The sequence below is a fragment of the Castor canadensis genome, chromosome 9, assembly GCF_047511655.1.
Source record: "Castor canadensis chromosome 9, mCasCan1.hap1v2, whole genome shotgun sequence".
Classification (NCBI taxonomy): Eukaryota; Metazoa; Chordata; class Mammalia; order Rodentia; family Castoridae; genus Castor; species Castor canadensis.
Window position 1 is genome coordinate 91,483,475 of NC_133394.1, and position 288,358 is coordinate 91,771,832.

A 288,358-nucleotide genomic window follows, 5' to 3' on the forward strand; every position below is an offset into this window, starting at 1 on the left:
CCTTGAATGGAATAGCTTGGGACTGTCTACAATCATATAAAACTCTAATATGAATTAATCCTACTGTGTCAGTTTTTAACTGGGTCATGTCCTTTGAGATGCAGATGCCAGGCTGATTTGGTATTCAATAACTTTGGGGGTAGGGGCAGGGAGGGAATTTGAGGAAGGAGTTGGAAGACTCTTTGACAGCAATCACACCATGTTTCAGACCTGTCTTTGAAAGAAAAGTAAGAAATGTTGGGTCGGAAGTTAAAATTGAGCTATAAGGCTGACAAGTACCAGAGTCCAAATCATTAGGAGTCCCAAGTATCCCAAATGGGGTTTCCTTAGCATCCTGGGTACAATGTTGCATCATTCTGAACTACACATGGCTAGTGTGGCATTTTGGTGCTCCCAGATGTCCCTGGTGCATATACCTACTTCTCTACAAAGCTTCATGGGGCACCAATTCCTTGTCCCACAGGTCTCTGTTCTTCAGAAGAAGCCAAGAGGATGATGCTGGAGTGAAGTGCAGGTTTTGCTGTGGGAGTTGATGTTGGGTCACAAGTGATCCCTCCTGTATTACTCTAGATTTCTCTTTCCCTCAGCTAAGCATTTGTGCTCACCTGGTGGATCAAAATGTTTATACTGAGTCCTGTAAACCTGGTGACCATATGCTTTTTCAAGGTTGGGCTGCTGAATCTGAGTTAGGATGGGATAAAGAAATCCTAGAAGATTTCTAAGTGAGCCATCTGTGTTCCATTCATATGTTACTGTTCTTGATATGCAAAAGTAGCTCAACCTTGTCCTGCTGGTTAGTCAGCTCTCTCTATAAATTAAATGGCTGAATGGAATTTTATGCAGCCATGTAGAAGAACGAAATGTTATCATTCGCTGGTAAATGGATGGAATTGGAGAACATCATTCTGAGTGAGGTTAGCCTGGCCCAAAAGACCAAAAATCGTATGTTCTCCCTCATATGTGGACATTAGATCAAGGGCAAACACAACAATGGGATTGGACTTGAGCACATGATAAAAGCGGGAGCACACAAGGGAGGGGTGAGGATAGGTAAGACACCTAAAAAACTAGCTAGCATTTGTTCCTCTTAACACAGAGAAACTAAAGCAGATACCTTAAAAGCAACTGAGGCCAATAGGAAAAGGAGAACAGGAACTAGAGAAAAGTTTAGATCAAAAAGAATTAACCTAGAAGGTAACACCCACGCACAGGAAATCAATGTTAGTCAATGCCCTGTATAGCTATCCTTATCTCAACCAGCAAAAACCCTTGTTCCTTCCTGTTATTGCTTATACTCTCTCTACAACAAAATTAGAAATAAGGGCAAAATAGTTTCTGTTGGGTATTGAGGGGGTTGGGGGGGAAAGGTAGGGGGCAAAATAGGTGGTAAGGGAGGGGGTGGGGGCAGGAGGGAGAAATGACCCAAGCCTTGTATGCATGTATGAATAATAAAAGAAAAAAAAACCCTGCTACTTAAAAAGGTAAAAAATAAATAAATTAATTAATTAATTAAATGGCTGAAAGTGACCTGTTGGATTACCTGAAGTGATGGGAAAAAAGGACCACTCTTTGAATTTTATCTTTGTTCTGGGACCTGTGTGGTCTTTCCCAGTGGTGAGGAAGTACCATATAGATGCCTCTATGACAAAATTAACTTACAATATCATAGGCACTCAAATTTTTACACTATTTGCTCCATTAGTTCTTATGCTCTGCTTTCAGAAGTGGTGTCACTGACTCATCCGTTGACCTTTGGAAGGAATGTTAATGTTCTATGAGGTTCATTGCTTTTGAAAGTTGCTGTGTCTCATGGGATTCAACCAGTGAACCCAAGGTCAAGGTCCCATTCTATACCCCATTTTCTGTGCTGTCAATCCATTGGGCAGATAGTTTGCTTCGTGGAACTGCATGTCTTTGGATGAGCATTGTGGAAGTCCCCAGAGAGTAGTAGTTTTTGGAGGCTTTGCAAGCAAGAAAGACAAACCCATATCAAGATTTACTGTCTATTCCTTTGAGATCAAGTTATTGATCTAAAATATAAGGGTCTTACTACAGTTGACTTTATACTGTGAGGCAAATTGGTTTCCTTCAGAAATAGTGCTATAATAGGGGGTTAGCCTGGCCTCTGGTTGCCAGATTTGACTCAACATTCAGAGGCAGCTGTGCTCAGACTGACTTTAGAAAGTGAAAGAAGTATGGTGTAGGTGCTTGTATACTCAGGTTGTTGCCTTACACATGTTAGTCAGTCCGAATAAAAATTCAGATGATAAACCATAGCTGGAGGTGGATGAGACAGGAAGATTTCAACATGGTTGAGATTTGGAATTTCTCATGAAGAAGTGAGAGTTGAGTTTGAGTTTTGCTTTGTTCTGTTTAGCAGTACTAGGGTTTGAACTTGGGGCCGTGCACTTGCTAAGCAGGTGCTCTACCACTTGAACCATGTCTCCAGTCCAAGAACTGATAGTAGAAAACATAAGAAACTTGTGTACTCCTTTGTGTAGGGATCAGTTGAAGTTGTGTTTTTAGCATTGGCCTTTTAGGAGCCAAGTGACAGAATATCAGGACAGAATATGTCCTGATAAGTAAAAGGACTGATGTGTTGGAAAGAGATTTTTAAGAAAGAGGTGACCAAGAGTACTGAATTTTGATAGGTGGTGCAGTATAATGGAAATTGAAGGAGGTCATTGAAATCCTCAGCGGTGATATAGTGACAAGGGAGTGGTTAAAGTCCGATTACAAGGGAGTTAAGGTGTGGCTGGACTTGGTGGAAATGGAGGGCAAGATGATATAAAATAATTTAGTTGGCCAAAATAAATTATGGTGGCATACTTCTGTAATTCCAGCACTAGGAGGCTGAGGCAGGAAGACTGAGTTTGAGGCAGGCCTGCACTAAGCAAGACACTGTCTCAAAAAACAAATCTTCCATTTGTGGTAGAAGTATGTGCTGAGAAACATTGTGTTGGAAACATCTAGCTTTTGTTCCAATCAGTTTTACTAGTTTTCATCTGAGCTTCACATTGATACTGATATATAGAAGAATAGTTAGTGAACCTTGATGTCGTGAAATCTGTCAGTCAAGGTGGAGCATTCCTCAGAGGTGGAGGAACTGTGTTCTTTTTGAAACTCCTTTTCCATATTGCTAACTTCTTTACTTGTTTCTGATCTCATAATGTAATTGTATATTATTAGCAATCCAAGCAGTGCTTTGTTAGAGAAACATAATTTGGTTTCTGGAACAAAGGGAATGTTGAATTCCTTTGCATTGACTATTGAAGAATGTAGTAGGCAAGTTTGTTTAACAAACTTGGAGTCTTTAGGTTGGGGTGTTTTCTTAGAGTAGCAAACTTTTCTATTATGTTCAATCCCATCTAAATTACACTTACAAGGTTCTTCTAAACCAGTGGTTTCCAAATTTAGGCTGCAGATTAAATCACTCAGGGGAACTTTTAAAAACTCTTGTCACCCAGATCATGACATGTATCGATTGAATATCTGGGTGTGGTTGTTGACCGTCAATATTTTTTTACAGGTCACCAGGTGATTCCAAAGTGCAGCAAGTTTGGAAACCGGTACTGTAACTTCATTAAAATGTTTTCTCACATTAATGACACTGAGTTCTTTTACTGGAGGGAATTGGTTTCTAAATGCCTGGCTGAATACTCTTCTCCTGAGTGTTGCAAACCAGATCTTAAGAAGATGGTTTAGATTGTTTTGAGGCGCACAGCCCAGAACCTCCACAACAGCTTCTACAGTGTTCCTGACCTGCCCACAATCCCAGAGGGGGATGTTTTGATGAGAGTGAAAGGTGAGAAGGTATCTTGGCTAATTAGACTTCTGCAGACTAAATATTACTGATTTTTAGTCAAAAAAACCTTAAATTTATTTTTAAAATGGTCACGTACTGTTTAAAAAAAGACATGAAAGAAAGACCTTACTGTCATGACATCATTTCTTCAGGCCAGAAAATTAATGAGCAAAATTTCATTAAAGTAGAGAATGACTAACAAAACCCCCACCTTTCCAAAAAAATCCTTTTTGTCTCATTTCCCTTGGTCTTTGAAATATAGTTCAGCTATTTAAAACAAGTAGTAGCAACAACTGGGCTTTTTAATGTTAATATGTTATAGGTGGAGACTGGAGGTAGGTGATTGAAAAAATAAAGGAAACCACTAGCTGTAAGAGGGCAGGCATATATAGATGTTTTTAAATGTCATTTTCTTTCTCAGAGTTTAGTTTTGTTTGTTAAGTGAATTATTTAATTTTTCTAAATTTGATTGTTTTCTGCTATAAAGACCAGAAGTTCCATATTCGTGGCTCCTTTGTATCTTGCTTTGGTATTTGAGAGGGACAGTAATGGAATTATTGAAACAAGACTAAGAAAACTGAGTGGTGGGAGGTAGTTTTTAGTTCACATTTATTGGATTTAAAATACTTAGGGTTCTACAGTTAGTTGCTGTTGCAGTTATTATTTAGTACGGCATAATAGTTTGGCAACTAGTAGTTTGGGTAAGCCTCTTACAAAAGTCAATTGACAAGATTACAGTCAACTTCACTTTAGGAAGTCCTTGGAAGTTAAATTTGCCCCTGTAAAATAAAGGTTAGCTTCTGAATACAAAACCCTAAGACTAGAGATACTCATGTAGACTACAGCAGGCTTGGTTTTTATCTTGCCTATAAACCCTTGTGTGTTTTAAGCAGTGATGCCTCATTATTGTCTCTTTCCCATCAGGGAGGACTCTTGTGAAGACATGAGCTGTGGAGAGGAGAGCCTGAGCAGTTCTCCTCCCAGTGATCAAGACTGCACATTCTTCTTCGACTTCAAAGTGGGGCAGACACTGTGCTTTCCCTCTTAGAACTCTCCAGGTTCTGTGTCAGAATTTAAAGTGTGTGTAACAGTTTCAAAGCAGTAAATGGGGAGTAGGTAGTTTTCTGGTTCAGCCCACAGGTAGGCAGGAATTACATAGACTGGATTACCTGCCTTCTGTTTATTATTCAGATCAGATCTGGCCCTATTTTCATATTTAATCCTAAGCCATCAAATGGGTTAGTGCCTCTTAATCAATTAACAGTACTTTAGACATCGACACTTTATTTTCCTTGTTGATCTTTAGCTACTTCGGGGAGAAGGGAAGGTGCTGAAACCTTTGTTACTTTTCAAGAACATTTTTAAAGATGAATAGTGTAGCTGACCTTGAAATTTTATAAAGCCATTAGGTGTCTTTATTTAACAGATTGGGAGTGTCAAGTGCTTCCTTAACAGGGCCAATGGGTAATCCTTGAATGGTTTATCCAAGATTTCCTCTCCCCATCCTCACAACAGAGGCTCATCAGTACTCTGGGATGTCAAACACCTATTTTGTTGTTTTGCTTTTTATGTGATCAGTGTACTCTGAAGTAGATGCTGTAACTTTAGGAATTATAATATTAACATTTCTGTGAATTTTCTTCATTGGGGTTTCTGCTTAAGCAGAAGTAATTCTTGGTGTAGGGTTCCTAGACAGTTGCATTCTTAATGCCTAAGTACTGTCAGACTGTAGTGTTATTTGAATGTTTAAGAGTCCATAATTTGCTAGTTTTGCATGCACCTGTATGAAAGCAGTACAGGAAGTTGAACAGCTAGGTGACTAAAGTTGATCAATGTTGGTCTAGAAGCACATTTTATCTCATTGTGATATTAAAATGTCATGCTCAATTACATTTTACTTCTTTTGTAATTCACATTTCAAAAATAATGTATTAGTACATGGGTGCCAAGACTTGAATATGAAGTAAAAGGTTCTTAAGTGTTTGTGGTATAGTTTTAAGCAAATCTGTGTGATGATGCAGCCATAAGAATGGGGGTGTATCAACTCTGTATACCTAAGATTTTGTACAGAGAATTTTAAACTTTATAAGCTGTGTATGAAAATGTAAATCTTTAAAATATACATAAAGTGCTGTTTTTTACCCTGTGTCTGTGTCAATTTAGTCATTGCATATAAATATAACTTATTGTGTATTATGTATTATTATCAGACATTGGCAACTTACTTTTGTATGGGTAAGTCAACATCCATGGGATGTTTTCTGAGGTGGAGCTTTTTGAAGGAATAATAGGTTATAATTGAAAATAGGAACATTAATGAATTCTCCTTGTTTGCAATCATATCTCAATTTTTAATCTTTTGGTAAAAGTTGTTACTGAATTTCAATAAGAAGCCCTGAAGTGAGGCTGGAGTGCCTCCTTGGACAGTCTTGTGACTAGCTTCCGGAAGTCCTCTCTCAGTTATAGTTCCTACCAAATTTGACCCTTAGCCTCAGAAATACTGAATGTGAATTTATCACTTGAGAACTGACCACTTTCTGGGGCAGATTCATGTTAAGCAAAATCTCAGACTCATGTATTAATTTGAATGCTGATTAATTTACACTGAAAGGCAACAGGTGTAACATGGCTAGAATGTCCAGGTTGACAGGTAGTACAATCTCTTTCTGGAGACAAACCAAATTCTAATCAGAATAGTTACTTGGCGAATAAGCATGGGGTGTTAGTGGTGATGGATCCCCATTGACTTCTGGCTTTTATATCCCCCCACCCCCTCTGTGTTTTTAAAAAAATAAATGCTCCATCTAGTTTGATTTTGTAGACCTGTTTTCTCTGGTTAGAAAGTCAGGTTTACCAGTTTTCATGGACCGCCTCTTTCTCCATGGAGATAGGGGCAAGGTTTCCTATCCCAGGGGAGAATCTACTTGGGATGATCCTCTTTACTAATATTTTTGGTAGATAATGGACAATAAATTCTGCTTCCACATTTTGATTTGTTGAAATGTGAAAGTTACTTGTGGCATTCTAAATCTTGACCCTCCTCAAATCTCCAGGGTCTTACTGCTTTTCTTAACCGTGTTCTTTCTGGGTGATTCTGTCCAGTTTCCTGTGTTCTCAGTTCTGGTTTGCAGTATATCTAGTCTAGCCCTCTTCACTAAGCTCCCAACCTGTTTCCTCACACTGGCGTCCTACTTGGAAGTCTGATTACTCCTAAACCTGTTCTTCTTGAACGTCTGCATCACTGAATGAGAATTCTATCAACTTAGAAACTTAGGCAACAGCCTCATCTCCTTCCATTTGTTTCCAAGATAGCCTCCATTTACATCCCTTCACTCAGTCTCTTTCTGCCACTGGCTTAGTTCAGATCTGCAGTCAGCAGAGTTACAACCATGTATTAGTGATCTCACATTCCAGGCTTACTCCTGATCTGTTTTGATGATAACATGGTCTTTTAAAACATGCAAACTTGATTACTGTCTTAAATTGCTCAAGAAGTCCTCCTAAGCCAGGAGAAAATCTATATCATGACATACACGTCTCTTCCTAATTAATCTGCACCTCTATTAATCTGACTCTCTATGTCCTATTACTCCTTGCCATTTCTTAAGCAAAAAAAAAAATGTGTGCTAAGAAACGTAGCAGCCAGTTATCTGAAAAGTGGACTGGAGCAGGTAGGGATGAGTGACATGGAGACTGGTCAGGAGACCTGCAAAAATAAAACAGTGGTGATGAAGGACTGAATAAAGGCAGTGGTGGTGGGGATGAGGAGACAGGTGGAAACTGTCAGGGATATATAGACAAGTCCAGGGCTGGATTACTGAAAGAGAGAGACCATGGGAAGACACTCTTCAGGACAAGAGACCATGTTAGGTGGTCAGTTTCCAGACATTTTTTGTTGTACCCTCATTGTTTTGGCCCACCAGTGTGTCACCATTCTTCTGTGTTGATAATCATGTCTGACTTTGTCTTTTCCATTCTTGTGGCAATTCATAGTTTGTAAAGGTAAACTGGTAGCTATATCCTCAGCTATATCACAGATTGCAGAGGAATCACCCACCAATCCAAATTAACCCACAGACATTTGTGAAGTGTGTCATTTATTTCACACCACTTAGGTTTTGGGGTGTTTTGTTACATAACAATAGAAAATGGACACAGATTACTTCTTATTCATGGTCAAGTGGTGAGATTACAGAGAATTCTTTTAAAAAAAAAGCAATGCCCATCTGTAGTTTCTTCTTAACATGAATTTGAAGTATTGGTGTTTTAACAGAAGCAACAATGATCTGTAAAAACCACACACTGATTACATCATTCCTTTGCTGAAAATCCTTAATGGTTTCTTACTGTTGCTTAGTATCAAGTTCAAATTCATTACCATGACTTACCAGACCTTTTTTGGTTGGCCCCTGCTCCCTTCTCAGCCTCTTTTCATAGTGTCCACATAGGCATACATGCTGGCCTCATTGGATTTCAGCTCCTTCCATTTGCCATGCTTTTGCTTACTTCAAGTTTATGTACACCTTCCTCTGAACAGAACACCGTCATCCTCAGTGTCAAACTCCTACTTAATCCCCTAAGGATTCTCTTCACCCATTCATTCTCTTGTTCATTCACTCACTGGGCATTTGAATGCCTCTTATGTGTGAAGCACATAACCCCAAACCTAACGCCACATCTACTGGCGGGACCCCAAAATTCCTAGCAAATAGCATAATTTTTAAAGGTTTTGATGGTGTTTTCTTTCAAGAAATTTCTTGGGAGCTTGCTGACTTTTCTCTCCTTGTCAGTGTTACATGTTTCCATAAAGCTATGTTTTCTTATCCTACCTGTTACTCCCCTGTTTTTTCTTTCCCCCCTGCTCTCTTACCTTACCTATCTGTCTCATGAATGTGGGAGCTGTTTTTCTCTGTTGCTTGAATGCCCAGCACCTGGTTTTTCTGCCCACACTCTTCATGTGGGCTGCTGCTGCTGCTTTATTTCAGATAATAAGCAACTTCACTGACACTATTTCTTAATATTTATTCTCATCAAAATACTATTTGACAAGTCCTGGTATTCATCTTATCTTACTTATGAAAAGGATAGGGATTAGAGAAGCTATGTACCTTGACACAGATCTAGTAAGTGATGGAGCTACAGTTCAAGTCTTCCTGCTAAACACTATGCTCTTAACCACAAAGCTAAACAACACTCCAAAGCTGATAATATTCAAGCAGTTGTTGAATAAATAACAGACACTTTATGAAGAAAATCCTACTCAAAATACCAGTAAAATAAATCAATATTCACCTGCTCTATTTTTAGGTACTTTCACCTACATAAAGAAAAAGTGGCAAAGACTGAGAGTTAAAATGCCCTTACTTAGCCAGATTAGAACAGAATGTGAAAATCCAAGGCAGTCTAGCAACAGGGAGACTCATCAAAAGTGGGGAATTTTTTGTACTTTGTTTTAATGCTGGAGATGTGACCCAGAGTCTTGTGCGTGCTAAACATGCACTCTACCACGGAGCCACTCCTGAGACAGACATTCCTGGGAATTTTAATTTGTACTGGAAAACTTGTACTCATGCCTGTAGGCCTTCTGGGTGTCTACAATTAGTCCTTTTTACACATAGGTGGGAGTTTATACTTCATCGTTATTCTGGGTTCCAAGACCTAAAGTCCTTCAGCATTAATGGGAGTGGACCTTTATAACAGTAGGCTTTTGTTTGTTTGTTTTTAAGGGCTTTGCTTGCCATTTGCCCCCCCCCTCTTTTTTTTACTATTGTCCAACATAGCAATCATCTCACACTTTCTCATTTAGGCTCTGGTGTTCTTCCAATAATTATTTCATATGTCGGCTTTATCCTCTTGCCTAAACTGTAAGCATCTTGTGGGAAGAGACCATGTGTTCTGCTTTCTTTATGTCCTTCATGAGTCCTCACATAATGCTGGGCAAAACGTCAGCATTTTTCCATGCTGATCATCATGCCTGACAGTGTCTTCTCCATTCTTGGTTGTGGGGATACATAGTTTGTAAAGTTAAACTTGTATGCATGCATGGACAAAGTCACCCTTCTCCAAGGCTAGCATTTCATATCGTCCTACAGTATGCGGGAGGCCACAGCTCATTGCTACAAGTATGTGCATCTTTTTAATACAAGGTATAGCAATGAAGAATACAGTTGGCACCAGTCATCAGTGTTTGAATCTGGGTTTGACCATTAATTCTCTGACCCGGCAGAGAGTTAAGTGAAGAGTTTTTTGTCAGTTTCTTAATCACTATAAAAGACTAATGATGTCAGTGGTTACCTGGGGGGAGCACAGAAATTTGCTAACAAAAGCCCCAGCTGTGGAGAGTGTGGGCACTGCCTCTGATGCAGAGAGTGACTCACTCAAGCTCTCCCTCTGCCTAGGAAGGTCCACCTCTGATGGCTGAGGTGGGAGCAGGTGTAAAAGCCTGGTCACTTGGGTCCAACACAGGATAATCTAGATGAATCGGTGGGCTCCAGAGATTCTGGTGTCTGATTATGTAGCTCAGTTCCCTCTATTCAACCTTATCTTCTTTCTCCAGGGGTGCTAACCTCAAGGGTGCTCCCTAACAAACAGGGTGCCCCTTAGAGAGTCACAGAATCTGTTTCTAACACCACAGGCAGCACTGCCTTCTGGGGTTACTATGTGTATTGAATAAGATGATACACAATAACAAATTTGGAATGATGCCTCAAATACAGTCAGTACTGTCTACAACAATCATTACCCCAACTTGTGTCCCTATGACCTTCCTGCTAAAACAGCACTTGATTATTGAACTATTATTGAGGTCCTGTGATGTAGAATGTTGTCCTAGGTAATGGAAATGCAAACAAGGAATTCAAGTTCCGTTCTCACCCTTAAACTTCACTGTACAACAGGAAACACAGTAGCAGAATGAGCTGTGTTAGCACCCTGGCATTGCCTCTGAACATGTTCCTAATCTTCTCAATAGAACTAAAAGGTAGTATGCTGTGATTTCAGGCATTCAAGGCCTTGATGGTTGTCTTCTTTGCAAAGTCTCTCAGTTCCTTCTTTCCCTCCAGCTCATTCTACCATTCCTCTTCCAGCATGTCTTTCCTTTAACTAATCACTTTCCGCCTGGTTAACATGTATCTCTAACAGCTTTTACACTTTCATGGGATCTAGAAACTTAGGTTCTCACACGCTGTAGCAAACCAATCAGCTGTGAATGTAGTTTTGGGCAAGCCTCATTTATCAGTTCTGGTACCCAAGAAACAGATACAGAGATAGTCAGAAGTATAAGAAGTTTGTTGAGGGTCATCCTTGTGAGCAAGAAAGGGGGAGGCAGAAGGGCTGGGCAGGGAGGACCTCTATGATGTAGATGTGATAAAAGGTCCAGCTGACATAGGACTTTGGAGCACAAGTTGCCCATTTGGGTCACCCATGGGGGTGCAGAACTGCCCAGGCTTTGTGCTCCCAAGTACTTGGTCCTACCCCGGGAGAACTTGGCTACAACTCAAATGCTGAGGTGGAGTTGGAGGTGCGCTAGAGTTGAAAGCTGTCAGCCACTGCCCTTCTTGCAGTGCGGTGACAAGTTCTTTCTGGAAGTCTGATCCATATGACACAACTTCAACATACCACACTACAGACTTTCTCTGAGAACCAGATTTTTATTGGTTGAGATGGGGTCTTGAGATCTTTTTGCCTAGGTTGGCTTTGAAACTCAATCCTTCTGGCTTCCCCGAAGAGTATCTCTTTTTTCTTGACTACAGCTATGTGAAAACTCAAGTTGCAAATGAGTGACTAGAACCAGAAAACTTCCAGAAAGTACAGATAGCAACCATAGGAACAAACCAGGTTGATTTGGTTCATATTGAGTTATTGCCTTACATTGGTGGCCAGCTCAATTACAGCTGGCCTCTCAGCCTCTGCTCTTCCCCCTTGCATCTGTGCTCCAAGCAGCTGTGGGATTAGTCAGCTTTTCAAAGTTTTGCTCTAAATTGTGTCTAAGAATGGAAAGGCCCCCTCTGTGTTTATTTTATTGAAGGTTCATGTTTTAAGACTTTATGCAAATATTACAATGTATTTCTTTTTCTTATTTTTTTTCCTTAAATAAGCCTTTCATCTAGGAATAATTTTAGAGAAAAGTTACAGGGACAGTAAAGAGAGTTCCTTATTCCCTTCACCTAGTTTCCCCTACTGTTCACATCGTATATGTGGTCGTTGTCAATGCTTAGAGATCTACATTTGCGCATTACTAAGAACTGAGCTTCAAGCTTTGTTTGGACTTTCCCCATTCCCCACTAAAATGTTTTCCTCTTTCAGGGTCCCACTACTGGATACTGCATTGCATTCAATCATTATGTCTCCTCAGTCTGTCCTGGCATGTGACATTTTCTGTCTTTCCTATTCTGAAGAGTACTGGTTGGGATTTTGTAGAATGGCCCTCACTTTGGTTATGTCTGATGTATTCCTCATGATTGGATTGGAGTGATGGGTTTTGAGGAAGCATGTGACAAGGGGAAAACTCTCCTGGTCACCTCAGGGAGTCCATAACTGGGCTGGTGGAATGGCTCAAGTGGCACTGTGCCTGCCTAGCATGCATAAGGTCCTAGGTTCAAACCCCAGTCCCACCAAAAAAAAAAAAAACAAACAAACAAAGGGAGTCCATAACTACACACCTTATCACTGACATTAGCCTGGAGTTAACAGTTTAGGGTTTGCCAGGTTTCTTCACTCTGAAGTTATCTTTCTTTTTTTTCTATTTTTTTTGGGGGGGCACTAAGACTTTTTACATTCTAGGGGAATGGAATTAAACTCCAGGTCCTGGAGGAGGGTGTGTGTGTACATATATTACTAGAAATTATCTCTTCACTCCATTTATTAAATCATTTATTGGTATTGGTTTGGAATCCTATTGTCTCAATATAAAACGATGCTTTGCACTCCCAAATGCACAAGTGGAATCAACTTTCCAGAGTCACCCACCTGCCTGCTGAGGATTTTCATACTCCCTAGCATGTAGTTTGAGCAGACAGAACCCCAAACCTCACTAGGTTCCTTCCTTGCTCCTGTTGTGTCATAAGCCTCACGTGTGAGTGTACAAATAAATGACACAAGAGGAGCGATGGTGTTCATCAGCGGTGTCTGAGGGCAAGAACTTCAAGTCTCACACCAGTGTCTGACTAAAAGTTACCCATATTTTCCTGAAATTCTTTAGGGCACACTAAACATTTTCCATACTGAGTGCTACAGGGGAAATCGACTCTGCCACTATTTGAAGGTGAATAAATGATTCCTTTAAAATACATCTTTACAAATCAGAAGCATTTACAAATTTGGAAAAAAGTGGAAATGGGGGCACTGCCTCTTTAAATTGGTAAGCCTGAAGAGAAAGCCTCAGGTATTTGGAGGATGGGTTTCACCTGTTTGCAGTTAGGGGCCAACTGCAGAGCTGAAGTAGCACTTATGCTTTCTCATTGGTCCATATCAAAGAAGAAGGCAGTACTTTGTGTATAAAACAAGGGGCCACTGAAAAGGTTTGTTAGGCTGCTTTTGAGAGTGAGTGTAGCCTGTGATTCAGTGTGGGTGAAAGGAGGCCAAAGTTTTCTAGGCATTCCATGTATTAAAAACTTGGGATAACGGAGTGGGAAGATGGGAGAGTGGAAAGAACCAACCTCTTGGGAGTGTTCTAGGGGAACTTTGGTTAGCTTAGTTCAGTATTCCAGAAGCAAAAGAAAAACCAAAAATGAGGTGGGGGCACTGAGGAGAAAAATGAAGACTGGAGTTGTGCCTCAAGTAGAAGAGTGCTTGCCTACTAAGGTCAAGGCCCAGTTGAAGCCCCAGTACAAAAATGGGGTGTGTGTGTGTGTAAAGAGGATCTAAGCAACCTCACTAAGGAATCTGAAAGGGAACCAATCACCGTGTGTAGACAGAAAATACCTGATACAAGGCAACATCCAGAAATCTCTACCTGGCATGACTTCCTAGAAAGAAAATTCCCTAGTTACTATGGTTCTGAAAGGGTTGGGGGCTTATAAAAGCTAACTGCTCCACTTCAAAGTATTCTAGGCATATTTTCCCCCGAGTTTGTTTGACCTATAACATAGACTTGAGCAAAACCCACTCTTCTAACTTTTTCAAAAGAAACCAGCTTAGGGGTTCTATGTTGAAAGCAAGCTCTGCAATCTCTTTTCTAACACTTTCTTTCCTCAAACCTTCAGTTGAAATCCTGTAAAGTTTTTTTAAAAACAACCAGCTGTCTGCAGGGTATGGTAGGGTACACCTATAAACCCAGCTATGTAGGATTGAGAGGCATGAGTGGGGTCTAAGCCACCTGGAGCAAAAATCTGGAGACACTATTTTAAGACATTCTAAAATAAGGCCTTGTGGTTGTGGGTCAAGTGGCAGAGCACCTGCCTAGCAAACGGGAGGCCCTGAGTTCAAATGTGAGCATTGCCCTCAACCAAAAACTGTCTTGAGGAATGGGAGGCAAAGGTTGAAAGCTAGCTGCTTGGGCAGAAGAAATGGCTCATGTCACTTGATGCTTGCCTAGCAGGCACTACTTCCCAAGTATAAACACCAGCACCAACAAAAGCTTAGGTACTCTTCTCCATCCCTTCAGAGACTAAAGACTAGAACTGCTTAAATGAACACCACAGGCTCTTAAAATGACTTTTATTAGCATATGATAGTTTCATGACAGATACATTGTCAGATTTACATGTGTTTAAAGTCTTAGTAATCCCCCTCCATCATTCTCTTCCCTCCTTCCCCTACTTTGAACAATTTAAACAGGTTCCATTGTCTTACTTCCCTGTATGGATAAGACACACCCACCATATACCCCCTCATTTCCCCTTTCCTTGTGCCCTCCCCTCCCCCACTGGTACCCACTCTGGGAAAGATTGATTTCCCCTCTGCCCTTCATTTAATTATTACCATTGGCTTCTGAACCAGACCTTCTTGAGGGCAGGCTGTTCTGTCATAGCAAAGAACATTCTAATTTGAGCCTCAAGAATCATGTAGCCACTTCATCTACATCTTATAAAACCCACCCTAATAGACTGCACCTGGAGGTGAAGATGGGTTGATCCTTACCACACTCACCTGAAAGCACTTTTAATTTCATGAAAATGTATCTTATTTCACAGGCAAAACACCAAAACATTGCTCCCCTCCTCCTACATGAAAATAGCTCTCAATTGAATCCTCAGATTTTACGTTTTTTCCTTTCTGGCCCATTCTTTGCTTCCTCCTCCTCAGACTCAACTTGGGCAAACAGAGTTTTGGGCTGAGTCTTGGAATATGCTGGAGAAATCCAATATGGGTTGTCTTGAGCTGCTTTGGCATGACGCAAAATAGCTTCCCGGGGATTACTGTCATGTCTTGTCCAAAGCGATGTTCTTCACAGCGCAGGATAACAGAGTGCCCTGTGGATTCCAACTCGACCACCATGACCTGGGCCTGCTACAGGAGGCTCAGGCTTGTGTGACTTCAGGGGGTCCAGTCTGTCCTTCTCCAGCTGTTTCCTTGTACTCTGTTGTTGGGGCTCACGGAACATAGGCAAGGCACAAGGAGTGATGATGTGGTCTTGGGTTAGAACCCCAGGTTGTCTCGCTTTTTGTTGGGCTTTATTGCACACAGCATGGCTCCCTTCTGACTCTTGTTGGGGTTGTAATAGACTTTTGCCAACCCATTTCCAGTTCCAACCATGATCTGGTTGAGCTTTGGATGCCACAGGCAGCGGATAACACTGGCATCCATAACTTCTATTTCATACACCTTCTGGAAATTCCTGCAGTCAAAGAAAACGAGTTTGCCCCTGCCACATCTCCTTTGAACAGAGGTGCCGGTGATTATGAGGTTATCATCTGGGCTGTAACAGCAATCTGTCATCGGGAACACGCTGGCAAGACCGGAGGCTGAAAAAAGTGGCTTATTAAACTGTCGGATGTCCCATAACTTCAATGTATCATCACCTCCACGAGAGGCAAGGACCTTACCATGGTAGGAAAAAGCCACACAGGATGTGTCTGTGCCTGGTTCGTGAGCCTGTCTGTAGCAGAACTTAGGAGCAAGAGGCAAGTTTCGAACCCAGATCTGTATGCTTCCATTCTGGCAGGCAGCTGCTATGAGGTTCCCATCTCTGCTATATGTGCAAGCAGTGGGAATGGCTTTCTTACCCTGAGGCTACCGAAGCTTAAACACACTTCTCTGCTTTTTGGGGTTTTCAACTTCCCATATCCTCACAGTCGCATCATTTAAGCAAGTCAGAAATTCTCCCCTGATTTTGGGATGCCATGAGCCAGTATGAAGCGCTGCTGTGTGACCCTTGGTGTTGGCCATGTCCACGATATACTGGTCCCCCTTGATACATTCCATGACTTGAAAACCATCTCTATCAATCACCTTGGCCTGCGAGCTTCCAGATACAACAAGAATCAAGTCTCCAGTGTCATTGTATTGGACTGACTTGATCTGATGGCATTCACACGGCTGAAGGGATCGAAAGGCCTTCAAAGAAGCATCCATCCCGGCGAAATCCCAAAACTTAACAACACAGTCAGAGCCTCCTGTCACCAAACGGGCCCCGGAGGGATCCAGACCCAAAGCACAAACAGTTTTAGTGCCATGCTTCAGGGTTATTTCATGCGAGTCGGGAATCTTTTGGGCAGGACTTTCTTCTTCATCGTTGTCGTTGTCCTCTCCCTCTTCATAAAGGGGTGGAGGTAAAGGACAGATGATCTCCTCCGCAAGATCAACGGGTTCTCCTACCATTTCAGGAGGTAAAGGCGGACCAACGAGTTCTTCCTCGTTAGAATCTGAACTGTCCTCACTTCCGCTACTGCTTGTATCCCTGATGACACAGAGCAATGTCCGACTTCGCAGGGTCGCGAGCGCTCCATGACCAGCACAGCACAGTCCGGAGGCCCAACTGACAGACGCTCTCCACACGCGCTCTGCAACAGCACTGGAAGCGTCGCCTCCAGCGAGCAAACGACTCTCAGCGTCGCCAACAGCAAGAGCGGCGCCTTCCGCCCACCCCACCGATCTCAGGCGTTGGGAGATGGCGCCGCCCTGGCGGTCTGGCGGGGAAGTGCCCTGAGGCCGGCACTCCTGCCTCCCAATTTAACTTAATGCAATCAGGGACAGTTTAACTGAAGCTTCTCTAAATCCTTGACTTTGAAGGCACTGTTGCAGAATCTCAAACTGAGTTACAGGACACTGAGGTAGTTTAGCAGGAAGGAACATTTTATTGTGCCAGCACAGACCCAGTGGACAGGTGTCCAAAGGCTGAGCCCCCAGAATAAAGAGGTCTCACCTTATATTATACCCTGTAAGCAGGTTATAGAAGCAATAAACAAAACTCAATCCACTTCTGAGTTTATGTGACTTCATTGGCTATTTCATTTTCCCAGTGCTATGTGACCTTCATGTTTTAATTCTTGATGTTTTATCTCTCTTCTTTGCCATCCCTTCCCCCTGCCTCATTGTCAGAATACAGCTGTCTGTTTCTTGTCTGGCCCTCCTCCCTGCTACATCATTCCCCACTTTGATGTTCGGATCCACCTAGGTTCAAAGAGCATCATCATGATTTAGAGGTTTGTATTTTCATAGCATCATTACATGTGTGGCTTGTTTTTTTTGTTTTTGTTTTTTATAGTGACCTCTATAATGGTCCTGAAAGACTGCAATACAGGGGAACCAGGCAGTGTATAATAAAGCATGTTTCCAGGATAAGGCCTATTGCCCCATTAGGGTTTTGAAACCGCCTAAGGCAGAGAACCATTCTCCAACAGGTCATTGGGAGTCCATCTTTCCCAAGTCTGGATGGGCACATGGGCAAACGTTTTCATTTTATCTGTGATTTTTTTTAAAAAAATATTTTATCATTAATCTGTAAGCAGCAGTTCAGGTTAAATTTTTCACAAACTCCTCCCTCAGAAGCAAGCAAATAGTTTAAAGCCAAGTAGTTCTGATGGATGGGATTGAGCATCTTAGTGCTTTGTTTTGCCAGCAAATTGAGAGTTCTTGCAGTTTCATTAGTTATAATTTTAAAAACAGCCTGCAGCCTGATGATGTGGTTGAGTGTATATACAGGGGTGTTACAGCCCCCAAGACCCATCTTTGGCTCAACTGGCAGGACCATAGTACTGCATGATTCACTCAGGAGGCCATTTATCATCTTTTTAATTGCCAATTTGTAAGGCATCCCATTTTGTCTATTTAATCTTTTTTTAAAACATATGGGGACTCCCAGTTTGTTTTTTTTACCTTTTCTGAGGGGTAGCAAAAAAAGGATGGTCTGATTGAGCCTAGCATGTAAAACCCAAACCACCTGCTAGGTAGCACTGTATAAGCTTGCTTCCCACAGATCCAATACAGCCCTCTCTGGGTGCCTTCCAATCTATGTTTGCAATAAGATTGTCCCAACCTTTCCTGAAATTAGAGAAGCTGGCCAGAGTGTGGGTCTGGGGTTTTGTATGGTTAGGAGCTCCCCATCATTGTGTCTCTTCGGCAGTGTAATTCCCAATGATGGAAGTCTTTAGGAGCTAGACACCTTTCCTGTGTTTTGGGAAAGCAGTCTCATTAAAAGGCTCCTGATGTCCAGCCCCTTGTTTCCCAAGGCCAATGGTCTCCTATGTTGGTCTTCCCACAAACATAGCATGAAGTGACATTCAGTGTCTGGGCTATGACTCAGCCAGTGAGAGGAACAAGTTTTTGGCCTTAGTAGAGATAGAAATTTCACTCCTTATCTTCAAACTATTTGTCTTTGAGTAGTCTCTTTTGAAGATTTGTCTCCCATCCAAGTACTAATCAGGCCTGACCCTGCTTAGCTTCTGAGACCAGACGAGATTGGGCATGTTTAGGGTGGTATGGCCATAGACTGAAGATCTTTCTTGATTGGTCATTTTCTTTCTTCATCATGAGGATTTGTTCTTTCCTGGATTTTGTTTGATTGATCTTGGTCCCACATCAGGCGGGAATAACCAGATCAGGTGGGAGTCAACACCAATTAGACCCTTCTGGCCAAATTTAAGCAACAAAGAGGCTTAGAAGGAATGGCTCTTAGGCAGTAGGCTTCTAGACAAAGACAATACAAAACAAAATCCAACAAAAGCCAATGTCTAAAAGCTAACCTGGTTGATACATAAGTCATTATTAGAATCATTTTTTATGGACTTGATTGTAAATACCCCAGAAGGATCAGAACTGTAATGACAAAAACTTAAACGAGCCATGGTTAAAATTTTGATGGACAATTTAGCAACTAATAGAACAGTATATATCAGTACTATTAACTTTTTGTTACTGTGTTTATCTAAATTTTTGTATTTTAGATGTCTTGATATACTTAAAAACATAAATATATTTAGTATAAGAACCAGAAATAGCATCACAGCTCTACAGAGGTTATATATACATATTAGTTTAGTTGTTCTTGAAGTAAAATCTTAGATCTTTCTCATCATTTGGGGGGCGAGAAAACGGTTTTAGTAAACCCAAATAGGCCAGTCGCAGATGCATAAATGGTACTGACTGTATTAGAAAAACCCAAGACAACAGTTGTTTAATATGAGGTCATCTAGAAAATTTTATATAAACTATTAGAAAATAAAAGGCATGGAAGAGGCAGAGATGGCTCAAACACCAGTACAGGGTTTGTTTATGCAGGAGCCTTGTGGAGGGTGACCCCAGCAAGAGAGCTAGAGCCCATTGCCATACACAGGCTTGAACTAGATATAGGGGGCTGATGGAAAAGCACCAGGAAGGTCATTAAGGGACATTGTTGCTGGGCAACCAAGAAAGATAATTTGTAGTTAGGTCATCGTCTTCCCAACTGTCCTTGGCATTCATCTGGGGAGATAAAGGTTAACAATTTTCTCTTTGTCAGTCTTTGGGGTTGAGTGAGAGTTTCTAGTAAGCCATCTGCAATGGGGTAGGGGGTCTAGTCTTAACATGGGTGTCCTCATTGTTAACCCCAACATAAACCAACTCTTTAATGAACATGACTCAGTTACCTTAGTGGTTAAAACCCTGACAAAAATCATCAGAGAACACAGGTAAATATTTATGGGGACTAAGTGTGGAGTTAGGAAACCTAATGGCCAAGAATCATGGCTCAGGTGTTAAGGGATCATATCCCAGACTGTTGACATTAACAAATGGCTCATGACATACAGCAGGATCCCATCAACTTGCAGTCAATGGAGGCCCCCTAAAATAACAGGCCCAACCTGGCCATCCCAGGGCAAAAATTCCCCTGTCTGACATGTGGAAGGAGTAGGACTAACATCTCTACTCTGTTGACCTCAATAAAAACTGGAGGTCTTGACTTTCAGTGTAGTGCTCCTTTTTGAGTTTTTATTTTCTATTCTATCATATTTGCACTTTGGCTTTTTAAAAAACTTTGCTTTACATAAGTAAATCTGTCTCAACAGTTATATCAGTGCAGCACTACCCCAGGTGTGCTCAGCTGCCTCTTGCCTCTCTGTGTTTTAATGAACTCTTGTTGTCTCAACAAACTTGTGGATTAACCTGTTGCACCAAAAATTCCTGAAAGTTATCTTGACAAAAACCATTTTAAAGACACTTTTTAAAAATGTTATCAAGAACAATACAATATTTTTAAGATAGTCTTGTTATGAGCTTATAGAATTAAGTTTGTTTAACATCAGTACATTAAATTTTGACAGTATAAAACCTTTAATGTAACTGGATTTTAGTCAGCTCAATCACTAACATAAGCACTTATAAAATCCATCCTTTTATGACAACTTATTTTGTATCCCCTGGGGGAGCTTGTCTTTATCTATATATTTTTTATACTTTTATTTTAAAAACCATATCTTTAATATCATATATATACACACATGTTACTTGTTGAAATTAACTCATAAAACCTTTTACTTAGAACCTTATATTTGTATGGAAAACAGAAAAAAAGTAACCTTAAAATTATTTTTTGTATAAAAACAATTTATAGAAAGCCCATTTGTTAATAGACCCATATATTATAAGAAAATTAAATCCCAGATTTTATTTATGACAGAATGTAACAGGCTAAGGTCATTTTTAACTACCCAAATTTTAAGATTTCTGTTGCAGACTATAGCCTCCTCCCCCTTTTTTTCCTCTCCTGGTCTAAGCCACAGTGTTAACCCCTGAATGCCTGCATCCTAGGGAGACCTGATTGAAATAAGTTTGAAAACCTGTTTTTATTTAAAGTAGTACAACAGAGTAATAATTTTTTACATTTACTTTATAATAACCATCCTCAAGATGTTTACATATTTAAATGTAAAAAGCTTAAGCAGTTTGTAACAGATCTTTAAACACCCTGGTTTTTGTTACCTTGGATATCACATTCACCTTATAATAGCAGTTGAAGAACCATTTTGAAGATGCATACATACATTCATACACACAATTAGAGTGCACTCTGAAAAAACAAATGTTTAAATTATACCCAGAGGGATATCCAGTGGAATGATGGATAATGTACCTGTTCTCTTGGGAATCTCTTCCCTTTGGAACTGAATTTTTTTGTTATGCTATCCCTTAACCTCAGTTGTGGCTATTTTCCAGGAAAAGCTCAGACCCCCTAACACTCAGAGATATCTTACACACTTTTGCCCTGCTACCTTAACCTGGGGGACCAGTTTTCACCCCAACTAAGGATATTAGGGGGTCTCTGGGAGGTGATCAGTCTCCCCTTCTGCTTCCTGAGGCAGACCTGAATTCAAACCTGGGTTCTTACTAGTCTGATGAGAGGTGCTCCCCTCCCCTCGCTGGTTCCTGCACCTCACCAGGTTTCATTGTGCATCTGAGGCCCTGACACCAATTTTCCAGGAGGATGAATCCCTCCTCCAGTCAAGCTGTCCATTGGCACCTGGTGAGATCTTCTGCTGGCCAGGGGGATGCACCCTGGCGACAAGGGAGGTGATAAATCACCATCTCCACAATCCCAGCAAATGAGCCCCCAAGAAATGTTGCAGGAATCTCAAACTGAGATACGGGACACTGAGGCAGTTTAGCAGGAAACAACATATTATTGTGCCAGCACAGACCCAGTGGACTCATGTCCAAAGGCTGAGCCCTGAGAATAAAGAGGTCTCACCTTATATTATACCCTGTAAGCAGGTTACAGAAGCAAAAAGCAAAGCTCAACCTGCTTGTGGCTGCATATGACTTCATTGGCTATTTCATTTTCCAAGTGCTATGTGACCTTCTTCATGTTTTAATTCTTTAAGTTTTATCTCTCTGCTTTGCCATCCTTCCTCCTCCCTCACTATCAGAACACAGCCTGTCTGTTTCTCTCCGTGCTATAGCACTTCTCCCACCAAGGTGACAATCTTCATGTAATACTGAAGAAAAGTCTTCATGCTTATGTTTTCATGTTATCCTCCTCTAGGATGACACACTCACAGTTGGGAGTATATGTCCCTAAGCTCTTCTGAGTATATATGTGAGGAAGAAACTTGGAGTGTCTACTACATGACTCACGAGCACTCAGAAGGAAACCAAAAAAACCTGAGGGAAACAACTGCTCTGAAAGAGCTGTACAGCAGCTGCCATTAGTCAAGATTCCCAATGGTTTAGCTCTTCTTGCTTATATAGAAAGGGTTCCAAAACTTTATTCACATACCTTTTTATACTTTCAATTTATATTGAACTCCTTATTGTTGGTATGAATTTACATTTGGACTCCTTATTGATGGTATGAGTTTTCTTTTTGGTGGGGGGGGATTGGATGATCCAGATATTCGAATTCAAGCCCTTGTGCTGGCACACTATGGCTTTAACCATCTTTACTTCTAGTTAGTATTCAGATAGGGTCATGCTTTTTCCTTAGGGCAGTATGAACCACAATCCTCCTGGTCTTCCTCCTAGCTGGAATGGCATGTGCACACCACACCAGCTTTTCTGTTGAGATGGGGTCTCCAGACTTTTTGTGCTGGCTGGCCTAGAGACTCAGTCCTACTGATCTCAGCCTCTGACATAGCTAGGATTCCTGAAAACACTGTTGTGACATGTGAATGGCATTTGAGTGGTTGGGCTCATAAGGAGGCTTTGTCTGGTTAGAGATGGGGTTATCTGGAGCAGTGTAAATAGGAAAATTTCTTGCTCTTACTGGAAAGAGACAACCTTTTCTGCCCCAAGGGAATGAAGTGGCATCTTAGTTGACAAGCTTGATAAGAGCATAGGTAATGAATATGTTCACTCTCCAGATTATGGTGACTTCACAAGCACTATGTTGCACATCAGTTTAAGCATCAGTCCCTGTGAATCAAACTTAAATCCTTTAAATCCCTCTCATACCTACCTACCTGCTTTAAGAGAAACTGAAAGAAAATAGTGACTAAGTGTGGCATGATGGTGTGTTTCTGTAATTACATCACTCAGCAGGAGAGACAATAGTGCTATGGCCAGTCTGGCTTACATAGTGAAGCCTTGTGTTTGAAAATGTGAGGGTTGCAAATCAGAAACGAAAAAGGGGGGCTGGCAGAGTGACTCAAGTGGTAAAGCACCTGCCTAGCAAGTGCAAGGCCCTGAGTTCAAACCCCAGTACTGCAAAAAAAAAAAAAGAAACAAACAAACAAGGGGAGATAACAAACTCCCAAGTCAGCTTAGGGACTACTCTGAGAACCTACATTCAAATAAATCAGAAAATTTAGAAAATATGGACAATTTTCTAGATACATATGACCATCCAAAACTGAACCAAGAAGATATTAATCATATAAACAGATCTATAACAATTTCAATGAAATTGAAGTAGTATCAGTCTCCCCAGAAAGAAAAGTCCAGGACCTGATGTATTCTCCCCTGAATTCCACCAGAACTTTAAGAAGAACTAATACCAACACTTAAACTTTTCCATGAAATAGAAAGGGAAGGAACACTGGATAACTCATTTTATAAGCCAGTGTTATGCTCATCACAAAATTGGACAAGGACACATCCAAAAAAGAACTATAGGCCAGATATGAAGCCACACAACTATAACCAACTTGTCTTTGACAAAGGTGCTAAAAATATATGATGGAGAAAAGACAGCTTCAAAAAAAAAAAAACTGCTGGGAAAACTGGTTAACAGTCTGCAAAAAACTGAAACTAGATCCATGTATATCACCCTATACCAATATGAACTTAAAATGGATCGAGGATCTTAATATCAGACACCAAACTCTAAAGTTGGTACAGGAAAGTGTAGGAAAAATTCTGGAATTAATAGGTATAGGCAAGAACTTTCTCAATGGAACCCCAGCAGCACGGCAACTAAGAGATAGCATAGATAAATGGGACTTCATAAAACTGAAAAGCTTCTGCTCAACAAAAGAAATGGTCTCTAAACTGAAGAGAACATCCACAGAGTGGGAGAAAATATTTGCCACCTACACATCAAATGACTGATAACCAGAACATATAGGGAACGTAAAAATCTAAATTCTTCAAAAATTAATGAACCAATAAAGAAATGGGCAAATGAACTAAACAGAACTTTCTCAAAAGAAGAAATTCAAATGGCCAAAAAACACATGAAAAAATGCTCACTTTCTCTAGCAATAAAGGAAATGCAAATTAACACCACACTAAGACTTCACCTCACCCCTGTTAGAATAGCCATCATTAGCAACACCACTAACAACAGGTGTTGGCAAGGATTTGGGGGGAAAAAGGAACACTCTTACACTGCTGGTGGGAATGTAAACTAGTACAACCACTCTAGAAAAAAATTTGGAGGCTACTTAAAAAGCTAAACATTGATCTACATTTGATCCAGCAATACCACTCTTGAGGATATACCCAAAAGACTCTGACACAGGTTACTCCAGAGACACCTGCACACCCATGTTTATTGCAGCACTATTCATAATAGCCAAGTTATGGAAACAGCCATGATGCCCCACTACTGACGAATGGATTAAGAAAGTGTGGTATTTATACACAATGGAATTTTATGCAGCCATGAAGAAGAATGAAATGTTATCATTTGCTGGTAAATGGATGGAATTGGAGAACATCATTCTGAGTGAGGTTAGCCTGGCCCAAAAGACCAAAAATTGTATGTTCTCCCTCATATGCAGACACTAGATCAAGGGCAAACACAACAAGGGGATTGGATTTTGATCACATGACAAAGAGCACACAAAGGAGGTATGAGGATAGGTAAGACACCTAAAAATCTAGATAGCATTTGTTGCCCTCAACGCAGAGAAAATAAAGCAGATACTTTAAAGCAACTGAGTTCAATAGGATAAGGGGACCAGGAACCAGAGAAAAGGTTAGTTCAAGAAGAATTAAATTAAAAGGTAACACACATGCACAGGAAATTAATGTGATTCAACTCCCTGTATAGCTATCCTTATCTCAACTAGCAAAAACCCTTGGTCCTTCCTATTATTGCTTATACTCTCTCTTCAACAAAATTAGAGATAAGGGCAAAATAGTTTCTGCTGGGTAGTGAGGGGGTGGGGGGGAGAGGGAAGGGACAGTGGGGTAAAGGAGGCAGTGGGAGAAGGGGGGAGAAATGACCTAAACATTGTATACACATATGAATAAAGTAAAAATTAAAAAAAAAACTACAGGCCAATCTCCTTAATGAACATTGATGCAAAAATCCTCAAAATATCAAACCGAATCCAACATATCGCAAAGATCATTCACCATGACCCTGCTGACTTTGTCCTAGGGATGCAGGGATGATTCAACATTTGCAAATCACTGAATGTTACACACCATATTAATGGAAGCAAAGACAAAAACCATCTGATCATATCAATAAAATTTAACACCCTTTCATGATAAAAGTGCTGATGAAACTAGGAATAGGAGGAATGTACCTCAACATAATAAAAGCTATCCATGACAAACCTCTAGCCAACATCGTACTTACTGGGGGAAAAACTGAAACCATTTCCCCTAAATTCAGGAATGAGATAAGGGTGTCCACTCTCTCTACTCCTATTCAACATAGTCTAGGAAATACTAGCCAGAGCAATAAGACAGGAAAAAGAAATAAAAGGCATACATATAGGTAAAGAACTTAAACTATCTCTAGTCGCAGATGACATGCTCTAAAAGATTCAAAAAACTCAACTCCAAAACTCCTAGACACCATAAATAGCTTTAGCAAAGTAGCAGAATACAAAATCAATCTGCAAAAATCAGTAGCCTTTCTATACAACAACAGTGAACAGATAAAGAACATAGGAAGATAAGTCTTTAAAAGACACAGGCTTAAAGGTTCTATGTTTATAGAAAGCTCTGCAATATTTATCTTTAGGAACAGTTTGGCTCCTACTCTTCATTTGAAATGCTAAAATGGTTTGTTAAAAAGAAACACCTGCCTGCTGGGCATGGTGGTTCACACCTATAATCCCAGCTACATGGGTGGCAGAGGCAGGAGAATCAAAAGCTCTCGGCCAGTCTGGGCTACCTAGTGAAACACTGTCTCTTAAAAAGTGTGGGCTTGAATACGATCCAGCAATCCCACTCCTGGGGACATACCCAAAGGAATGAGACACAGGTTACTCCAAAGGCACCTACACACCATGTTTATTGCAGTGCTATTCATAATAGCCAAGTTTTGGAAACAGTCAAGATGCTCCACTGCTGACAAATGGATCAAGACAATGTGGTATTTATACACAATGGAATTTTACTCAGCCATGAAGAAAAATGAAATCTTATCATTTGCAAGTAAATGGATGGAACTGGAGAACATCATTCTGAGAGAAGTTAGCCAGGCTCAGAAGACCAAAAATAGCAGTCTTTAGATCTAGGGCAAATATAGCAATGTTGTACGACTTGGGTTACATTACAAGGGGAGAACATATACGGGAGGTATGGGGTTAGATAGAAAACCCCAAGCATGAAAGCATTTGATGTCCCCACTCCAGAGGAATTAATACAGAAACCTTGAAGTGACAGAGGTCAACATGAGAAGGAGATCAGGAACCAGTGTAAAGATCAGAGATGAATCAACCTAGGTTGTAACACATTTGTACATGACAGCAATGCTGGGAATCTCTCTGTATAGCTGTCCTTATCTCAACTAGCAAAAATGCTTTGTCTTCCTTATTATTGCTTGTTTCTACTCATCAACGGAACTGGAGAAAAGCACAGAACAGGTTCTGCCTGGAAGCGAGGGGGAGAGGGGGAGAGTGTGGAGGCGGGGGTCATGAGGGAGAATTGACCCAAACAACGTACACACGTGAATAAACAATGAAAAAAAATTCACAGAATACAAAAAAAAAGTGTGGGCTTGAGGTGTGGCTAAAGAGGTAGAGTGCCTACGAAGGGTAAGGCACTGATTGAAGGCCCACTACTGGCGGATGGGAGAACCCCACAAGGGCAGGGATATGCACCATTGACTCCTCTCATTCCTTCGGTGAGGAGTTCTTTGCCTTTAAAGAAGGGCTCTGGGAGAAGAGCAAACTACTTGCCTTCAAGTGGATACTCTGCTCCAGAGATGGGGAGCTCTTGCTGATGATCCTCTTGACACAGAATGTCTTGACACATGAGATCTGGGATTGAACCTCTAATGGTTACGATGACTACTGGGGAGTTTGACCAGGAGAGGCTCCTGCAGAATGCAGTTCAGGGACAGCCATGTGTTGCCACATCTCACTGAAAATCACTTGTAACTAACTTGTAGCATTCTCACTTGTGTTTCATATGCCCCTTATTGACAGCAAACTCTTGTTATGAATTTCAGAGGAAGTTAGTGTATATTGGCAACTTAATTCTGCCAACCAAGAATTTGGGCAGACTTGGTGCAGATTCTCAAGTAACAAGTGTATAATAGGATCTTTCTCAGCAGCCCCTGATTTCTGTAAACTCTAACCTCTACAGAAATCAAGGACAACAGAAGGGAGAACTCATACACAACTTAATCTTATAAATCAGTAGATTATGGGGCAAAATTATGGTCCCTCAACTGAAAACAGATGCTGAAATAGATTACATTTCCCACCTAGTCCAGGGCAAAAGGGCTGCTGTCTACTAATCCAATTCATCAGTAAAGGGCTCCACTGCAGGCCAGTCTTGAGACAATGTGATATGAAGCTGTTACTGCACAGGCTTGTGGCGTGCCACATGGCTCTAGACACCAAACAATATAGCTTAGGAAGAGAGGAGTTCCTAGCTAAAACCACAACTTAAAGATGGGGAGAAGGGGTTGAAGAGCATGAAGCTTCTCAAGTCGACCTCCTAGAACAAGCTAAGGAGTGGTACAGGATTCCTTTCCTTCACCAGAGATCTGGCCATGATAGAGGCAGCTTCATCTGCATGCACACCTGAGCTTTGGCCTAGTGTGCATTTTGTCTGCTTTCTTGCTATTGGACTTGCTCTAGCGTGAACATCTTCAAGCTTGATTGTGACCCAACTAAATAGCTCAAATCCTAACACTCCTAGGGTGGTGTTAACTGATGTTCTTGTGCTAAGAGTGTTCAACTCATTCTTTGGGTTTCGGCTTAGGGTCCAGTGTCTATCTAGAACTGCTCAATGCCAGAGGCCAGTGGTTACTTCCTCAGAACCCTGGCTGTAGCCATGTATGACTTTCCCCACAAAGTTTAGAAATCTGCTTAGTTGATGATCATAATCTTTATCTTCCTGTAGTAAGCATTTAAAATGACCACTAAACAGTGGAAAGGGGGACGTGGCCAAAGGTAAAAGATGAGAACCACTGAAATAAAATCTGTTGGCATCAGAGGCTGTCACTGGTTTCTTCAGAGGGGTTTGTTAAAGTTAACTGCAGCTGGTTATCTGGGTCCCTTTTCCATCAACCCAGAGGGTGTGTTGCATGCTGTAACTGAAGCTAGTGGCTTTTGATCTTTCTCACAGGATCTTGATATACAACAAAGTTTGCTCTAAGTGTGGTAGGGGGAGGACATACACAGAACACTCCTGTTCCACTGTCCCAAGAAGCCTGGAGACTACCCAAGACATCAGAAGTTTGCTTGGAAGTCTCTACTTAAAGATGCTTGTTTATCTTAAGAATTGGTTCCTAAAGAAGGAAATCCCTGCAAGTTTGCAGCTGTGGTAATGTCACTTCTCAATTTCTCAGGCTGCCCATATGTAGGAAGTATTATATCTAGGCCTAATATTCCTGAAGCAAATTTAAGCTTAATGCAGCAGCAGAATGGCAACTCTGGTCTTAAGACTCTCATGTTACTGTGAAAATCCAGTAGGGGCTTGAGCCTACTCCATGACTTCTGATTCCCTGGTCTATAAAATTTTAGTTTGCTTACAAACAATTCTCTCTGGCATCTGACTTCTGGTTAACTGTAACAGCTAGCATTTGCTCCAGGGAATCCTTCAAAAACCTGTGGGTAGAGCTCTGGGGGCCGGAGGTTATCCTGGCCTGGGGGATTAGGGAAATACAAACACTCATATCACAGACTGAGGGCTGCTGGAGTGGCTGGTGGCAGAGCGCCTGACTAGCAAACATGTGGCCTTGAGTTCAAACACCAGTACTGCCAAGAAAAGACTGAACATCCAGCCACATTCAAGGAGCATATGACTGACTGGTAGCTAAAGATCTTTCTGGATTTTTCTTGACAGGTCTGATGGGTGTAGAAACAACTTTGGCTGACACCCTTAAGCTGAACATGCTATGGCAATCCTTGCTGTCTAGGGGCTTACAATCTAACTTGAAGGAACAGAAGGACCCATCTGTGGCTCAAGAGCTTTGTCACTGGCAACACGTGACTGGCCACAGAAAGGGCTGAGGGAATGATGACTGGGAATTAGAACTCTCAACTCAGGATTTTCTTAAATTTCTCAACTATATAGGTAAGACTGCAGTTTTCCCTCTGCCTCTACCTTCCAATACTTGAGATTGCAGTCACACATCACCATGCGCAGAACTATTGATGCCTTAAACTATTGATCTATAGCACTCTTGTCTAAATCTTGGCATCTAATCTGGGCACAATCTTACCTAACTAGGTAACAGAAGAAGCTTGTGAACATGCTAGAAATAATGGAGTGAGGAAAATGAAGTTGCTTTTCAGTAGATAGCCTTAGCTGGTGACAAAACATGGTCCCACTTCCCTACTGTAAAGGCTGCTGAAGGCCAGACATCAAGATGGGAAAGGGGGAGCCAGGCTGACTCTTGGTCTGATCTACTGAGGCCAGTTAAACTAGGGAAAGTTTGGGACTCACAGAAAAATATTACACTTCAGATTAACCATGCTCTGGCCCAAGGACCACCCTAATCTGGCTAGTAAACCACCCATGCCCTTCTCCACTCATTGATTATTGGATGGGAATCACCTGGTTCCTCCCTTCCCATAGGTTAGCATAACGTTTTAAAAGCACCTGGAGAAGAGAAGCATACTCTCTGCCTGCAGATTCCACCTGCGCCCACCATGCTCCCCTTTGTATTTTCCTTCCCTAATTTTGAAGAAACTCTACTTACACCCACGTGTCCTGCCATGGATTCTTCCCCACAGGACACAAAAAATTTGGAAGTCTTCTAATTAGCCTTCATCCTGCTTGCAGCACTACAATTGGTGAGATTGTGAAGCAGTTGGGTGAGTTTCTAAATGGGGCATGATCAGCTATAGTACAATAACCATCCAAAGGGAACTAAGGTTATTTTTCTTCAGGTCTGGGGTTTAGGAATTCCAAGATGGGAAGTGAGACATGGTATAAATAAGCAATTCTAGTGATCATTTTAGTTCTCAAACAATGTTCCCAACCCAAAGAGCTGAGCTTGTACCTGATGATGTTCTTGGAAAGCTTCCGGGTCACGTTCTGTGCATGTGCTCTCTGCAGAGTTTCTGTGGCTCTCTAGATCAGTGCTAAGACCCATGTGAGACAAGCATAGCCACATGGTCTGTGTTCTAGCCTCATTCAAAAGAATTTCATCTCTATCCCAACACACAATAATCAATGTGTAACAGTAAGTTTTTTAAAAACTAAGTCTCATATGCATTCTTAAAATTAAGCATATCTAAATGTAAGCTAGCTTCATTTTAAATGTTCGGTGGTTTCTGTATTCTACAGCACAGCTCTAGAGAAAAGACAACTTGGGGCTACCTCCATTTTTGGTTTGGACTTGGGTCCTTTTGGCTTTTGGTTATTTTCTAGGCAAGGTCTGATGTTTTTGACTTGGTCTGGCCTTATATCACAACCTTCCAGCCTATGTCTCTCATGTAGCTGGGATTACTGGCCTGTACCATCATGCTGACTTGTTTGAGATAGTCTCACTATTTTTTGTTGTTGTTGCCTGGGATGGCCTCCAATTGTGATCCCCCAATCTCTACCTCCCAAGTGACTGAGATGATGGGCATGAGCCAATGCACCTAGCCACTACTAATCTTGCGAGTTTCTGGTATAGAAGGACGTGTAGCACACAGCTTCAGTGTGGCTTTCAGTAGAGTGCTAACTTGAAAACGTGCAAACTAGAACATTAGAAATATCTGCCATTTGCTCTCTTTGACAGTGATTGACATGGTGCTCCACACTGTTGTAAATCACCAACATGGCCATCTTCCACACCCCTAGTAGTCACTTTGGTAGTTGCTGGCAGAGTTTGTCCTGGGATTCCCTCTGACATGTTCCAATACTTATTTTGTAGCTATTTTGTTGGTTCAATGGTTATACAGGAAGCTGGAAAATACTAGTTCTCATCACGGAGTATTTCTCAGTTAGGGTTACTATTCTAAAAGACCAAGTACCTGAAAAACACTTTATATCTCTTTCTAGGGCCTTACTCCCCATGCCAAACTCCTCCAAAACACCTATCAGTCTCCTTGTGGTGTGAGGAACCATGCCTCTTACAGTTGGGCTGCACTTAGGTTGAAATCTTGTCTTCAAGAGGAGCCTCAGAAAGCTGAAAGCCCAGCTTTTCTTTCACAGGCAACTTTTTGTCTTTATTACCACCAGGTCAATGAATCAACTCTTGAACCTCATTACTACTACCACTAACCTCTCGTGATGCTCCCTGAGCCTGGTGTCATAAAACTCCAGGTCTTTTTTCTGCAGGTTCTGGCATCTTCATGGAAAATGCCAAAAGTGTGTGTGTGGTTTCTTTTTCTTTTTTAGCTTGGTACTTAGGTTTGACCTCAGGGCCTCACACTCAATAGGCAACTGCTCTATCACTTGAGCCATGCCTCTGGCCCCAAAAGGTTCATTAGGCATCCTATTTTCATGTTTCGTAGGTCCAGATGCAATGCATATTGTATAAAGGGCACTTGCTGGTCACTTTGTCACTCCACATACATATTTTAAAAACCTGGTGTGATAATTATGCAGGGAGTTTCATTGTGACATTTCCAAATATTATACCTTGGTTTTGTTTCATCCCTTCCATTTTCTGTCCTATCCCCTTCCCCTCAATAGGTTTCAATGTTCCATACTCATACATGTGTAGACGGCTCCATCAGCTGTATCTACCTTCCTGCTCACTATTGCCCTCCCCTTAACATGACCTGTTCTACATTGTTGTCTTTAATTGTTCAGTGGGGATTTTGCCTTGGTATTTTACCTGTAAGTACATTGTGCTTAAATCAGTCTAACCCCCTCCACTGGTCTACTTCCCTTTACTCCCTACCCTGTGCTTAAATTTTAGTATTGTCTTGTTCCTACACAAATGTGATCTATTTCATTATTCACTCACTTTTCCTCCATCAGTCTCTAACAGTCCCACTGTTTGAAGCATGTTTTGTATATACTTGTATGATAATGCTTGTACTTGTATTGGATTCTACATTCCACATGAGAGAAAGCATGTGATCTTTGTCTTAACCTGGCTAATGTTCCATAAGATTTCTCCACTTCCATTCATTCACCTGTGAATGACAATCTTGTAGATGAATAAAGTTCAATTGTACATAAATACCACATTGTCTTAATCCATTAGTTAGAGGTTATCTGGGCTGTTTCCATAGCTTGGCTTTTGTAAATAATGCTGCAATAAACATGGGTATGTAAGTGTCTTCACTGACTTACATTACTTTGGATATATGCTTAGGAGTGTTATTGCTGGGTCATATAGCAGTTCTAATTTTGTTCTCTTCAGGAGCCTCCATAGTGTTTTCCACGGTGGCTTACTAACTTAAATTCCCACCAACGGTGCATGGGGATTCCTTCTCCCCTTTCACCCCCAACCCAAATACCTACCAGCATTTGTTTTCCTGGTGATAACTCATTCTAATATGTGTGAGGTGGAATCTTAATGTGGCTTTTGATTTGCATTTTTTAATGAGGGCTATTGAGCATCTGTTCACCCACATACCTTTTTAACTCTTGCATGATAAGTAAAGTTCAGACACAGCTCTACATGTCTTGACTCAAGTGGTGTAGAATACAACCCAGGGATGAATGCTGAGGTATGGAAGTCTATGACTATATATGTATAGAGTGTTAAATATATTATAATCATCCAAAACAATAGTTTAACAAGCTATAAAGACTTTGACATAAACAAATACTTAAATGAACTTGGAGTTTAAAACTCAGTTTCCTAAATAGTCAAGCCTGACAAAAAGCAGAAAATAAGCAATTATCCTTAAATCTTTCTTTCTAGGACTGCTTTTGAAAGCATTGGAGCAGAACTGTTTTTTTCAGTATGTGGTGGTGGGGGTTGAACTCAAAGCCTACACCTTGAGCTACTCTATCAGCCTCCTTTTTTGTGATAGGTTTTTTCAAAATGGGGTCTTACAAACTATTTGCCTGGGCTGGCTTTGAACCATGATCCTCCTGATCTGCCTCCCAAGTAGCTAGGATTATAGGGGTGACTACCTGTGCCCAGCACAACTTTTTTCCCCTAGCATCTGGGGTTTGAGCTCAGGGCCTCACACTTGCTAGGCATATGCTTTACCACTTGAACCACTCCACCAGCCTAGAAGAACAAGATTTTTAGGCAGCCTTGTTGCTCTAGAAAGTCAGATTTTAGTTTGTCACTAGTGGATGAAATTTTGACCTCAGAAAACGTTTTAAATAACTTAATTATAGCCAACTTAATCACACACTTGGGCAAATCACAATAGGTGTCCTTCAATATTTTTTTCTCTGCTTATTTTACACCCCTTCCCTGCTATTTGCCAACACAAGTAGTCTGAATTTGTCAGATAAAACAAATCAGTTCAGAAAAATCCAAATGGCTCAGAAAGGACCTCCAGAGGACGAAAGAAAGGGCAAGGCCTGAGGTACACTATTGAGGAGAACTTCCAAGGGTCAAACTTCAGGACCTGTAGAGACCAGCTTTTTCTCTGCCTCACCAAGTGATGGTAAAAAGCAGTAATGCTGGCTGAAGTGGAAAGACAAGTCTCTAATTCCAGCAGCTGTGTGCGACCCTTCAGTCGTTCCTCTCGATCCAGTGTTGACTTACTGAGTGACTATTACTGAAAGGGCTTCCAAATGGAGTTCTAGGTCAGAGGCCTGACTCCAGGGGTTCCAACATGTAGGTCCAGTCACTCACTCAAACACATGAAATAGAGATGAGTAGTGGTGAAGGGCAGAGTGAAGTAAAGGCACACCCTAAAGAGGCGAACTTAGCATTTCAGCCAATCTCCTGGGTATAGAAATGAGTTTAGGTATAATAAAAAGAAGAGTTGGGGCAGGTTTCTATCTCCTTCTTTGATGAGGGAACCAGATTGCCTCTCTGCATTAAGAAGTGGCAAAGGGGTCAGATCTAAGAGCTGCCAGAGTAGAAACTGAGTTTTATGGGCTATCCCTGGGTCCATTCATAACGCTATGCCTATTTGGATGTATGGGGCTCCTTAAAATCCTCAGCCTTCTACAGAATGTTAAATTGTAGATGGTGATGTAATCCAGGGACCCATTGGTTAGACCAGGGAATCCCATCATCTAGGGGATATGGGGCCAAGCAAAACAAGACCTTTCTCTTGAGGACTTGAGTCAAATTACCTTGACTCAAGTGGTGTAGAATACAACCCAGGGATGAATGCTGAGGTATGGAAGGCTATTCTGTCCACCTGGAGGAGAGGGAGAGGGCACATAACCTACCATGGAGGGCTTGAGGACACCCCTCAGGTCATCTCCATGAGTATCTACCTATGGGGGACAAGGGGAACCATCCTTCCTCCCATAGTGACTGGAGCATTTTCCTGATGTGCCTCTGAGCTAGAGCTGTCTGTGAACCAACCAGAGTGCTTGAGTGCAGTCCCTCAAAAGCTACCTCCATGTGACCTACCCATGGGGGAAGCATCTTCTTGCCTCCTGTAGTGACCTGTCAGGGGCCCTGCCCTGTGATCTTCCTCAGTCTCTGGGTTGACCACTGGGTGTGTGTGTTGTGGCCCATGACAACTATAGTTATACCTGGATGCATGCTCCACAAGTGGGCATCCTTACATCCTACTGTCCCTCTAAATCGCCCATAATACTTAGTGGATAGTCATAATCCCCAACCTTGAAGGTCCAGGAAACCTGGTCTGGGTCTCCTGTCTTTAGAGGCAACTTGTAGATGTCATCTAACTTATATTCAGTTGAGGTAGAACTGAAATGCATAGTTCACCCATGATTTCCTTAGTCATTACCTATGGCATTAAAGATAGGTACTGAGACAAATAGAAATCTTATTGCCTGGGGTCCCAAGCCAAGATGAAAGAGGGGTCATATCCCATGAAAATACTCATGGATCAGGAATAGTAACTGTGGTCTCAAGTGCTAGGAACACCATAGTCATTCCAGAATGCTAGGAAAGCATTGGTGTCTGGTTGCCAAAAAGACTTTGCAAGGGAAGAGTTGACAGACTTGATAGAAAGTGGAAAGGCAGATCAGAAGGCAGTTAGTCCTCTCACCAACAGAGCTGGTGAAAACAGCAGGTCCAAGTCACCGCACCAAAATGTTACCAGTGGCTGGTGTTAAAGATGGTCAGCTGTGGGGTACAACATTGAAGAGTAGGATGTTGCCCAAATATAGCAAAAGAACCATGAAGAGTATGGGAAAAGTGACTTATTAGCAAAAGCATCTCAAGCAGGAGGTAGACAACTGGAAGAACCAAATGCATGGGAGTTGTAGAAGCTTGGGGACTTACTATCCAGTACAGCAGGACTACTGAAAGGTTTGAAATCGGGGCCAACCCCAGTGGCGTGGCCATTGTGTAGTGGCTGCCCAGGCATGGACCATCATACTGATTATTGGTCTAGGTTGTGGACTATGTAGGTTCAAGGTATGGGCCATCTGGGTCTTTGATTCTACTCCCTTGAAGGAAAATGGAATCCTATGGGTATTTCTTGTTACTGCCCATGTCTAGTAGCTACCTACACTCAGGGAGGCTGAAGGGCATGAGAGAACAATTTCCAGGCTCAAGCACAGCTGCAGTGACTTAGTTCATGGGGAAGAAAGGTGGCTGCCTGCCGGGATCACAGAGGTCCTTGACCTGAAAGGGCTCAGGGCAGGAATGAACAGACAGGACAAGACAAATATCAAGAGGGCCAGCAGGCTAATGACCAAATGGGAAAATTTTATTTTTCTCATCCAGCTTTATACAAAAGAGGAAGAGACTTACACATCAAAAACACTCTGACATAGTTACAACCTTTCTGTGTTTTGCACCCTGCATTTTTACTGCCAGTGTCCTTGACTAAATATAAACTTCTTTTTAGTCAAGGGAAACGATTTAGCGTTCTTTCCCACCATGATAGAGGCATGGTGCACCTGCAGATTCCAACCTTGTCGAAATGCTGCTAAGCCACAGCGACCTTGTCAGACTGGCTTTTGGTTCCCAACAGCTGGCCATCTTGGTTCTCATTCAGTTAGTTGTGAATGGATACCTGTTGGCACATGTAGATGGTGGGAAGTTGATAGATCCATAGTGTTGTGTCTGTGACAGTTACCTCAGGGACTCTCCAGCAGTAGATATAAATAAAAGATCAGAATAAAACCGAATCAATCTATTAACAAACCAATTTGTTAATGAACCTGCTTGACAGCCAGAAATAACTGGGTGCACATGTAAGTGGCAGGCTTTTCTATTGTGGGCAGCTGTAGTAACCAGGGTCAGAAACATGGATGTTGACACCATTGCCATCTCACTTATAGTCATAAGTGGTTGACGTTTGAGTGAACTGAAGCTTCTTCTGAAGTTAGCTTTATTCCTTCAGTACTGGGGGATTTAACTCGGTGTCTTCCACATGATAGGCATTGCCTATCTCTTGAGCCATGCCCCCAAGCCTTGTTTTGCTCTAGTTCTGGGGTAGGGTCCATGTTTTTGCCTGGGATGGCCTCGAGCCCCAGTCCTCCTAGCTATGCCCCACACATAGCTGGGATCACAAGTATGTATCATCACACTTGGCTTGCTGGTTTGAAATGGAATCTCAAGGTATTTTTCTTTGCCTGGGCTGGCCTTGAACTGTATTCAAACCATGATCCTTCTGATATCTGGCTCTCAAGTAGCTGGAATTACAGATGTGAGCCATTGTGCCTGGATCTATTGGGGCTTTGTTTAGAATTGTTCTGGCTCTACACTCATGTTCATACTACTTACTCTCCTGCCTAGCTTTTCTTTAAACTTAGGGGAAATCTCAGTTGTCTTAAGGCAAACTAGTTTCAAAAATGAGTTGAAGATGAGTTTTAACAATTGGACAGGAGGAGAAGGTTGTCTGCTGGTTGTTGGCTTCCCACTCCTGCCTAATTTAAAACACTCTTCCCCTACATCTCTTGGAACCTTAGGTACACATTCTATTATCTACTCTTAATCCTACTCTTAATTCTGTTGTCTACTCTTAATCTTATCTACTCTTATCCAATTCTAGTGGGTATTTCTGGTTCTGATTTCCCCTTTGTCATAGGCACTTTTAGTTTATATTAATAGCTCATATTTAATACCACAGTTATGCTTGAGTGGAAAGATCAGGGTCATGTTTAATGGTAGAAAGCACTGGACATGGGAAAGGAGTAACAATACGTAATAGTTGCCTGCCTTTATGTCATTGTTCTGAGAGCTTTCATATACTGTTTCATCTATTCCTTAGTAGTAACTACCCTATACATTTATTACTTTATAGGAGAAAAACTGAAGCCTAGAATTTGTCATTCTTTCCTAATCTGGGAAGTCTTTCACTGGAATGGTGGAGTGGTGAAGTGGTAGAACAATGGCCTAGCAAGCATGAGGCTCTGAGCTCAAACCCCAGTACCACCAAAATTACTTGGAAACTTTTTACTTCAGGATGTTTTCAAGTATCTGTGTACACAATTTAACTTCCCTTATAATGACTTGTCATAACTTCAGAACAAATGTTTCACCTAATGCTCTAAATTGTAGTTAAGTATCATTATATGGCAAGAAATGAAGCCTCTAAAATAAAACTACATGAAGTCTGCTGGATGTCACTTCTACCTTGGTCAGCATGAAACCACACATCTTGGGAACACTTACTTCCTGTAACAAAGTCCTGTTTGCCTAGCTTTTGTGTATGCTGACTCAAGTGTCAACTGGGAAACATGGAGTTTCTATTATGTGAACAGAAGCTCTTAGTGTAGCAAGACAATGTGGTGTCATGAGCTTAGTCGTCTACACGTTTGTATCAACTCAACATCCAAATAGACATAAAGGTGGAGTAGCTATGTCTTAACTTGGAGCACAGTTTGTTTTTTCCCCTCATTTTTGGCTTAAGGCTTAACACCATCCAACAGATCTCTGCACTGTCTTTAAAAACAAAACCAGTCAAAGGCTACTGTTTGTCATTCACGACAATTACCTGCATATATCTTCCTGTACAGATTGAGTCAATGAGTATGTATCATAAACTAGAGCTGATATAAAAAATCCTTAGTTATTACCACAGCCAGTTTCTACTTAAACGGACTCACCTGAGAAAGTATTTAAGCATGTGATCCTCACTGCCAGGTATGATACACATTTCAACAACTCACTTTTAGGTACTTTGTCGATGATAGTGATATGTTGAAACTAACCTAGCTTTTTATAAAGGGTGCTAGGTTTTAAACCTCAGGTCTGGTTCCAAAGCTATTACTAGCTCTATAAGAGGTAATAGAAACATTGTGGAAACATATCCCCTTTCCCCAGCATACTGTACTGTCAACTGCTTCTATTCTTCCACTTGAGTCAATACCTTGCACTTTGTTCTCCCAAATAACTAAGGCAGTTGTTTCATGGCCCTGTCTTTCCAGGTTGGTATTCAGTTTGTCTCATTTGAGTCCTGATACAGCGCTCCAATCCATTGACCGCTATATCTCAATGTACCAGCTGTTGCCTTGATTTCCTTGTTAACTTCTCAAGTAACAATTGAAACACTCTACTGGTGCCTTTCTGATAATCAGCTCTACATGGATCCAACTGTGCTAATGTTGGCAACAGAGTTTGGCTGAATTTGACTTCAGTAGATCCATGCCTGTAAACTCATCACCAGCTTCCAAATAACTCCAAATATTGCAGAGGGGTGGAGGAATGAAGAAGGAAGAAAATGAGGTTGTTGGGTAACATTAATAAATGTAGACTGTCCTAAGCAGACTTCTGGCCTTATAAGAGAAGCTTCCCTTTGTCTTCAGATTATAAACATGTTAGTAAAACCAAGCAATTCAATGTACAGGGTAATTGAGATGAATTTGGTTTGTTCATATAGATTCTCATCAATTCCTCAAAATAAACTCACCAATTAAGTAGCTGCTATAACTTAAGGTGGTCCTGTTCCTTTCTGAGCCAGTCCCCCTCATGCTTCTGATTGCTGGAGTCTAAGTCATGTGACTGTCACTAACAGGAACTCCAGGAGGGTCCTTTTGGCGATGGGACTCAATGTGAGATATGCTTCAAAGTGGTTCAAGAATTGCAGAAGTTCCACAACTGTGTCAAGCTACTTGTCATAAAAAGTAGGGCTTGGGCAACTGTTTCTAAACAATAGAGCAGACAGCTGAAGCTTACTTGGGCTCTTGAAGACTGTATGAAACGGAAAACAAGTATTACTAGCAATATCCCCCCAACTCCTGGCATCTATGCCACTGTGGGAGCATCCAAATTTCGGTAAGTTTACAAAAAAATGTTTCAGTTCAGCTCTCCTTCATTCTGCAGTTACCAAGTGCCCCATGTTGGTAGATGAGTTTAAAGCTCTAATGAGGTTTCTTACAAACTTATATTCAAGATGAGTGGATTCTTGATCTGTGAATTTCCTAATATGTGTGGATCTTCTGATGGAAAGCAAGACTTAAAAGGTTAAAACTCAAAATTGGAGGTCTGGGGATATGGCTCAAGTGATAGAGTGTGTGTGTGACAAGCACGAGGCCTTGAGTTCAAACTCCCGTATCTCAAACCAAAATGCAACCTCCATTCCTCTCCCCACTGCCAAATTGGCAATATCTTAGACTTGCATTACTAAGAAATCCTCAACATTACTTGTTAAATTGTGTAATCACAAAAGCATTTTACTTGAAGACACTAATTTCTATTTTTCCTTACAGTCAACTGCATGTTAATATTGCTGACTGGCAGCTTTTGGACTCTCTTGTTATAGTTTGGAGACTGTAGAGAATGTGGCTGAACTTCTATTCATCCACTTGAATCATGCTTTTCATAAAGAACATGAAAACATCACTGGAAAGTTATTTTCTGAATAGACTCAATTACTGGCACTCCAACAGCTGTTGGCATTTTATATGGCTGAAAGACTAAAACTTGAGATGGACCTTAAAGTTGGAGAGCTTGAGCTGTCAAGCTCTTACTAGGAAGGGATGCAGATGTGACTAAATGCTAGAATCATAACTACACGTGAAGGGCCATGCCCTCAAATGTCCAAAGTGGTTGAAGAGTTCTGCCTGCTTTCTCTACCTTTCATAGCCTTACCATATGCTTCTTCCTTCAGGCAGTTGATTTGGTTCTTGATCCTTGTTTTGATACAACAGTGTGCTTTCAAGCTATGAATATACTTTATCATAAACCAAGCTATTGTTCCCTAAACTCACCCTATATTAGAATTCTGGGAATACTGGCTGCTTGGGAATGGTCCAAGATTTCAAGGAGGCTATATAGTCTAGTGACTACAACATATGCTGAGCAGCTAGGCCTGAGATGGATTCCACCTTTTCCATCTTCCATGTAATCCACTGACTGACAAATCTGTTAGCCTTACCAAGCCTTGGTTGACTCATTAGAAATAGGAACCAGGATTTTTTGTATTAAAAAGTATGGAAGATATTTTGCATATGACTGGGAAATAATTACTCCAGATGTAGATATAATTTCTTTTCTTGTTGAATGCATTTCCTTGGGAGGCCTATCCATACTGGGATGATGGCAACCATCCAAAGAATGGCTAAACTTGAGTAAAAGGAATCTGAATAGGGGTTACTTACAGAGCAATGAATGCCTGAGGGGCTCTATTTACTTGGCTTGGCCTATAACTCCCAAAGAGCTGTCCCCAAACTCTGTCAACCTGCACACTCTATTTCCCAGTGTTTTTTTCCCCCTTTCTTAGGATATTGTACAGGGGAGACTTACTGTGACAATTCTGAATAGCTTTACATTGTACATTGGTTAAACTGTCCCCACCATCTCCCCTCCCCTTAACCTCTCCTTGTCTCACCTAAGAGCTTTCATTGTTCATCTTTTTCTATGTATATGAAGCCCATCAACCATATTCCCTCACCTTCATCTCTATTCACCATCTCAGCCCCTGTACTTGCTATGAAAATCTTCTAACTTACATGGCTCTAGGTCTATAGCCCAAACCTGGACTAGAGTACCACTTAAGGTAAAAAACAGAAATAACTATAGGTTCAAATACAAGATACAGACCATGAGAGAATCATATTTAACATTCTCTGTCCTTGTTATGAGGGGTCTTGTTGACCTTGACAGTGTCTCTCATGGGAGAAGGGCTTGTGCTACAACCCGAGGCCCTAGTCCTCTTGATAGATGAGAACTGTGTATCATATACGTACCAATATAACACGTTGAGCTGTGGCTCCCCAGATAGGAAGCTCCGCTCAAGGATACTATTTCTGTCTATAGGATAACACAAATAACTTTGAACATGGAAAAATCTTCCTAAGCAGTGAATTAGGTCAGGTTACACTCTATACTTGTGAAACCTGGAGTTCAAAGTCATTATGACAAAACATCAATAATTCCCAGTGGGAGAGAGAGAAGGAAAGGTGACCTGTTTGACTTCAGTATATAGTCTCCCATTTTCACACGTGATGTCCCTAAGCTCCAACCTAGGAAGTAGGGCCAATCTTGCTGCATAACTTAGGGTGTGACAGGCCAGTATTAGTCATCAGCATTAATTCAGATCTATTGGTCCTATATTGACTTGAGTTCTAGTGACAGAGTCTTTGTTTCCTGATCACATTCTAAGCTCTTCTGGAACACCAATACTAAGAAGTGGATCCCTGCTTAGATCACCAAGTCCTCCAGGACTATAGCAATGTATCATGCAGTTAACCTGGGACTAGTGGCACTTCTTGAAGCATACCTTCTCTGCATAGAGGCTGTGACCTGATCAACTTGACTATTCTACCATTGACTGGAAGCAGTTATGACTCAAGTAGATGACTTTTGAGGTTTACCCTGATCTATAACATAAGGATCTAATGATGATATAAGATACTATCATAGTGATTAAATTGGACTGATCTTGGGTTCTGTTTTGGTAGGACTGAAGGAAAAGGAGGTAAACAAGATGGAACTGTCTTGAGCTGGTGAATACATCCTTCTGATGTAATGAGGTCAGTGGTCTTTGATTAGACAGTGCATATGAGTTGTACCTGGGATACTATTTCTATAGTATGCCTCTGAGGTCTTCCCATGCTTGCCTCAGCATGAACAGTTATGATGGATCTTGTCCACATTGTGCTTCCCTTTTTTTTTGAGTATATGCTAGTTGTATAATGTTTGACAGGATACACTATGATAATTACACATATGCATATAATGCACTTTGCTCTCATTCACCCCCATGTAGTTATCACCCCCTTGCAATTCTTAAAGGTTTTATTTGACCTCTTCATATATGCATACAATGCACTTTGATCATATTCTCCCTCTCTGTCCTCTTCTCTCCTCCTGCCCCTGCTGGCGCCCCACAAATAGTACCCTATTTACATTTATCCCCATATTTTCCCTTCAGATATAGCTTCTGCATGAGAGAAACAAGTGGCATGCCTTTCTGGGTTTGACTTCACTTAATATGATATCCAGTTCCATTCTGTCAATTTTTAGAAACAATTTTTTTTTTCTTTTTTTGCAGCACTGTGGTTTGAACTCCGGGTTTCAAGCTTGCTAGGCAAGTGCTCTTGCCACTTGACTTGCTCTGACAGCCCTTATAACTTCATTCTCTATTGCTGAATACTACCCAAAATGTTTCATACTTGAATTTTCCTAAGTTATTTTGAACAAAGGCTTCCACCCTGATATTTTGAAATATCCTAACACATCAATTGTCAAGGTCAGTTGATACTGGATTAAGTTGGCCCAAATTCCCTAGGTTACATCTCTTGACTACCAACAGTTTTGAACATAAGACACAGAATCCAAGGTGTCCTCAAGGGCTCTGTCTCACTGTAGCTGGTGCTTCATGTAGTGTCTGAAAAGCAAGAAGCTAAGGACTTTCTGGATAAGTTCTCATCTCTTTGCTTCTATGGGGAAGGTTGGGATGCAAGTTCCTAGATTAACTGGAAAAAGATGACAATCAAACACATGATGTCTTGGTTAGGGAAGATGGAGGCTGAAACCTCTGGCTTCAATGGTGGCAGAATGCCTAGAAGGGAAGTTAAGCAATGGAATAGCAGCAAAAAGAATTCTTTGTACCTCTTCAGTCACTTAATGCTTGAAGTGTGACTGACTTGTTAAATCTTTATAGGCTACAAGACAACCTAATTTTATGTAGAAAGCACTCAGCAGTGTTTTCTATCAGATTTGTACTAAGAAAGTGAGTAGCAATAAGAGTATAGTCTAGAGATTGTTGGCAGGAAAGACTATAAGATTTTGGAGATTTTGGTTGCCTGAATGTTGAATTTGGTAGGTTATAATGAGGGTTGATGTGAAATACTTGCAGCAATACTTCTCTGATAAAGTCTGAGGAGTGGAAGCTAGAGAGGCAAAATACCTGAGACTGTTGGAAGCCTCTTTCTGCTATGCCAGAAGAAGTTGTAAAGGACAAAGGTCAAGAAGGACCTCCTAGAACAGACTTAGGGGAGCTCTTAAAAATGTATGAATTTCAGGTAAATTTGCAATGTTGGGACCTATTTCTAGGCTTTTTCAAGGGACGGAGACAAGTCTCCTTGGATTCTTTTGTGTCTTGGTCTGTAGTGAGGAGAGTGCTGAATGCAGGTCAGAGGCAGGCAGCCCTAGAATGAGTAGAAATTGTGTCCACTGGGGTACTTCAGAGTTACAAATGCAAGAGATTTAATGGAAGTAATGCATGGGATAGGGGCAGGAGTGGAAACGGAGCAGGCAAAGTCTCCAGAAGTTAATGAAGCTGTAATACTTGTGAAAGAGATGGGGAAGGGAAGTATAGGAAAAGCCTCAGTGCAGTATGACTCTAGTCTCACCCAGACCAAGGGGAAGTTAATCTCATCTGTGAAGGATCCTTTCTGATGGGAATTTAATGTGTGACACAACTTCACCCATCAAACTCACCCTCGCTTTGTCCACCCATATCCCTTACCCAGATCCTTGCTGAACACTGAGATTTTTTTCCTTCTAGGCATTTGACTACACAGGCCATTGGCCACTGCTTATGTCTATGCATATCCTCACTATGCACAAAAGATGTGTAACTGTATTCCCTTGTCTGGGGGGAGCCAGGGCTAATATTTGGTTGAACTTGTAGTAGCCTTGGCATTCTCTAGTTGTCAGATTTTCATGGGCTGCAAGGTAGAAGTAAACTGAAACAGACCACCAACCCTGTTGGCTCAGCTTCTTGTGTGACCCTAATCCTTGCCATCACCACTGTGGATGACTTTTTTTCTCATGTCTGGGAGGTAATGAGTTTTAGAAGTTTCCAACTTGCCTTATGTACTGCAATGACTTACTTCATATCCTGGTGTGTGTGTGTGTGTGTGTGTGTGTGTAGTTAATCTAAATGGTAAATATTTTGTACCATTTATTCAGACAGGGGAAATAAGTACTGGAAGGATCACCACACCTCATGGATCAGTTGTTGGCCAAACAACTCTCCCTTTTTATCTGCATCTTAACATATGGCCATCATGGTTTGGACTCCAGATCAATGTTAACTCAGCCTACATCCAACAGTGCTTGAGCTCCTCTTACCTTTGTAAGAACCCTGGCCTCCCCAGGTGGTCAGGTCCCCTACCTGTATCTCTAGAGCTTTAGCACTGGAAACTATACTTCTGGGAGAATGAAAATACAGAACTGTATTTAGTGATGAAATGGTGTATCTAATTAACACAAAGGAAGGGATAACGAAGTGAGTATGTCTCTCCTCTAACTCTACTCTCATTAAAGTGTGACTTCAGTATCTTTATGCATCACAAACACCTTCAGGATCATAGGATCTGTTAGATTGTGTAGCCCTATGAGCAGGGCATGTTATAATGCAACCTGAAACTACAGACAAGCATTGTCCCTGGATTGGTAACTTTACTGCATGCTTCTAGAACAATAGAACTTGAAGTATGGACAGCTTTCTTAGAATGAACCCTTGTAGGGTGCCCTGCTTTTCATGAAGAAAATTCTTCTTGGGGGAGTTTTCCCCTTTATTATTCTCCTCTTGCCCTCCCCATTTGTTTGTTGAGTATGTTAGAGTATTAGACATCACAAGGTGCCTGTGTTCTTTCTAGATTCAGGTATCTAAATGATACAACTCAATGTGCCACGGGCCACTAAGACCTTCCTTTGCATTAGAGCTTGGCCTGGTGCATTCTTCAGAGGTGATCCAAGTTTAACTTCTGAGATTATGGAAATCTGTAGCAGCTGCCAAGGAAATAAAGTTCCACCTCCAGTGGTGTGATGCCTCCTCCCAAAGTGGTAGGAGGAACAAAAGGCTGTACTAGGGTTGGGGACCTCAGGGGTTGAAACATGCCAGCTTACACCAGGACCTCTGCTACGTACAAACACTCGCGAGACCACATCCTGACACATCCAGCACAGTAGAAATGTCCTAGTGTGGAGATCCAGCGTAAGGCCTCTACTAGAAAGGAAAGCCTGCCTTCACGGTGTGGAGAAACACCTTCCATGTTGCCCTAGAACATACCCAGGCATTGAAAGTTTGGAATGGTCTATCTTCCTATCTGTCACAATTGCTTAGTCTCTGCCCCTGTGCTTGCTGGCAAAGTATCGCCCAGGTTAATGGAGTACTTGATGTGACTTTGACAAATCCGCTTCTGACTGTATTCAATGTGGTTGCCAGGCACAACTGCCAAAATGACTTAAAACTCTAGGATTTAATCCTGCTGGACTACTGGCTTGTGTTCAAGATGACCAAAAGTAGTCTCATTCTAGGTTTATTGAACCCTGAGTGTTTTGGGGAAGGTCTCTCAGATAACATCCCCACAGGTAACTTGTCTCAAGTAAGTTTCTCAAATGGATCATTGGAATGGTAAGAGTTAGGATGATTTGTTTGCAGACCTATATACTCCATGTATTAAACAAAGTATGATGTAGTCATCAGTTCAACTTGTAGATGGCATTCTGGAGGACAGTGCCACAGATCCATAGGCTACTATCCTTAAGTTGGCATGTTAGGATGCAGGGAAGATTTCCTGAAGACTGACTTGTGTATCTGGACACTTCTGGGTGATGGGTATGTTATAGGATCAATGGATTCTGTGGGCTTGTGTCCATCAGCTCACCTCCTTATTTATAAAGGGAATCCTTGTGTTTAGGGTGGGTGGCTTATTCAGGACCCCTGAATGTCCTTTGCTGCTGCAGTAGATACTTCCAAAATTAAAAGTATATAGGCAAATCATGTGCCTAATCTGAGTACATCTTCATTGCACTTCTTGGGCTCTTTGAGGTCAGTGACTACTTTTTCTTCCCTGCCTCTCAGGTATGTAAGTTTGAGCTAAAAGTAAGAAATAGGTGCAAAAGAGGCAAGGTGTCTGGCCTGCCTGTTGGTATAGCTGTATTTTACTCTCTAGACTTGCTTGAGTCCGATCACATCTGCTACTTGGCTTCTCCAGCCCTGTCTTGGAAGGGTTGTATGAGATCTGGATGGAACCCCACAACCTAGAATTAGCAGAGTCCTCTTACTCAGGGCCTTATCCAAGATTGGGAACTTCCTAGTTGGGGTACAGCCATAGAGCAGAATAAAGAAGGTGGTGAACGTGTACATACAGTTATCTCTTTATATAGATGAGGAATTAATATCTGAAATGGAGGGATGACTAAGGAAATCTGAAATATGAGTAGGGTTACTAGTGTTAGTTTGGACTTAAGTGTTTGCCCCAAACTCACATGCTAAAGGTTTTCTCCCCAGTTGATGGATTACTGGGAATTGATGGGACATCTAAAAGATTAGGGCCCAGCTGGAGGAAGTAGGTCATTTGGGGTGTAGTACTATTGAAGGGTATATTGGTATACTTGCCACTTGTCTGTCCTTGTTGGCTCTCATGTCATGAGAAGACTCTTATAGCATACTCCTCCAACATATTTTGCCTTACCATATATTTTGACTATTTTGCTCTAAAATAGTCAAGAAGCCAGAATCAAGACATCTGAAAGTATAAGCTGAAAATTTCCTCTTGTTTATCTCAGGAACTTTATAGGAACATACAACCTACAAATAAGGATGTGGCTTTTCCCTTTATTTGAATCTCTTATTTTTTAGCTTATTGCTCTGGCCTGGAATTCCAGCACTATATTAAGAGTGGAAAGAGTGGAAACACCTGACTCATTCCCAATTTTAGAGGAAATGGTTTCATTTCTCTATGTAGTACAATGTTTGCTATATGTTTGTCAAAACAGCCCTCATTATATTGAGTTATATTTCTTTCCTTTATTTCTTCAGAGCTTTTTATCATGAAGGGATGTTGCTTTTTTCCAAAGGCCTTTTCTGCATCTCTATGATAATGTGTTTTCTTTTTACCTTTGATTCTGTTTGTGCTCTATTACATTTTCACATATTGAACCATCCTTGAATTTCTCGAATACCAAATTGATCATGGTATGTGATCTTTTCAATGTTGGATTCTATTGGCAAGTATTTGAGTATTTTTGTCATTATCTGTTGGGGCATAAGAGTAATTCTGAATTCATAGAATGTGTTTGGTAGTTTCTTTTATATCTTCTGGAAGAGTTTGAGAAGCATTAGTATTCTTTAAAGGTCTGGTAAAATTGGGCAGTGAATCCATCCAGTCCCAGGCTCTTCATTGGGGGATTATTACTGTTGCTATCTCATTATTAGTATAGAGGCTAATACCCTCTTGGGTCGATTTATACAGGTTGTATGAGTCAAGAAATTTACCTACATCTAGATTTTCCAGGTTATCAGAATACACATTGTCAAAGCATTCCCTAATGAACCTCCAAATTACATTGGTATTTTAAGACCCCTCTATCTCTTAAATTGGGTTTTCTGCTTCCTTATTAGTGTGGCTGAGTATCTGTCAACCTTTTAAAGGATCAACTTTTTGCTTTATTGAGTCTTACAATCCTTCTGTTCACAATTTCTTTTGATTTCTGCTCTGATCTTGCCACCTAATTATGGTTTAACTAGTTTCTAAGAGATTGAGGTACATCATTAGGTTGACTTTTTAAAATATAGGTGCTCATACCTACAAAATTCCTCTTAGCACTCCCTCTGCTTTGTCACAAAGGTTCTAGTAAGACTGCATTTTCATTTGATAGGAATTTTTTCTTTGACTTACTGATCAGTGTATTTAGTTACCATGTGTTTGAATATTTTCTGACTTTTTTTGGTTTTTACAGTTACCTAGTTTTATTCCATTGTTACCTAAAAATTCAGGAATAGCTTTTTTCTTGCATTAATACTTAAAGTATTAAAATTTATTTTGGAGAAAGTTCCATGGGCTATTGAGAAAAATGTATACTCTGCAGGTGTTGGGTGAAATACTCCTGCAGATGTCTGAAAAGTTCGTTTGATTTATAGTGTCACTTAGTTCTAAAGTTTCCTTTTTGGTCAGGATGACCTGTGTACTTAAGAAGGGTAACAAAGTCACCCATTGCTATTGTGTTGGGGTTTATCTGATTTTATACCCATTCATTTTATTCCTCTTAATGAACTGTTCACTTTGTTAATATGAAGTGGCCTTCTTTGTGTTTTCGCTCATCTTGCTTTGATGTCTGCATTGTCACATGAGTACAGTTATTCCTGCTTGCTTTGTGCCCTATTTGCTTGGAAATTTTGTCCTTTCACTGTTAGTCTGTTTCTGTCTTCATCAGTGTGGTGTTTTTCCTATAGCCAAAAAATGATTAGGTCTCATTAATTCAACTTGCCAGTCTGTTTGTGACTGGAGAACTGAGACCATTAGCTTTGAAGGTTATTATTGCAATGTATGTAGTATTTGTCACTTTTTGTAGTATTTTGTTCTTATTCATTTGCTTTTTGACTAACCTTGAGATTTATTCTCACCCATATTTTCCTGGTTGCATTTATGTTTGTATTCTGCATGTAGGACTCCTTAAGTATCTCCTGCAGTGTTGGCTTGGTGGTCAATTCCTTCAGATTCTATTTATCATGGCAGGTCTTTATTTCACCAGTTTGTGAGGATAGCTTTGCTGGATATAGTAATATAGTTGGGAATTACTTCATTTCAAGGCTTGACCTACATCATTCCATTCCCTCCTTGATTGTAGAGTTTCTCTTGAGAAATCTGTTACTCTGATGGGTTTATCTTTATGTGACTTGTTCCTTCTTTCTTGCAGCTTCCAATGTTCTTATTCTGTACACTTCATATTTTAATATCATATCCTGGAATGGTTCTTTACTGGTTTTGACTAAAAATCCTCCTGTACCTGTAGGACTGTCTTAAGACTGGGAAATTTAATATTACTTCACTAAATGTTTTCTATCCCTCTAAATTTCACATGTTATCCTTCTCTGCCGATGATTTCATAACCTTTAAGAGTCCCAGAGGTATTGCGTGTCCCATTTGTACTTTTTTCAACGGACGGTTCTCATACATCCACCTTGTCTTTGAGCCTTAGTAGTCTGTCTTCAGTTAGTCCACTGTACTGCAGAGGCTTTCCACTGAGGTTTTTGACTAACTGTACTTTATATGTCCCAAATTTCTGTTTGATCTTTTCTCAGGTTTAAGTGGTGGGGAGGGTAGGACATGACCTGACCTGTGATGAGGGCGAAGTATTCTTTCTTGTCCAGTGGATGTGGTCTGATGACTTGGTGGAACTCTAGGCTCTGACCTCAGAAGATACAGGGATTCTTGGACTGAGTGAAGGGATAGAAACATGAAGGAGGACCTCCTGACTGGTTGTCATCCTACATCCTCTTTCTAGTTGTCATATTCAGTCTTGTTACTTACCTTGACTATGAGGGACACATGGCTACAGATAGTGGAATAGGTCATGGAGTACAATTGTTCTTTACCATTTTGGATAAAATGGATTCTAGTCTTACTCCCATAATCTCTTCTTTGCATTAAAGCATGGGCTTCAGGTTTAGGTTTGCTTAGGTTGTATTTTGTATAAAACAAATCTGGCATAAATTGACCACACAAAGCACTATCAGAGTCTTATGGAGTGAGGGGAAGTATAAAGGCTTTTCTGGGCTTTGGGGCATTGAATGAGAATAGGGGGGAAAGAGTGAGAGGTCTTGGGCTAGGTTGAGATGCAAATGTCAAAACAGGGTTGGAATGCAGGGATTTGTTAGAGTAAACGTGTGAAGAGGAGCAACAGGAGACCATACCCCACACCACAGTAAAGAAAGGAGGGTAAGGATAAAAGCTTCATTTGTAGTGACCTTGTGTGAGTTTGTCATGCTGATGGGGAATCTGGTTAGAAATCACATTTCTAGATTGCTAGAAATCTTGTGTCTTGCAGAAATGGGCTTGCCTTGTTTTCTTAACTGGGAGCAGACCTGGTGTTGAAGTGTGGTCATCACTACCAATAGGAAAGCTGGATCAGGAGCTGACATGCTATTTTTGAAACATCAAGTTTCTAAATGTAAGTTTTGTAGAAGCCTTATTCTGTAAACTACACAGTTTTTTTCTCATATTAGGCAAAGAAAGGAAGGAATCAACAGTTACAGATTGAACTACTCTCCATTCTGATGGAATGGAGATCCCATTTCTCATTGTCTTTATTGAGGATCTAGATCAGTTGCAAAAAGGTTTACCATGCTTGTTGGGGGCTTGGAATCCAGGGAGAATGGCAGGACGCAGGTATGGAATTGCCCCGTAGAGTTCATGATCCTACAATTGCCATCAAGGACCTGAAGATGCTCCATAAAGATTATAAGTAAAAGTTCCAAAGCAGCTCCCCAAGATGAATGGGGATGTCACAGTCCAGTGACTGGAAAGCAGGAGGTTGGGAGGGCAGTGGCACTGCCTCCATCCCAGGAACCTGCCTAGTGCCTCTCCATAAAGACAAAGTTAGGGTTTGCTCCTTGTAGTATTTCTGAGGCCAAAAATAGACCAAGCATACTGCAGGAGGTCCCAAAAGGTGATAATTGGCCAAGGAGACACTCCTCCTTCCCAGGAAATCTCTGTCTGCACCAGCTACATCTCTGCCCTCAGGTAATACAGAAAGGCTTTAAAAACCCAATTTCCAACCTGACCCATGGGACTACCAGTTTCAGGGTCCCACTGCATGCCCCCATGCAGCCTTTCTCTTCTCTTCTCTACAAATAAAATCTTTCTGACCTCTGCTGCTGGAGTCTGCCTGTGCTTTCATTCTCAGAGTGGACCCAAGAACCCTGAACACCTGAAATTCATGTGTGTATCATCTGTGTATCATTGACAGCATGCAGACAGTTTTTCAAGTTTTTATCCTGAGATAAATTGCCCTAATGCTTGGTGATCCTTCTTTACTAAAGTATACTTTATACAAGAAATTCCCATTCTTACAGGAAACTCCAAATTTCCTGTCCTGAGGGCTTTCCTGGATTCTGGTTTTCTTGTCCTTTTACTAGTAGAGTGTTTTTGGAACTTCAAGTCTGTAGGGCTGCTTTCATCATCTTTATTCCTGAATTGCCTTCTGAGTCTTCTCTGCATCCATAGAGACTGTTGAAGATTACCAGAAATCCACCACTAACTCCACCCCAATAGAATCCAGAGTCTGGAGGTGCCCAAGAATTAAAAAAAAATGTTAGCTCTTCTCTGTACTGGTATTCTCCAGTCAGTTTTTATCTGATAGAAGAAGTTCACAAGCTTCAAGTGTAATGTTGAAGCAAGAACTATCTTATAAATGGGAACTTCTCAGTAGGATTTTCTCCTGAATTTAGAAGGTCCAGGATCCTATGCTGCACAGGAATGTAACAAGATCATTGCAGATTCTTCCTCAGCAGACAGTTGTACACTGGAAGCCAAATAGACCCCTGACTTCTTACAGGGGAGATGATCTGTTCCTTGATGTGCCTCTATCATTGGTCAGTCCCACCCATAGGTGTGGCTGTCTTTATTAAGATCTCCCACGCCTCTATCCACATGCACATCATGACAGTGACTCACTCATGCGTGGTCATGTGATATAAATTGTCATGCCTTTACAACTCGGAAATAGTTAGGGGTAAACAACCTTGCTTCTAGAAGACCTTTGGAAGGAAAAAATACTGGGGCAATAATGAGGTCTATGGCACTTACTATCATGAAGAGGGGACATGGAATTTCCCATCCAGAGGAGGGTAATGAATCTCATGCCATGAATGGTAGAAAAGACACAAGGAATGTGGCTCAGGGTGAAACTGAGCCCTTGGACCAGTTGTCACCAACAGTGCATTTCATACTTTCCAGATAATGAGATAATGATTGTCATTTTAAGTCAAGGAAGCTTGTTACTTGTAGGAAAATAACTGAACACTGTGCTAGACAGATATTTCTCTACACAGGTTCAGAGCATCATCTTCTGTCCCATAAGTCCCATAATAAAAATGGAAAGGATGTTAGTGGTATGAAAGCAAGTCCTGCCCCTGGAGTTCTTCACAACTTTCTCTTTTCCTCTCCTCTCGTCCTCCACTATCCACTCTCATTCCCCTTCCAGCTATCACTTCAGCCTAGAGTTGGTGCTTAGCTGATAGTGTGACCCACTACATCTTAAGTGATGCTGAATCTCTGATAATACGCTTTTCAAGATAGGGCCGTTGAATATGGCTGAGTAACAGAAAAAGTAAAATGAAATTGGATTCCATTCTTACTGTACAATCTCCTCCTGTACAAGTTCAATTTCCTGATGAGTCAGTTAACCCCACAACAAGGATGAATCATAGTGAGCCAGTGGTTCGCTTGGAATGATTGAAAAATGAAAACTCTTCTGCTCTTCTTGGTTCTTGGAATTCATCATGGCATCTCTATCAGAGATGCAGTACCATATGGATGCCTTTTCAAAGTTCATAAGGGGCCTTGAACAAAGCATTTTAAACTGTCATGTCTGTAAAATTAATGCTCCTATGTTTTCTGTAGGCTGTATTGACATTTAAAGATGCTATCTGCTCTAAATATTTGTATTTTAACCAGTAGATTCAAAATTCTGCATCTCTTTTACTGTGATGCAAATACATTGGCAAGTTGCTTGTGAGTTAAAGGATGGAAGTGAGATTGGTACTTAGAAAGGACTTATTGCTTGACAAGCAGACAAGCCAACACTATGGCATAATTTTTGCCCCCAAAAAGCTTTCTTCTAAGTTGACTGAGACAGAGATTGTTCTCCAATTTCTTTACTATTGGCCACTAGCAAAGGTGTTTAAATGGCCTAAAGTAAGGAGAAATAGAGGGCTGATAGGTTGTAATTGGAATTTCTAGTCTGTTACTCCTTTCTATCCTACAGCTTTCTAATCTAGGTCCATAAGGTCCTGTTCTAGTTCATCAAGTTCTGTTTGTGAGATGAATGGATTTGCCAGATCTGAAGGCAACTTTGACCCCAGTTTCTATGTCTGCATTCTGAAAACCAGCTTGTGTAACAGTTCGAAAAACACAGACCTTTTCCAATGTTAAGATGAAATTATGGAGTACATACATGTGGAGGAAGTTGAATAAGACCCTACGGAGTGGTAATAGTTATGACTCTGCAGACAAAGAGACAAATCCATATCAGGATTAGGTATCAACTCATGTCGGACTGTCTCACTAGCTCTTCTAAGTGACAAATTGGTCTTACTTGGAAACAGGGCATATTGGAAGTTTATCCTTCATTACAGTTGACATAGGAAACTTCCAAGGCAGCATTAGAAGATGGGTTATCAAATTCATCCTGTGTCAGGTACATATGTAGCCTCCATCTTTGCCAACATGGCCACAATAGTAATTGCCCATAGGCTGAGGTTCTAGTGATACTGGCTGGCAAAACCAGTCTGGCTGCTTAGTGCTTAGTGAATTGGTGTTTGTAGTGGATCTTAACATTCCTATCAAAGTCTGCATTTGAAGGACTCTCATATGCCCTTTCCTAGACTGTCTCACCTGATTTTATTTTTTTCCACTCTTTTTGAATTCAGGCTGCTGAAAATGAGGCAGGCTATTGGTGGCTGGCCAGGCACAAATAATTCTCATCCTGGGCCAATCATTACTCCACTGAATTTGAATTCTTACTGAAAGGTGGAGCTGTTAGTTAAGTACTTGTCCTTTGTCGTGGGCCCTGAGTGTCCTGTTTTCATGGCTGCCACAACCAGAGGATGCAGTAAGAGGCTATGAAACTGGAAGCAGTGGCTTCAGGTAGCTTTTAGGCATTACTTGGTTTCCTCCTTAATCCTGGAGCAGTGTTAGTGATCCTGATATGGCTAGTGAGGTGCCAAGGAATGAAGGACTGAGATTCAGGAGTATAGTCAAATTGTCTATCCTAATAGTGTGAGGGTGATTATTTGATAAGGAGGGTATTAATGAAGTAAATTTGTACTTCTTCTTCCCTAGGAAAAGTTGAGAGGAGGAAAGCTGGTTCTGAGTTTTGCAGGTCCTGGGCATTAGTGCGTAGGCCTACGAGAAGACACCGTGTTTCCCTTAATTAGGGAATGAAGAATGAATAGCAACTGTAGTTGGGCCAGATGGAGATATCTTGTCAAGTTGGGAGGCCACAACTGCCAGCTCTAATTCTTGATGCAGTGTGAAATTCTGTGTTCAGGATAGGAATAAAATCTATAGCAACAAATTACGTGAGAGGCCCTACATCAATTTAATTTCCTCTGTAGTGACTTCATTATGGAGGCTTGCTGTGCCAATTTCCTAACAAGTAGCAGTAGTAAGGGTAAAGTACACTTAATGGAGAATGTAAAACATTTGGGTTGGGAGGTCATATGGGATTCCTACCTTCCTAGCCTATTTGTTGCCAATCTGGGTCCAGTGCAGAAAATCCAGAGCTCAGAGAGTGTGATTCTGAATGATTGTCAGAGCCTCTCTTCAATGATATGCTGGAAATTCAAAGGAGAACTTCTGGTGACCCATCTGTGGTACTACAGAGGACAGAATGGCATGTCATTGGTGTTAATTCTGTGGCAAAAATATACCTTCTACGCTTAGTCTGAAACAGGTCCTGTGCTATGCTGGCAAGATTAAGGGCTAAGGATATATGGACCATAGACCCTTGATAGAACAGTGACTATCATTTTCCAGTTTGCCTTTTGGGGGAAGTATAGAGAAGGGAGAATGTCCCCATTCGGACGTGTGATGCTTAGTATTTAGTTTCCTTTGAGATATACTCCTTGAACACTTCACCCAGGAGCCCACCCCTAATCCAACTGAAAAATTAATTAGTTTGGATATTTCTAAGAAGACGAGTCTAAGTCTAAAGGACTAGAAGTTTTTTGTAGACTATTTCACCTGTCTATTTGACCTCATTGGTGAATACAGATTAGAGCATTTGAGCTGATCTTTCTTGCTTTGGGAGGGGATTTCAGTCTCTACAATGTGTTTTAACCCATAGCACACAGTTAGTACACATTGATCTTTCTAGCACAAGATATAAGTTGTTTAAAGAACCCCTCCCTTCCTGACAGGGTTGCAGATAGTCCAATCAGAGGTGAAGGGTTGGGGCAGATATATTGGGACTGAGTTTGTGTGTTAGTCAGCAGATGGCAGCACTGAACCATACTGCAAAGCTCTGCTCCCTGGGTCACCTGGGTCACTCTGTTGGCTAACCAGGCAGCTGTTGAGTGGATTTTCCGGGTGGGAAAGAATCAGCAGTCATTGACTAGGATGGTTCATAAGAATACCCAGGGTTAACAGCTCTGGATGGAGGCATTTTTGGGAAAACAGAATAGGTTAAGCAAAAAGGAAAAATGGATTCCAAAGGTTTTTCTGTGCTGGGGATCAAACCAAGGGCATGTGTAAGCATATTCTGGCAACATGCTCTACAGGGAGTTACAACCAGAACATATCTCTAAAGTGTCTGAGCACCTGGTTACATTGCTCTTACTGGGTAATGGTTACTATAACTTTTGTCCCTCCTCCACCCATGGTGTGACACTGAGACACTCATTAAATCCCATATGGTTAGACTAATCCTCTTTATCCTCTGCTAGCAGAGCAACTCTCCCACATTACCAGTCTACTAGTAGGTATGAAATGCCTCAGTGATAATTGTATGAGCCTATGGATTGCATTCATCTTGTGGATGATACATTCCTGTCTGGGTATCAGAACCTCTGATAAGGTAGGTGCAGAAGTGGGAACAGGAAGCACTCCATCACCAAGTGGTCACATTACATTGCAGTGACAAGAGCTGTATTACATCTACTCCTTGTATTAGGCACAACACTATCTTTTGGGTACAAAACATTACATAATAGCTATTTCTTCAACTTAATGTATAGTTTGGATGTAGATATTGGGGAACTGTAAGGGCTGGTATGAAAGCAGCTGAAACTCATCCCTAATTTATGGCACAAATGCAAAGTTTCTGGATGTCACCCAAGTGGGAAAGGAGTTTCAACTTCTTTCTTGAGGCTGAACGTCTCAATGGCACTTACTAGCTGGTATAATGCTCCTTTCCCTGTGTGCCTTCTATTAGGTGGTCACCCATTTTTTTCCCTGGAAAGGAATTTTACCTCCAGGAAGTGGTTGTCCAGATAAAATACGCATGAGTTTGCATGATTACAACCACAGGTGGATTCAGCAGAATCTTGTTTGCACTCTGATCCATGATACTGGGTATAACTCCATTCTAGGAAGAGACTGCAGCTGAAAGGCCGACTTTGGGATGCCATTGGTGCCTTTATGTCTCTTTTTCTGCCAGGATTCGATGTGGAATGCCCTATAGGACATGTGTAGGACTTATGGTCCAAACATAGAGACTAGGATAGGGTAAGTTCAGGTGCAAACTGACCATGTGGTCAACAGCATCATATGCATGAATTGAATGACTCTGGGGAAATAGATCCTTGTGTTTGAGACAGGTGCTGTCTTATGCTTGAAACAAGCTGAGATGTTTCATAATAGTAGACTGAGAGTAAAGTCACTGCACTGGCAGGGAGCCCCACCACTAATACAACTGGTAGAAAGAACGTTTGGAAATCTCTGGAGATAGGTCTGAGCCTAAAGACAAGGCTTCTATAGACCCTTCCACCTGGTCTATTTGACCAGATAGTTGGAAAGAGACAAGAGCATTTGAGCTGGTCTTTCTTGCTTTGGGAGATGATTTCAGTCTCTGCCTTGACTTCAAACCCATAGGCATGGTAATTCCTCATGCCTAACAAGATATGGGTATTCCTGAGTACCCCTCCCTTCCTTACTGGAATGCACTAAGCCCAGTCAGAGGTGAATAGCTGGGGCAGATACACTGGAACTGAGTTCAGTGTGTTGGTCAGCAGATGGCAGCACCGAACCATACAGCAAAGCTCTGTTTCCAGGGGTCACCTGGGTTGCTCTGTTGGCTAAACTGGGAAGCTTTTGAGTTTTTTAGTGAGAAGGAACCAGCAGTCATTGACTAGGATGGTTCTAGAGGAATACCCATGGTTAACAGCTCTGGATGGAGGCATTTTTGGGGAAACAGAATGTTAAGCTAAAAGGCAAAATGGATCCCAAAGAGGAAGATTTCTCAGTGCTGGGGATCAAACCGAGGGGCTGCACATGCTCTACAACAGACCTGTGTCTGAGAACCTTTTCTGTAAGGGCCCTGAGCACCTGATTATATTGCTCTTTCTAGGTCATGATGGCTGTAATAACTGGACTTTTATCCTTCTACCCATGGTGTAACCTTAAGACACTTGTTAGAGGAAAGCAGCATCCAACAGCTATGTCTTTGAGGTCCTAATTTCAGTTTCTGAAGCTTCCAGCTGGTAGCTGGGGTAGACTGGATAAAGAAATATTGTCCAAAAAGGGTGGCTGCTCCTCTGGAGGACTGATCAGCATTGGTATATTTTCTAAAGGCTTCCTCCAACCTTTCATAAATGATATGGGATTTTTTTCCTTGAGTAATTCCTGTAAACTTATAACAGATTTAGCAGTTCCAGATTTCATGCCTCAGAAGATTTCCACCATATAAGTGCTCCTCTAGATTCCCAGCAGATGTTGTATGCCAAGTTAGGTTCATTTTCAGGGACAGTGTCAGCCCCTGGTTGGTGGTCCTGAGGCTCTCTGACAAAAATATCGTCTGCTTCCCTACAGGCAGTAGCAAGAATTCTTCCCTTTTCTATGGGGGTGCAACAACTGGCTAACAGGATTGCTTATCTCTCAAGGACAGATAGAAGGCCAATGTCAGTGATAAAATCCATCTGAAAATTTACCTGGATCCTCAGAATTCTTTGCATTACTGGGTATCACCCATACAAAGTGCACTTGCACTAGAATTGGGCCATTCAGCCCTGCTATCTCACAGTGGAAGCAAGGCTTGCGAGGCCTCTAAGTAAGGTGTTTCACTTTGAGCATATGGAGGGCTTGTGAGCATTTGGGGTGAAGAGGGAGGATTATGGTAAAGAGGCTGTTATGGCAAAGAGGCTGTGGGTGGAACCCCTGAGACAGGTGTCACCCCCTGTATCAGGGAAACATCAAGGACCTCCACATCCTCTCCATCTGGTTTCCCTACTTGGGGCCTAGAGGGTCCCCCTACAAAGGAAGTGTCTTGATATAAGGCCATAAAGGCCTGGACATTAAGTGCCTTAGACCATTTTTCTTGATTCTTACCAAACAAATCTAACTATAGGATGGTATTATAATTTAAGCTCCTGTTTTTACCACGTTTCTTGACATTCCCACCCCATATTGATTTTGGTTCCAGGCTGCATTACAGTAAAAGAAATCTCTTGCTCAGGTTTGCTGGGTGAAAACATTTCCAATGTTTAAGGATACAACTAAGCAGAGAATCTGTTGTGATGGAGGTGGCTTGTTTTGGAGGTTGCTTGTGATGGAGGCCTGTTTTGGCCTGTGAAAAGAAAAGGAACAGGAGAATACAGAATCCTGTGGAGGAGGTAGGAATTCCAAGAATCCTCAGGGCATCCTATAGGGGTTGAAGGAATTTTGTGGGAATGGAGGATCCCTCCAATTTATCCTGACTGGCCAGATGTCTCTTGATCTGGATAGGCACTGATGCTGCTTGCTTATCTGGCTTCTTCCAAGGGCTGTGTCGAACCACATGTTCAAGGGATTACAGGGTAAAGACCTTGGCTCTGTGTATTTTACCAATTACTGTATTTTTATCTCTGATCCAAGATGACTGAAATAAGGTCAGAAATGTGTCAAATGACCAAAGCAAACAAAGGGGAATTAAGTCCTGATTGACTTCTCCAGAACTGGAGAGAGACCTTAAAGGACTTGTCCAATACCAGAGGAGATAAGGAATAAGTTGGAAGCAGGTATGAGCATGGATGGTGACAATCAATAGGAACAGACAGAAAGGACAAGATTCTTTGGATGGGATGTGGTGTCCCATAGTCAAGAAAATCAGGCAAATGTTGACTCCAAAAGTTAGACAATCTCTTCATCTGTGAAAGCAGGCATTGTAGATGATACTTTGTGTAGGGGTTTACATCCTGGTAGGCTCATCATAATGTTACTGGTGGTTGATCTCAAAGATCACAAGTCCTTGGTGTCCTAAACAAGAGTTTCTCCCCCTTGTGCACATCCCTCAGATGGGGTAAGTCCCTTGTGGTCAATCACCCTGCTTATACAGGATGATGTGGTTAGTTATTACTGTAGCTTTTACCTCAACAGGGGTATTATGGGGGTGGTTCTGGGAGGAGATAGACCCCCTATTTCCCATAAGATTATCTGTGAGTCCAACTGGACCCTATGACCTGCTTTGTGCACTTTCCCTGAATTTCCAGCCTCAGACCACTATTCTTAATGACTGAGACATCAATATTTGGTCATATTAAAACGTGTCAAGTGGATTCGATGGAATGCACTTGATGAAGTAATATTCTGATCTACATGTTAACATCTCAAAGTCTAATTCTTGAAGGTCAGTTTAGTTGAATCTCTGTGTTGTATTTGTTTTTTACCTTGATCTCGTTGTTTTCCACATTAGTGCTGCTATTCTTACAAGTGATTTTGTCTCTACAACCATACCAGGCAGAAAATGGGTTGGAGAAATAACCTGAATATAAAGAGATGGCAAAAACTACTGATTTCCTTCTGCTTACATGAATATAATAATTGGAGGGTTATGTGTTTGCCCTGTCTAACCACATCAGTCTCAGCTCAGATGCCTCAGAAAACAAAACTTTCATGCAGAGAGAATGATTAGTGACAATACTTTGATATGTAAAATAGTATTTTAAGATATCAAAGGATTTGGGAGTGCATCAAATCCTAAGAGGTAATAGAACTCAATATTTTGGTTCTTTCTGCTGGGGATGTGCCTAAGAGGAAGACTAACATCTGTGGGAAAAGTCAAGAGGGCCTTTTGGAAGCATGTGTTATATGTACAACTTGTGACACTACGGGGAGATCTCCTTATCTCAGGCAGGCAAAAGCATTTCTGACATCACCATGAGAATGGTGGGGCTTGTCTCTACTTTTTGGTCAGGGAGAAGTTTTTTTCAGATAGACAAATGCAATAACTCAATGCAGCTGTATATTCTGCCTTAATGGTACAAGAGACAGGAGGAAGAAATGTCCTTGAATATCAGCTATTTGTTTTGTAATTTCACCCACCTTATCAGATGTGGGTGGTGTTGAGTACCTATTCCTCCCTGGCTAGTGGTGCAGGTGGGGGAATCAGAAGCCTTGGGGGTAGACACCTGGGAAGCCATGCTGGGATAAAGTTCAGTGTAGTAGCCAGCAGTTGGCAGCACTCAGTCGTGCATAAATCTTTCCTGAGGAAATTTACCCTGACTGGAGTCTCAGCTAGACTGCTTCTTACAGGGCTTGTGGGGAGAAAAATGAGGGATTGGCTATGAGGTTCCTAACAAATATCCGACATAATACAGTCCTGGATGTAGGAATGGTTTAAGGGGACAAGCAAATAGATCTCCAGGCAAATGACCCAAAGCAGAAGCTATTAACAATCAAGAAGCAAAAGGATTCACGTGGGGGAACAGATGCTAAAGGGTGAAATCAAAGCAATGTGCTCGAGCAGAGTCAGCTCTTCTTATATTTCCATGGACTCCACTTTGGTGAGAGAATAGTAGCACAGGAGTGGAGGATGCCATGTTTTTTAGAAGTACCTGTGTGTTGAGCAGCATGGTGCCATTTTCAGAAGCAGCATGTTCCTATTTATCTCTTGTGCATAGGGAGGAATAATTCCTATGTTGGGATTTTCCTAGACCAGAAACTGAGAAATCAGAGTTTGTGGCCTTTTCCTTGTGGACTCATTCTACTTGGTGTCAATGTGTGATGCAAAATGATAGTGTTCTGTAGATAGTGCTCTGTGCAAGCAACTCTGTTATCTCAAGAAATGGATCACTGTTATAGGTGCACTAAAGGTAAAGGAAGTAGGAAGTGGTGGGTATGGATGGAGGACTGGAGGTTAGAAACATGAATGGAAATACTTGGATTTATCAGTGGATCCACATTCAGGTTCTACTTTTTCTAAACTGCTATGTGACTTTCAGAAGGAGTCTTTCTTTGAACCAATTTCCCAGTCCCTCATTCAGGCTTCATAACTAATCTACATAATGTTTGAGCTAGTGAGTATAAGTGAAAATAGTTTGAGTTAAAGCTCCTAAATCTACTTCTCAAAGGTATACATGGATTCTTAAAGAATAATGTAATAAAATGCTCTGTGAACCAAAAGTTGTTGGCTTTGTTCAAATGGGCAGTCTCTCTTCACCCTGCAATTAGAGCAAAAGTTGACCTCAACCTGATACCAGACCCTATGAAATACTGGAGAGAAGGTAGGACAAGAGCTCAAGAACCTACATTCTGTTTCCTCTATAAAATAATGTGCTTCCTAAATTTACTAGCATATAATAGCTGTACAGTGGGATACATTGTGACATTTATATATGTCTGTACAATATCTTTTTGATTAACATCACTAATGAAGACTTTCGACAGTCTCAAGTCATTCACATCAAGTATATTATTCTGGATTGACTGACACTATATACCAAAATAATAGTGGTAAGTCAACTGTTTTGATCTACAGTTCAGTGCACACAAGGAAACGTGCACACATTTGATGTATGTAAAGTCTTTATATGCTCACATCTTGTAATGCTTCCTTCTCTTTATTTTACTTGGCATATCCAATCTCAGATGTTTGTTTCACTCTAGTCTGGAATTAACTGTCTGGTAGCCTCATTTAAATTAAAATTGATCGATTCCCCATCACACACTCTGTATCCTTCTTTGCGCCATTCATAGTACTTATCTCTACCTGACTGTCTTCCCACTAGAACATAAAATGCACAAGGGTAACGACTTACTGTTTCCTGCTGTAGCTTCAGAACATAGGATGGCACTTGCCTGCATAGAGTAGATGTTGGATCTGTTTATCACATGCAGTGGTTGGGTAGATGGGTGCTTGAACTATTACCGCTGAGAGAATGACCTTTTTCACTGCCTAGAAAAATGAGTTTTGTGATTCTGAGATTGCTTACCTATGTTTTCTAAAAAGTCTATCCTGAGAAAATATTTTCATGCATTTAATTATGGGGGAGAGAGTAACTACAGAGCAGCAAGAGAATAAATGAGATTTTAAAAAGTGATGTGAGATAGATTCCGATCAGAATTTAGTAAAAAGCATACAGCTGCTTTCTTTATCATGTCATCCAGTTGAGGGAAAGTATCCAGATTTTCTCATTAAGTTTTGAACTGATCGTTTTCTCCAGGTAGATCAAAATTTGAATCTATATTAACGTTATTTAATCCATAGAAGCTTATTTCTGGTGAATTGAAACCTGTTGAACTTAAGCAATGATTTCACTAACACAGGCAACAATCTTCTCTTGATTTTTAATTGTACTAGCACTTCTGTGTGGAGAGTGGATTATGAGAAGCCTATGAGAACTGGACATGAGCAAGGTGAGATGCATCTCAGCTACTTTTCCTACAATATTTATCTGTAGGCCAAGATTGGCACAGCCCCAGCCACAACCACAGAAGAGGAAAATGCAGAACAGCTGCTTCTCCTAAGTTGTTCACGTTCAGAGAAGCAGGAATGCAGGTTTCTCTTGTCACAATGTCGCGCCCCTCCCCAGGAACTGCTGCTCCACCCTGTTTACTACTGGATATAAAAGACTCACTGAAAGAGGATGTGAGGCTTTTTCTTTGTGGGCTTTTGGTTTTTTGGTGTGGGAGGCTTTTATTTGGTAGGAAGGGAAAAGAATTGCTGAAGGGAAAAGATTGTTGAAGGGAAAACAATTGCTAAAGAGGGATTGATCGAAAGTCTGCACTGACAACTTTATACATAGGCTTTAGAAAAGCTAAGCTAAAGAAAATCTAAATAGAACATGTGACAGTGCAAGTCTAAGGACCCGGACTTTAAGAGTTATGCTGGAGGATTCCAAGATGACAACTAGGGGGAGGAAGCAGAAAGCATGCTTCCTAAAGTAAACTCTTGGAGAGACCTGGAGACCTACCCTGGCAGGAAAAACCACCAAGAAGAGGCAAAACTCTGACACCTCCACAACACAGCCTGCGTATAGCATCCCCACACCACATTAAATGGAGAAACCAGAAGGGCTCCCACACCGCCAGACGCCAGCTGCTAACCTGCTTGGGAGATGCAGACCACCAGGAGCCAGAGGGAAATGAAGAAAACAGATGCCCAGATCCAGACTCCAACAAAACGAAGATAAACTATGCCAAAGAACCCAATGAAGCCCACAAGGAACAACCTGAAAGAAGAAATCCTGCAAGTAATCAATGAGAATTTTATAGAGATGATACTTGGAGACACTCAAGATATTTATTCCAAGACAAAAAAAATAGAGAATCTGAGAAAGCACAAGAACAAATAAAAGAAACTATGGAAGCGCTGTGTAAACACCAAAGTGAGACAAAGAACATGATAAATAAAGAGATAAATGAACTCAGGATGAAAATAAACAATAATAAAGAGGAAGGGATCAGGATATGGAAAACCTCAGAAAAAAGAACGAAATAGAAATGCAAAACAAAATGGAAGGCCAATCCAGCACAATAGAACAAACAAAAGACAGAATTTCAGAACTCAAAGATGAAATGGTAATTAAAGGAAAAACCAAAGAACTATTAGTTAAACAACTGAACACTGTGAAATTAAAGTGTAAGAACTTACTGACTCCATGATAAACCAAACCTGAGAATCATGGGCGTTGAAGAAGGAGAAGAGGTGCAAGCAAAACGAATGTATAATATATTCAAAATAATAACAGGAAATTTCCCAAATCTAGAGAAAACTATGACCATACAGGAGGCCTCCAGAACACCAAACAGACCTGACCAAAATAGAACTACCCCACAACATTTTATCATTAAAACAACAAGTACAGAGACTCAAGAAAGAATATTGAAGTCTGTAAGAGAGAAAAAACAAATAACATAGAAAGGTAAACTCATCAAAATCACAGCAGACTTTTCAACAGAAACATTAAAAGCAAGAAGAGCAGGAGTGAGGTCTTCCAGGCACTGAATGAAAATAACTTCAACCTAGGATACTCTACACAGCAAAGATATCATTCAAAATAGATGGAGCAATAAAAGTCTTTCATGATGAACAGAAACTAAAACAATATGTGACCACAAAGACACCACTATAAAAGGTTCTTCAAGGGATTCTGCACACAGAAAGTGAAACCCAACATAACCTTGAAAGGGCAGGCAGTACCAAAATACAGGAAAACAAAAAGCAAGAAAGTAGAAAGTAACATCGGTTTAGCTACACACAATCAAACCCTCAAACAAGTAAGAGAACTAAATGACAGGAATCACTACATACATATCAATACTAACACTGAATGTTAATGGACTTAACTCCCCCATCAAAAGGCACCACTTGACAAACTCGATTAAAAAGGAAGATCCAACAATTTATTGCTTACAGGAGACCCATTTCATCGATAGAAATAAGCATAGGCTTAGGATGAAAAGCTGGAAGAAGATTTACAAAGACAATGGCCCCTGAAAACAGGCAGGAGTAGCAATACCGATCTCAGACAAAGTAGACTTCAAACCTACATCGATCAAACTAGATAAAGGACATCCTATACTAATAAAAGGGGAAATAGACCAAAAGGAAATAACAATCATCAACCTATATGCACCCAATGTCAATGCACCCAATTTCATCCAACATATCCTGAAGGACCTAAAGCATATATTAACTCCAACACAGTGGTAGTGGGAGACTTTAACACCCCATTTTCATCAATAGATGTCATCCAAACAAAAAAAATCAATAAAGAAATCCTAGATCTAAAACATACCATAGATCAAATGGACCTAGTTGATGTCTACAGAACATTTCATCAAACTTCTAGACAATATACCTTTTTCTCAGCATCCCAGGGAACCTTACCCAAAATAGATATCTTAGGGCACAAAGCAAGCCTTAGAAATATAAGAAAATAGAAATTACACCATGCATTCTATCTGATCACAATGCAATAAAACTAGAACTCAACAACAAAAATAGAGACAAAAAACATGCAAACAGCTGGAAACTGAACAACTCATTGCTTAATGAACAATGGGTCATTGATGAAATAAAAGAAGAAATTCAAAGGTTCCTGGAAGTCACTGAAAATGAAAACACAACCTACCAGAACCTATGGGACACAGCAAAGGCAGTTCTGAGAGGAAAGTTTATAGCTATGAGTGCATATATTAAAAAGACTGAATGATCTCAAATCAATGACCTAATGATACATCTCAAACTCCTAGAAAAACAAGAACAAGCAAATCCCAAAACAAATAGGAGAGAAATAATAAAAATAAGAGCTGAAATCAACAAAGAATTAGTGAAACAAAAAGTTGGTTCTTTGAAAAAATAAACAAGATCAATAGACCCCTGGCAAACCTGACTAAAATGCAGAGAGAAAAAACCAAAATCAGTAAAATCAGAAATGCAAAAAGGGAGATAACAACAAACACCATGGAAATTCAGGAAATCATCAGAGACTACTTTGAGAACCTATATTCAAATAAATGTGAAAATCTTGAAGAAATGGGCAGATTTCTAGATACTTATGATCATCTAAAACTGAACCAAGAGGATATTAATCACCTGAAGAGATCTATAACACAAAATGAAATTGAAGCAGCAATCAAGAGTCTCCCAAAAAAAGAAAAGTCCAGGACCTGATGGATTCTCTGCTGAATTCTATCAGACCTTTAAAGAAGAAATAATACCAACCCTCCTTAAACTGTTCCATGAAGTAGAAAAGGAAAACTGCCTAACCCATTTTATGAAGCCAGTATTACACTTATCCCAAAACCAGGCAAAGATACATCCAAAAATGAGAATGGTAGGCCAATCTCCTTAATGAACATTGATGCAAAATCCTCAACAAAATAATGGCAAACTGAAATCAACAACACATCAAAAAGATCATTCATGACCAAGTAGGCTTCATCCCAGGAATGCAGGGGTGGTTCAACATATGAAAATCAATAATGTAATAAACCACATTAACAGAAGCAAAGACAAAAACCAATTGATCATCTCAATAGATGCAGAAAAGCCTTTGATAAGATCCAACACCATTTCATGATAAAAGCTCTAAGAAAACAAGGAATAAAAGGAAAGTACCTCAACAATATAAAAGCTATATATGATAATCCTACAGCCAGCATTATACTTAATGGAGAAAAACTGAAACCATTCCTCTAAAATCAGGAACTAGACAAGGATGCCCACTATCTCCACTCCTATTCAACATAGTACTGGAATTCCTAGCGAGAGAAATTAGGCAAGAAGAAGGAATAAAAGGAATACGAATAGAGAAAGACACGTTCAAAATATCCCTATTTGAATATGATATGATTCTATACCTTAAAGACCCAAAAAACTCTACTCAAAAGCTCCTAGACACCATCAACAGCTATAGCAAGGTAGCAGGATATAAAATTAACATAGAAAAATCACTGGCATTTCTATATACTAATAATGAACAAACAAAGAATATATGAGAACAATTCCATTTACAATAGCCTCAAAAGAAATCAAATACCTAGAAGTAAACTTAACAAATGATGTGAATGACCTCTATAAGGAAAACTATAAGCTCCTAAAGAAAGAGATTGAGGATGACTATAGAAAGTGGAGAGATCTCCCATGCTAGTAGAATCACCATAGTAAAAATGTCTATACTCCCCAAAGCAATCTACATGTTTAATGCAATGCCCATGAAAATCCCAATGACATTCATCAAAGAGATTGAAAAATCTACCATTAAATTTATTTGGAAACACAAGAGACCACAAATAGCCAAGGCAATACTCAGCAAAAAGAACAATGCTGGAGGTATCACAATACCCAATTTCAAACTATATTACAAAGCAATAACAATAAAAACAGCATGGTACTGGCACAAAAACAGACATGAAGACCAGTGGAACAGAATAGAGGACCCGGATATGAAGCCACACAACTATTACCAACTTGTCTTTGACAAAGGAGCTAAAAATATACAATTGAGAAATGACAGCCTCTACAAAAACCGCTGGGAAAACTGGTTAGCAGTCTCAAAAAACTGAAACTAGATCCATGTATATCACCCTATACCAGTGTTAACTCAAAATGGATCAAGGACCTTAATATCAGACCCAAAACTCTAAAGTTGGTACAGGAAAGAGTAGGAAATACTTTGGAACTAATGGGTATAAGCAAGGACTTTCTTAATGGAACTCTAGCAGCTCAGCAACTAAGACATAACATAGTGAAATGGGACTCCATAAAACTAAAAAGCTTCTCCTCCAAAGAAATGCTCACTAAACTGAAGAGATCACCCACAGAATGGGAGAAAATATTTGCCAGCTACACATCAGACAAAGGACTGATAACCAGAATATACAGGGAACTCAAAAAACTAAACTCTCCCAAAATTAATGAACCAATAAAGAAATGCGCAAGTGAACTAAACAGAGCTTTCTCAAAAGAAGAAATTCAAATGGCCAAAAACACATGAAAAAATGCTCACCATCTCTAGCCATAAAGGAAATGAAAATCAAAACCACATTAACATTCCACCTCACCCCTGTTAGAATAGCCACCATTAGAAACACCACCACCAACAGGTTTTGGCTTCTTGCAGTTTCAGTCCTTCATCACTCTGGGAACTGTCCAGTCAGCTTCCAAATGTTAGAGTTCTGAGCTTTGGGTATAGATTCAGATATCAGGTCCCTTAGCCCTTCGTGGCTCCCTGAAACCCTTAGCTGCTCTTGGTGCTACAGCTATGAGCTTTGGGTGTTGGGGCCCTTAGCCCTGTTTGTACTCTGGGACTCTTGGCTGTCTTTGGAGGTGCTTGCTTCTGCAGGGATGGATGTCCTTGGTTTTTGTCTACTCTGTGCAGCCTAATGAGCTCACTTTTTCTATGTTAATAACCACAAGTTGGCAAAAGACCATTCAGGAAATGCCTTTAATAGGCCTAATGTTGTGCCATTGCACAGGGCATGAAAGTAGTAGTACCCAGGAAGGAAGTTTAGCAGAATAACCCTAAAATAATGGAAGACAGCCTGGTTATATAGTTAGAAAAAGGTGTGCATAACATGCTCGTGCAGGCATTAAAGCTCTACTGATCACAGCCCTGTATGTCCATAACTTTTAGTTTGATAAATTGGCCTCACCTAAGAACAATCACAAGCTTCGCATAGATACAGCTTGCTTTTCTGTCAATCATAGGCTTTGTGCTGAATCATTAGTGGAGGTGCTTTTCTCCTCTAAACTTATTGAGAATTGCTATTACAAGGTCCAGAGCAGCTGCAGTCACCTGGTGGTCACCCAGGTTTGTCATGGTTACAATTTTCTACCTCTGGGACAACTGGAGTGGTGGGGACTGCAGCAAGGCATTCTGAAGCAGAAGTGTGGCTTCAGTGTGGTTGCAGAGTTCCTTGAGGTTGGGTGTAGTTTCCTCAGTAAGTGAGGCACTCAGAGCAGCTGAGATGCCAATGATGACTGGGCAGTAACCAGAGGAAGGGCAACTCAGTTGACCACTCCCCAGTCATGGCATTTGGATGTAACATGAGTCAAATTGAAACCAGAACCTTCTTGTGAGGTTGGGATCTGCTACAATGGCTGGGGTCACAGCTCTGTTAGTTCAGTGGGAGAGAGTTTCTGATTCAGCTGGGTTCTTTGTTTCATGAGTATGATTAATGTAATTCATGGGTAATGGAGGGTGAGAGTACAGAAAGAAGTTTATTAAGAAAAAGAACAAAGCCCCCATGTGAGATAGGGATGGATCTCAGTGGGGTGTCTACAGATTTTGAATCTGGGGGTTTTTAACCTGTTTGCTCCTAAGAGTAGCCCACTCTCCGGTTGGCTGTCCCTGCAACTTTCTGATCAGACCATGATCTTACCTGTTCTCATTTAGGTTTTTCCTGCCTTCTCCCTTTCCCACTCACCTGAGTTCTTGGGGGAGGGTAGCTAGGGAGTGGGTTAAGGGGGATGGTGTCTTCTCTCCTATTTGTTGGCAGCTCAGGTTACAATAAAAGTCTCCCAGGGCCCCTTGGTTCTAACTATTCCTGCCTGATTTCAGCTAACTACCTAGTCTCTTCTCTCAAAATTGAACTGGCTTCAACACTTTAGCTTATTTTAAGAGACAGCAAAAAAAAAGTTGCTTACAACAAGGACCCATCATTCACATTCTTAACAGCATTCAATAGTGCTCACCTCTGGCCAAATAACTTTAGAAAAAGGGTTAGATTCTTTCCTGTCTTGGGAACATACCCTGGCCAACAGCATGTTGGCAACTTTACAGGACAACTTGAACCTGGTCTATAGTTAAGCATGCCTTATATTAACTTGGTAAGTCTTGAGTCAGTTAGGTAAGCAGCAATAGGTGACCAATAGGTACACTACTTGGCTTCAACCAGTCTTTGCTACAAGGGGATGACAATGTCATTGGTCAGATAAATTTCTCAAAAGCTGGAAATGTGGATTTGGTGTGAAAACTTTCAATGTAAAACAGATCACATGCTGACAAGGTTGGTCTGTTCTTCTGACCTATGTCATTTGACCCTTGTAGCATTTTGAGCAAAGTAACTCCCACTTCTGTATTAGTTGAAAGGGAACTCTTGTCACTTAGCCCAACTTCTTTCTGAAGGCAGGTGATGATACAGTCTGCCCCAGGCACACTGTTCTATACTGCATACTAGGAAGCAGACCTAATGCATACGCTAATGGAATAGGAAGGCATCCGCTCACATCTGTAAGGCTGAGTTGTTATCTCATTAGTTTCATTACTAAAATAACATCAGCAATGTTTCTTTTTTAAATCCCTTAGGCCACCCCAGTGTTTTTGCAGTCATAAAGGAGTGCAAAACAAAGGTACAGTACTTTTTCTTAAACTAATAGTCTAGTTGGTGAAATATGAAATTTGACATGAGTTGGTGGTGTGTTTTGTTATTTTTGTGCCAGATAATAGTGACTATAAGAAGTCCTTTGAGGTTGTTAGCAAAGAAATGGGGCAGACCAGGAGAGGCACTATGATAGGAGCTTGCTTGGAGCCATCTTGAATCTTCAAGAGCGAAGGTTTGGATAGCAAATTCTGGTGGATAAGAAACTGGTGGATTGGAAGGGTTTAGGAAGTCACTTTAGGGCAGACTTGCAGATGGAAGGTCTAGGCTGTAGTCACAAGCAGGAATAAGGATAACCAACTCAAAAATAGTTTTGGAAGCCAAGCATGGAAATAAGGCAAGGAATCATGCATGGCCAAGATTGGGACCCAGTGATGGAGAGAATATTGGCATCATTGGAAGACACTTGGGAGAAGTGAATTTGTGATGAAAGAGTACATGCTTGTACATTCAGATATATGTCTTGCATGTATTTGGTAGTCTGGAATAAAAACACAGGTGATAAACTATGGTTAGAGATAGATTAGATAAAAAGATCTCAACCATGGTTGAGATTTGGAATTTCTCATTAAGAAGTGAGAGTTGAGGTTAGGGCTTTGTTTTGTTCTGTTTTGTAGTGTTGGGGTTTGACCTCAGGGCCTTGTGCTTGCTAAGCACGTGCTCTACCACTTGAGCCACGTTTCCAGCCCAAGAAGTGATATTTGAAAGCATTAAAAACTTGTGGATTCCTTTGTGTAGAGGTCAGTTGAAGCTGTGAGGTTTTAAGTATTTGCATTTTGCCCTTTAGGAGCCATGTGATAAAAGGTATGTCTTGATAAGTAAGAGCACTGTTGTGTTAGGAGGAGATTTTTAAGAAATAAGTGGCCAAGAGTACTGAATTTTGATGGGAGGTCCAGTGTAATGGAAATTGAAGGTCATTGGAAACATCAGAGATGATAGAGTAGTTAGAAGGTAGTAGTTGAAGCCAAATCACAAGGTAGTTAAGATGTAGCTAGATTTCATGGAAATGGAGGCCAAGATGATATTAAATTTTGATGGATCTGGGCATGGTGGTACACTCCTGTAATTCTAGCACTTGAAGGCTGAGGCAGAAGGACTGAGTTTGAGGCCAGCCTGGACTAATCAAGACACTGTCTTAAAAAACAAAAGTCTTCCATTTGTGGTGGAAGTACATGTGATGGGAACCATTGTGTGTTGGAATCATCTAGCATTTGTTTCAATGAGTTTTACTAGCTTTAATCTGAACTTTATATTGATAGTGATATATGGCAGAATATTTAGTGAAAATTGATGTCATGAAAACTGTCAGTCAAGTTGGAGCACTCCCCAGTGGTAGAGGAATTGTTTTTTTTTGGAAACTCCTTTTTTTCACATTACTAACTTCTTTATCTTGTATCTGGTCTCATAATATAACTATATATTAGCAATCCAAGCAGTGCTTTGTTAGAGAAACAAAATTTGGTTTCTGTAACAAAGGGAATGTTGAATTTCTTTGCATTGACATTGAAGAATGTACTAGGTAGTTGCTTTGTTAACAAACTTGGTATTTATGTTAGTTTGTTAGGATTGAATGGAAAGATTTGCCTGCTCCATCTAAATAATACTTACAATGTTCTTCTAAAACAATGGTTTCAAAATTTAGGGTGCAAATTAAATCACTTAGGGAACTTTAAAAAATTCTTGTCACCCAGATCATACAATGTATTAATTGACTATCTGGGTATGGTTGTTGGCCATCAATATTTTTGACAGGTCACCAGGTGATTCCAAGGTGCAGCAAAATTTGGAAATCACTGCTGTAACATCTTCATTAAAATGTTTTAAGATTAATGACACCAAGTTCTTTTACTGGAAGAAATTCATTTCTAAATGCCTGGCTGAATACTCTTGTCTGGAGTGTTGCAAACCAGATCTTAAGAAGTTGGCTTGGATTGTTTCGATGCACACAGCCCAGAACCTCCACAACAGCTACTACAGTGTTCCTGAACTGCAATAAATCTAGTCTAGACCTCTTCACTGAGCTCCCAATGTGTTTCCTCACACTGTCCATCCTACTTGGAAGTCTGATTACTCCTAAACCTGGTATTCCTGAACGTCTGCCTCACTGAATGAGAATTCTCTCAACTTAGAAACGTAGGCAATAGCCTCATCTCCTTCCACTTCTTTCCAAGAGGGTCACCAGCCTCATTTACATCCTTCACTCAGTCTCTTTTTCTGCCACTGGCTTGGTTCAGATCTGCAGTCAGCAGGGTTTATAGCCATGTCTTAGTGATTTCTCATTCCAGGCTTACTCTTCATCCCTATCTTGATGCCAACATAACCTTTAAAAAATGCAAATTTTACTGCCTTAAAATTGTTTAATAGGTCTCCCTAAATCAAGAGAATCTATATCATGACATGCAAGTCTCTTCCTAATTAATCTGAATCTGTGTTTAGCCTATTATTCCTTGTCATTTCCTTGAGCCAAAAAATGTAAAGATAGCTGGCAGCTATGTGAAAGGTCGATTGAAGCAGGTAGGGATGAGTGACATGGAGACTGGTCAGGAGTCCTGCAAAATACAACAGTGGTGATGAAGGACTGAACAAAGGCAGTGTTGGTGGGGATGAGGAGACAGGTGGAAACTGAGGCATGGTCCTTTGTCTTGAGAATTATTAGGGGATGTATAGACAAGTCTAGTGCTGGTTTATTGTAACAATAGAGCCAATAGGGGAGAGATTGTTGACTACAAGAGACCATCTTGGGTGGTCAGTTCCCAGATCTCTTTCTGAGTTGTGCCCTCATTATGTCAGTAAATGTTTCCCTCCCCTCAACATGTCAACATTTTTTTGTGTTGATAATCATGTCTGACCTTGTCCATTCTTCATTGTGGCAATTCATAGTTTGTAAAGGTAAACTTGTAGCTGTATCCTGAGATATACCATAGTGGAGGAAATACCCACTGGTCCCAATCAACCCACACACACCTGAGAAGTAGTCATTGCTTTATACCACTAAGTTTTGGGGTGTTTTGTTACATGACAATAGAAAACTGACACAGAATGCTTCTTATTCATGGTCAAGGGTTGAGATTACAGAAGGTACTTTTCCAACAAAATGCTATGCCTACCTATAGTTTCTTATCATGGATTTGAATTATTGGTGTTTTAACAGAAGCAAGAACAGCAAAAACCACACACTGATTACGTCCTTCCTTTGATGGAAATCCTTAAATAGTTTCTTACTATTGCTTAGCATCAGTTCAAACACCTTACCATGACTTACCAGACCTTCTTGGCCCTTGCTCCCTTCTCAGCCTCCTCTCATGGCGTTCACATAGGCACATGTTCCAGCCTCATTGCATTTCAGCTCCTTCCACAGGTATGCTTTTGCTTACTTCAGCAGCTTCATGCACACCATCCTTTGAACAGAACACCCTGTCACCCTCAGTAAATAGCAAACTCCTACTACATCCCCAAAGGATTTCCTTCACCACTCATTCACTTGTTCATTCTCAAACTGGATAATTCAATGCCTCTAATGTGCCAAGCACATAACCCCAAACATAAGCCACAATATGTCTGCCATTAGGGAACTTAGTCTACTGGCAGGACCCTAAAATTCATAGCAAATAGCATAATTTTTAAAGGTGTTTTCTTCTAAGAAATTGCTCAGGAGTTTTCTGACTTTTCTTTCCTTGTCAGTGTTACATGTTTACATAAAACTGTCTTTTCTGCCATTACTGCCTTGTCTGTTCCCCTTGCCTGCTTACTTGCCTATCTGTTTCGTGAAGGTGGGAGCTGTTTGTCTCTCTTGTTCTTTGTTGAATGCACAGCATCTGGTATAATATCTGGTCCAGACTCCTCGTCCAGCTATGGCTGCTGCTGTTGCTTCTTTATTTTGGATAACAAGTGACTTTACTGACCACTATTTCCCAGGTACCTGACATCAATTATTTAATCCTCATCACAATACTGTTTGTCAAGTCCAGGTATTAGTCTCATCTTACTTATGAAAAGGATAGGGATTAGAGAAGCTAGGTTCCTTGACACAGATCTAGTAAGTGATGGGGCTGCAGTTCAAGTCTGCCTGCTAAACTCTATGCTCTTAACCACAATGCTAAACAACTTCCCCAAAGTTGATGATATTCAAACAATTGTTGAATAATAGAAATTTCAATGAAGAAAATCCTACTCAAAATAAATCAGTATTCTCCTGCTCTATTTTTAGGTGGTGGAGACTGAGAGTTAAAATACCTTTACTTAGCCAGATTAGGACAGAACGTGAAAATCCAAGGCAGTCTAATTTCAAACTATGTTACAAAGCAATAGCAATAAAAACAGCATGGTACTGGCACAAAAATGGACATGAAGATCAGTGGAACAGAATAGAGGACCCAGATATGAAGCCACACAGCTAGGCCCACCTTATTTTTGACAAAGGTGCCAAAAACAACGATGGAGAAAAAACAGTTTCTTCAACAAATGTTGCCGGGAAAACTGGTTATCCGTCTGCAAAAAACTGAAACTAGATTCATGTTTATCACCCAGCACTAGTATCAACTGAAAATAGATCAAGGACCTTAATATCAGACCCAAAACTCTGAAGTTAGTACAGGAAAGAACAGAGAATACTCTGGAAGTAATCAGTATAGGCAAGAACTTCCTCAGTAGAACCCCAGCAGCTCAGCAACTAAGAGAGAGGATGGGCAAATGGGACTACATAAAATTTAAAAGCTTCTGCATAACAAAATAAATGTTCTCTAAACTAAAGAGACCACCCACAGAATGGAAGAAAATATTTGCCAGCTATACATCAGACAAAGGACTGATAATCGGTATATACAGGGAACTCAAAAAATCCTCTAGAGATCTAAACTCTCCCAAAATCAGTGAACCAACAAAGAAATGTGCAACTGAACTAAACAGAACTTTCTCAAAAGAAGGAATTCAAATGGCCAAAAGACACATGAAAAAATGCTCATCATCTCTGGCCATAAAGGAAATGCAAATCAAAACCACACTAAGATTCCATCTCACCCCTGTTAGAATAGCCATCATCAAAAACACCACCAACAACGGGTGTTGGTGAGGATGTGGGGAAAAAGGAACCCTCATACATTGCTGGTGGGAATGCAAGCTAGTGCAACCACTCTGGAAAACAATATGGAGGCTTCTTAAAGATCTAAACATAGATCTGCCATATGATCCAGCAATCCCACTCCTAGTGATAAACCCAAAGGAATGCCATTCAGGTTACTCCATAGGCACCTGCACACCCATGTTTATTGCAGCACTATTCACAATAGCCAAGTTATGGAAACAGCCAAAATGCCCCACTACTGATGAATGGATTAAGAAAAGGTGGCATTTTTACACAATGGAGTTTTATTCAGCCATGAAGAAGAATGAAATCTTATCATTCACAAGTAAATTGATGGAACTGGAGAACATCATACTGAGCGAGGTTAGCCAGGCTCAGAAGACCAAAAATCATATGTTCTCCCTCATCTGTGGACATTAGATCTAGGGCAAATGCAGCAATGTTGTTGGACTTAGGTCACACACTAAGGGGAGAGAACAAGAATAGAGAAAGGTAGGAAACCCAAAACTTGAAAGTGTTTGATGTCCCCACTGCAGAGGAGCTAATACAGTAACCTTAAAATGACAGAGGTCAATATAGGAAGGTGACCAGGAAGTAGTGAAGAGGTCAGGTAGAGATCAATCAGTTCGGGTTGTAATACACATGTGCATGGAAGCAATGCTAGGAATTTCTCTGTACAGCTATCCTTATCTCAGCTAGCAAAAATTCTATGTCTTTCTTATTGTTGTTTATGTCTTCTCTTCATTTCTCTTCCTGCCTGGAAGCAAGGGGGTAGGGGGAGAGGGAGAGGAAGGGGATAGGAGGGCAGGGGGAAGAAATGGCCTAAATAATATATGCACATATGAATAAATGAATAAAAATGGGTTTTCTTTGTCAAGATAACTGTAGGTTAATCCACAAATTTGTCAAGACAAGAGTTTATTAAAACACAGAGAGGGAAGAGGCATCAGAGCACAGGGAGTACTGCTGCACTGATATGAGGGTTGAGACAGATTTACTTATGTAAAACAAAGTAAAAAAAAAAAGCCAAAGTGCACCCTCCAGATAGGATAAAAAAATAAAAACTCAAAAAGAAGCACTACACAGCAAATCAAGACCTCCAGTTTTTATTGGCGTCAACAGAGTGATGTTAGTCCTACTCCTTCCACATGTCAGGCAGAGGGAATTTTGGCCTGGGATGGCCAGATTAGGCCTGTTATTTTAGGGGGCCTACCTTGACTACAGGTTGGTGGGATCCTGCAGTATGTCATGAGCCATTTGTTCATGATAACAATCTGGGATGTGATCCCTTATCAATATCTGAGCCATGGTTTCCTAACTCTAGAGTTAGTGTCCATAAATATTTACCTGTGTTCTCTGGTGACTTTGGTCAGGGTTTTAACTACTAAGGTAACTGAGTCATGTTCTTTAAAGAGTTGGTTTATGTTGGGGTTAACAATGAGGACAGCCATGTTAGGACGAGATTCCCTTCCCCCTCACAGATGGCTTACTAAAAACTCCCCACTCAACCCCAAAGACTGACAAAGAGATAATTGTTAACCTTTATCTCCCCAGATGGATGCCAAAGATAGTTGGGCAGACAGTGACATAACTACAACTTATCTTTCTTGGTTGCCAGCAACAATAACCTTTAGTGACCTTCCTGGTACTTTTCCACTAACCCCCTATGTCTAGCCCAAGCCTGTGTATGGCAATGGGTTCTAGTTCTCTTGCTGGGGTCCCCCTCCACAGGGCTCCTACCTAAACAATAAACCCAGTAGTGGTGTTTGAGCCATCTCTCTGCCTGTTCCATGACTCTTATTTTCTAACAGTTTATATAAAAAAATTTCTAGGTGATCTCATGTTTAAACAACTGTTGTCTTGGGTGATCACATATAGGTGATACCTTATATGTGTCTGGGACTGGGCTACTTGGGTTTACTAAAACTGTTCTTCCCCCCTACAACTGATAAAAATCTAAGGTTTTACCTCAATAACAACTAAACTAATATGTATATATAATCTCTATGGAGCTATGATGCTATTTCTGGTTCCTTATACTAAATATATTTATGTTTTTCAAGTATATGAAAACTTCTAAAATGCAAAATTTAGATAAACACGGTAACAAAAAGTTAATGGTACTGATGTACTATTCTGTTAGTTGCTAAGTTGTTCATCAAAATTTAAACCACAGCTCTTTTAAGTTTCTGTCATTACAGTTCTGATCCTTCTGGAGCATTTACAATAAGTCCATAAAATGACTTTAATAAGTGCTTATGTGTCAGCCAGGTTAGCTTTTTAGACATCTGCTTTGTTGTATTTTGTTATGTATTGTCCTTGTCTAGACACCCACTGCCTAAGAACCACTCTTTCTAAGCCTCCTTGTTGCTTAAATTTGGCCAAAGGGGTCTACTTGGCACTGATTCCTACCTGATCTGCTCATTATTTCTCCCCCTCCTCCCGATATGGGACCAAAACCAAACAAACAAAATCCAGGAAAGAACAAACCTCATGATAAAGAAAGAAAATGACCAATCAAGAAAAATCTTCAGTCTATGGCCATACCACCCTAAACACGCCTAATCTCATCTGGTCTCAGAAGCTAAGCAGGGTTGGGCCTGGTTAGTACTTGGATGGGAGACAAATCTTCAAAATAGTCTTCTCAGAGACAATTTGGAAACAATGAGGGAATGCTATCAAAGTTCAAATGGAGTCACTGGTGCCAGACCTCTCAAAAATAACCAAGACTGAGAGGATTGAGGAAATGGTATCTTATATAGATACCATTGGCTATCTGGCATATTGGATACATGTGTGGCTATCTGGCATTAAAGCCCTTCCAGACACAAACTCATACTTTTAGACAGGGTCTTCTACTTAAATAGAGACAAAATAACTATTTTTTACTGGCTCTAAACATGTCCTTTAATACTTAAAGATGGTGGTTTTAGCTTATTTTTAGAACAATGCATTTTCTTGGGCATATATACGGATAATATATTGTTGCCATGGTAATTCTAATCAGTTAAAAAAAAAAGATACTGTCCAGGTAAAAGAATAAAATGTCCAACCATTAAAACCCCATTAGAGAGGCCCTTTTGTTGTTGTCTTGTCTATCCCCACTAAAGTTAAAGTAGCAGAGATTGCTCCTTGGATCCACCACAGTCAAGTCATGACAGCTTCTCTCAAGTGGGAGTGCATCCTTGATTCTGGGTCACCCTCCAGAACCTGGGCACCCTTCCTCGGCTGATCTTTGCTTCCCAGGAAACAACAGGGGATCAAGAACAGTGGGACAACTGCCCTGCTTTAGTCATCCCAGAAAGCTGACTAATCTATGCACAGCTGAAGCTTGAGGAGTCAACTCTCCAACAGGACAAACAGAATGTGTTCCACACCAGTTATTTCACTTAAATATATTGTCACTCCCTGGCTGTATCTGTTGCTGTAGTTCTTGCCCTAGTCTTCACCATAGGTTTGGCAAAAACTGCCCATACTGGCTGGATTTATTAGCTTTCCTCTATCTCTTTTGGGCAGGGTGCATAATCAGTTTATTGTTACTGACATGGTCTTCCTCCAGGACTTTGCTTTTCCATACTTACTATTCCTGTGCAGGCTCTGACATCAGGTCATGTGCTCACAACCATACCACCTATGTAGTATGCTCCCATGGTAATCAGCATATCTGCTTCAACCCCACTTACTGCCCTTGGGAGCAATGATTAGAGGTCAGAAGCATCTGAAACCATGGGACACTTGTCAGCTGCACCCAGGTGTTTAGTTCTGATAAACCAGTGTCTATGTTCTTTGATGCATGTGCGGCCATAGACCAAGGTGGGTGTGGAGGTATAGGCTATGGCTGTGGGGGTCTAGCTAGAGAAAGAGCCTATATGTCAAATGATAAGTATATATGCAGGAAAGACAACTCTTGGCCATGTGATAATGTAAGTTATTATTGCCCTTATTGGAGTTGTGTTTCATGGGCTACGTGGGAAAGGATAAAACATGCAGCCCTTCTTCACAAGGGGAGAGCTGCCTCAAACTGCACTCCTGGTACCTGTAATCCTGTAAATTTCACTCTACTTAAGCCATCTGATTGGACACAGGGAATGCTTTTGGTATAAGGATGGATAAAAAGGGCCTTGACCCTGGACTCTGATGCACCTCAAAGTAGTAACTGTTACCCATGAAATTTCCTCATACCAAGTTTTCCACTCCTTTTATGAAGAGATAAGGAGTGCAATTTCTATCTTTACCAATGCCAGAAACTTGTTCCTCTCACTGGCTGAGTCTCTAGCCCACACACTGAATGTCACTTCATGCTATGTTTGTGGGAGACCAACATGGGAGACTATTGGCCTTGGGATGGAAGGGAGCTGGACCCACAGGAACCTTTTAATGGAACTGCTTTCTCAAAACACAGGAAAGGCATCTGGCTCTTAAAGACTTCCATCATCAGGAATTACACTGCCCAAGAGACCCAATGATGGGGAGCTCCTAATCGTAGAAAACTCCGGCCCCACCCACTGGCCAGCTTCTCTAATTTCAGGAAAGCTTCGGAAAATCTTACTGCAAACAGAGATTGGCGGGCACCCAGAGGGTTGTGTTGGATCTGTGGGAAGCAAGCTTATACAGTGCTACCTAGCAGGTGGTTTGGGTTTACATGCTAGGCTCAATCAGACAATCCTTTTTCTTGTTTCCCTTCAGACAAGGTTAAAAAATAAGCTAGAAGGCCCTATATATAAAGAAAATTAAATAGACAAATGGGGTGCCTTACAAATTGGCAATTAAAACATTGATAAATGGCCTCCTGAGTGAATCATCCACTACTATGTGATGAATAACCAATTGCAGTTAGTCCACTTCAGACTGAGTTAGGCAAATGAACCAGGCCAGGTATTTGCACAGAACTTATTTCCTCTCCTTATTCCTTCCCCCACTGACTTGGGTTTTGGGTGGGGGAAATGAGAGACAGAAAAGAAAAAAGATGGAGATATGAGGATTCTGAAGCAGTTTGCTTTGGCTCAAAAGTAATAGCAGTAAAATAAGGAAGCTGAAATAAAAACTGGAGTGCCTTCCCCACATCCCTCTGTGCCTCTGTCCCTAAACATGGTTTTTGTGGCAGAAAGAACATTTTATCTTTTGTCTCTGGGGATATCGGAGACCTCTCACTGAAAAAAAAATACTAACATGGCAAGTTACTATGTGCTCTGCTAGCCCAATACATCCCTCTGAACTCACTTTCTTGACAAGATCAAGTGCAGCACTTTGTGCTGAAGATCAGTCAGGGCCTTGGAATTCAAACAACCTGGGTTTCAGTCCTCACACTGCCTTTGCTTCTTGCCAGCGTGTACCTTGGGGAATGTTGTCCAGTCACCTTGAACCAGAGTCTTCTCATCACAATATGAGGATGCCGGTACCTGTTTCAGAAGTGAAGGGTGGATTAAGTGAGCCAAAGGATGTAGAGGCCTTGTTCAGAGGCAGCACTCAAAGGGTGGCAATTTCTAATATTTGATCAGTAAATTGGATATGCAGTGGTCAAATTAGGAACCCAAACCAGGCTTCTGCTTTTGTGTCAGGGAACTGACCTTTTCCCTGCCTTTTTTTCTTTTGTCTCCTTTCTCTTCCCCTTACCCCTTTCTGATAACAGAAGAAGCTATGACATGCAGTGTGGTAAAAGCAAGGATTCTAGACCCAGCATCCTTGGGTTTGAATCCAGTTCCATTATTTCGACTGTGTAACCCTGAAGCAATTATTCAGCCTCCTGTGGCTCAGATTCCTCACGTGGATCACATAGACTAATAGTGGGATTGGTGTTTACATTGAGTCCATATGCATTGCACATAGACAGATCTGGATAATAGCAAAAGCTGTAAGCATTTGCACCAGGAATTGTTCTAGATGTTTTCAAACATGACACTGATCAGTGCTCACAATGATCTTATGAGTAAGCCCATTTCAGAGATGAGGAAAATGAAGCTTAGAGATTAGGTAATGTGAGCTCACATAGTAAATAGGGAAGAGAGTTGGGAAAAGAACCCAGGTGTTTCTGACTACCTCAAACACCCATGTTCTAATCACTACTTAGTCTGTCTCCTATAGTAGGATTTTACATTTTTGTTAGTATGTTATATTTAAGCACATTCTTCTCATGCATTCTGACAATCTTGTGAATGCCACCTGGCTTCCCCAGATGAGTATCCCCTTTTTCGCGACTTCAGATATGTGAAAAGTCAAGATGAAAATAAGTGGTTGAAAAAGTTCCAGAAAGTTCGGATAGCAACCATAGAAACAAACCAGGTTGATTTGGTACCTATTGACTTATTGCCTTAGACTGGTGGCCAGCTCAATTCCAGCTGTCCTCTCAGCCTCTGCTCTTCCCCCTTGCATCTGTGCTCCAAGCAGCTGTGGGATTAGTCAGCTTTTCAAACTTTTGCTCTAAAATGTATCATCTAATAATGGAAATGTGCCTCTGGGAAAACTGGAGGAAGCTGATTTTAAAGCACTTTGCTAGAAGCTTATGATTTCTTTGAAGGTTCATGGTTTTTTTTTTTTTCTTTTTTGTGTTTATTGAAGGTTCATGTTTTAAGACTTCATGCAAATTTTACATTGTATTTCTTTTTCTTATTTTTTCTTTAAGCATTCATCTAGGAATAATTTTAGAGAAAAGTTGCAGGGACAGTAAAGAGAGTTCCTTATTCCCTTCACCTACTGTTCACATCTTACATGTGGTCATTTGTCAAAACTTAGAGATCTACATTTGCACATTACTAAGAACTGAGCTTCAAGCTTTATTTGGACTTTCCCCATTTCTGTACTAAAATGCTTTCCTGTTTCAGGATCCCACTACTGGGTACTGCATTGCATTAAGTCATCATGTCTCCTCAATCTGTCCTGGCATGTGGCATTTTCTGTCTTTCCTATTTTGAAGAGTACTGGTTAGGATTTTGTACTATGGCCCTCACTTTGATAATATCTAATGTTTCCTCATGATTGGATTGGAGTGATATTTTTTGAGGAAGCATGTGACAAGAGTGAAACTCTCCTGGTCACCTCAGGAAGTCTATAACTACATGCCATATCACTGACATTAGCCTGGAGTTATCAGTGTAGTGTTTGCCAGATTTCTTCATTATAAAGCTACTGCTTTTCCTTTTTTCTACTTTTCTTTTGCGGGGAGGGAACATTAAAACATGTTTATATTGTAGGGGAGGGGTATTAAATTCCAGATCCTGGAGGAGCGTGTGTGTGTACATACATTACTCGAAATTATCTCTCCTCTCCATTTACTAAATTATTTATTAGTATTGGGTTGGATTATTGCCTTAATATAAAACAATACTTTGCACCCCCAAATGCACAAGTGGAATCAACTTTCCAGAACCATGTGCCTGCTGAGGATTTTCATACTCCCTAGCATGGAGTTTAAGAAGCAGACAGAACTCCAAGCCTCAGTAGGTTCCGTCCTTGATACCAGTTTTGTCACGAGCCTCAATATTACATAGAGTGGAAGAATAAATGACACACACAGGTGAGTGTTGTGTGATGCCAAGGACTTTAAATAACATACCAGTGTCTGACCAAAGAGTTACTCATATTTCTGCTGAAATTCTTTAGGGCACACTAAACATTTTCCATACTGAGTGCTACAGGGAAACTTGACTCAGCCACTTTTTGAGGGTGACTAAATGATTCCTTTAAAATACATCTTTAACAACTCAGCATCTTTTACAATGTAGGAAAAAAGTGGGGACAGGGGGTAATGCCTCTTTAAATCAGTAAACCTGAAGAGAAAGCCTCAAGCATTTGGAGGATGGATTTCACCTGTTGGCAGTCAGAGACCAATTGCAGAGCTGAAGTAGCACTTATGTGTTCTCATTGGTCCACATCCAAGAAGAAGGCGGAACTTTGTGTATAAAACAAGAGGCCACAGGGAAGTTTGTTGGCTGCTTTTGAGACTGAGTGCTTGGTGTGATTCAGTGTGTGTGAAAGTAGTCCAGCGGTTTTTTTTTTTTTTAAGATGTTTTATGTATTAAAAACTTCAAGGGGGAGGTAGGAAGATGAGAGGATGGAAAGAACCAAAGTCTTGGAAGATCTCTAGGGAAACTTTGGCTAGCTATGTCAGTATTTCAGAAGTGAAAAAGCCAAAAAAAAAAAAAAAAGTGGGGTGTGGGGTGAAGAAAAAGTGAGGACTTGGAGGTGTGCCTCAAGTAGAAGAGTACTTGCCTACCAAGGGTTAGGCCCTGACTTGAAGCCCCAGTATGGGGGAAAAAGGGTGAGTGATGAAGATGGAAGGGAACCTAAGAAACCTCATCTGGGAATGCCAAAGGGAGCCAGTGGCTGTTTAAATGATGGAAAATACCTGACTACATGGTAACATCCTGAAATCATTCTACCTGGTCTGACTTCCTAGAAAGAAACTTCCCTACTTACTAGGCTTTTGAAAGGATTGGTGGTTTATAAAAGCTAGTAAGTCTGTTTCACACTAGGACTTCTTATGGTGAAGTCTTCTGAGAAATTACCTGCTTGGCGTTTTTTTCTCCCTAGCTTCTGTTTGACCTCTAACAGACTTGAGCAAAACCCACCATAGCTAACTTTTCCTTCTAAATGAAACCAGTTTAGATAGAGGTTCTATGTTGAAAACAATCTCTGTAATCTATCATCAGGAAAGACTTGACTGTGAAGCTTCAGTTGAAATCCTCAAAAGCTTGGTCTAAAAGAACACCTATGATCCCAGCTGGGCAGGAAGAGTGGGGTCTGAGCCACCTGCAGCAAAACTCGGGACACTATATTAACACTGACTAAAATAAGACTTTGTGGCTGTGGGTCAAATGGCAGAGCATCTGCCTAGCAAATGGGAGGCCCAGAGTTCACATCCTAGCAAAAACTGTCTAGAGGAATGGGATGAGTGGCTGAAAGCTAGCTGCTTGGGTAGAAGACATGGCTCATGTGATAGGGCCTATTGCTTGCTAGGCAAGTGTTCTGAGTGTAAACCCCACCACCAAAAACTTAGCTACTCCTCTCCACCGCTTCACAGGCTTAAGACAAGAACTGTTTAGATGAGCACCATAGGCTTCTTAAAATGACTATTAGCATATGACAGTTACATGGGGGATACACTCATTGTTTCATGTGTTTAAAATCTTTACCCCCCATCATTCTCTTCCCTCCTTCCCCCACTTTGAATAACTTCAACAGGTTTCATTCTACTCTCCTATATGGATTAAAACACATCCACCATGCACAAACTCACTTCCCCTTTCCTTGTGCCCACCCCCATCCTCCTGGTACCCACTCAGGGCCCCTCCTGCCCTTCATTGAATACCATAGGCTTTTGAACTAGACCACCTTGAGGGCAGGCTGTCCTTTTTCATAGTAAAGAATGTTCTAATATGAGCTTCAAGCATCACATAGCTGCCGTGTTTAAATCTTATAAAAACCCACCCTGATAGTCTGCAGCTGGAGGTGAAGATGGGTTGGTCCTTGCCAGACTCACCTGAAAGCATTTTTAGTTTCATGGAAACTTATTTCACAGGCAAAACACCAAGCCAAACATTGCTCTCCTCCCTGCTCGTGAAAACGGCTTTCAAATGAGTCCTTGAATCTTGTATTTTTCCTTTCTACCCTGTTTTTTGCTTTCTCCTCCTCTGCCCAAGTTGAATGTGAGTCTCAGAATATGCTGGAGAAATCTTGTGCTGGTTTAGTGTGATGCAAAATGGCTTCCCGGGATTGTCATTGTCTCTTGTGTGGCTGGGATAGTAGGGAAGCCTTGTCTGTTTAGAGATGGGGTTACCTGAAGCAGCATAAGCACACCTTCTTGTTATTGGAAGAGACCTTTTCATCCCCTAAGGGAACGAAGTGGTGTCTTAGTTAACGGCTTGATAAGAACATAGGTAAGGAACATGTCCACTCCAGATCATGGTGACCTAATGGGAACTACGTAGCAAATCAGTTTAAGCGACACTCCCTGTGAGGCTAGATCATTTTTAAAATCCCTCTAAGACACCTACTTACCTGCTCTAAGAAAACCTGAAGGAAAATAGTGACTAAGCCTGGCATGGTGGTGCATGCACGTAATTCCATCTCTTAGCAGAAAAGTCAATAGTGCTAGGGCCTGCCTGGCTACATACTGAAAACTTCTCATTTAAAAACATGAGGGCAAGAAGGTAACACATATGCACAGGAAATCGATGTAAGTCAACTCCCTGTATAGCTATTCTTAACTAGCAAAAGCCCTTGGTCCTTCCCATTATTGCTTATACTCTCTCCTCAACAAAATTAGAGATAAGGGCAAAATAGTTTCTGCCAGCTATCCATGGGGTGGGGGGCAGGGGGATGAGGGGAGGGGGGAGAAATGACCCAAACATTGTATGCATATATGAATAAAAAAAAATGAAGGCAGGAGGTGTGACTTATGTGTTTGGTTACCAATTTTAAAGCCTTGAGTTGAAATCCAAATATTGCCTGCCACCCCCCAAAAAGGGAGAGGGAACCTAAGCAACCACTCGTAGGAACTGGAAAGAAAAGGAACCATTTCTGTGTATAAATGCAAAATACCTAAGGTTGCAGAAACCTCCTGAACTCATTCTATCAGGCAGGACTTCCTAGAAAGTAACTTCCTGGCTACTGGGGTTCTGAAAGTTGATAGGGATTATAAATACCAACAGCTCTATTTCAAAGTGGGATCTTATGCTAGTCTTCCTGAGCAATTACCTGCTGTGCATTTTTTTCAGCTTCTGTTCTCCAAGATAATCTTGCAAAAACCACTCTTTTAGCTAAAGGCTTATCTTTAAAAGATGTGAGCTTAGAGGCTCTATGTTGAGAGAAAGCTCTGAAATGTTTGTCTTCAGGAATGGTTTGACTTCTATACTTCAGTTGGAATCCTCTGTCAAAAAAAAACACCTGTCTGCTGGATGTAGTGGTGCACATCTATAATCTCAGCTACATGGGAGGCAGAAGCAGGAGAATCAAAAGTTCTCGGCCAGTCTGGGCTACATAGTGAAACACCGGCTCTTAAAAAGTGTTGGCTTTGAGAGCACACAAAGGAGGGGTGAGGATAGGTAAGACACCTAAAAAACTAGCTAGCATTTGTTGCCCTTGACGCAGAGAAACTAAAGCAGATACCTTAAAGCAACTGAGGCCAATAGGAAAAGGGGAACAGGTACTAGAGAAAAGGTTAGATCAAAAAGAATTAACCTAGAAGGTAACACACACGCACAGGAAATCAATATGAGTCAATGCCCTGTATAGCTATCCTTATCTCAACCAGCAAAAACCCTTGTTCCTTCCTATTATTGCTTATACTCTCTCTACAACAAAATTAGAAATAAGAGCAAAATAGTTTCTGCTGGGTATTGGGGGGGAGAGGGAGGGGCGGGGGGAGAAATGAACCAAGCCTTGTATGCACATATGAATAATAAAAGAAAAATGAAAGAAAAAAGTGTGGGCTTTGAGGTGTGGCTAAAGAGGTAGAGTGCCTACCCAAGGGTAAGGCACTGAGTTGAAGACCCACTACTGGGAGGAACAAAACCCCACAAGGACAGGGATATGCAGCATTTACTCCTCTCATCCCTCCGGTGATGCCTTTAAAGAAGGGCTCAGGGAGAACAAACTTCTTGCCTTCAAGTGGATACTCTACTCCAGAGATGGGGCGCTCTTGCTGGCAATCCTCTTGACACAATGTCTTGACACATGAGATCTGGGATCTTGAAGCTCTAATGCCTCTAAGGGACTCTGGTCGCTAATGGTTACGATGAGAACTGGGGATTTTGACCAGGGGAGGCTGCTGCAGAATGCAGTTCAAGAACAGCCATGTGTCTCCATATCTCACTGAAAATAACTTGTAGTTAACCTGTAGCATTCTCATCTGTGCTTCATATCTTTATTATTGACAGCAAACTCTTGTTATAAATTTCAGACAGTTAGTGTATATTGATAACTTAATTCTGCCAACCAAGAACTTGGTCAGACTTAGTGTGGATTCTCAGGTATTTAGTATATAATAACTTTGTTATCAGCCCCCGATTTCTGTAAACTCTAACCTCTGCAGACAATAGGAGGGATAACTCATACACAACTTAATCTTCCAATAGGCCAGTACATGATGGGGCAAAAATACGGTCCCTCAACTGAAAACATGCTGAAGTAGCTTACCTTTCCCACCTAATTCAGGGTGAAATGGGTGCTTTCTACTAATCCAATTCATCCACAAAGGGCTCTACTGCAGGCCAGTCTTCAGACAGTGTGATATGAAGCTGTACTGCACAGGTTTTTGGAGTACCACATGGGCTCTAGACACCAAACAATATAGCTTAGGAAGAGAGGAGTTCCTAGCTAAAACCACAACTTAAAAATGAAGAGCATGAAGCTTCTCAAGTCAACTTCCTAGAACAAGCTAGGGAGTGGTACAGGATTCCTTTCCTTCACCAGAGATCTGACCATGATAGAGGCAGCTTCATCTGCATGCACACTTGAGTTTTGGCCTAGTGTGCATTTTGTCTGCTTTCTTGCTGTTGGACTTGGTCTAGCCTGAGCATCTTCAAGTTTGCCTGTGACCCAACTTAATAGCTCAAATCCTGATATTCCCAGTGTGGTACTCATTGAAGTCCTTGTGCCAGGAGCATTCAACTCATTTTTTGGGTTTCTGCTTAGGGTCCAGTGTCTAGAACTGCTCAGTGCCAGAGGCGGGGACTACTTCCTCAGAACCCTGGCTGTAGCCATGTATGACTTTCCCTACAAAGTTTAAAACTCTACTTAGTCGAAGATCATTATCTTTATCCTCCTGTAGTAAGCATTTAAAATGACCACTAAACAATGGAAAGGGGGACATGGCCGAAGGTAAGAGAATGAGAACCAGCTGACCTAAAGTCTGCTGTCAGAACCTGTCACTTCTCTTTGGAGGGATTTGCTAAAAGTAACTGCACCTGGTTAACAAGATTTCTTTCCATCCACCTACAGAGAACAAATTGCATGATGTAGCTGAAGCCAGTGGCTTTTGATCTTTTTCACTGGATCTTGGTAATAAAGTAATGTGTAAGTGAGGTCGGGAGATGCACAGAACACTCCCTGGCCCACTGTCCCAAGGAGCCCGGAGTCTACCCGAGGACCAGAAGTAGGCTTGGAAGTCTACACTTATTGAGAGATGCTTGTGGACCAGGTGCCGGTGGCTCATGACTGTAATCCTAGCTACTCAGGAGGCAGAGATCAGGAGAATCACAGTTCCACACCGGTCTGGGCAAATCGTTCTTGACATCTACATCTCAAAAAAGCCCTTCATTAAAAAGGGGTGGTGGAGAGGCTCAAGTTGTATGCCTTGAGTTCAAACCCCAGTACCAGGGGAAACCTTGTCTATCCTTTCTAAGAATTGGTTCCTAAAGAGGGAAATTCCTGCAAGCTTGCAGCTGTGGTCACATTGCTTCTCAATTCTCATGCTGCCCACGTGTAGGACATATTATAGTTAGGCTTAACGTTCCTGAAGCTAAGCTTAAAGAGCAGCAGGATCAACAATACTCTGGTATTAAGCCCCTCTTGTTTTCACTATCAAAAGTGAGTAGTGCCTTGGGCATTCGTGACTTCTGATTTCCTGGTCCACAAAACCTGTTTGCTTATAAATCATTCTCTCTGACATCTGACTTCTGTTTAACTCAAACAGCTGGCATTTGCTCCAGGGAATCCTTCAAAAAACTGTAGGTAGAGCTCTGGGGGACAGAGGTTATCCAGGATGGGAGACTGGGGAAGGAGAAACGCTGGAACAACAACTGAGAGCTGGTGGAGTGGCTTGTGGCAGTGTACCTCCCTGGTAAGTGTGAGGCCCTGAGTTAAAAAAACTGAACATCCAGCCACATTTGAGAGGCTGGAAACTGGAGCATGGGACTGACTGATAGCACAATATTCCCCTGTAATGTTCTTGAAACAGGTCTGATGGATGTAGAAAGAACTATTGCTGACACCCTTATGCTGAGCATGAGCTGGCAAGCCTTGCCGTTTAGGAGCTTGCAATCTAACCCGAAGGAACAGAAGGGCTGGGCCGTGGCTCAAACTTTATCGCTGGTAACACATGACTGACCACAGAAAAGGCTGAGGGAATGCTGGTTAGGAATTAAAACTATCGAGTTGAGCTTTTCTTAATAGTGCAAACTTAAGTTCTAGCTTTTTAAAATCTTGAGACGGTCCCTGGGCTAGCCTCAAACTTGTGATCCTCCTGCCTCCACCTTTCCATTAGTTTTGACACAAGTCAAAATGGCCAGAACTACCTTAAACTACTTACAGCACTCTTGTCTAAATCTTGGCATCTAATCTGGGTACAATCCTAACTACGTAACAGAAGAGGCTTTTGAATATTCTACGAACTATGGAGTAAGGAATAAGAAGTGGCTTTTCGGTAGCCAGCCCTGTAGATAGGGGAAAAAAAGACAAAACATAGTCTCACTTCCCTACTGTAAAGGCTACTAAATGCCAGACTTCAAGATGGGAAAGGGGAAGCCTGGGAAAGCCCAGCCTGACTCTTGGTCTGAGCTACTGCTGGTGAGATTGTGAAGGTGAGAACTAAATCAGGCATGACCAGCTAATGTACAATAACCATCCTAAGGGATCCAAGGTTTCTCTTCAGGTCTGGTGTCTAGGAATCTCAGATGGGAAGTGAGATATGGCACAAATGCACAATTCTAACAATCATTTTAGTTCTATAAAACATTCTCATCCCTAAGAGCTCTCAGTTCTTTGCAAGCTTCTGGGTCACGTTCTATTGCACGTGCTCTCTGCAGAGTTTCTGTGGTTCTCTAGATCATTGCTAAGACCATGTGAGACAAGCATAGCCACATGTCTGTGTTCCAGCCTCATTCAAAAGAATTTCATCTCTATCCCAACATGCAATACTTCAACATGTAACAATGAGCTTATTTTTTGCTAAGTCTGTGAAGTCCCTTATGCATTTCTAAAATTAAGCATATCTAAATGCAGGCTAGCTTAATTTTAAATGTTCAGTAGTGGTTGTACTCCATAGCACTGCTCCAGAGAAGATAACTTGGGGGCTACTTTCCTTTCTTGGTGCTGGGGTTTGAACTCACGGCCTTTCTGGCTTTAGATAACTTTCCAGACAGGGTCTCACATTATTGGCCTGGGCTGGCATTGTGCCACAATCCTGAGGTATATCTCCCATGTTGCAGGGATTACTGGCCTATGCCGCCATGATGACTTGATCGTCTCGCCACCTTTTTTTTTTTTTTTTTTTTTTTTTTTTGCGTGAGATGTCCTCCAATTGTGATCTCCCAATCTCTGCCTTGAGTAACTGAAATTACAGGCATGAGCCAAAGCACCTGGCCCCTATTCATCTTTGAGATTCTTATTTAGAAGGACATGTGTAGAACACAGCTTCAGTATGGCTGTCAGTAAAGTGCAAATTTAAACTCTCAAACTAGAGCATTAGAAACACTTGTGCCATTTCCTCTCTTTGTCAGAATGATCAACATGTGCTCGACACTGTTGTACATCACCAACATGGCCATCTTCCACACCGCTCGCAGTCACTTTGTTTGGTAGTTGCTGGCAAACATTGTCCTGGAATCTCTTATGCCATGTTCCCATACTTATTTTAATAGCTATTTTGGTTGTTCAGTGGTCATACAGGTAGCCAGAAAATATTAGTTCTCATCACTTCTCAATTGGTGTACTGTTCTAAAAGACCAAGTACCTGAAAAATGCCTAATATCCCTTTCTTAGAGCCTTACCACTCAAGCTCCTCCAACACCAGTCAGCCTCTTCATGTAAGGAAAAATGCTTCTTGCAGTTGGGTTCGAGGGGGTTGAAATGTTGGTCTTCAAGAGGGACTTCAGAAAGCTGAAAGCCAGGCTTTTTTTTCCAGGCACCTCTTTGTCTTCTTGTTGCCACCATGTCAAGGAATCAACTCTTGAACCTGGTATCATAAAACTCCAGGTCTTTCCTGTAGGTTCTGGCTGTCTCCATGGAGTTGCTGGGCAGCAATAACAAAAATCCCAAAAGTGAGAATTGGGTGTGTCTTTTTTTTTTTATTTTTATTTTGGCTTGGTACTTGGGTTTGACCTCAGAGCTCCACACTTGATAGGCAAGCGCTCTATCACTTGAGCCATGCCTCTGGCCCCAACAGATAACTAAGCATTCTTACATCTTGTAGGTCCAGATGCAATGCATATTATGTAATGGTCACTTTACATGTGTCAACTCCATATCTTTTAATTAGTATGATAGTTATGCAGAGGTTTCTTGACATTTCTATATACGTATGTTATATGCTGGTTTTGTTCATCCCCTCCATTCTCCCTCGTACCCCATTCCCCTCAATAGGTTTCAATGTTCCATACTCATACATATATAGAAGTACATCAACCATATTCACCTTCTCACTAGTGCCGTCTCCTTCACATGACCTGTTTTACACTGTTGTCTTTCATTGATCAGTGAGGATTTTGTCTTGGCATTTTACCTGTAAATATTGTGCTCAAATCCGTCTAACCCCCTACACTGCTCTACCTCCCTTTACTCTCTACCCCATGCTTAAGTTTTCAATGTTGTCTTGTTCGTACACAGATGTGCTGAATTTCATTATGCACATATTCTTCTCCCCCACCCTTAATCTCCAACTGTTCTACTCTTGGAAACATGCTCTGCATATGTGTGTATATATATATATATATATATATATATATAAAATGCTTGTATTTTTATTGGATCTACATTTCACATGAATGAAAACATATGGCCTTTGTTTTTCTGACCCTGGCTAACATTCCTTATGATCGCTCCAGTTCCACCCATTTACCTGTGAATGACAATCTTATTTGTAGCTGAATAAAATATATCACACTGTCTCAATAGACACCACATTGTCTTAACCCATTCATCAGCTGTAAGATACCTGGGCTATTGCCATAGCTTGTCTTTTGTACATGCTGCAATAAACATGGGTATGTGTCTTCCTTGTGTCCTGACTTATATTTCTTTGGATATATGCCTAGGAGTGGTATTGCTGAATCGTATGGCAGTTCTATTTTTAGTTTTTTTTTTCAGGAGCCTCTATACTGTCTTCCATAGTGGTTTATGCTCCTACCAACAGTTCATTAGGATCTCTGCCTCCCCCATCCATGCTTGCATTAGTTCTCCCGAAACCTCATTCTAACAGGAATGAGGTAGAATCTTAATTTGACCTTGACTTGCATTTTCTTATTTCCAGGGATGTTAAAAATGTATATGGGTAAACAATTTTTCAACCAAAACTTTTGCATAATAGCTAAAACTCAGTTTAACACATCTTTAGTCATAGACATGTATGGTGTTAAAATCACTGAAAATAGTAACTTAACCAGTTACAAAGATTTGACATAGATACTTAAATGAACTTGGACTTCAAGACTGTTAAGCAGCCAAGTCTGACAAAATTAGCAGAAAACAAGCAATTATCACTATAAAAATTTTTATCTTAGGACTGCTTTTGAAAGCATTAAGAGCAGAACAGCATTAAGATAGCTTTGTTGCTCTAGAAAATTAAATTTTTTTACTTGTAACTAGTGATTAAATTTGGACCTTCCTTAGAAAACATCTTTAATTATAGCCACCTTAATCACACTTAGACAAATCACAACAGACGTTCTTAAATATTGTTTGCTTGTCTTAATCCCCTTCCCTGCTAATTGTCAACACAAGGAGTCTGAACTTGTCAAATTAGTTTAAGAAAACAAAAATGGTTCAGAAAGGGCCTCCAGAGAACAAAAGGAAGAGCAAGGCCTGAGGAGAGCTACTCAGGGAGCACTTCCAAGGGTCAGGCTTCAGGGACTCTAGAGACCAGACTTTTCTCTGCCTCACCAAGTGACTTAAAGAGCAGTAATGCTGGCTGAAGTGGCAAGACAGTCTCATGTTTCAGCAGCTGTGTGGGACCCTTCAGTCTTTGCTCTCCATTTAGGGCCAACTTGCTAGTGACTAATAATGGGCTTCCAAATGGAGCTCTAGGCTAGAGATCTGACCTCAGGGGTTCCAATGTGTCAGGTCCAGTCACTCACTCAAACACATGAAATAGAGATGAGTTAGTAAAGGGCAGAGTAAAGTACAGACACACCTTAAAGAGGCAAAGTGAGCATTTCATCCTATCTCCTGGGTACAGAAATGAGTTTAGGTTTAATAAAAGAAAGAATAGGGGCAGGTTTCTATCCCTCTTGCATGAGGGAACCACTTTGCCTCTCTGTACTAGGAAGTGGCAAAGGGGTCAGATCTAAAACTTCTGGGTTTTATGGGCTATCCCTGGGTCCATCCATTAGGCTATGCCTATTTGGATGTACAAGGCTTCTAATTCCTCAGCCTTCTACAGAATGCTTAATTGTAGAAGGTGTTCTAACCCAGGGACCCTTTAGTTAGACAAGGGCATCCCATCATCTAGGATATGAGGGTCAAACAAAACAAAAGTTTTCTCTTGAGGATTTAAATCAGGTTTCCTTCCAGTGGTGTAGCACACAATGCAGGGATGAATGATGAGGTATGGAAGGCTGTTCTGTCCACCTGGAGGAGAGGAGAGGGCACATAACCTACCATGGAGGGCTTGAGGACTCCCCTCAGGTCATCTCCATGAGTACCTATGAGGGGGGAGGGGAACCATCCTTCCTCCCATAGTGACTGGGGCATTTTCCTGTTGTGCCTCTGAGCTAGAGCTGTCTGTGAGCCAACCAGAGTGCTTGAGGGCAGTCCCTCAAAAGCTACCTCCATGTGACCTACCCATGGGGGGAGCATCTTCTTGCCCCCTGTAGTGACCAGCGCCGAGCCCAGGTGTTCTGTCAGGGGCCCTGCCCTGCCCTGTGATCTTCCCCTATCTCTGGGTGGCCATTTGGTATATGTTTTGTGGCCCACGATGACTACAGTCATACTTGGATGCATGCTCCACAAGTGGGCATGCGTAAATCCTACTGCTCCTTCAAGTGACGTTTAGTGGGTGGTCATAATCCCCAATCTTTAAGGTCCAGTAAACCTGGCCTGTCTCTTTTTTCCTAGAGAACTTTCAGATATCATTGAGCTTATATTCAGTTCAGGTAGAACTGAAAGGAATTGTTCCCCAGGATTCCCTTGGTTTCTATATTGTGACCTCAGGTGATGACTAATGAGACAAATAGAAATCTGATTGCACGGGATCCCAAGGCAAGGGGGAAAGGGGTTGTATCCCATGAAACTCCTCAAAGCATCAACACATGAATCAGGAATAGTAATTGAGGCCTCAAGTGCTAGGAACTCCATAGCCCTTCCAGTAACCTAGCAAAGCACTGGCATCTGATTACCAAAGAAGCTCTGCAAGCCGGAAGAGATGACAGACTTGATAGAAAGTGGAAAGGCAGCTCAGAAGGCAGTTAGTCCTCTCATCAACAGAACTAGTGAGAACAGGGATTTCTCCTTTAGCAGGTCCAAGTCATGGCACCAAAATGTTATCAGTGGTTGGTGTTAAAGATGGTCAGCTGTGGGGTACAACATCTAAGATTAGGATGCTGCCTAGATAGAGCAAAAGAACCATGAAGAGTAGGGGGAAAGTGACTTATTAGCAAAAGAATCTAAAGCATGAGATAGAGCCAAATGTGTGGGATCTGTAGAAGCTTGGGGTTTTACTGTCGAGTCAGGCAGGACTACTGAAAAGCTTGAAATTGGGGCTGCCCCCCAGTAGCTTGGCAAATGTGTAGTGTCTCCAGGGTGTGAGCCATCTGGGGCTTTGATTCCACTTCCTTGAAGGAACATATGTTCAACTGCTAGGCCTGAGCTGGATTTCAGATCATCTATCTTGTCTGTGTAAGCCATCGACGGACAAGGCTTACCAAGCCTTGGTTGACTCCTTAGAAATAGGAACCAGGATTTGCTGTTAAAATAGATGGAAGATATATTGCATATGTCTAGGTGGGTGTAATTACTTCTTAGCCTGTTTAATTTCCTTGAGAGACCTAAGGATTTTGTACCTCCATACTGGGATGATGTCAACAGCCCAAAGGCTTACTCTTTAACTTTGAGTAAAAGAGTCTGAATAGTTCTGAGTACATGCTAGTCATACATGTTGGAGAGGCTTTATTGTGATAATTATACATATGCATACAACATACTTAGGTCTTATCTTCCCCTCCCCCACCTTCTAGCCATTTTTAAAGGTCTTACATGACATCTTCACCTATGCATGCTATGTATATTGATCTTGGCCCTCTTCTCTGCTCCCACCTCCTGCTTGTTCCTCCCTAATAGTACTCTCTTCACATTCATCTCCATATTTTCCCTTTAGATCTAGCTTCTGCATGAGAGAAACAAGTGGTGTACCTTCCCAGGTTTGACATAGGTCACTAAGCATGATCTCCAATTCCATGTATGCAGTTCTTAAAACTTTTCTTTTTGCAGCACTGGGGTTTGAACTCGAGGCTTTGCACTTGCTAGGCAGGCACTCATAATGATTGAGCCACTCCGCCAGCCCTTATAACTTCATTCTCTATGACTGGATACTATCCCAAATATTCCATACTTGGCTTTTCCTAAGTTACTTTGAACAAAGGTTTCTACCCTGATATCTGGAAATACCCTGCACAGCTATGGTCAAGGTCAGTTGATACTGAACTAAGTTGGCCCAAATTCCCTGAGTCATATACCTTGACTAGCAAGTCTTAAACATATGACATGGACTCTGAGGTATCCTCAAGGGCTCTGTCCCACCTGTAGCTGGTGCTTCAGTTAGTGTATGAAAGCCAAGAAGCTGAGGACTTCCTGGATAAGTTCTCGTCTCTTTGCTTTTATTTGGAAAGATTGGATGGGGGCTCCTAGCATAACAGAAAAGAGGAGACAGTCAAACATAGGATGGTTTGGAGCTAGGGATGATGGAAGCAGAGAGACCTGGCTTCAATTGTCCCAGAACACCTGGAAGGGAAGGTAGGCAATGGACTTGCAGCAAAAAGCATGCTTTGTACCTATTCAGTCACTCAATGCTTGAAGTGTGACTGACAAATCTTGTTTCATCTTTATGCTACAAGACAACCTCTTTGTATATATAAAGCTGAAGCAGTGCTTCTCAGGTTTGTACTAATGTTACTTGGGTTGGGTATATAATGTAACCGGTGGGGCATCTAACTTTGGAGTACATTAGTGGCGGTGGGTTATATGAAAGGAAAGCTCATCTGGTTTCTTGTAACATTCTGTAAGAGTCACCCTTGCATACCTCGAAGGACTACATTCAAGGAGAAAAACCAGCAAAGTCACTAAGTTTGCAATTACTTAATTGAATACAGAAACTGGTCTTGCAGACATGAAACCTCAGGGCTGTCTTGTCTATAGTTATTGGTATCTTCAAAGTATAGGATAAAACTTGTTAGGGAGTTAGAAACTTGAAGAAAAGACTCAGTCTTCAGTTTTTAAAGACTAGAACTGGACAGCTTTTTGTTCTCTGCTTTAGCAGGTGGGTAGCATGTCAGTTTTACTTTTGTAGCACCAACTGGGATTTGTACCAAAAAAACTTCTTTGAAATGGGAAGTGGAGTTAGAAATCTGTTCTGGAAAAGCAAAACTGGGTTACAGGGTGGTCTCACTGTCAGACAAAGAACTTCATGTGTTTGAAATATTGGAAGATTCTCCAAGTATCTGCTTTTCTCACTATTAAATCATCCCCTCAGTGTAAACCAACAGAAAAGGACTGGGGTTTGACACCAGAGTCAATCTACAGAAATACGTGGAGACTTCAAGCAGGGTTTCTGCATCTCATGACATAAAGTTCACTTTAGTTTGCTGTAGTTCTGGGGGACTCTGCATCCAGGCTTGGCTCTGATCCAATGTAACACACATCCAGTCTGAATAGTACCTGACTTTGGGTCTGGTTCTGATCTGGTTTAGAACTATATGTGGAAAGTGGGCTCAAAATTTCCATGACTCCTTCCAGGTTGTCTTGCCATGGCGCACAACCTACACATTGATGCTGGCCTTTGTCTGGCTCCACACTAGTGGACAGAAGTTAGTTGTAGGCCATGTGAATTTTCAAGTTTCCCAGTTGCCTATTTCACACATGGGGCATTGTAACAGGATCAGACCCTTTCCCCTGAAGGGAAATACCACTGCTCCAGGTGGCTGCCTACATTTAGGACCACACAAACCTGTAACTTGGTCAGTCCTACTGCATGTGGAAGTGAGTCTAGTGCTTTTTGGCAATGGTTAAGAGAATCTCTTCTTAGCTAGGTTGGCTTGGTGTACAATGGCCTTGGCTTCCAAGAATAGACAAATGTCAAGCAATCTGAGAGAGCCAGCTGTTGTCTGTTGGATTTAGTCTAATCTGGGGAATGAAGGAGTACTTTCAGGTGCTATATCAAAAAGTGAAGATGACCATAGCCTTCTTTTCCACATTCATTTCTCAACTTGTTTCCCAGAAGGAAGCATGTAGCAATGAGTATAGACCAGAGAATTTTTGGTAGGAAAGATCCTCTAATATTTGAGACTTTGGTTGCCTGAATGTTGAATTGTGTAGGTTATAGTGAGGGTACATGTGAAATACTTTAGCAATACTTTTCTGGTAAAGTCTAAGGAGTAGAGGTTGGAGTGGCAGGATATCTGAGACTGTTGGAAGACTCCTGCTGCTATCCCAGAAGTTGTAAAGGACAAAGGTCAACAAGGACTTTCCAGTATTGGCTTAGAGAGTTCTTAAGTGTATGAATTTAACAAGTTCATGTGAACTTGAAATGCTGTGGCCAGTTTCTTGTTCAAGGTATGGAGACTGTCTCCTTGGGCTCTGGTGTCTCATAGTCTATAGTGAGAGGAATGTAGGATGCAGGTCTAGTACATGCACTAAAAGGTAGGGAGCTCTAGAATGAGTAGAAACTGTGTCTACTGGGGTACTCGGTAATTAAAAATGCAAGAAACTTAATGGAGATAATGCCAGGGCAGGGGAGGAGATGAAACAAAGAAGGTTAAGTCTATAGTCCTTAATGTACATGCAACACTTGTGAAAAAGATGGGAAGGGAAGTTTAGGAAAAGTTTCAGAATGCAGTATGGCTCTAGTCTCACCAAAACTAAGGGGAAGTTACTCTCATGTGTGATGCATCCTTTCTAATTAGAGCTTAATATATAACAACTTCAACACATCATGCCCATTCTCACTACCTCCACCCACCTACCTAACCCAGTTGCTTATTGAGACATTTTCCCTCCAGGCAACTGACTACAGGCCACTGCCTATGTCTATGTACATTCTCACTTGGGGCCCTTTATCCTGCACACAAAAGATGTCTAGCTATATCCACTTGTCCAAGGGAAGCCAGCGCTAATACTTGGTTGAACTTGTAGTAGCCTTGCCATTCTGTAGTTTCCAGATTTTAATGGGCTACAAGGTAGAAGTAAACAGATAGACCACCAACCTTTTTGGCTGAAGGTTTTGTGATTCTAATTCTGGCCATCCCATACTTGATGACTTTTTTTCTCATGGCTGAGAGGTAGTGAGTTTTAGAAATCTCCAATTGATCTTACCCACTGGAATGGCTTGCTTCATATCCCAATGCAGTATGTATATATAGTTAGTCTAAATGACAAATGTTTCCCACAGTTGACTCAGGGGAAATGTGTACTGGATGGGTCCCCCACACCTCATGGATCAAATGTTGGCCAAACATTAGTCATATCTCCCTAATTATCTGCATATTAACATGTGGTCATGGTTTGGACTATAGATCAATGTTAACTTAGACTATGCCCAACAGCATTTGAGTTCCTCTTACTCCATTGTCTATTAATGTGCATGAAAGGCTACCGTATCAGCTTGTAAGAACCCTTATCTACCCAGGTGGACATGTTGCCTACCTGTATCTTAGAACACTGGAAACCATGCTTTTGGGAGAATGAAAAGGCAGAACTGTATTTAGCCATGAAATGGTGTATCTAGTTAATACTAAGGAAGGAATAATGAAGTGAGAGGCGAGTTAGGGAAGGAGAAACATATAGTATGACTTAGTATCTTTATGTATCACAAACACCTCCCGGATCATAGGATCTGTTAGATTGTGTAGCCCTGAAACTGAAGAGGCATTGTTCCTGGACTTCAGGATCCATAACCTTACTGCATGCTTCTAGAATAGAACTTGAGTATGGACAGCTTTCTCAGGATGAACCCTTGTAGGATGCCCTGCCTTCCATGGAGAAAACTCTTCTAGGGGAGAAGACTTCTAGGGGAGAAAACTCTTCTAGGGGAGAAGAACTGCCCCCTTGTTTCTTCAGAATTAGATGTCACAAGGTGCCTATGTTTCTTATGGATTCGGGAATCTAAATGACCCAACTCAATGTGTCATGGGCCACTAAGACCTTCCTTTGCGTTTGTGCTTGGCCTGATACATTCTCCAGGGGTGAACTAAGTTTAACTTCTGGCAGTTGCCAAGGAAAAGTTCTATGCCCAGTGGCATGATGCCTCCACCCAACATGATAGGAGGAACTAAAGACTACTAGGATTTAGGGGCCTTAGGGATTGAAACGTGCCCGTTCACAAGACTACATCCTGACTCATCAAAACTTTCATCCAGTGCAGTAGAAATGTACTAGTGGGAGATCCACTGTAAGGCCTCTCCTAGAGAGGTAAGGCTGTTTTCATGCTGTGGAGGAACACCTTCCATGTTGCCCTAGAACTCAACCACGCATTGCAAGTTTAGAGTAGTCTCTTGCTGTCAGTCTTGTTTGCTTAGTCTCTGCTCCTGTGGTCATCTCCCAGGTTAGTGGGGAACTTGATGTGAATTTGACAAGTCTGCTTCTGACTACTTCAATGTGGTTTCTAGCCACAAGTCCCCAAACGAGTTAAAAGACAAAGGCTGAATCCTGCTGGACTTCTACTTTGAGTTCAAGATAATCAAAAGTAGCTTCATTCCAGGCTTACTGGAATCCAGAGTGTCTTTTGGAAGGTCTCTCAGATAACCTCCCCTACAGATAACTTGTAATTTGTCTCAATCCCAAGTTTCATGGGCCACTGGAATGGTGGTAAGAGTTAGAATGAGTTTTACTTTGTTCAGACCTACATAGTCTCTGTGTTAAAGACAAAACATACGGTAGTCATGGGCTCAACTTGTAGATGGCATTTGGGAAGATGGTGCCCCAGACCTGTTGGTTATTACTAAGCTGGCATGCTAGGATGCAGGAACGATAACCTAAGTACTGACTTCTAAACCTGGCAGCTTCTGGGTGATGGGTATGTCATTGAATCAGTGGATTCTGTGATCTTGTGTCCATTACCTTACTTTCTTAGTTGTAAAGGGAGTCCCCGCATTCAGGGTGTGGCTTACTTGGGATTCCTGAATGTCCTGTCTGTGCTGTTGCTGCAGTGGATACTTCCATTAATCGAAGGTACATATGCAAATCATGTGCCTGACCTGAGTAGATCTTCGTGCCACTTCCTGGGCTTTTTCTGGCCTTCAAATCATGTTCTTTGAGGCCAGTGACTACCTTTTCTTCTCTGCCTCTCATGTATATAAATTTGAGCTGAAAGTAAGAGATGCAAAAGAGACAAGGTGTCTAGCCTACCTGTTGGTAGAGCTGTATTTAACTCTCTGGATCTGCTTGAGTCCAACCGTATCTGCCACTTACCTCCTCCAAGCTTGTCTCTGATAGGTCACATGACCTGAAATCAGGATGGTGCCCCGCAATCTAAAATTAGCAGAGTCCTCTTCTCAGGGCCTCATCCAAGTTTTGGAACTTCCCAGTTGGGGTACAGCCACAGAATAAGATGGTGAATGTGTACATACAAATACATATCTCCTCATATAATTGAGGAACCAATATCTGTAATGGAGAAAAGACTAAGGAAGGCTGAAATGAGTAAGATCATAAACTAACTGGTGTTAGTTTAGATCTTAAATGTTTGCCAAAAACTCACTTGTTAAAGGCTTGGGCCCAGTTGATAGTATTACTGGGAATTCGCAAATCTGTAAGGTTAGGGCCTCAGTGGACGAAGTAGGTCATTGGGGTGAGCACTCTGAGGGTTTATTGGCATCCTTGCCACTTGGCTTTACGTGTTGGCTGCCATGTAGCAAGAAGATTCTTATAGCACACTCCCCCACACCCAACATGTTCTTCCTTACCACATGCCCTAAAATTGTTAAGCAACCTTAATAAAGACCTCTGAAAGTTTAAGCTGAAACCTTTCCTCTTAAATTGTTTATCTCAGGAAACCAAAAGTATAGAATAATCTACAAGTAAGGGTAATTTGACTTCTGCTATTTGAATCCCTTTCATTTCTAATTCTAGCATTAATTCAATGTTGGCCCTATGTTTGTCAAACATAGCCCTCATTATATTATGTATATTTGAGTTTCTTCAGAGCTTTTTATCATGACGGGATGTTGCCCTTTTTTTCAAAGGCCTTTTTGCATCTCCATGATCATGATTTCTTTTTATCCTTCACTGTTTGTACTCTATTACATTTATCTTCACATGTTGAACCATCCTTGAATTCCTGGACTACCAACTTGATCATGGTATGATTATTTTACTGGATTCCATTTGCAAGTGTATATATATATATATATATATATATATATGTATATATATATATGTATATATATATTGCAGCAATGTTTATCAAGGAAGCTAGTTTAAAACTTTCTTTGTGTCCTTCTCTGTTTGGGGCATAAGGGTAATACTGGCTTCAGAGAACTTGGTAGTTTCTTTTACATTTTCTGGAAGACTTTGAGGAGCATTGGTTGTTTAAAGATCTGATAAAATTGGGCAGTGAATCCATCCAGTCCCAGGCTCTTCATTGACACATTATTACTGTTGCAATCTCATTAGTTCTAGCTAAGAGGCTGATATGCTCTTGGGTCAATTTAGACAGGTAATGTGAGTCAAGAAACTTACCCATTTCTAGATTTTTTTCCAGGTTATCAGAATATAAGTTGTCAGAGTATTCCCTGATGACTCACCAAATTAGGCTATTATTAAGATCCCTTTTTTAAATTGGGTTTTCTGCCTCCTTATTAGTGTGGATGAATGTTTGTCAGTCTTTGAAAGGACCAACTTTTTGATTCATTCTTATTATCCTTGTAGTCTCTCTGGACTTCTGCTCTGATCTTGCCAACTAATTATGGTTTAATGTGTTTCTAGAGGTTGAGGTGCATTATTAGGTTGACTTTTAATGTAGGTTCTCATACCTACAAAATTCCTCTTAGCACTACCTCTGCTTTGTCACAAAAGTTCTAGTAAGACCTCATTTTCATTTGATTACAGGAATTTTTTTCTTTGACCTACTGATCAGTGTACTTAGTCACCATGTATTTGAATATTTTCTTACCCCCCCTTTTTTTTTTTTTGCAGTTACCTAGTTTTATTCCATTGTTGCATGAAAATATAGGAATAACTTTAATTTCCTTGTATTAATACTTAATGTACTAAAATTTTGGAGAAAGTTCCATGGGCTATTGAGAATGTATATTCTGCAGGTGTTGGGTGAAATACTCTGCAGATGTCTAAAGAGTCCATCTGATCTAGTGTCACTTAGTTCTAAAGGTTCCTTTTTGGTCAGGATGACCTGTGTATTTGAGAAGGGTAATGAAGTCATCCATTGCTATTGTGTTGGGGGTTATCTCTTATGTCCATTCATGTTACCCCTCTTAATGGATTATTCACTTTGCTAATATGAAGTGGTCTCCTTTGTCTTTTCACTCATCTTTGTCTACATTGTCACATGAGTACAGTTAATCCTGCTTGGTTTTGGCCCCTATTTGCTTGGAAAATTTGTTGCTTCACTGTTTGTTTCTGTCTTCATCAGTGAGGGGGTTTTTCCTAAGGCAAAGGTCTCATTAATTCAACTTGCCAGTCTGTGTCTTGTGGCTGAAGAACTGAATCTGAACTTCTAGGGTTATTAGCGTATATAATCTGTCACTTTCTTTGTAATACTTGGTTCTTACTTGCTTTTGACTAACCTTGAGAGATTTATTCTTACTCGTATTCCTGCCTTCATTTATCTTTGTATTCTGCATGTGAGACTCCTTAAGTATCTTCTGTAGTGCTGCTGACTTGGTCAATTCCTTCAGATTCTATTTATCATGGCAGGTCTTTATTTCACCAGTTTGTGAGGATAGCTTTGCTGGAAATAGTAATGAAGGTGGAAGTTACTTTGTTTCAAGGCTTAAACTACATCATTCCATTCTCTCCTTGACTTTTAGAGTTTCTATTGAGAAATATGTTACCTGTTACTCTGATTGGTTTACCTTTATGTGACTTGTCCCTTCTCTCTTGCAGTTTTCAATGTTCTTGTTCTGTATACTTCATATTTTAAGTATCACATCTTGGAGTGGTTCTTCACTGGTTTTGTCTAAAAGCCCTCCTTACTTGTAGGGGCTGTCTTAAGATTGGGAAATTTATTACTTCACTAATTGTTTTCTGACCCTCTAGCTTACACACATTGTTCTTCTATGTCCATGATTTCATAAGCTGAGTCCCAGAGGTCTTCTATGTTCCATTTGTACTTTTTTCACCTGACTGTTCTCACACATCCACCTTACCTTTCAGCCTTGATACTTATTCTATTTAGTCCACTGTACTGCAGAGGCTTTCCACTGAGGTTTTTGACTTACTGTACTTTATATGTCCAGAATTTCTGTTTGATCCTTTTCTCAGGATTTTTGCATGTTTAATTTTTTTCATGTTATTTTCAACTGTTCTTGGAGTACATTCAGATGTTTGTATTCTCTCTGAATTCAAGTTTTATACAGGCATTTAATATTGATAGTTCTTATAATAAAGCTTTTGATTTCTTTGGGCTTGCTTTTTTACTATTCTTAGTGTCTCCTATGGGATTGTTCACCATTGGTATCATGTTGCCTTATATTTGTGAAATTTGGGGTATTTAAGGCAAAGTAGTTGAAGTGTTCACAGTGTTGTGCAGTGGAAGTGTTGCAGTATAGCCTTCAGCACTGGACTGGGGGATACCTTAACTTTTCTCACATGCTCAGGCACCAGATCTGAATCTCGGCTCCACTCAGGAAACTAACTGGTCTCTCGTTTCCTTGTGTGTATGGATTGGTGATAGTAGATTGGTAGTCCCCCTTAGAAGTTTTCCTTTATGAAGCTACTGTTAGTTGAACAGAGCTTTTCAGTCTGTGGGCGAGGCAGTTTCTCAAACCACATAGGCCCCAAGTTGACACCAGGGACAGTATGCATGCAACCCTCTAAGTGTTTCCTAAATCTTACTCTGTGTGTGTGTGTGTGTGTGTGTGTGTGTGAACAGCACCAAGTATGTACCCATGAAGAATGGAGGTGCACCAGTGCTCTGCCTGCAGGCCTGTTTTTCAGACACTACTCAAATAGTTCATCACCTTGTGTAAGGGAAGGAGGCTGGGGGATATTTCATCTTCAGGTCCTGTACTCGAAGCCCTCATCCCTGCCTGGCAGAAAGCCCCTACCGCTGACAGATAGGTCCTGAATGCTGAGCACTCTGCCAGCCATTAACTTGATGCTTTGCAGTGATTCTCCGGCAGTAGGACTTGCTCTCAGAGAGAGCAGGGCCACCAATCAATGACCAAACTCTCAGCTGCTGAACATTTTCAGTGGGTGCACATCTTCCCTCTGCCTGACTCTACTATGGTTCTCTACCACACTTACCCTGTGGTAGGGTGTTCCAAGACTCTGAGCCATGGTTGTTCCTTTGTTTACAAGTCCCCAGAGTAGCTCAGTCTCAAACACTGCTTAGCAGCAAATGCCCTTGGCTGGCAGGCAATCCCTGAAGCCATGGAGCTACACTTGCAAAGCACCAGCCTGTGACTTCTGCTGCAATCCTTAGGCCATTGGGGCTTGTTCTGGCCAGAGGGGAAGGCAGGGCCACCAAACACCATGTCCTTAACCACCCAAGCTCCCAGCTACCTTCTCTGTGGGTCCATGTCAGATTGTCTCCCTCTCTGCTATCACCTCACATGGTAGTCTCCCTCCCAGGCACTGACTCTGGTGTTCCAAGACTCCCTGAGCTGTGACTGGTTATTGTGTCCATATCCTAAGAATTGCTCAGTCTAGAAACACCTGGTGGAAAGCTCCTACTGCTAGTAGGCATCTTCTGGAGCCTGAAGCACTACCAGCTGTGGGCTCAGATCACTGACTGTGATCTACAGTCAGTGGGACTTGATCAAACCATGAAGTTGGGGCCACTGACAACGAGATCCCTTATTCCCCAAGATTCCGGTTGCTTAAACTTCTGTGTTCATACCAGTCCTGTTGTCTCTGCATGATCACCTCTCATGGGTGTCAGCCCACCAGACTATCATGGTGCTTCTGGTATAGATGAATTGCTGCCATCTTGGTTGTGCCCAGATTGCAGAAACCATGCCAAGTAGGAGCTCATAGCTGGTATGAAGATAGGTGATTATAATGAAAATTATGAGTCTTGTGTTTCTTAGTATAGCTGTCATCTACCTTCTCCAACCATATCAGTTCAGTGAGGGACTTCAGAGGATGTAATAGGATTGTGAACAAAGAAAGAAAAGTTATATCTCAAACAAAAGTTATATCTAAAGTTGTTAGAAGCTAAATGGATCTGTGCTATGACATCATAGGATTGAATATTCTTGCTCTCAGGGTAAGGGAGTAGAAACCTGAGAATGTTGTGGGAAAGGTGGATGTGCCATTAAAACTGCTCTTGCCATTGTGTGTAAAACTTGTGACAATGCTAGAGATGAGAGCTTTACATGAAGCAGATTATAAAGTTTCAGAAAATTGCCAGGCTGGGTGGGGATGTAGGACATGACACCACTGGTGACCAGTGGACATATTCTTTATCTCATCCAGTAGACATTGAATTGGTAGAACTGTAAGTTCTGCCCTCAGGGGGTATACTCTTGGCAAGAGTGAGGGGGATAGAAGCATGGAGGGAGGAGCTCGTGACTGTGGTTATCTACTTCCTCTTTCTAGCTGTTGTATCTTTTCTAGCTGTCATGGCTTATTGTTGACTCGTAGAGACACACATCTATAGACTGCGGAGTGGGTCATGGAGTGCAGTCTTTTACCATGTTGGATAAGGTGCTTTCTAATATTACTCCCGTAACTTCCCATTACATTATGGGCTTCAAGTTTAGGTTTTCTTGGATTGCATTTGGTGTAAAACAGATCAGGTATAAGTTGACCACACAAAGCACTATCAGAGGCTTAATGTGGAGGTGAGGGGCATATAAAGGCCCTTCTGGGCTTTAGGGTATTGAATGAAAATAGGGGAAAACTAGTGACAGCTCTTGGGGTAGCTTGAGATGCAGATGTCAAAACAAGGTTGGAATGTAGGGACTTCATAGAGTAAATGTGAAAAGAACAATAGACCACACCCCAGAAAAGAAAGGATGATAGGGATAAAGCCTCAGTTTGTAATGAACTTTGTCATGCTAAGAGGGAATCTGGTTCTGTATTGCTAGAGATCTTGTGTCTTGTAGAAATGGGCTTGCCTTTTTTCCTTAATTGTGAGCAGAGCTATTGCTGAAGTGTGGTCATCACTGATGATAGGAAAGATGGATCCAGGGTCTGACCTATATTTGAAACACCAAATTCCTAAATTTTTCTAGTTGCCTTTCTTTATAAACTAGTTCCTTCTCAGATTAGACAGAGAAAGGAAGAAATCGACAGTTAAAGATTGAACTATTCTCCATTCTGATGGAATGGCAATGCAGTTTCTCACTGTCTTAATTGAGGATCTAGATCAGTTGTAAAAAGGTTTACCATGCTTATTGGAGGCTTGGGAGCCAGAGAGAATGGCATGAAGCAGGTATTGCATTGCTACTGTATGGTTCATGTTCCTACAAGTGCCATCAAGGACCTGAAGATGCTCCACAAAGATCCTACGTGAAAGGCCCATGGCAGCTTCCAAGAAGAATGGCACAGTTCAGGGGCTGGTAAGCAGGTTAGGAAGGCAGTGGCATTGCCTCTAGCCCAGGAACCTGTATAGTGTCTCTCCATAAGGACAAAGTTAGGGTTTGCTCCTTGAGGTATCCAGGAAGCCAAAGAAAAAAAAAAAAAAAACCAAGGACAAATTCTGCAAACTTGGCAGCATGCAGATAGTTTTTCAAGTTTTTACCCTAAGATAAATTGCTCTTATGCTTGGTGATCCTTCTTCACTCAGATACAATTCATTCATGAAATTCCCATTGTTATAGGAAACTCCAAGTTTCCTGATCCCAGGTTTTGTCCTTTTAGGAGAAGCTGAGTGTTTTGGGAAATTGAATTCTGAAGGGCTACTTTCACCATGCTTATTTTGGAGTTGCCTCCTAAGTCTTCTCTCTGCAGCCATAGGGACTGTTGACACTTGCCAGAAAATGAGCACTTACTCAGCCTTAGTAGAATCCAGAGTGTGGAGATACCCAAGTATAGAAAAATGTTAGGGCTTCTCTTCTCTGGCTTTCTGCAGCATTCTCCAGTCATCTTTGATAGCCTAAGTTCACAAATTTCAAGGGTACTGTTGAAGCTAGATCTGTTTTTGAATGAGACCTCCTCAGTAGGACCATCTCCTGAATTTAGAGGGTCCAGAGATCCTACACTGTTCAGGAATGTAACAGAAGATACTTGCAGATTCTTCCTCAGCAGCCATTTGTACGTTGGGAGCCAAATAGACCCCCGACTTCTTACTTGGAAGACTATCCATTCCTCAATCTGCCTCTATCATTAATTAGTCCCACCCATAGGTGTGGATGACTTTTACTAGGATCTCCCACTCCTCTATTCACATGCCCATCATGATAGTGACTCATTCATTGGTGGTCATGTGACATAGATTGTCATGCCTTTACAACTTGGAAATAGTTAAAGATAACCAACACTGCTTCCAGAAGTGCTTTGGAAAGAAAAAATATTGGGGAAAATAATGAGGTTTACAGCACTTAGTATCAAGAAGGGACCTGGATTTGTCATCCAGAGGGAGTTAGTGCATCTGATGCCATGAAGGGTAAAAAAGACTCAAGGAAGAAATGTGGCTCAGGCTGTAACTGAGCCCCTTGGACCAGTTGGCACCAACAGTGCATCTTAAACTTACCAGATAATGAGCCAATGATTGTCATTTTAAGTCAAGGCAATTCATTACTTGTAGCAAAAGAGTTAACCACTGTGCTGCATAGACCGCCTTTCTGTATACAGGTTCAGAGCATCATCTTCTGTTTTATAAGTCCTGCAATAGAAACGGAAAGGATGTTACTGGGATGAAAGCAAGTCCTGCCATTGGAGTTCTTGCTTGACAACTTATTCTCTTCCCCTCCTCCTCCACTACCCACTCCCATTCCCCTTTCAGCTATTGCCTCAGCCTCTAGGGTTGGTTCTTACCTGATAGTGTGACCCAATACTGCTTAAGGGATGCTGAATCTCTGATCACATGCTTCTCAAGATAGGACCGTTGAATGTGTCTGAGTAACAGTGAGAAGAATTAATAACAGATCAAGTAATATTGGGTGTCATTCTTCCTACCAGCTCCCAGTGCACAAACACGGATCAATATCCTGATGAGTCAATTATCTCTGAAATAAGGATGAATCATAGTGAGCAAGTGGTTCATTTGGAATGATAGAAAAATGGGAACACTTCTGCTGCTCTTAGTTCTTAGATTGATCATGGCCTCCCAATTAGGGATGCAGTACCATATGGATGCATCTTGAATGTACATAAGGGGCCCTGAACAAAGCATTTTAAACTGTCATGTCTGCAAAGTTAGTGCTCCTATGTTTTCTGTAGGCTGTATCAACACTTAAAGAAGCTATCTGCTCTGAATGACTGTGTTATAGCCAGTAGATTCCATAATTCTGCCTCTTTTGCTGTGTGGTAAATCCATTGCTGAGTTGCTTGTGAATTCTCAAAGGATAGAAGTGAGATTGATATTGAGAAAGGGCTTACTGCCTGACAAGCAGACAAACCAGTACTATGGCATCATTATTTCCCCAAAAGCTTTCTTACAGGTTAACTGAGGCAGAGGATGTGATCCGATTTCTTCACTATTGGCCAGTAGCAAAGGTATGTAAGTGGCTTAAAGTAAGGGGAAATAGAGGACTGACTGTAATTGGATTTTCTAGTCTGTTACTCCTTTCCACCCTACAGCTTCCTAATCTAGGTCCATAAGTTCCTATTCTAGTTCATCAGGTTCTGTTTGTGAGATGAATGGATTCACCAGGTCTGAAGGGAACTTTCGCCCTAGGTTTCTGCATCTGCATTCTGAAAATCACTTTGTGTAACAGCTGGAAAAACACAGACCTTTACCAATGTTAAGGTGGGATTATGGAGTAGATAAATGCGGAGGATGCATCGAATAAGGCCCTACAGAATGATACTAGTTGTGACTCTGCAGGCAAAAAGACAAATGCATATCAGGATCAAGTATCAATTCATGTCAGTCTCTTGCTAGCTCTTCTAAAATGCAAGTAGCTTAATGTAGTCAGTTACTGCCAAGTAACAAATTGGTCTTATTTAGAAACGGGGCTATATTGGAAGTTCATCAATCACTATTGACACATACAGCTTCCAAGGCAGCATTAGTAGGTGGTCTCTGGAAATGGACATCTGTGTCAGATACACATGTAGCCTCCATCTTTGCCACAATATTAATTGCCCATAGGCTGAGGTTTGAGTGATACTGGCTGTCAAAACCAACTTTGTTGATTAGAACTTATATAACATGCATATAAAAGTCTGTATTCAAAGGACATTCATATGCCCTTTCCTAGATGGTCTCGACTCATTTTTTTCTGTTCTTATATCCAGGCAGCTGACAATGAGGCTGGCTATTGGTGCCTGGCCAGGCACAAGTAATTCTCATCTTGAGCTAATCACTACTCCATTAAATTTGAATTCTTACTGAAAGCTGGAGCTATCAGTTAAATAATTGTCCTTTGTCGTGGGCCCTGAGCAGCCTGTTTTCATGGATGCCACAACAAGAACATTAGAACCAAGAGGCTATGAAACTGGAAGTAGTGGCTGCAGGTAGCTTTGGGGCATTACTTGGTTTCCTCCTTAATCCCAGAGCAGTGTTAGTGATCCTGACAAGGCTTGTGTGGTCCCAGGGAATGAAGTGAAGTACTAAGACTCAGGAATATATCCAAATTGTCTGTGCTGATTATTTGATAAGGGGGATATTATTATAAACTTGTGCTTCTCCTTCCCTAGGAAAAGTTGAGAGGAGGGAAGCTGGTTTAGGGTTTTGCAGGTCCTGGCTATCAGTGCGTAGGCCTACAATAAGACACCATGTTCCCCTGATAACTTAGGGAATGAAAAATGAATAGCAACTGTAATTGAGCCAGATGATCTCTTGTCCAGTTGGGAGGCTACAACTGCCACCTCTATTCTTGGTTCAGTGTGAAATTCTGTGTTCAGGGTAGGAATAAAATCTATAGCAACAAATTATATCAGAGGTCCTAAAGTTTCCCCTGTAGTGACTATTATGGAGGCTTACTGTGCCAATTTCCTAACAAGTAGCAGTAGTAAGGGTAAGGTGCACTTAAAGGAGAATGTAAAACACTTGGGCTGGGAGGTCATATGGGATACCTACCTTCCTAGCCTATCTGTTGCCAATCTGTGGCCAGTACAGGAATCCCAGCGCTCAGACAGGCCTGGTTCTGAATGATTGGCAGGGCCTCTCTTCAACGATATACTGGAAATTCAAGGGAGAACTGCTGGTGACCCATCTGTGATACTACAGAGGACAGAATGGCATGTCATTGGCGTTAATTCTGTGGCAAAACTATACCTTCTACACTTAGTCTGCAATGGGTCCTGTGCTATGTTGGCAAGATTAAGGATCTAGACACTTGGTAGAACAGTGACTATCATTTTCCAGTTTGCTTTTTGGGGAGGTATGGAGAAGGGAGAACTTCCCCATTCAGATCAATAAAGTAATACTTATTTAGTTTCCTTTTGAGATATGCTCCTCAAACACTGTTACCCATGCACCCCACCCCTAACCCAGCTGACAAAATAATCAGTTTGGATATTTCTAAGATGAGTCTGAGCCTGAAGGACTATAATGCTTTTGTAGACGCTTTCACCTAGTGCATTTGACCATTAGTGAATATAGATTAGAGCGTTTGAGGTGATCTTTCTTGCTTTGGGAGGGGATTTCAGTTTCTACAATGTGTTCCAACCCATAGTACACATTAATCTTTCCTAGCACAAGATACAGGTGGTTTCAAGGACCTCTCCCTTCCTGACAGGCATGAAGTTAGTTCAATCTGAGGTGAAGAGTTGGAGTAGATATATGGGAACTGAGTTCAGTGTGTTGGTCAGCAGATGGCAGCGCTAAAACATACTGCAAAGCTCTGCTCCCTGGATCACCTGGGTCACTGTTGGCTAAACTAGGAACTATTTGAGTGGATTTTTTCTGGTGGGACAGTCATTGACTAGGATGGTTCTAGAAGAATACCTAGGGTTAAGAGCTCTAGGTGGAGCCATATTTGGGGAAATGGTCTGGGTTAAGCAAAAGGAAAAAAATGGATCCAAGGGTTTTTTTTTTCCCCTGTTCTGGGGATCAAACTAAGGGCACATGCATGCATATTCTAGGCACGTGCTCTACCAGGGAGCTACATCCAGAACCATATTTGCAAAGGGTCTGAGCACCTGGTTACATTGCTCTTACTGGGTCATGATTACTATAACTTTTGTCCCTCTTCCACCCATGGTGTGACACTGTGAAGCCCACAGGACTAGACAGATCCTCATTTATGTAGTACTAAAAACCTGTCCCTTCATGATTTGGGTAAACATTTCTTCTAGTAGAGCGACTCTCTCTCGCCAATTTACTGGTAGGTATGAAATGCCTCAGTGATAATTGTATGATCCTATAGATTGCACTCATCTTCTGGATGATATATTCCTATCTGGGTATCAGAACCTCTAACATAGTAGTAAAGAAGTGGGGACAGGAAGTACTCCATCACCAACTCACATTGTATGGTAGTGACAGCCAGGGACTTGCACATGCTTGACAATTGTTCTGCCATACACTACATCCCCAGCCCTGATTTTCTTGTAGGTAGCAAATAGGTAGGTCTCTTTCCCTACTCGGTCTATGTCTTTTTAACTGGGGAATTTAACATTCTGAAGTTTACTTTGGTAAGAACTTACTGTCACCTGTCACAGCTTTCTAACTCTTCTCCTTGTTTGTAGTGGAATGATTTCTTGTGATGAGACTTGATTCCTTTATCATTGGTATCTTCCATACCAATTATTTTATATACTCATGTGTTTTCAGAGTTATCTGTCTGCTCTGCTAGACCAACCTTACAACAAAGGAAGTCTTTACCAGTGATTTCTTCGGTGTTTGATTGTACATGAAAGTTTTTCTCAATTGTGAAGGTTACCTTCGCTAGGTCTAGCATTCTAGGTTGGCAGTGTGTTTTGCAGTATTTTGAATGTGAAATCACTCTCTCATGGCTTGTAGGGTTTGTGCTGAGTTTACTGATTCTAAGAGATTTCCTTATGGGACTATATGCTTTTCTATGGCTGCTCTAAAAACTCTTTGACTCCTGACAGTTCAGTGATGTGCTCTGGTAAAGAACTCTTCAGGTTGAATGTACTTGGAGTTCTGACTTTCTCATATCTATCCTCTGGGTAATTCGAATTTCTACACACTTAGAGATGCCTCTACTTGATCTTACCTGATGTAAGGAGCCTATAGGAGGCAGGATGATGGGGTCCTTGATTGGGTTCATGTTGAATAGGTATGCTCAGAAAGTCATGTTTATTTGGGTCAATTGCAGAAAGAAATGACATATAATGAATGTGAGAAAAGAATAGAGGAAACTAAAATACCCTAAGCAATGTACGATGGTAACTTGACTACAAGACTTTGGGGGATTGGTAGGGTGTGAAATGAACTTTGGAAAGGAACTTCCATACACCTCAAGTAATGGGGTCAGGCCAATATGCAAGGTGTTAAAACTTTCAGGAACTCAGCCCATTGTTTACTATGGACTTAGATGGATGGACTACAATCTTGAGTAGCCTTCTGGGGTATGCAGTCAATACAAACTGACTCTAGTATACGAATTTATTCTAGAGCTGTAGTCTGAGACCCAAAACTGCTAAATATTTGTGTTTTTTAGGTATAAGTCACACTTGAAGTTCAAGAACCAGGGATGTGGGTAGGTGAGTTTAATGGAAGGAATCTGGAGGGATCTAGGAGATGCATCAGGCTGCTGTGTGGGTCTGACTATTGTGAAGCCAGATGAGGAAGTATGGGAAGCAACCTAGTGAATCATATGAGACAGTTGTCCATTTTTACCTTGCTCCTATGATGGGAAATCATTCCAGCTTCCATCTGACCAAAATCATGAATTCCCATCACGTAGATAACTGAGTTACCCAGTGGATTGTTTCTTTTGATGGAATATGGAGCTATTACTTACTCCAGCCAGTGTAGTCAATCTACTAGGGATGCAGAATATAAGTGAGATCTCAATGTTCTGCATCATGAAAGAGGCCATCCTGAACTCTGAGCATATTTATGCAGCCTTTAAAAAGCATAGCAGAAGTACCATCTCACTTTTCTGAGGCTACCTACTTCTGAATGTGGTATCTGATAAAACAAGATGAGCCCATAATCATAAACCCCCACTGTACTACTTGTGATCTCACTCCACAGGTGACATGCTTTGGTATGTGGAATTATTTGCTTGTGAATAGATCATAGCTGGAGCCCCAGAGTGGAAGGAATAGAGGCTTTGACAGCAGAAAAGACAAACCTATGACCTACATACATATCTATCCCTGTGAGCATGAACTTCTGGCATGGAAGTGGCTTGAAGTAGGTGACCGGCTCTCAATTGGCAAGTTGGTGTTTGTAACATACAGTGGTATGTTGGAGGCTCAGCTGCTGTTGAAAACATGTTCAGAGGCAGAAGTAGCTAAAATTTCCAGAAAGGGGCAGTCCATGACATCGGGCACATATGTGTCTTCCAAGTGTACACCAATGCCACTGTATTCACTTGATGATTAGGTGCTCAAAAGACTGAGGATCAGAGCCAGTTGTTTGGTTCAGTTTGCTTTGGCAGGTGTTTATCATGCACACTGATGTGCAATGAGAAAATACTTTTTTTGGACATTCATGAGTCCTTCCTAGACTTCCTGGCTGACTTTCTAGTTTCACTTTTATCCTAGCTTATCATATGGCCAAATGGACTTTACAGTGGGTCAGTCCGTAGTCTCTTGAGCCAGTGATCCCCTAAGTAGGGCCCCTAGTGGACGTAATATCATGCCACGATAGTGTAGACAGATGCTTTGGAATCAATGTCTTCATTTAGCATTTTGGAAATAACTTTCCTAATCTTAGAACAATATTGATACTTAAAGAGTCTAGTTCATGAGTCTGGGTCCTTGTGAAAAATGTGAGGGAACTCTTATTTCACAATGAGATTATTTTGAAGTAGAACTGTGATTCTTGAGAGTGAAAGATGACAGAAAACAAGGTGGCCCTTGGGTACGGCTGGCCAGTAATCCTGATCTTAGGTAGGTGCCATATTCTGAGATTCAAGGAACAAAACGAAAGTTGGTTACCTATCACTTTGGGCTGCATGGGTGGTGAAAGATCTGTCTAGTTAGCATATGTTGATGATAATCCCTGTTCCTTTTGGACACATTGATAAGATAATAAGTATCTTAATCAACGTGATGGAGATTCATAGTAACAAATTATACCACAGGTTTTTAAAACATCTAAGTATAGCATGAAGGCTGGCCTTCCCAGTTTCCTCAGCTTGAAGGTTTAGAAGTACTCACAAGAGGTACAAATATTCCTGGGCATAGAGGATACGCATGCCCTGTCTAGTCTCTGGTTAGATAACATGTAGAGTCCAAAACTGTATCCTGAGTTGGGAATTTGTATGTTACCAGGAATCCAGGATTATAGGCACCCTGTGATTTGCACTGTGGCACTCCTCACTTGCTGGTAGTAATTACCTGGACTTCCACAGTGGAGCTGCCAGTGGGCCTTCTCTGGTGTTATGGATTCTAGGGGAGCATATTACTGAAGCCACTTGTGAGGAAAAGCTCTTATTGCCATTGAAAATTTGTCCAAGTGTTTTATTCTAGATCTAGTTAGACTTAGGACACAAGAGTTAGAAGTCTTCTGGCAAAAAAGGTTGCCTGTCAAGACCTAGGGAAGGTATGGGAAGGCAAGGGCTTGTTGTTCATTCAGGTCAATAGTGGGCTTCTGTTTATTGTGCCCTGTCACCTTGGGATCTCAGCCTTAAGGTGGAGATTGAGTGCTCCCTGTGATGGCAAGTGTGCACTAAATGGTGACAGTGTTTTTACTTCACTTGGCCTGTCAGATCAGACAGTTCAACACAGCAGATAAAATCACTTTAGCTCATCTTGCATGTGGGAGGTGCATTGATCTCTAGGTGTCCAAGTCCATAGGCCTTTGCACAGTCTCTAGCTTTCACACACATCATCAGATGTGGTTGGTCCTGAGTCCCTGTCTCTAGAATCAGATATAAACCTCTGGGACAGGCATGCTGGGACTGAGTTCAGTGTTTCATACAGGTGATGGCATCACTCAGTTACGTAGAATTCTTTTCTCTGAGGAACTTTGGCCTGGTCAGGGCCTCAGGTGGACAGCTTCTTACAGGGCTGCTGGAGAGAAATAATCAACTGTGTCTGGCTAGGCTGTTCCCAAAGGAATATCCAGGGTATGCAGCCCTGGAAGTAGATCTTGAAACTTCCTTTCTATCCTGGATATTTATCCCTTGTCAGATGTATAGCTGGCAAAGATCTTCTCCCATTCTTTAGGTTGTCTCTTCAGTCTAGTGATAGTTTCCTTTGCTGTGCAGAGCTTTTTAGTTTCATGAAGTCCTATTTGTTAATCCTGTCTTTTAATTATTGAGCTAGTAGAGGTCTAGTCATAAAGTTACTACTATGTCTGTGTGGTTCAATGTGTTCCCTATTTGTTCCTGGAGTAATTTTAGCTCTTACATCTGTAATCCACTTTGAACTGATACTAGTATGAGACTTGGATCTACTTTTAGTCTTCTGCAGAAGAAATGCCTGATGAGCATTTTTCTCCAATGCATATTTTGGGCCCCTTTGTCAAAAACCAGATGGCTCTAGTTTTGTGGGTTTGCGTCATGGTCTTCTATTGTATTCCATTGGTTTTCATGTCTTTTTGTGATAGCACCATGATGTTCTGTAGAGAATTTTCCAGATTGAGACTGCCAAGAAAACAGATCTCCAGGCAATGACCCAAAGCAGAAGCAATTTAGCAGACAAGAAGCAAAAGGACCTGAATGAGGGAAAAGATGCTGAAGGGCTAAAGCAGATAAAAGTCCATGAGAGAAGCAAGAGTCAGTCATCTGACTTCCATGGCACCAATCTCGGTGAGAGCAGAGTGCCACAGTAGGAGAGGATGCCATGTTTTCTAGAGGTACCTGTGCATGGAAACAGCATGGTGCAGTGTCTAAAACCAGCATGTTCCTATTTATCTCTTGTACGTAGGGAGAAATGCTTCCTGTGTGTGTTGGGATTTTCCAAAACAGAATCTGAGAACAGAGGTTTATCCTTTTCCATGTGGATTCATTCAAGTTGCTGTTGTGATGCAAAACAATGGTGTTCTATAACTCCTCTGTGCAAGCAATTCCATTATCTTAGGTGAGAAATCAGTTACAGAAACTATGTAAACATTGAGAAACCAAGAGGTCACTCCCCCAAACTGGAAATAATTAACTGCGTCTGGCTAGGATGTTCCCAAAGGAATATGCCCGGGGGGACTTTAAGCTGTGATCTTCCTGGTCTCTGCCTCCTGAGTAGCTAGGATTACAGGAATGAGTCACCGGTGCCCGGCCAACACTCTGAATCTTACCTATTAATGACAGCCCATCGTCTTCTTAAAGGCAGAGTTGGCCAAATGTAAAATCTGTATCTTCTTGTCTACTACATTCTATCTTGGTCTTGTCATTGAAATTGTCTTAAGTGATCTTGTCTTTTTTTGCTTAAACATATAGGGGATTTTCTTTTCTGAAGCTCAGTGTGGTCATGTGTTAACCATCACACTTCCTCAGGTATAGGGTGTTGCTGGTGTTAACAGGAACTGCTGCCATCTTGGTTATGCCTGATAGGAAGACAGGTGATTATAATGGAAATAAACTGATTCTAGTGAATTCTAGTTGCTTAGCTTCTTCAACCACACTATTTTGATGAGGTCCCTCACAAAGATATAGAAGGAATGTGAATGAAAATAGTAGTTACACTGAACTTCTAAATGTTTTTTAAAGATGTATCTAGACAAGTCATTTTGTGCTATGACACAGGAGGAGTGAATATTTATGTTCTGTCAAGGTGAGGGGGAGTGGAGATATAAGGAAAAATAACCTTTGCAGGAATAGTAGATGTGCTACTAATGAGTGCTTGACATCATATATAAAACAGCATTATATAACATGTGATAACTTTCTGTGAAGTAGAATGCAAAACTTCAGATAGAATCACCAGATTGGGTGGGTGTATAGGACATCATTCTACCTGTGGTCAGAAGGAAGTTTTCCTTTCCTGTTCTAGTAGACAACATGGTCTGATGACTTGGTGCAATGCTCTGCTCTGTCCTCTGAGGGTACAGCAGTTAACTTGGTACCACAGAAGAACAGAGGAGCTCTTTTGACACTTAAATGTTCTACTTCATGAACAACTTTAAAATATTTGAATAATCCAAGATTTAATCAGATGTGAACTGTTATGACATTTGGGTAACTTTAATTTTTGACCAAATATTTATTCTTTCAGCCAATTAAATAAATAAAGCTCTTTCATATATCATATAAACATAGATGCAAAACATAACTAAAGCAAAGTTCTCAGAGCTCAGTTTGAAATTTGTAGTTGATTCAGGTTAATATAGTAATGCAAACTCCTGGTTTTCAAAGAATAGTGGGGTTCAAATTCTGTTTCTGAAAAATGAGTCAAATTAAGGTCCCCTTTTCACTTGGCTAACCTTAAGATTTTATTTTCCTTGACAGATAACTTTAAGTATGTGGGATGAAGGCTGGGTGAGTTTCCACAGCAGATTTGTTTTAAAATACAAAACTGGCATGTGGTTCAGTAGAGCTCATGTCTAGCATGCACCAGGCCCTGGGTTTTATCCTAAGCACTACAAAACAAAATTTAAGCATCTGTTAACCCTTTCCACTTTTTCCAGTCTGTTCACTGAGTGCACCAAGAAAGAACAGTGGGATGGTGGTACTCATGTCTATCCAGTTGCTTATGGGCTCCAGGCTGGAAAACTGGTACTTTTTACAGTAAAGATAAAGGAAGGCACTGATCTGGACCTTATGGGGTGGCCTTATGTATATCAGTTCTTGCCCCGACTTAGCATGGATGTGAGAAAATCTCTCACAATCGATATTATCCTGCTCAGGTTTATGGCTCCCCAGAGGGAGCAGGTTCTCCAGGGTGGCCATGAAGTTACCATAGAAATTGAACATGGTGAGCTGGGAGCTGCAGCTCGGGGTGCGCAGGATGGCAATCAAACCGGGAGATGGAGATCTCGCTCTCCTCTGAGAGCAGGCTCTCAATGGTGACAGCCACTTTCTGTATCAGGGTCAGAGGGGCTTGGAACTCAACTCTTTCAAAGAACGGTCCGTAGATAGAGGACCAGGTGAGCTGGCTGGTACTGGGATAGATGCCTGAGGTTTGCCAGCTTAACTGGGCTTGATCGCAAAGAGGCTCTTCCAGGGCGTCTGGCTCCTGAGTATCTCATGCAGCTCATTCCATAAGGAAGAGGCATCATGCATATAAGGCTCATGCAAATGTTCCCGCTTTTGCAACTGAGTGGCATATTTGCAGGAATACCACTTGCTTTGGGGGCAAGAAGTACATAATCACTTATGGTGAATGAAAATGCAAAGTCTACTCATCCTGCCCAGGTAAGGAACAAATATCCTGATGGTCTCCTGATAGCAGATTTACCTGCAGCTCTTGGGTGAGGTTCAGCTGCATAATAGGCAAAACCTCCTGTGTTTTATAGATGGAACTTGTCCCAATATGTAGCTTTTTCAGCATAGCTTGAGTAAATCTCTTCTGTTCTGGATTGACCACAAATGTTGGGCTTGGAATTCATCTGGGAGGAATAGATCCTGGATGCTGATATCTCCAGATACCCTCAAGGGCTGCTTTGATACTATCCCTGCACCCTGATTTGCTGCTTGCTGCTCAGTCATGTCCTCTGTGGAGCAGGCACGGGTCATGACCATGTGCCTATAGTCCAGATGTACTGCTACTCATTCTGTGAACCCAGCACTTGCAGTTTCCACCTCCTGGGGTAAACTTCCTGGCCAAGGAGTATATCAATCCCACGCAGGGCAATCTGTAAGGTCCCTAGGTCTTGTGTGTTCATCAGGGCCCCCAATGGGAGGCAGAGGAAGTCAGGCCTACACTATCGCCTTCAGAATCTAAGTTCCCCAGTGACAAGTAGTCTATAGCAGAAACGGCCAAGGCCTCATTCTTCATCAGGCTCTGCATTGACAGTTCGTGGAATGCCAATGGGGCTTCTGTGCTGACCCTGAAGGAAGGGCTGCAATTTTCTGTCCAGAGGTTAGTGGACCTTGAGAAATCTGATGCTAGGAAGGGTAGAAAAGACACAAAGAAGAAATCTGGCTCATGCTGAAACTTGAGTCCCTTGGAATAGCATGCACTGTTGAGTTTAGATTTTTACAGATCATGAGCGGATGATTACCATTTTAAGCTAAGGCAGTTTCTCACTTGTAGCCAAAGGAATTGATTCCTGCACTGCATATGTACTGCTCTAACAGGTTCACAGGGCATCATTCCCTGTCCTGCAAGCCTGTTCTTAAGTAGAAACTGAAAGGATGTTAGTGGTGTGAAATGCAACTCCTCTCCCTGGAGTTCTTCTTGCCTTATTCTCATTCTCTTCACTGCCTACTCTAATTCCCTCTTTAGCTGTGACCACAGCCCAGGGCTCATGCTTACAGGGTAGGCTGCTCCAAAACATCTTAGGGGGTGCTGAATCTGGTGATCATATGGCTTTCCAGATAGGGCTGCTGAACATGTCTGAGTAACAATGAGAAAGTAATAGGAGATAATCACCTGATGTATTTGGTTCCATTCTTACCCTACTAGCTCCCAGTGGATAAACACACCTCTGTCTCCTGATGAGTCAGTTATCCCCGCAACAAGGATGATTCATAAAGTGAGCCCGTGGCTCCTTTGGACTGATAGAAAGATAGGACCCACTTCTGCTTTTACCTCTTAGTTCTTAGATCCATACGGCCTTCCTTCTAGGGATGCAGTACATTTATCAACATTTTAAGAGGCTGTCTGCTCTGATGTGTTTGTGGCATAGCCAGTAGATTCCAAAATTCATCTCCTTTTCTGTGATGTGTATCCATTGGTGAGATGCTTGTGAATTCTCAATGGACAGAAATGAAATTGGTACTAAGAAAAAGGGCTCACAAGCAGACAAATCAGTATTGTGGCATTGTTTCTCCCTAAAAGCTTTCTCACAAGTTGACTGACAAGGAGACAAGAGGCACTCTCAAATTTATCACTACTATTGGCCAGTAGCAAAGGCCTTTAAGTGGCCTGGGGTAATGGAGACATATGCACTGACTAGTTGTAATTGATGAGTTTCTATTCTTCTACTCCATTTCATCCTGCAGGGTTGACTGCACCACTTACTTGTAATCTAGGTCCAAAAGGTCCTATTCTAGTCCTTCAGGTTCTATACTTCATACTTTTGCTTTCATCGGGTTCTTAAGGCAATCTTACGTCTGGCTCTAGGTTTGTGCATCTTGAAAACCCACTTGTGTAACAGTTGGAGAAACGGGCCTTTCCCAAAGTTATGATGTGATTATGGGTATAGATGCGTGTGAGGAAGCATTGCAGAAGACCCTAGCGTGGTATCAGTGTGACTCTGCAGGTGAAGAGACAAACCATGGCAGAATTATATATCTACTCATCTCAGAGTCTCACTAGCTCTTCTGAAGTGAAAATAACTTAATGTAGTCACTTGCTACCAGGTGACAAATTGGTCTTACTTAGGAATTAGGGCCACATTGGAATTTAATCCTCAGTTACTGTTGACACTAGTAGACGGTTTCTGGAAGCATGCTGTGTCGTAAGGTGTACATGTAGCCTCCATCTTTGTCGTCTTGGCCATCATATTCATTGCTCACTGACTGAAGGTTGGCTAATGTCAGTTGGCAGAACCAACATGTTTAGTTGCTCAATGCTCCTTGGTTGGTGGTTATGGTGGGTCTTACCATTCACAAAGTCTGTTTACAGGACATTTGTATGCCCTTTCCTAGACCATGTTGCCTGACTTTTTTCCCAGTCTTTTAAAGTCCAGGCTGCTAATAAAGTGGCAGGCAATTGGCCCCTGGCTAGGCACGAATATATCCTCATCTTCAATTACTCCACTAAACTTGATTCTTAGACAGCTGGAGCTGTCAGTTAAGTACTTTGCCTTCAGCATAGGCCCGAGGGGCATACTTTCCTGGTTGCCACAACCAGAAAGAAGGTAGAGCTAAGGAGGTATGAAACTGGAAGTAGTGACTTCAGGTACCATTTAGGTCATTGCTTGGTCTCCTTAATCCCAGACCAGTACTAGTGATCCTAACAGAATTGTGAGGTCCTAGGCAAAGGACAGAGGTTCAGGAATTTATCCACATATGTCTATGTCCTCTGAATAAAAATATGAGGGTGATTTAATAATGAAAATTATGAATTTAATTCATGGTTCTCCTTTACTAGGAAAGTTGAATGGAAGCAAGCTGCCTCTGGGTTTGTCAGGTCCTGGTCACTAGTGCTTAGGCTGACTGGAAGACACCATGTTCCTTTAATAAGTTACAGAATGAAGCATGAATATCATGTGTCAGCTGAAGATTTCTTTTCCAGTTGGGAGACCATAATTGCTGTCCTTATTCTTCCTGTATGCAGTGGAATAAAAGATCCCCTCTCACTGTCTTCAGGGTAGGATAGAAATCTGAAGTGACAGTTTACATTAGATGTCACATAATAAATCTGTAAATACATTTTGAAGGTTGACCCTGACAATTTCCTAACAAGTAGAAGTAGTAAGAATAAGATGCACTTCTTCAAGTAAGCACATAAAAACCCAAACTTGGGTTTGGATATACATGACATACTTGTCTAGCCTCTTGGGAATCTCTTGCCAAACTCAAGTTCTGAACATCTTTGTTGGTTTAGGGATCCTGGAGCTCAGGCAGGCCTGATTCTGAATGATTGGAAGGCAATTTTTCAGGGAAAATGCTAGAAATTTATGAGAGAAGTGCCAGTGAGCCAATCGTGGTGCTACAGAGAACAGAACGGCATATCATTGGTGTTAATTCTGGGGCAAAACTATACCTTCTATGCTTAGTCTGAAATGGGTCCTGTGCTATGTTGGTAAGAATAAGGACTTGAAGATATGTAGGTCATAGACCCTTGGTAGAAATGTGTGTCATTTCCTTCTGGGAAGTATGAAGGAAAAGCTTATCCATTCAGATCAATTCAGTAATACTTTGTATTTCAAGATTCCTTTGAGACATGCTTCTGGAACATTGTCACCTAGGAGCCTCACCCCTAACCCAACTGGTAAAATAACCAGTTTGTATATTTCTAAAAGTCTGATCCTCTAGGACTACAAGGCTTCTGTAGACACTTTTCACCTAGTCCATTTGGCCAAATGGGTAAAAACAGATGAGAGCATTTGAGCTGACATTTCTTGCTTTGGGAGGGGATTTTGGTCTCTACTATCTGTTCAAATGCATAGTATACAGCTGTATATGCTAACTTTCTCCAGGCCTTACAAGAGATGGGTGGTCCCCAGCCCCCATTCCTTCCCTGTGGGCATGCAGGTGGCCCAGTCAATTTTGAATGGCTGGAGTAGACATACTGGGACTGAGTTTAGTGTGATCAGTAGGTGATGGCATCATACAGGAAAGCTCTATGTTCCCTGGGTCATCTGGGCTGCATTTTCCCCAAATCTGGGAAGTTCGAGAGATTTTTGTGAAGAAAAAGAATCATCACTGACTACGATGGTCCTAGAAGAATAGCCAGGGTTAACATCTCTGAATGGAGGCAGTTTTGGGGAAATCACTGCTTAAGCAAAAGGAAAAATGGATGACAAAAAAGGTTATCTTCTCCCCCTACCCCCCCTTCTATTTTTATTTTTTGGTACTGGAGATCAAACTGAGAGCATGCACATGCATTCTAGGCACATGCTATACCACCAAGCTACACCAAAGAATCTTATTCACTAGGTGTCTGAGCACAGATTGTATTGTATTGCTCTTGTTAGGTCATGGTTACTACAACATCTCTGATCCCTCTTCCAGTCATGTGACACTGACACAGTTGCTAAAGCCAAATGCTAATCAGGTTTTACTGCCTAAGTGAGCATCTGTTTCTTCATGGTCAGGGTAAATATCCCTTCTGGTAGAATGACTTTCTCCACTAGTCTACTGGCATGAAATGCCTGTGACACCTGTAGGTATAGTTCTATAGACCCTGTCTTGTATCTCCTGGATGGTGTATTTCTGTGTGGGTATGAAAACATCTCACAAGGCAGGAGCTGAAGTGGAGGAGGATGTACTCCATCACTAAGGGTCACATTGTATGATAGGAAGAAAGCTATATTATATTCACTCCTTGGCTGCTGGGCAAAGCCCTTAGCTTTGGGCTATTAAAACATAACAGCAATTTTCAACTTAATGTATAATGTGGATAGATGACATTGGGGATATTTAAGTCTTGACAAGAAGTGGCTGAAACATTTCCCCAATTTACAGTTCAAAAGCTCTAGGTTTCAGGATAAGTCAGCCATGGAATAGCAGATATTAATGGGTGATAGGTTGACATGTTTCAATTTTGTCCTTGAGGTTGAGCTTCGCATAATGGTCCCAAGTAGCTTTTCTGGTGTTCCTACTGTCTGTACTGTCTACTAAGTTGCCACTCATTTTCTTTTCCTAGACAGACTTTTTACCTCTTTCAGAAAATTTTTCAGGTAACAGGGAAGAGAGTTAGCATGATTGCCAAGCCCATTATATGAACCAGCAGAATCTGGTTCATATTTTTTTTGTCCATGAAATACTGCATGTAACTCCGTTCTGGGAAGAGAAGGCAGCTAAAGAGCCAATTTAGCAATTTCAAGATGCCATTGGTGCCCTTGAAGCTCCTTTCTGCCAGACTTCTGATTTAGGCATGCCTTGTAGGACTACATCCTATGGTCAAAATAAAGAATTAGGATGGGGGCGCTCAGATGCACACTGACTATATGGCTGAGAGTGTTACATGCCTGAATGGAATGACCCTGCGGACAAGGACCCTTTTAAGACAGGTCTTATCTATGAAAGACTTAGTGGGATCAGAGGTCTGGACAGATGTTGGAGTGGGCTTACCTTGGATTCTCTACAAGTGGTTCCTGTGAAGAATTTGCATTTGGCCATACATGTTAGTCACTCAATTTCATAGGATGTGTGGAAGTGAGATGGGAAGGGATTTAAGTGTGACACCAATGGATGCTGAATATAGCTTGGTATGGCAGAAGCTTTTCGAGATGATAAGGAACAAATTTCGTGTTTACATCCAGGCAAAAGAACAGTGATGATTTTTCTGTTTTTGCTCATACATGAGTATCTCTCAATTGTGAAGGTCACACTTACTAGCTATAGTATTTTTGGTTGACAGTTTGTTGTTCAGTAATCTGAGTATGACATCCCATTTTCCCCTAGCCTGAGGGTTTGTGCTGAGTTTATTGATATTCTAAAAGTTAATCCTGAAACTCAATGCTTTTCCTTGCTGCTCTAAAAATACTCTTGTCTGACTTTTTACAGTTCAGCTAGGTGTTTTAGTAGGTGTTTTAGAAGGGAATTTCCAGATTGAATGTATTTGGATTTGTGAGTTTCTTGTGTCTGTCTTGACTGAGTTATTACAAAGATCTATCTTCAAGTTTAGGGATTCTTCTACCTGATCTCATTAGTTGATGTAATGAACCTATTGAGAGTAGGATGATGGGTTCCATGTTCAACAGGTATATTTAGAAAGTCATGTTTTCATGTGTCAATAGCAGACAGAAATGTCTTGTGATAAAATGTGAGAAGAGAATAGAGGAAACTTAAGATATTTACCCTGAGCAATGTGAGATGGTAACATGGCTGTTCAGCTTGGGGAATGGTGGTCAAATGTGAGATAAAACTTGGGAAAGGAATTTCCATACGCCTAATATTGGGGCCAAGTCAATACCCAAGGTGTTGAGTTTCAGAAACATGGCCAAGTTCTTACTATGGACTTAAGTGGATAGTCTTCAGTCTTCTGAATGGAGTAGCCTTGTGGAGTATACAGGCAAAAGTACAAGCTGACTCTAACTTCTGAGCTTAAAACATGTAGCCTTTGAGGCCCAAAACTTCTAAATGTTGGTTTGTGTCCTGAGATTTGGTGTTCAAGAAATGGGAGATGTGGGTAGCTGAGGGAAATGGAGGAAAATGGGAGTGTGAGACATGCATCAGGCTACAATGCGAGTCTGACAAATGTAAAGTCGAGTGAGAAGTATGAGTGGATCCCGTGGGATTCACATACATTTTACCCTGATCCTATAAGGATGTACTCTAACTTTACAAAGAGAACTGAATTACCCAGCGAATCACTTGTTGTGATGGAATAAGGGACTACCTACTTAACCTGTGTCTTTTTTTTTTAACTAGAAAAGCAGTAATGTATGCATCACTTTTCATTGTTTTTTACCAAAAAGGTTGTCATAAACATTCAGCATATTTACTCAGAATTAGCCTTTAGAAAGGGTACCAGAAGCACTCTCACTATTTTAGGAGGTTCCCTGCTTCTGAATGTAGAATGTGTTCTATCAAGAAGAGCCCACAATCAGGTCTCAGTATGGACCTTTTATGATCTGCCTGTGGATGACATTCTTTGCTGGGTAGAATTCCATACTTGTGTATGGAGCATGGCTAAAGCTCAGAGTAGTGGTTGAGCATGCAATAGGAAAGAGAATCCTAAGTATAAGTACCCATTGATAAATACATATCTATCCTGGTGAACATGAACTGCTGGCATGGAAGTGGCTTGATATAGTCCACTTGATCACAAGTGGCAAGTTGGTCTCCTTATGTTGTTGCCTCAGATCCTGTTGAATAGGATGTTCAGAGGCAGCAGTAGTTAGACATTTCTTAGAAAGTCGTAATTCATGCTGTTGGGTACATATGTGCCTCCCATAGGTACACCATGGTTACTGTATTCTCTTGGGGATAGGTGATAAGATTGAGAAGGATTAGAACCAGTTTCTTGCTTGGTAGGTGTCTATCATGCATGCTAACATGTAATAACAGAATCTACATGATTTTGACGCTCATGAGCCTTTCCTGGTCATCCTTGGCTGGTTTTCTAGACTTATTTCTAAATCCCTACTGCTCACTAATGGCCAGACAATTGGCTATTATTTAGGGACCAGTACATACTCTGAGCCACTGAATTCACTAAATCTGTTTTTTTGTGAAACAACTGAGCTGTCTGTCGATTCTCCCCTATAGAGGGGGTTGAGGGTCTTATTTTCATGGCTGCCAACATATACTGGAATTAGAAATAGGGCTTGTGTTGTGAATTTGGGAAATAGCTTTCTCTTTTCTAATACTAGAAAAGTATTAGTGATGGTCATAGAGGCTTTAACCTCATGAATAGTCTAGGTTCTAACGATGTACCTGCTTTGATGACTAGGCTCTCGTGAGAAATACTGTGGGGAAGATCTTTTAACAATGAGAATATTTTGAAAGGAAATTGTGATTTCAGAGGTAACGGGTGAGAAAGCAAGGTGACCCTTCAGTAGTGCAGGTTGTTAGTAATACCTGGCTTGTTGGTAGGTGCCAGGTTCTTACACTCAGGCAATAGAGAATGACGGAGGATGGTGGACATGATTTCTTTTCCAGTTAGCCTGCCCTGATTCTAAATCCTGTTCCTTTTTGAACAATTTCCTCATAAGTTAGAGTTTTAAAGCTCCAAAGACTTCCACAAGAGATGTGTGCACATGTCTGTGTGCAGAAGACATGCATGCGTTCTAGCCTAGTCTCTAGCTAGGCAACAAGGTACCAATCTGTATCCTGAAATGGAAACTCTTAAGTTACTGATGAAATCCTGGATAATGGGCAACTCTTACTTGTGGAGGGGCCACACCTCATGTGGCTGCATTGGGCACCTGGACATCCACGGGGGAGCTAACAGTGGGCCACTAACATGTTCCTATTTATCTCTTATGCAAAGGGAAAAATACTTCCTGTGTTAGTTCAGAATTCCAAAGCAGAAGCTGGCAACTGGGGTTTGTGTCCTTATCCACTTGGATTCATTCTAGTTAGTGTTAATGTATGATGCAAAATGACAGTTGTCTGTAGTTCCTCTGGGCAGGCAATTCTGTTATGCTGTTAAGAAATGCATCATTACAGATGAATGAAAGGCAAAGTAAGAAATATTCCATCCGTGTAACCTGAGTTTAAACCATGAATTAAATATTTGGATTTAATGATCTGACTTCAGATCCTACTTTTCCTTAACTGCCAGGGGACTCTGAGGGAGTCTGTTTCTTGGAACTAGTGTCCCAATCTGTAATTGAGGCATCACTTATAATCTACAAATGGTTGAGAATGCATAACATGTATAAGAAAACGCCCTGAATGAAACTTCATGCATCTATTTCTCAAAATGTACGTGGTTGTTAGAAAACAATAGAAGGAAAATGCTTCTGTAGACCCAAACATAAACGCTGGTATTCATAAGTTCTTTGAACCCACAAAGCAAATGCTATTCTGGGTAGGTGCTGTTATTAGCACCATGGGATGTGGTTTTGTCACCTGATGGTGTATTCTATGACTGTAAATCAAGTATGATCCAGTGTGAAAATGGAGCCCATTCTAGATAGTTCAATAGAGGGAATCTGCCACTGGAATATTTTTTCCTTAAAGAATAAAATATGGTTACATAATAGAGCACAGATGAACTTTAAACAAATAATTTCCATTACCAAAGTTGTCAGGCAACAATGTCAGTTACCCTGTGCCTATGTGAGCACTACAGTTGAGATGTCTTCCCAAGACCTCAAATGCCATGTGAATAGCACGGAACAAAGTGGGGGGAGTGCTCAAAGAACAGTGAAAGCAAAGGTGAAGAGTTTGGCTGGAAATTGGAGACTCCAAGAAGTCAGATGTTCTCCAAAGTCCTCACTTGATACAAGCCCAGAAATAAGCAGTGGTAAAGGAAAAGAACAAAGCCAGGATGTCCCACTGTTGTAAGTGCAACACTGGAAAATTCTAAGGAGTATAGCTTGGCCTCTGCTTTGCCCTCAGTATTCTGTGCTCCTGTTTTTTAAGGTTACTCTGCATTTTCTGATCTTTTTAGGTAAATAGGAAGAAGATGGACACAAGACTGCAACCATGAGCCTGCCCTTGAGAAGGTCCTCATAGAGAAAAATGACCTATTTGTCACGCCTACTATAGAAACTATGCCAATCATATTACTGACAGAGGGAAGTAAAGAATCCACCAACTTAATATTGTGAAATACCTGACATGTGAGCAGGCCTGTCTTCCTCTTCAGCTTAAATGATAAGACTAATGTACTGTATCCTTCGGGTATGCACCATGTTTTGATTTATATTATGAAATAGTTAGCACAATCAAGTGAGGTAACATATCTTACCTCATATAGGTATCTTTTTTGTGATGAGAACACTTGATCTACAGAGCAAACCTAAAATATCAAACATTAATGACGACAGTCCTCATGCTGTACATTGCCTCCAGAATTCATTCAAATCTGCTCTAAGGGACAGTGACTGAACATTTCATAGTTTGGTTAGGTGTAATGCAACAGAAGGCAGACTAAGCCAGACCTGCTCCAAGGATTTCCTTTTCTAGGACTCAAAGGTTTTGGGTTCCTTGGCAAACTAAGAAAGTATGTTAAACTGCATGTATGCTGCCTTCAAAACCATAGGAGGCCAACTTGGTCTTCTCTGAGAAGTAAGCCATGTTCAGTGGCCCAGTAATGGGGAATCCTTCACTTTAACTAAGTTCTCCCTTGAATATCTTTTCCTATTGCCAACATGGAATCTGCACTGGCTCCATCAGACACTGCACTTTAGAAGTCAAGGCTTGCCCACGTGTCTTCCTATACATGAGTTATTGAGGACCTACCCTGGAGATGCTGGCTCTTAATCTTCACTCTGTCCCTTCATTCTTTGTGCAAGCTTGAGTATAGACTGAGACAGTAGTGTATCTGGCATTCTGTGGTCTTGTTTGAGGGCTAGGTTTTGAGGTATTTCCTCCTTAGTAGAATCTGACTCCCAAGGGTACTATTGATCAGATCCATAGAGACTGGGAACCACTTATGATGAACTCCTTATCTGCTAAGGAAACAAGTGAGAAATGTCCATAGTAGCTCTTGAGAGGTTCAGAGTGTTCTAAGATGAGGATTACATGTGGTTATGGCCTTGCCTATGTGGCAAAGTTCTTAGGCCATGAAAGATAGAGGCCCAAGTAAGATCTGAAACTCCCAGGCATATTTGTTGCATATTGCATGACTACAAACTCCATGATGGATTCAAGGGCAGTGGCAGCTTGGATTTCCTTGATGACAAAAGACTTGGTGTGACTCATGGCCAAGTGAACTTGTATAACTTGGTGAGCAAGCATTAACAATAGTTGTGGATAAAGGGATCTCCTTCACTGTAATGTTTGGACTCTCTTGTTAATGAACTTGTCTGTGTTGCTGCTGATGATTCCGTTTGGATGGTTCTCAAGTCAAGACTTTATTACTGACTCTTAAGATATTAAGAGGGAACATTAAAGACAGTTCTTGTGGCATTGAAGTTTGGGCACATGTTGGACATTTCTCAATATTCTGAGGTCTGGAATAAATTTGAGGCAGCACAGGTCAGTGTGCTGTGGCTGTTCTGACACTGACACCATTAAATGTCTGGGTTCTTCAATAGCTGTGTGTCCAAGAATTCCTGAGTGTATTTTAGTACAATGCTATTAGTAGGATGTCTAATTCTGTGCCTATTGTGCAGGCAGACCTGAGCATAATCCATCAGTGCTGGGCATATGTGTGGGCAAATATGGCAAGCTTCTTTATTGTAGTATGCTGTAATTTCTTCAAGTCCTGGTGGGGTCACTAGACTTAATGACTGAGACATCAATACCTGGTTGTCTGAGTTTGTCTAGTGGATTCAAAAGGATGCACTTATTCAAGTTCTATGATCCTACATGTTAACAATACCAAATCTTGAAGGTTGGTTCTTCTGGATATCTGCATCATTTTTGGCCCTTAATTTCTCATCTTGTAAATTGTTCTTGTTGACACTTGTTATTAGTCATTTGGTCTCTTCCATGCTTCTTGGACTTCCTCTTTAAAGTCTAATGTAGGCCCATATTGATTATTATGAGTAGGTAAGAATATTCCCATGTTGATTAGAGTTCCCATCTAATTCATGAAAAGAGCAAAACTGCAAGGTGTGGGCTTCTTGGTGGAAGACATGGATATTGGTGAGAATTGAAAGCTGCACAGAGCTGTTATTAGAGGCAGGTATCTAAATACGGAGGTTTAGGGAAAGGATAAGGGCCCTCCTGGGTACTAGGTCTGTTTGTTCAGTTTGGGAAAGTGTTCTAGTTCCTGGATTAGGGTGATTTTTATCAGAAACAAATTCCAATACCACAATAGAACACACAGATGGAGTCAATGTCATAAGTCATGGGACAACCTTCTCCTGTTGAAACTACAGGAAGAATAAGGCATCAGATTGCAATGAGTTTAAGAATTTTGTGTAGGCCAACAGTGAACCTGTGTTTGGGCTTCTGCTTTGTAAGTGAACTTTTCATAGGTCCAGGTGACCTGTCTTTGCAGGGATACTGTCTGTGAGTCACACTCTGCACTGCAGGATAGCTGAGTGGCGTTTTAGTCCTGTGGTTAGTAGAGCTTCTTAAGAGTCCTGGATTTGCTTTATATATCTCAAGGCTCCAAAAAAGGTGTAAATGCCTTAGGTCTAAGGCACAGTATGGATCCTCCTATTGCCTTTTTTGATCTCAGAGGGTGAAGGCAATCAGGTGTTCAAATGGTTCACATGTAAGCTCTGCCTAGCACTGAGAAATTTACTATTTGCATATATTCCTGAGTTGCATGTGTACAGGTTTCAACTCTGGTCTTTTTGAAGTGTGTGGCCTGATATGTCTCTGAGGCTTACAGGAAATGTAATGGAATAAGTACTTTTTCGTAGATACATGGTAGAAATTGCTAACATGGTAGCTCCTTTGGTAGGGACAGAGTGCCGCATGATAACAACCTTGGTAGTTATCAATTTCCTTTGTTCCCAATGGTGTTATTAAGGTTGAGCATCATCCATGATCTGAGAAGTAAATCAGAAGACAGAACATCATTAGTGAGGCCAACAATACCAGTGCCTTAAATGTAAATGTGGTTGTTTGCTGGCCCTTTATCAGGTAGGACAAGTTGATGGGTCTCAAGGTGCAATAACTGAAGTCACTATCAGACCTGATGTCTTTAACAGTGAAAATTCCTTAAGGGAGGCAGTATATAGTGTACTTTGAGGCCTGGTGGTGATAAACTGGCTATGAATCTCCCTGAAGTCTCCTATAGATGCCCCCTCAACACTTCCACTTTGTTCACCAAAAGTACACTTGACTTTAGTGATGTTATTCCCCTGTCATTTTCAATCCTTATGGTCCTTCAGCTTTGGTGTGGCTTAATTTAAAATATTAACATCTCATTTCTCTATCCACATGTCTGAGTCTAATGTCTACTTTTGAGGTGGCTTAGTAATCAAGAGAGATTTGGTACTTAATCCCAAGGTAATACTGGTGGAATGGAACAACCTTGCTTCTCAGAGAGCTTTTGGAAGCAATAATACTTGAAAGACAAGAAGGTATAGATCCCTTGGCATTGTGAAGGGAGATTGTAGGATTTTTCCATCTGAGGGAGGAAGAGGTGTCCATTGTGGACCCTGAGAATGAATCTGGTGTCAGAGGGTAAAGATATGAGAAAATATCTTGGTCTTGGTGAAAGTGGGCCTCTTGAACCAGCCTCACTTGGAACATCACTTTGAACCTCATTGAACATTTATGGACTTCTGAATTTCTTGTATCTAGTGACGGAGTCATGTCAAAGATCTCTCTTCAAGTTTAGAATCTTCTAGTAGGAATCACTTGTTACAGTGAGGCTATTAGAGGCAGGATGATTTGGGCCATGAATGAACAGCTGTACTTGAACATGATGCATTGATTTTTGGCTAGTTACAGACAGAAAAGACCCAGTAGAATGTGAGAAGAGAATCTCAGATATTGACCCTGGCAATGTGAGATAATTTGGATATGATAAAACTTTAGGAATGGTGGTAGGATGTGAGATCAACTTTGGAAAGGAATTTCCAAATACATCAGACATTGAGATCAAGTGAATATCCATGTTAAATCTTTAGAAACTGAGCCTAGTACCTACTGTGGACTTACATGGATGGTCTTTACCCATCTGAATGGAGAAGGCTTATGGGTTATACAGGCATAAACAAACTTTAATTCTAGAACTGTAATCTGAGACCCAAAACTTCTAGATGTCAGATTGTGTCCTGAACGATAGAGCAGATTTGATCAAGAATAGGGTATGTGGGTAGCTGAGAGAAATGGAATAGGTACCTGGAGGAGCCTGAGGGGTACATCAGCTAGGTCAGACTAACATGAAATCAAAGTAAATATGTGTGGATCCTGTGGCATTTGCATACATTTCACCTTGATCCTATAATTGTAAAGTACTACAACTTCCTTCTGATCAAAATTGTGTGTTCCTATTAGAAAGATGACAGAGTTAACCAATGGATCATTCATTGTGATGGACTATGGAACTGTTTGCACTTCTCACTGTGTTCTTTCTACTAGAGATACAATAAAGTAAGCATGACTGAATGTTCTGCATCATAAGAGGTCATTGTAATCTTCCAGCATGGTTACCAAATAACCCTTTAGAAAGCATTGCAGAAGATCTCTTACATTTCTAGGAGGCTACTTGCTTCTAAATGGATCTCTCAATCAGGGACTCAGCCTGTGCCTTTTGTGACCTCAGTTCATGGGTCACATTCTTTGCTGTGCGAAATTTGATGATTGTATATGGAGCATGACAGAAGCCCTAGAAGTAGGTAGGCATAGAAATCAGAAGACAATCCTACCTATCCTATCCAATAAGATACATAAGTACATGTCTATCCCTGTGAGCATGAACTACTGGCATAGAAGTGATTTGATGTAGTCAACTGGATCTCGAGTTGGAAGTTGGTCTCATTACCATATAGTACTATCTTGTTGACTCAGCTGTTGTTGAACATGGTGTTCAGAAACTGCAGTAGCTAGGCTTCCTTACAAAGTAGCAGTCCATGCTGTTGGGTACATATGTGCCTTCCAGATCTACACCGTGGATACTGTAGTCACTTTGTGGTAGGTAATCAGATTTTCTGATGTGACATATCAGAGCCAACTTGTCTGTCAAGTCAGTTTCTTGCTTCATGCATCCTAACATATAAACAGAATCTACCCCTGTTGGGCACTGAGTCTTTTCCTAGACCTCCGTGGCTGATACTCTAGTCTTTTTAATCCCAGCTGCTGAGATGGCCAGATAAGTAGCCTTTACATGGGGGTCAATACATGCTCTCTATTTGAGCCACCTCTTCATTCACTAAATCTGTTTCTTGGTGAAACATTGGAGCTTTCCATCAATTACTGTCCCCTACATAGGGGGCCTGAGGACCCTACTTTCGTTGCTGCCACAAGATAGACATGCTTTGGAGTTGGAAGCAGTGTTTGTATCTTGGAAATTTCTTTCCTGATCCCAGAAGAGTATTAGTGACACTGGGGTTCTAAACTCTTGAGGAATCTAGGTTCTAACAATGTACCCGCTTTGGTTCCTGGGCCCTTCTGAGAAATAGGGAGACTTATTTAACAATGAAGATATTTTGAAGTAAAATAAATACTCAGAGGTAAAAGTTGATAATGTGCATCGTTGTCAGTAATGCCTGGACAGTTGTCAGGTATTGGGACATAACCACATAGACTAGTGTTTTGAGAAAGAAATTGCCACCTATTCTTTCCTTGTAATGTGTACTCTACCGTCTTTTTTTTTTTTTTTTCAGTATTGGGCTCTACCACTTGAGCCATGCATCCAGCCTTCTGCTACTTCTTCATAAATCTGCTACAGGTGTATCCTTGAAACTGAATCCCTATTGGCTTCATTCTTTGCCTTTAGGTGTTAATGTAAATGAAGAATTAAAGTTCTTGGGTCTTAGAGAGCAGTTAACCCAATGGTGACCTTCTGTAAGACAGTCATGACAATTTCTAGAGCTGAGGAAGAATCTTAACTATTAGCCTGCATTTTGTTATCCTCTCCAAACTATACCATTCCTCATCAGTACTCAGTCTTAAGCTGTATGGTCTATTTGTACAGGGGCCCAGTGCAATTTTCCCATTAGTTTTAAGCTTATAGGTATGAATTCAGCACCATTTTGGGAGGTCAGTCAGTGATCCTCTGCAGGAATGGAATGAATGGTTCTGCAGATGTTTCCACTAATGCTGTACTGGACACTTCTGTGCTTGGCCTCAGCTTACCTCTACAACAGCAGGCTAGACCAGTGTGATAAATGAGTCATCTGTGTACATAGTTGTCATGGGATAGATGGGTTTTCTAGGAAGCAGATTGTCTGGATGTGTCAGGAGTTGATCAGGGAGATACAAGTGACACACCTGTGAAAGGAAATAGAGAAGAGGAATTGGGCAGAGGAAGGTGCTGATCTGCCATGTAGTCCCCTCAGAATCCTCCAGCAGCCCCATGGGGACTTCTAAAATTGAAATGCCCTCATGAGCTTCATGAATGAGACAAAATCACTTCTGATCTCTGGTGGTACAGACATTGGATGGCAGCCATCCAGGAAGGGTGTGACCTTTTGTAAGGGGCTCTCTTCAGCTGAGTCAGGCCCTCAAGCTGCTAATTGCCTGATTCTACTAAGGGCATTCCCAGTACCTGGGAGTTAAATCCTTTCATTCCTGAAATTTGAAATGGGTGCTGCATCTGGCATAAATCACATCAATAAAAAAGCTAAAGCACAAAAAAGAGAACCAAAATGAACAGCAACAGCTAACATGGAAAAACCTCACAGGCTGTTAGCAGCAGGCTTATCTCTGCCTTCACAGGTCAGTAAGAAGTTTCAGAGCAGACTCAAACTCGGTTAAACTTGGTGCTTTGCACATGAAGATGTTGTGAGCCCTTCCTAGAATTCATGTATGTCCTCATGCAAGAGCTTTAGAATTTAGGCCAGACAGCAGGATGAGAATAGGGCAGGGGAAGTCCCATACTGTCATGAGACCAGTGACCTTCATGGTAGGATCCCACTTTGTACTTCATTTTCTGTAACCTCTGCCCATGGGCGAGAAGGTTTGTGTAAGTGGGTCTAAGTCATGAAGGAGCTGAATCCCCTGGCTTCTCTCTTGGATACGAAACAATTGAGAATGCCACGATGAATTCAATGCAGGGACATCAGCAGCTCCAGGTTGCTCAGAACCAGAAGGCTTGTGTGACTCATAGTCATGGTCATCTGAACTTGTAGGACTTGATGGACGAGCATTTGCAGAAGTAGTGGGTACGGGCAACTCCTTACTGCATGTGCTGGTGGGATGCTCTTTTTAATGAACTTGTCTGTGTGTTGGTGCTGCTGCTTCCATTGGACTTCATGCTTCTTAAACCACAGCTTAACTAGTGAATCATCAAAATGCTGATGGAGTGCATTAGATACATTTCTTTCATGCCATTCCAATTTGGGCATCTGTTAAGGTCACTTATCAATATTGTGATTTCTGGACTATCTTAGGTAGCGCAAGCAAGGTGCTGTGGCTTTTCTTACTTGGAAGCCTTTGGTGTATACGTTTTTCAATGAACTATATGCTCCATGACCTCTTGGCTGATTTTCTAGTCTTTTATCTCAACTGCTTATCAGATGGCCAGACACTTGGCCATTACCTTGGGTTGGTCAATATTCTCTTGATCCATTTATTTCATTAAATCTGCTTTTTGGTAAATATGCTGTCAATTATTGTCCATGTAAGCAGGGGCCCTTGTGGACATAATTGCATGGTTGCCACAATAGTATAGACCAGATGCTTTGGAATCAGTGTCTTCCTCTAGCATTTGGGAAATAACTTTTTCTTAATCCTGCAATAGTATTAATGATGTTTGTGAAGAATCTAGGTCTTCATGAGTCTGAGTCCTTAAGGAGAGACCTTATTTCACAATGAGGATATTTTGAAGCAAAACTGACTCTTAAGAAGTAAAAGTTTACAGAAAACAAGGTGGCCCTTGGGTAGTACAGGCCAGTATTGCCTGGTCTTTAGGTAGATGCCATATTCTGAAATTCAGGGAATGAAGGCCGATACCAGTCTGTTCAGGCTAGAGGGGTGATGAGTGATGATTTGTTTAGTTAACACATGTTAAGACCTGTTCCTTTTGGATCCATTGATAAGACACTTCTCATTGTCTTCATACTCAATGTGATAGAGATTCATAGTAACAAATTATACCACAGGTTTTTAAACTTTCTGTGTAAGCAAAGTATGAAGGCTGGCATTCTGAGCTTCCTTAGTTTGAAGGTTTAGAAGTACTCAGAGGTGTGTACAAATTTTCCTGGGCATAGAGGATATGCATGCCCCATCTAGTTTCTGGTTAGACAAGAAGATGTCGAGTCCCAAACTGTGCTCTAAGTTGGGAATTTCTGTGTCACCAGAAGAATCCTGGATCGTAGGCACACAGTGATTTGCATTGTGGAGGGACACTCTTCACTTGGTGGTAGTAGATAGCTGGACATCCCCAGTAGAGCTGCCAGTGGGCTCTCCCACATATTATCAGATGTGGGTGGTCCTGAGTCTCTGTCTGTGGCTAGCAATGCAGGTAGGGAAATTAGATATAAACTCCTGTGGCAGGCATGCTGGGACTGAGTTCATCACTTCATTCAAGAGATGCCATCACTCAGTTATGTAGAATTCTTTTCTCTGAGGAACTTTGGCCTGGTCAGAACCCCAGCTAGACAGCTTCTTACAGGGCTTCTGGAGAGAAATAATTGTGACTGGCTACGATGTTCCCAAAGGACTATCCCGTACACAATGCTGGATGTAGATTTTGGAGCTCCCTTTCTATTCTGGTTATTAATCTTTTGTCAGCTGTATAGCCAGCAAAGATCTTTGCCCATTGTGAAAGTTGTGTCTTCAGTCTAGTGACAGCTTGCTTTGCTGTGCAGAGCTTTAGTTTCATGCAGTCCCATTTGTTAATCCTTTCTCTTACTTGCTGAGCTATTAGAGTTGTATTCACGAAGTTACTACCATGCCTCTGTAGTTCAGTGTGTTTCCTTTTTATTCCTGGAGAAACTTTAGCTCTTAACACTCAGATCTTTAATCCATTAGGAATTGATGGTAGTACAAGATATTGGGATCCAGTTTCAGTCTTCTGTAGGTGAAAATCAATTTTTCCAGTACCAATAGTTGAAGTGGCTCTCTTCTCCAATGTATATTTTGGGCTCCTTTATAAGAAATGGCTGTAGTTGCGTGGGTTTGTGTCAAGGTCTTCCACTGTATTCCATTGGTTTTTGTGTCCTGACGGTACTATGCTGTAGAAAATATTACAGATTAATACTGTCGGGAAGATGAATCTCTAGGCAGTGACCCAAAGCAGATGCTATTTAGCAGACAAGAAGCAAAAGGATCTGAATGGGGGAAAGGATGCTAAAGTGCTAAATCAGATAAAGGTCCATGAGAGAAGCAAGTCAATCATCTGACTTCCGTGGCAACCATCTTGGTGACAGCAGAGTGCCACAGTAGGGAGAATAGTGTTTTTTTAGGAGTACCTGTGCATAGAGCAGCATGGTGCAGTCACCAGAACTAGCATGTTTTTCTTGTTTTCTTAGGATATATTCATTATATGGGGGGTTGGATTCATAGTGACAACTCAGATTAGACTTATATTCTGTATTTATTTCTCCCATCATCTCTTCCCCTCACCCTTTCCCCACCCCACTTAAAACAATTGCAGGTTTCTTAATTCTGTTTCTTATAGGTACATGAGGTCCATCTATATATACCATCTTAACCTCCTACCCACACCTCTGGTACTCCCCCCACTAAACCTATTTTACAGTCCTGGCTCTTGTGATTAATATTTTACTTGATATTCAAAGGGGTGTCTCAATATACCAGCATGTTCCTAATTATCTCTTGTGTATGGAGAGAAGTGCCTTCTATTAGGATTTTCCAAAAGCACTATCTGAGAATAGAGGATTGTGTCCTCTTCCGTGTGGATCCATCCTAGTTGGTGTTAGTGTGTGATGCAAAGTGATGGTGCTCTGTAGCTCCTCTGTGTAAGCAATTCTGTGATCTTAGGTAAGGAATGGATCACTGTTCTGGAACTGATCTAAACATTGAGAAATCAAAAAAATGATCCCTAAAACTGGAAATGCAAAAAGTTGTCATGAATTTAAAATCAAGTGACTTCGTAGTTGCACTTGAACTCCTCAGAAACAAACCATGAGAAATGGATGTGGATGGAATTAAGGAGAAACTTCTAAAAGGAGGCAGGACAGGGTGTTAATAAGTCCACTAAGTTTGTTACCTTGGGCAATGTCTTTTGTTCTTGAGGGAATTCTCCTATTTAGAAAGACTGTAAGTTTTGTGTCAATTATGAGCTGGGACCTCCCATAAGGACCTCACAGATCATGGTGGCCCAGGTTCAGTGGTGGGATGTGTGTGAACTGTCATTTGGTTCCTAGTGAGTGCAGGCAAAACAGGTCTAATACACAAAGGGAAGTCTTCCAACAACAAAGGCAAAGTTACTGAGCCATGTAACACATGGAGCCAAGAAGGAGATAAAATGAAAAGCAAATGGAACTAGAAGGCATAAATATGATGTAAACATGGTTCATAAGTAATTCTGCTAGTAGCTGAAAACAGTAGTTAGAAGACTGTTCTTCCCTCTGTACCCTGAAGTACCTTAGTTACACAACCTGCCATCATACTGGTATCCCTCATAGCTCTTGTCCATTGACAACGTTCTCTGAAGATGGCCTTGTGGCGTTGGTTACTTGAATCTCCAAGACCCACTTCAGTATCTTTTTGGAAGAATCAGTTTTGCATAGACACCAGGGCAAGAATTTTCCAGAGGGAACTCTTAGGCTGGATTAGCTACTGTGGGAAGAAAGCAACCTGGAGACTCAGCTGGGTCATCATGGGCGAACGGTAGACAGACTGACATGGAATGCTTCTTCCTGTTTACTACACACTATACAAGCCTAGCCCTGGATCCTGGAAGGGATATTAGTCTTACAGTCTTCCCTGCCATATTGGTGTTTCTGAACCTTGTGCCCTAGCAGTTTCCAAAAGGGCTCCTGGAGACAACTTAATGTATCTTACCTGTTAATGACGGCCTACCTTCATGTTCTTGAAGGCAGAGTTGGCTAAATGTAAAACCTGTCATATTTTCTTATATTGGTGGAATTCAATATCTACTGTCTTCTAGCTTAGTCTTGCTGATTAAATTGACTTAAGGGACTAGGTCTTTTTGCTTAAACACACATGGGATTTTCTTCTCTGAAGTTCAGTGTGTTCATGTGTTAACCATAACACTTCCTCAGGTATTATAGTGGTGTTGGTGTTAACAGGAACTACTTCCAGCTTGGTTATGCCCAGATGATAGAAACCATATCAAGTGGGAGATCCTGCCTGATATGAAGATCAGTGATTATAATGGAAATAAACTGATTCTAGTGAATACTAGTTGCCTACCTTCTTCAACCACACTATTTTGATGAGGTCCCTTAGAGGACATAGAACAAATGGGAATAATTAAAATAATAGTTACATCTCTTCAACAAACCTATAGTGTCAATGTATCTGGACAGATCATTTTGAGCTATGACATGATAGGATTGAATATTTATGCTCTCTCAGGGTGAGGGGGAGGAAGACTAAAGTCTGTAGGAATAGCAAATGTGCTACTAATGAGTGCTTGACATATGTAAAATGGCATATGACATGAAATAACTTTCTGTGAAGTAGATTGTAAAACTTCAGCTAGAATCACCAGATTCGGTGGGTATCTAGGACATGCTGTACAGGAAGTTTTCCTTTCCTGTTCCAGGTAGACAACATGGTCTGATGACTTAGCGTACAATGCTATGCTCTTCCCTCAGAGGGTACAGCAGTCGTCTTGTTACCACTGAGGGTATAGAAACAAGTATTACAAAAACATCTTTTTTGACATTTAAATGCTTTACTTCATGAACAATTTTAAAGTCGTTGAATAATCCAAGATTTAAATCAGACATGTGAACTTACAACCTTTGGGTATCTCACTATATTTTTGACCAAGTATTTCCTCTTTCAGCCAATTAGAGCTTTCATACATCATATAAACATATAATATAGATACAAAACATATGAATAAAGCAAAGATCTTAAGTTTCACTTTCAAATTTATAATTATGATAATACAGTAATGCAAACTCCTGGTTTTTAAAGAACAGAACTCAAATTTCATCTCTGAAAAATGAATCAAATTAAGGTCATCTTTTTGCTTGGCTAAACATCAAGATTTTTTCCTTTACAAATAATTTTAAGTATGTGGGATGAAAAGTAGGTGACAGTTTTCATAGCAGATTTTAAAACACCAAGCTGGGGTGTAGCTCTGTGGTAGAGCTCATGTCTAGCATGTGCCAGACCCTAGGTTTTTATCCTAAGTACTGCAATCAATCAATAAATAAAGCAGCTTTTACCCCTTCCCACTTTTTCCAGTCTGTTAAATGAGTGTACTGACAGAGAACATGGAAAAACAGTGGGATGGTGCTACTGTCTACCCAGTTGCAACTGGGCTCTAGACTAGAAAATCGGTACATTTTACAGCAAAGAGAGAGGAAGGTACTGATCTGAACCTTATGGGGTGGACCTATGTATCTCAGTGCTTACCCCAACATAGCCTGGATATGAGTAAATCTCTCACAATTGGTATTACCCCATTCAGTTTATAGCCCTCCAGAAGGGCACGTTATAGCACTGGGCTTAACTGGCTCATTCAGGCATTGTGCCTCAGGTTCCCCAGGGTGGCCATGGACATACAGTTCCCATAGGAGCTGAACATGGTGAGCTGGGAGCAACAGCTCAGGGTGGGCAGGATGGCATATCAAGCTGTGAGTCAGTGATCTCAAATTCTTAGAGCAGGCTATCAATGCCATGTTCTGTAGCTGAGCTCGGAGAGGCCTGGGACTCAATACTTTCAAAGAGCAGTCCTGAAGATGCAGGTAGTTAGCTGGCTGGTACTAGGACACTGAGACAGTTACCTGAGGTTTGATAACTTAAGTGGGCTTGATCTCAGAGAGGCGCTCCAAGAATGTCTGGATCCTCCATATCTCATGCAGCATTCCATAAAGGAAGAACACATCATGCATATAAAGCTCATGGAGATTTTCTAGGTTTTGCAACTGAGTGGCATATTTGCAGGTATATCACTTGCTCAGGGGGGAAGGAAGTATATAATTGCTCACTCGTATTGGTGAATGAAAATACAACATTTACTCATCCTGCCCAGGTAAGGAACAAATATCCTAATGGGCTCCCAATTGCAGATCTACCTGTGGCTTCTGGATGAGGTTCAGCTGCAGGATAAGCAAAACATCCTGCATTTTATAGATGGAGCCTGTCCTAATAAGTAGGTTTTTCAGCATAGCTCGGGTAAATTTTTCTGTTCTGGACCCACCACAGATGGTGTGCTTGGAATTCATCTGGGAAGAACAGATCCTGGATGCAGATGTCTACAAATAGCCTTAAAGGCTGCTTTGCAACCATCCCTGCATCATGATTTGCTGCTTGCTGCTCAGTCATGTCCTCTCTGGAGCAGGCATAAGCCATGGCCATGTAGTCAATGGTCCAGATATCCTGAGACTCATTCTGCAAATCCAGCACTTAGTTTCCACCTCCTGGGGTGAACTTACTGGCTAAGCAGCATGTCAATCCCACCCAGGGCAATCTGTAAAAACCCCAGGCCTCACGTCTTCATCAGGGCCCCCAGAGGGAGGCAGGGGACAGCCCAGGCCTATTCCATGGCCTTCAGTCAAGATCTCAGTGCTTCCATAGGTAAAGGCCTCAAAGAACTGAAGGAAGAGCCCCAGTGGCAGGTAGCTGACATCAGAAATGGCCAAGGCCTCGTTCAATAGACTCTGCATTGACAGTTCATGGAGTGTGGGTGGGGCCTCTACTCATCCTGATGGATCTGCAGGGAAAGAACTCAGCTGTGGAACAGGTGCCCAGGGTTCTCTGAAACCCCAGGGAGAACAGGCAGTGACTCCAGGAATCTGCTGAGGGGTTCTTCAATATGGTTGTCCTTTTTTATCCCTTCTTCACTCTGCGTCTATCACAGGTTAGTTCTACCTGCATGTGTGGCTGAATAAATGATCAGGGTCTCCCACCTTTCTACCCACTTGCCCACCATGACAGTTCATGCATGCACATGTGATACAAATAGGCATACTGAAAATGTCGATACTCCCAAAAGTAATCTACATGTTTAATGCAATTCCCATCAAAATTCCAATGACATTCATTAAAGAGATTGAAAAATCTGTGAAATTTATATGGAAACACAAGAGGCCACGAATAGCCAAGGCAATACTCAGTCAAAAGAATAATGCAGGAGGTATCACAATACCTGACTTCAAACTATATTACAAAGCAATAATAAAAACAGCATGGTACTGGCACAAAAACAGACATGAAGACCAGTGGAACAGAATAGAGGACCCAGATATGAAGCCACACAACTATAAGCAACTTATCTTTGACAAAAGAGCTAAAAATATACGATGGAGAAATAGCAGCCTCTTCAACAAAAACTGCTGGGAAAACTGGTTAGCAGTCTGCAAAAAACTGAAACTAGATCCATGTATATCACCCTATACCAAGATTAACTCAAAATGGATCAAGGATCTTAATATCAGACCCCAAACTCTTAAGTTGATACAAGAAAGAGTAGGAAATACTCTGGAGTTAGTAGGTATAGGTAAGAACTTTCTCAATGAAACCCCAGCAGCACAGCAACTAAGAGATAGCATAGATAAATGGGACCTCATAAAACTAAAAAGCTTCTGTTCATCAAAAGAAATGGCTCTAAGCTGAAGAGAACACCCACAGAGTGGGAGAAAATATTTGCCAATTATACATCAGACAAAGGACTGATAACGAGAATATACAGGGAACTTAAAAAACTAAATTCTCCCAAAACTAATGAACCAATAAAGAAATGGGCGAGTGAACTAAACAGAACTTTCTCAAAAGAAGAAATTCAAATGGCCAAAACACACATGAAAAAATGCTCACCATCTCTAGCAATAAAGGAAATGCAAATTAAACCAGACTAAGATTCCACCTTACCCCTGTTAGAATAGCCATCATCAGCAACACCACCAACAACAGGTGTTGGCGAGGATGCGGTGAAAAAGGAACCCTCTTACACTGTTGGTGGGAATGTAGACTAGTACAACCACTCTGGAAAAAAATTTGGAGGCTACTTAAAAAGCTAGACATTGATCTACCATTTGATCCAGCAATACCACTCTTGGGGATATACCCAAAAGACTGTGACACAGGTGACTCCAGAGGCACCTGCACACCCATGTTTATTGCGGCACTATTCACAATAGCCAAGTTATGGAAACAGCCAAGATGCCACACCACTGACGAATGGATTAAGAAAATGTATCTATACACAATGGAATTTTATGCAGCCATGAAGAAGAGCAAAATGTTATCATTCGCTGGTAAATGGATGGAATTGGAGAACATCATTCTGAGTGAGGTTAGCCTGGCCCAAAAGACCAAAAATCATATGTTCTCCCTCATATGTGGACATTAGATCAAGGGCAAACACAACAATGGGATTGGACTTTGAGCACATGATAAAAGCTTTAGCACACAAGGGAGGGGTGAGGATAGGTAAGACACCTAAAAAAATTATCTAGCATTTGTTGCCCTTAACATAGAGAAACTAAAGCAGATACCTTAAAAGCAACTGAGGCCAATAGGAAAAGGGGACCAGGAACTAGAGAAAAGGTGAGATCAAAAAGAATTAACCTAGAAGGTAACACACACACCCAGGAAATTAATGTGAGTCAACTCCCTGTATAGTTGTCCTTATCTCAACCAGCAAAAACCCTTGTTCCTTCCTATTATTGCTTATACTCTCTTTACAACAAAATTAGAAATAAGGGCAAAATAGTTTCTGCTGGGTATTGAGGGGGTGGTGGGAAGAGGGAGGGGGCGGAGTGGGTGGTAGGGAGGGGGTGGGGCAGGTGCCAAGCCTTGTATGCACATATGAATAATAAAAGAAAAAAAAATAGGCATACTGTTAAAACCTGGGGATAGCTACCTTTGTTTCCAGAAGAGCTCTGGAAGGAAAAAATACTGGAACAATGAGGTCTTATGAAGGGAAGAGCTGGAACTTTCTATGTAGAGGTTAATGGACCCTGAGAAGGAATCTGATGCTAGGAAGGGTAGAGAAGCCACAAGGAAGAAATCTGGCTCATGCTGAAACCGAGTCCCTTGGATCAGCATCATTTGGCACCAACAATGCATTTTAGATTTTACAGATGATGAGCCAGTGATTCCCATTTTAACCTAAGGCAGTTTGTTTCTCACTTGTATCCCAAAGAACTGATCCCTGCACTGCATCATCTGCTACTAATGGGTTCACATGGCAGCATTCCTGTCCTGCAATCTGTTCCTATGTAGAAACTGAAAGGATGTTAGTGCTGTGAAACGCAACTCCTCTCCCTGGAGTTCTTCTTGCCTTATTCTCATTCTCTTCACTGCCTACTCTAATTCCCTCTTTAGCTGTGACCACAGCCCAAGGTTTGTGCTTACAGGGTAGGCTGATCCAAGACAACCTAAGGTGTGTTGAACCTGTTGATCATGTGGCAACAAGATAGGGCTGTTGAACATGTCTGAGTAACAATGAGAAAGAAATAGGAGATAATCACCTGATGTATTGGGTTCCATTCTTACCCTACAGGCTCTCAGTGTGTAAAAACACCTCAGTCTCCTGATGAGTCAGTTATCCCCGCAACAAGGATGATTCATAAAGTGAGCCGGTGGCTCCTTTGGACTGATAGAAAGATAGGACCGCTTCTGCTTTTACCTCTTGGTTCTTGGATCCATATGGCCTTCCTACTAGGAACTCAGTACCATATTAATGTCTCACCAGTGTACATAAGTCACCCTGAGCAAGATATTCTGTTTCTAACATGTTTGGTAAGTTAATGCTTCTATGTATTCTGAAGGTTTTATCAATATTTTAAGAGGCCATCTGCTCTGATGTGGTTGTGGCCTAGCCAGTGGATTCCATAACTCTTCATCTCCTTTTCTGTGACATAAATCTATTGGTGAGATGCTTGAGTTCTCAGTGGACAGAAATGAAATTGACATTAAGAGAAGGCTCAATAACTGACAAGCAGACAAGCCAGAATTATGACCTTGTTTTTCCCCAAAAACTTTCTCACAGGTTGACTGACAGACAAGAGGAACTTCCAAATTGATTACTATTATTGACCAGTATCAAAAGTATTTAAGTGTCCTGGGGTAAAGGGTACACAGGGGGCTGACTGGTTGTAATTGAAGAGTTTCTAGTCTGTTACTTCTTTTCATCCTGCAGGGTTGACTGCCCTGCTCACTTCTAATCTAGGTCCAAAAGGCCCTATTCTAGTTCTTCACCAGGTTTTTAAGGCAATTTTATGTGTGGCCCTAGGTGTCTGCATCTTGAAAATCAGCTTGTGTAAGAGTTGGAGAAACAGACCTTTCCCAATGTTAAGATGGGATTATGGGAGTAGGTGCATGTGGGGGAAGCACTGCAGAAGCCCTAGAGTCATATTAGTTATCACTGCAGGTGAAGAGACAAAGCATACAAGGATTAGGTATCCACCCATATCAGATAATCTCTCTAGCTCTTCTGAAGTGGAAGTGACTTAGTGTAGTCACCTGCTACCAAGTGACAAACTGGTCATACTTAGAAATAGGGCCATATTGGAAGTTAATCCTTCATCACTGTTGGCACAGCCTCCAAGGCAGCATTAGTAGCTTCTTGAAGTTTGCATTCTGTGTCATAAGGTAGGTACATAGCTTCCATCTTTGTCTTCTTGGCCATCATATTCATTGCTCATTGACTGAAGTTTGTCAAACTGGCAGAACCAATTTGTTCAGTTGCTCAGTGCTTCTTGGTTGGTGTTTATCGTGGATCTTACCATTCATAAAGTCTGCATTTACGGGACACTCATACTCCCTCTCCTAGACCATGCTGCCTGATTTGTGTTTTTCTTTTCAGTCTTTTAACGTTCTGGCTGCTAATAAGGTGGCAGGCAACTGACTCCTGAGTAGGCATGAATATATTATCTTCAATAGTTACTCCACTTAACTGATATTTCCAAGTTTAACCAATAATCAAAGTAAGTACTTTGCCTTCAGCATGAGCTGAGGGGCATACTTTTCTGTCTGCCACAACAAGAAAGAATGTAGAGCTAAGAAGATATGGAATTGGAAGTAGTGGCTTCAGGTAGTACTTAGAGCATTGCTTGGTCTCCTAAATTTCAGGGCAGTATGAGGGATCCTAACAGACTTGTGAGGTCGTAGGCAAAGAAGGACTGAGATTTAGAAATACATCTCAATGTGTCTGTCCTCTAAATAAAAAAAATGTGAGGGTGATTTAATAATGGAAACTTATGAAGTAAACTTGTGGTTCTTTACTAGGAAAAGTTGAAGCAAGCTGCCCCTGGGTTTGGCAGGTCCGGGTCACTAATGTATAGGCTGGCTGAGAGACACCATGTTCCTTTAATAAGTTACAGAATATAGAGTGAATAACATGTGTCAGTTAAAGAATCCTTATCCATTTGGGAGGCCATAATTGCTATTCCTCTTCTTCCTGGATGCAGTGTAATAAAAGTACCCTCTTATTGTCTTCAAGGTGGGATAGAAATCTGAATTCACAAACTCAGTACATGGAGATCTGTAAATCCATTCTGAAGGTTGATCCTGACAATTTCCTAAGAAGTAGTAGTAATGGTAAGATGCACTTTCTTAAAAGAGAAAACACACTTGTGTTTGGATATATGACATACCTGTCTAGCTTCTTGGGGATCTGTTGGCAATCTGTGTTCAGAGTTGTAAACATCTGTTAGCTTAGGAATCCTGGAGTCTCGGGCAGGCCTGATGAATGATTGGAAGGGCCATTGTTCAGGGAAAGTGAAAGTTCATGAGAAAACTGCCAGTGAGCCATGTATGGTACTACAGAGAACAGAATGACATGTCATTGGTATTAATCCTGTGGCAGAACTATCCCTTTTATGCTTAGTCTGAAACCGATCCTGTGCTAATTTGGCAAGAGTGAGGACTGAGGATATATGGGCCATAGATCCAAGGTAGAACTGTGACTGTCATTTCCAAGTTTGTCTTTTGGGGCATTATGGAGAAGGGAGAACTTACCCATTGGGATCAATAAAGTAATAGTTTGCAGTTTCCACTGAGATTTGCTCCTCGAACACTGTCACCCTGGAGCCCCCGCCCCAAACCCAACTGGTAAAATGATCAGTTTGGATATTTCTAAGAAGACAAGCCTGTGCCTAAACTACTATGCTTCTATAGACCCTTTTACCTAGTCTATTTGACCAGATTAGTATAACAAGTAAGAGCAATTTGAGCTGATCTTTCTTACTTTGGGATGTGACTTCAGTCTCTACTATGTTAAAACCCATAACATAGTTAGCACCTGATAACTTTCTCCACGCCTTACAAGGTATGGGTGGTCCCCGGTACCCACCGCCCCCCCACCTTCCCGGCTGGCCTGCAGGAAGCCCAGTCAGAAGTGAATGGCTGGAGTAGCCATACTGGGACTGAGTTTAGTGTGGTCAGCAGGCAACAGTACCATAAAGCAAAGCTATATTCCCTGGGTCACCTGGGCTGCTTCTTTGCCTAATCTGGAACATTTGAGAGACTTATTCTGGTGAGAAAGAATCAGTCTTTACTATGATGGTCCTAGAATACCCGGAGTTAATAGCTCTTAATAGAGGCAGTTTTGGGGAAACAGAATGTGTTAAGCAAAAGGAAAAATGGATGACAAAGAGGAAGGTTTTTTGGTGCTGATATCAAGCCCAGGGCTTGTGCATGTACATGCCAGGCACACAATACACCACCAAGCTACATCAAAGAACCTCATAGGTGTCTGAGCACAGACCATATTGCTCTTGTTAGGGCATGGTTGCTAGAACTACTTAGGTCCGCTTCCATCTGTGATGTGACAAACACTTGCTAAAGCCTGTATGGCAAGACATGTCTATACTACATAAGAAAGGATCTGTTTCTTCATAGTCAGGGTAGATATCTCTGCTGGAAGAGTAACTTTCTCTCTTCACTAGTCCGCTGGTATGAAATACCTGTGACAACCGTAGGTATAGTTCTATGGATCCCGTTTCCTATCTCCTGGATAGTGTATTTCTGTGTGGGTATGAGAATATCTAATAAGGCAGGAGCTGAAGTGGAAGAGGAAGGGCTCCATCACTAAGGGTCACATTGTGTGATAGTTACAGGAGCCATATTCACTCTTTGACTACTGGGCACTGCCCTACAGCCTTTTGGTATAAAACATAACTTAATGTGTAATGTGGATAGATGACACTGGGCATATTTAATGGTTGATAAGAAAGTGGCTGAAACATTTCCCAAATTTAAGGCTCAGAAGCTCTAGATTTAAGGATAACTCGGCCAACCACAGACAAGCAGATACTAACGGGTGGTAGGTTGACATGTTTCAACTTTATCCTTCAGGTTGAACTTCTAACAGTCCCTCCTAGCTTTTCTGGGGTTCCTACTATCTGTACCAACTACTAGGTAGCCACCCATTTTCTTTTCCTGGAGAGGCTTTTTACTTTCAGGAAGTGATTTTTCCGTATAACAGGGATGAAAGTTAGCATCATTGCCAAGCCCATTAAATGAACCAGCAGAATCTGGTTCATGCTCTTTCCATGAAATACTTCACGTAAGCCCATTCATCCTGGGAAGAGAAGGCAACTGGAGAGCCAACTTAGCAACTTCAGGATGCCATTGGTGCCCTTGCAGCTCCTTCCTTCCAGACTCCTGATGAAGGCATGCCCAGTAGGACTATATCCTAAGGTCAAAATATAGAGAATTAGATGGGGGTGGGGCTCAGTTGCAAACTGACTATATGGCTGACAGCGTATATGCCTGAATAGATTGACCCTGGCAACAAGGACCCTACTGAGTCAGGTCTGATCTATGAAAGACTTAGTGGGATCAAAGGTCTGAACAGATGTTGGAGTAGGCTTACATTGGATTCTTTGGAAGTGGTTTCTACAAAGAATTTGAGTGACTAAGATGTATGGCCAAATGCAATCTCATAGGATGTATGGAAGTGAGATGGGAAGGGATGTGAGCAAGAGCATGCGGCCACGCAGCATCTGCTGGGTGCTGAACATAGCTTGGTATGGCAGAGGCTCTTGGAGATGGTAGAGGACAAATCTCACTTGTTTACATCCAGGCAAGAGAATAGTGATGAATTTTCTGGTTTTGCCTGTATGTGAGTATCTCTCCTTCAATTGTGAAGGTCACGTTTACTAGGTATAGTATTCTTGGTTGGCGGTTTGTTTAGTACTTTAAGTATGGCATCCCATTCTCCCCTGGCCTGCAGGGTTTTTGCCAAGTTTACTGATATTCTAAGAGTTACTTCTGAGACTCAATGCTTTTCCTTGCTGCTTAAAAAATATTCATGTCTGATTTTTGACAGTTCAGCTAGGTGTTTTAGTGAGGAAATTCAGGTTCAGTGTATTTAGACTTGTGAGTTTGTTGTGTCCTAACAGGGTTATTACAAAGATCTATCTTCAAATTTAGAGATTCTTCTAGTTGAGTTTCAGTTGATGTAATGTGCCCATAGGAAGCAGGATGATGGGTTCCATGTTGGATAGGTATTTCAAAATTCATGTTTTCATGTGTCAATACCAGACAGAAATGGCATATGATGTGAATTGAGGAAACTTAGGATATCAGCCCTGAGCAATGTGAGATGGTAATTTGCCTATTGGACTTGGGAAATGGCTGTGGAATGTGAGGTAAAATATGGGAAAGGACTTTCCATACACCTCAGATATTGAGACTAAAGTTTCAGAAACAGAGCCAGTTCCCACTATGGACTTGGATGGATGGTCTTCAGTCTTTTGAATGGAGTAGCTTTGTGGTGTATACAAACTGACTATAACATCTGAGCTTAAGAGCTGTCATCTTCAAGACCCGAAACTCCTAAATGTTGGTTCTTGTCCTGAGATTTGGTGCTCAAGAAATGAGGGATGTGGGTAGCGAGGAAAATGGGAGTGAGGGAGATGCTTTAGGCTACTATGGAAATCTGACAAATGTGAAATCAGGTGAGGAAGTATGGGTGGATCTCATGGCGTTCACATACATTTTGCCCCATTCCTATAACAGAAAGGTAATCCAACTTCCTTCTGATCAAATTGTGTTCCCATTACAAAGATAACTGGGTTACCCAGTAGATAATTTGTTGTGTTGTAATATGGGATACTGTTTATTTCCTTAGTCAACCTATGCTGTCTCTTTTACTAGCAATGCAGTAACGTATGCGTGACTCTTCAATTTCTTTACCAAAAACGTCATGGTAAACTTTCAGCATTTTTACTCAGAATTAACCTTTAGCAAGCATAGCAGAAGCAGTCTTACTATTTTAGGAGTTTCCCTGCTTCCAAATGTACTCTTGCAACAAGATAAGCCCACAATCAAGTCTCAGAATGGACCTTTCATGGTCTGTCTGTTAATGGCATTCTTTACTGTGTAAAAGTACATGTGTATGGAGCATGGCTTCAGCCCACAGTAGTAGATAAGGCATGTACAGTAGGAAAGAGAATCCTATATATAAGTACACATACATAAATATATATCCATATAAGCATGGACTGCAGGTGTGGAAGTTGCTTGATGTAGTTAACTTGATCACAAGTATCAAGTTGGTCTCCTTACCATAATATTTGGCTCAGATTCTGTTGAATAGGGTGTTCAGAAGTAGTAGTAGTTTGTTTTCTTAGAATGTGGTGATCCATGCTACTGGGCACATATGTGCCTTCCATAGGTACACCATAGTCACTGTATTCATTTGGGAATAGGTGATGAGAAGATTGTAAAGGATTGGAGCCAGTTTGTCTTGGTTCATTTTCTTGCTTGGTAGGTGTTCATCATGCATCCTAACATGCAAGCAGAACCTACATGATTTTGACATTCATGAGCCCTTTCCTAAACATACTTGACTGACTTTCTAGACTTATTTCTGTATCCCGACTGCTCACTAATGCCTGACAATTGGCTGTTATGTAGGGGTCAGTACATACATTCTACTTGAGCCACTGAATTCACTGAATCTGTTTAGCAAAGCAGCTGGAGCTGTCTGTCAATTACTGTCCTCTACATAGGGGTTCTGAGCGGCCTATTTTCATGGTTGCCACAATAGATACATTGTCAAGGTACGTCGGAATTGGAAATAGTACTTATGTTGCATTTGGGAAATGACTTTCTTCTAATCCTAGAAGAGTATATTTTGATGAAGCAAGGTGGCCCTTGAATAATGCAGGTTATTAGTAATACTTGGCTTGTTGATAGGTTCCATGTTCTTCTACACTCAAGAAAGAATGATGCTGGTCATATTTGGTTGGAAGGGTGATGGAAGTGATTTTCTTACCCAGTTAGCATGCCCTGACTCTAAGCCCTGTTTCTTTTTGAACACACAATTTCTTTATAGTGTAGGGTTTTGAGGCTGTGAAGACTTACACGATAGGTATATATAAATATGTCTGGGATCAGAGGATATGCATGGATTCTTGCCTAGTCCCTGGCTAGGGACAATGTAGGGTGACAATCTGTATCCTGAATTGGAAACTTTGTAAGTTACTGAAGAAATCCTGGCAGCTGTGACTTGTGTTATGGAGGGGCCATTCCTCACGTGGCTGCATTGGGCACCTGGGCATCCACTGGGGAGCTGCCAGTGGACCTCTAACACATTCCTATTTAACTCCTGTGCATAGGGAGAAATACTTCCCATGTTAGTTGAGAATCTCCCAAAGCAGAATCTTAGAATTGGGGTTTGTATCCTTACCCACATGGAATCATTCTAATTGGTGTTAATATGTGATATGAAATGTCAGTTCTCTTTAGCTCTTCTGGTCAAAAAATTCTGTTACATCAGGTAAGTGCATTGTTACAGATGAAGTAAAGGCAAAGGAAGTAAGAAATCTTCCATACCTGTCACTTGAGTGTAAATTGCCAATGTAAATATTTGGACTTAACAATGGGTCTGGGTTTAGATCCTACTATTCCTTAACTGCCACGTGACTCTGAAGGAGTCTATTTCTTTGAACCAGTGTCCCAATCTGTAATTGAGGCACCATTTCTAATCTAAAAATGGTTGAGAAGCTAGACCATGTATGTGAAACTCTGAATAAAACTTCTGGTATCTGCTTAGAATATGTGATGTTAGAGAACAATGGAAGGAAAATGCTTTTGTGGATCCTGCTGTTGGCTGTTATGATCCCAGAAGATGAAGGCAATCAGGTGTTCAAATGGTTTCACAAGTAAGCTGTGCTTATCACTGGGAAATTTACTAATATCTGCTTGTTCTGTGTGTACCGGCTTCAACTGAGTCTTTGTAAAGTGTATGTGGCCTAATACATCTAGGAAACTTACAGGAAATGTAATGTGATAAGGACTTTATGCCTGGATACATGGTAGAATCTATTAATATGATAGCTCCTTTGGTAGGGATGGTGTGCTGCATGATAACAACTTTAGTAGTTATCAATTTCCTTGGCTCTCAATGGATCTGCTTAGCCCAAACATCACCAATGATCTGAGAAGTAAATCAGAAAACGGAATGTCAATAGTGAGAAGGCAACCAATACCAGTGTGTTAAATGTAAATATGGTAGTTTGCTGGACCTTCATCAGGTAGGCCACATTAATGACTCTCAAGGCATAATAACTGAAGTTGCTATTAGGCTGGACTTCATAAACATGGAAATTCCTTAAGGGAGCAGCGTGTCCTGAACTCAGAAGGCTTGGTGGTGGTAAACTGGCTTTGAATCTTCCTAAAGATGCCTGCAGATGCTCCCTCAACACTTATTTTCACTTTGTCAGCCAAAAGTACCCTTGACTTTCTTTAGTGATCTTATCCATTCCCCTGTCAGCCTCAGTCCTTAATGACCTACAGCTTTGGTGTGGCTTAATTTAGAATATTAATGTATCTCATTTCTCCATCCACATGTCTATGACTACAGTGACTATTTCTGAGATGGTAGAGTAATCTAGACAGGTTTGGCACTAACTACAAAGGTGATACTGGTAGAATGGAAAATCCTTGTTTTCAGGAGAGCTTTAGGAAGCAATAATATGTGAAAAATGAGGTGTAGATCCCTTGGCATCATGAAGGGAGATCTTGGGATTTTTCCATCTGGAGGGAAGTAAAGGGGCCCATGTGGACTCTGAGAATGAATATGATGCCACAGAGATGAGGAAATATCTAGGTCTTGGTGAAAGGGGGCCTCTTGAACCAGCCTTACTTGAAACCTCACTGCCTCTAACTTGGTCAAGGTGTAATGCCTCCATTTAACCTGTTGGGGCTTTTCTTACTTATTCAATCTTGACTTTTCCTTATTGGTTCAAAGAACCAACTTTTTTGTTAACCTTGTCAGTTTCAATTTCATTAACTTCTCTGATGTTACTTTCTAATGTTACATGTGGTTCTTGATTTCCTAGTTTCTGGATTTGCATCAGTAGAGTGATCATTTGAAATCTTTTAAAATTGTAGGTGTTCAGTGTTATAAACTACTAGAACTGTATCCTATAGATTATGGTATGACTTCAAATGTCATCTTCAGAATTAAAAGAGAATTCCCTTAAAATTTCTTCATTGACTCATTTGTTTATGAGAATTTTTTTTTTAATTTCCACATAAATATATAGGTTCTAATGTTCTTGCTGGTTTCAGGCTTTATTCAATCATAGTTAGTAAAGACATATGCTTTTGATATTTAGCATCTGACCTGTATTATGGCCTAACATATGGTCTATCTTTGAGAATGGTCCAAGTATTAGTGGGAAGAATGCATATTATATGGTTGGATGAAACAATCTGTTGATACCAGTTAAATCTACTTGATCTGTAGTGTATTTTAACTATTTGAAAAATCCAGATATTGCATCTGATGAGTTAATAAGCATAATGCTTGGATTATATTTGATATTCCAGCCTTGGGTACATGATTAGAATTGTTACTCTTAGTTAATCCCTCTATCATTATATAATTTTCTACTTTCTTTTTAGTTTTTGACTTAATGTTTAAGTATAGCTTCTTAGGCTTACACTGGCTTCTGTTTATGTGCAGTGTCTTCACTTTCAGTCTTTATTTTGTGTTAATGAGCTTTGAACTGAGGATCTTGCACTTGCTAGGCACAAAGGCACTCTACCACTGGAGACATGCCCCCAACCATTTTGCTTTAGTTATTTTCCAGGTAGGGTCTCATTTTTTTCTTGCTCAGGCAAGGTTAGATCACAGTCCTGCTTATTGCTTCTTTATAGCTGGAGTGACAAATATGCCACCATGCCCCGCTTTTTATTGGTTGAGATGGTGTCTCACTGTCTTTCTGCCTGGGCTATCATCAAACCATCATCCTCCAAATCTTTGCTTTCTTCAGAGCTAGGATTATGTATGTGTGCCCAGTCTTTTATTTTTAATTAAAATCTTTACTGGAGACTGAATGCTGGGTCTTGTGCAAGAAAGTGCTCTACAATTTGAGCCACACATGTAGCCATTTTTTGCATGGCAGTTGGTTTTTAGACAGAGATTCACTACCTTTGGGCTAGTCTCAAACTGAAGACCCTCCTGCCTCTGCCTTTGGAGTAGCTTGGATTCACAGGTGTGTGCCACCAAGTCTAGGCCCAGTTTGAAAGGTATGTGTGTATTTTACACAACAAAGTCAGTCTGTCTTGTAGATCTGGGGATTGAATGCAGGACCTTGAACTTGCTAGACAAGTGCTCTACCACCCAGCTATATCCTCAGCCCTGAAATGAGTTGCTTGTAGCAATTAGGTGGGTCTTTTCTACATTTGGCCAGTTACTATCTTTTTATTGTGAACTTAATGTAAGTGGATTAAGGTTTATTTTGCTAAGAACTTATTCCTGATAACTTCCTACTTTTCTGGTTGTTTTGTATATCCTTTTCTGCCTCTTTATTTGGGTTTCTGGTAGTGATGAGGTTTGATTCTTCATTTGTATATCTGATCTACCAATGACTTTGTGTTTTCATGAAGCTACCTGTTCACTTCCAAATAGACCAACTTCACAACAAAGATCCTCTATAAGTGATAAACTCACTCAAAAACCAAAGAAATTTATTTCCTCAGTTGTGAAGATCACCTTTGATACAGTATTCTTGGTTGGCAGTGTCTATTAGTATATGAATATGTCATCATTTCTGGCCTACAGGGCTTATATTGAGTTTACTGATTTCAAGAGGATTTCCTTACTTGATTCCAGGGTGTTTGTTTTGTTTGTGGCTGCTTTAAAAATTCTGGTCATCAACTTAAAATTTTTATAAAACTTGTCACTGGCTTTTGACAGTTGTGTCCTTTCTTGAGGAGCTCTTGGAGTTGAATATATTTGGACTTCTGAATTTCTTGTATCCACTGACAGGCTGATTTCAAAGATCTATCTTAAAGCTTAGAACATTCTAATCGGTATCATCTGTTGATGCAGTGTGGCTCCTGGAGGCGGGATGATGTGGGCCTGCTGTGCTTGGAACATGATGTATTTATTTTGGGCAGTTGAAGAGAGAAATAACATAGTAGAATGTGAGAAGAAAATAATCTCAAACATTGACCCTGGCAATGTGAGATAATTTGGGTACTATGAAACTTTAGGAATGGCAGTAGAATGTGAGATAAAATTTGGAAAGTAGTTTACATACACCTCACATATTAAGGTCAAGCTAATACCCAAATTGTTGAAGACTCTAGAAGCTGAGCCTAATCCCCACTCTGTACTTACATGAATGGTCTTTATCCATCTGAATGGAGCACCCTTGTGGGTTACACAGGCATAAACAAACTTATACTTGTATCTTTAATTCTAGAGCTGAAGTCTTTGAGACCCCAAACATCTAAACATTGGATTGTGTTCTGAGCTTTACATCAGATTTGGTCAAGAATAGAGTATGTGGGTAGCTGAGGGAAATGGAATAGGCATCAGGAGGAGCCTGGGAGATGCATCAGGCTATTATGTAGGTCTGACTAACATGAAGTCAAAGTGAAGAAGTATGGTGGATCCTGCGGGATCTGCATACATTTAATCTTGATCCTACAGTGGATCCTACAATGGGAAAGTACTCCAATTATGATCAAAATAATGTGCTCCTATTACAAAGATTGCTGAGTTAACAAGACCTGTGAAAAGAAAATGCAAGAACTCACTGACTCCATCAAAAGACAAAACTTGAGAATCATGGGCATCGAAGAAGGAGAAGAGGTGCAAGCAAAGGGATTGCGTAATATACTCAACAAAATAACAGAAAATTTCCCAAATCTAGAGAAAGATATTCCCATACAGATGCAAGAGACCTCCAGGACACCAAACAGACCAGATCAAAATAGAACTACCCCATGACATATCATCATTAAAACAAGTATGGAAACTAGGGAAAGAATATTGAAGGCTGTAAGAGAAAAAACAAATAACATACAAAGGTAAACCCATCAAAATCACAGCAGACTTCTCAACAGAAACATTAAAAGCAAGAAGAGCGTGGGGTGAGATCTTCCGGGCACTGAATGAAAATAACTTCAACCCCAGGATACTTTACCCAGCAAAACTATCATTCAAAATAGATGGAGCAATAAAAGTCTTCCATAATAAGCAGAAACTAAAACAATATGTGACCACAAAGCCACCACTACAAAAGATTCTTCAAGGGATTCTGCACACAGAAAGTGAAACGCAACATAACCATGAAAAGACAGGCAGCACCAAACTACAGGAAAAGAAAAAGCAAGAAAGTAGAGAGTAACCTCAACTTAGGTACACACAATCAAACCTTCAAACAACTAAGACAACTAAATGACAGGAATCACCACATACCTATCAGTACTAACGCTTAATGTTAATGGACTTAATTCACCCATCAAAAGGCACCACTTGACGAAATGGATTAAAAAGGAAGATCCAACAATTTGTTGCTTACAGAAGACCCATCTCACTGACAGAAATAAGTATAGGCTTAGTAGGAAAGGCTGGAAGAAGATTTACCAAGCCAATGGCCCCTGAAAACAGGCAGGAGTAGCAACACTTATCTCTGACAAGTAGACTTCAAACCTACATTGATCAAATGAGATAAAGAAGGACATTCCATACTAATAAAAGGGGAAATAGACCAAAAAGGAGTAATTATCAACCAATATGCACCCACTGTCAACGCACCCAATTTCATCAAACATACCCTGAAAGACCTAAAAGCATATATAAAGGCCAACACAGTGGTTGTGGGAGACTTTAACACCCCATTATCATCAATAGATAGGTCATCCAAACAAAACATCAATAAAGAAATCCACGATCTAAAACATACAATAGATCAAATGGACCTACTTGATGTCTACAGAACATTTCATCCAACTTCTACACAATATACATTCTTCTCAGCAGCCCATGGAACCTTCTCCAAAATAGATCATATCCTAGGGTACAAAGCAAGCCTCAGCAAATATAAGAAAATAAAAATTATACCATGCATTCTATCTGATCACAGTGCAATAAAACTAGAACTCAACAACAAAAGTAAAGACAAAAAACATGCAAACAGCTGGAAACTAAATAACTCATTACTTAATGAACAATGGGTCATTGATGAAATAAAAGAGGAAATTAAAAAGTTGCAGGAAGTCAATGAAACTGAAAACACAACCTACCAGAATCTATGGGACAGAGCAAAAGCGGTCATGAGAGGAAAGTTTATAGCCATGAGTGCATACATTAAAATGACTGAAAGATCCCAAATCAATGACCTAATGATATCTCTCAAACTCCTAGAAAAACAAGAACAAGCAAATCCCAAAACAAATAAGAGAGAAATAATAAAAATAAGAGCTGAAGTCAATGAAATAGAAACCAAAAAAAACCATACAAAGAATTAATGAAACAAAAAGTTGGTCCTTTGAAAAAATAAACAAGATCGACAGACCCCTGGCAAACCTGACTAAAATGAGGAGAGAAAAAAACCAAATTAGTAGAATCAGGAATGCAAAAGGGGAGATAACAACAAACACCATGGAAGTCCAGGAAATCATCAGAGACTACTTCGAGAACCTATATTCAAATAAATTTGAAAATCTAAAAGAACTGGACAGATTTCTAGATACATATGATCATCCAAAACTGAACCAAGAGGAAATTAATCACCTGAATAGACCTATAACACAAAATGAAATTGAAGCAGCAATCAAGAGTCTCCCCAAAAAGAAAAGTCCAGGACCTGATGGATTCTCTGCTGAATTCTATCAGACCTTTAAAGAAGAACTGATACCAACCCTCCTTAAACTGTTCCATGAAATAGAAAGGGAAGGAAAACTGCCAAACACATTTTATGAAGCCAGTATTACACTTATCCCAGAACCAGGCAAAGACACCTCCAAAAAGGAGAACTATAGGCCAATCTCCTTAATGAACATTGATGCAAAAATCCTCAACAAAATAATGGCAAACCGAATTCAGCAACACATCAAAAAGATTATTCACCACGACCAAGTAGGCTTCATCCCAGGGATGCAGGGGTGGTTCAACATACGAAAATCAATAAACGTAATAAACCACATTAACAGAAGCAAAGACAAAAACCACTTGATCATCTCAATAGATGCAGAAAAAGCCTTTGATAAGATCCAACACCATTTCATGATAAAAGCTCTAAGAAAACTAGGAATAGAAGGAAAGTACCTCAACATTATAAAAGCTATATATGACAAACCTACAGCCAGCATTATACTTAATGGAGAAAAACTGAAACCATTCCCTCTAAAATCAGGAACCAGACAAGGATGCCCACTATCCCCACTCCTATTCAACATACTACTGGAATACCTAACCAGAGCAATTACGCAAGGAGAAGGAATAAAAGGAATACAAATAGGTCAAGAAACTGTCAAAATATCCCTATTTGCAGATGACATGATCCTAAACCTTAAAGACCCAAAAAACCCTACTCAGAAGATTCTAGACAACATCAATAGCTACAGTAAGGTAGTGGGATATAAAATCAACATAGAAAAATTATTAGCATTTCTATACACTAATATTGAAGAAACTGAAAAGAACATATGGACACAATTCCATTCACAATAGCCTCAAAAAAAATCAAATACCTAGGTGTAAACCTTACAAAAGATGTGAATGACCTCTACAAGTAAAAGTATAAACTTCTGAAGAAAGAGATTGAGGAAGACTATAGAAAGTGGAGAGATCTCCCATGCTCATGGATTGGTAGAATCAACATAGTAAAAATGTCGATACTCCCAAAAGTAATCTACATGTTTAATGCAATTCCCATCAAAATTCCAATGACATTCATCAAAGAAATTAAAAAATCTGTGAAATTTATATGGAAACACAAGAGGCCACGAATAGCCAAGGCAATGCTCAGTCAAAAGAATAACGCTGGAGGTATCATGGTACCCAACTTCAAACTATATTACAAAGCAGTAACAATTAAAACAGCATGGTACTGGCACAAAAACAGGTATGAAGACCAGTGAAACAGCATAGAGGACCCAGATATGAAGCCACACAACTATAACCAACTTGTCTTTGACAAAGGAGCTAAAAATATACGATGGAGAAATAGCAGCCTCTTCAACAAAAACTGCTGGGAAAACTGGTTAGCAGTCTGCAAAAAACTGAAACGATCCATGTATATCACCCTATACCAAGATTAACTCAAAATGGATCAAGGATCTTAATATGAGACCCCAAACTCTAAAGTTGATACAGGAAAGAGTAGGAAATACTCTGCAGTTAGTAGGTATAGGTAAGAACTTTCTCAATGGAATCCCAGCAGCACAGCAACTAAGAGATAGCATAGATAAATGGGACTTCATAAAACTAAAAGGCTTCTGCTCAACAAAAGAAATGGTCTCTAAACTGAAGAGAACACCCACAGAGTGGGAGAAAATATTTGCCAGCTACACATCAAAGGACTGATAACCAGAATATATAGAGAACTTAAAAAACTAAATTCTCCCAAAACTAATGAACCAATAAAGAAATGGGCACGTGAACTAAACAGAACTTTCTCAAAAGAAGAAATTCAAATGGCCAGAAAACACATGAAAAAATGCTCACTATCTCTAGCAATAAAGGAAATGCAAATTAAAACCACATTAAGATTCCACCTCACCCCTGTTAGAATAGCCATGATTAGCAATACCACCACCAACAGGTGTTGGCGAGGATGCGGGAAAAAGGAACCCTCTTACACTGTTGGTGGGAATGTAAACTAGTACAACCACTCTGGAAAAAAATTTGGAGGCTACTTAAAAAGCTAGACATAGATCTACCATTTGATCCAGCAATACCACTCTTGGGGATATACCCAAAAGACTGTGACACAGGTTACTCCAGAGACACCTGCACACCCATGTTTATTGTAGCACTATTCACAATAGCCAAGTTATGGAAACAGCCAAGATGCCCCACTACTGATGAATGGATCAAGAAAATGTGGTATTTATACACAATGGAATTTTATGCAGTCATGAAGAAGAGTGAAATGTTATCATTCGCTGGTAAATGGATGGAATTGGAGAACATCATTCTGAGTGAGGTTAGCCTGGCCCAAAAGACGAAAAGTCGTATGTTCTCCCTCATATGTGGACATTAAATCAAGGGCAAACACAACAAGGGGATTGGACTTTGGGCACATGATAAAAGCGAGAGCACACGAGGGAGGGGTGAGGATAGGTAAGACACCTAAAAAATTAGGTAGCATTTGTTGCCTTTAACGTAGAGAAACTAAAGCAGATACCTTAAAAGCAACTGAGGCCAATAGGAAAAGGGGAACAGGTACTAGAGAAAAGGTTAGATCAAAAAGAATTAACCTAGAAGGTAACACACATGCACAGGAAATTAATGCGAGTCAATCCCTGTATAGCTCTCCTTATCTCAACTAGCAAAAACCCTTGTTCCTTCCTAAAATTGCTTATGCTCTCTTCAACAAAATTAGAAATAAGGGCAAAATAGTTTCTGCCGGGTATCGAGGGGGTGGGAGGGAGAGGGAGGGGTCGGAGTTGGTGGTAAGGGAGGGGGTGGGGGCAGGCGGGAGAAATGACCCAAGCATTGTATGAATAATAAAACAATTAAAACTGAAAAAAATTGCTGAGTTAACCAATGGATCATTCATTTTGATGAAATACAGAACTACTATCATGGACTATCTCATTCTTATAGGAGGCTCCTTGCTTCTATATGGGTCCCACTTTCAGGGACCCAGCCTACACTTTTTGTGATCTCAATACATAGGTAACATGCTTTGGGTAAAATTTGATGCTTGTTCATGGAGCATGGCTATAGCCCCAGAGTAGAAATAGGTGGGGCTAAGCAGAAAAGACAATCCTACATAAATATACAAATACTTATCTATCCCTATGAACATGAACTACTGGCATGGAAGTGACTTATAATGAACTTGATCTCAAGTGGCAAGTTAGTCTCATTACCATCTAGTGCTACTTTGTCAGAGCTTTTGTTGAACAGGGTGCTCAGAGACAGCAATAACTAGGCTTTCCTTAGAAGCAGTCCATGGTATTAGGTACATAAGTGCCTTCCATGTCTACACCATGGTCACTGTATTCATTTGGTGATACTTCACATCAGAAAATTTTCTGGTTGCCTATCAGAGCCATCTTGTCTGTCTAGTTCCATTTCTTTCTTGGTAAGTGTTCATCGTGCAGCCTAACATGTAAGCAGAATCTGTTTTAGACACTCATGAGTCCTTTCCAAGACCTCCAAGACCAATATCTCAGTCTTTTTAATCCAAGCTACTGATCAGATCGCCAGACAAGTAGCTATTACATAGGGGTCAATACATCCTCTCAACTTGAGCCACCTCTTCAGTCACTAAACCTGTTTTCTGGTGAAATATTGGAACTGTCCATCAATTACTGTCCCCAACATAGAGGGCCTAAGAACCCTATTTTTATTGCTGCCACAAAATAGACACAATGCTTTGAAGTTGAAAGTAGTGTTTACATTGTGCATTTGGGAAACTTCTTTCCTAATGATGTACCTGCTTTGGTTTCTGGGCCCTTCTGAGAAATCGGGAGATGTTTCATTTAACAATGAAGTTTTTTGAGGTAAAATTGCAAATATTCAAAGGTAAAAGCTAATAGAAGGCAAGAGGGCCCTTGGATAGTGCAAGTTGTTGTCAGTAACATCTGGCTAGTTGTCAGGTGCAGGGGCACAGCCTCAACATAGATTAGTGTTGAGAAAGAATTATAGAGAATAGTTGACAAATGTGTACACAACCTCTACAGTTTTTTGGCAGTACTGGGCCTTGCTAGGCAAGAGCTCTACTACTTGAGCCATGCCCCAACCCACCACTACTCTTAAATCTGCTACATGCATATAATTGACATTGAATCCCTTATGGTTTCATGATTTGCCTTTGGGTTTTATCCTAAAAGAAGAGTTCTTGAAAGTTCTTGGGGGGTTATTTGCTCTCTGAGGCCCAATGGAGACCTTCTAGAAGATAGTGATGCAATAATTTCTAGAGCTGAAGAAGAATCAATATTAGCTGTATTTTCTTTCCAAACTAGATCCCTCCTCATCAGTGCTTAAAGTCTTAATCTGTCTGGTCTGTTTATACAGGGGCCCATGCCATTTTCCTATTCGAATTTTAAGCTCTCAGTTAGGGGTTCAGCATTATTTTAGTAAGTCAGTGAATCCTCTGTAGGAATGTAATGAATGGTTCTGGAGACTTTTCTACTTCTGTGCTACTGGATACTTTTGTCTATGGCCTCAGCTTAATTCTATAACAGCAGACTAGACCAGTGTATTTCCCTAAAGAACAAAATGGGTTATGTGTGTGTCATTGTCATAGGATGGATGGGTTTGCCAGGAAGCAGATTCTCTGTAGGTAAGGTTCAGGAATTGATCAGGGAGATGCCATACCTGTGAAAGGAAAAACAGAAGAGAAATTGGGTAGAGGGAGATGCTGATCTGCAATGTAATCCCCTCATCATCCTCAACCAGCTCCACGGGGACATCTGGAAGTTCAAAAGGGTATCTCACCTTCAGAAGGGATGAAAAATCTGGGCTTTTGTTCTCTAGTGGTAGCAGTCATTGAATGGCAGCCATCCAGGAAGGATGTGACTTGGGTGAGGGCCTCTCTTTAGCTGAGTCAGATCCTCAAGCTGTTGATTGGTTGACTCTGCTCAGAGCATTCCCAGACAAGTATACATACACTTGTCTGTGTGTGTGTTTAATCCTGGAAGTTAAATCCTTTCATTCCTGAAATTGGAAATGTGTGCTGCATCTGGCATAAAGCACATCCATGAAAAAGTTAAGGCACAAAAAAGAAAACCAAAATGAATTGCAACAGCTAACATGGAAAAACCTCACAAGCTGTTAATTAGGTTTATCTCTGCCTGCAGAGGTCAGAAGGAAGTTTCAGAGCAGACTGAAACTCGGTTAAGCTTGGTGCTTTGAACATGAAGATGTAGTGAGCCCCTCCTTCCAGAATTCCTGTACATCCTCATGTAAGAGCTTTAGAATTTAGGTCAGACAGCAGGATGAGAATAGGGCAGGAAAAGTCCCATACTATGTCATGAGAGCAGTGACCTTCTTGGTAGGATCCCACTTTGTACTTCATTTTCTGACCTCTATCCATGGGTGAGAAGGTTTTTGTAAGTAGGTCTAAGTCTTGAAGGATCTGAATCCCCTTGGCATCTCTGAATTTATCGTGACATTCTCAGTCTTTTCATATCCAACAATGGGGGGACATCAGCTCCAGGTTGCTTAAAATCAGAAGGCTTGTGTGACTCATGGTCATGGTCATCTGAACTTGTAGAACTTGGTGGACAAGCATGTGCAGAAGTAATGGGTTTGGGGATCTCCTAACTGCGTGGGCTGGTAGGATGGTCGTTATAATGAACTTTTCTGTGTGTGTTGGTACTGCTGCTTCCATTGGACTTCATGCTTCTTAAATCGTGGATTTACTGACTCATTAAGGTGCTGAGGGAGAGCATCAGATACAGTTTTGCATGCCATTCCAGTTTGGGCATGTGTTAAGGGATATTCTCTATTGTGAGTTCTGGACTATATCTTAGGCAGCACAGGCAAGGTGCTGTGGCTTTTCTGACACGGATGCCCTTTGATGTGTAAGTTATTCAATTGACGATGTGCTCTGGAGCCCCTGAGTTGTCAGGGTGTTGCTATTAATGGACCCTCTACTTCTATGCCTGATTAGACATAGGCATTCCTGAGCATGTCCCCCTTCCTGTCTGTATAAGGGGGGGTAGAATTGGACAAGCCTGAAAATGAAGTCCAGGAACAGACATGCTGGGACTGAGTTCAGTGTTTTGGACAGTAAAGGACAGCACTCAGTTATATTGCAGAAATCTACATTCCTTGAAAACTTGGTCACTTGGAACCTCAGCTGTCCAGCTTCTGAGAGGACTGTTAGGACTTCAGTGAAGGAACAGATGCTAAAGGGCTTGCACTGAGCAAAAGGCCAGAGAGAAATAAAGATCACCTCTTAGGTCAGTGCCATCCATGTTGGTGAGTAGATACAGTCCTGTCAGATGTCATATGTTCCAAAGTACCTCTGCAGAATGAAAACCATGCTCAAATTTCCCTCACACATGAGCCTTGGACTTCAGCCTCATCTTATTCCCTATTGTGAGGAAGGAAAGTAGAGAAAACTAAACAATGTGAGCCTGAGTTGTATACCTAGTTTGAAGAGAATATAGGCAAAGGCAACTCATCAAAAACCCCTTGAGCTTGCATTCTGTTGTATTTGCTGGCATGACCCACAGTGTCATCTAACTTCCAACTGGTCTAGTGTTTTGGGTATAAAAATGTTGTCTCTTATATCAAACACAAATATTGTCATGTCAGATAGCAAAGGTTATCACAAGTGAAGTTATTGGTTTATGACAAACATGGGAGATGAGAATAAGGACAGCACTAAGGACTTTTGGAAGTCTTCCAGATACCTGGGGGCTAGAAAGTGAAACTCCCCATCTATTTCATTCAAACTGAAATAAAAAAACAGATCAATGAAACATGCAAATCCTTGTCATGAGTTAAGTGAGGCATAATGGATGGTAACTGGAGTTTGAGCTCCAAGGTGGACCATGAGTACTCAAGGGGAAGTACAGAGAGAATCTTACTTCAGGAGGAAACACGGAAATGGGAAGGGAGGTTGGAGGCTAGAAGGAAGTTAAAGTGTGTGAAAAATTCAGTGTGCCCCAGGGTCCTTGGATCCACACAGGAGCACTACACCTACTTAGGTGTGAGTGGCACTGTGATTTTTAGGTCACTGGCAGAGTATCTACCCAACATTATCAAATTGCTGAGCAGGGATGAGATAGGGGAGGATGGAAAAAGCACTGGCAACCAGGAAGATTTTCCAGGATGAGACAAACCTGCTTCGACATGTATGCATTAGCTCTTCCTGCTTCTGGCACTATGTGGTCCTCCCTTCGTAGATTATCAGATTCTGGTGGGTGGTCTGAATGTTATTTTTGGTTCACATAGATCAGGATGGAAAAGCACAGAAGTAGATCCATAAATAAATTCATCTTGTGTCCAGGAGACACAGGAAGGACTTTGAAATTGCAGCATTTTTGTGGTTCTGGAGTGTCCGTATCCTCCATATGGACCTCCCAGTAACAGGATGTTTTAAGGCAACTGATTCTTTGAAAGAAATACCTGGGCCTCAGGTGCTTCCCTGTGAAGACACCTGAAATAAAAATTGAGGGGATAGAGGGAAATTGTTACAAATTGTTAGAAGCTATTTGCTTCTTGGATGGCCTTGGTATGGCTCATGAGCAATTTCATGGCTAAAGTAATCGAAGAACAAAGAATAGGTAGACAGTTGGGCTTTCCTAATGTCCATTTTAGTGCTATCTTTGCTATGTGATTATCTTTGCAATGGTGCATCTCATGGTTTGTGTACTCACCTTTGTGACTTATTCCAACAAAGCTACTTTCAAAGAAGTCACCTGGCATTGCCTGCTCACATTTCTCCAGATCCAATGGGGGTCTAGAGGTTGTGAAGTGGGCATTCATGGGGTTTGAAATTTCAAAAAATACTGAATGCGCTTAATGAAGGGGCGATACTCCTCAGGTTGAGAACATGTCGTCTTTGCTATCCATTTGTGCAGGGGAAATGTGCCATTTTCTTAGAGGCATTTTTAAGCCCCAGGAAAGATGTACATGGAAGGAACAGTTAATGAGTTCTTCCCTCTAGAAACAGATTTTACATTGGAGATTAGATACTACTGGAGGCTTTTGTGTTTTCTAGGCTGCTGTGATTGAAGATGGGAGAATTGCATGTGTCTGTGATGGGTAGGGTGGACTTTCCAGGGAGCAGATCATTAGGTGGAGGTTAATGTCTAGAGGACTGAATGTTGTGTTGAGACTAACACTTGTGGAGTAAGAAAGTATCAGAATTGGGCTGAAGTAGATGAGCTGTGCAGTGCTTGGCACAGATGCCCAGACCAACCTTGTAGAATGTCTGAAGGTGACATTCTTACAGAGATGTCCTGACAGGGTTGATATTGGGACATATCAAAAGTCCTGATAGGCTTTTCATATGTCCAGGATAAGTCATAAAATGCTAGCCACCTAGGAGTTGGCATGATCTTGGGTGAAAGGCTCATTTCAACTGAACTAAGCCCTGAAGAGGCTGACAGCTGAGACCTGTGTATTCCCTGTAGCTGTGAGAAAAGCCAGTTAATTCCTGATAACATCTACCATGTGCAAAATGAGTTAAAGCAAAAAAAATGAAGATGTACACATCATGGATAAACCTCAGAAACATTATCACAATGTTCCTTTGTGGTACCTTGAAGTCAGGAATAATTACTACAGCAGAGTATTTTACTCTCTGGTGCCTTTACTAGATGAGTAGACAGTGTGAGACCTACCTCAGAAGTGCTAGAATTCTACCAGATCACTCTAAGAGCTGCAAAGACTTGCCTAAGAGTAAGAAGTAGCCAGGGAGCCCGTGCTATAGCAGCCATGGTCTGAGGGATACATTCTGCTGTCTTACCTGGGTTGTGATGGATGCTAGGTAGACACAGATGAGAATGAGTCCTTCCCGTTTCTTGTATCCATATTTTCCTGGCATTGAGTCCTCGTAGTGTTACTGGTGGGTGGTCTTGGGAAGACCCTGTTTGAGAAGATCTCAGGTCCTTGGTATCCTGAACAAAGAATTGGACAGAGACAGAAATTACAAAGCAGCAGCAAAGTTTCATTGAAAGTGAAAGCAGAAGTTACACTCCAGGAGAGGATGGTGGAGTGGGCTTAGTGAGGTCCTTCAAGAGTCCTGATGCCTTGGTTCAAGTGGGAATTCATACCACTATTAGGGGTAAACATGGAGGAGGGGCGATGTGGTACTTAGGGTGGCTTTTGGCTATTAACTGACGGGGTACTGTACATGTGATTTCACTGTCACAAGTGTATGTCCTGTTTTCTATATTCACTATGCTGAAATTCAGGGATCTGGGGCAATAGGTTTCTTTGGGGCAAGATTTTTCCCTAGTGTGTGGTAAGTCCTCGGTTTGGGTAAGTCCCTTGTGGTCGATCATTCTGCTCACTCAGAATGCTGCTGTTACTCGTTACTGCAGCTTTTACTGCAAAAAGGGCATCTTGGGGTACTCTTGGGTAGAGATCAGCCACCTGTTCCCTGTGAGGAGGGTACCTGTAACTCATGACCTGGTTTGGGTATTTCCCCTGAATCTCCTGCCCCAAATTCCTGAGACAAACCCAAAAAATCCTTTCTAGGGCTGCTGAGAGAGATGATCTCTGCTTCTGTATCTGCTTCAAGGCTGGTAAGGGGCTGCAGACTCTACCTATCAGGGAATTCATCTCTCTCTTCCCTGGGGACTTGCACTTGGTCACTTGCTGGTCCAGTTGTCTGAATCTTGCTCCAGTAAGATCAAGGTTGCTCATGGGGAAGTTTGTAATTCGCACAGGGTGGTAGACTTGCTGCATCAGCACTTGGACTTTAATGGCCTCAATCCTAGAAAAAACACAAGAAATTCAAAACACATGGACCAATGCAGAGTCCTAATGAAATTAAAGCCAAAGGGCCTAGAAATGGAAAAGCCAGATGAAAATGCTATTTCTTAATGAAGACAGGAGGTTAGACTGACAACTACACCTACATCTGCCTGTTTACTTACCTTCTTAATAAGCCCTGATGTTTTACTTGAAGTGAGATGATCCTTATCAAGAATGCCCCAGAAGTAGGAGTCCAAGGTAAGGGGTCCATTTGCATAGTGGAAGAGAAGAGAAAGAAGTAGGCATCTAATAGTTTTGCTTATCTCTTAAGCTGAAGTTTTTGACCCTCCTTAGCTTGCAGGAGTCTTCAGGCTGTACTTGGCCAAAAGAGGGTTCCCCTGTCACATGCTTTACCCTGGAAAGATTAATCCAACTACCCATTCCTTGCACTCTAGTGGCCATGGGGTGGACAGTATCACTGGACAGAGGCCTTTCCGTTTGGGCTGGAGTTGGTCAGCTGGGGTTTCTTCCTTCCAGGACTTGATCCAACACCTGTTCTCCTGGTCCAGTTCTGAGTTCCCATGCTCTTTTTGGGGCAAGAAGAAACTTATTTCCCAACTCCAAGATTATTTGTTGACATATTCATAGATAATATATATATATATATATATATAATATATATATTTTATATATATATATTAGGGGAGTGTCAGTCTCAGGATCCATCATCAAATCATTAGAGAGGAATGGTCTCTCATAGAGCATTTCCTTACTACCTTACCAGAGGATTGGAGTCTCCAAGCTGAATATAACTGATTTAATTTCCAAGGTGTAAATGGCCCCTGGGAGGATCTGTGAAACAAAAGCTGGCCCATAATTCCTCTTGAGGGTCTTTGGTAGGTCAAATCCAGGGATAATGTTTTAGAAGGGCCTTTGCCATCTTGGAGTCACTGTATGTCTCGGGAAATCATCAATACATCCTGTAAAAGCATCTGATCCAGCAGAACCCGGCATTCCTGAAAATTAACAGAGTTCATGCTGAGATAATGGCACTCCTAGGCTACAGTTCAGCTTCTTCGGATTGTCACATCTCTTACCTGAGGATGTCTTGTGGATTTGAGGGCATCCCAGTAGTGGTGACCATAACATTGGTCTGCCTCTTCTTTACTCTGTCCCTTCCTTTCCTCTTCCAAGTTAGCATTGGTATAGATGAGAAAAATGGCATTCAACAGCTATGGCTTCTTTGAGGTCCTAATTGTGGTTTCTGAAGCTTCCAACTGATATCTGGGGTGGATTGGGTAAATATTGTCCCAAAAGGGCTGCTCTTCCTCTGAGGGAGTGATCAATATTGGTATATTTTCTAAAAGCTTCCTCCAACTTGTCATAAAATGAGATCCAGTGGTTTTTTTTCTTGAATAATTCCTCTAACCTTATAACAAATTCAGCAACTCCAGATTTCATGCCTCTGAGTATTGCCACCATGTTAGCACTCCTCTACATTCCGCCCTCCAGAGTGTTGTAGTCCCAGATAGGTTTATTTTCAGGGACAGTATCAGTCCCTGGTTGGTGGCCCTGAGGATCACTAATAAAAGTATTGTTTGCTTCCCTGCATGCAGCAGTAATTTTTCTGTGAAGGTGCAACAATGGGCTAACAGGATTGAATATCTCTCCAGGACAGAAGGAAGGACAATGTCAGTGTCTGAAACCTATTTGCAAACTTACTTGGATCCTCAGAATTCTTTGTATTTCTGGGTATTACCCATAGAATAGAGCACTTGCTCCAGAATTGGGTCCTCCAGCCCTGCCATATCACAGTGGGAACAAAGCTGAGAGACCTGAGTAATGTGCTTCACTTTGAGTATATGGAGGGCTTGTGAGCAGGTTGAAGAGGGAGGATCATGGTAAGGAGGTGGTAGGAAGTGAGACAGGTGACACTGTCTGTAGCAGGAGAACACCAAGGACCTCCACATCCTCACCATTTGTTTCCCCACTTGGGGCCTAGGGGGATCCCCTACAAAGGGAAGGGTGTTCATATAAAGATGTAAAGTCTTACACTTTCAGCACCTTAAACACTTTTCCTTGATTCTTATAATACAAATCTAACTATAGGATTCTCACTGCCAGCGTGAGCAGGTCTCTTGACCTGACTGGGAGCAACTGGAGATTGAGAAAAGATGCTAAGACAGACATAGAGAAAAGCTGGGGCTGGGTGGGTCTAGCACTCCTGATGAGAGATGCTGGTGACCCCCTCCACCTCCAAGCATGTATGGGAAAGTGGGGTGAAATGCAGGTCGAGTTTTCGTGGATCTAGTCATGTAGGTGGCAAGAAAAATGCAGCTGTGGTATGTTATTTACTACAGACTATCCCAACTAGGTCAGCATGACCTGTTTTTCTTGCAAGGCAGCCTTGCTCAACCTTGCCTCCCCCTTGGCTGGGTCTGTGCCTATCAGCAAAGAGGCCCTTTGACAGAGCCATGCTCAAGCCAGAGCTACTTCCACTGCCTCAGTCTCCCCTCTTGCAAGGCAGCCTTGCTGAACCTTGTTCATTTTCTTTGTGCCAGGGTCTTGCCTTCTCAGCACAAAGGACCTTTGACATGGCCTTGCTCATGTCAAAGTTTCTTCTCAGTCTATTTAGCTACTGGTCTCCCACTTCTCCTCCCTTTTTATTTAAGTGTTCTCAGTGCAGACTGGTGTTTAGTCCAAGGAGCTGTTTCTGGATTTCTTGGCATCTGCCTGAAAAAATACAAAAGCAGATTAGTAGCAAACTCCTATTCCCATAAAGTACCAGAAGGAATGTTTAAGGATGTTGAATGGATTAAAACCTTGCAGCTCATCTAATAGTTTTTGCCATGGTGGCAGGAGAAATGACCTGGTCATATGCTCTCAGCATTGCCAATATCTGTTGTCTGAGGTGTTACAAATTTAGGGTATCATTGTTTTCCAAGGCTCCCATTACGTGAGCTTTGCTCCGCCAAGGATACTCTGACTCATTGTAAGAAGCAGCAGTGATACAGATATGCTGGAAGCCCACATGACATAGGAGGTCCTGTTTGAATTTTATAGTTTGTAGCTCATCCCCCATAGCAAGGAGAGCCACCTCCAGGGTATTGAAGCAGACATCAATTTTTTCATCTATAGATGCTTGTTGAAGGGTGTATGTGGTAATTTGGGTGAGTGTGTTCACATAGTGGGCATTGTACTGCTCAGTGGCTTGAAGCCCAGGAATTTTAGTTTATCTGTGTAATGGGTGCCATTCCACAAAGAGCACTCCTCCAGGTGGGTGCTGTAGGAAGGCACCATTGTAGTGAGCCTAAGCATACTGGCACCAAAGTGGATTGCCCTGTGAAACTATAGGAACTGAAGGTGGAAGTCATGTGCCTGTTAGAGTGGCCTCCCATCAACTCTGAATCATTGGTGTAAACCGGTATGTTTGGTCCTTACCATGTTGCTGCTTGAAGCAGTAGGGGGTGAGGTATAAAGGACCAGTGTTGTTGAGTTTGGGTCACTGAGCCACCTACCTGTAGGGTGATAATTGCCAACATGGCCAAGAAAAAGGCCCCTGACCATATCACCTGCCATCCATGTCAGGCACTTGATTGGTCTCCAACTGGGTAGATCTGCTGTCCAGGCTGCTCAAGACAAACGGTTCCTAGTCCTCCCCCAGGGTGGTGCTGGCATCACTGGCCTCCATCTCAGGAAACGTTCCTTCTTTCTCCTTTCCTCTAGGGGCTCGAATTGTCTCTCCATCTGTTCTGTCTTGTCCTCTTCCATCAGTTGCAGTTTCTTCATTTGCAGGGTGAGTGGATCCATAAGGCTTCATGACATGAGACAACACCCACACTGGCTGATCAGCACCTTCGGGGAAAGCACAAGCATGCTCTTGCCCCACACTAGCACCAGACTGGGGCCTGCGCATGTGCCCCGTAACACATCTTTCCAAAGAACCTGAGGAAGGTCGCCTTGCTGGGCTCAGCCCAGTGTTTTTCTGCTGGGGTTATTCCCTGATTTGTACAACTTAAACAACTCAGGGTATAGGGCTTTATTTTGCATGGTGGCAGGAGGGAGAGTATCTCCCCCTTCTTGTCTTTCTAATTGTAATTTTAAGGTGCAATGGGCTCATTCTACAATGGCTTGTCCTTGTGGATTATATGGAATGCCAGCAGAATGGAGTATCAGATGACTGGCAAAATGCATGAAAAGCAGCTGATGTGTGCCGCCCAGGCCCATTATCTGTTTTGATTTCGTGAGGTTTACCCATAATAGTAAAAGTAGCCAGGCAGTGGGCTATGACATGTTTGGTGGCTTCACCACTGTGGGCAAAGGCATAAGTGAAACCAGCATAGGTGTCAATGGTGAAATGTGCAAAGCGAAGGCACCCAAAGGATGAGTTACATCCATCTGCCAGATACTCCTTGGCCCGAGGCCACGAGGATTGACCGCCCCCCCCAGTGGAAGGGGAGGTGTTGTGCACAGGTTTGGTAGGTTTTAACCATTTGTTGGGCCTGTTCTCTGATAAGATGGCACTGTTTATGAAGGGCATTTGAGTTTTGATGACAGAGCACATGACTCTGAACAGCCTGTGTGACAGCAGAACCAGAACCATAGGGGTTAAGTTGTCCTAAAAGGCAAGAAGGAGAACCAAATTTGTCCGCATTTCATTGCCCTCAGCAAGAGGACCCTGAAGACCAGACTGGGAGTGTAAGTTTCCCAGGTGCTCAAATGAAGCGACTGTGAGGATATGGGAAGTTGAAAACCCCAAGAAGCAGAGATGTGTGTTTAAGCCCTGGTGGCCACAGGACAAGAAAGCCATTCCTACTGCATGCATGTATAGCAGAGATGGGAGCCTCATAGCAGCTGCCTGCCAGAATGGAAGCATACAGATCTGGGATCGAAACTTGCCTCTTGCTCCTAAGTTCTGCTACAGACAGGCTCACGACCCAGGCACAGACACATCCTGTGTGGCTTTTTCCTGCCACGGTAAGGTCCTTGCCTCTCGTGGAGGTGATGATACGTTGAAGTTATGGGACATCCGACAGTTTAATAAGCCACTCTTTTCAGCCTCGGGTCTTGCCAGTGTGTTCCCGATGACAGATTGCTGTTACAGCCCAGATGATAACCTCATAATCACCGGCACCTCTGTTCAAAGGAGATGTGGCAGGGCAAACTCGTTTTCTTTGACTGCAGGACTTTCCAGAAAGTGTACGAAATAGAAGTTACGGATACCAGTGTTATCCGCTGCCTGTGGCATCCAAAGCTCAACCAGATCATGGTTGGAACTGGAAATGGGTTGGCAAAAGTCTATTACAACCCCAACAAGAGTCAGAGGGGAGCCATGTTGTGTGAAGTTAAAGCCCAGCGAAAAGCGAGACAACTTGGGGTTCTAACCCAAGACTACATCATCACTCCTTGTGCCTTGTCTATGTTCCGTAAGCCCCACCAACGGAGTACAAGGAAACAGCTGGAGAAGGACAGACTGGACCCCCTGAAGTCACACAAGCCTGAGCCTCCTGTAGCAGGCCCAGGTCATGGTGATCGAGTTGGAATCCACGGGGGGACTCTGTTCTCCTGCACTGTGAAGAACATCGCTTTGGACAAGACACGTGACAGTAATCCACGGGAAGCTATTTTGCGTCATGCCAAAGCAACGCAAGACAACCCATATTGGATTTCTCCAGCATATTCCAAGACTCAGCCCAAAACTCTGTTTGCCCAAGTTGAGTTTGAGGAGGAGGAAGCAAAGAATGGGCCAGAAAAGAAAAAAACGTAAAATCTGAGGACTTAATTGAGAGCTGTTTTCATGAAGGAGGAGGGGAGCAATGTTTTGGTGTTTTGCCTGTGAAATAAGATACATTTTCATGAAATTAAAAGTGCTTTCAGGTGAGTGTAGCAAGGATCAACCCATCTTCACCTCCAGGTGCAGTCTACCAGGGTGGGTTTTTATAAGATATAGATGAAGTGGCTACATGATTCTTGAGGCTCATATTAGAATGTTCTTTACTATGACAGAACAGCCTGCCCTCAAGAAGGTCTGGTTCAGAAGCCTATGGTATTAATTAAATGAAGGACGGAGGGAAATCAATCTTTCCCCAGGATGGGTACCAGTGGGGGAGGGGAGGGCACAAGGAAAGGGGAAATGAGGGGGTATATGGTGGGTGTGTTTTAATCCATACAGGGAAGTAAGACAATGGAACCTGTTTAAATTGTTCAAAGTGGGGGAAGGAGAGAAGAGAATGATGGAGAGGGATTACTAAGACTTTAAACACATGAAAATCTGACAGTGTATCCATTGTGAAACAGTCAGAGGCTAATAAGTCATTTTATGAGCCTACGGTGTTCATCAAAACAGTTCTAGTCTTTAGTCTCTGAAGGGATGGAGAAGAGTAGCTGTTTTTGTTGGTGCTGGGGATTCTACTTGGGAAGTAGTGACTGCTAGGCAAGCATCGCATGACATGAGCCATTTCTTCTGCCCAAGCAGCTAGCTTTCAGCCTTTGCCTCCCATTCCTCAAGACAGTTTTTAGTTGAGGGCAATGCTCACATTTGAACTCAGGGCCTCCTGTTTGCTAGGCAGGTGCTCTGCCACTTGACCCACAACCACAAGGCCTTATTTTAGAGTGTCTTAAAATAGTGTCTCCAGATTTTTGTTCCAGGTGGCTCAGACCCCACTCATGCCTCTCCATCCTACATAGCTGGGATTATAGCTGTATCCCACCATGCCCTTCAGACAGCTGGTTTTTTTTTTTTTAACTTTATGGCATTTCAACTGAAGGTTCGAGGAAAGAAACTGTTAAATGAAGACAGATTGCAGAGCTTGATTTTGACATAGAACCCCTAAGCTGGTTTCTTTTGAAAAAGTTATAAGAGTGGGTTTTGCTCAAGTCTATGGGCAAAATACGGGGAAAATATGCCTAGCAGGGAAGTGCTCAGCAAGACTTCACTATAAAAGTCCTACTTCAAAATGAAGCGGTTAGCTTCTATAAGCCCCCAACACTTTCAGAACCATAGTAACTACAGAATTTTCTTTCTAGGAAGTCATGCCAGGTAGAGTGATTTCTGGATGTTGCCTTGTCAGCAGGTATTTTCTGTCTACAGTGATTGGGTTCCCTTTCAGATTCCTTAGTGAGGTTGCTTAGATCCCCTACACACATACCCCATTTTTGTACTGGGGCTTCAACTCAGCCTTGATCTTGGTAGGCAAGCACTCTTCTGTTTGAGGCACAACTCCACTCTTCATTTTTCTCCTCAGGCCACCCCCTATTATTTTTGGTTTTTCTTTTGCTTCTGGAACACTGAAGTAAGCCAACCAAAGTTCCCCTAGAACGCTCCCAAGAGTTTGGTTCTTTCCACTCTCCCAACTTCCCACTTCCTTATCCCAAGTTTTTAATACATGGAAAGCCTAGAAAACTTTGGCCTCCTTTCACCCACACTGAATCACAGGCTACACTCACTCTTAAAAGCAGCCTAACAAACCTTTCCAGTGGCCTCTTGTTTTATACACAAAGTCCTGCCTTCTTTGATATGGACCAAGGAGAAAGCATAAGTGCTACTTCAGCTCTGCAGTTGGCCCCTAACTGCAAACAGGTGAAACCCATCCTCCAAAATCTGATGTTTTCTCTTCAGGCTTACCGATTTAAAGAGGCAGTGCCCCAATTCCCACTTTTTTCCAAATTTGTAAAAGCTTCTGATTTGTAAAGATGTATTTTAAAGGAGTCATTTATTCACCTTCAAATAGTGGCTGAGTCAATTTCCCCTGTAGCATTCAGTATGGAAGATGTTTAGTGTCCCCTAAAGATTTTCAGGAAAATATGGGTAACCCTTTAGTCAGACACTGGTATGAGACTTAAAGTTCTTGCCTTAGACACCGCTGATGAACACCATTGCTCCTCTTGTGTCATTTATTTGTACACACATACCTGAGGCTTATGACACAACCAGAGCAAGGAAGGAACCTAGTGGGGTTTGGGGTTCTGTCTGCTCAAACTACATGCTAGGGAGTATGAAAATCCTCAGCAGGCAGGTGGCTCTGGAAAGTTGATTCCACTTGTGCATTTGGGAGTGCAAAGCATCATTTTATCTTGAGACAATAGGATTCCAAACCAATACCAATAAATGATTTAATAAATGGAGAGAAGAGATAATTTCTAGTGATATATGTACACACACACCCTCCTCCAGGATCTGGAGTTTAATTCCATTCCCCTAGAATGTAAAAACTCTTAGTGCCCCCTCTAAAAAAAATAGAAAAAAAATTTCATAGTGAAGAAACCTGGCAAACACTACACTGTTAACTCCAGGCTAATGTCAGTGATAAGGCATGTAGTTACGGATTCCCTGAGGTGACCAGGAGAGTTTCACCCTTCTCACATGCTTCCTCAAAACCCATCACTCCAATCCAATCATGAGGAAAACATCAGACATAACCAAAGTGAGGGCCATAGTACAAAATCCTAACCAGTACTCTTCAAAATAGGAAAGACAGAAAACGTCACTTGCCAGGACAGACTGAGGAGACATAATGATTGAATGCAATGCAGTATCCAGTAGTGGGACCCTGAAACAGGAAAGCATTTTAGTGCAGAAATGGGGAAAGTCCAAACAAAGCTTGAAGCTCAGTTCTTAGTAATGTGCAAATGTAGATCTCTAAGCTTTGACAATGACCACATATAAGATGTGAACAGTAGGGGAAACTAGGTGAAGGGAATAAGGAACTCTCTTTACTGTCCCTGCCAACTTTTCTCTAAAATTATTCCTAGATGAAATGCTTATTTAAGGGAAAAAAAAGAAATACATTGTAAAATTTGCATAAAGTCTTAAAACATGAGCCTTTAATAAAATAAACACAAAGAAAAAGAACCTTCAAAGAACTCTTAAGCTTACAGCAAAGTGCTTTTAAAATTGGCTTCCTCCAGACCTCCCAGAGGCACCTTTCCATTCTTAGACACAATTTAGAGCAAAACTTTGAAAAGCTGACTAATCCCACAGCTGCTTGGAGCACAGATGCAAGGGGGAAGAGCAGAGGCTGAGAGGACAGCTGGAATTGAGCTGACCACCAATCTAAGGCAATAAGTCAAGAGGTATCAAATCAACCTCGTTTGTTCCTATGATTGCTATCTGTACTTTCTGAAAGTTTTCTGCTTCCAGTCACTCATTTTCAACTTGAGTTTTCACATAGCTGTAGTCAAGAAAAAAGAGGTACTCTTCACGGGAAGCCAGGTGGCATCCACAAGATTGTCAGAATGCATGAGAAGAATGTGCTTAAATATAACATACTAACAAAAGTGTAAAACTCCTACTACAGGAGACAGACTAAGTAGTGATTAGAACATGGGTGTTTGAGGTAGTCAGAAACACCTGGGCTTATTTCCACTCTCTTCCCTGTTTACTATGTGAGCTCACATTACCTAACCTCTCTAAGCTTCATTTTCCTCTTCTCTGAAATGGGCTTACTCATAAGATCACTGTGAGCACTGATCAGTATTATGTTTGAAAACATCTAGAACAATTCCTGGTGCAAATGCCTACAGCTTTTGCTATTATCCAGATCTGTCTATGTGCAATGCATATGGACTCAGTGTAAACACCAATCCCACTATTAGTCTATGTGATCCACGTGAGGAATCTGAGCCACAGGAGGCTGAATAATTACTTCAAGGTTACACAGTCGAAATAATGGAACTGGATTCAAACACAAGGATGCTGGGTCTAGAATCCTTGCTTTTACCACACTGCATGACATAGCTTCTTCTGTTATCAGAAAGGGGTGGGGAGAAGAAAGGAGACAAAAGAAAAAAAAAGGAAGGGAAAAGGTCAGTTCCCTGACACAAAAGCAGAAGCCTGACTTGGGTTCCTAATTTGACCACTGCATATCCAATTTACTGCTCAAATATTGGAAGTTGCCACCCTATGAGTGCCTCCTCTGAACAAGGGCCTCTACATTGTTGAAGTGCCATCTTGGCTGTTTCCCTTTAATTGATCCTTCTGGCACTATTCCACTGCTGTTCCACCTACCAGTTCATCTTCCTCTCTCCTTCACTCCTCTTCATCCAGGGGTCAGAGCAAATTTTCTATTCTTCAGAAAGCATTTCTCACTCAGCCTCACCTTTGCCCATTTGGCTTCTATGAAAAAGAAAAAAACATAACATGGGTGGCTATAAACAATAGACCTTTATTAATCACAGTTCTAGAGGCTGTTAAGCCCCAAATCAAGTTGCCATCAAATTTGTTGTCTGGAGAGGGACTGCCTCTGGTTCACAGGTGGCACCTTCTTCTGTGTCCTCACAGGGTGAATGGGAACAGTGAAGAATCTGGGGTTTTATACAAGTCACTAATGTCATTCATAAGAGCCCTACCCCCCACATGTAGTCACCTCCCAAATGCCCTACCTCCTAATACCATCACCTTGGAGGGGAGATTTTCATCATATAAAAGGGGAGACACAAAGTTCCCCCAAGGAGAGTTAAGAATCTGTCTTGCATCCTTTCAGAACAAAAAAGCTAACACAGCTCTTACCACACCTCCTATGTCACCATCTGTTCACTTATCTGTTCCATTGACAGCATTGGACTTATGGAAAATAGAACATCTTACTCATCTTTGTATCCCCAGGCCCTACAATAGTTCCCGTCCAGAAATGGTGACTAAGTCATATTTTTGAAGAATAACACCAAATCATGCCAGGGATGCATTAATATCATTTTATCTAGTAGTACCTGGTGCTCTCAAATAGTGTAAATGAGGAGAGTTTAATAAAGGAAACATTTAGACACATAATGAAATGTCCCTAGAGCCAGCTACAGCACTTGCTGTGACTACCATTAGGCCTTCAAATACAGAATTAGTAACTCCTAGAACCCAGGGAAAGCCACTGCAGGAAGACCAACCAACAGCAGACAGAGCCTTCAGTAATGGATGTATCCAACCTGTAGCAATGTGGCAAGATCAGAACTGAGCTCTCTCTCCTCCCAGCTCCCTGTCTCCCATTACTACCACTCCCTGGGCAAACCAACCAGAAGCCAGAGGACATGGCATTGGTGACATAATCAGTATGGGTCAACTTCCCTGGGCAAAGGGTAGCAAGGACTGGGCAAGCAGATCTGGAGGAGCAAATGAAAAATGTACCATACCGTTTCTCCCCCCAGAAAACAATCACCAACTGCAATCTAAAAGGTAAAAAGTTCAAGATATGACCATAGGAAAACAATATCTTAGCAGGTACTAAGAGCCTTGGCTGACGTTCACCAGCCAGTTGTGATAAAGAATCATAGGCTGGCATGCAGGTTTCTACAGAACATACATTTCTTAGGATCATAAAGAAGGAACAGGGAGGATAAAAAGGATGGGTGCATTCTTGGAGTGAGTTTCAGAGTAGGAGGAAGATAATGGCTAAAGACCAAGAAGAAAGACTTGGAAGAAAATTCCAATTTAATGGGGAATTTTCAAGTGAAGCTCTGGCCATTCCATATGATGAGATATCTTCCTCTGATTTTAGAACAACAGTAAGAATGAAAAAAGGGATCTTCTCAGTGTGATGCCTTTCTTATAGAAACTAAAGGATTGAGTTTCCACCAAGGTTGGTTATGGGGCTACCAATGGGAAAGAACCAAGAAGAAAGATATGTTTCTTAGTTAAACAGGAAAGCAACTGGGGTTCAGAGAGGTAAAGTGGCTAGCCAAAGGGCCATGCTAAAATGGACAGAGCAGGACTCAAAACCTGGTCTGACTTTAACTTTGGGCATTTTCATCTGTCAATCTGTCTCCTTTCAATATATCTCAAACACAGAAGAAGTAAGATAAGCCATGTCTCACTGAATATAGAAGGTAAAACTATCATTCTTATAGTTTATAGACATATAGTAACATAAAGGTTAGGATTTAGGGAGTACATACTGTGTACCCCAGGCTTTAAGTCAATCATCTTTTCTAACCAAAAAACTTCTATTACTATCCCATTTTAGAGATGAGAAAACAGATTATAAATAAGAAGCAACTTTCCCACAGTTGCAAAGCTAGTAAATTTGAGTTCAGAATTCAAACTTAGGCAGTCTATGTTTCTAGATAATTTCAATAGCAATCCTGTTTTCATTTTAAGCATTTAAGAAGGGAGGGTTTATACTTTCTAATGAAGACCTACAATTTGAGATGTTTCTTGAAGCTGGATTGCTTCCAATTCCAAGTCACTATGGCTCTGCCATCATTATAAGTCTCCTTGGTTTTCAGTACTGATCCCTTCCATCTTGTATACTATAATAGCTGCTGTACTGTGCTTCTCACATTTTTCTCTTTGAAATGAGACCAGCAGCACTGTTGGAGTCCCACAAAGCCTCCTCAGGAATGCCACATGTTAGCAGATGTCCCCTGCCATGATCTCAGCAACCTGTCATCCCATACTTGATCCTCTCTGCAGGCCAGAGCCAGGCTCAGGAGCTTAGGAGGGAGGAAAACTTTTTTAACAAGGAAAAGGAGGAGGAAGCATCAGTGTTCTTTGTGGTTCATGTTCCTCACAGTAATTTCTGAGGCACTTAGACTTTGGCAGTACTTAATCCCATTGTTAGGGCTGCCAATAGGAGTGCTATCCTGACTTATCTGCAATGCTCTGATGAGCACTGTGGTCTAAGATGCTAGTTTGATGTCCTAGGTGTTTCCCTAAAACACTTTATCCAGGGATTTCAAAACATCCCATGATTCTGGGAAGTCAACAATCTGATACTCCAACCACTGTTCTATGGAATAAGAAGTTTGGAAATGACAACTGTGGAGATGTGCAACACAGATCTCCATTCAAAAAAGGACTTGCTGAGCGGTAAGGAGTGGGATTGGCTGGCAGACTGTAGGTACAGGGCCTTCAGGCTATGCCACGCTCCTCCTGAGTGTCCCCACCAATACCACTGAAGCTAGGAGCACCAACGGCTGGTCATGTCTGCCCATGTGAGGCTCCTCTGAAAAGCGAGCTTCTTTCCAGAGCTTGGTAGACATGTGTGTAGATCCTCACACAGATTGAGGCTCTCTCTGTCCAATCCTGCTTTCTTCTTTTCCTTTTCCAGATGTCAGATCTTCATTGTAGTGTGAGGGCTTCCCTGTCCAGTCCTTTATCCTCCCCCTATATCGTTCATGGTCACTACGCCCCGATTAACCCCTTGTCCTCCTAACTCCATCTCAACATCTGTCTCTTAGAGATGCTGGACTGACAGCAAAGGAAATGTCATCCTACTTCCTTCCTATAAAGACATCTCTGTGGAAATCAAATGAGACTTATGCTAAGAGAATGCGGCATGGGAACACACTAAGAGGGTGGGAGACATCCTAATCCCTCTCACTGTGGTTAAGATGGTCACAATCTGGTGTGCATCTCTAACTTCAGGAAGGACCTTATGTCCCAGCCTCCCTCCACTGCCACACAGTGGCGATGTTCGTCTCACATCCTGACTCCTGATTTTCTGTTTCCACTCAGGTCAGCCCTCTTCTTCAAGTCAGCCTAGGCTGGCTTAGTCACGCTAATTCCAGAGTATGCTATAGACGAGCTGGGTTTTCCCACCTTGGGGCCTAGAACACATTCCATTTTGTTCCTGTTCAGTTGTTTGATTATTTTGTGTTGCTTTAAGGATCCATCTCCAAATATCTGTGCAATCCTCCTCCCATTGTTTGTTGATTCCTCAATTTCAGTTCTCAGAGGAAAGGCCTTTAAAATAGCATCAATTCTCCATTGAGTAGCTTCGTTTGTTTACTTGTTTATTAAGCATCTACTCTGTGACAGACATTCAGGTAGTTGATTGGCACCCAGCAAGAAAGAGACACACATGCTCTCTCAGAAGTTCACAAAAGCTGTTTATAAGTTAAAACAAAGCAACAAGTCAGAAGAGGTGAGACTTAAGCTAAAAGTAGTGACTCACTCATCAGCTCCTCCCTGTAACCTGTAGATTTTAACCTTTCCATCCTCCATGAAACAGCTTCAGAGATTTTCAGACCAGCACATCCTCTCCACATGCACAAGACATCACATATGGACATGGAGTTGTCTGCCAATCTATGCTGCGTGTCCCTGTCTGGTGCCACCCTCAGATCCCCTCTGCTGATAGCTGCCTGCCTGAGATGATGTCATTCTCAGCAAGACCTGGAAAATAGTAGAGCTGCCTCAGAGGTGACCGCTCTGTACCAGGCACACTTGCAGTGCATCTGCAAGACTGTCCATGTTCAGGTTCAGTCTTGTCTTGATTTCAGAATGTATTTGTGCTGAATGGGCTTCTTCTCATTTATGGATACCTGCTCTTCCATTTGCCCATTTATGCGATCATTTATCATTTCTCGCCTCCTAAGTAAGAATTCACAAAGCTCAAGACAGACTTGCCCAGATCAAAGACTGGCTGCAAAAAAAAAAAAAAAAAAAAAATGGCTGCAATCCTTAAAAAGATTACAACTGGAAATAATGACAGTCCTCTAGTCTGGCATTTAAGAAACCCTTTCCCAGAAGGCAGGGGACTTAGATGCTTTAATAGTTTTTCCTAAGTTTTGGAGTGAGAATGACAAGGCTACAGTGGGCCTCAGACCTAGCCCAAGCCCCTCGTTTATAAAGAGCAGCATGAACTCCAGCGCAGTGAAACAACTTTCTTACATCAGAAAGCTGCTGGCAGATCAGAGACTAAGTCCCAAGACCCTTCCTCGCAGCCCAGCTGTGTTTTACAACAGCTGTCCCACCCTGGGCCCACCTGCTCCCTCTGGCTCCCCAGCTAGTTTTGCCTTTGCATAAGGTAATCCCCACCATGTTCCTTTCTTTCATCCTCTGTCCCCCCGGCTTCCTTCCCTGGCCTCTTCTCCCTCTGCAGGGTTTACATTCCTGTCGGTCTGTTCCCCTTTGTGCATCCTTGTACCAAGCATACCATTTGCCATTCTCCTTTACATTCCATATTATTAAATGATGATGGCTATGGAAATTCTGAACTGTCTTCAAAATTTCATTCTATGAATATACTACTGGTTGAGTAGTCCTTATCCAAAATGCTTGGATTTGAGATTTTTTGGGGGGGTGGAGTTTGGATTATATACGTAATTGTAACTTGGAGGTAGAATAAACACGAAATCATTTATTTCCGATACCTTACACACACTTATGTAATATAATTTTGTGCATCAAACAAAGTTTCTTGGTGTGAAATTTTCCTCGTGTGGTGCCATATCAGCACTCAAAATGTTTTGGATTGTGGAGCATTTCAGGTTTCAGATTTTGGGATTAGAATGCTCAATGTGTACAAAGTCTACTAGAAAAAATACTACTACCAAATTCTCAGGGCTTAATAACAAAGCACTTCTGAATGGCAGAGTTTTAGAGTGGTTGCCTAAGGGCCCTCAGGACTTTAAGATGTGCAGTTTCCGGGCCATCTCTACTTTCTGCAAGTTAATAAAATAACAAATATCTATAGAGCATAATTGCATGGCCTTGAATATGGCAGATATTTTCCCTCTGGGAACAGACAATCTGGTTGGCTTCAACACACCAGGGGTGGAGGACACAAATGACTAGACTGCTCCCCAGTCTGCCATTTTTCCTAATGTTTTCTCACAGCACCATGAGGGAAAGGAAAGCAGCCTTTTCTGGGCTGGGCTGGACCTGGGTGAGCAAACCAAGTATTCTTTGTTCCTTTTTTTGGTTCATTTCATTTCTTGCTTGAGTAGCTGTGTTTCTTCTTAGGACTCAGTGTCCTGGAAACTGAATAAAGGAGTCATAACATTGGAACCCAAACAGAACTCCTGTCCTATATCCAGGCAACAGCTGTGAAGCAGCTGCACCATTGTTCTGTAAGGCTACTTAGTGTAAGACACACAGGATGGAGAGAGAAGTCCTCCAAAGCTATGTGAGAAATGCAAAGCTCTGTGACAACAGCTGGCAGGTAGCACATACATCATGAAGACATTGGTACATTAGAATGGATGTATAGTGGCCAGGTGTGCTGGTGCATCCTGCAATCCCAGCCACTCAGGAGGCAGAGGCAGGAGAATCATTAGTTCAAGACTAGTATGGGAAAAGTTTAGCAAGACCCTATCTCAAAAACAAAAGTAACAATGAGAGGGCTGGGGACATAGCTCAAATAGTGGAGAACCTGCGAGTACAACATACTGGGTTCAATTCCCAGTACTACAAAAAAGAATGAATGAACAGTGGACATGATTTAGAGGAGTATTTTAAGAATTTCTCCCAACAAAAGTTACATTCTCAAAACTTTCAATTGAAGACATTAATTTTTAAGCTGGATGGCTGGAAGCGTGGCTCAAGAGGCAGAGCACCTGCCTAAGAAGCATGAGACCGTGCTGAATGGAGTGGCTCAGGCTCCTAATCCCAGTGACTCAGGAGATCAGGAGGATTGGGGTTCAAGGCCAGCTCAGGCAAAAAAATGCACTGGACCCTCTCTGAAAAATAACTAAAGCAAAAAGGGCTGAGAGCATGGATCAAGTGGTAGAGTGCCTGCTTAGCAACTAAGAGGACCTAAGTTCAAACCCCAGTACCACCACCATAAAAGAAAAGAAAAAGTTAGTTTTAATAAAGAAAAGGGAAAAACTATGACTGCTGCTGTAACATATCATGGAGGCAGGTAAAACGTGATTCCCTATCTTCCTCACCTCCCCTTCCCTTGCCTCAATGCCCCACCCAAAAATGGCATGAAATATTTCCCTGGAGCAACCAAGATGAATGTCTGCTGCTGAAGCCAGGCCCCCAGTTCAGGCACAGAACCACTCCTTAGAGTTGGCAGCCTGACTAGCCTTTGATCTGCTTTCCTCGAGTCAACTTTGCTCCTGTGATGTGCAAGACAGGACAAGAGCCCAGGCCAGGCAGGGATGGCTGCAGGCAGGGTTTTCTCCAGTGCTGCTCAGAAAGGCTTTGGCCTGCCCAGGCTGGAGTACAGCTGCTGGCTGCAATGGCTTGTGTGCTACATCCTCTGGGAGGAGTCTGGGTGCTATGGTGCCATAGGATGCGTGGTGATCAATAGGGGACTAAATGAAAGGCAGTCATAGGTTATTTTCTGAGCCTAGCTTTTTCTTCCCATCCTTTTTAGTGACACCTTCCTCCAAGTCCTTTAAGACTCTAATGACTTCCTGTGCTTTTCTGAGCCCTCCTCCTCCATCCCCACCACAATTCTGTCAGGAAAGGATCACTGACATGCATTGTTGATGAAAGTGTAAATCCATATTCCCCTTCTAAAGAGGTCAATAATATACAAATTTTAAATGTGCATTCTCTTACACCCAGGAATTTCACTTCTGGAAATGTATCCTAAATGATGCCACAGATAAGAAGAAATGTATGTACAAAACTGTTGACTGCCACTTTGATTAAAAGTACTGAACAATTAGAAATAACATAGACATCCATCAGGAGGGATCAGTTAAATAAATGATTATATCAGCAGACCAGGAAACACTACCCATTAAATTAATGAAGCAGCGCCGCACCTATTGACACTAACATGTGCCCATGGTAGGTTGTTTACAGAGAAAAGTAAGTTGTAAAGGAGTATGTAAATTCGGACCCCACTTAAAGAGGAAAGAATATTTAGGGATTTATACTTCCATAAAAGAGTGAAAAGATAGTCTCTTGACAGTAGTATCTGAGGAGTAGCATTTTAGTCATTATCTACTTTTTCTGTATTTTTGCATTTTTACGTAAGTGTCATTAACAGAAAAAATGTTTTTACCTTTTACTTTATTTTTGGTGATGCTGGGGTTTGAAACCAGAGCCACATGTTTGCTAGGCCAGGCACTCTACCAATTGACCTGTTCTGCCCACTCTTTTTTGTGATAGTTTTTTCAAGAACTATTTGCCCCAGCTTGTTTCAAACCTTGATCCTCCTGTGCTCTGCCTCCTGAGTGCTAGGATTACAGGCATGAGCCACCTGCATCCTGCTTGATGTATTTTTTTAAATCTCTCAGGAAAATATAACCGATGCATGCCTTCACACAGAAGGCATGTGTACAGAACTTTGCAGTTTTATTTTCTACATTAATTTGTTCATCCTTCCCAGTCCTGTGGAGCAGGAAAGGAAGAGCCTGATATTGTCACTAAAGTGAGGATAGCAGACCTTGTTCAGTAACTACTCACAGGAGGAGGAAGAGCTGTTCTCCGTTCTGATTTGTACAGAAGTGACAGGACCTTTTAAAAGGGGAAGCATGGCATGACGGCTCACACCTGTAATACCAGCTACTGTGTAATCCTACCTGCTCAGAAGGCAATCTGAGGCCAGCCCAGCAAAGTGCAAGACCCTACCTAAAAAATAAGCTAAAAAGAAAAAATGGCTGGGAGCATGGCTCAAATGGCAAAACAGTTGCATAGCTAGTACAAAGTCTTAAGTTCAAATCCCAGTACAAAAAAATGTTTTTAAATAAAAGGGAATAAAGAGAAAGAAAAAGAATGGACTCAAGTGAACAACTGCAAAGAACTGGTCGGTATAAATGTGATTAAGCCAGCCATGTTTGTGAGCTGACAACCAGAAATTAGGATTTTATCCTCCCATAGAGGTTGAAGAGACACAAAGGCCTGTGCTTCCTCATGGTGGCATTTCAAAGGAATGACTTTCAGGTTCTTAAGAAAGACACTCATTGATAGGACATACATATATCTTCAAAGGGACAAAAAAGAATTCACAATGTTAAAGCCTTTGCAGTGAATGTCTCAGGAATAAATGCTTAGGAAAGGGAGATCAGTGGCCTAATGTCAGATCCAGATAGAACAAACAGCAAATTCCTTCCCCAGCCCTGGGCTTTCCCAGATGGGAATTCCAGGGGCTAGGTTGTCTCAGGGAAACAACCTGAGACTGCTAGAAGTCATGCTAAGGTCTAGTTGAGTGTCTTAGTGTAGATTTTTGAATAGAGTATTTGTGCTATACTTAGTACCCCTTTTTAAATTAAAATCTAGTTCTCTTCCTGGCATGGTGACTTACACCTATAATCCTACTACTTGGGAGGCAGAAGGATTGAGTTTCAACACCAGCCTAGGCAAAAAGATCTCAAGACCTCATCTCAACCAATAACAATCTGGTTCTCAGAGAAACTCTGTAGTGTGGTATGTTGAAGTTGTGTCACATGGATCAGACTTCCAGAAAGAACTTGTCACTGCACTGCAAGAAGGGCAGTGGCTGACAGGTGGAGTTGGAGGTGCTGGAGTTGAAAGCTAAGTGTTTGAGTTGTAGCCAAGTTCTCCCGGGGTAGGACCAAGTACTTGGGAGCACAAAGCCTGGGCAGTTCTGCACCCCCATGGGTGACCCAAATGGGCAACTTGTGCTCCAAAGTCCTATGTCAGCTGGACCCTTTATCACATCTGCATCATAGAGGTCCTCCCTGCCCAGCCCTTCTGCCTCCCCCTTTCTTGCTCACAAGGATAATCCCCAACAAACTTCTTGTACTTCTGACTATCTCTATATGTTTCCCGGGTACCAGAACTGAAAAATGAGTCTTGTCCAAAACTACATTCACAGATGACTGGTTTGCTACAGAGTTTGAGAACCTGAGTTTCTAGATCCAGTGAAAGTGTAAAAACTGTTGGAGATACATGTTAACCAGGCTGAAAGTGAATAGCTAAAGGAAAGACATGCTGGAAGAGGAATGGTAGAATGAGCTGGAGGGAAAGAAGGAACTGAGAGACTTTGCAAAGAAGACAACCATCAAGGCCTTGAATGCCTGAAATCACAGCATACTACCTTTTAGTTCTATTGAGAAGATTAGGAACATGTTCAGAGGCAATGCCAGGGTGCTAACACAGCTCATTCTGCTACTGTGTTTCCTGTTAGGCAGTGAAGTTTAAGGGTGAAAATGGAACTTGAATTCCTTGTTTGCATTTCCATTACCTAAGACAACATTCTACATCACAGGACCTCAATAATAGTTCAATAATTGAGTGCTGTTTTAGCAGGAAGGTCATAGGGACACAAGTGGGGGTAATGATTGTTGTAGACTGTACTTACTGTATTTGAGGCATCATTCCAAATTTGTTATTGTGTGTCATCTTATTCAATACACATAGTAACCCCAGAAGGCAGTGCTGCCTGTGGTGTCAGAAACAGATTCTGTGACTCTCTAAGGTGCACCCTGTTTGTTAGGGAGCACCCTTGAGGTTAGCACCCCTGGAGAAAGAAGGTAAGGTTGAATAGAGGGAACTGAGCTACATTATCAGACACCAGAATCTCTGGAGCCCACCGATTCATCTAGATTATCCTGTGTTGGACCCAAGTGACCAGGCTTTTACACCTGCTCCCACCTCAGCCATCAGAGGTGGACCTTCCTAGGCAGAGGGAGAGCTTGAGTGAGTCACTCTCTGCATCAGAGGCAGTGCCCACACTCTCCACAGCTGGGGCTTTTGTTAGCAAATTTCTGTGCTCCCCCCAGGTAACCACTGACATCATGAGTCTTTTATAGAGATTAAGAAACTGTGACAAAAAACTCTTCACTTAACTCTCTGCCTGGTAGAGAATTAATGGTCAAACCCAGATTCAAACACTGATGACTGGTGCCAACTGTATTCTTCATTGCTACACCTTGTATTAGAAAGATGCACATATTTGTAGCAATGAGCTGTGACCTCCCGCATGCTGTAGGATGATATGAAATGCTAGCCTTGGAGAAGGGTGACTTTGTCCATGCATGCATACAAGTTTAATTTTACAAACTATGTATCCCTAAACCAAGAATGGAGAAGATACTTTCAGGCATGATGATCACCATGGAAAAATGTGGACGTTTTTCCCAGCATTATGTGAGGCCCGTTGAAGGACATAAAGAAAGCAGAACACATGGTCTCTTCCCACAAGAAGCTTACAGTTTAGGCAAGAGGATAAAGCCGACATGTGAAATAATTATTGGAAGAACACCAGAGCCTAAATGAGTAAGTGTGAGATGATTGCTATGTTGGATAATAGTAAAAAAAAAAAAAAAAAAAAAAGGGCAAAGGGCAAGCAAAGCCCTTAAAAACAAACAAAAGTCTACTGTTATAAAGGTCCACTCCCACTAACCCTGAAGGACTTTAGGTCTTGCAACCCAGAATAATGATGAAGTATAAACTCCCACCTACATGTAGGAAGACCTAACTGTAGAGGCCCAGAAGGCCTACAGGCATGAGTACAAAGTTTCCAGTGCAGATTAAAATTCCCGGGAATCTCTGGTTCAGGAGTGGCTCCGTGGTAGAGTGCATGTTTAGCACGCACAAGACTCTGGGTTCCATCTCCAGCATTAAAAAAAAGTACAAAAAATTCCCCACTTTTGATGAGTCTCCCTGTCACTAGACTGCCTTGGATTTTCATGTTTTGTTCTAATCTGGCTAAGTAAGGGCGTTTTAACTCTCAGTCTTCGCCACTTTTTCTTTATGTGGGTAAAAGTACCTAAAAACAGAGCAGGTGAATACTGATTTATTTTACTGGTATTTTGAGTAGAATTTTCTTCATTGAAGTATCTGTTATTTATTCAAAAACTGTTTGAATATCATCAATTTTAGGGTAGTTGTTTAGCATTGTGGTTAAGAGCATAGCATTTAGCAGGAGGACTTGAACTGCAGCCCCATCACTTACTAGACCTGTGTCAAGGTACCTAGCTTCTCTAATCCCTATCCTTTTCATAAGTAAGATGAGACTAATATCAGGACTTGCCAAATAGTATTGTGGCGAGGATTAAATAATTGATGTCAGGTACCTGGGAAATGGTCAGTAAAGTCACTTGTTATCCAAAAAAAGAAGCAACGGCAGCAGCCACAGCTGGACGAGGAGTCTGGACCAGATATTATATGAGATGCTGAGCATTCAACAAAGAGCAAGAGAGACAAACAGCTCCCACCTTCACGAAACAGATAGGCAAGTAAGCAGGCAAAGGGGACAGACAAGGCAGTAATGGCTAGGATAAGAAAAGACAGTTTTATGAAAACAGGTAACACTGACAAGGAAAGAAAAGTCAGAAAGCTCCTGAGAAATTTCTTAGAAGAAAACACCCTCATATCCTTTAAAAATTATGCTATTTGTTATGAATTTTTGGGTCCTGCCAGTAGACTAATTTCCCTAAGGGCAGGTATATTGTGGCTTAAGTTTGGGGTTATGTGCTTGGCACATTAGAGGCATTGAATTATCCAGTTTGAGAATGAACAAGTGAATGAGTGGTGAAGGAAATCCTTTGGGGATGTAGTAGGAGTTTGCTATTTACTGAGGGTGACAGGGTGTTCTGTTCAGAGGAAGGTGTGCATGAAGCTGCTGAAATAAGCAAAACCATACCTGTGGAAGGAGCTGAAATGCAATGAGGCTGGAACATGTGCCTATGTGGACGCCATGAGAGGAGGCTGAGAAGGGAGCAAGGGCCAAGAAGGTCTGGTAAGTCATGGTAAGGTGTTTGAACTGATGCTAAGCAATAGTAAGAAACTATGAAGGATTTCCATCAAAGGAAGGACATAATCAGTGTGTGGTTTTTGCTGTTCTTGCTTCTGTTAAAACACCAATAATTCAAATCCATGATAAGAAACTACAGGTAGGCATAGCATTTTGTTGGAAAAGTGCCTCCTGTAATCTCAACCCTTGACCATGATATAAGAAGCATTCTGTGTCAGTTTTCTATTGCCATGCAACAAAAAACCCCAAAATCTAGTGGTATAAAGCAATGACCTACTTTTCATGTGTGTGTGGGTTGATTGGGATCAGTGGGTATTTCCTCCACTATGGTATATCTCAGGATACAGCTACAAGTTTACCTTTACAAACTATGAATTGCCACAATGAAGAATGGAAAAGACAAGGTCAGACATGATTATCAACACAAAAAAATGTTGACATGTTGAGGGGAGGGAAATATTTACTGACATAATGAGGGCACAACTCAGAAAGAGATCTGGGAACTGACCACCCAAGATGGTCTCTTGTAGTCAACAATCTCTCCCCTATTGGCTCTATTGTTACAATAAACCAGCACTAGACTTGTCTATACATCCCCTAATAATTCTCAAGACAATGGACCATGCCTCAGTTTCCACCTGTCTCCTCATCCCCACCAACACTGCCTTTGTTCAGTCCTTCATCACCACTGTTGTATTTTGCAGGACTCCTGACCAGTCTCCATGTCACTCATCCCTACCTGCTTCAATCGACCTTTCACATAGCTGCCAGCTATCTTTACATTTTTTGGCTCAAGGAAATGACAAGGTATAATAGGCCAAAGACAGATTCAGATTAATTGGGAAGAGACTTGTGTGTTATAATATAGATTTTCCTGATTTAGGGAGACCTATTAAACAATTTTAAGGCAGTAAAATTTGCATTTTTTAAAGGTTATGTTGGCATCAAGATAGGGATGAAGAGTAAGCCTGGAATGAGAAATCACTAAGGCATGGCCATAAACCCTACTGACTGCAGATCTGAACCAAGCCAGTGGCAGAAAAAGAGACTGAGTGAAGGATGTAAATGAGGCTGGTGACCCTCTTGGAAAGAAGTGGAAGGAGATGAGGCTATTGCCTACGTTTCTAAGTTGAGAGAATTCTCATTCAGTGAGGTAGACGTTCAGGAATACCAGGTTTAGGAGTAATCAGACTTCCAAGTAGGATGGACAGTGTGAGGAACCACATTGGAAGCTCAATAAAGAGGTCTAGACTAGATTTATTGCAGTTCAGGAACACTGTAGTAGCTGTTGTGGAGGTTCTGGGCTGTGTGCATCGAAACAATCCAAGCCAACTTCTTAAGATCTGGTTTGCAACACTCCAGACAAGAGTATTCAGCCAGGCATTTAGAAATGAATTTCTTCCAGTAAAAGAACTTGGTGTCATTAATCTTAAAACATTTTAATGAAGATGTTACAGCAGTGGTTTCCAAATCTTGCTGCACCTTGGAATCACCTGGTGACCTGTCAAAAATATTGATGGCCAACAACCATACCCAGATAGTCAATTAATACATTGTATGATCTGGGTGACAAGAATTTTTTAAAGTTCCCTAAGTGATTTAATCTGCAGCCTAAATTTTGAAACCATTGTTTTAGAAGAACATTGTAAGTATTATTTAGATAGAGTAGGCAAATCTTTCCATTCAATCCTAACATACTAACGTAAATACCAAGTTTGTTAACAAGCAACTACCTAGTACATTCTTCAATGTCAATGCAAAGGAATTCAACATTCCCTTTGTTTTAGAAACCAAATTTTGTTTCTCTAACAAAGCACTGCTTGGATTGCTAATATAGTTATATTATGAGACCAGATACAAGATAAAGAAGTTCCAAAAGGAACCTGTTTTGCATCCTATAGATGCCAAAGGGGTGACTGGGATGGAATTAAAAGGGTTGCATGGTTGTCTTAGAAAGGAAATAAAGCAAAAAGTGATTCAAATCACAAACATCATGAGAACTGGCACAGAGAGTGAAACTGGGTGGGGATCAGAGCGGTCCCCAAAGGAATGTGGGTCAGCACCTATGTCTGGACCCAGATGCCAGAATTTGGGGCTACACAACCTTATCTTCAACCTGTCGAACTTGTACACAGATGCAAGGGAGAAGTCCCTGAGCTGCCGTCACTGAGGTCCTTTCTCTAACAGATTCTATTTAGGGACACCTGCTTTGGGATTCTTTTTCCCATTAACTGCTTCCCCACCCTGGGCTGATAACCTCAGGTTATCACTTAGCACTATCTTTATCACTGCTGGTTCTTTCTCTCCAGAATACTGACTTGGGGTTGGGAGACACTTCTTGGTGTTGAATTCAGGGCCTCAACGTGCTAGGAAAGTGCTCTACTACTTGGTACCATCCCCAGTCCTTTCTTCCCAAAATGAAAAAAGTCAACAGCTATTGCTATACTCTTTTCACTCCTAACCATGTTCCATCTATCTTTGCTCTGCTCTATGCAGCTTGTGCCAATTTTCTACAGATTGCATCACATCTTATCCACTGCCCTCTTGCTTCTTGTGGAGTTCACAACAGGAGGTGCCCAAGTATAATAGTGGATGGTGAGTGGTCCCATATCATCACAGCTTAAGTGCCTTAATTCTGCCAGCAGCTACATCCTTTTAGGACCACAAGTCCTGTCATTCAACTTCCTCCATTGGAGTGAGCTTTTTCCTTGCTCCTGGTTATTACTGAACCTAACTGGGCAGTGATGGGAGATGTAGAAAGGACACAGGATAGATAGACAGAAAGTAGGATCAGGTGTGTTGGGTGCTCAGGTGGAGATGCACAACCCTCATTGCTTCTTTTCTCTATTATTCTCTTTATTTACTCTGCTTCTTATCTCTATCTTTATTCTTTAAGGCCTTACTCCCCAGACTTGCACTGTCTCATGCTCTCTTTAGCTTACTTAAAGCCTCGGTGCTCAGACTTGCAAACAACAGCCATGCCTAAAAACTGCATTAGCATAACTGGTTTTTTAAATTTCTTTTATTCATATGTGCATATACTGTTTGGGTCATTTCTACCACCTTTCCCCTACCCCCTCCCTTTCCATGCTATAGTTACATTTGTCTGGTAAGAATCAAGAAAAATGGTCTAAGGCACTTAATGTCCAGGCCTTTATGGCCTTATATCAAGACCCTTCCCTTTGTAGGGGGACCCCCTAGGCTCCAAGGAGGGAAACCAAATGGTGAGGATGTGGAGGTCCTTGATGTTTCCCTGATATAGGGGTGACACCTGTCTCAGGGGTTCCACCCACAGCCTCCTTACCATAATCCTCCCTCTTCATCCCAAATGCTCACAAGCCCTCCATATGCTCAAAGTGAAACACCTTACTTAGAGGCCTCGCAAGCCTTGCTCCCACTGTGAGATAGCAGGGCTGGGCTGGATGGCCCAATTCTGGTGCAAGTGCTCTTTCTATGGGTGATACCCAAAGAATTCTGAGGAGCCAGGTAAATTTTCAGATGGGTTTCAGACACTGACATTGGCCTTCTATCTGTCCTGGAGAGATAGGCAATCCTGTTAGCCAGTTGTTGCACCCCCATAGAATAGGGAAGAATTCTTGCTGCTGCCTGTAGGGAAGCAGATGATATTTTTGTCAGGGATCCTCCGGGCCACCAACCAGGGGCTGATACTGTCACTGAAAATGAACCTAACTTGGCATACAACATCTGCTGGGAATCTAGAGGAGCACTTATATGGCAGCAATCTTCTGAGGCATGAAATCTGGAACTGCTAAATCTGTTATAAATTTAGAGGAATTACTCAAGGAAAAAAATCCCATATCATTTATGAAAGGTTGGAGGAAGCCTTTAGAAAATATACCAAAGCTGATCACTCCTCCAGAGGAGCAGCCACCCTTTTTGGACAATATTTCTTTATCCAGTCTACTCCAGCTACCAGCTGGAAGCTTCAGAAACTGAAATTAGGACTTCAAAGACATAGCTGTTGGATGCTGCTTTCCTCATCTATACCAATCCTGACTTGGAGGGGGAAAGGAAGGGACAGAGTAAAGAAGAGGCAGGCAAAAGGTATGGCATCCTCAGGTAAGAGATGTGGCAATCCTGAGAAGCTGACCTGTAGCCTAGGAGTGCCATTATCTCAGCATCAACTCAGACCCAGCAGAACCCTGCCAATCCCCAAAGCAAACAGACACGTTTACAGAATGGAGTGATGTTTCACCAACCAGGCAAAAAGCCTCCAAGATGGCAAAGGCCTTCTAAAAGAAGATTTGGCCTACCCAAGACCCTCCAGAGCAATAGTGGGCCACTTTTTCTTTCACAGGTCATCCATGGAGGCACTTAGGCCTTGGAAATTAAATCAGTTACATTCAGCATGGAGACACCAATCCTCCAAGTAAGGTTGGAGGATTGGACCTTGGCCAATCATTGCAAGAGACCTCTGGAAAAAGGGACTCAGCTTCTACCTGTTGCCTGACTGAGAATTAGAAATACCACAGATCCACAAGTCTCTTTGAAATGCTCTATGAGAGCCCATTCCTCTCCAATAACCTGGTGATGGATCCTGAGATTGACAGTCCTTTAGTGTATATAAAAGATCTATGGATATTTCAACAGATAATCTTGGAGTTGGGAAATAAGGTTCTTCTGGCCCCGATAAGAGTGCAAAAACTCAGAAGTGCACCAGGAGAACAGGTGTTGATCAAGTCCAGGAAGAAGAAACCCCAGCTGACTAACTCCAGCCCAAATGGAAGGGTCCCTGTCCAGTGATCCTGTCCACTTACATGACAGCACAGTGCAAGGAATGGACAGTCAGATTCACATGTTTCCAGGGTGAAGCATGTGACAGGGCAACTCATGTTATGTCAAGTACATCCTGAGGACTCCTGCAAGCTGATAGAAGACCTAACTTTTCTGGAGGATCAAAATCTTCAGCTTAAAAGATAAGCAAAACCCTTACATGCTTGCTTCTTTTACTTCTCTCCCACTATGCAAATGGACTCCTACTCCTCAGAACATTCTGGATACGGATCTTCTGACTTCAAGTAAAACATCAGGGCTTATTGAGAAAGTAATTGAACAGGCAGATATAGGTATAGTTGGCTGTCCAAATTCCTGTCTTTATTAGGAAATAGCATTTTCATATGGCTTTTCCATTTCTAGGTCCTTTGGCTTTAATATCGTTAGGGCTCTGTTTTGATCCATGCATTTGAAATTTCTTGTGTTTTCTAGGATTGAGGACATTAAAGTCAAAGTTCTGATGCAGCAAGTCTACCATCCTGTGCAAACTACAAACTCCCCCATGAGCAACTTTGATCTTACTGGAACAAGATTCAGACAACTGGGCCAGCAAGTGACCCTGCAAATCTCTAGGGAACAGAAAGACAACTTCACTGATAGGTAAGGTCTGCAGCCCCTTACCAGCCTTGGAGATACAGAAGCAGATATCTCCTTTCCCTCAACAGACCTAGAAATGTGTTTTTGGGTTTTGTCTCAAGAATTTGGGCACAGAAAATACTCAAACCAGGTTATAGGTTATAGGTAGCCTCCTCGCAGGGAACAGGTCTCCACCCAGGACTACCCCAAGATTCCCTTTTTGTGGTAAAACCTACAGTAATAAGGAACAACAGCATTCTGAGTGAGCAGAATGATCAACCACAAGGGGACTTACTTGAACTGGGGCGCACACCCTAGGGAAAAATCTTGCCCCAAAGTAACCTTTTGCCCAAGATCCCCTAATTGCAGCACAATGAATATAAACAACATGTCATACACTTATGACAGTGAATTCACATGTACAGTAACCCTGTCCATCAGGTAATAACCAAAAGCTACCCTAAGTACCACCCAAATCTCCCCCTCCTTTGTTCACCCCTAATGGTAGTATAAATTCTCACCCGAACCAAGGTATCAGGGCTCTTGATCAACCTCACTCAGCTCACTCCAACCTACTTGTGCTTTCACTTTCAATAAAACTTTCTGCTGCTTTGCAATCTGTGTGTCTTCATCCAGTTCTTTGTTGAGAATACCAAGAACCTGAGATCTTCTTGAACAGGGTCTTCCTGAGACCACCCACCAGTAATACCACCAGGACTCAAGGCCAGGAAATTATGGATACAAGAAACAGGAAGGAATGATTCTCATTTGTGTCTACCTAGCACCCATCACAACCCAGTTAAGACAGCAGAATGTATCCCTCAGACCATGGCTGCTGTAGCATGGGCTCCCTGGCTACTTCTCATTCTCAAATCTTTGCAGTTCTTAGAGTGATGTGGTAGAATTCCAGCACTTCTGAGGTGGAGCTCACACTGTATACTTATATAATAAAAGCCCCAGGGGTAGCAGTGTATAAAATACTCTGCTATGATACTCGTTCCTGACCTCTTCAAGGTACCACAAAGGAACATTGTGATAATCCTTCTGTAGTTTGTCCACGATATGTGTACATCTTCATTTTATTTTGTTTTGTTTGCTTTAACTCATTTTGGACATGGTATATGTTGCCAGGAATTAACAGGCTATTTTCATAGCTATAGGCAATACACAGGTCTCAGCTGTAAGCCTCTTCAGGGCTCAGTTCAGTGGAAATGAGACTTTCACCCAAGATTGTGTCAAGTCCCAGGTGGCTAGCACTGTATGACTTAGCTGCACATCTCATGCCTGTCAGGACATCTCTGTAAGAATATCTCCACTTCAGACATCACACAAAGTTAGTCAGGGCTTCTGTACCTACTATAGCACAGCTCAACTACTTCTGCCCAATTATGGTACTTTCTTAATCCAGAGGTGTTAGTCCCAACAAAATTCTTAATCCTCCAGGCATTAATCTCCACCTGACAATCTGCTCCCTGGAAAGTCCACCCAATCCCAGGGCCATCACAGTCACATGTAATTCACCCATCTTCAATCACAATAGCCTAGACCAAGGTATTTAATGGAAGTATGATAACACAAAAGCCTCCAGTAGAATCTCATCTCCAATGTAAAATCTGTTCTAAAGGGAAGAACTCATTTACTGTTCCTCCCACAATAGTTAATGTGTGTCTTTCCAGTGACTTAAAAATGCTGCTATGAAAATGGCACTGTTCCCCTGCACAAATGGCTAGATAGCAAAGACAACAATGTTACTCAATCTGAGAAGCATTGCCTCCTGATTAAGCCCAATCAGTATCTTTCTGAAAATTATTCCTAAACCCACGAATGCCCACTTTACAATCTCTAGACCCTGATTATACCTGGAGAAATGTGAGCAGGCTATGCCTCAAGGCTACTTTGAAAGTTTGAAAGACACAGTTTCTCTTTCCAGCTCCAGGTATCTGGGAAACCTCCACAAGTCCTTGGTGCTCTCCTTATTCTCCTCTTCCATGTTTGTCAAAAACCATTAACTTCACTTGTGATAACCTTTGCTATCTGACAGGACCTTCATGTTTGATACAAGTGACCAAATTTTTATACCCAAAACACTAGACCAGCTGGAAATTAGATGACACTGTGGGTCACGCCAGCAAATACAACAGCATGCAAGCACAAGGGGTTTTTGATGAGTTGCCTTTGCCTATATTCTCTTCAAACTAGGTATAGTTTCTCTATTTTTCTTCCCCACAATAGGGAATAAGATGAGCCTGAAGGCCTCAAGGTTTATATGTGAGGGATAAAACATATACAATAAAGCATACTGATAGCCAAAGCACAGAAGACACACTAACCCTTACCCTTGAATCTACTGAGGCATTTTTTCTATGTGTAAGTTGAGGAGGGGAATTTGAGCGTGGTTTTCATTCTGCAGAGGTACTTTGGAAGGTATGACATCCAAACTTCTGAAACAATATACTCACCAACATGGATTGCACTGACTTAAGAGGTGACCTGTATTTCTCTCTGGCTCTTTGTTCAGTGCTAGATCTTTAGCATCTGTTCCCTAATGGAAGTCCTAACACCCCACTTAAGGGTAGATTAGCTGAGGCCCCAAGTGACAATGTTCTCAAGGAATGTAGATTTCTACAGTACCAAGTGAGTGCTGCCCTTTCCTGCCCAAAATACTAAACTCAGTCCCACATGTCTGCTCAAGCACTTAACCTTTTGGGCTTGTCTGCTTCCCCCCACAACTCCCCCAACACATATAGTCACTGACAGGAGAGGAACATGCTCAGGAATGCCTATGTCTATAAGGCATAGAAGTAGAGGGTCCCTTAACAGCAGTGCCCTGAAATCAACTCAGAGGTTCCAGTGCTCATTGTTCATTGAATAACTTACATATCAAAGGACTTCCATGTCAGAAAAGCTACAACTCCTTACTTGTGCTACCTAAGATAGTCCAGAACTCACAGTATTGAAAGTTGCCCTTAACACATGTCCAAATAGGAATGGCATGCAAGAACTGTCTCCAATGCTCTCCCTCAGTATCTTCATGAGTCAGTTAAGCCATGGTTTAAGAAGCATGATGTCAAATGGAAGCAGTACCACCACCACACACAGACAAGTTCATTACAAAGACCATCCTACCAGCCCACTGCAGTAAGGAGATCCACATATCCATTACTTCTGCAAATGCTTGTCCACCAAGTCCTACAAGTTCAGATGACCATGACCATGAGTCCAATTCTACATAAACACACACACACTGACAGACAGGAGGGAGACATGCTCAGGAATGCCTAAGTCTGATAAAGCATAATGTAGAGGGTCTATTAATAGCAATGCCCTGACATCAACTCAGGGGATCCAGAGCACATAGTCGATTGAATAACTTACACATTAAAGGGCATCCATGTCAGAAAAGCCACAGCACCTTGCCTGTGCTACCTAAGCTATAGTCCAGAACTCACAACACTGAGAATTGTTCTTAACATGTGCCCAAATTGGAACGGCATGCAAGAATTGTCTCTGATGCTCTCCATCAGCACCTTAATGAGTCACTTAAGCCATGGTATAAGAAACATGAAGTCCAATGAAAGTAGCAGCACCAATACACACAGACAAGTTCATTACAAAGACCATCCCACCAGCCCACTGCAGTAAGGATATCCCCATACCCATTACTTCTGCAAATGCTTATAAACAAGTCCTACAAGTTCAGATGACCATGACTATGAGTCACACAAGCCATCTGGTTCTGAGCAACCTGGAACTGCTGATGTCCCCGCATTGAAATCATTGTGGCATTCTCAGTCTTTTTATATCCAACAGAGAAGCCAGGGGATTCGAATCCTTCATGACTTGGACCCACTTACACAAACCTTCTCGCCCATGGGCAGAGGTCACAGAAAATGAAGTACAAAGTGGGATCCTACCTTGAAGGTCACTGCTCTCATGACATAGTATGGGACTTCCCCTGCCCTATTCTCATCCTGCTGTCTGGCCTAAATTCTAAAGCTCTTGCATGAGGACATACATGAATTCTAGGAAGGGCTCACAACATCTTCATGTGCAAAGCACCAAGTTTAACCGAGTTTGAGTCTGCTCTGAAACTTCCTACTGACCTGTGAAGGCAGAGATAAGCCTGCTGCTAACAACCTGTGAGGTTTTTCCATGTTAGCTGTTGCTGTTCATTTTGGTTTTCTTTTTTGTGCCTTAACTTTTTTATTGATGTGCTTTATGCCAGATGCAGCACACATTCCCACTTTCAGGAATGAAAGGATTTAACTCCCAGGTACTGGGAATGCCCTTAGTAGAATCAGGCAATTAGCAGCTCAGGGTCCTAACTCAGCTGAAGAGAGCCCCTGACACAAGATTACATCCTTCCTGGATGGCTGCCATCCAATGACTGCACCAACACAGAGATTAAAACCCAGATCTTTTTCTTATCCATTCATGAAGCTCAAGAGAGCATTTCAACTTCACAAGTCCCCTTGGAGCTTCTGGAGGATTCTGAAGGGACTACATAGCAGATCAGCATCTTCCTCTGTCTAATTCCTCTTCTCTATTTTCTTTTACAGGTGTGTCACAAAAGTATCTCCCTGATCAATTCCTGACACTCACCTCCAGACAATCTACTTCCTAGCAAACTCATCCATCCCATGACAACTATGTACACAGATGACTCATTTATCACACTGGTCTAGCCTGCTGTTGTAGAGGTAAGCTGAGGCCAAGCACAGAAGTGTCCAGTACAGCATTAGTGGAAACATCTGCAGAACCATTCATTCCATTCCTACAGAGGATCACTGATTGACCTCCCAAAATGGTGCTAAATACATGCCTGAGAATTTAAAACTAACGGGAAAATGGCCCTGGGCCCCTGCACAAATAGACCAGACAGCTTAAGAGTAAGTGCTGATGAGGAGTGATATGGTTTGGAAAGGATAACAAAATGCAGGCTAATATTTAAGATTCTTCCTCAGCTCTAGAAATTGTCATGACTATCTTACAGAAGGTCACCATTGAGTTAACTGCTCTCTAGGGCCCAATAATTCTTCATTTACATTAACTCCTAAAGTCAAAGCATGAAGCCATTAGGGATTCAATTTCAAGAATATACATGTAGAGATTCCAAGATGGTGGCTAGAGGGAGGAAGCAAAAAGCGAGCCTCTTATAGTGAAATCTTGGAGAGACGCCGGAGACACACTTTGCAGGCATAATCACTGAGAAAAAGCATAACTTTGACCCCTCCACATCTCCAGCCGGCGCAGAGAATCTCCACTTCACGTTAAACGGAGAACCGAGGAGGGCCCCCAGGGCCGCCAGTGGCCGGCGCCCATACGGCTTGGGAAGACGCGGACCAGGTGAGCTTCACAGTACCGTGGTAGCCCCACAGACAAGCCTGGGCCAGAGCAGCATAGCCCCCTGGACAGACTGACCTCCACCCGGGAAAAAAAGAGAAACTGAGTACTAAGCAATAAGAACAGTTAAGACACGCTGGAAAGAGGGTGGGGCGCCCTGAGCGCTGAAGATTGGGGGAAGGGAACCCTTCCCGGGACTGTAAATAAATAAGCCGGGCGGGCCGGAGAGGCTCTGGCAGGAGCGGGGCGCGCCCAGCAACCAGGAGCGGGGACGCTTGTGAGAGGAGGGAAGACCCACTTCCCACGTGAACTGTAAATAAACACGCAGGCCTGACAACGCGGGGCAGTGTCACCTTTCCCAGTGCTTGGAAAGGGGAAAGCCTGTGGCAGAGGCCCCCCCGCACAGGAGAACTCTGAGCAAACAAAGCCTGTGGGACCAGGTGAGTGCTAGCTCACCCCAGAGATCTGCATAAATAACACCGCCAGCTACAGGCTGAGAGCAGCAGGCAGGCAAGCCACAGTTGCAGATATCACTCTCAGAACTGTCTCCAGATGCATTTTTTCTGTTTCTCCCTACCTTTGATGAGAGAACAACCGAATTACACCTGCAAGCCGAAAAACTTACTGAAACTGTATTGTATTTGAACTGGGGACACTTGGTAGGGCTTTTTTTTTTTTTTATCTTCTGTGTGTGTGTGAGTGTAGTTTTGTTCTACTTTATGCATCCCCTTTGATGAGACAACTACAGAAAAACATCTAAGGCACGAACTCCAGGACTGGAGATTGAGACAGACATCCAAATTATTAAGACTGAAATTGCATTGCATATAAACTTGGAAGTTTTTTGGTTTTTTTTTTTAATTTTCTATTTTCCATTTTATTTTAATTCATTTTTATAAATAGATATTACTTTAATATACCTATTTTTCATTTTTTTTATCTTTGACTTTCAATCCTCTCTCTGTCTCTCTATTGTCTGTTCAGCTTACTGTCAATTAGTACACTAACACTCCCTGTTTATACCTTTGAAACTCTCTTGTCTGATACCTTGTTCTGCTTTCTCCCTCTTGTCTGTATATTTGTTTTCCCCTTTTCTTTAACTTCTTGCTTTCCATCTCAGCTCACTCTTCCATTCTCAATATTACCATTGTTATTATTACAAGCTAGAAAATACTTCATTACACACAGTACAGGGACAGTAACAACACCAAGGACAATGACAGGAAGACAGAAAAAACAAGGAAACCAGTTTCCCCACAGCAAAAATTAGTACAGGAACCAGAGGGGAATGAAGAGAACAGAAACTCAGATCCAGACTCCAACAAAATGAAGATAAACTATGCCAAAGGACCCAATGAAGCCCACAAGAATAATTTAAAAGAAGACATACTACAAGTACTCAATGAGAATTTTATAGAGATGATACTGGATAGGGTCAACCAAAAGGTACAGGAGACACTCAAGAAATTCCAAGACAATAAAAATAGAGAATCTGAAAAAGCAAAAGAAGAAATAAAGGAAACCATAGAAGCACTGTATAAACACCAAAGTGAAAGAGAGAACACAATGAATAAATGGATAAATGAACTCAGGACAAAAATAGACAACAATAAAGAAGAAAACAGCCAGGATATGGAAAACCTCAGAAAAAAGAATGAAACAGAACTGCAAAACAAAACGGAAGGCCAATCCAGCAGAATAGAACAAACAGAAGAAAGAATCTCAGAACTTGAAGATGAAATGGTAATTAAAGGAAAAACTGAAGAACTATTAATTAAACAACTCAAGACCTGTGAAAAGAAAATGCAAGAACTCACTGACTCCATCAAAAGACCAAACTTGAGAATCATGGGCATCGAAGAAGGAGAAGAGGTGCAAGCAAAGGGAATGCGTAATCTATTCAAGAAAATAATAACGGAAAATTTCCCAAATCTAGAGAAAGATATTCCCATACAAATGCAAGAGGCCTCCAGGACACCAAACAGACCAGATCAAAATAGAACTACTCCACGACATATCGTCATTAAAACAACAAGTTCAGAAACTAAGGAAAGAATATTGAAGGCTGTAAGAGAGAAAAAACAAGTAACATACAAAGGTAAACCCATCAAAATCACAGCAGACTTCTCAACAGAAACATTAAAAGCAAGAAGAGCGTGGGGTGAGATCTTCCGGGCACTGAATGAAAATAACTTCAACCCCAGGATACTCTACCCAGCAAAGCTATCATTCAAAATAGATGGAGCAATAAAAGTCTTCCATGATAAGCAGAAACTAAAACAATATGTGACCACAAAGCCACCATTACAAAAGATTCTGCAAGGGATCCTGCACACAGAAAGTGACACCCAACTTAACCATGAAAAGGCAGGCAGCACCAAACCACAGGATAAGAAAAAGCAAGACAGTAGAGAGTAACATCAAGTTAGGTACACACAATCAAACCGTCAAACAACTAAGATAACTAAATGGCAGGAATCACCACATACCTATCAGTACTAACACTTAATGTTAATGGACTTAATTCACCCATCAAAAGACACCGTTTGACAAAATGGATTAAAAAAGAAGATCCAACAATTTGTTGCTTACAGGAGACTCATCTCACCGACAGAAATAAGCATATGCTTAGGATGAAAGGCTGGAAGAAGATTTACCAAGCCAATGGCCCCCGAAAACAAGCAGGAGTAGCAATACTTATCTCTGACAAAGTAGACTTCAAACCTACATTGATCAAACGAGATAAAGAAGGACATTCCATACTAATAAAAGGGGAAATAGACCAAAAGGAAATAATAATCATCAATCTGTACGCACCCAATGTCAACGCACCCAATTTCATCAAACATACCCTGAAAGACCTAAAAGCATATATAAACGCCAACACAGTGGTTGTGGGAGATTTTAACACTCCATTATCATCAATAGATAGGTCATCCAAACAAAAACTCAATAAAGAAATCCAAGATCTAAAATATGCAATAGATCAAGTGGACCTAGTAGATGTCTACAGAACATTTCATCCAACCTCTACACAATATACATTCTTCTCAGCAGCCCATGGAACCTTCTCCAAAATAGATCATATCCTAGGGCACAAAGCAAGCCTCAGCAAATATAAGAAAATAGAAATAATACCGTGCATACTTTCTGACCACAATGCAGTAAAAGTAGAACTCAACAACAAAAGTAAAGACAAAAAACATGCAAACAGCTGGAAACTAAATAACTCATTACTTAATGAAGAATGGATCATCGATGCAATAAAAGAGGAAATTAAAAAGTTCCTAGAAGTCAATGAAAAGGAAAACACAACCTACCAGAACCTATGGGACACAGCTAAGGCAGTCTTGAGAGGAAAGTTTATAGCCATGAGTGCATATATTAAAAAGATTGAAAGATCCCAAATCAATGACCTAATGATACATCTCAAACTCCTAGAAAAACAAGAACAAGCAAATCCCAAAACAAATAGGAGAGAAATAATAAAAATAAGAGCTGAAATCAACGAAATAGAAACCAAAAAAAAATACAAAGAATTAATGAAACAAAAGGTTGGTTCTTTGAAAAAATAAACAAGATCGATAGACCCCTGGCAAACCTGACTAAAATGAGGAGAGAAAAAACCCAAATTAGTAGAATTACGAATGCAAAAGGGGAGATAACCACAAACACCATGGAAGTCCAGGAAATCATCAGAGACTACTTTGAGAACCTATATTCAAATAAATTTGAAAATCTAGAAGAAATGGACAGATTTCTAGATACATATGATCATCCAAAACTGAACCAAGAGGAAATTAATCACCTGAATAGACCTATAACACAAAATGAAATTGAAGCAGCAATCAAGAGTCTCCCCAAAAAGAAAAGTCCAGGACCTGATGGATTCTCTGCTGAATTCTATCAGACCTTTAAAGAAGAACTGATACCAACCCTCCTTAAACTGTTCCACGAAATAGAAAGGGAAGGAAAACTGCCAAACACATTTTATGAAGCCAGTATTACACTTATCCCAAAACCAGGCAAAGACACCTCCAAAAAGGAGAACTATAGGCCAATCTCCTTAATGAACATTTATGCAAAAATCCTCAACAAAATAATGGCAAATCGAATTCAGCAACACATCAAAAAGATTATTCACCACGACCAGGTAGGCTTCATCCCAGGGATGCAGGGGTGGTTCAACATACGAAAATCAATAAACGTAATAAACCACATTAACAGAAGCAAAGACAAAAACCACTTGATCATCTCAATAGATGCAGAAAAAGCCTTTGATAAGATCCAACATCATTTCATGATAAAAGCTCTAAGAAAACTAGGAATAGAAGGAAAGTTCCTCAACATTATAAAAGCTATATATGACAAACCTACAGCCAGCATTATACTTAACGGAGAAAAATTAAAACCATTCCCTCTAAAATCAGGAACCAGACAAGGATGCCCACTATCTCCACTCCTATTCAACATAGTACTGGAATTCCTAGCCAGAGCAATTAGGCAAGAAGAAGGAATAAAAGGAATACAAATAGGTAAAGAAACTGTCAAAATATCCCTATTTGCAGATGACATGATCCTATACCTTAAAGACCCAAAAAACTCTACTCAGAAGCTTCTAGACATCATCAATAGCTATAGCAAGGTAGCAGGATATAAAATCAACATAGAAAAATCATTAGCATTTCTATACACTAACAATGAGCAAACTGAAAAAGAATGTATGAAAACAATTCCATTTACAATAGCCTCCAAAAAAATCAAATACCTAGGTGTAAACCTAACAAAAGATGTGAAAGACCTCTATAAGGAAAACCTATACACTTCTGAAGAAAGAGATTGAGGAAGACTGTAGAAAGTGGAGAGATCTCCCATGCTCATGGATTGGTAGAATCAACATAGTAAAAATGTCGATACTCCCCAAAGTAATCTACATGTTTAATGCAATTCCCATCAAAATTCCAATGACATTCATTAAAGAGATTGAAAAATCTACTGTGAAATTTATATGGAAACACAAGAGGCCACGAATAGCCAAGGCAATACTCAGTCAAAAGAACAATGCAGGAGGTATCACAATACCTGACTTCAAACTATATTACAAAGCAATAACAATAAAAACAGCATGGTACTGGCACAAAAACAGACATGAAGACCAGTGGAACAGAATAGAGGATCCAGATATGAAGCCACACAACTATGAGCAACTTATCTTTGACAAAGGAGCTAAAAATATACGATGGAGAAATAGCAGCCTCTTCAACAAAAACTGCTGGGAAAACTGGTTAGCAGTCTGCAAAAAACTGAAACTAGATCCATGTATATCACCCTATACCAAGATTAACTCAAAATGGATCAAGGATCTTAATATCAGACCCCAAACTCTTAAGTTGATACAAGAAAGAGTAGGAAATACTCTGGAGTTAGTAGGTATAGGTAAGAACTTTCTCAATGAAACCCCAGCAGCACAGCAACTAAGAGATAGCATAGATAAATGGGACCTCATAAAACTAAAAAGCTTCTGTTCATCAAAAGAAATGATCTCTAAACTAAAGAGAACACCCACAGAGTGGGAGAAAATATTTGCCAATTATACATCAGACAAAGGACTGATAACCAGAATATACGGGGAACTTAAAAAACTAAATTCTCCCAAAACTAATGAACCAATAAAGAAATGGGCATGTGAACTAAACAGAACTTTCTCAAAAGAAGAAATTCAAATGGCCAGAAAACACATGAAAAAATGCTCACCATCTCTAGCAATAAAGGAAATGCAAATTAAAACCACACTAAGATTCCACCCACCCCTGTTAGAATAGCCATCATCAGCAACCCCACCAACAACAGGTCTTGGCGAGGATGCGGGGAAAAAGGAACCCTCTTACACTGTTGGTGGGAATGTAGACTAGCACAACCACTCTGGAAAAAAATTTGGAGGCTACTTAAAAAGCTGGACATCGATCTACCATTTGATCCAGCAATACCACTCTTGGGGATGTACCCAAAAGACTGTTACTCCAGAGGCACCTGCACATCCATGTTTATTGTGGCACTATTCACAATAGCCAAGTTATGGAAACAGCCAAGATGCCCCAGCACTGACGAATGGATTAAGAAAATGTGGTATCTATACACAATGGAATTTTATGCAGCCATGAAGAAGAAAGAAATGGTATCATTCGCTGGTAAATGGATGGAATTGGAGAACATCATTCTGAGTGAGGTTAGCCTGGCTCAAAAGACCAAAAATCATATGTTCTCCCTCATATGTGGACATTAGATCAAGGGCAAACACAACAATTGGATTGGACTATGAGCACATGATAAAAGTGAGAGCACACGAGGGAGGGGTGAGGATAGGTAAGACACCTAAAAAACTAGCTAGCATTTGTTGCCCTTAATGCAGAGAAACTAAAGCAGATACCTTAAAGCAACTGAGGCCAATAGGAAAAGGGGACCAGGAACTAGAGAAAAGGTTAGATCAAAAAGAATTAACCTAGAAGGTAACACACACGCACAGGAAATCAATGTGAGTCAATGCCCTGTATAGTTGTCCTTATCTCAACCAGCAAAACCCCTTGTTCCTTCCTATTATTGCTTATACTCTCTCTACAACAAAATTAGAAATAAGGGCAAAATAGTTTCTGCTGGGTATTGAGGGGTGGGAGCAGGAGGGGGTGGAGTGGGTGGTAAGGGAGGGGGTGGGGGCACGGGGGAGAAATGAACCAAGCCTTGTATGCACATATGAATAATAAAAGAAAAATGGAAAAAATAAATAAAATAAATAAATAAATAAATAAATAAAATAAATAAGAGAAACTTAGTAATAAGCAATAAGAACAAATAAGACACGCAGGAAAGAGGGTGGGGTGCCCTGAGCACTGAAGATTGGGGGAAGGAACCCTTCCCGGGACTGTAAGTAAACTAAATAAACAAGCCGGGCAGGCCGGAGAGCCTCTGGCGGGAGCGGGGGCAGGGCGCGCGCCCAGCAACCAGGAGCGGGGAAGCTTGTGAGAGTGGTGGAGGGAGGAAAACTCCACAGGAGAGGAGGGAAGACCCACTTCCTACGTGAACTGTAAACAAACATGGTGGCTGGCAAGGAGCAGCAGCACTGCCCAGTAAGCAGGAGCAGGAAAGCTTGTGAAAGTGGCAGTGGGAGGAAAACTTCACAGGAAAGGGGGGGGAAGACCCACCTCCCACATGAACTGTAAATAAACATGCAGGCCTGACAACGCGGGTGCAGTGTCACCTTTCCCAGTGCTTGGAAAGGGGAAAGCCTGTAGCAGAGGCTCCCACACAGGAGAACACTGAACAAACAAAGCCTGCAGGGCCAGGTGAGTGCTAAGCTCACCCCAGACATCTGCATAAACAACGCCTCCAGCAACAGCAGGCTGACAGCAGCAGGCAGGCAAGCCACAGCTGCAGATACCATTCTCAGAACTGTCTCCAGACTCTTTTTTTTTCTTTTTCTCCCTACCTTTGATGAGAGAGCAACCAAATGACAACTGCAAGCAGAAAAACTTCCTGAAACTGTATTGCATTTGAACTTGGGACACTAGGTGGGGTGTGTGTGTGTGTGTGTGTGTGTGTGTGTGTGTGTGTGCAGTTTTGTTCTACTTTATTCATCCCCTTTGATGAGACAACTACAGAACAACATCTGAGGCACCATCTCCAGGATTGGAGACTGAGACGGACACCCAAATTATTAAGATGGAAACTTCATTGCATTTGAACTTGGAGGGTTTTTTGGTTTTGGGGTTTTTTTTTATTTTTAATTTTCTATTTTCCATTTTATTTTATTTCATTTTTAATATATAGATATTTCTTTCATTTACTTATTTTTTATTTTTATTCCTATCTTAATTTTTTTTTATTTTTGATTTTCAATCCTATCTCTGTCCCTCTAATGTCTGTTCAGCTTACTGTCCGATTAGTACACTAACGCTCCCTGTTTATACAGGGAGACTTTCTTGTCTGAAACCTTGTTCTGCTTTCTCCCTCTTGTCTGTGTATTTGTTTTCCCCTTTTCTTTAACTTCTTCCTTTCCATCTCAGCTCACTCTTCCATTCTAAATATTACCATTGTTATTATTACAAGCTAGAAAATACTTAATTATACACAGTACAGGGACAGTAACAACACCAAAGACAATGATGGGAAAACAGAAAAATCAGGGAAACCAGTTACCCCACAGGAAAATTAGTACAGGATCCAGAGGGGAATGAAGAAAACAGAAACTCAGATCCAGAGTCCAACAAAATGAAAATAAATTATGACAAAGGACCCAATGAAGCCCATGAGAATAATTTAAAAGAAGACATACTACAAGTACTCAATGAGAATTTTATAGAGATGATACTGGATAGGGTCAACCAAAATGCACAGGAGACACTCAAGAAATTCCAAGACAACAAAAATAGAGAATTTGAAAAAGCAAAAGAAGAAATAAAGGAAACCATAGAAGCACTGTATAAACACCAAAGTGAAAGAGAGAACACGATGCATAAACAGATAAATGAATTCAGGACAAAAATAGACAACATTCAAGAGGAAAACATCCAGGATATGGAAAACCTCAGAAAAAAGAACAAAACAGAACTGCAAAACAAAATGGAAGGCCAATCCAGCAGAATAAAACAAACAGAAGAAAGAATCTCAGAACTTGAAGATGAAATGGTAATTAAAGGAAAAACCGAAGAACTATTAATTAAACAACTCAAGACCTGTGAAAAGAAAATGCAAGAACTCACTGACTCCATCAAAAGACCAAACTTGAGAATCATGGGCATCGAAGAAGGAGAAGAGGTGCAAGCGAAGGGAATGAGTAATCTATTCAACAAAATAATAACAGAAAATTTCCCAAATCTAGAGAAAGATATTCCCATACAGATGCAAGAGCCCTCCAAGACACCAAACAGACCAGATCAAAATAGAACTACTCCATGACATATCATCATTAAAACAACAAGTTCAGAAACTAAGGAAAGAATTTTGAAGGCTGTAAGAGAGAAAAAACAAGTAACATACAAAGGTAAACCCATCAAAATCACAGCAGACTTCTCAACAGAAACATTAAAAGCAAGAAGAGTGTGGGATGAGATCTTCTGAGCACTGAATATAAATAACTTCAACACCAGGATACTCTACCCAGCAAAGCTATCATTCAAAATAGATGGAGCAATAAAAGTCTTCCATGATAAGCAGAAACTAAAACAATATGTGACCACAAAGCCACCACTACAAAAGATTCTGCAAGGGACTCTGCACACAGAAAGTGAAACCCAACTTAACCATGAAAAGACAGGCAGCACCAAACCACAGGAAAAGAAAAAGCAAGACAGTAGAGAGTAACTTCAACTTAGGTAACACAATCAAACCTTCAAACAACTAAGACAACTAAATGACAGGAATCACCACATACCTATCAGTACTAACGCTTAATGTTAACGGACTTAATTCACCCATTAAAAGGCACCACTTGACTAAATGGATTAAAAAGGAAGATCCAACAATTTGTTGCTTACAGGAGACCCATCTCACTGACAGAAATAACCATAGGCTTAGGATGAAAGGCTGGAAGAAGATTTACCAAGCCAATGGCCCCCGAAAACAAGCAGGAGTAGCAATACTTATCTCTGACAAAGTAGACTTCAAACCTACATTGATCAAACGAGACAAAGAAGGACATTCCATACTAATAAAAGGGGAAATAGACCAAAAGGAAATAATAATCATCAATCTGTACGCACCCAATGTCAACGCACCCAATTTCATCAAACATACCCTGAAAGACCTAAAAGCATATATAAACGCCAACACAGTGGTTGTGGGAGATTTTAACACTCCATTATCATCAATAGATAGGTCATCCAAACAAAAACTCAATAAAGAAATCCAAGATCTAAAATATGCAATAGATCAAGTGGACCTAGTAGATGTCTACAGAACATTTCATCCAACCTCTACACAATATACATTCTTCTCAGCAGCCCATGGAACCTTCTCCAAAATAGATCATATCCTAGGGCACAAAGCAAGCCTCAGCAAATATAAGAAAATAGAAATAATACCGTGCATACTATCTGACCACAATGCAGTAAAAGTAGAACTCAACAACAAAAGTAAAGACAAAAAACATGCAAACAGCTGGAAACTAAATAACTCATTACTTAATGAAGAATGGATCATCGATGAAATAAAAGAGGAAATTAAAAAGTTCCTGGAAGTCAATGAAAAAGAAAACATACCCTACCGGAAAAAACCCAAATTAGTAGAATCAGGAATGCAAAAGGGGAGATAACCACAAACACCATGGAAGTCCAGGAAATCATCAGAGACTACTTTGAGAACCTATATTCAAATAAATTTGAAAATCTTAAAGAAATGGACAGATTTCTAGATACATATGACCATCAAAAACTGAACCAAGAGGAAATTAATCAACTGAATAAACCTATAACACAAAATGAAATTGAAGCAGAATCAAGAGTCTCCCCAAAAAGAAAAGTCCAGGACCTGATGGATTCTCTGCTGAATTCTATCAGACCTTTAAAGAAGAACTGATACCACCCCTCCTTAAACTGGTCCACGAAATAGAAAGGGAAGGAAAACTGCCAAACACATTTTATGAAGCCAGTATTACACTTATCCCAAAACCAGGCAAAGACACCTCCAAAAAGGAGAACTATAGGCCAATCTCCTTAAACATTGACGCAAAAATCCTCAACAAAATGATGGCAAACCGAATTCAACAACACATCAAAAAGATTATTCACCACGACCAAGTAGGCTTCATCCCAGGGATGCAGGGGTGGTTCAACATATGAAAATCAATAAATGTAATAAACCACATTAACAGAAGCAAAGACAAAAACCACTTGATCATCTCAACAGATGAAGAAAAACACTTTGATACGATCCAACATCATTGCATGATAAAAGCTCTATGAAACTAAGAATAGAAGGAAAGTTCCTCAACATTATAAAAGCTATATATGACAAACCTACAGCCAACATTATATTTAACAGAGAAAAACTGAAATCATTCCCTCTAAAATCAGGAATAGACAAGGATGCCCACTATCTCCACTCCTATTCAACATAGTACTGGAATTCCTAGCCAGAGCAATTAGGCAAGAAGAAGGAATAAAAGGAATACGAATAGGTAAAGAAACTGTCAAAATATCCCTATTTGCAGATGACATGATCCTATACCTTAAAGACCCAAAAAACTCTACTCAGAAGCTTCTAGACATCATCAATAGCTATAGCAAAGTAGCAGGATATAAAATCAACATAGAAAAATCATTAGCATTTCTATACACTAACAATGAGCAAACTGAAAAAGAATGTATGAAAACAATTCCATTTACAATAGCCTCAAAAAAAATCAAATACCTAGGTGTAAACCTAACAAAAGATGTGAAAGACCTCTACAAGGAAAACTATACACTTCTGAAGAAAGAGATTGAGGAAGACTATAGAAAGTGGAGAGATCTCCCACGCTCATGGATTGGTAGAATCAACATAGTAAAAATGTTGATACTCCCAAAAGTAATCTACATGTTTAATGCAATTCCCATCAAAATTCCAATGACATTCATTAAAGAGTTGGAAAAATCTACCGTGAAATTTATATGGAAACACAAGAGGCCACGAATAGCCAAGGCAATACTCAGTCAAAAGAACAATGCAGGAGGTATCACAATACCTGACTTCAAACTATATTACAAAGCAATAACAATAAAAACAGCATGGTACTGGCACAAAAACAGACATGAAGACCAGTGGAACAGAATAGAGGACCCAGATATGAAGCCACACAACTATAACCAACGTGTCTTTGACAAAGGAGCTAAAAATATACGATGGAGAAATAGCAGCCTCTTCAACAAAAACTGCTGGGAAAACTGGTTAGCAGTCTGCAAAAAACTGAAACTAGATCCATGTATATCACCCTATACCAAGATTAACTCAAAATGGATCAAGGATCTTAATATCAGACCACAAACTCTAAAGTTGATACAGGAAAGAGTAGGAAATACTCTGGAGTTAGTAGGTATAGGTAAGAACTTTCTCAATGAAACCCCAGCAGCACAGCAACTAAGAGATAGCATAGATAAATGGGACCTCATAAAGCTAAAAAGCTTCTTTCAAACTGAAGAGAGCACCCACAGAGTGGGAGAAAATACTTGCCAACTTACATCAGACAAAGGACTGATAACCAGAATATATAGGGAACTTAAAAAACTAAATTCTCCCAAAACTAATGAACCAATAAAGAAATGGGCATGTGAACTAAACAGAACTTTCTCAAAAGAAGAAATTCAAATGGCCAAAACACACATGAAAAAATGCTCACCATCTCTAGCAATAAAGGAAATGCAAATTAAAACCACACTACGATTCCACCTCACCCCTGTTAGAATAGTCATCATCAGCAACCCCACCAAGAACAGGTGTTGGCGAGGATGCAGAGAAAAAGGAACCCTCATACACTGTTGGTGGGAATGTAAACTAGTACAACCACTCTGGAAAAAAATTTGGAGGCTACTTAAAAAGCTACACATTGATGTACCATTTGATCCAGCAATACCTCTCTTGGGGATATACCCAAAAGACTGTGACACAGGTTACTCCAGAGGCACCTGCACACCCATGTTTATTGCGGCACTATTCACAATAGCCAAGTTATGGAAACAGCCAAGATGCCCCACTACTGACAAATGGATTAAGAAAATGTGGTATCTATACACAATGGAATTTTATGCAGCCATGAAGAAGAACAAAATGGTATCATTCGCTGGTAAATGGACGGATTTGGAGAACATCATTCTGAGTGAGGTTAGCCTGGCCCAAAAGACCAAAAATCGTATGTTCTCCCTCATATGTGGACATTAGATCAAGGGCAAACACAACAAGGGGATTGGACTTTGAGCACATGATAAAAGCGAGAGCACACAAGGGAGGGAGTGAGGATAAGTAAGACACCTAAAAAATTAGCTAGCATTTGTTTCCCTTAACGCAGCGAAACTAAAGCAGATACCTTAAAAGCAACTGAGGCCAATGGGAAAAGGGGACCAGGAACTAGAGAAAAGGTGAGATCAAAAAGAATTAACCTAGAAGATAACACACATGCACAGGAAATCAATGTGAGTCAATGCCCTGTATAGCTATCCTTATCTCAGCCAGCAAAAACCCTTGTTCCTTCCTATTATTGCTTATACTCTCTCTACAACAAAATTAGAAATAAGGGCAAAATAGTTTCTGCTGGGTATTGAGGGGGTTGGGGGGAAGAGGGAGGGGGCGGAGTGGGTGGTAATGGAGGTGGTGGGGGCAGGGGGGAGAAATGACCTAAGCCTTGTATGCACATATGAATAATAAAAGAAAAATAAAAAGAATATACATGTAGCAGATTTATGAACAAGTAGTAGCAGGCTGGGTGCATGACTCAAGTCGTAGAGCACTTGACTAGCAAAGCCCAATACCACAAAAAAAGTGGGGGAGGGGAGTACACATTATAAGAAATAGGTGGCAAATTCTTTCTCAAAACACTAATCCATGTTGAGTTTATGCTCCTGTGCCTGACAAGTGTCCAGACATTACTGACAACAATGTGCCCTACCCAAAGTCCACCTTACTTTCTATCAACTTTTACCTCTGAATATTTGTAATTTTACTTCAAAATACCTTCACTGTTAAATAAAAAATCTCCCTATTTCTCAGAAGAGCTCAAAAGCCAAAGCAAGTACATTGTTAGAACCTAGATTCCTCATGAGTTTAGAACCCCAGTGTCACTAATACTCTTCTGGGATCAGGAAAGAAATTTCCAAGATACAAACACTGCTTCCAACTCCAAAGCATGTCTACCTTGTGGCAGCAATGAAAATAGGGTCCTCAGGCGACCTATGTAGGGGACAGTAATTGATGGAAAGCTCCAATGTTTCACCAAGAAACATATTTAGTGAACGAAGTTGTGGCTCAAGTAGAGAGCATGTATTAACCCCTATGTAAAGGCTACTTATCTGGCCATCTCATCAGCAGCTGGGATTAAAAAGACTAGAGTATCAGCCACGGAGGTCTAGGAAAAGACTCAGTGCCCAACAGGTATAGATTCTGTTTATATGTTAAGATGCATGAAGCAAGAAACTAACTTGACAGAGAAGTTGGCTCTGATACTTCACATCAGAAAATCTGATTACCTACCACAAAGTGACTACGGTATCCATGGTGTAGATCTGGAAGGCACATATGTACACATATGTGCTACTTTGTAAGGAAGCCTCGCTACTGCAGTTTCTGAACACCATGTTCAACAGCAGCTGAGCCAACAAAATAGTACTATATGGTAATGAGACCAACTTCCAACTAGAGATCAAGTTGACTACATCAAATCACTTCCATGCCATTAGTTCATACTCACAGGGATAGACATGTACTTATGTATCTTATTGGATAGGCAGGATTGTCTTCTCTGATTTCTATGCCTACCTACTTCTAGGGCTTCTGTCATGCTCCATATATGACCATCAAATTCTGCACAGCAAAGAATGTGACCCATGAACTGAGGTCACAAAAGGCACAGTCTGGATCCCTGATTGAGATATCCATTTAGAAGCAAGTAGCCTCCTAGAAAAGTGAGAGATCTTCTGCAATGCTTTCTAAAGGGTTATTTGGTAACCATGATGGAAGATTATGATGACCTCTTATGATGCAGAACATTCACTCACGCATACTTTATTGTATCTCTATTAGAAAGAGAACACAGTGAGAAGTAAATGCAATAGCAGTTCCATAGTCCATCATAATGAATGATCCATTGGTTAACTCTGTCATCTTTGTAATAGGAACACACAATTTTGATCAGAAGGAAGTTGGAGTACTTTCCCATTATAGGGTCAAGGTGAAATGTATGCAAATGCCACGGGATCCACCCATATTTACTTTGATTTCATGTTAGTCAGACCTACATAATAGCCTGATGCACTCCCCCAGCCTCCTCCAGATACCTATTCCATTTCTCTCAGCTACCCACTCTATTCTTGATTAAATCTGATCTATAGCTCAGGACACAATCTGACATCTAGAAGTTTTGAGTCTCAGATTACAGTTCTAGAATTAAAGATGTGAGTGTAAGTTTGTTTATGCCTGCATAACCCATAAGTCTTCTCCATTCAGATGGATAAAGACCATCCATTGGTCCACAGTGGGTTCTAGGCTCAGCTTCTGAAGAATTAACATGGATATTAACGTGATCTCAATGTCTGAGGTGTACAGAAATTCCTTTCTAAAGTTGATCTCAGATCCTACCACCATTCCTAAAGTTTTATCATACCCAAGTTATCTCAAATGGCCAGGGTCAATATCTGAGATTATTCTCGTCTTACATTCTATTATGTCATTTCTGTCTGTAACTGACCAAAATAAATGCATCATGTTCAAGTACAGCTTTTCATTCATGGCCCAAATTGTCCTGCCTCTAATAGCCTCACTGTAACAACAAGTGATTCCAACTAGAAGATTCTAAGCTTCAAGAGAGATCTTTGACATGACTCAGTCACTGGATACAAGAAGTTCAGGAGTCCATATATGTCAATGAGGTTCAAAGTGATGTTCCAAGTGAGGCTGGTTCAATAGGCCCACTTTGACCAAGACCAAGATATTTTCTCAAATCTTTACCCTCCATGACATCACATTCATTCTCAGGGTCCACGATGGACACCTCTTCCTCCCCGCAGATGGAATTTCCCACAATCTCCCTTCATGATACCAAGGGATCTACACCTTATTGTCTTTCAAGCATTATTGCTTCCAATAGCTCTCCTGGAAACAAGGTTGCTCCATTCCAACAGTATCACCTTGGGATTCAGTGTCAATTGTGTCTTGATTACTCAGCCATCTCAGATGTGTACTCAGATGTGGGTAGAGATATGAACTATGTTAAGTTAACCACACCGAAGCAGGAGGACAATAAGGATTGAAGATGACAGGGGGATGGATAATATCACTAAGAAAGTCAAGGGTACTTTTGCCTGACAAAGTGAAAGTAAGTGTTGAGGGAGCATCTATAGGAGCCTTCAGGGAGATTCAAAGCCAGTTGATCACCTCCAGGCCTCTAAGTTCAGGATACATTGCCCTGTCTAAGAAATTTCCACTCTTAAAAACTTAAGTCTGATAGTGACTTCAGTTATTGCTCCTTGAGACCCATCAACTTGTCCTACCTGATAAAGGCCCAGCAAACAACCACAGTTATAATTAAGGTGCTGGTATTGTTTGGCCTCACTAATGATGTTCTGTCTTCTGATTTAGTTCTCAGATCATGGATGATGATCAGCCTTAATAGCTCCATTGGGAACAAAGGAAATTGATAACTACCAAGATTATTATCATGTGGCACTCTGTCCCTACCAAAGGAGTTACCATGTTAGCAGTTTCTACCATGTATCCATGAAAAAGTCCTTATTCCATTACATTTCCTGCAAGCCTCAAAGACATATCAGGCCACACATACTTCACAAAGACTCAGAGTTGAAACCTATATACATGCAACTCAGGTATATATGCAATTAGTAAATTTCCCAGTGCTAAGTACAGCTTACATGTGGACCATTTGAACAGCTGATTGCATTCACCCTCTAATATCAAAACAGGCAGTAAGAGGATCCACACCATGTCTTAGACCTAAGGCATTTTACACCTTTTTTTGGAGCCTTGAGATATACAAAGCAAATCCAGGGCTCTTAGGAAGCTCAACTAACCACAGGACGAAAACTCCACTCAGCTATCCTGCAGTGCAGAGTGTGACTCAAGACAGTATCCCTGCAAAGACAGATCACCTGGGCCTATGAAAAGTTCATTTACAAAGCAGAAGCCCAAACACAGGTTCACTATTGGCCTACACAAAATTCTTAAACCCACTGCAATCTGATGCCTTATTCTTCCTGTAGTTTTAACATGAGAAGTTTCTCCCATGACTTCTGACAGACATTGACTCTATATGTGTTCTATTGTGGTATTGGAATTTGCTTCTGATAAAATCACCCTAACCCAGGAACTAGAACACTTTCCAAAAGGAACAAACAGACCTAGTACCCAGGAGGGCCCTTGTCCTTCCCCATAAACCTCCATATTTGGACACCTGCCTCTAATAACAGCTCTGTGCAGCTTTCAATTCTCATCATGTCCATGTCTTCCACCAAGAAGACCACACCTGGCAGTTTTGCTCTTTTCATGAATGAGATGGCAACTCTTTAACCAACATGGGAATATTCTTACCTACTCATAATAATCAATATGGGCCTACATTAGACTTTAAAGAGGAAGTCCAAGAAGCATGGAAGAGACCAAATGACTAATAACAAGTGTCAACAAGAACAATTTACAAGATGAGAAATTAAGGGCCAAAAATGATGCAGATATCCAGAAGAACCAACCTTCAAGATTTGGTATTGTTAACATGTAGGATCATAGAACTTGAATAAGTGCATCCTTTTGAATCCACTAGACAAACTCAGACAACCGGGTATTGATGTCTCAGTCATTAAGTCTAGTGACCCAACCAGAACTTGGTGAAGAAATTACAGCATACTATAACAAAGAAGCTTGTCATATTTACCCACATATATGCCCAGCACTGATGGACAGAATGGAGATGTGCTCAGGACCACCTGCTCATTAGGCAAGGCCATAACCACAAGTGATCCTCATCTTAGAACACCCTGTGACCCTCTTGGGATATACCATGGACATTTCTCACTTGTTCCTTAGCAGATAAGGAGTTCATCATAAGTGATTCCCTGTCTCTATGGATCTAATCAACAGTGCCCATGAGAATCAGATTCTACTAAGGAGGAAACACCTCAAACCTAGCAAACAAGATATACTGCTATCAGTGTATCTCATAGGCTATACTCAAGCTTGCACCAAGGACAAAGGGACAGAGTGAAGATTAAGAGCCAGCATCACCAGGGTAGGTCCTCAATAACTCATGTGTAGGAAGACATATGGGGCAAGCCTTAACTCCTACAGTGCAGTGTCTGATGGAGCCAGTGCAGATTCCATCTTGGCAATAGGAAAAGATATTCAAGGGAGAACTTAGTTAAAGTAAAGGATTCCCCATTAATGGGCCACTGAACATGGCTTACTTCTCAGAGAAGACCAAGTTGTCCTCCTATGGTTTTGAAGGCAGCATACATGCCGTTTGACATACTTCCTTAGTTTGCCAAGGAACCCAAAACCTTTGAGTCCTAGAAAAGGAAATCCTTGGAGCAGGTCTGCCTTAGTCTGCCTTCTGTTACATTGCACATGATTCCACACCTAATTGAAACGATGAAGTGTTGAGTCACTGTCCCTTATTACAGCAGATTTGAATGAGTTCTGGAGGCAATGTACAGCATGAGGACTGTCATCATTAATGTTCAATATTTTAGGTTTTCTCTGTAGACCAAGTGTTCTCATCACAAAAAAGGTACCTATATGATGTAATTTATATGTTACTTCACTTGATTGTGGTAAATATTTCATTATATAAATCAAAACATGGTGCATACCTGAAGGATGCAGTACATTAGCCTTATCAATTAAGCTGAAGAGGAAGAGAGGCATGCTCACATGTCAGGTATTTCACAATATTAAGTTGGTGGATTTTTTTACTTCCCTCTGTAGGTAATATGATTAGCATAGTTTCTGTAATAGGTGTGACAAATAGGTCATTTTTCTCTATGAGGACCTACTCAAGGGCAGGCTCATGGCTACAGTTTTGTGTCCAATCTACTTCCAATCTACCTTAAAAGATCAGAAAATGCAGAGTAACCTGTAAAAACAGGAGCATGAAATACTGATCACAAATCAGAGGCCAAGCTATACACCTTAGAATTTTCCAGTGTTGCATTTACAACAGTGGGACATCCTGGCTTTGTTCTTTTCCTTTACCACTGCTTATTTCTATTCTTGTATCAGTGATGACACTGGTGAACATCTGACTTCCTGGAGTCACTGATTTCTAGCCAAACTCTTCACCTTTGCTTTCATTGTTCTTTGAGCACTGCCCCCACTTTGTTCCATGCTATTCACATGGCATTTGAGGTCTTGGGAAGGCATCTCAACTGTAGTGCTCACATATGGTAACTGATATTGTTGCCTGACAACTTTGGTAATGGAAATCATTTGTATGTTTAAGGTTCATCTGTGCTCTACTATGTAACCATATTTTATTCTTTTTTAAGGAAAAATACTCCAGTGGCAGATTCCCTCTATTGAACTATCTAGAATGGGCTCCATTTTCACACTGGATCATACTTGACTTATAGTCATAGAATACACCATCAGGTGACAAAACCACAGCCCATGGTGCTAATAACAGCACCTACCCAGAATAGTATTTGCTTTGTGGGTTCAAAGAACTTATGAATACCAGCGTTTATGTTTGGGTCTACAGAGCATTTTCCTTGCATTGTTTTTGAACAGCCATGTACACTTTGAGAAGTAGATGCAGGAAGTTTCATTCAGGGCGTTTTCTCATACATGGTATGCATTCTCAACCATTTGTAGATTACAAGCAATGCCTCAATTACAGATTGGGACACTAGTTCCAAGAAACAGACTCCCTCAGAGTCACCTGGCACTTAAGGAAAAGAAGGCTCTAAACTCAGATCATTAAATCCAAATATTTACATTCATGGTGTAAACTCAAGTGACAGGGATGGAAGGTTTCTTACTTTGCCTTTAGTTCATCTGTAACAATGATGCATTCCTTACACAGCATAACAGAATTGCCTGCCCAGAGGAACTACAGACCACTGTCATTTTGCATCATACATTAACACCAACTAAAATGAATCCAAGTGCATAAGGACACAAACTCCAATTCTCAGATTCTGCCTTGGGAGATTCCCAACACAGGACGTATTTCTCCCTATGCACAGGAGATAAACAGGAACATGTTAGAGGCCCACTAGCAGCTCCCCCGCAGATGTCCAGGTGCCCAATGCAGCCACATGAGGTGTGGCCCCTCCACAAGTAAGAGTTGCCCATTATCCAGAATTTCATCAGTAACTTAAGAGTTTACAATGCAGGATACAGGTTGGCGCTCTGTTGCCTAGCCAAAGACTAGGCAAGAATGCATGCATGTCTTCTGCACACAGACATTTGCAGACACCTCTCATGGAAATCTTTGGAGCTTTAAAACTCTAACCTATGAGGAACTTGTGTGTTCAAAAAGAACAGGGTTTAGACTCAGACATGCTAACTGGAAAAGAAATCACTTCCATGGCCTTTCCAACCAAAACTGACCAGCATCATCCATTATTGCCTGAGTCTAAGAGAACATAGCACCTACCAAATCATGGCACCTACCAACAAGCCAGGTATTACTAACAACCTGCACTACTTAAGGGCCACCTTGCTTTCTCACCTTTACCTCTGAAATTACAATTATATTTCAAAATAACCTCATTGTTAAAAGATCTTACCCATGGTATTTCTCATGAGAGCCCAGTCACCAAAGCAGGTACATCGTTAGAACCTAGACTATTCGTGAGGTTAAAGCCTCTATGACCATCACTAATACTCTTCTAGGATTAGAAAAAAGAAAGTTATTTCCCAAATTCACAACGTAAATCCTATATCTAATTCCAAAATATGTTGACTATATTTTATGGTGGCAGCCATGAAAATCAGACCCTCAGGTCCCCTAAGTAGGGGTCAGTAATTGACAGACAGCTCCACTTTTTTCATGAAAAAACAGATTTAGTGAATTCAGTGGCACAGTTAGAGAGTATGTAGTGGTCCCTAAATAATAGCCAATTGTCCAGCCATTTGTGAGCAGTAGGGATTTAAAAATAAGTCTAGAAAACCAGCTAAGGATGACTGGGAAAGGCTCATGAGTGCCAAAGTCATGTAGATTCTCTGATTACATGTTAGCATGTATGATAAACACCTACCAAGAAAGAATCTGGTTCTAATCCTTCACATCAATCTTCTCATCACCTATCTTCAAGAGAATACAGTAACCATGGTGTACCTATGGGAGGCACATATGTACCCAACATCATGGGTTACAACTTTCTAAGAAATGTCTAGCTACTGCTGCCTCTGAACACCCTATTCAACAGAATCTGAGGCAAGAAAATAACATAAGGAGACCAACTTGCCTCTTGTGATCAAGTGGACTATATCAAGCAACTTCCATGCCAGCAGTTCATGCTCACCAGGATAGATATGTATTTATCAATGGGTACTTATACTTAGGATTCTCTTTCCTATTGCATGCTCAACCACTACTCTGAGCTTTAGCCATGCTCCATACACAAGTATGGAATTCTACCCAGCAAAGAATGTCATCCACAGGCAGATCATAAAAGGTCCATACTGAGACCTGATTGTGGTTTCTTCTTGATAGAACACATCCTACATTCAGAAGCAGGGAACCTCCTAAAATAGTGAGAATGCTTCTGCTGCCCTTTCTAAAGGCTAATTCTGAGTAAATATGCTTAAAATTTATGATAACCTTTTTGGTAAAGAACAATGAAAACTCATGCATACAATTACTGCATTTCTAGTTTAAAAAAAAGACACAGGTTAAATAGGTAGTCCCTTATTCCATCACAACAAGTGATTCGCTGTGTAACTCAGTTATCTTGGTAATGGGAACCCAGTTTGGATCAGAAGGAAGTTGGAGTATTTCTTCCTTATAGGATCAGGGTAAAATGTATGCGAATCCCACGGGATCCACTCATACTTCTTCACTTGACTTCACATTTGTCAGACTCACATGCCTGATGCATGTCTCACACTCCCATTTTCCTCCATTTCCCTCAACTACCCACATCTCCCATTTCTTGAACACCAAATCTCAGGACACAAACCAACACTTAGAAGTTTTGTGTCTCCAAGGTTACAGCTTTTAAGCTCAGATGTTAGAGTCAGCCTGTGTATATATGCCTGTATACACCACAAGGCTACTCCATTCAGGAGACAGAAACCCATCCACTTAAGTCCAAAGTAGGAACTAGGCCATGTTTCTGAAACTTTTAACACCTTGGATATTGACTTTGCCCCAACATTTGAGGTGTATAGAAATTCCTTTCCCAAGTTTTATCTCACATTCCATCACCATTCCCCAAGTTGAACAGCCAAATTACCATCTCACATTGCTCGGGGTGGGTATCTTAAGTTTCCTCTATTCTCTTCTCACATTTTATTACATGCCATTTCTGTCTGCTATTGACGCATGAAAACATGACTTTCTAAACACACCTATTGGATGTGAACCCATCATCCTGCTTTCAATAGGCTCATTACATCAACTGATGGGATCAGGTAGAAGAATCTCTAAATTTGAAGATAGATCTTTGCAATAACCTAGTCAGGACAGACAAGAAACTCACAAGTCCAGATACATTCAATCTGGAAGTTCCTCAGTAAAACACCTAACTGAACTGTCAAAAGTCAGACAAGAATATTTTTAAAGCATCAAGGAAAAGAATGGAGCCTCAGAATTAAGCTCTTAAGAATATCAGTAAACTCAGCACAAACCCTGCAGGTCAGGGAGAATGGGCTGTCATAGTCAGAGTACTGAATAAAAAATTGCCAACAAAGAATACTATAGCTAGCAAGTGTGACCTTCACAATTGAAGGAGAGATACTCTCATGTATAGGAAAAACAGAAAAATTATCTAATACTACTCTAGGGTCTTCTATAATGCTTCCTCCACATGCATCTACTCCCATAATCCCATCTTAACATTGGGAAAGGTCTGTTTCTCCAACTCTTACACAAGCTGATTTTCACTATGCTGATGCACAAACCTAGGGGTAGACATAAAATTGCCTTAAGAACCAGGGATGGGGAGAGAGGGAGGGGGCAGGGAGTGGGGGGGGGAATGGCCCAAACAATGTATGCACATATGAATAAATGAATAAAAAAATAAAAAAGAAAACAAGATAAAGAAGAAAAAAAAGAACCTGGTAAAAGTAACAATCTTAGGAATAGAACCTGAAGAACTAGAATAGGACATTTTGGAAGTCCTATTACAAGTGAGGGGTGCAATCAACCCTGCGGGATGAAAAAGAGTGACAGACTAGAATCTCCTCAATTACAACCAGTCAGCCCCCTATGTCCCCACTCACCCCAGGCCACATAAATAACTTTGCTATTGGCCATTAGTAGAAATAAATTTAAGAGTGCCTCTTGTTCTCCTTGTCAGTCAACCTACGACAAAGCTTTTGGGAGAAAACAGTGCCATAATACTGGCTTTTCTGCTTGTAAGGTGTGAGCCCCTTCCTTTATCAATCTCATTTCTGCCCATTGAGAAATCACAAGTATCCCACCAATGGATTCACATCATAGAAAATGAAATGGATTATGGAATCCACTGGCTATGCCACAAACACATCATTCAGAGCAGAAAGCGTCAATATCAATGTGGCCTTCAGACTACATAGAAGAAATAACCTAGCAGACATGTTGAAAATTTAGAATGCCTTGTCAGGGTGACTTATGTACATTGAAGAGACAGTAAGATGGTACTGCATCCCTAGTAGGAAGCCCACATGGATCCAAGAACAAAGAAGTAAGAGCAGAAGTGGTCCTATTTTTCTATCATTCCAAATGAGACAATGGCTCACTTTGTGATTCCCTCTTTGTTGCAGGAATAATTGGCCCATCAGCAGGAGATTGATCTGTGTTTATGCACTGGGAGCCAGCAGGGTAAGACACTTCAGTTCAGCATCTCCTATTACTTCTTTCTCATTGTTACTCAAGATGTTCAGCAACCTTATCCTGAGAAGTATATGACCAACAGGTTCAGCACCACTTGAGGTGTTTTGGATCAGCCTACCACATAAGCACCATCCCTGACCTGTGGAGACAGCTGAAAAGGGGATTAGAGTGGGAAGGGTGAGGATGAGTACAGGCAAGGAGAACTCCAGTGAGAGGAGTTGCGTTTCATAACAACAATCTTTCAGTTTCTACTTAGGCACAGGTTTGTAGGACAAGAAATGATGCCCCGTGAACCTGTGTAGAGTACTAGATAGGCAGTGCGGTAGCCAATTCTTTTGGCTACAAGTGAGAAACTTGGCTTCAAAGGGGAATTGTTGGCTCATGATCAGTAAAATCTAAAATGCACTGTTGGTGCCAAGTGATGCTGGTCCAAGGGACTCATTTTCAACTTGAGCCAGATTTCTTCCTTGGGGCTTCTCTACCCTGCCAAGCATCAGATTCCTCCTCAGGATCCATTAACCTCTACATAGAAAATTCCAGCTCTTCTCTTCATAAGACCTGGTTGTTTCAGTATTTTTTTCCTTCTAGAGCTCTTCTGGATTCCAAGGTATCTATCCCAGGATTTTAACAGCATGCCTATTTATGTCACATGTCCACCCATGAACTGTCATGGTGGGCATGTGGGTAGAAGGGTGGGAGACCCTAACACCGGAAAGTCGGCCACACATGTAAGTGGGACTAACCAATGACAGAGGCAGACTGAGGATGGCATAGAAATAAACACAATCAACCATAGTCAAGAGGCCCTCAGCAGATTCCTGGAGTCACTGCCTGGCCCTGCTGGGATTCAGAGAGCCCTGGGCACCTGGTCCACATCTGGATCTTTTCCCTGCAGATCCATCAGGGTCAGCACAGAGGCCCCACCCACACTCCACAAACTATTAATGCAGAGCCTGCTGAAGAATGAGGCCTTGGCCGTTTCTGCTGTAGACTACCTGCCTGGGTTTCTTCCTTCAGCTCCTAAGGAGGACTTTGCCTGCAGAGGCACTGAGATTTGGAAAGCCATGGTGAAGGCCTGGCCCTTCCCCTGCCTCCCACTGGGGTCCTTGACTAAGACACGAGACCTGGGGACCTTACAGATTGCTCTGAGTGGGATTGACCTGCTGCTTGGCCAGGAAGTTCACCGCAGGAGGTAGAAACTGCAAGTGCTGGATTTGTAGAATGAGTCTCAAGACATCTGGATCCTAGGCTACATGGTCATGGCCCATGCCTACTCCCCAGAGGACATGACTGAGCAGCAAGCAGCAAATCATGGTGTGGGGATAGTAGCAAAGCAGCCCTTAGGGGTATTTGTAGATATCTGCATCCAGGATCTATTCCTCCCAGATGAATTCCAAGCCCACTATCTGTGGTGGGTCCAGGACAGAAGAGATTTACTCGAGCTATGCTGAAGATGCTACATATTAGGACAGACTCCATTTATAAAATGCAGGAGATTTTGCCTATCTTGCAGCTGTGAGTTCATCCAGGAGTTGCAGTTATATCACATCTGCAATGAGGAAACCATCAGGATATTTGTTTCTTACACCTGGGCAGGATCAGTAAACTTTGTATTTTCATTCACAATGACAAGTAAGTGACTATATATCTCCTGCCCCTAAAGGAGTGATATTCCTGCAAATATGCCATTCAGTTGCAAAAGCTGGAACAGCTCCGAGTTTTATACGCATGATGCCTCTTCCTTATGGAAAACTGCATGAGGTGTCAAGAGACAGATGCCCTGGCAGATCCTCTTTGAGATCAAGTTGCTTAAGCTATCAAACCTGAGGCATCTATCCCAGTGTCTCAGCACCAGCCAGCTCAGCTACCTGCACCTATAATTGCTCTTTGAAAGGGTTGAGTACCAAGATGCTCTGAACTGTGCTAGATTAAGTGGCTAGCACCACTGAGAGCCTGATCTTAGAGTGTGAGATCACCAACTCACAACTTGATACTGTCTTGCCTACCCCGAGATGCTGCTACCAGGTCACCATGTCAGTTTCTATGGGAACTGCATCTCCATGGCTGCCCTGGAGAACCTGCTGAGTTACATTGCCAGACTGAGCCAGTTAACACAAGCATTCTAACCTTGCTCCCTATGGAAAGCTATAACCTTGAATGGGGTAATATTGACTGTAAGAGATTTATCATGTCCATGCTAAGTTGGGGTAAGCACTGAGGTACATAAGGCCACTCTATAAGATCAAGATCAGTATCTTCCTCTCTTCACCGTAAAAGGTACCAAATTTTCTAACCTGGAGTCCAGTGGCAACTGGGTAGGCTGTATCTCCATCCCACTGTTTTTACATGTTCTCTTTATCTTTGCACTCATTAAACAGACTGGAATAAGTGGAAGGGGATAAAAATGCTTCAGTTTTTGTTTTGCAGTGTTTTAGGATAGAACCCAGGGCCTGTTGCATGCTAGACATGAGCTCTACCACTGAGCTAAATCCCAGCTTTGAATTTTAAAACAAATCTGCTATAGAAACTGTCACCCAGCTTTCATCCCACATTCTTAAAATCATCAAGGAAAATAAAATCTTAAACTTTAGCCAAGCAAAAAGGTGTCCTTAATTTTACTCATTTCAGAAATAGAATTTGAATTCCACTCTTCTTTGAAAACCAATACCTTGTATAACTATATTAACCTGAATCATAGCTACAAATTTGAAAGTCAAATCTGTAAGATCTTTGCTTTATTCATATGTATGTTTTGTGTCTACATAATATGTTTACATGATGCATGAAAGAGCTCTGTTTAAGTGGCTAAAAAAATATTTGGCCAAAAAATATAGTAAGATACCCAAATGTTCTAAGAGTTCACATATCTGATTTAATCTTGGATTAGTCAAAGATAATGTTGAGAAAGAAAAACATTTAAATGTTAAAAATAAAAGAGCTCCTCCATGCTACTATCCCCTTGGTGGTACCAAGAAGACTGCTATAACCTCCTAGGGCAGAGCATAGCATTGCACCAAGTCATCAGACCATGTTGTCTACATGGAACAAGAAAGGAAAACTACCCCTGACCACAGATAGAGCAATGTCCTATACACCCACCCAATCTGAAACTTTGCAATCTGCTTCACAGAACATTATCACATGTCATATAATGCTGAGTTTTACATACAATGTCAATTACTGTTTAATAGCAAATCTACCTTTCCAACAAAGGTTAGTCTTCCTAATATCTCCACTGCCTCTCCCCCTGAGAGCACATAAACATTCACTCCTAACATGTCATAGCACAAATTGAACTGTCCAGATACATTGACCTTCTAAATATAGGGTTTTTTAAAAATTTTTTAAAGAGATGTAACTATTTTAGTTCATATTCCTTCTAGGTCCTCTGAGGGACTGCATCAAAATAATGTACTTGGAGGAGTTAGGCAATTGGTATTCAGTAGAATCAATTTATTTCCATTATAATCACCTGTCTTTCTATCAGGCAGGATCTCCTGCTTGATATGGTTTCTACCTTCTGGGCATAACCAAGATGGCAGCAGTTCCTGTTAATACCAGCAACACCATATATCTGAGGAAATGTTATGGTTAACACATGAACACACTGAGCTTCAGAGTAGAAAAAAATCCCCTATACATTTAAGCAAAAAGACCAAATCACATAAGTCAACTTCACTGGCAAGACTAAGCTAGAAGTTAGTAGATATCAAATTCTACCAAGACAAGAAAATATGACAGATTTTACTTTTAGCCAACTCTGCCTTCAATAATATGAAGGTTAGCTGTCGTTATCAGGTAAAAAGGCAACATGTTGGCCAGGCACCTGCAGCTCATACCTATAATCCTAGGTATTCAGGAGGCAGAGATCAGGAGGATCACAGTTCAAAGCCAGCCTGGGCAAATGGTTCACAAGACCCTAATCTTGAAAAAAAAAAAAAAGCATAACAAAAAGGACTGGTGGAGTGGCTCGAGGTGTATGCAAGAAAAAAAAAAACAGCAGAATGCTGTTTCAAGGAGCCTTTCAGAAACTGTAAGAGCCCAAGTTTCAGAAATGCCAATATGGCAAGTAAGATTATAAGACTTATATCCCTCCCCTGACCCATTGCTAGGCTGGTACAATGTGCAGCAAACAGGAAGGAGCATTCCACACCAATCTGTGTCTACCTTTTCCCCAGGATGACCCAGCTGGGTCTCCAAGTTGCTTTCTTCCAGTAGTTGCTTATCTACCTTATGGTTCCCTCCAGAAAATTCTTACCCTGCTGTCTATGCAAAACTTTCTGATTCTTCCAAAAAGATACCGAAGTGGGGTCTTGGAAATTCAAGTAACCAATGCCACAAGGCCATCTTCAGAGAACATTGTCCATGGACAAAAGCTATGAGGGCTGCCAGGATGATGATAGAGTAGGTGTGTAACAAAAGTATTTCTTGAAAGTATAGAGGCAAGGAGAACCTTCTAGCAAACTACTCTTTGTTTTCAGCTACTAACAAATAATTTATGCACACCATGTTTACATCATAGCTATGCCTTCTAGTTCCATCGTACTTTCCTTTAATCTCCTCATTCCTGGCCTCCACATGTCTACATGAACCAGCAGCTTTGCCTTTCAGTGTCAGACTCAAAGGGAAGACTCCCTTCAAGTGTTAGACCTGTTTTTCCTGCACTCAGTAGGAGCCAAAATGACAGTACACACACCCCTACATTGAACCTGAGCCACCATAAACTGTAGATACTCACGTGTGAGGGCCCACCTCATAATTGAGGCATAACTTACAGTCTATTGCTCCCACATGAGAGGCACCTGAAGAGCTTAAGACATTGCCCAAGATAATGAACTTAGTGGACTTATTAACACCCTGTCCTGCCTCCTTTCAGAAGCTTCTCCATAATTCCCTTCACACCCATTTCTCATGGTCTATTTCTGGGGAATTCAAACTATAATGACTAAGTTCTGTAACTGATTTCTTACCTAAGGTAACAGGATTGCTTGCACAGAGGAGCTAGAGAGCACTATCATTTTGCATCACACATTAACACCAATGTGAATGGATCCACATGGAAGAGAGTAGAGAGCAGATTATGAGAAGCCTGTGAGAACTGGACATGAGCAAGGCGAAATGCAGCTTAGGTGCTTTTCCCAAGTTGTTTATCTGTAGGTTGAGGTTGGCACAGCCCTGGCCACAGAAGAGGAAAATGCAGCACAGCTGCTTCTCCTAAATTATTTACTTTCAGAGAACCAGGAATGCAGGTTTCTCCTGTTACAATGTCACACCCTTCTCTACCCTGCTGCTCCACCCTGTTTGCCACTGGATATAAAAGACTCACTGAAGGAGAACATGAGGCTTTTTGCTTTGGGCTTTTGCTTGAGGCTTTTGCTTGTGGCTTTTGGCTTTTTGATGTAAGAGGCCATTGGAAAGGAAAAGAATTGCTGCAGGGAAAAGAACTGAAGGAGAATTGCTAGCAAGTCTGAGGGCTGAGATTTTAAGAAAGCTAAAGAGAACATAGGACAGTGCAAGTCTGCACCAAGAACTTTATACATAGGCTTTAGAAAAGCTAAGCAAAAGAAAAGCTACAGAGAACATGGGACAGTGCAAGTCTGAGCACTGAGGATCTAAGAAAGCTAGAGAGAACATGGGACAGGGCAAGTCTGGGGGCAAAGACTTTAAGAGAGATTATGCTAAAGAACAGCTATGAGAATACATGGGACAGAGTGAATCTAAGGAAAGAGACTTTAAAGAACAGAAAAGATTTTAAAAGCAAGGTTTTAAGGAAAGACTTTAGAAACAAGGTTTTAAAGAACTGTAAAGGAGTAAGGCCTTAAAGAATAAAGATAGAGAAAAGCAGAGTAAATGAAGAGAATAATAGAGAAAAGAAGGAACAAGTGTTGTGCATCTCTACCCGAGTGCCCAATACACCTGATCCCACTCTCTGTCTGTCTGTCTATTCTGTGTCCCTTCTTCATCTCCCGTCACCACCCAGTTAGTCCCAGTTAGGTTCAATAGTAAAAAGGGAGCAAGAGAAAAAGCTTGCTCCAGAAAAGGACATAAACCCCTGTTCTTAGATTCTGCTTTTGGAAAATCCCAACACACACGGGAAGCATTTCTCCCTAGGCACAAGAGAAATAGGAACATGCTGGTCTAGACAATGCACCATGCTGCTCCATGCATTGTGCATCTAAGAAACACAGCATCCTCCACTCCTGTAGCACTCTGCTGTCACCAAGGTGGTTGCCATGGAAGTCAAATTGACTTCCATGGAAGTTGCCATGATTGACTTGATTCTCTCCAAAAACTTTGATTTAGCCCTTTAGCATTTTCCCCCATTCAGGTCTTTTTGCTTCTTGTCTGCTAAATTGCTTCTGCTTTGGGTCATTGCCTGGAGATCTAGTTTCCTGACAGTCTCAATCTGGAAAGTTCTCTACAGAACAGCATGTGCTATCACAAAAAGACATGAAAACCAATGGAATACAATAGAAGACCTTGACACAAACCCATGCGGTTACAGCCATCTGATTTTTGACAAAGGAACCCAAAATATATGTTGGAAAAAAAAGATAGCCACTTCAACAAATGGTGCTGGAAAAACTGGATTTCCACCTACAGAAGACTGAAACTAGATCCCAATTCTTGTACTAGCATCAATTCAAAGTAGATTAAAGATCTGCATGTAAGAGCTCCAGGAACAAATAGGGAACACACTGAAACACACAGGCATAGGTAGTAACTTTATGAATAGAACTCTAATAGCTCAGCAATTAAGAGAAAGGATTAACAAACAGGACTGCATGAAACTAAAGCTCTGCACAGCAAAGAAAGCTGTCACTAGACTGAAGAGACAAGTTTCACAATGGGCAAAGATCCTTGCCAGCTATACACCTGACAAGGGATTAACAACCAGAATAGGAAGGGAGCTCCAAAATCTACATCCAGGACTGTATACTGGATATTCCTTTGAGAACATCCCAGCCAGTCACAATTGATTATTTCTCTGCAGAAGCCCTGTAAGAAGCTGTCTAGCTGGGGCTCTGACCAGGCCAAAGTTCCTCAAAGAAAAGAATTCTACATAACTGAGTGATGCCATCTCCTGAATGAAGTGCTGAACTCAGTCCCAGCATGCCTTCCCCAGGAGTTCACATATGATTCCCCCATCTGTGGTGCTGGCCATGGACAGGGACTCAGGACCACCCACCTCTGATAACATGTGTGAAAGCTAGAGACTCCGTGCAAAGGCATATGGACTTGAACACCTAGATCAATGCACCTCCCACATGCAAGATAAGCTCAAAGTTATCTCATCTGCTTTGTTGTCCTGCCTGATCACACAGATCAAGTGAAGTAAAGTCACAGTCCACCGTTTAGTGCAGACTTGCCATCATAGGGAACACTGGATCTTTCTTTACCTTGCTTAAGGCTTAGGTCCCAAGGTGACACAGCACAATTAGAAAGATATCCCATATTGACCTGAATAAGGAACAGGCTCTTACCTCCCCATACCTTCCCTATGTCTTGACAGGCAACGTTTTTGCCAAAGACTTCTAACTCTTGTGTCTGAAATCTAACTAGACTTAGGATAAAACACCTGAACAAGTTTTAAGTGGCAATGAACATAATTTTTCCACACAAATAGCATAATTAATATGCTCCCCCAGAATCTGTAGAAGGCCCACTGGCAGCTCCACTGTGGATGTCCAGGTACTACTACCAGCAAGTGAGGAGTGCCATTACACAATGCAAATCTCTCGGGTTCCTATGATCCAGAATTCCTCTGGTGACATACAAGTTCCCAATGCAGGATACAGCTTGGGATGCTACATATTGTCTAACTAGAGAGTAGCCAACAAGGCACGCATATCCTTTATGCCGAGAAATATTTGTACACACCTTTTGTGAGCTCTTCTGAGCCTTCAAACTCTGAGGAAATTGGGAAGTCTTCATACTGCACTTGCACAGAAATTTTAAAAACCTGTGATGTAATTTGTTACTATGAATCTCCATCACACTGAGTATAAAGACAATGAGAAGTGTCTTATCAATGGGTCCAAAAGGAATAGGGCTTATCATCAACATATGCTAACTAGGTAAATCAACTTTCATCACCCCTCCAGCCCAAACCTGGTAGGTATCAATCTTCACTCCCTGAATCTTATAACATGGCACCTATCTAAAAATCAGGCAATACTGGCTTGCACTACCCAGGGGCCACCTTGTTTTCTGTAAACCTTTACCTCTAGAGAATCACAATTTTACTTCAAAATATCCAGATTGTGAAGTAAGATCTCTCTCACATTTTTCAGAAGGGCCCAGACTCAAGAAGAGCTAGATTCTTCATGAGTACCATTATTACTGTTCTAGGATTAGGAAAGAGTTATTTCCCAAATGCTAAGTGAAATCACTGATTCCAAGGCATCTTGTCTACACTATTGTGGCAACCATGCAATTATGTCCATCAGGGACCTTACTTAGGGGACAGTAATTGACAACTTATTTACCAAAAAAATAGATTTGGTGAAGTAAGTGACTCAAAAAAGAGAATATTGACTGATGCAAGGTAATGGCCAACTGTCTGGTCGTTTGATGAGTAGCTATGACAAAAATAAGACTAGAAAGTCAGCCAAGAGTCATAGGTAGGATTCATGTTCAAAAATTGTATATTCTACAATTTCATAGTAGGATGCATGATAAACACCTGCACAAACCAAACTGAACCAATCAACTGCCTCTGATCTTCACATCAGTATTTTGTATACTTAATCTCCAAGTGAATATGTTTGCCTTAGTATAGATATGAAGGCACATATGTGCCGAATGTCATGGACTGCCCCCTTCTGGAAATTTTAGCTACTTCTACCTCTGAACATGTTTTCAACAGAAGCTGACCATCCAACTTAGCACTGTATGTTTCAAATGCCAACTTGCCAATTGAGAACAAGTCACCTACTTTAAGCTACTTCCATGCCAGCAGTTCATGCTCACAGGGTTATATACGCACTTTGTAGGTTTGTCTTTTCTGCTTTCAAAGCCTCCATTCCTTCCACTCTGGGGCTCCAGCTGTGCTCCATTCACAAGCAAGAAATTCCACATACCAAAGCATGTCACCCATGGAATGAGATCACAAGTACAGTCAGGGTTCCTGGTTGTGGGCTCATCTTGTTTTATACCACATTCAGAAGCAGGTAGCCTCAGAAAAGTGAGATGGTGCTTCTGCTATGCTTTCTGCAGGCTGAGCAGATAAAAGAGGATGACCTTTTTTATGATGCAGAACATTGAAATATATACGTTACCCTAAGAGATCTGCTTCATTGGCTGAAGGAAGTAATAGCTCCATATTCCATCAAAAGAAACAATCCACTGGGTAACTCAGTTATCTATGTAATGGGAAGTCATGATTTTGGTCAAATGGAAGAAGCTGGAATACTTTTCCATCGTTGGAGCAAGGTGAAATGTACACCTGTCTCATGCAATTCACTAGGTTACTCCTTAAACGTCCTCATTTAGACTTCACAATAGTCAGACCTACATAGTAGCCTGTTGCATCTCCTAGTTCCTTTCAGATCCCTTTCATTAAAATCACCTACCCACATCTGTTTCTTCAGCTTCAAGTGTGATTTATAGCTCAAGACAAACACCAGCATTTAGCATTGAACACCATCTAAATCCATAGAAAGGACTGGGCCGAGTTCTTGAAATTTTAACACCTTGGATATTAACTTGACCCCATTGTTTGAGATGTATGGAAGCTCTTTCCAAAGTTCATCTCACACCCTACCACCATCCCCAAAGTTTTTCAATAGTCAAGTTACCATCTCACATTGCTTACCATCAATATCTTAGTTCTCTCTATTCTTTTCTCACATGTCATTTCTTTGTGCAATTGACCCAAATAAACATAACTTTGAGCATAGATATGCAACATGAACCCAATCAATGGCCCAATCATCCTGCCTCCTATAGGCTCACTACATCAACAGATAAGTCAAGTAGAAGAATCTCTAAAAATATACAGATTCAAAATTACCCAGAGGATAGACACAAGAAACTCAGCACTCCAAATACATTCAATCTGAAGTGTTCTTTACCAAAGCACATCACTGAACTGTCAAAAATAAAGAATTTTTGGAGCAGCCAAAGGAAAGCAGAGTCCCATAAGGAAATCCCTCTTAGAATCAATAAACTCAGCACAAATCCTACAAACCAGGAGAGAGTGTGATGTCATATTCAAAGTATTACAAGATACACTGCCAACCAAGAATAATAGACCTAGCAAAGGTGACCTTCACAATTAAGAAATAAACTTTCATATATAATCAAAAACTGAAGAAACTCATCACTGGTAAATATTTCCTTTGTTGTAAGGTTGGTTTAGTGAAGTGAACAGATAAGTCCACGAAAACACACAAGTATATAAAATTCATTGGTATAAAAGATACAAGTAACAATGGAATCAAATTTCATCACAAGCAACCATTCAACTACAAATAAGAAGAGAGAAAACCGTAACAGTTGACAATAAGTTCTTACCAAAATAAGTTTCAGAGTGTCAAATTCCTGCATGAAAATGATACAGACTGACTGAATAGAGAGATCTACCCATTTGCTACCTACAAGAAAATCAGGGCTGGGAATGTAATCAACAGTAGAACCCTTGCCTAGTAAATACCCTGGGTTTATTCCCAGCTCTTCAAGAAATAGATTCACTTTAAAAAAAAAAAAAGCTATGAACAAAAAAACTCTTGGACTGGATCTGGGCATGGTAGCACAAGCCTGAAATTTAAGCTACTCTGAAGGCAGAGGCAGGAGAAACTTCACTTTAAAACCAGCTCAAAGTTAGTGAAACCCTGTCTAAAAAACAAAATGCAAAGGAAAATGTCTGGCTTAAGTAGTGGAATACTTGCATGCACCAGGTCCACGGTTCTGTCCTTAGTACTGCAGGAAAAAAATTTTAAATGAGACAGACTTGGTTGGGCACAGTGGCTCACACCTGAAATCATAGCTACTCAGAAGGCAGAGATGGAAAGATGTTTTCAGACTAGCCCTAGCAAAAAAGACTGCATTTCAACCAGTCAAAAGCGAGGCCTGGTAGCATGCACTTGTTCTCCCAACTACAGGGGAGGCATAAAGTAGAAGGATTGTGGTCAAAGTCAGCCTGAGCACAAAAGGCTATAACCCTACCCTAACAGAGCAAAGGGAGTTGGTGGCATGACTCAAGTGTTACAGCATTTGTCTAGCAAGCATGACATCCTCCGTTCAAACCTCACTGCTGCAAAGTAGCCAAGACAGAAGTCTCCAGTAGAGCAGTCCCCAGAAAATATTCACCGACTGACCTCCATGGATGGTAAACACATGTCTCAGAGCTTAAAATTCCACTATGAAAATGGCACTGGGCCCCTGTCCCCTACACAAATAGGTCAGACAGCTTAAGGCTCTGAGCACTGATGAGGGATACAGCTTACAAAGGAAAAACAAAAGTGCAAGCTATTCTCAAAGATTCTTCCTAAGCCCTAAAAGTTGCCACATCACTGTCCTCCAGAATGTCCTCAACTGAGCTTTGGGGAGCAAATGACTCCAAAGCCACCTTTAAAGAACTCTATTTAGAATAAAGCCAAAACCTTGAAGCTACAAGGGATTTCATTTCAAGGACATGCATAGAGCTGATTTGTTATTGAAAAGCAGAGGTGGACTGGGGGTGTTGCTCAAGTGGAGGAGCTCTTGTCTAGCAAAGCCCAGAATTCAATCCCCAGTACTGCCAAAAAATAAAAGTAGAATAGTGCACACTTGCCAACTCTTCTTCATAATTCTTTCAAGTTACTAATCATGTTGGGACCATTCTCCTATTTTTCTAGAGTGTCTCTCCACAATCACACTGTGTTCTCTCGACCCTGCCTTCCATATGTCAAGGGTAGACACCTATAATTACTGTGGATTATCTCATGAATCAGACTGGCAGACCAGAATAGCAGACATGGGAAATGAATGGGTGCTTTCATGATTAGAATAAAGGCTTTCACACATATAATGGTTACTAGAACACTTACAGTCAGGTATGTCCTGTACCAAGCTATACATGAACCAGTATACCACCCTCTTTTTTTTGACATTTAAATCCCAAAAACTAGGTTAACATTTCAGATCTAGGAAGACATACCCTACAAGATATGGTATAGTAAAACCCTCCAACACAGTGATGTATGAATTGCATCAATTAGAGGACTTTGTTTTGGGGAATCTCAGAGTTAATGAAAAATAATATAAGACACAATCCGGGGAAGGTGGTCATGATTAAAATGACCAGACGGCCAGAATAAAGACAAATGAGACTCCCTCCTCTATTAACATACTCATAAGACCAAAGGCATACAGCATCTCTTCCATACCCACACTTTATCTCAAGTATATTCTGTCCTGTGCTTACCTAGCTGGCTACTAACTTTTATGGGTCTCTTGACTCATCCTTTTCTTCATTGAAGTCATGAATCTGGCACCCAAGTTGATGTCCTTTTCCCTTGGATACCTCCTTCACTCTTGAGTCCTGCTAACAGTAGGACCTGTTTACACACACTAACACCTAGAAGTACCTGGAATATCACAGGTCCCTCCTACCTCAAAAAGGAGGGCCTTTAACAACTGTCAGACACATGAGCAGGAAGACACCTCATAGCTGAGGGGTCACTTAGTCTCCTTCTCTGCTGTGGAAACAAGGAGACTGCAGTGCACAGGATTTTACCCCAAATTATATCCTTCTAGCCTTCCCACCAGGCCCTGTCCTGTCTTCTCGAAATGCTTTAAGACTCACAGGATTTCAGGGTCTGGGGAGTTCAAACTGAAACTTACACACATGATCTTACATTAAAATAATGAAAACTTATAGTGATTCTAGCTTTTGAGGATCTGCTATATTTTGGTGTTTGTAAATAAGTCTGGCAGTTTGCCCTTCTAGCACCAGGCTTCTTTTTTTTTTTTTAGTTTTATTATTCATATGTGCATACAAGGCTTGGGTCATTTCTCCCCCCTGCCCCCACCCCCTCCCTTACCACCCACTCCACCCCCTCCCTCTTCCCCCCAGCCCCTCAATACCCAGCAGAAACTATTTTGCCCTTATTTCTAATTTTATTGTAGAGAGAGTATAAGCAATAATACAAAGGAACAAGGATTTTTGATGGTTGAGATAAGGATAGCTATACAGGGCATTGACTCACATTGATTTCCTGTGTGTGTGTGTTACCTTCTAGGTTAATTCTTTTTGATCTAACCTTTTCTCTAGTTCCTGGTCCCCTTTTCCTATTGGCCTCAGTTGCTTTTAAGATATCTGCTTTAGTTTCTCTGCGTTAAGGGAAACAAATGCTAGCTAGTTTTTTAGGTGTCTTACCTATCCTCACCCCTCCCTTGTGTGCTCTTGCTTTTATCATGTGCTCAAAGTCCAATCCCATTGTTGTGTTTGCCCTTGATCTAATGTCCACACATGAGGGAGAACATACGATTTTTGGTCTTTTGGGCCAGGCTAACCTCACTCAGAATGATGTTCTCCAATTCCATCCATTTACCAGCGAATGATAACATTTCACTCTTCTTCATGGCTGCATAAAATTCCATTGTGTATAGATACCACATTTTCTTGATCCATTCGTCAGTGCTGGGGCATCTTGGCTGTTTCCATAACTTGGCTATTGTGAATAGTGCTACAATAAACATGGGTGTGCAGGTGTCTCTGGAGTAACCTGTGTCACAGTCTTTTGGGTATATCCCCAAGAGTGGTATGGCTGGATCAAATGGTACATCAATGTCTAGCTTTTTAAGTAGCCTCCAAATTTTTTTCCAGAGTGGTTGTACTAGTTTACATTCCCACCAACAGTGTAAGAGGGTTCCTTTTTCCCCGCATCCTCACCAACACCTGTTGTTGGTGGTGTTGCTGATGATGGCTATTCTAACAAGGGTGAGGTGGAATCTTAGCGTGGTTTTAATTTGCATTTCCCTTATTGCTAGAGATGGTGAGCATTTTTTCATGGTTTTTGGCCATTTGAATTTCTTTTTTTGAGAAAGTTCTGTTTAGTTCACTTGCCCATTTCTTTATTGGTTCATTAGTTTTGGGAGAATTTAGTTTTTTTAATTCCCTATATATTCTGGTTATCAGTCCTTTGTCTGTTGTATAGTTGGCAAATATTTTCTCCCACTCTGTGTAGCACCAGGCTTCTGAGAAACTTCTAGCATAGGCTGTCAGTACTCTGTCAACATTTCAGGTCACTCTATCAGCTCCTAGTAAATATGGACAACAACTAGCACCTGTGTCTTTGTTGTGAATTATTCCAAGATAATCCAAAGAGCCTGGGGACCGATATCCCAGAACTAGTTGACTTTAGCCAGTGTCAGATGGGGTGAAAAGGTCAAACTCTTCTCACTTTCCTGGAGTGAAATGATTGAGATTGACCTTGTACTGTCCCCAGGGGCTTCTATGATACCAAGCTATATTCAGTATCCATGTAACTCTGCACAGCATCACACTCTTGTTTACCTCCATCCCCATCTCACTTCTCAACAGCCTATGGAGATGTACTTGACCATACATCCTTATTAAAGACCTCCATCACATGAACTACTTCCAGAATATGGAAACCTCAGGCTGTTCCAACATCGGATCAGATGTCCGACTCCACTAAGTCTTTCATAGTGAGCACCTGTCTCCAACCATGGGATCCTTGTCTTCAGGGTCATTCCATTCAGGAATATGATGCTGTCAAACGTGATCAATTTGCATCTGAGCCTTCCATCCTACTGTCTATTTCTAACCATAGGATGTACCCTAGAGAACATGCCACATTGAATCCTGGCAGGAAAAAAAGAGCCACAAAAGCACCAATGGCATCCTGAAGTTGAAAAGTAGGCCCTTTAGCTGCAACCTCTCCCGAGAATAAATGGGTTTACACCTGGTATCATAGACCCAAATATGAAACAGATTCTGCTGAATCGCAGTTTATGAGCTTTGTAATTTTAAGAAATTTCATTCCTATTATTACCTAGAGAACCACATCCTGAAAAGTAAAAAGCCTCCTTCAGAAAAAAAAATTGACCACCTAATAGATGGTACAAATAGAAGACCAGATAAACTAGGAGGTATGTTTATGACAACCTCAATCTCAGGTTAAAGGCTGCTGGGGTCAAATTTGCAATATCTCCTTTTCCACAATTGGTTGAATATCCAGAACCCTAGGCTTATCAACCTTAATTAGGAATATGTTTCAGCTGCTTTGCTGTCAGCCCATAATGATCCCAATATCATGTATCCAAATTGTACGGTAAGTTGAAATAGCTCTTCTGCAGTGCCCAGCAGTCAAGGAGTAGATGGAAAATGGCTCCTTTCACTATCACAATGTGACCCGTTGGTGATGGAGAACATCCTGTCCCTCAAGTTCTGCCTCTGTCTGATTGGAGAGGCTCTCACACCCAGATAGGAATATTCCATCCAGTGAAACAAAATTAGTATTCAGAGAAAATATACAATTATTGCTGAAGCATTTCATACCAGTAGACTGAGAGTAAAGTCACTGCACTGGCAGGGATAATAACCCTAACCACAAATAAGTTTCTAATACACAAAGGAGAATAGGTTTCTAGTATACACGGGAGAATTCTATCTAGTCATATGGGCTTTAACAAGTGTCTTAAGGTTACGCCATGGATAGAAGGACAAAAGTCCAGTTATTACAGCCATCATGACCTAGAAAGAGCAATATAATCAGGTGCTCAGGGCCCTTACAGAAAAGGTTCTGACACAGGTCTGTTGTAGAGCATGTGCAGCCCCTCGGTTTGATCCCCAGCACTGAGAAACCTTCCTCTCTGGGATCCATTTTGCCTTTTAGCTTAACATTCTTTTTCCCCAAAAATGCCTCCATCCAGAGCTGTTAACCATGGGTATTCCTCTAGAACCATCCTAGTCAATGACTGCTGCTTCCTTCTCACTAAAAAACTCAAAAGCTTCCCAGTTTAGCCAACAGAGCAACCGCAACCCAGGTGACCCCTGGAAACAGAGCTTTGCTGTATGGTTCGGTGCTGCCATCTGCTGACCAACACACTGAACTCAGTTCCAGTGTATCTGCCCCAGCTATTCACCTCTGACTGGGCTTAGTGCATTCCAGTAAGGAAGGGAGGGGTACTCAGGAATACCCATATCTTGTTAGGCATGAGGAATTACCATACCTATGGGTTTGAAGTCAAGACAGAGACTGAAATCATCTCCCAAAGCAAGAAAGACCAGCTCAAATGCTCTTGTCTCTTTCCAACAATCTGGTCAAATAGACCAGGTGGAAGGGTCTACAGAAGCCTTGTCTTTAGGCTCAGACCTATCTCCAGAGATTTCCAAACGTTCTTTCTATCAGTTGTAATACAGGTGGGGCTCCCTGCCAGTGCAGTGATTTTACTCTCAGTCTACTAGTACGAAATGTCTCAGCTTGTTTCAAGCATAAGACAGCACCTGTCTCAAACACAAGGATCTATTTCCCCAGAGTCATTCAATTCATGCATATGATGCTGTTGACCACATGGTCAGTTTGCATCTGAACTTACCCTATCCTAGTATCTATGTATGGACCATAAGTCCTACACATGTCCTATAGGGCATTCCACATCGAATCCTGGCAGAAAAAGAGACATAAAGGCACCAATGGCATCCCAAAGTCGGCCTTTCAGCTGCAGTCTCTTCCAAGAATGGAGTTATACCCAGTATCATGGATCAGAGTGCAAACAAGATTCTGCTGAATCCACCTGAGGTTGTGATCATGCAAACTCATGCATATTTTATCTGGAGAACCACTTCCTGGAGGTAAAATTCCTTTCCAGGAAAAAAAATGGGTGACCACCTAATAGAAGGCACAGAAGGTAAGGAGCATTAGACCAGCTAGTAAGTGCCATTGAGACGTTCAGCCTCAAGAAAGAAGTTGAAACTCCTTTTCCACTTTGGTGACATCCAGAAACACTGCATTTGTGCCATAAATTAGGGATGAGTTTCAGTTCACCAATATCTACATCCAAGCTATACATTAAGTTGAAGAAATAGCTATTATGTAATGTTTTATACCCAAAAGATAGTGTTGTGCCTAATAGCCAAGGAGTAGATGTAATGCAGCTCCTGTCACTGCAATATAATGTGACCACTTGGTGATGGAGTGCTTCCTGTTCCCACTTCTTCACCTACCTTATTAGAGGTTCTGATACCCAGACAGGAATGTATCTCCACAAGATGAATGCAATCCATAGGCTCATACAATTATCACTGAGGCATTTCATACCTACTAGTAGACTGGTAAGGTGGGAGAGTTGGTCTGCTAGCAGAGATATTTACCCTGACCATGAAGGGACAGGTTTTACTACTACATAAAGGAGGATCTGTCTAGCCATATGGGATTTAATGAGTGTCTCAGTCACACCATGGGTGGAGGAGGGACAAAAGTTATAGTAACCATGACCCAGTAAGAGCAATGTAACCAGGTGCTCAGACCCTCTAGAGATATGTTCTGGTTGTAACTCCCTGTAGAGCATGTTGCCAGAATATGCTTACACATGCCCTTGGTTTGATCCCCAGCACAGAAAAACCTTTGGAATCCATTTTTCCCTTTTGCTTAACCCATTCTGTTTTCCCAAAAATGCCTCTGTGTATTCTTATAGAACCATCCTAGTCAATGACATCCTAGTCAACAGCTTCCCAGTTTAGCCTACAGAGTGACCCAGGTGACCCAGGGAGCAGAGCTTTGCAGTATTGTTCAGTGCTGCCATCTGCTGACCAACACACTGAACTCAGTACCAGTATATCTGCCCCAACCCTTCACCTTTGATTGGACTACCTGCAACCCTGTCAGGAAGGGAGGGGTCCTTTAAACCACTTATATCTCGTGCTAGAAAGATTAATGTGTACTAACTGTGCTATGGGTTGAAACACATTGTAGAGACTGAAATCCCCTCCCAAAGCAAGAAAGATCAGCTCAAACACTCTAATCTGTACTCACCAATGAGGTCAAATAGACAGGTGAAGTAGTCTATAGAAGACTTCTAGTCCTTAGACGTAGATTCATCTTCTTAGAAATATCCAAACTGATTAATTTTTCAGTTGGATTAGGGGTGGGCTCCTGGGTGAAGTGTTTAAGGAGCATATCTCAAAGGAAACTAAATACTAAGCATCACATGTCTGAATGGGGACATTCTCCCTTCTCTATACTTCCCCAAAAAGCAAACTGGAAAATGATAGTCACTGTTCTATCAAGGGTCTACAGCCCATATATCTTCAGCCCTTTATCTTGCCAACATAGCACAGGACCTGTTTCAGACTAAGCGTAGAAGTTATATTTTTGCCACAGAATTAACACCAATGACATGTCATTCTGTCCTCTGTAGTACCACAGATGGGTCACCAGAAGTTCTCCCTTGAATTTCCAGCATATCATTGAAGAGAGGCCCTGCCAATCATTCAGAATCAGCCTCTCTGAGCTCTGGAATTCCTGCACTGGACCCAGATTGGCAACAAATAGGCTAGGAAGGTAGGAATCCCATATGACCTACCAACCCAAAAGTTTTACATTCTCCTTTAAGTGTACCTTACCCTCACTTCTGCTACTTGTTAGGAAATTGGCACAGTAAGCCTCCATAATGAAGTCACTACAGGGGAAATTAAATTGATGTAGGACCTCTCATGTAATTTGTTGCTATAGATTTTATTCCTACCCTGAACACAGAATTTCACACTGCATCAAGAATTAGAGGTGGCAGTTGTGGCCTCCCAACTTGACAAGATATCTCCATCTGGCCCAACTATAGTTGCTATTCATTCTTCATTCCTTAATAATGGGGAACATGGTGTCTTCTCTAATGGCCAGGATCTGCAAAACTCAGAACCAGCTTTCCTCCTCTCAACTTTTCCTAGGGAAGGAGAAGTACAAATTTACTTCATTAATACCCTCCTTATCAAATAATCACCCTCATACTATTAGGACAGACAATTTGACTATACTCCTGAATCTCAGTCTTTCATTCCTTGGCACCTCACAAGCCTTATCAGGATCACTAATACTGCTCCAGGATTAAGGAGGAAACCAAGTAATGCCCCAAAGCTACCTGAAGCCACTGCTTCCAGTTTCATAGCCTCTTACTGCATCCTCTGGTTGTGGCAGCCATGAAAACAGGACACTCAGGGCCCATGACAAAGGACAAGTACTTAACTAACAGCTCCACCTTTCAGTAAGAATTCAAATTCAGTGGAGTAATGATTGGCCCAGGATGAGAATTATTTGTGCCTGGCCAGCCACCAATAGCCTGCCTCATTGTCAGCAGCCTGAATTCAAAAAGAGTGTAAAAAAATAAAATCAGGTGAGACAGTCTAGGAAAGGGCATATGAATGTCCTTTAAATGCAGACTTTGATAGGAATGTTAAGATCCACTACAAACACCAATTCACTAAGCACTAAGCAGCCAGATTGGTTTTGCCAGCCAGTATCACTAGAACCTCAGCCTATGGGCAATTAATATTGTGTCCATATTGGCAAAGATGGAGGCTACAAATGTACCTGACACAGGATGAATTTGAGAAACCATCTTCTAATGCTGCCTTGGAAGCTTCATGTGTCAACCGTAATGAAGGATAAACTTCCAATATGCCCTGTTTCCAAGTAAGACCAATTTGTCACTTAGAAGAGCTAGTGAGACAGTTCGACATGAGTTGATACCTAATCCTGATATGGATTTGTCTCTTTGCCTGCAGAGTCATAGCTATTACCACTCCGTAGGGTCTTATTCAACTTCCTCCACATGTATGTACTCCGTAATTTCATCTTAACATTGGAAAAGGTCTGTGTTTTTCGAACTGTTACACAAGCTGGTTTTCAGAATACAAATGTAGAAACCTAGGGTCAAAGTTGCCTTCAGACCTGGCGAATCCATTCATCTCACAAACAGAACCTGATGAACTAGAACAGGACCTTATGGACCTAGATTAGAAAGCTGTAGGATAGAAAGGAGTAACAGACTAGAAACTCCAATTACAATCTATCAGCCGTCTATTTCCCCTTACTTTTGGCTACTTAAACACCTTTGCAAAGTGGCTAATAGTGAAGAAATTGGAGCACACCCTCTATCTCAGTCAACCTATAAGAAAGTTTTTTGGGGGGCAAAAATTATGCCATAGCACTGGCTTGTCTGCTTGTCAAGCAATAAGTACTTTCTAAGTATCAATCTCACTTCCATCCTTTAACTCACAATCAACTCAACAATGTATTTGCATCACAGCAAAAGAGATGCAGAATTTGGAATCCACTGGTTAAAATACAAATATTTAGAGCAGATAGCATCTTTAAATGTCGATATAGCCTACAGAAAACATAGGAGCACTAACTTTGCAGACATGGCAGCTTAAAATGCTTTGTTCAGGGCCCCTTATGAACATTGAGCAGGTATCCATATGGTACTGCATCTCTGATAGGGATGCCATGATGAATTCCAAGAACCAAGAAGAGCAGAAGTGTTTTCATTTTTCAATCGTTCCAAGCAAACCACTGGCTCACTATGATTCATCCTTGTTGTGGGGTTAATTGACTCATCAGGAAATTGAACTTGTACTGGAGGAGATGGTGTGGTAAGAATGGAATCCAATTTCATTTTACTTTTTCTCACTGTTACTCACCCACATTCAATATTATCAGAGATTCAGCATCACTTAAGATGTAGTGGGTCACACTATCAGCTAAGCACCAACTCTAGGCTGAAGTGATAGCTGGAAGGGGAATGAGAGTGGATAGTGGAGGACAAGAGGAGAGAAAAAGAAAGTTGTGAAGAACTCCAGGGGCAGGACTTGCTTTCATACCACTAACATCCTTTCCATTTTTATTATGGGACTTATGGGACAGACAACGATGCTCTGAACCTGTGTAGAGAAATATCAGTTTAGCACAGTGTTCAATTCTTTTGCTACAAGTAACAAGCTCCTTGACTTAAAATGACAATCATGGTCTCATTATCTGGAAAGTATGAAATGCACTGTTGGTGACAACTGGTCCAAGGGCTCAGTTTCAGCCTGAGCCACACTCCTTGTGTCTTTTTTACCCTTCAAGGCATGAGATTCATTACCTTCCTCTGGATGGGAAATTCCAGGTCCCCACTTCATGATGGTAAGTGCCATAGACCTCATTATTGTCCCAGTATTTTTTCCTTCCAAAGGTCTTCTAGAAGCAAGGTTATTTACCCCTCTTTCCAAATTGTAAAGGCATGACAATTTATATCACATGACCATGCATGAGCGAGTCACTGTCATGATGTGCATGTGAATAGAGGCATGGGAGATCTTAATAAAGACAGCCACATCTATGGGTGGGACTGACCAATGATAGAGGCACATCAAGGAACAGATCATCTCCCCTGTAAGAAGTCAAGGGGCTATTTGGCTCCCAGTGTACAAATGGCTGCTGAGGAAGAATCTGCAATGATCTTCTGTTACATTCCTGTGCAGTGTAGGATTGTGGACCTTCTAAATTCGGGAGAAAATCCTACTGAGAAGTTCCCATTTATAAGATAGCTCTTGCTTCAACATTACACTTGAAACTTGTGAACTTCGTCTATCAGATAAAAAGTGACTGGAGAATACCAGTACAGAGAAGAGCTAGCTTTTTTTTTCTTGGGCACCTCCAGACTCTGGATTCTATTGGGGCGGAGTTAATGGTGGATTTCTGGTAATCTTCAACAGTCTCTATGGATGCAGAGAAGACTCAGAAGGCAACTCAGGAATAAAGATGATGAAAGCAGCCCTTCAGACTTGAAGTTCCAAAAACACTCTACTAGTAAAAGGACAAGAAAACCAGAATCCAGGAAAGCCCTCAGGACAGGAAATTTGGAATTTCCTGTAAGAATGGGAATTTCTTGTATAAAGTATACTTTAGTAAAGAAGGATCACCAAGCATTAGGGCAATTTATCTCAGGATAAAAACTTGAAAAACTGTATGCTGCCAGTGATACACAGATGATACACACATGAATTTCAGGTGTTTAGGGTTCTTGGGTCCACTCTGAGTATGAAAGCACAGGCAGACTCCAGCAGCAGAGGTCAGAAAGATTTTATTTGTAAAGAGAAGAGAAGAGAAAGGCTGCATGGGGGCATGCAGTGGGACCCAGAAACCAGTGGTCCCATGGGTCAGGTTGGAAATTGGGTTTTTATAGCCTTCCTGTATTACCTGAGGGCAGAGATGTCTCTGATGCAGACAGAGATTTCCTGGGAAGGAGTGTCTCCTTGGCCAATTATCACCTTTTGGGACCTCCTGAAGTATGCTTGGTCTATTTTTGGCCTCAGGAATACTCCAAGGAGCAAACCCTAACTTTGTCTTTATGGAGAGGCAGTAGGCAGGTCCTGGGTTGGAGGCAGTGCCACTGCCCTCCCAACCTCCTGCTTTCCAGTCACTGGACTGTGACATCCCCATTCATCTTGGAGAGCTGCTTTGGAACTTTTACTTATAATCTTTATGGAGCATCTTCAGGTCCTTGATGGCAATTGTAGGATCATGAACTCTACAGGGGAAATTCCATACCTGCGTCCTGCCATTCTCCCTGGATTCCAAACCTCCAACAAGCACAGTAAACCTTTTTAACAACTGATCTAGATCCTCAATAAAGACAATGAGAAACGGGATCTCCATTCCATCAGAATGGAGAGTAGTTCAATCTGTAACTGTTGATTCCTTCCTTTCTCTGCCTAATATGAGAAAAAAAACTGTGTAGTTTACAGAGGAAGGCAACTACAAAACTTACATTTAGACATTTGGTGTTTCAAAAATAGCATGTCAGCTCCTGATCCAGCTTTCCTATTGCCAGTGATGATCACACTTCAGCAACAGGTCTGCTCACAGTTAAGAAAACAAGGCAAGCCCATTTCTGCAAGACGCATGATTTCTAGCAATCTAGAAATGTGATTTCTAACCAGATTCCCCATCAGCATGACAAACTCACACAAGGTCACTACAAATGAGGTTTTTATCCTTACCCTCCTTTCTTTTCTGTGGTGTGGAGTGTGGTCTCCTGTTGTTCCTCTTCATACATTTACTCTAACAAATCCCTACATTCCAACCCTGTTTTGACATTTGCATCTCAACCTAGCCCAAGACCTCCCCCTCTTTTCCCCCTATTCTCATTAAATGCCCCAAAGCCCAGAAAAGCCTTTATACTTCCCCTCACCTCCATAAGTCTCTGATAGTGCTTTGTGTGGTCAATTTATGCCAGATTTGTTTTACACCAAAATGCAACCTAAGCAAACCTAACCTGAAGCCCATGCTTTAATGCAAAAAAGAGATTATGGGAGTAAGACTAGAATCCATTTTATCCAAAATGGTAAAGAACAATTGCACTCCGTGACTTATTCCACTATCTGTAGCCATGTGTCCCTGGTAGCCAAGGTACAATAGGACTGAATATGACAATTAGAAAGAGGAAGTAGGAAGACAACCACAGTCAGGAGGTCATCCTTCATGTTCCTATCCCTTCACTCAGTCCAAGAATCCCTGTGTCTTCTAAGGTCAGAGCCTAGAGTTCCATCAAGTCATCAGACCACATCCACTGGACAGGAAAGAATACTTCGCCCTCATCACAGGTCAGGTCATGTCCTACCCTCTCCAACTAACATGGTAATTTTCTGAAACTTTACAGTTTGCTTCAAAGAAAGATCTCAAACATTGTCATGAGTTTTACAAACATTGGCGAGAGTGGTTTTAATGGCACATCCACCTTTCTCACAACATTTCAAGATTTATACTCTCTCTTGCCCTGAGAAAGCAAGAATATTCAATCATATGATATCATAGCACAGATCCATTTACCTGTAACATAAAATAGTTTGGGGATGTAGCTATTGTTTTGGTTATTCACATTCCTACTATGTCATCTGAGGACCCCTACTGAGCCAATGTGACTGGAGAGGGTAGGCAAATATATTCAGAAATACAGGAGACATAATTTCCATTATAGTCACATATCTTCATACCAGGCAGAATCTCCTACCTGGCATGGTTTCTACAACCTGAGCACAACAAAGATGGCAGAATTCATCTACACCAGAAGCACCATGGTAGTCTGGCAGGCAGAGGTGCTCATGAAGAGGCAACAAGTCTGGTATGGATATGCAGAGAAGTTCAAGCAACCAAAAGCTTGGTCAGTGAAGGATCTGATCATCAGTAGCCCCAACTTCATGGCTTGATCAAGTCCCCCTGACTTAAGATCTCCGTGAAAGTAGTACTGAGCCCATAGCTGGTGGAATGCTCAAGCTGCATGAGCTGCCTGCTGGCAGTAGGAGCTTACCTAGATGTTTCAAGACTGAGCAATTCTCAGGATATGGAAATAATCAACAATCCCAGCTCAGGGAGTACTGGGACAGCAGGACAGTGTCTGGGAGCAAGACCACCATGTGAGGTGGTAGCAGAGAGGGAGAAGGTCTGACATAGACCCAAAGAGAAGTTACCTAAGAGTTTGAATGGTTAAGGATATGATGGTTGGTGGCCCTGCCTTCCCCCACCACTCAGCTAGAGCAAGCCCCATTGCCTGAGGATTGCAGAAGCAGCAGAGCACCAGACTGTGGCAGGTGGAGCTCAATGGCTTCAAGGGTTTCCTGCCAGCGAAGGATATTTGCTGCTAAGCAGCGTTTGAGACTGAGCTACTCTAGGGACTTGAAAACCAAGGAACAACCATGGCTCAGAGTCTTGGAACAACCTGCCACAGGGTCAGTGGGATAGAAAAACCACACTAGAAACAGGCAGAAGGAAGATGTGGACCCACTGAAAATATTAAGAAGCTGAGAGCTTGGTCTGTGAAAGATGAAGTGATTGGTGGCCCTGCTCTCTGCTAGATCAAGTCCTATTGCCTGAGAATCACTGCAAAGCATCAAGTCCATTGCTGGCAGAGTGCTCAGCATTCAGGACCTATCAGTCGGTGGTAGGGGCTTTCTGCCAGGCAGGGATGAGGGCTTCAAGTTCAGGACCTGAAGATAATAGGATACCCCCAGGCTCCTCCCCTTCCATAGGGTAAGGAACTGCTGAGTAGTGGTCTGAAAAAACAGACCTGCAGGCAGAGCACCGGATCATTTCCATTCTTATTGGTACTTAACTTGGTGCTGTTCCCACACTGAAAGATTTAGGAAACACTCAGAGAGATGCATGTGTACTGCCCCTGGACGTGTCAACTGGGAACCTATGCAGCTATCAAGAATCCGTTTGGCCCACAGTTGAACGGAGCTTTTCAGTCTAACAGTGGTTTCATAAAGAAGGAAAGCTTCTAAGGGGGGGTGCAGAAGTGGACAACTGACTACCAACCCTACTATCACCGACCCATACACAAGGAAACAAGAGACCAGCTAGTTTCCTGAGCGGAGCTGAGAATCAGATCTGGTTCCTGAGCATGTGGGCAAAAGTTTAGCTGCTGAGGTGTCCCCCAGTCCAGTGCTGAGAACTACACTGCAACACTCCCACTGCACTGTCCTCTTTGAACACTTTAGCTTCAAGACTGCAGGTGATAACACTTCAACTACTTTGCCTTAGATGTGCAAATCTCATAGAAACATAAGGCAACATGACACCAACAGTGAACAGCCCCATAGTAGACACCAAGGATATTCCAAAGCAAGCCCAAAGAACTCAAAAGCTTGATTATAAGAATTATCAATATTAAAGAAGGCCTGTATAAAAATCTCAATTCAGAGAGGATACAAACAGCTGAATGACCTCAGAGAAAATAAACAGCTGAACAAAATAAGGACAACACAGATATGAAAGGCAATAAACACACAGAAATCCTGAGAAAAGATCAAACAGAAATTTGGGACATATAAAGTACAGTTAGTCAAAAACCTCAGTGGAAAGCCTCTGCAGTACAGTGGACTAACTGAAGACAGACTACTAAGGCTCAAAGACAAGGTGGATGTATGAGAACCGTCTGTTGAAAAAAGTACAAATGGGACACGCAATACCTCTGGGACTCTTAAAGGTTATGAAATCATGGGCAGAGAAGGACAACATGTGAAATTTAGAGGGATAGAAAACATTTAGTGAAATAATATTAAATTTCCCAGTCTTAAGACAGCCCTACAGGTACAGGAGGATTTTTAGTCAAAACCAGTAAAGAACCATTCCAGGATATGATAGTTAAAATATGAAGTGTACAGAATAAGAACATTGGAAGCTGCAAGAAAGAAGGGACAACTCACATAAAGACAAACCCATCAGAGTAACAGATTTCTCAAGAGAAACTCTACAATCAAGGAGGGAATGGAATGATGTAGGTCAAGCCTTGAAACGAAGTAACTCCCAACTATCTTACTATATCCAGCAAAGCTATCCTCACAAACTGGTGAAATAAAGACCTGCCATGATAAATAGAATCTGAAGGAATTGACCACCAAGCCAGCACTGCAGGAGACACTTAAGGAGTCCTACATGCAGAATACAAAGATAAATGCAACCAGGAAAATATGGGTAAGAATAAATCTCAAGGTTAGTCAAAAAGCAAATGAATAAGAACAAAATACTACAAAAAAGTGACAGATATTACATACATTGCAATAATAACCCTCAAAGCTAATGGTCTCAGTTCTCCAGTCACAAACAGACTGGCAAGTTGAATTAATGAGACCTAATCATTTTTTAGCATAGGAAAAACACCTCACTGATGAAGACAGAAACAGACTAACAGTGAAAGAACAAAATTTCCAAGCAAATAGGGCCCAAAGCAAGCAGGAATAACTGTACTCATATGACAATGTAGACATCAAAGCAAGATGAGCGAAAAGACAAAGAAGGCCACTTCATATTAACAAAGTGAACAGTTTATTAAGAGGAATAAAATGAATGGGTATAAAATCAGATAAACCCCAACACAATAGCAATGGGTGACTTTATTACCCTTCTTAAGTACACAGGTCATCCTGACCAAAAAGAAAACTTTAGAACTAAGCGACACTATAAATCAAACGGACTTTTCAGACATCTGCAGAAGTATTTCACCCAACACCTGCAGAGTATACATTTTTCTCAATAGCCCATGGAACTTTCTCCAAAATAAATTTTAATACTTTAAGTATTAATGCAAGAAAAAAGCTATTCCTGAATTTTTAGGTAACAATGGAATAAAACTAGGTAACTGTAAAAACCAAAAAAAGTCAGAAAATATTCAAACACATGGTAACTAAACACACTGATCAGTAAGGTAAAGAAAAAATTCCTATCAAATGAAAATGCAGTCTTACTAGAACCTTTGTGACAAAGCAGAGGTAGTGCTAAGAGGAATTTTGTAGGTATGAGCACCTATATTTTAAAAAGTCAACCTAATGATGTACCTCAATCTCTTAGAAACTAGTTAAACCATAATTAGGTGGCAAGATCAGAGCAGACATCAAAAGAAATTGTGACCAAAAGTATTGTAAGAATCAACAAAACAAAAAGTTGATCCTTTAAAAGGTTGACAAATACTCAACCACACTAATAAGGAAGCAGAAGACCCAATTTAAGAGATAGAGGGGTCTTAAAATACTAATGTAATTTGGAGGCTCATCAGGGAATGCTTTGACAATGTGTATTCTGATAACCTGGAAAATCTAGACGTAGGTAAATTTCTTGACTCATACAACCTGTCTAAATGGACCCAAGAGGGTATTAGCCTCTTAACAGATCTATAACTGCTAATGAGATAGCAACAGTAATAATATCCCAATGAAGAACCTGGGACTGGATGGATTCACTGCCCAATTTTACCAGACCTTTAAAGAATACTAATGCTTCTCAAACTCTTCCAGAAGATATAAAAGAAGCTACCAAACACATTTTATGAATCCAGTATTACCCTTATGCCCCAAACAAATAAAGACAAAAATACTCAAATACTCGCCAATAGAATCCAACATGTAAAAGATCACATACCATGATCAAGTTGGTATTCCAGAAATTCAAGGATGGTTCAACATGTGAAAATGTAATAGAACACAAACAGAATCAAAGGTAAAAAGAAAACACATTATCATAAAGATGCAGAAAAGCCCTATGGAAAAAAATATTTCAGGAAAGAAATATACCTCAATATAATGAGAGCTATTTTGACAAACATATAGCCAACATTGTACTACAAAGAGAAATGAAACCATTTCCTCTAAAATTGGGAATGAGTCAGGTATTTCCACTCTTTCTACTCTTAATATAGTGCTGGAATTCCAGGCCAGAGCAATAAGGCTAAAAAATAAGAGAGTCAAATAAAGGGAAAAGCCACATCCTTATTTGTAGGTTGTATGTTCCTATAAAGTTCCTGAGATAAACAAGAGGAAAGATTTCAGCTTATACTTTCAGAGGCCTTGATTCTGGCTGCTTGACCATTTTAGAGCATAGGGTAAGGCAAAATATGTTGGAGGAGTATGCTATAAGAGTCTTCTCGCTACATGAAAGCCAACAAGGACAGACAAGTGGCAAGTATACCAATATACCCTTCAACAACACTACACCCCAAATGACCTACTTCCTCCAGCTAGGCCCTAATCTTTTAGATTTCCCAACAGTTCCCAGTAATACCATCAACTGGGGAGCAAACCTTTAGCATGTGAGTTTGGGGCAAACATTTAAGTCCAAACTAACACTAGTAACCCTATTCATATTTCAGATTTCCTTAGTCATCCCTCCATTTCAGATATTAATTCCTTATCTATATAAAGAGATAACTGTATGTACATGTTCACCACCTTCTTTATTCTGCTCTATGGCTGTACCCCAACTAGGAAGTTCCCAATCTTAGATGAGGCCCTGAGTAAGAGGACTCTGCTAATTCTAGGTTGTGGGGTTCCATCCAGATCTCAGGTCATACAACCCTTCAGAGCGAGGGCTGGAGAAGGCAAGTAGCAGATGTGATTGGACTCAAGCAGGTCCAGAGAGTAAAATACAGCTATACCAACAGGCAGGCCAGACACCTAGCCTCTTTTGCACCTATTTCTTACTTTTAGCTCAAACTTACGTACCTGAGAGGCAGAGAAGAAAAAGTAGTCAACTGACCTCAAAGAACATGATTCAAAGGTCAAAGAGCCCAAGAAGTGCAATGAAGATGTACTCAGATTAGGCACATGATTTGCCTATATACCTTTAATTTTGGAAGTATCTACTGCAGCAGCAAAGGACATTCAGGGGTCCTGAATAAGCCACCCACCCTAAACACAAGGACTCCCTTTATAAATAAGGAGGTGAGCTGATGGACACAAGCCCACAGAATCCACTGATCCTATAACATACCCATCACCCAGAAGTGTCCAGATACACAAGTCAGTCTTCAGGAAATCTTCCCTGCATCCTAACATGCCAACTTAAGGATAGTAGCCTATGGATCTGTGGCACCGTCCTCCAGAATGCCATCTACAAGTTGAACTGATGACTACATCATACTTTGTTTAATACATGGAGTATATAGGTCTGCAAACAAATCATCCTAACTCTTACCATTCCAATGATCCATTTGAGAAACTTACTTGAGACAAGTTACCTGTGGGGATGTTATCTGAGAGACCTTCCCCAAAACACTCAGGGTTCAATAAACCTAGAATGAGACTACTTTTGGTCATCTTGAACACAAGCCAGTAGTCCAGCAGGATTAAATCCTAGAGTTTTAAGTCATTTTGGCAGTTGTGCCTGGCAACCACATTGAATACAGTCAGAAGCGGATTTGTCAAAGTCACATCAAGTACTCCATTAACCTGGGCGATACTTTGCCAGCAAGCACAGGGGCAGAGACTAAGCAATTGTGACAGATAGGAAGATAGACCATTCCAAACTTTCAATGCCTGGGTATGTTCTAGGGCAACATGGAAGGTGTTTCTCCACACCGTGAAGGCAGGCTTTCCTTTCTAGTAGAGGCCTTACGCTGGATCTCCACACTAGGACATTTCTACTGTGCTGGATGTGTCAGGATGTGGTCTCGCGAGTGTTTGTACGTAGCAGAGGTCCTGGTGTAAGCTGGCATGTTTCAACCCCTGAGGTCCCCAACCCTAGTACAGCCTTTTGTTCCTCCTACCACTTTGGGAGGAGGCATCACACCACTGGAGGTGGAACTTTATTTCCTTGGCAGCTGCTACAGATTTCTATAATCTCAGAAGTTAAACTTGGATCACCCCTGAAGAATGCACCAGGCCAAGCTCTAATGCAAAGGAAGGTCTTAGTGGCCCGTGGCACATTGAGTTGTATCATTTAGATACCTGAATCTAGAAAGAACACAGGCACCTTGTGATGTCTAATACTCTAACATACTCAACAAACAAATGGGGAGGGCAAGAGGAGAATAATAAAGGGGAAAACTCCCCCAAGAAGAATTTTCTTCATGAAAAGCAGGGCACCCTACAAGGGTTCATTCTAAGAAAGCTGTCCATACTTCAAGTTCTATTGTTCTAGAAGCATGCAGTAAAGTTACCAATCCAGGGACAATGCTTGTCTGTAGTTTCAGGTTGCATTATAACATGCCCTGCTCATAGGGCTACACAATCTAACAGATCCTATGATCCTGAAGGTGTTTGTGATGCATAAAGATACTGAAGTCACACTTTAATGAGAGTAGAGTTAGAGGAGAGACATACTCACTTCGTTATCCCTTCCTTTGTGTTAATTAGATACACCATTTCATCACTAAATACAGTTCTGTATTTTCATTCTCCCAGAAGTATAGTTTCCAGTGCTCAAAGCTCTAGAGATACAGGTAGGGGACCTGACCACCTGGGGAGGCCAGGGTTCTTACAAAGGTAAGAGGAGCTCAAGCACTGTTGGATGTAGGCTGAGTTAACATTGATCTGGAGTCCAAACCATGATGGCCATATGTTAAGATGCAGATAAAAAGGGAGAGTTGTTTGGCCAACAACTGATCCATGAGGTGTGGTGATCCTTCCAGTACTTATTTCCCCTGTCTGAATAAATGGTACAAAATATTTACCATTTAGATTAACTACACACACACACACACACACACACACCAGGATATGAAGTAAGTCATTGCAGTACATAAGGCAAGTTGGAAACTTCTAAAACTCATTACCTCCCAGACATGAGAAAAAAAGTCATCCACAGTGGTGATGGCAAGGATTAGGGTCACACAAGAAGCTGAGCCAACAGGGTTGGTGGTCTGTTTCAGTTTACTTCTACCTTGCAGCCCATGAAAATCTGACAACTAGAGAATGCCAAGGCTACTACAAGTTCAACCAAATATTAGCCCTGGCTCCCCCCAGACAAGGGAATACAGTTACACATCTTTTGTGCATAGTGAGGATATGCATAGACATAAGCAGTGGCCAATGGCCTGTGTAGTCAAATGCCTAGAAGGAAAAAAATCTCAGTGTTCAGCAAGGATCTGGGTAAGGGATATGGGTGGACAAAGCGAGGGTGGGTTTGATGGGTGAAGTTGTGTCACACATTAAATTCCCATCAGAAAGGATCCTTCACAGATGAGATTAACTTCCCCTTGGTCTGGATGAGACTAGAGCCATACTGCACTGAGGCTTTTCCTATACTTCCCTTCCCCATCTCTTTCACAAGTGTTACAGCTTCATTAACTTCTGGAGACTTTGCCTGCTCCGTTTCCTCTCCTGCCCCTATCCCATGCATTACCTCCATTAAATCTCTTGCATTTGTAACTCTGAAGTACCCCAGTGGACACAATTTCTACTCATTCTAGGGCTGCCTGCCTCTGACCTGCACTGCTGAGTGCTTTCTACATAAAATTAGGTTGTCTTGTAGTTTATAAAGATTTAACAAGTCAATCACACTTCAAGCATTAAGTGACTGAAGAGGTACAAAGAATTCTTTTTGCTGCTATTCCGTTGCTCAACTTCCCTTCCAGGCATTCTGGCACCATTGAAGCCAGAGGTTTCTGCCTCCATCTTCCCTAGCCAAGATATCATATGTTTGATTGTCGCCCTTTTTCCAGTTAATCTAGGAACTTGCATCCAAACCTTCCCCTAGAAGCAAAGAGATGAGAATTTATCTAGGAAGTCCTTAGCTTCTTGCTTTTCAGACACTACATGAAGCACCAGCTACGGTGAGACAGAGACCTTGAGGACACATTGGATTCTGTGTCTTATGTTCAAAACTGTTGGTAGTCAAGAGATGTAACCTAGGGAATTTGGGCCAACTTAATCCAGTATCAACTGACCATGACCCTTGATGTGTAGGATATTTCAAAATATCAGGGTGGAAGTCTTTGTTCAAAATAACTTAGGAAAATCCAAGTATGAAACATTTTGGGTAGTATTCAGCAATAGAGAATGAAGTTATAAGGGCTGCCAGAGCAAGTCAAGCGGCAAGAGCACCTGCCTAGCAAGCTTGAAACCCGGAGTTCAAACCACAGTGCTGCAAAAAAAGAAAAAAAAATTGTTTCTAAAAATTGACAGAATGGAACTGGATATCATATTAATTGAAATCAAACCCAGAAAGGCATGCCACTTGTTTCTCTCATGCAGAAGCTATATCTGAAGGGAAAATAGGGGGATAAATGTAAATAGGGTATTAATTGTGGGGTGCCAGCAGGGGCAGGAGGAGAGAAGAGGACAGAGAGGGAGAATATGATCAAAGTGCATTGTATGCATATATGAAGAGGTCAAATAAAATCTTTAAGAATTGCAAAGGGGTGATAACTACATGGGGGTGGATGAGAGCAAAGTGCATTATATGCATATGTGTATCACAGTGTATCCTCTCCAACATTGTACAATTAACATATACTCAAAAAAAGGGAAGCACAATGTGTACAAGATCCATCATGTCTGTTCATGTTGAGGCAGGCAAGGGAAGACCTCAGAGGCATGCTATAGAAATATTATCCCAGATACAACGCAAATGCACTGTCTGATCAAAGACCACTGACCTCATTACATCAGGAGGATGTATTCACCAGCTCAAGAGAGTTCCATCTTGTTTACCTTCTTTTCCTTCACTTCTACCAAAACAGAACCCAAGATCAGTGCAATTTTATCACTATGATACTAACTTATACTATCATTAGATCCTTATGTTATAGATCAGGGTAAACCTCAAAAGTCATCTACTCGAGTCATAACTGCTTCCAGTCAATGATAGAATAGTCAAGTTGATCAGGACACAGCCTCTATGCAGAGAAGGTATGCTTCAAGAAGTGCCACTAGTTCCAGGTTAACTGCATAATACATACATATATACATACATATATACATGCTATAGTCCTGGAGGACTTGGTGATCTAAGCATGGATCCACTTCTTAGTACTGGTGTTCCAGAACAGCTTAGAACGTGATCAGGAAACAAAGACTCTGTCACTAGAGCTCAAGTCAGTACAGGACCAATAGATCTGAATTAATGCTGATGACTAATACTGGCTGTCACACCCTAAGTTATGCAGCAAGATTGGCCCTACTTCCTAGGTTGGAGCTTAGGGACATCACATGTGAAAATGGGAGACTATATACTGAAGTCAAACAGGTCACCTTTCCTTCCCTCTCTCCCACTGGGAATTATTGATGTTTAGTCATAATGACTTGAACTCCAGGTTTCACCAGTATACAGTGTAACCTGACCTAATTCACTGCTTAGGAAGATTTTTCCATGTTTAAAGTTATTTGTGTTCTCCTATACACAGAAATAGTACCCTTGAGCAGAGCTTCCTATCTGGGGAGCCACAACTCAATGTGTTATATTGGTATGTATATGATACACAGCTCTCATCCATCAAGAGGACTAGGGCCTCCAGCCAGGAGCATTTTCATAGCTTTCGAAATCCCATCTAGCTTGTCTGTCATACATATATTTTCCACGTGGGCTATAACTGAAAGTTAGGAGTATTCTAGAATATTCTGATACTTGAGACCCAGTACTTCAGTTTCTCTAACAGCATGTAACAAACAACCCCTTGAGGAGTTGAAGGAGGGGGAGGCAGCTAAACTGTTTCTTGAGGCACTGGATTTTAGATGCTCTCTCTGAGCTTAATTCCCTTTCCTGTCAAAGGGACTCACAGGAAACCATAGTTGTGAACTGTTGGGCTTGTATCAAGCCATGTAGTGTGACTGTCCTCCAACTCTTAGAGTAACTCCATCTTGCAACAAGCCACCATGTGGGTGTTCTATGTGCCGGGTTGTAGCACAGGCCCTTCTCCCATGAGAGACACTGTCAAGGTCAACAAGACCCCTCATAACAAGGACAGAGAATGTTAAATATGATTCTCTCATGGTCTGTATCTTGTATTTGAACCTATAGTTATTTCTGTTTTTTACCTTAAGTGGTACTCTAGTCCAGGTTTGGGCTATAGACCTAGAGCCATGTAAGTTAGAAGATTTTCATAGCAAGTACAGGGGCTGAGATGGTGAATAGAAATGAAGGTGAGGGAATATGGTTGATGGGCTTCATATACATAGAAAAAGATGAACAATGAAAGCTCTTAGGTGAGACAAGGAGAGGTTAAGGGGAGGGGAGATGGTGGGGACAGTTTAACCAATGTACAATGTAAAGCTATTCAGAATTGTCACAGTAAGTCTCCCCTGTACAATATCCTAAGAAAGGGGGAAAAAAACACTGGGAAATAGAGTGTGCAGGTTGACAGAGTTTGGGGACAGCTCTTTGGGAGTTATAGGCCAAGCCAAGTAAATAGAGCCCCTCAGGCATTCATTGCTCTGTAAGTAACCCCTATTCAGATTCCTTTTACTCAAGTTTAGCCATTCTTTGGATGGTTGCCATCATCCCAGTATGGATAGGCCTCCCAAGGAAATGCATTCAACAAGAAAAGAAATTATATCCACATCTGGAGTGATTATTTCCCATTCACATGCAAAATATCTTCCATATATTTTAATACAAAAATCCTGGTTCCAATTTCTAATGAGTCAACTAAGGCTTGGTAAGGCTAACAGATTTGTCAGTCAGTGGATTACATGGAAGATGGAAAAGGTGGAATCCATCTCAGGCTTAGCTGCTCAGCATATGTTGTAGTCACTAGACTATATAGCCTCCTTGAAATCTTGGACCATTCCCAAGCAGCCAATATTCCCAGAATTCTCATATAGGATGAGTTTAGGGAGCAATAGCTTAGTTTATAATAAAGTATATTCATAGCTTGAAAGCACACTGATGTATCAAAACAAGGATCAAGAACCAAATCAACTGCCTGAAGGAAGAAGCATATGGTAAGGCTATGAAAGGTAGAGAAAGCAGGCAGAACTCTTCAACCACTTTGGACATTTGAGGGCATGGCCCTTCACGTGTAGTTATGTTTCCAGGATTTAGTCACATATGCATCCCTTCCTAGTAAGAGCTTGACAGCTCAAGCTCTCCAACTTTAAGATCCATCTCAAGTTTTAGTCTTTCAGCCATATAAAATGCCAACAGCTGTTGGCGCGCCAGTAATTGAGTCTATTCAGAAAATAACTTTCCAGTGATGTTTTCATGTTCTTTATGAAAAGCATGATTCAAGTGGATGAATAGAAGGTCAGCCACATTCTCTACAGTCTCCAAACTATACCGACAGAGTCCAAAAGTTGCCAGTCAGCAACATTAACATGCAGTTGACTGTAAGGAAAAATAGAAATTAGTGTCTTCAAGTAAAATGCTTTTGTGATTACACAATTTAACAAGTAATGATGAGGATTTCTTAGTATGCAAGTCTAAGATATTGCCAATCTGGCAGTGGGGAGAGGAATGGAGGTTGCATTTTGGTTTGAGATACGGGAGTTTGAACTCAGGGCCTCGTGCTTGTCACACACACACTCTATCACTTGAGCCATATCCCCAGACCTCCAATTTTGAGTTTTAACCTTTTAAGTCTTGCTTTCCATCAGAAGATCCACACATATTAGGAAATTCACAGATCAAGAATCTACTCATCTTGAATATAAGTTTGTAAGAAACCTCATTAGAGCTTTAAACTCATCTACCAACAGGGGGCACTTGGCAACCACAGAATGAAGGAGAGCTGACCTGAAACATTTTTTTGTAAACTTACCAAAATTTGGATGTTCCCACAGTGGCATAGATGCCAGGAGTTGGGGGGATATTGCTAGTAATACTTGTTTTCCGTTTCATACAGTCTTCAAGAGCCCAAGTAAGCTTCAGCTGTCTGCTCTATTGTTTGCCCAAGCCCTACTTTTTATGACAAGTAGCTCGACACAGCTGTGGGACTTCCACAATTCTTGAACCACTTTGAAGCATATCTCACAAGGACCCTCCTGGAGTTCCTGTTAGTGAAAGTCGCATGACTTAGACTCCAGCAATCAGAAGCACGAGGGGGACTGGCTCAGAAAGGAACAGGACCACCTTAAAATCTGGCAGCTACTTAATTGGTGAGTTTATTTTGAGGAATTGATGAGAGTCTATATGAACAAACCAAATTCATCTCAATTACCCTGTACATTGAATTGCTTGGTTTTACTAACATGTTTATAATCTGAAGACAAAGGGAAGCTTCTCTTATAAGGCCAGAAGTCTGCTTAGGACAGTCTACATTTATTAATGTTACCCAACAACCTCATTTTCTACCTTCATTTCCTCCTCCCCTCTGCAATATTTGGAGTTATTTGGAAGCTGGTGATGAGTTTACAGGCATGGATCTACTGAAGTCAAATTCAGCCAAACTCTGTTGCCAACATTAGCACAGTTGGATCTATGTAGAGCTGATTATCAGAAAGGCACCAGTAGTGTGTTTCAGTTGTTACTTGAGAAGTTAACAAGGAAATCAAGGCAACAGCTGGTACATTGAGCTACAGTGGTCAATAGATTGGAGGGCCATATCAGGACTCAAATGAGACAAACTGAATACCAACCTGGAAAGACAGGGCCACAAAACAACTGCCTTAGTTATTTGGGAGAACAAAGTGCAAGGTATTGACTCAAGAGGAAGAATAGAAGCAGTTGACAGTACAGTATGCTGGGGAAAGGGGATATGTTTCCACAATGTTTCTATTACCTCTTATAGAGCTGGTAATAGCTTTGGAACCAGACCTGGGGTTCAAAACCTAGCACCCTTTATAAAAAGCTTTATGAAAAGCTAGGTTAGTTTCAACATATCACTGTCATCGACAGATGTACCTAAAACTGAGTTGTTGAAATGTGTATCATACCTGGCAGTGAGGATCACATGCTTAAATGCTTTCTCAGGTGAGTCCATTTAAGTAGAAACTGGCTGTGGTAATAACTAAGGATTTTTTTATATCAGCTCTAGTTTATGACACATACTCATTGACTCAATCAGTACAGGAAGATATATGCAGGTAATTGTCATGAATGACAAGCAGTAGCCTTTGACTGGTTTTATTTTTAAAAGACAGCGCAGAGATCTGTTGGATGGTGTTAAGCCTTAAGCCAAAAGAAAGACAAAGGGAGAATCAGAACCAGGAATACCCACTGGAATTGGATAGGAGTAGATAAGATTAAGAGTAGATAACAGAATTAAGAGTAGGATTAAGAGTAGATAATAGAATGTGTACCTAAGGTTCCAAGAGATGTAGGGGAAGAGTGTTTTAAATTAGGCAGGAGTGGGAAGCCAACAACCAGCAGACAACCTTCTCCTCCTGTCCAATTGTTAAAACTCATCTTCAACTCATTTTTGAAACTAGTTTGCCTTAAGACAACTGAGATTTCCCCTAAGTTTAAAGAAAAGCTAGGCAGGAGAGTAAGTAGTATGAACATGAGTGTAGAGCCAGAACAATTCTAAACAAAGCCCCAATAGATCCAGGCACGATGGCTCACATCTGTAATTCCAGCTACTTGAGAGCCAGATATCAGAAGGATCATGGTTTGAATACAGTTCAAGGCCAGCCCAGGCAAAGAAAAATACCTTGAGATTCCATTTCAAACCAGCAAGCCAAGTGTGATGATACATACTTGTGATCCCAGCTATGTGTGGGGCATAGCTAGGAGGACTGGGGCTCAAGGCCATCCCAGGCAAAAACATGGACCCTACCCCAAAACTAGAGCAAAACAAAGCTTGGGGGCATGGCTCAAGTGATAGGCAATGCCTATCATGTGGAAGACACCTAGTTAAATCCCCCAGTACTGAAGGAATAAAGCTAACTTCAGAAGAAGCTTCAGTTCACTCAAACGTCAACCACTTATGACTATAAGTGAGATGGCAATGGTGTCAACATCCATGTTTCTGACCCTGGTTACTACAGCTGCCCACAATAGAAAAGCCTGCCACTTACATGTGCACCCAGTTATTTCTGGCTGTCAAGCAGGTTCATTAACAAGTTGGTTTGTTAATAGATTGATTCGGTTTTATTCTGATCTTTTATTTATATCTACTGCTGGAGAGTCCCTGAGGTAACTGTCACAGACACAACACTACTGATCTATCAACTTCCCACCATCTACATGTGCCAACGGGTATCCATTCACAACTAACTGAATGAGAACCAAGATGGCCAGCTGTTGGGAACCAAAAGCCAGTCTGACAAGGTCGCTGTGGCTTAGCAGCATTTTGACAAGGTTGGAATCTGCAGGTGCACCATGCCTCTATCATGGTGGGAAAGAACGCTAAATCGTTTCCCTTGACTAAAAAGAAGTTTATATTTAGTCAAGGACACTGGCAGTAAAAATGCAGGGTGCAAAACACAGAAAGGTTTGTAACTATGTCAGAGTGTTTTTGATGTGTAAGTCTCTTCCTCTTTTGTATAAAGCTGGATGAGAAAAATAAAATTTTCCCATTTGGTCATTAGCCTGCTGGCCCTCTTGATATTTGTCTTGTCCTGTCTGTTCATTCCTGCCCTGAGCCCTTTCAGGTCAAGGACCTCTGTGATCCCGGCAGGCAGCCACCTTTCTTCCCCATGAACTCAGTCACTGCAGCTGTGCTTGAGCCTGGAGATTGTTCTCTCATGCCCTTCAGCCTCCCTGAGTGTAGGTAGCTACTAGACATGGGCAGTAACAAGTAATACCCATAGGATTCCATTTTCCTTCAAGGGAGTAGAATCAAAGCCCCAGATGGCCCAGACCTTGAACCTACATAGTCCACAACCTAGACCAATAATCAGTATGACGGTCCATGCCTGGGCAGCCACTACACAATGGCCACGCCACTGGGGTTGGCCCCGATTTCAAACCTTTCAGTAGTCCTGCTGTACTGGATAGTAAGTCCCCAAGTTTCTACAACTCCCACGCATTTGGTTCTTCCAGTTGTCTACCTCCTGCTTGAGATGCTTTTGCTAATAAGTCACTTTTCCCATACTCTTCATGGTTCTTTTGCTATATTTGGGCAACATCCTACTCTTCAATGTTGTACCCCACAGCTGACCATCTTTAACACCAGCCACTGGTAACATTTTGGTGCGGTGACTTGGACCTGCTGAAGGGGAAATTCCTGTTTTCACCAGCTCTGTTGGTGAGAGGACTAACTGCCTTCTGATCTGCCTTTCCACTTTCTATCAAGTCTGTCAACTCTTCCCTTGCAAAGTCTTTTTGGCAACCAGACACCAATGCTTTCCTAGCATTCTGGAATGACTATGGTGTTCCTAGCACTTGAGACCACAGTTACTATTCCTGATCCATGAGTATTTTCATGGGATATGACCCCTCTTTCATCTTGGCTTGGGACCCCAGGCAATAAGATTTCTATTTGTCTCAGTACCTATCTTTAATGCCATAGGTAAGACTAAGGAAATCATGGGTGAACTAATGCATTTCAGTTCTACCTCAACTGAATATAAGTTAGATGACATCTACAAGTTGCCTCTAAAGACAGGAGACCCAGACCAGGTTTCCTGGACCTTCAAGGTTGGGGATTATGACTATCCACTAAGTATTATGGGCATTTAGAGGGACAGTAGGATGTAAGGATGCCCACTTGTGGAGCATGCATCCAGGTATAACTATAGTTGTCATGGGCCACAACACACACACCCAGTGGTCAACCCAGAGATTAAGGAAGATCACAGGGCAGGGCCCCTGACAGGTCACTACAGGGGGCAAGAAGATGCTTCCCCCATGGGTAGGTCATATGGAGGTAGCTTTTGAGGGACTGCACTCAAGCACTCTGGTTGGTTCACAGACAGCTCTAGCTCAGAGGCACATCAGGAAAATGCTCCAGTCACTATGGGAGGAAGGATGGTTCCCCTTGTCCCCCATAGGTAGATACTCATGGAGATGACCTGAGGGGAGTTCTCAAGCCCTCCATGGTAGGTTATGTGCCCTCTCCCTCTCCTCCAGGTGGACAGAATAGCCTTCCATACCTCAGCATTCATCCCTGGGTTGTATTCTACACCACTTGAGTCAAGGTAATTTGACTCAAGTCCTCAAGAGAAAGGTCTTGTTTTGCTTGGCCCCATATCCCCTAGATGATGGGATTCCCTGGTCTAACCAATGGGTCCCTGGATTACATCACCATCTACAATTTAACATTCTGTAGAAGGCTGAGGATTTTAAGGAGCCCCATACATCCAAATAGGCATAGCATTATGAATGGACCCAGGGATAGCCCATAAAACTCAGTTTCTACTCTGGCAGCTCTTAGATCTGACCCCTTTGCCACTTCTTAATGCAGAGAGGCAATCTGGTTCCCTCATCAAAGAAGGAGATAGAAACCTGCCCCAGCTCTTCTTTTTATTATACCTAAACTCATTTCTATACCCAGGAGATTGGCTGAAATGCTAAGTTCGCCTCTTTAGGGTGTGCCTTTACTTCACTCTGTCCTTCACCATTACTCATCTCTATTTCATGTGTTTGAGTGAGTGACTGGACCTACATGTTGGAACCCCTGGAGTCAGGCCTCTGACCTAGAACTCCATTTGGAAGCCCTTTCAGTAATAGTCACTCAGTAAGTCAACACTGGATCGAGAGGAACAACTGAAGGGTCGCACACAGCTGCTGGAATTAGAGACTTGTCTTTCCACTTCAGCCAGCATTACTGCTTTTTACCATCACTTGGTGAGGCAGAGAAAAAGCTGGTCTCTACAGGTCCTGAAGTTTGACCCTTGGAAGTTCTCCTCAATAGTGTACCTCAGGCCTTGCCCTTTCTTTCGTCCTCTGGAGGTCCTTTCTGAGCCATTTGGATTTTTCTGAACTGATTTGTTTTATCTGACAAATTCAGACTACTTGTGTTGGCAAATAGCAGGGAAGGGGTGTAAAATAAGCAGAGAAAAAAAAATTGAAGGACACCTATTGTGATTTGCCCAAGTGTGTGATTAAGTTGGCTATAATTAAGTTATTTAAAACATTTTCTGAGGCCAAAATTTCATCCACTAGTGACAAACTAAAATCTGACTTTCTAGAGCAACAAGGCTGCCTAAAAATCTTGTTCTTCTAGGCTGGTGGAGTGGTTCAAGTGGTAAAGCATATGCCTAGCAAGTGTGAGGCCCTGAGTTTAAACCCAGATGCTAGGGGAAAAAAAGTTGTGCTGGGCACAGGTAGTCACCCCTATAATCCTAGCTACTTGGGAGGCAGATCAGGAGGATCATGGTTCAAAGGCAGCCCAGGCAAATAGTTTGTAAGACCCCATTTTGAAAAAACCTATCACAAAAAAGGGGGCTTATAGAGTAGCTCAAAGTGTAGGCTTTGAGTTCAACCCCCACCACCACATACTGAAAAAAACAGTTCTGCTCCAATGCTTTCAAAAGCAGTCCTAGAAAGAAAGATTTAAGGATAATTGCTTATTTTCTGCTTTTTGTCAGGCTTGACTATTTAGGAAACTGAGTTTTAAACTCCAAGTTCATTTAAGTATTTGTTTATGTCAAAGTCTTTATAGCTTGTTAAACTATTGTTTTGGATGATTATAATATATTTAACACTCTATACATATATAGTCATAGACTTCCATACCTCAGCATTCATCCCTGGGTTGTATTCTACACCACTTGAGTCAAGACATGTAGAGCTGTGTCTGAACTTTACTTATCATGCAAGAGTTAAAAAGGTATGTGGGTGAACAGATGCTCAATAGCCCTCATTAAAAAATGCAAATCAAAATCCACATTAAGATTCCACCTCACACATATTAGAATGAGGTATCACCAGGAAAACAAATGCTGGTAGGTATTTGGGTTGGGGGTGAAAGGGGAGAAGGAATCCCCATGCACCGTTGGTGGGAATTTAAGTTAGTAAGCCACCGTGGAAAACACTATGGAGGCTCCTGAAGAGAACAAAATTAGAACTGCTATATGACCCAGCAATAACACTCCTAAGCATATATCCAAAGTGATGTAAGTCAGTGAAGACACTTACATACCCATGTTTATTGCAGCATTATTTACAAAAGCCAAGCTATGGAAACAGCCCAGATAACCTCTAACTAATGGATTAAGACAATGTGGTATTTATGTACAATTGAACTTTATTCATCTACAAGATTGTCATTCACAGGTGAATGAATGGAAGTGGAGAAATCTTATGGAACATTAGCCAGGTTAAGACAAAGATCACATGCTTTCTCTCATGTGGAATGTAGAATCCAATACAAGTACAAGCATTATCATACAAGTATATACAAAACATGCTTCAAACAGTGGGACTGTTAGAGACTGATGGAGGAAAAGTGAGTGAATAATGAAATAGATCACATTTGTGTAGGAACAAGACAATACTAAAATTTAAGCACAGGGTAGGGAGTAAAGGGAAGTAGACCAGTGGAGGGGGTTAGACTGATTTAAGCACAATGTACTTACAGGTAAAATACCAAGGCAAAATCCCTAGTGAACAATTAAAGACAACAATGTAGAACAGGTCGTGTTAAGGGGAGGGCAATAGTGAGCAGGAAGGTAGATACAGCTGATGGAGCGTCTACACATGTATGAGTATGGAACATTGAAACCTATTGAGGGGAAGGGGATAGGACAGAAAATGGAAGGGATGAAACAAAACCAAGGTATAATATTTGGAAATGTCACAATGAAACTCCCTGCATAATTATCACACCAGGTTTTTAAAATATGTATGTGGAGCTGACAAAGTGACCAGCAAGTGCCCTTTATACAATATGCATTGCATCTGGACCTACAAAACATGAAAATAGGATGCCTAATGAACCTTTTGGGGCCAGAGGCATGGCTCAAGTGATAGAGCAGTTGCCTATTGAGTGTGAGGCCCTGAGGTCAAACCTAAGTACCAAGCTAAAAAAGAAAAAAAAACCACACACACACTTTTGGCATTTTCCATGAAGATGCCAGAACCTGCAGAAAAAAGACCTGGAGTTTTATGACACCAGGCTCAGGGAGCATCACGAGAGGTTAGTGGTAGTAGTAATGAGGTTCGAGAGTTGATTCATTGACCTGGTGGTAATAAAGACAAAAAGTTGCCTATGAAAGAAAAGCTGGGCTTTCAGCTTTCTGAGGCTCCTCTTGAAGACAAGATTTCAACCTAAGTGCAACCCAACTGTAAGAGGCATGGTTCCTCACACCACAAGGAGACTGATAGGTGTTTTGGAGGAGTTTGGCATGGGGAGTAAGGCCCTAGAAAGAGATATAAAGTGTTTTTCAGGTACTTGGTCTTTTAGAATAGTAACCCTAACTGAGAAATACTCCGTGATGAGAACTAGTATTTTCCAGCTTCCTGTATAACCATTGAACCAACAAAATAGCTACAAAATAAGTATTGGAACATGTCAGAGGGAATCCCAGGACAAAGTCTGCCAGCAACTACCAAAGTGACTACTAGGGGTGTGGAAGATGGCCATGTTGGTGATTTACAACAGTGTGGAGCACCATGTCAATCACTGTCAAAGAGAGCAAATGGCAGATATTTCTAATATTCTAGTTTGCACGTTTTCAAGTTAGCACTCTACTGAAAGCCACACTGAAGCTGTGTGCTACACGTCCTTCTATACCAGAAACTCGCAAGATTAGTAGTGGCTAGGTGCATTGGCTCATGCCCATCATCTCAGTCACTTGGGAGGTAGAGATTGGGGGATCACAATTGGAGGCCATCCCAGGCAACAACAACAAAAAATAGTGAGACTATCTCAAACAAGTCAGCATGATGGTACAGGCCAGTAATCCCAGCTACATGAGAGACATAGGCTGGAAGGTTGTGATATAAGGCCAGACCAAGTCAAAAACATCAGACCTTGCCTAGAAAATAACCAAAAGCCAAAAGGACCCAAGTCCAAACCAAAAATGGAGGTAGCCCCAAGTTGTCTTTTCTCTAGAGCTGTGCTGTAGAATACAGAAACCACCGAACATTTAAAATGAAGCTAGCTTACATTTAGATATGCTTAATTTTAAGAATGCATATGAGACTTAGTTTTTAAAAAACTTACTGTTACACATTGATTATTGTGTGTTGGGATAGAGATGAAATTCTTTTGAATGAGGCTAGAACACAGACCATGTGGCTATGCTTGTCTCACATGGGTCTTAGCACTGATCTAGAGAGCCACAGAAACTCTGCAGAGAGCACATGCACAGAACGTGACCCGGAAGCTTTCCAAGAACATCATCAGGTACAAGCTCAGCTCTTTGGGTTGGGAACATTGTTTGAGAACTAAAATGATCACTAGAATTGCTTATTTATACCATGTCTCACTTCCCATCTTGGAATTCCTAAACCCCAGACCTGAAGAAAAATAACCTTAGTTCCCTTTGGATGGTTATTGTACTATAGCTGATCATGCCCCATTTAGAAACTCACCCAACTGCTTCACAATCTCACCAATTGTAGTGCTGCAAGCAGGATGAAGGCTAATTAGAAGACTTCCAAATTTTTTGTGTCCTGTGGGGAAGAATCCATGGCAGGACACGTGGGTGTAAGTAGAGTTTCTTCAAAATTAGGGAAGGAAAATACAAAGGGGAGCATGGTGGGCGCAGGTGGAATCTGCAGGCAGAGAGTATGCTTCTCTTCTCCAGGTGCTTTTAAAACGTTATGCTAACCTATGGGAAGGGAGGAACCAGGTGATTCCCATCCAATAATCAATGAGTGGAGAAGGGCATGGGTGGTTTACTAGCCAGATTAGGGTGGTCCTTGGGCCAGAGCATGGTTAATCTGAAGTGTAATATTTTTCTGTGAGTCCCAAACTTTCCCTAGTTTAACTGGCCTCAGTAGATCAGACCAAGAGTCAGCCTGGCTCCCCCTTTCCCATCTTGATGTCTGGCCTTCAGCAGCCTTTACAGTAGGGAAGTGGGACCATGTTTTGTCACCAGCTAAGGCTATCTACTGAAAAGCAACTTCATTTTCCTCACTCCATTATTTCTAGCATGTTCACAAGCTTCTTCTGTTACCTAGTTAGGTAAGATTGTGCCCAGATTAGATGCCAAGATTTAGACAAGAGTGCTATAGATCAATAGTTTAAGGCATCAATAGTTCTGCGCATGGTGATGTGTGACTGCAATCTCAAGTATTGGAAGGTAGAGGCAGAGGGAAAACTGCAGTCTTACCTATATAGTTGAGAAATTTAAGAAAATCCTGAGTTGAGAGTTCTAATTCCCAGTCATCATTCCCTCAGCCCTTTCTGTGGCCAGTCACGTGTTGCCAGTGACAAAGCTCTTGAGCCACAGATGGGTCCTTCTGTTCCTTCAAGTTAGATTGTAAGCCCCTAGACAGCAAGGATTGCCATAGCATGTTCAGCTTAAGGGTGTCAGCCAAAGTTGTTTCTACACCCATCAGACCTGTCAAGAAAAATCCAGAAAGATCTTTAGCTACCAGTCAGTCATATGCTCCTTGAATGTGGCTGGATGTTCAGTCTTTTCTTGGCAGTACTGGTGTTTGAACTCAAGGCCACATGTTTGCTAGTCAGGCGCTCTGCCACCAGCCACTCCAGCAGCCCTCAGTCTGTGATATGAGTGTTTGTATTTCCCTAATCCCCCAGGCCAGGATAACCTCCGGCCCCCAGAGCTCTACCCACAGGTTTTTGAAGGATTCCCTGGAGCAAATGCTAGCTGTTACAGTTAACCAGAAGTCAGATGCCAGAGAGAATTGTTTGTAAGCAAACTAAAATTTTATAGACCAGGGAATCAGAAGTCATGGAGTAGGCTCAAGCCCCTACTGGATTTTCACAGTAACATGAGAGTCTTAAGACCAGAGTTGCCATTCTGCTGCTGCATTAAGCTTAAATTTGCTTCAGGAATATTAGGCCTAGATATAATACTTCCTACATATGGGCAGCCTGAGAAATTGAGAAGTGACATTACCACAGCTGCAAACTTGCAGGGATTTCCTTCTTTAGGAACCAATTCTTAAGATAAACAAGCATCTTTAAGTAGAGACTTCCAAGCAAACTTCTGATGTCTTGGGTAGTCTCCAGGCTTCTTGGGACAGTGGAACAGGAGTGTTCTGTGTATGTCCTCCCCCTACCACACTTAGAGCAAACTTTGTTGTATATCAAGATCCTGTGAGAAAGATCAAAAGCCACTAGCTTCAGTTACAGCATGCAACACACCCTCTGGGTTGATGGAAAAGGGACCCAGATAACCAGCTGCAGTTAACTTTAACAAACCCCTCTGAAGAAACCAGTGACAGCCTCTGATGCCAACAGATTTTATTTCAGTGGTTCTCATCTTTTACCTTTGGCCACGTCCCCCTTTCCACTGTTTAGTGGTCATTTTAAATGCTTACTACAGGAAGATAAAGATTATGATCATCAACTAAGCAGATTTCTAAACTTTGTGGGGAAAGTCATACATGGCTACAGCCAGGGTTCTGAGGAAGTAACCACTGGCCTCTGGCATTGAGCAGTTCTAGATAGACACTGGACCCTAAGCCGAAACCCAAAGAATGAGTTGAACACTCTTAGCACAAGAACATCAGTTAACACCACCCTAGGTGTGTTAGGATTTGAGCTATTTAGTTGGGTCACAATCAAGCTTGAAGATGTTCACGCTAGAGCAAGTACAATAGCAAGAAAGCAGACAAAATGCACACTAGGCCAAAGCTCAGGTGTGCATGCAGATGAAGCTGCCTCTATCATGGCCAGATCTCTGGTGAAGGAAAGGAATCCTGTACCACTCCTTAGCTTGTTCTAGGAGGTCGACTTGAGAAGCTTCATGCTCTTCAACCCCTTCTCCCCATCTTTAAGTTGTGGTTTTAGCTAGGAACTCCTCTTTTCCTAAGCTATATTGTTTGGTGTCTAGAGCCATGTGGCACGCCACAAGCCTATGCAGTAACAGCTTCATATCACATTGTCTCAAGACTGGCCTGCAGTGGAGCCCTTTACTGATGAATTGGATTAGTAGACAGCAGCCCTTTTGCCCTGGACTAGGTGGGAAATGTAATCTATTTCAGCATCTGTTTTCAGTTGAGGGACCATAATTTTGCCCCATAATCTACTGACTTACAAGATTAAGTTGTGTATGAGTTCTCCCTTCTGTTGTCCTTGATTTCTGTAGAGGTTAGAGTTTACAGAAATCAGGGGCTGCTGAGAAAGATCCTATTATACACTTGTTACTTGAGAATCTGCACCAAGTCTGCCCAAATTCTTGGTTGGCAGAATTAAGTTGCCAATATACACTAACTTCCTCTGAAATTCATAACAAGAGTTTGCTGTCAATAAGGGGGATATGAAACACAAGTGAGAATGCTACAAGTTAGTTACAAGTGATTTTCAGTGAGATGTGGCAACACATGGCTGTCCCTGAACTGCATTCTGCAGGAGCCTCTCCTGGTCAACCTCCCCAGTAGTCATCGTAACCATTAGAGGTTCAATCCCAGATCTCATGTGTCAAGACATTCTGTGTCAAGAGGATCACTAGCAAGAGCTCCCCATCTCTGGAGCAGAGTATCCACTTGAAGGCAAGTAGTTTGCTCTTCTCCCAGAGCCCTTCTTTAAAGGCAAAGAACTCCTCACCGAAGGAATGAGAGGAGTCAATGGTGCATATCCCTGCCCTTGTGGGGTTCTCCCATCCGCCAGTAGTGGGCCTTCAATCAGTGCCTTACCCTTCGTAGGCACTCTACCTCTTTAGCCACACCTCAAGCCCACACTTTTTTTTTGTATTCTGTGAATTTTTTTCATTGTTTATTCACGTGTGTACGTTGTTTGGGTCAATTCTCCCTCATGACCCCCACCTCCACACTCTCCCCCTCTCCCCCTCTCCCCCTTGCTTCCAGGCAGAACCTGTTCTGTGCTTTTCTCCAGTTCCGTTGATGAGTAGAAACAAGCAATAATAAGGAAGACAAAGCATTTTTGCTAGTTGAGATAAGGACAGCTATACAGAGAGATTCCCAGCATTGCTGTCATGTACAAATGAGTTACAACCCAGGTTGATTCATCTCTGATCTTTACACTGGTTCCTGATCTCCTTCTCATGTTGACCTCTGTCACTTCAAGGTTTCTGTATTAATTCCTCTGGAGTGGGGGTATCAAATGCTTTCATGCTTGGGGTTTTCTATCTAACCCCATACCTCCCGTATATGATCTCCCCTTGTAATGTAACCCAAGTCCTACAACATTGCTATATTTGCCCTAGATCTAAAGACTGCTATTTTTGGTCTTCTGAGCCTGGCTAACTTCTCTCAGAATGATGTTCTCCAGTTCCATCCATTTACTTGCAAATAAGATTTCATTTTTCTTCATGGCTGAGTAAAATTCCATTGTGTATAAATACCACATTGTCTTGATCCATTCGTCAGCGGTGGAGCATCTTGACTGTTTCCAAAACTTGGCTATTATGAATAGCGCTGCAATAAACATGGTGTGTAGGTGCTTTTGGAGTAACCTGTGTCTCATTCCTTTGGGTATGTCCCCAGGAGTGGGATTGCTGGATCGTATTCAAGCCCACACTTTTTAAGAGACAGTGTTTCACTAGGTAGCCCAGACTGGCCGAGAGTTTTTGATTCTCCTGCCTCTGCCACCCATGTAGCTGGGATTATAGGTGTGAACCACCATGCCCAGCAGGCAGGTGTTTCTTTTTAACAAACCACTTTAGCATTTCAAATGAAGAGTAGGAGCCAAACTGTTCCTAAAGATAAGTATTGCAGAGCTTTCTATAAACATAGAACCTTTAAGCCTGTGTCTTTTAAAGACTTATCTTCCTATGTTCTTTATCTGTTCACTGTTGTTGTATAGAAAGGCTACTGATTTTTGCAGATTGATTTTGTATCCTGCTACTTTGCTAAAGCCATTTATGGTGTCTAGGAGTTTTGAAGTTGAGTTTTTTGAATCTTTTAGAGCATGTCATCTGCGACTAGAGATAGTTTAAGTTCTTTACCTATATGTATGCCTTTTATTTCTTTTTCCTGTCTTATTGCTCTGGCTAGTATTTCCTAGACTATGTTGAATAGGAGTAGAGAGAGTGGACACCCTTATCTCATTCCTGAATTTAGGGGAAATGGTTTCAGTTTTTCCCCCAGTAAGTATGATGTTGGCTAGAGGTTTGTCATGGGTAGCTTTTATTATGTTGAGGTACATTCCTCCTATTCCTAGTTTCATCAGCATTTTTATCATGAAAGGGTGTTAAATTTTATTGATATGATCAGATGGTTTTTGTCTTTGCTTCCATTAATATGGTGTGTAACATTCAGTGATTTGCAAATGTTGAATCATCCCTGCATCCCTAGGACAAAGTCAGCGTGGTCATGGTGAATGATCTTTGCGATATGTTGGATTCGGTTTGATATTTTGAGGATTTTTGCATCAATGTTCATTAAGGAGATTGGCCTGTAGTTTTTTTTTTAATTTTTATTTTATTCGTATGTGTATACAATGTTTAGGTCATTTCTCCCCCCTTCTCCCACCGCCTCCCTTACCCCACTGTCCCTTCCCTCTCCCCCCCACCCCCTCACTACCCAGTAGAAACTATTTTGCCCTTAACTCTAATTTTGTTGAAGAGAGAGTATAAGCAATAATAGGAAGGACCAAGGGTTTTTGCTAGTTGAGATAAGGATAGCTATACAGGGAGTTGAATCACATTAATTTCCTGTGCATGTGTGTTACCTTCTAGTTTAATTCTTCTTGAACTAACCTTTTCTCTAGTTCCTGGTCCCCTTATCCTATTGAACTCAGTTGCTTTAAAGTATCTGCTTTAGTTTCTCTGTGTTGAGGGCAACAAATGCTATCTAGTTTTTTAGGTGTCTTACCTATCCTCATACCTCCCTTGTGTGCTCTTTGTCATGTGATCAAAATCCAATCCCCTTGTTGTGTTTGCCCTTGATCTAGTGTCTGCATATGAGGGAGAACATACAATTTTTGGTCTTTTGGGCCAGGCTAACCTCACTCAGAATGATGTTCTCCAATTCCATCCATTTACCAGCAAATGATAACATTTCATTCTTCTTCATGGCTGCATAAAATTCCATTGTGTATAAATACCACACTTTCTTAGTCCATTCGTCAGTAGTGGGGCATCATGGCTGTTTCCATAACTTGGCTATTATGAATAGTGCTGCAATAAACATGGGTGTGCAGTTGTCTCTGGAGTAACCTGTGTCAGAGTCTTTTAGGTATATCCTCAAGAGTGGTATTGCTGGATCAAATGGTAGATCAATGTTTAGCTTTTTAAGTAGCCTCCAAATTTTTTTCCAGAGTGGTTGTATTAGTTTACATTCCCACCAGCAGTGTAAGAGTGTTCTTTTTTCCCCCCAAATCCTTGCCAACACCTGTTGTTAGTGGTGTTGCTAATGATGGCTATTCTCACAGGGGTGAGGTGAAGTCTTAGTGTGGTGTTAATTTGCATTTCCTTTATTGCTAGAGAAAGTGAGCATTTTTTCATGTGTTTTTTGGCCATTTGAATTTCTTCTTTTGAGAAAGTTCTTTTTAGTTCACTTGCCCATTTCTTTATTGGTTCATTAAGTTTTGAAGAATTTAGTTTTTTACGTTCCCTATATGTTCTGGTTATCAGTCATTTGATGTGTAGGTGGCAAATATTTTCTCCCACTCTGTGGATGTTCTCTTCAGTTTAGAGACCATTTCTTTTTTTGAGCAGAACTTTTTAGTTTTATGAAGTCCCATGTATCTATGCTATCTCTTAGTTGCTGTGCTGCTGGGGTTCCATTGAGAAAGTTCTTGCCTATACCTATTAATTCCAGAATTTTTCCTACACTTTCCTGTACCAACTTTAGAGTTTGGTGTCTGATATTAAGATCCTCGATCCATTTTAAGTTCATATTGGTATAGGGTGATATACATGGATCTAGTTTCAGTTTTTTGCAGACTGTTAACCAGTTTTCCCAGTTTTTTTTTTTTTTGGAAGCTGTCTTTTCTCCATCATATATTTTTAGCACCTTTGTCAAAGACAAGTTGGTTATAGTTGTGTGGCTTCATATCTGGCCTATAGTTCTTTTTTGGATGTGTCCTTGTCCAATTTTGTGATGAGCATAACACTGGCTTATAAAATGAGTTATCCAGTGTTCCTTCCCTTTCTATTTCATGGAAAAGTTTAAGTGTTGGTATTAGTTCTTCTTAAAGTTCTGGTGGAATTCAGGGGAGAATACATCAGGTCCTGGACTTTTCTTTTTGGGGAGACTGATACTACTTCAATTTCATTGAAATTGTTATAGATCTGTTTATATGATTAATACCTTCTTGGTTCAGTTTTGGATGGTCATATGTATCTAGAAAATTGTCCATATTTTCTAAATTTTCTGATTTATTTGAATGTAGGTTCTCAGAGTAGTCCCTAAGCTGACTTGGGAGTTTGTTATCTCCCCTTGTTTGTTTGTTTGTTTCTTTTTTTTTTTTTTTTGCAGTACTGGGGTTTGAACTCAGGGCCTTGCACTTGCTAGGCAGGTGCTTTACCACTTGAGCCACTCTGCCAGCCCCCCTTTTTCGTTTCTGATTTGCAACCCTCACGTTTTCAAACACAAGGCTTCACTATGTAAGCCAGACTGGCCATAGCACTATTGTCTCTCCTGCTGAGTGATGTAATTACAGAAACACACCACCATGCCACACTTAGTCACTATTTTCTTTCAGTTTCTCTTAAAGCAGGTAGGTAGGTATGAGAGGGATTTAAAGGATTTAATTTTGATTCACAGGGACTGATGCTTAAACTGATGTGCAACATAGTGCTTGTGAAGTCACCATAATCTGGAGAGTGAACATATTCATTACCTATGCTCTTATCAAGCTTGTCAACTAAGATGCCACTTCATTCCCTTGGGGCAGAAAAGGTTGTCTCTTCCAGTAACAGCAAGAAATTTTCCTACTTACACTGCTCCAGATAACCCCATCTCTAACCAGACAAAGCCTCCTTATGAGCCCAACCACTCAAATGCCATTCACATGTCACAACAGTGTTTTCAGGAATCCTAGCTATGTCAGAGGCTGAGATCAGTAGGATTGAGTCTCTAGGCCATCCAGCACAAAAAGTCTGGAGACCCCATCTCAACAGAAAAGCTGGTGTGGTGTGCACATGCCATTCCAGCTAGGAGGAAGACCAGGAGGATTGTGGTTCATACTGCCCTAAGGAAAAAGCATGACCCTATCTGAATACTAACTAGAAGTAAAGATGGTTAAAGCCATAGTGTGCCAGCACAAGGGCTTGAATTCGAATATCTGGATCATCCAATCCCCCCCCACCAAAAAGAAAACTCATACCATCAATAAGGAGTCCAAATGTAAATTCATACCATCAATAAGGAGTTCAATATAAATTGAAAGTTTAAAAAGGTATGTGAATAAAGTTTTGGGACCCTTTCTATATAAGCAAGAAGAGCTAAACCATTGGGAATCTTGACTAATGGTAGCTACTGTACAGCTCTTTCAGAGCAGTTGTTTCCCTCAGGTTTTTTTGGTTTCCTTCTGAGTGCTCGTGAGTCATGTAGTAGACACTCCAAGTTTCTTCCTCACATATATACTCAGAAGAACTTAGGGACATATACTCCCAACTGTGAGTGTGTCATCCTAGAGGAGGATAACATGAAAACATAAGCATGAAGACTTTTCTTCAGTATTACATGAAGATTGTCACCTTGGTGGGAGAAGTGCTATAGCACGGAGAGAAACAGACAGGCTGTGTTCTGATAGTGAGGGAGGAGGAAGGATGGCAAAGCAGAGAGATAAAACTTAAAGAATTAAAACATGAAGAAGGTCACATAGCACTTGGAAAATGAAATAGCCAATGAAGTCATATGCAGCCACAAGCAGGTTGAGCTTTGCTTTTTGCTTCTGTAACCTGCTTACAGGGTATAATATAAGGTGAGACCTCTTTATTCTCAGGGCTCAGCCTTTGGACATGAGTCCACTGGGTCTGTGCTGGCACAATAATATGTTGTTTCCTGCTAAACTGCCTCAGTGTCCCGTATCTCAGTTTGAGATTCCTGCAACATTTCTTGGGGGCTCATTTGCTGGGATTGTGGAGATGGTGATTTATCACCTCCCTTGTCGCCAGGGTGCATCCCCCTGGCCAGCAGAAGATCTCACCAGGTGCCAATGGACAGCTTGACTGGAGGAGGGATTCATCCTCCTGGAAAATTGGTGTCAGGGCCTCAGATGCACAATGAAACCTGGTGAGGTGCAGGAACCAGCGAGGGGAGGGGAGCACCTCTCATCAGACTAGTAAGAACCCAGGTTTGAATTCAGGTCTGCCTCAGGAAGCAGAAGGGGAGACTGATCACCTCCCAGAGACCCCCTAATATCCTTAGTTGGGGTGAAAACTGGTCCCCCAGGTTAAGGTAGCAGGGCAAAAGTGTGTAAGATATCTCTGAGTGTTAGGGGGTCTGAGCTTTTCCTGGAAAATAGCCACAACTGAGGTTAAGGGATAGCATAACAAAAAAATTCAGTTCCAAAGGGAAGAGAGTCCCAAAAGAACAGGTACATTATCCATCATTCCACTGGATATCCCTCTGGGTATAATTTAAACATTTGTTTTCTTTTTTTCAGAGTGCACTCTAATTGTGTGTATGAATGTATGTATGCATCTTCAAAATGGTTCTTCAACTGCTATTATAAGGTGAATGTGATATCCAAGGTAACAAAAACCAGGGTGTTTAAAGATCTGTTACAAACTGCTTAAGCTTTTTACATTTAAATATGTAAACATCTTGAGGATGGTTATTATAAAGTAAATGTAAAAAATTATTACTCTGTTGTACTACTTTAAATAAAAACAGGTTTTCAAACTTATTTCAATCAGGTCTCCCTAGGATGCAGGCATTCAGGGGTTAACACTGTGGCTTAGACCAGGAGAGGAAAAAAAGGGGGAGGAGGCTATAGTCTGCAACAGAAATCTTAAAATTTGGGTAGTTAAAAATGACCTTAGCCTGTTACATTCTGTCATAAATAAAATCTGGGATTTAATTTTCTTATAATATATGGGTCTATTAACAAATGGGCTTTCTATAAATTGTTTTTATACAAAAAATAATTTTAAGGTTACTTTTTTTCTGTTTTCCATACAAATATAAGGTTCTAAGTAAAAGGTTTTATGAGTTAATTTCAACAAGTAACATGTGTGTATATATATGATATTAAAGATATGGTTTTTAAAATAAAAGTATAAAAAATATATAGATAAAGACAAGCTCCCCCAGGGGATACAAAATAAGTTGTCATAAAAGGATGGATTTTATAAGTGCTTATGTTAGTGATTGAGTTGACTAAAATCCAGTTACATTAAAGGTTTTATACTGTCAAAATTTAATGTACTGATGTTAAACAAACTTAATTCTATAAGCTCATAACAAGACTATCTTAAAAATATTGTATTGTTCTTGATAACATTTTTAAAAAGTGTCTTTAAAATGGATTTTGTCAAGATAACTTTCAGGAATTTTTGGTGCTACAGGTTAATCCACAAGTTTGTTGAGACAACAAGAGTTTATTAAAACACAGAGAGGCAAGAGGCAGCTGAGCACACAGGGAGTAGTGCTGCACTGATATAACTGTTGAGACAGATTTACTTATGTAAAGCAAAGTTTTTTAAAAAGCCAAAGTGCAAATATGATAGAATAGAAAATAAAAACTCAAAAAGGAGCACTACTCTGAAAGTCAAGACATCCAATTTTTATTGGGGTCAACAGAGTGGAGATGTTAGTCCTACTCCTTCCACATGTCAGACAGGGGAATTTTTGCCCTGGGATGGCCAGATTGGGCCTGTTATTTTAGGGGGCCTCCATTGACTACAAGTTGATGGGATCCTGCTGTATGTCATGAGCCATTTGTTAATGTCAACAGTCTGGGATATGATCCCTTAACACCTGAGCCATGATTCTTGGCCGTTAGGTTTCCTAACTCCACACTTAGTCCCCATAAATATTTACCTGTGTTCTCTGATGATTTTTGTCAGGGTTTTAACCACTAAGGTAACTGAGTCATGTTCACTAAAGAGTTGGTTTATGTTGGGGTTAACAAGGAGGACACCCATGTTAAGACTAGACCCCCTACTCCATTGCAGATGGCTTACTAGAAACTCTCACTCAACCCCAAAGACTGACAAAGAGAAAATTGTTAACCTTTATCTCCCCAGATGAATGCCAAGGACAGTTGGGAAGACGATGACCTAACTACAAATTATCTTTCTTGGTTGCCCAACAACAATATCCCTTAATGACCTTCCTGGTGCTTTTCCATCAGCCCCCTATATCTAGTTCAAGCCTGTGTATGGCAATGGGCTCTAGCTCTCTTGCTTGGGTCACCCTCCACAGGGCTCCTGCATAAACAAACCCTGTACTGGTGTTTGAGCCATCTCTGCCTCTTCCATGCCTTTTATTTTCTAATAGTTTATATAAAATTTTCTAGACAACTTCATGTTAAACAACTGTTGTCTTGGGTTTTTCTAATACAGTCAGTACCATTTATGCATCTGCGACTGGCCTATTTGGGTTTACTAAAACTGTTTTCTCACCCTCCAAATAATGAGAAAGATCTAAGATTTTACTTCAAGAACAACTAAACTAATATGTATATATAACCTCTGTAGAGCTGTGATGCTATTTCTGGTTCTTATACTAAATATATTTATGTTTTTAAGTATATCAAGACATCTAAAATACAAAAATTTAGATAAACACAGTAACAAAAAGTTAATAGTACTGATATATACTGTTCTATTAGTTGCTAAATTGTCCATCAAAATTTTAACCATGGCTCATTTAAGTTTTTGTCATTACAGTTCTGATCCTTCTGAGGAATTTACAATCAAGTCCATAAAAAATGATTCTAATAACTACTTAGGTGTCAACCAGGTTAGCTTTTAGACATTGGATTTTGTTGGATTTTGTTTTGTATTGTCTTTGTCTAGAAGCCTACTGCCTAAGAGCTATTCCTTCTAAGCCTCTTTGTTGCTTAAATTTGGCCAGAAGGGTCTAATTGGTGTTGACTCCCACCTGATCTGGTTTTTCCCACCTGATGTGGGACCAAGACCAATCAAACAAAATCCAGGAAAGAACAAATCCTCATGGTGAAGAAAGAAAATGACCAATCAAGAAAGATCTTCAGTCTATGGCCATACCACCCTAAACATGCCCAATCTCGTCTGGTCTCAGAAGCTAAGCAGGGTCAGGCCTTATTAGTACTTGGGTGGGAGACAAATCTTCAAAAGAGACTACTCAAAGACAAACAGTTTGAAGATAAGGAGTGAAATTTCTATCTCTACTAAGGCCAAAAACTTGTTCCTCTCACTGGCTGAGTCATAGCCCAGACACTGAATGTCACTTCATGCTATGTTTGTGGGAAGACCAACATAGGAGACCATTGGCCTTGGGAAACAAGGGGCTGGACATCAGGAGCCTTTTAATGAGACTGCTTTCCCAAAACACAGGAAAGGTGTCTAGCTCCTAAAGACTTCCATCATTGGGAATTACACTGCCGAAGAGACACAATGATGGGGAGCTCCTAACCATACAAAACCCCAGACCCACACTCTGGCCAGCTTCTCTAATTTCAGGAAAGGTTGGGACAACCTTATTGCAAACATAGATTGGAAGGCACCCAGAGGGCTGTATTGGATCTGTGGGAAGCAAGCTTATACAGTGCTATCTAGCAGGTGGTTTGGGTTTTACATGCTAGGCTCAATCAGACCATCCTTTTTTTGCTACCCCTCAGAAAAGGTAAAAAAAACAAACTGGGAGTCCCCATATGTTTTAAAAAAAGATTAAATAGACAAAATGGGATGCCTTACAAATTGGCAATTAAAAAGATGATAAATGGCCTCCTGAGTGAATCATGCAGTACTATGGTCCTGCCAGTTGAGCCAAAGATGGGTCTTGGGGCTATAGCACCCCTGTATATACACTCAACCACATCATCAGGCTGCAGGCTGTTTTTAAAATTATAACTAATGAAACTGCAAGAACTCTCAATTTGCTGGCAAAACAAAGCACTAAGATGCTCAATCCCATCAATCAGAACTACTTGGGTTTAAACTATTTGCTTGCTTCTGAGGGAGGAGTTTGTGAAAAATTTAACCTGAACTGCTGCTTACAGATTAATGATAAAAGATTTTTTTAAAAAAAATCACAGATAAAATGAAAACGTTTGCCCATGTGCCAATCCACACTTGGGAAAGATGGACTCCCAATGACCTGTTGGAGAATGGTTCTCTGCCTTAGGCGGTTTCAAAACCCTAATGGGGCAATAGGCCTTATCCTGGAAACATGCTTTATAATACACTGCCTGGTTCCCCTGTATTGCAGTCTTTCAGGACCATTATAGAGGTCACTATAAAAAACAAAAACAAAAAAACAAGCCACACATGTAATGATGCTATGAAAATACAAACCTCTAAATCAAGATGATGCTCTTTGAACCTAGGTGGATCCGAACATCAAAGGGGGGAATGATGTAGCAGGGAGGAGGGCCAGACAAGAAACAGGCTGTATTCTGACAATGAGGCAGGGGGAAGGGATGGCAAAGAAGAGAGATAAAACATCAAGAATTAAAACATGAAGGTCACATATAGCACTGGGAAAATGAAATAGCCAATGAAGTCACATGAACTCAGAAGTGGATTGAGTTTTGTTTATTGCTTCTATAACCTGCTTACAGGGTATAATATAAGGTGAGACCTCTTTATTCTGGGGGCTCAGCCTTTGGACACCTATCCACTGGGTCTGTGCTGGCACAATAAAATGTTCCTTCTTGCTAAACTACCTCAGTGTCCTGTAACTCAGTTTGAGATTCTGCAACAGTGCCTTCAAAGTCAAGGATTTAGAGAAGCTTCAGTTAAACTGTCTCTGATTGCATTAAGTTAAATTGGGAGGCAGGAGTGCCGGCCTCAGGGCACTTCCCCGCCAGACCGCCAGGGCGGCGCCATCTCCCAACGCCTGAGTTCAGTGGTTTGGGCGGAAGGCGCCGCTCTTGCCGTTGGCGACGCTGAGAGTTGTTCGCTCGCTGGAGACGACGCTTCCAGTGGTGTTGCGGGGCTCGTGTGGAGAGCGTCTGTCTGGGACTGTGCTGTGCTGGTCATGGAGCCCTCGCGACCCTGCGAAGTCGGACATTGCTCTGTGTCATCAAGGGATACAAGCAGTAGCGGAAGTGAGGACAGTTCAGATTCTAACGAGGAAGAACTCGTTGGTCCGCCTTTACCCCCTGAAATGGTAGGAGAACCCGTTGATCTTGCGGAGGAGATCATCGGTCCTTTACCTCCACCCCTTTATGAAGAAGAAGAGGACAACGACAACGATGAAGAAAGTCCTGCCCAAAAGATTCCCGACTCGCATGAAATAACTCTGAAGCACGGCACTAAAACGGTTTCTGCTTTGGGTCTGGATCCCTCCGGGGCCCGTTTGGTGACAGGAGGCTCTGACTGTGTTGTTAAGTTTTGGGATTTCGCTGGGATGGATGCTTCTTTAAAGGCATTTCGATCCCTTCAGCCATGTGAACGCCATCAGATCAAGTCAGTCCAATACAATGACACTGGAGACTGGATTCTTGTATCTGGAAGCTCGCAGCCCAAGGTGATTGATAGAGATGGTTTTCAAGTCATGGAATGTATCAAGGGGGACCAGTATATCGTGGACATGGCCAACACCAAGGGTCACACAGCAGCGCTTCATACTGGCTCATGGCATCCCAAAGTCAGGGGAGAATTTCTGACTTGCTCAAATGATGCGACTGTGAGGATATGGGAAGTTGAAAACCCCAAAAAGCAGAGAAGTGTGTTTAAGCTTCGGTAGCCTCAGGACAAGAAAGCCATTCCCACTGCGTGCATGTATAGCAGAGATGGGAGCCTCATAGCAGCTGCCTGCCAGAATGGAAGCATACAGATCTGGGATCGAAACTTGCCTCTTGCTCCTAAGTTCTGCTACAGACAGGCTCACGACCCAGGCACAGACACGTCCTGTGTGGCTTTTTCCTGCCACGGTAAGGTCCTTGCCTCTCGTGGAGGTGATGATACGTTGAAGTTATGGGACATCCGACAGTTTAATAAGCCACTCTTTTCAGCCTCAGGTCTTGCCAGCGTGTTCCCAATGACAGATTGCTGTTACAGCCCAGATGATAACCTCATAGTCACCGGCACCTCTGTTCAAAGGAGATGTGGCAGGGCAAACTCGTTTTCCTTGACTGCAGGACTTTCCAGAAGGTGTACAAAATAGAAGTTACAGATGCCAGTGTTAACCACTGCCTGTGGCATCTAAAGCTCAACCAGATCATGGTTGGAACTGGAAATGGGTTGGCAAAAGTCTATTACAACCCCAACAAGAGTCAGAGGGGACCCACTTGTGTGCAGTTAAAGCCCAGCAAAAAGCGAGACAACCTGGGGTTCTAACCCAAGACTACATCATCACTCCTTGTGCCTTGCCGATGTTCCATGAGCCCCACTAACAGAGTACAAGGAAACAGCTGGAGAAGGACAGACTGGACCCCCTGAAGTCACACAAGCCTGAGCCTCCTGTAGCAGGCCCAGGTCATGGTGGTCGAGTTGGAATCCACGGGGGGACTCTGTTCTCCTACACTGTGAAGAACATCACTTTGGACAAGACGCATGACAGTAATCCACGGAAGCTATTTTGCGTCATGCCAAAGCAGCACAAGACAACCCATATTGGATTTCTCCAGCATATTCCAAGACTCAGCCCAAAACTCTGTTTGCCTAAGTTGCGTCTGAGGAGGAAGAAGCGAAGAATGGGCCAGAAAGGAAAAAAACGTAAAATTTGAGGACTCAATTGAGAGCTGTTTTCATGAGGGAGGAGGGGAGCAATGTTTTGGTGTTTTGCCTGTGAAATAAGATACATTTTCCTGAAATTAAAAGTGCTTTCAGGTGAGTGTGGCAAGGACCAGCCCATCTTCACCTCCAGGTGCAGTCTATCAGGGTGGGTTTTTATAAGATACAGTGGCTATGTGACGCTTAAAGCTGATGATTAGAATGTTCTTTACTATGACAGAACAACCTGCCCTCAAGAAGATCTGGTTCAGAAGCCTATGGTATTAATTAAATGAAGGGCAGAGGGGAAATTAATCTTTAACCAGGGTTGATACTAGTGGGGGAGGGGTGGGCACAAGGAAAGGGGAAATGAGGGGGTATATGGTGGGTGTGTTTTATCCATACAGGGAAGTAAGACAATGGAACCTGTTTAAATTGTTCAAAGTGGGGGAAGGAGGGAAGAGAATGATGGAGAGGGATTACTAAGACTTTAAACACATGTAAATCTGACAATGTATCTGTCATGAAACTATCATATGCTAATAAAAGTCATTTTATGAGCCTACAGTGTTCATCAAAACAGTTCTAGTCTTTAGCCTCTGAAGGGATGAAGAAGAATAGCTGTTTTTGTTGGTGCTGGGGTTTATACCTGGGAAGTAGTGCCTGCTAGGCAAGCATCAAGTGACATGAGCCATGTCTTCTGCCCAAGCAGCTAGCTTTCAGCCTTTGCCTCCCATTCCTCAAGACAGTTTTTGGTTGAGGGCAATGCTCATATTTGAACTCAGAGCCTCCTGTTTGCTAGGCAGGTGCTCTGCCACTTGACCCACAAGTACAAGGCCTTATTTTAGAATGTCTAAAATAATGTCTGCAGATTTTTGCTCCAGGTGGCTCAGACCCCACTCATGCCTCTCCATCCTACATGGCTGGGATTATAGGTGTATCCCACCACGCCCTTCAAACAGCTGTTTATTTTTTAAACTTTACAGGATTTCAACTGAAGTTTCAAGGAAATAAATTGTTAAGTGAAGACAGATTGCACAGCTTGATTTCAACATAGAACCCCTAAGCTGGTTTCTTTTGAAAACGTTAGAACAGCAGGTTTTGCTCAAGTCTATGTTAGAGGTCAAACAAAGTAGGGGGAAAATATGCCTAGCAGGTAAGTGCTCAGGAAGACTTCACTATAAAAGTCCTACTTTAAAGTGGAGCAGTTAGCTTCCATAAGCCCACAACCCTTTCAGAACCATAGTAACTACGGAATTTTCTTTCTAGGAAGTCATGCCAGGTAGAGTGATTTCTGGATGTTGCCTTGTCATCAGGTATTTTCTGTCTAAACACAGTGATTGCTTCCCTTTGATTCCTTAGTGAGGTTGCTTAGATCCTCTACCCACACACACACCCTGTTTTTGTACTAGGGCCTCAACTTGGCCTTGACCTTGGTAGGCAAGCACTCTTCTGCTTGAGGCACAAATCCAGTCTTCATTTTTCTCTTCAGCGCCCTGCCAAACCGCCTTATTTTTGGTTTTTCTTTTGCTTCTGGAATACTGAAGTAAGCTAACCAAAGTTCCCCTAGAGCACTACCAAGAGTTTGGTTCTTTCCAGTTTCCCATCTTCCCACTCCCTTATCCCAAGTTTTTAATACATGGAATGCCTAGAAAACTTTGGCCTCCTTTCACCCACACTGAATCACAGGCTACACTCACTCTCAAAAAGCAACCTAACAAACCTTTCCAGTGGCTCCTTGTTTTATACACAAAGTCCTGCCTTCTTCTTTGATGTGGACCAATGAGAAAGCATGAGTGCTATTTCAGCACTTCAGTTGGCCCCTAACTCCAAACAGGTGAAACCCATCCTCCAAATGCCTGAGGCTTTCTCTTCAGGCTTACCAATTTAAAGAGGCAGTGCCCCCATTTCCACAATTTTTCAAATTTGTAAAAGCTTCTGATTTGTTACAGATGTATTTTAAAGGAATCATTTATTCACCTTCAAATAGTGGCTGAATCAATTTCCCCTGTAGCACTTAGTATGGAAGATGTTTAGAAATTCCTAAAGAATTTCAGGAAAATATGGGTAACTCTTTAGTCAGACACTGGTGTGAGACTTGAAGTTCTTGGTCTCAGACACTGCTGATGAACACCATCTCTCCTCTCGTGTCATTTATTTGTGTCATTTATTTGTACACTCACACGTGAGGCTTATGACACAACCGGAGCAAGGAAGGAACCTAGTGAGGTTTGGAGTTCTGTCTGCTCAAACTACATGCTAGGGAGTATGAAAATCCTCAGCAAGCAGGTGGCTCTGGAAAGTTGATTCCACTTGTGCATTTGGGAGTGCAATGCATCATTTTATATTGAGACAACAGGATTCCAAACCAATACCAATTGATTTAATAAATGGAGAGAAGAGATAATTTCTAGTAATATATGTACACACACACACCCTCCTCCAGGACCTGGAGTTTAATTCCATTCCCCTAGACTGTAAGAAGTCTTACTGCCCCCCAAAAAAATAGAAAAAAAGAAAAATGATAACTTCATAGTGAAGAAACCTGGCAAACACTACACTGTTAACTCCAGGCTAATGTCAGTGATAAGGCATGTAGTTACGGATTCCC

General features: G+C 41.4%; 1 protein-coding gene and 2 pseudogenes across 1 annotated transcript; 2 read left to right on the forward strand and 1 right to left on the reverse strand.

Moving 5' to 3' along the window:
• Window positions 1–14,712: 14,712 nt before the first annotated feature.
• LOC141410811 (WD repeat-containing protein 70-like) lies at window positions 14,713–170,223 on the reverse strand. The gene is given in 7 exon segments (XM_074041129.1): window positions 14,713–15,168; window positions 15,170–15,218; window positions 15,221–15,415; window positions 15,418–16,903; window positions 164,037–164,131; window positions 168,947–169,116; window positions 170,195–170,223. Coding segments are annotated over 7 exon segments (2,196 nt in total). The 3' UTR covers window positions 14,713–14,996.
• A 2,984-nt stretch (window positions 170,224–173,207) lies between these two features.
• Window positions 173,208–174,864, forward strand: LOC109674263 (WD repeat-containing protein 70 pseudogene; annotated as a pseudogene).
• An 89,993-nt stretch (window positions 174,865–264,857) lies between these two features.
• LOC109677933 (WD repeat-containing protein 70 pseudogene) lies at window positions 264,858–285,754 on the forward strand (annotated as a pseudogene).
• Window positions 285,755–288,358: the final 2,604 nt, after the last annotated feature.